The sequence below is a fragment of the Oncorhynchus kisutch genome, linkage group LG6 (assembly GCF_002021735.2).
Source record: "Oncorhynchus kisutch isolate 150728-3 linkage group LG6, Okis_V2, whole genome shotgun sequence".
Classification (NCBI taxonomy): Eukaryota; Metazoa; Chordata; class Actinopteri; order Salmoniformes; family Salmonidae; genus Oncorhynchus; species Oncorhynchus kisutch.
In genome coordinates this window covers 2,119,058-2,407,415 of record NC_034179.2, presented here as the reverse complement: position 1 = coordinate 2,407,415, position 288,358 = coordinate 2,119,058, and the positions used below count along the sequence as shown (strand labels likewise).

Sequence of the window (288,358 nt, the reverse complement as noted above, 5' to 3'; positions counted from 1 at the left end):
ACCACCTTCTCACCCCTTCACCACCCTTCTCAAACCCTTCTCAACCCCCTCACCACCCTTCTCAAACCCTCACCACCCTTCTCAACCCCTCACAACCCTTCTCAACCCTTCTCAACCCTTCTCAACCCCTCACCACCTTCCTCAACCCTCATCACTCTTCTCAACCCCTCAACACCCTTCTCAACCCCTCAACACCCTTCTCACCCCTCACCACCCTTCTCAACCCTTCACAACACTCACCACCCTCTCAAACCCTTCTCAACCCCTCACACCTTCTCAACCCTCAACACCCTTCTCAACCCCTCACCACCTTCTCAACCCCTCACCACCCTTCTCATCCCCTCACCACCCTTCTCAACCCTGTCACCACCCTTCTCAACCCTTCTCAACCCCTCACCACCCTTCTCAAACCCTCACCACCCTTCTCAACCACTCACCACCCTTCTCAACCCTTCTCACCCCTCACCACCCTTCTCAACCCCTCACCACACTTCTCAACCCCTCACCACCCTTCTCAACCCCTCACCACCCTTCTCAACCCTTCCCAACCCCTCACCACCCTTCTCAACCCCTCAACACCCTTCTCAACACCCTCAACACTCTTCTCAAACCCTCAACACCCTTCTCAACCCCTCAACACCCTTCTCAACACCTCACCACCCTTCTCAACCCTTCTCAACCCTTCACCACCCTTCTCAACCCTTCCCAACCCCTCACCACCCTTTCAACCCTGCACCACCCTTCTCAACCCCTCACCACCCTTCTCAACCCCTCACCACCCTTCTCAACCCCTCACCACACTTCTCAACCCCTCACCACCCTTCTCAACCCCTCACCACCCTTCTCAACCCTTCACAACCCTTCACCACACTTCTCAACCCTTCTCAACCCCTCACCACCCTTCTCAACCCCTCAACACCCTTCTCAACCCCTCACCACCCTTCTCAACCCCTCACCACCCTTCTCAACCCCTCAAAACCCTTCTCAACCCCTCACCACCCTTCTCCACCCTTCTCAACCCTTCACCACCCTTCTCAACCCTTCTCAACCCTTCTCAAACCCCTCACCACCCTTCTCAACCCTCCACCACCCTTCTCAACGCCTCAACACTCTTCTCAACCCCTCAACACCCTTCTCAACCCCTCACCACCCTTCTCAACCCTTCACAACCCTTCACCACACTTCTCAACCCTTCTCAACCCCTCACCACCCTTCTCAACCCCTCACCACCCTTCTCAACCCCTCACCACCCTTCTCAACCCCTCACCACCCTTCTCAAACCCTTCTCAACCCCTCACCACCCTTCTCAACCCTCACCACCCTTCTCAACCCCTCACCACCCTCTCAACCCTCACCACCCTTCTCAACCCCTCACCACCCTTCTCAACCCCTCACCACCCTTCTCAACCCCTCACCACCCTTCTCAACCCCTCAACACCCTTCTCAACCCCTCACCACCCTTCTCAACCCTCACCACCCCTGCACCACCCTTCTCAACCCTTCTCAACCCCTCACCACCCTTCTCAACCCTCACCACCCTTCTCAACCCCTCACCACACTTCTCAACCCCTCACCACCCTTCTCAATCCCCTCACCACCCTTCTCAACCCTTCCCAACCCCTCACCACCCTTCTCAACCCCTCAACACCCTTCTCAACCCCTCAACACTCTTCTCAAACCCTCAACACCCTTCTCAACCCCTCAACACCCTTCTCAACCCCTCACCACCCTTCTCAACCCTTCACAACCACTCACCACCCTTCTCAACCCTTCTCAACCCCTCACCACCCTTCTCAACACCTCAACACCCTTCTCAACCCCTCACCACCCTTCTCAACCCCTCACCACCCTTCTCATCCCCTCACCACCCTTCTCAACCCTTCACCACCCTTCTCAACCCTTCTCAACCCCTCACCACCCTTCTCAAACCCTCACCACCCTTCTCAACCCCTCACCACCCTTCTCAACCTTTCTCAACCCCTCACCACCCTTCTCAACCCCTCACCACACTTCTCAACCCCTCACCACCCCTTCTCAACCCCTCACCACCCTTCTCAACCCTTCCCAACCCCCTCACCACCCTTCTCAACCCCTCAACACCCTTCTCAACACCCTCAACACTCTTCTCAAACCCTCAACACCCTTCTCAACCCCTCAACACCCTTCTCAACACCTCACCACCCTTCTCAACCCTTCTCAACCCTTCACCACCCTTCTCAACCCTTCCCAACCCCTCACCACCCTTTCAACCCTGCACCACCCTTCTCAACCCCTCACCACCCTTCTCAACCCCTCACCACCCTTCTCAACCCCTCACCACACTTCTCAACCCCTCACCACCCTTCTCAACCCCTCACCAGCCTTCTCAACCCTTCCCAACCCCTCACCACCCTTCTCAACCCCTCAACACCCTTCTCAACCCCTCAACACTCTTCTCAACCCCTCAACACCCTTCTCAACCCTTCACCACCCTTCTCAACCCTTCACAACCCTTCACCACACTTCTCAACCCTTCTCAACCCCTCACCACCCTTCTCAACCCCTCAACACCCTTCTCAACCCCTCACCACTCTTCTCAACCCCTCACCACCCTTCTCCAACCCCTCAAAGCCCTTCTCAACACCCTTCTCAACCCCTCACCACCCTTCTCCACCCTTCTCAACCCTTCACCACCCTTCTCAACCCTTCTCAACCCCTCACCACCCTTCTCAACCCTTCACCACCCTTCTCAAACCCCTCAACACTCTTCTCAACCCCTCAACACCCTTCTCAACCCCTCACCACCCTTCTCAACCTTCACAACCCTTCACCACACTTCTCAACCCTTCTCAACCCCTCACCACCCTTCTCAACCCCTCACCACCCTTCTCAACCCTTCTCAACCCCTCACCACCCTTCTCAACCCCTCACCACCCTTCTCAACCCCTCACCACCCCTTCTCAACCCCTCACACCCTTCTCACATCCCCCCTCACCACCCTTCTCAACCCCTCACCACCCTTCTCAACACCTCAACACCCTTCTCAACCCCTCACCACCCTTCTCAACCCCTCACCACCCTTCACCACCCTTCTCAACCTCTTCTCAACCCCACACCACCCTTCTCAACCCTGCACCCCCCTTCTCAACCCTTCTCAACCCCTCACCACCCTTCTCAACCCCTCACCACCCTTCTCAACCCCTCTCACCACACTTCTCAACCCTCACCACCCTTCTCAACCCCTCACCACCCTTCTCAACCCTTCCAACCCCTCACCACCCTTCTCAACCCCTCAACACCCTTCTCAAACCCCTCAACACTCTTCTCAAACCCTCAACACCCTTCTCAACCCCTCAACCCCCTTCTCAACCCCTCACCACCCTTCTCAACCCTTCACAACCACTCACCACCCTTCTCAACCCTTCTCAACCCCTCACCACCCTTCTCAAACACCTCAACACCCTTCTCACCTTCTCAACCCTCACACCCTTCTCATCCCTTCACCACCCCTTCTCAACCCTTCACCACCCTTCTCAACCCTTCTCAACCCCTCACCACCCTTCTCAAACCCTCACCACCCCTTCTCAACCCCTCACCACCCTTCTCAACCTTTCTCAACCCCTCACCACCCTTCTCAACCCCTCACCACACTTCTCAACCCCTCACCACCCTTCTCAACCCCTCACCACCCTTCTCAACCCTTCCCAACCCCTCACCACCCTTCTCAAACCCCTCAACACCCTTCTCAACACCCTCAACACTCTTCTCAAACCCTCAACACCCTTCTCAACCCTCAACACCCTTCTCAACACCTCACCACCCTTCTCAACCCTTCTCAACCCTTCACCACCCTTCTCAACCCTTCCCAACCCCTCACCACCCTTTCAACCCTGCACCACCCTTCTCAACCCCTCACCACCCTTCTCAACCCCTCACCACCCTTCTCAACCCCTCACCACACTTCTCAACCCCTCACCACCCTTCTCAACCCCTCACCAGCCTTCTCAACCCTTCCCAACCCCTCACCACCCTTCTCAACCCCTCAACACCCTTCTCAACCCCTCAACACTCTTCTCAACCCCTCAACACCCTTCTCAACCCTTCACCACCCTTCTCAACCCTTCACAACCCTTCACCACCCTTCTCAACCCTTCTCAACCCCTCACCACCCTTCTCAACCCCTCAACACCCTTCTCAACCCCTCACCACCCTTCTCAACCCCTCACCACCCTTCTCAACCCCTCAAAGCCCTTCTCAACACCCTTCTCAACCCCTCACCACCCTTCTCCACCCTTCTCAACCATTCACCACCCTTCTCAACCCTTCTCAACCCCTCACCACCCTTCTCAACCCTTCACCACCCTTCTCAACCCCTCAACACTCTTCTCAACCCCTCAACACCCTTCTCAACCCCTCACCACCCTTCTCAACCCTTCACAACCCTTCACCACACTTCTCAACCCTTCTCAACCCCTCACCACCCTTCTCAACCCCTCACCACCCTTCTCAACCCCTCACCACCCTTCTCAACCCCTCACCACCCTTCTCAACCCCTCACCACCCTTCTCAACCCTTCTCAACCCCTCACCACCCTTCTCAACCCCTCACCACCCTTCTCAACCCTCACCACCCTTCTCAACCCCTCACCACCCTTCTCAACCCCTCACCACCCTTCTCAACCCCTCAACACCCTTCTCAACCCCTCACCACCCTTCTCAACCCCTCACCACCCTTCACCACCCTTCTCAACCCTTCTCAACCCCACACCACCCTTCTCAACCCTGCACCACCCTTCTCAACCCTTCTCAACCCCTCACCACCCTTCTCAACCCCTCACCACCCTTCTCAACCCCTCACCACACTTCTCAACCCCTCACCACCCTTCTCAACCCCTCACCACCCTTCTCAACCCTTCCCAACCCCTCACCACCCTTCTCAACCCCTCAACACCCTTCTCAACCCTCAACACTCTTCTCAAACCCTCAACACCCTTCTCAACCCCTCAACACCCTTCTCAACCCCTCACCACCCTTCTCAACCCTTCACAACCACTCACCACCCTTCTCAACCCTTCTCAACCCCTCACCACCCTTCTCAACACCTCAACACCCTTCTCAACCCCTCACCACCCTTCTCAACCCCTCACCACCCTTCTCATCCCCTCACCACCCTTCTCAACCCTTCACCACCCTTCTCAACCCTTCTCAACCCCTCACCACCCTTCTCAAACCCTCACCACCCTTCTCAACCCCTCACCACCCTTCTCAACCCTTCTCAACCCCTCACCACCCTTCTCAACCCCTCACCACACTTCTCAACCCCTCACCACCCTTCTCAACCCCTCACCACCCTTCTCAACCCTTCCCAACCCCTCACCACCCTTCTCAACCCCTCAACACCCTTCTCAACACCCTCAACACTCTTCTCAAACCTTCAACACCCTTCTCAACCCCTCAACACCCTTCTCAACACCTCACCACCCTTCTCAACCCCTCACCACCCTTCCCAACCCCTCACCACCCTTCTCAACCCCTCACCACCCTTCTCAACCCCTCACCACCCTTCTCAACCCCTCACCACCCTTCTCAACCCCTCAACACCCTTCTCAACCCCTCACCACCCTTCACCACCCTTCTCAACCCCTCACCACCCTTCTCAACCCTGCACCACCCTTCTCAACCCCTCACCACCCTTCTCAACCCCTCACCACACTTCTCAACCCCTCACCACCCTTCTCAACCCCTCACCACCCTTCTCAACCCCTCACCACCCTTCTCAACCCCTCAACACCCTTCTCAACCCCTCAACACTCTTCTCAAACCCTCAACACCCTTCTCAACCCCGCAACACCCTTCTCAACCCCTCACCACCCTTCTCAACCCTTCACAACCACTCACCACCCTTCTCAACCCTTCTCAACCCCTCACCACCCTTCTCAACACCTCAACACCCTTCTCAACCCCTCACCACCCTTCTCAACCCCTCACCACCCTTCTCATCCCCTCACCACCCTTCTCAACCCTTCACCACCCTTCTCAACCCTTCTCAACCCCTCACCACCCTTCTCAAACCCTCACCACCCTTCTCAACCCCTCACCACCCTTCTCAACCCTTCTCAACCCTTCTCAACCCCTCACCACCCTTCTCAAACCCTCATCACTCTTCTCAACCCCTCAACACCCTTCTCAACCCCTCACCACCCTTCTCAACCCCTCACCACCCTTCTCAACCCCTCAACACCCTTCTGCCCAATCCCTCCTTTCTCATGTTTTTCTCACAGCACTGAAGGGAATTTATAGCCAGACACAGGTGCAATAATGATATATATATATATATATATATATATAATTCTTTAGAAGGAGCAGTGAGATTCTATTTCACAATAATTCATTTCCTGAAAGCTATTGTTTGCTTCAGCTACTGTTACGAATGGTGTGTATATTTCTGAGAAAGCGCGGCGGGTGGATTTAAGGCTCTATTTCTCTAGCTGAAGTGAGTTTAGTTTAATAGTTGGAGGGAAACTAAATGTCTTTCCAAGTACCACATCTGGACAGCAGATGAGGATGACAGATTCCAGCTTTCGGAATGCTGTAAAATAATTTATTCTTGATTTCTCCTGGGAAACTTGTATCAGAGAAAAGAGCAGGATCCCTTGCTATCTCATCTGACCATCTGTGTCCTAAATGACACCCTATCCCATTTATACCCATAGTTTTCTAGTTAAAAGTAGTGCACTACAAAGGAAGTAGGATGCCATTTGAGGTGAACACATAATACCTAGGCTCATCCACATTCACATGTCACTTCTCATTGACTAAGGAAGGCCAGTGTTCCTGTGATGAAGACCCATCATGGGAAATAATCATGTCTATTAGTATTGTGTGTGTGTGTGTGTGTGTGTGTGTGTGTGTGTGTGTGTGTGTGTGTGTGTGTGTGTGTGTGTGTGTGTGTGTGTGTGTGTGTGTGGTGTGTGTGTGTGTGTGTGTGTGTGTGTGTGTGTGTGTGTGTGTGTGTGTGTGTGTGTGTGCGTGCGCGTGTGTACTGTAATGTGAATCTGACATATCTCTGTAATTATATTATGATATGGCATGATGTATTGCTCTGTGAACAGCATGTCTAACAAGTGTGAATCAGACCAAATGGAATGTCTCGTGACAGTTTCAGACTACTAAATAACCCTGTCTAATTTACCATTACCGGATTCTGACACAATCCTGTCTAGTTCACCATACCACAGTCTGTCTGACACAATCCTGTCTAATTCACCATTACCACAGTCTGTCTGACACAGTCCTGTCTAATTCACCATTACCTCACTCTGTCACAATCCTGTCTAGTTCACCACTACCGCACTCTGTCGCAATCCTGTCTAATTCAACATTACCTCACTCTGTCACAATCCTGTCCAATTCACAATTACCACACTCTGTCACAATCCTGTCTAATTCACCATTACCACAGTCTGTCTGACACAATCCTGTCTAATTCACCACTACCGCACTCTGTCACAATCCTGTCTAATTCAACATTACCTCACTCTGTCACAACCCTGTCTAATTCAACATTACCTCACTCTGTCACAATCCTGTCCAATTCACAATTACCACACTTTGTCACAATCCTGTCTAATTCACCATTACCACAGTCTGTCTGACACAATCCTGTCTAATCCACCATTACCGCACTCTGTCATAGTCCTGTCGAATTCACCGTTACCATATTCTGACAAAATCCTGTCTAATTCACCATTACCGTATTCTGTCACAATCCCATCTAGTTCACCATTACCTCACTCTGTCACAATCCTGTCCAATTCACCATTACCACAGTCTGTCTGACACAATCCTGTCTAAATCACCATTACCTCAATCTGACACAATAATGTCTAATTCACCATTACCGCACTCTGTCATAGTCCTGTCTAATTCACCATTACAACACTGTCACAATCCTGTCTAATTCCCCATTACCTCAGTCTGACACAATCATGTCTCATTCACCATTACCGCACTCTGTCATAGTCCTGTCTAATTCACCATTACAACACTGTCACAATCCTGTCTAATTCCCCATTACCTCAGTCTGACACAATCCTGTCTCATTCACCATTACCTCACTCTGTCACAATCCTGTCTAATTCACCATTACCTCACTCTGTCACAATCCTGTCTAGTTCTCCATTACCTCAGTGTGTCACAATCCTGTCTAATTCACCATTACCTCACTCTGTCACAATCCTGTCTAGTTCTCCATTACCTCAGTGTGTCACAATCCTGTCTAGTTCACCACTACCGCACTCTGTCGCAATCCTGTCTAATTCAACATTACCTCACTCTGTCACAATCCTGTCCAATTCACAATTACCACACTCTGTCACAATCCTGTCTAATTCACCATTACCACAGTCTGTCTGACACAATCCTGTCTAATTCACCATTACCTCAATCTGACACAATAATGTCTAAATCACCATTACCGCACTCTGTCATAGTCCTGTCTAATTCACCATTACAACACTGTCACAATCCTGTCTAATTCCCCATTACCTCAGTCTGACACAATCCTGTCTCATTCACCATTACCTCACTCTGTCACAATCCTGTCTAATTCACCATTACCTCACTCTGTCACAATCCTGTCTAGTTCTCCATTACCTCAGTGTGTCACAATCCTGTCTAATTCACCATTACCTCACTCTGTCACAATCCTGTCTAGTTCTCCATTACCTCAGTGTGTCACAATCATGTCTAATTCACCATTACCTCAGTGTGTCACAATCCTGTCTAATTCACCATTACCTCACTCTGTCACAATCCTGTCTAATTCACCATTACCGCACTCTGTCATAGTCCTGTCTAATTCACCATTACAACACTGTCACAATCCTGTCTAATTCCCCATTACCTCAGTCTGACACAATCCTGTCTCATTCACCATTACCTCACTCTGTCACAATCCTGTCTAATTCACCATTACCTCACTCTGTCACAATCCTGTCTAGTTCTCCATTACCTCAGTGTGTCACAATCCTGTCTAATTCACCATTACCTCACTCTGTCACAATCCTGTCTAGTTCTCCATTACCTCAGTGTGTCACAATCCTGTCTAGTTCACCACTACCGCACTCTGTCGCAATCCTGTCTAATTCAACATTACCTCACTCTGTCACAATCCTGTCCAATTCACAATTACCACACTCTGTCACAATCCTGTCTAATTCACCATTACCACAGTCTGTCTGACACAATCCTGTCTAATTCACCACTACCGCACTCTGTCACAATCCTGTCTAATTCAACATTACCTCACTCTGTCACAACCCTGTCTAATTCAACATTACCTCACTCTGTCACAATCCTGTCCAATTCACAATTACCACACTTTGTCACAATCCTGTCTAATTCACCATTACCACAGTCTGTCTGACACAATCCTGTCTAATCCACCATTACCGCACTCTGTCATAGTCCTGTCGAATTCACCGTTACCATATTCTGACAAAATCCTGTCTAATTCACCATTACCGTATTCTGTCACAATCCCATCTAGTTCACCATTACCTCACTCTGTCACAATCCTGTCCAATTCACCATTACCACAGTCTGTCTGACACAATCCTGTCTAAATCACCATTACCTCAATCTGACACAATAATGTCTAATTCACCATTACCGCACTCTGTCATAGTCCTGTCTAATTCACCATTACAACACTGTCACAATCCTGTCTAATTCCCCATTACCTCAGTCTGACACAATCATGTCTCATTCACCATTACCTCACGCTGTCACAATCCTGTCTAATTTACCATTACCTCAGTGTGTCACAATCCTGTCTAGTTCTCCATTACTCAGTGTGTCACAATCCTGTCTAATTCACCATTACCTCAGTGTGTCACAATCCTGTCTAATTCACCATTACCTCAGTGTGTCACAATCCTGTCTAATTCACCATTACCTCACTATGTCACAATCCTGTCTAATTCACCATTACCTCAGTGTGTCACAATCCTGTCTAATTCACCATTACCTCACTCTGTCACAATCCTGTCTAATTTACCATTACCTCACTCTGTCACAATCCTGTCTAGTTCTCCATTACCTCAGTGTGTCACAATCCTGTCTAGTTCACCATTACCACAGTCTGTCTGACACAATCCTGTCTAATCCACCATTACCGCACTCTGTCATAGTCCTGTCGAATTCACCGTTACCATATTCTGCCAAATTCTGTCTAATTCACCATTACCGTATTCTGTCACAATCCCATCTAGTACACCATTACCTCACTCTGTCACAATCCTGTCCAATTCACCATTACCCCTGTCTGTCTGACACAATCCTGTCTAATTCACCATTACCACAGTCTGTCTGACACAATCCTGTCTAATTCACCATTACCACAGTCTGTCTGACACAATCCTGTCTAATTCACCATTACCGCACTCTGTCATAGTCCTGTCTAATTCACCATTACAACACTGTCACAATCCTGTCTAATTCCCCATTACCCCAGTCTGACACAATCCTGTCTCATTCACCATTACCTCACTCTGTCACAATCCTGTCTAATTCACCATTACCTCACTCTGTCACAATCCTGTCTAGTTCTCCATTACCTCAGTGTGTCACAATCCTGTCTAATTCACCATTACCTCACTCTGTCACAATCCTGTCTAATTTACCATTACCTCACTCTGTCACAATCCTGTCTAATTCACCATTACCTCAGTGTGTCACAATCCTGTCTAGTTCACCATTACCTCAGTGTGTCACAATCCTGTCTAATTCACCATTACCTCAGTGTGTCACAATCCTGTCTAGTTCACCATTACCTCAGTGTGTCACAATCCTGTCTAATTCACCATTACCTCACTCTGTCACAATCCTGTCTAATTCACCATTTCCTCACTCTGTCACAATCCTGTCTAGTTCTCCATTACCTCAGTGTGTCACAATCCTGTCTAGTTCACCATTACCTCACTCTGTCACAATCCTGTCTAGTTCTCCATTACCTCAGTGTGTCACAATCCTGTCTAATTCACCATTACCTCACTCTGTCACAATCCTGTCTAATTTACCATTACCTCACTCTGTCACAATCCTGTCTAGTTCTCCATTACCTCAATGTGTCACAATCCTGTCTAGTTCACCATTACCACAGTCTGTCTGACACAATCCTGTCTAATCCACCATTACCGCACTCTGTCACAATCCTGGCGCTTTGGATTCAAACGATGTGTTGTATGTCTGAAACAATATAATCTAATATTTTTTATTTTTTATTTTTTTATTTAACCAGGTATTTTTATATATATATATATAACTCTAACCCTTTATTTAACCAGGTAGGCTAGTTGAGAACACCTTTATTTAACCAGGTAGGCTAGTTGAGAACACCTTTATTTAACCAGGTAGGCTAGTTGAGAACACCTTTATTTAACCAGGTAGGCTAGTTGAGAACACCTTTATTTAACCAGGTAGGCCAGTTGAGAACACCTTTATTTAACCAGGTAGGCTGGTTGAGAACACCTTTATTTAACCAGGTAGGCTAGTTGAGAACAGCTTTATTTAACCAGGTAGGCTAGTTGAGAACACCTTTATTTAACCAGGTAGGCTGGTTGAGAACACCTTTATTTAACCAGGTAGGCTGGTTGAGAACACCTTTATTTAACCAGGTAGGCTAGTTGAGAACACCTTTATTTAACCAGGTAGGCTGGTTGAGAACGCCTTTATTTAACCAGGTAGGCTAGTTGAGAACACCTTTATTTAACCAGGTAGGCTAGTTGAGAACACCTTTATTTAACCAGGTAGGCTAGTTGAGAACACCTTTATTTAACCAGGTAGGCTGGTTGAGAACACCTTTATTTAACCAGGTAGGCTGGTTGAGAACACCTTTATTTAACCAGGTAGGCTAGTTGAGAACACCTTTATTTAACCAGGTAGGCTAGTTGAGAACACCTTTATTTAACCAGGTAGGCTAGTTGAGAACACCTTTATTTAACCAGGTAGGCTAGTTGAGAACACCTTTATTTAACCCAGGTAGGCTAGTTGAGAACACCTTTATTTAACCAGGTAGGCTGGTTGAGAACACCTTTATTTAACCAGGTAGGCTGGTTGAGAACACCTTTATTTAACCAGGGTAGGCTAGTTGAGAACACCTTTATTTAACCAGGTAGGCTGGTTGAGAACACCTTTATTTAACCAGGTAGGCTAGTTGAGAACACCTTTATTTAACCAGGTAGGCTGGTTGAGAACACCTTTATTTAACCAGGTAGGCTAGTGAGAACACCTTTATTTAACCAGGGAGGCTAGTTGAGAACACCTTTATTTAACCAGGTAGGCTGTTGAGAACACCTTTATTTAACCAGGTAGGCTAGTTGAGAACACCTTTATTTAACCAGGTAGGCTAGTTGAGAACACCTTTATTTAACCAGGTAGGCTAGTTGAGAACACCTTTATTTAACCAGGTAGGCTAGTTGAGAACACCTTTATTTAACCAGGTAGGCTAGTTGAGAACACCTTTATTTAACCAGGTAGGCTAGTTGAGAACACCTTTATTTAACCAGGTAGGCTAGTTGAGAACACCTTATTTAACCAGGTAGGCTAGTTGAGAACACCTTTATTTAACCAGGTAGGCTAGTTGAGAACACCTTTATTTAACCAGGTAGGCTAGTTGAGAACACCTTTATTTAACCAGGTAGGCTGGTTGAGAACACCTTTATTTAACCAGGTAGGCTAGTTGAGAACACCTTTATTTAACCAGGTAGGCTAGGTTGAGAACACCTTTATTTAACCAGGGTAGGCTAGTTGAGAACACCTTTATTTAACCAGGTAGGCTAGTTGAGAACCACCTTATTTAACCAGGTAGGCTAGTTGAGGAACACCTTTAATTTAACAGGTAGGCTAGTTGAGAACACCCTTTATTTAACCAGGTAGGCTAGGTTGAGAACACCTTTATTTAACCAGGTAGGCTAGTTGAGAACACCTTTATTTAACCAGGTAGGCTAGTTGAGAACACCTTTATTTAACCAGGTAGGCTAGTTGAGAACACCTTTATTTAACCAGGTAGGCTAGTTGAGAACACCTTTATTTAACCAGGTAGGCTAGTTGAGAAACCTTTATTTAACCAGGTAGGCTAGTTGAGAAACACCTTTATTTAACCAGGTAGGCTAGTGAGAACACCTTTATTTAACCAGGTAGGCTAGTTGAGAACACCTTTATTTAACCAGGTAGGCTAGTTGAGAACACCTTTATTTAACCAGGTAGGCTAGTTGAGAACACCTTTATTTAACCAGGTAGGCTAGTTGAGAACACCTTTATTTAACCAGGTAGGCTAGTTGAGAACACCTTTATTTAACCAGGTAGGCTAGTTGAGAACACCTTTATTTAACCAGGTAGGCTAGTTGAGAACACCTTTATTTAACCAGGTAGGCTAGTTGAGAACACCTTTATTTAACCAGGTAGGCTAGTTGAGAACACCTTTATTTTAACCAGGTAGGCTAGTTGAGACACCTTTATTAACCAGGTAGGCTAGTTGAGAACACCTTTATTTAACCAGGTAGGCTAGTTGAGAACACCTTTATTTAACAGGTAGGCCTAGTTGAGAACACCTTATTTAACCAGGTAGGCTGGTTGAGAACACCTTTATTTAACCAGGTAGGCTAGTTGAGAACACCTTTATTTAACCAGGTAGGCTGGTTGAGAACACCTTTATTTAACCAGGTAGGCTAGTTGAGAACACCTTTATTTAACCAGGTAGGCTGGTTGAGAACACCTTTATTTAACCAGGTAGGCTAGTTGAGAACACCTTTATTTAACCAGGGAGGCTAGTTGAGAACACCTTTATTTAACCAGGTAGGCTGGTTGAGAAACACCCTTTATTTAACTCAGGTAGGCTAGTTGAGAACACCTTTATTAACCAGGTAGGCTAGTTGAGAACACCTTTATTTAACCAAGGTAGGCTAGTTGAGAACACCTTTATTTAACCAAGGTAGGCTAGTTGAGAACACCTTTATTTAACCAGGTAGGCTAGTTGAGAACACCTTTATTTAACCAGGTAGGCTGGTTGAGAACACCTTTATTTAACCAGGTAGGCTAGTTGAGAACACCTTTATTTAACCAGGTAGGCTAGTTGAGAACACCTTTATTTAACCAGGTAGGCTAGGTTGAGAACACCTTTATTTAACCAGGTAGGCAGTTGAGAACACCTTTATTTAACCAGGTAGGCTAGTTGAGAACACTTATTTAACCGTAGCTGGTTGAGAACAACTTTATTTAAACCAGGTAGGCTAGTTGAGAACACCTTTATTTAACCAGGTAGGCTAGTTGAGAACACCTTTATTTAACCAGGTAGGCTAGTTGAGAACACTTTATTTAACCAGGTAGGCTAGTTGAGAACACCTTTATTTAACCAGGTAGGCTGGTTGAGAACACCTTTATTTAACCAGGTTAGGCCAGTTGAGAAACACCTTTATTTAACCAGGTAGGCTAGTTGAGAACACCTTTATTTAACCCAGGTAGGCTAGTTGAGAACACCTTATTTAACCAGGTAGGCTAGTTGAGAAACACCTTTATTTAACCAGGTAGGCTAGTGAGAACACCTTTATTTAACCAGGTAGGCTAGTTGAGAACACCTTTATTTAACCCAGGTAGGCTAGTTGAGAACACCTTTATTTAACAGGTAGGCTAGTTGAGAACACCTTTATTTAACCAGGTAGGCTAGTTGAGACACCTTTATTTAACCAGGTAGGCTAGTTGAGACACTCTTTATTAACAGGTAGGGCTAGTTGAAACACCTTTTATTTAACCAGGGAGCTAGTTGAGAAACACCTATTCATTAACGCAGGTAGGCTAGTTGAGAACCACCTTTATTTAACGCAGGTAGGCTAGTTGAGAACACCTTTATTAACCAGGTAGGCTAGTTTGAGCCAACACCTTGTATTTAACCAGTAGGCTAGTTGAGAACACTTTATTTAACCAGGTAGGCAGTTAGCAAACACCTCTTAAATTTAAACCAGGTAGCCTAGTTGAGAACACCGTATTACCGCAGGTAGGCTAGTTGAGAACACCTTTATTTAACCAGGTAGGCTAGTTGAGAACACCTTTATTAACCAGGTAGGCTAGTTGAGAACACCTTTATTTAAACCACGGTAGGGCTAGTTGAGACACCTTTATTTTAACCAGGTGGCTAAGTTTGAGAACCCTTTATTTAACCAGGTGGCTAGTTGAGAACACCTTTATTTAACCCAGGTAGGCCTGGTTGAGAACACCTTTATTTAACCAGGTAGGCCTGGTTGAGACACCCTTTATTTAACCAGGTAGGCTGGTTGAGAACACTTTATTTAACCAGGAGGCTAGTTGGAGAACACCTTTATTTAACCAGTAGGCTAGTTGAGAACACCTTTATTTAACCAGGTAGGCTAGTTGAGAACACCTTTATTTAACCAGGTAGGCTAGTTGAGAACAACCTTTATTTAACCAGGTAGGCTAGTTGAGAACACCTTTATTTAACCAGGTAGGCTATTGAGAAACACCTTTATTTAACCAGGCTAGGCCATTGAGAACACCTTTATTTAACGCAGGTAGGCTGGTTGAGAAAACACCTTTATTTAACCAGGTAGGCTAGTTTGAGATACACCTTTATTTAACCCTGGTTGAGACACCTTATTCCAAGGTAGGTAGTTGAGAACACCTTATTTTAACCAGGTAGGCTGGTTGAGATATCTATCTCCCTATTTAACCAGGTTAGGCTAGTTGGAGAACACCTTTATTTAACCAGGTAGGCTAGTTGAGAACCACCTTTATTTAACAGGTAGGCTAGTTGAGAACACCTTTATTTAACCAGGTAGGCTAGTTGAGAACCCTTTATTTAACCAGGTAGGCTAGTTGAGAACACCTTTATTTACGCAGGTAGGCTAGTTGAGAAACACCTTTATTTAACCAGGTAGGCTAGTTGAGAACACATTTATTTAACCAGGTAGGCTAGTTGAGAACACCTTTATTTAACCAGGTAGGCTAGTTGAGAACACCTTTATTTAACCAGGTAGGCTAGTTGAGAACACCTTTATTTAACCAGGTAGGCTAGTTGAGAACACCTTTATTTAACCAGTAGGCTAGTTGAGAACACCTTTATTTAACCAGGTAGGCTAGTTGAGAACACCTTTATTTAACCAGGTAGGCTAGTTGAGAACACCTTTATTTAACCAGGTAGGCTAGTTGAGAACACCTTATTTAACCAGGTAGGCTGGTTGAGAACACCTTTATTTAACCAGGTAGGCTAAGTTGAGAACACCTTTATTTAACCAGGTAGGCTAGTTGAGAAACACCTTTATTTAAACCAGGTAGGCTAGTTGAGACACACCTTTATTTAACCAGGTAGGCTAGTTGAGAACACCTTTATTTAACCAGGTAGGCTGGTTGAGAACACCTTTATTTAACCAGGTAGGCTAGTTGAGAACACCTTTATTTAACCAGGTAGGCTGGTTTGAGAACACCTTTATTTAACCAGGTAGGCTAGTTGAGAACACCCTTTATTTAACCAGGAGGCTAGTTGAACCTTTTACAGGTGCTAGTTGAGAACACCTTATTTAACCAGGTAGCTAGTTGAGAACACCTTTATTTAACCAGGTAGGCTAGTTGAGAACACCTTTATTTAACCAGGTAGGCTAGTTGAGAACACCTTTATTTAACAGGTAGGCTAGTTGAGAACACCTTTATTTAACCAGGTAGGCTAGTTGAGAACACCTTTATTTAACCAGGTAGGCTAGTTGAGAACACCTTTATTTAACCAGGTAGGCTAGTTGAGAACACCTTTATTTAACCAGGTAGGCTAGTTGAGAACACCTTTATTTAACCAGGTAGGCCAGTTGAGAACACCTTTATTTAACCAGGTAAGGCTAGTTGAGAACACCTTTATTTAACCAGGTAGGCTAGTTGAGAACACCTTTATTTAACCAGGTAGGCTAGTTGAGAACACCTTTATTTAACCAGGTAGGCTAGTTGAGAACACCTTTATTTAACCAGGTAGGCTAGTTGAGAACACCTTTATTTAACCAGGTAGGCTAGTTGAGAACACCTTTATTTAACCAGGTAGGCTGGTTGAGGAACACCTTTATTTAACCAGGTAGGCTAGTTGAGAACACCTTTATTTAACCAGGTAGGCTAGTTGAGAACACCTTTATTTAACCAGGTAGGCTAGTTGAGAACACCTTTATTTAACCCGGTAGGCTAGTTGAGAACACCTTTATTTAACCAAGGTAGGCTAGTTGAGAACACCTTTATTTAACCAGGTAGGCTAGTTGAGAACACCTTTATTTAACCAGGTAGGCCTAGTTGAGAACACCTTTATTTAACCAGGTAGGCTAGTTGAGAACACCTTTATTTAACCAGGTAGGCTAGTTGAGAACACCTTTATTTAACCAGGTAGGCTAGTTGAGAACACCTTTATTTAACCAGGTAGGCTAGTTGAGAACACCTTTATTTAACCAGGTAGGCTAGTTGAGAAACACCTTTATTTAACCAGGTAGGCTAGTTGAGAACACCTTTATTTAACCAGGTAGGCTAGTTGAGAACACCTTTATTTAACCAGGTAGGCTAGTTGAGACACCTTTATTTAACCAGGTAGGCTAGTTGAGAACACTTTATTTAACCAGGTAGGCTAGTTGAGAACACCTTTATTTAACCAGGTAGGCTAGTTGAGAACACCTTTATTTAACAGGTAGGCTAGTTGAGAACACCTTTATTTAACCAGGTAGGCTAGTTGAGAACACCTTTATTTAACCAGGTAGGCTAGTTGAGAACACCTTTATTTAACCAGGTAGGCTAGTTGAGAACACCTTTATTTAACCAGGTAGGCTAGTTGAGAACACCTTTATTTAACCAGGTAGGCTAGTTGAGAACACCTTTATTTAACCAGGTAGGCTAGTTGAGAACACCTTTATTTAACCAGGTAGGCAGTAGAACACCCTTGTACTTAACAGGTAGGCTAGTTGAAGAACACCTTTATTTAACCAGGTAGGCTAGTTGAGAACACTTTATTTAACCAGGTAGGCTAGTTGAGAACACCTTATTTAACCAGGTAGGCTAGTTGAGAAACACCTTTATTTAACCAGGTAGGCTAGTTGAGAACACCTTATTTAACCAGGTAGGCTAGTTGAGAACACCTTTATTTAACCAGGGAGGCTAGTTGAGAACACTTTATTTAACCAGGTAGCTAGTTGAGAACACCTTTATTTAACCAGGTAGGCTAGTTGAGAAAACCTTTATTTAACCAGGTAGGCTGGTTGAGAACACCTTTATTTAACCAGGTAGGCTAGTTGAGAACACTTTATTAACCAGGTAGGCTAGTTGAGAACACCCTTTATTTAACCAGGTAGGCTAGTTGAGAACACCTTATTTTAACCAGGTAGGCTAGTTGAGAACACCTTTATTTAACCAGGTAGGCTAGTGAGAACACCTTTATTTAACCAGGTAGGCTAGTTGAGAACACCTTTATTTAACCAGGTAGGCCAGTTGAGAAACACCTTTATTTAACCAGGTAGGCTAGTTGAGAACACCTTTATTTAACCAGGTAGGCTAGTTGAGAACACCTTTATTTAACCAGGTAGGCTAGGTTGAGAACACCTTTATTTAAACCAGGTAGGCTAGTTGAGAACACCTTTATTTAACCAGGTAGGCCTGGTTGAGAACACCTTTATTAACCAGGTAGGCTAGTGAGAACACCTTTATTTAACCAGGTAGGCCAGTTCGAGAACACCTTATTAACCAGGTAGGCTAGTTGAGAACACCTTTATTTAACCAGGTAGGCCTAGTTGAGACACCCTTTATTTAACGAGGTAGGCTAGTTGAGAACACCGTTATTTAACCAGGTAGGCTAGTTGAGAACACCTTTATTTAACCAGGGAGGCTAGTTGAGAACACCTTTATTTAACCAGGTAGGCTAGTTGAGAACACCTTTTATTTAACCGGCTAGTTGAGAACACCTTTATTTTAACCAGGAGGCTAGTTGAGAACACCTTTATTTAACCAGGTAGGCTAGTTGAGAACACCTTTATTTAACCAGGTAGGCTAGTTGAGAACACCTTTATTTAACCAGGTAGGCTAGTTGAGAACACCCTTTATTAACCAGGGAGGCTAGTTGAGAACACCTTTATTAACCAGGTAGGCTAGTGAGAACACCTTTATTTAACCAGGTAGGCTAGTTGAGAACACCTTTATTTAACCAGGTAGGCTAGTTGAGAACACCTTATTTAAACCAGGTAGGCTAGTGAGAACACCTTTATTTAACCAGGTAGGCTAGTTGAGAAACACCTTTATTAACCAGGTAGGCTAGTTGAGAACACCTTTATTTAACCAGGTAGGCTAGTTGAGAAACACCTTTATTTAACCAGGTAGGCTAGTTGAGAACACTTTATTTAACCAGGTAGGCTAGTTGAGAAACAGCTTTATTTAACCAGGTAGGCTAGTTGAGAACACCTTTATTTTAACCAGGTAGGGCTAGTTGAGAACACCTTTATTTAACCAGGTAGGCTAGTTGAGAAACACCTTATTAACCAGGTAGGTAGTGAGAACACCTTTATTTAACAGGTAGGCTAGTTGAGAACACCTTATTTAACCAGGTAGGCTAGTTGAGAACACCTTTATTAACCAGGTAGGCTAGTGAGACACCTTTATTTAACCAGGTAGGCTTAGTTGAGAACACCTTATTTAACCAGGTAGGCTAGTTGAGAAACACCTTTATTAACCAGGTAGGGCTAGTTAGAACACCTTTATTTAACCAGGTAGGCTAGTTGAGAACACCTTTATTAACCAGGTAGGCTAGTTGAGAACACCTTTATTTAACCAGGGTAGGCTAGTTGAGAACACCTTTATTTAACCAGGTAGGCTAGTTGAGAACACCTTATTTAACCAGGTAGGCTAGTTGAGAACACCTTTATTTACCAGTAGGCTAGTGAGAACACCTTTATTTAACCAGGTAGGCTAGTGAGAACACTTTATTTAACCAGGTAGGGCTAGTTGAGAACACCTTATTTAACCAGGTAGGCTAGTTGAGAACACCTTTATTTAACCAGGTAGGCTAGTTGAGAACACTTTATTTAACCAGTAGGCTAGTTGAGAACAGCTTATTTAACCAGGTAGGCTAGTTGAGAAACACTTTATTTAACCAGGTAGGCTAGTTGAGAAACCTTTATTTAACCGGTAGGCTAGTTGAGAACACCTTTATTTAACCAGGTAGGCTAGTTGAGAACACCTTATTTAAACAGGTAGGCTAGTGAGAACACCCTTTATTAACCAGGTAGGCTAGTGAGAACACCTTTATTTAACCAGGTTAGGCTAGTTGAGAACACCTTATTTAACCAGGGGAGGCTAGTTGAGAACACCTTTATTTAACCAGGTGAGGCTAGTTGAGAACACCTTTATTAACCAGGTAGGCTAGTTGAGAACACCTTATTTAACCAGGGAGGCTAGTTGAGAACACCTTTATTTAACCAGGGCGGCTAGTGCTGAGAACACCTTTATTTAACAGGTTAGGCTAGTGAGAAACCCCTTTATTTAACCGGGTAGGCTAGTGAGAACACCTTACTTTAACCAGGGAGGCTAGTTGAGAACACCTTTATTTAACCAGGGAGGCTAGTTGAGAACACCTTTATTTAACCAGGGAGGCTAGTTGAGAACACCTTTATTTAACCAGGTAGGCTAGTTGAGAACACCTTTATTTAACCAGGTAGGCTAGTTGAGAACACCTTTATTTAACCAGGGAGGCTAGTTGAGAACACCTTTATTTAACCAGGTAGGCTAGTTGAGAACAGCTTTATTTAACCAGGTAGGCTAGTTGAGAACACCTTTATTTAACCAGGTAGGCTAGTTGAGAACACCTTTATTTAACCAGGTAGGCTAGTTGAGAACACCTTTATTTAACCAGGTAGGCTAGTTGAGAACAGCTTTATTTAACCAGGTAGGCTAGTTGAGAACACCTTTATTTAACCAGGTAGGCTAGTTGAGAACACCTTTATTTAACCAGGTAGGCTAGTTGAGAACACCTTTATTTAACCAGGTAGGCTAGTTGAGAACACCTTTATTTAACCAGGTAGGCTAGTTGAGAACACCTTTATTTAACCAGGTAGGCTAGTTGAGAACACCTTTATTTAACCAGGTAGGCTAGTTGAAAACAAGTTCTCATTTACAACTGCGACCTGGCCAAGATAAAGCATAGCAGTGTGAACAGACAACACAGAGTTACACATGGAGTAAACCATTAACAAGTCAATAACACAGTAGAAAAAAAGAGTCTATATACATTGTGTGCAAAAGGCATGAGGAGGTAGGCGAATAATTACAATTTAGCAGATTAACACTGGAGTGATAAATGATTAGATGGTCATGTGCAGGTAGAGATACTGGTGTGCAAAAGAGCAGAAAAGTAAATAAATAATAACAGTATGGGGATGAGGTAGGTAAATTGGGTGGGCTATTTACCAATGGACTATGTACAGCTGCAGCGATCGGTTAGCTGCTCATATAGCAGGTGTTTAAAGTTTGTGAGGTAGATAAAAGTCTCCAACTTCAGCGATTTTTGCAATTCGTTCTAGTCACAGGCAGCAGAGAACTGTAAGGAAAGGCGGCCAAATGAGGTGTTGGCTTTAGGGATGATCAGTGAGATACACCTGCTGGAGCGTCTGCTACGGGTGGGTGTTGCCATCGTGACCAGTGAACTGAGATAAGGCGAAGCTTTACCTAGCATGGGCTTGTAGATGACCTGGAGCCAGTGGGTCTGGTGACGAATATGTAGCGAGGACCAGCCGACTAGAGCATACAGGTCACAGTGGTGGGTGGTATAAGGTGCTTTAGTAACAAAACGGATGGCACTGTGATAAAATGCATCCAGTTTGCTGAGTAGGGTATTGGAAGCTATTTTGTAGATGACATCGCCGAAGTCGAGGATCGGTAGGATAGTCAGTCTTACTAGGGTAAGTTTGGCAGCGTGAGTGAAGGAGGCTTTGTTGCGGAATAGAAAGCCGACTCCAGATTTGATTTTAGATTGGAGATGTTTGATATGAGTCTGGAAGGAGAGTTTACAGTCTAGCCAGACACCTAGGTACTTATAGATGTCCACGTATTCTAGGTCGGAACCATCCAGGGTGGTGATGCTAGTCGGGCTTGCGGGTGCAGGCAGTGAACGGTTGAAAAGCATGCATGTGGTTTTACTAGCGTTTAAGAGCAGTTGGAGGCCACGGAAGGAGTGTTGTATGGCATTGAAGCTCGTTTGGAGGTTAAATAGCACAGTGTCCAAGGAAGGGCCAGAAGTATACAGAATGGTGTCATCTGCATAGATGTGGATCAGGGAATCGCCCGCAGCAAGAGCAACATCATTGATATATACAGAAAAGAGTCGGCCCGAGAATTGAACCCTGTGGCAACCCCATAGAGACTGCCAGAGGACCGGACAACATGCCCTCCGATTTGACACAGGCAGTCATTAGAAAAACTGAGGCTACTGAGTAGCTGAGGCTTCTGAGGCTACTGAATATGCTGATTGACAGAGTCGAAAGCCTTGGCCAGGTCGATGAAGAGGGCCGCACAGTACTGTCTTTTATCGATAGTGGTTATGATAACGTTTAGTACCTTGAGCGTGGCTGAGGTGCACCTGTGACCGGCTCGGAAACCAGATTGCACAGCGGAGAAGGTAAGGTGGGATTCGAGATGGTCAGTGATCTGTTTGTTGACTAGGCTTTCGAAGACCTTAGATAGGCAGGTTAGGATGGATTTAGGTCTGTAACAGTTTGGGTCCAGGGTGTCACCCCCTTTGAAGAGGGGGATGACTTGGGCAGCTTTCCAATCCTTGGGGATCTCAGACGATATGAAAGAGAGGTTGAACAGGCTGGTAATAGGGGTTGCGACAATGGCGGCGGATAGTTTCAGAAATAGAGGGTCCAGATTGTCAAGCCCAGCTGATTTGTACGGGTCCAGGTTTTGCAGCTCTTACAGAACATCTGCTATCTGGATTTGGGTAAAGGAGAAGCTGGGGAGGCTTGGGCGAGTAGCTGTGTGGGGGACGGAGCTGTTGGCCGAGGTTGTAGTAGCCAGGAGGAAGGCATGGCCAGCCGTTGAGAAATGCTTGTTGAAGTTATACAATGGCTTGCGAAAGTGTTTTCCCCACTTGGCATTTTTCCTATGTTGTTGCCTTACAACCTGGAAGTAAAATTGATTTTTGGGTGGGTTTGTATCATTTACACAACATGCCCACCACTTTGAAGATGGATTTTTTTTAAATTGTGAAACAAACAAGAAATAAGACAAAAAAAACTGAAAACTTGCATAACTATTCCCCCCAAAGTCAACACTTTGTAGAGCCACCTTTTGCAGCAGTCACAGCTGCAAGTCTCTTGGGGTATGTCTCTATAAGCTTGGCACATCTAGCCACTGGGATTTTTGCCCATTCTTCAAGGCAAAACTGCTCCAGCTCCTTCAAGTTGGAAGGGTTCTGTTGGTGTTCAGCAATCTTTAAGTCATAACCCAGATTCTCAATTTGATTGAGGTCTGGACTTTGACTAGGCCATTCCAATACATTTAAATGTTTCCCCTTAAACCACTCGAGTGTTGCTTTAACAGTATGCTTAGGGTCATTGTCCTGCTGGAAGGTGAACCAGTCTCAAATCTCCCAATCTCAAATCTCTCGAAGACTGAAACAGGTTTCCCTCAATAGTTTCCCTGTATTTAGTGCCCTCCATCCTTCCTTCAATTCTGACCAGTTTCCCAGTCCCTGTCATTGAAAAACATCCCCACAGCATGATGCTGCCAACACTATGCTTGGTACTCTCGGGGTGATGAGAGGTGTTTGCGCCAGACATAGCATTTTCCTTGATGGCCAAAAAGCTCTATTTTAGTCTCATCTGACCAGAGTACCTTCTTCCAATTGTTTGGAGAGCCTCCCACATGCCTTTTGGTGAACACCAAACGTTTATTTAAATGTATTCCTGAAGATATGTATTTTTTCTGGCCACTATTCCATAAAGCCCAGCTCTGTGGCATTTATGGCTTAAGTGGTCCTTGCATCACCGCAGATGCAAAAGTGTGACATAGATGAGGTGGATTGAAAAAAGTGAAATCTCTAGCTTAAATTGACCGATTTTTGGGGATAGTTTTATTATGCTAAATAGAGTTTAAGATGTGAGGGCTTGGCCCAGGGTTTAAGATTTGAGGGCTTGGTCCAGTGTTTAAGATGTGAGGGCTTGGCCCAGGGTTTAAGATTTGAGGGCTTGGTCCAGTGTTTAAGATGTGAGGGCTTGGCCCAGGGTTTAAGATGTGAGGGCTTGGGTTTGAGGCAAGCAGAGGATGGGAGGGCTTGGCCCAGGGTTTAAGATGTGAGGGCCTGGCCCAGGGTTTAAGATGGCTTATGATGTGAGGGCTTGGCCCAGGGTTTAAGATGGTTTATGATGTGAGGGATTGGCCCATGGTTTGAGGCAAGCAGAGGATGAGAGGGCTTGTTTGCATCTGAAATGAGACCCTATTTCCAAAATAGTGCACTATGGGCCCTGGATAACAGTGGTGGACTGTGTAGGTAATAGGGTGCCATTTGGGATGCAGAGGTCATTTGTTCTGCGTTCACAGAATAGACAAACAACATGATTTCAGATAAATGAGATTGTTTCAGATACAGTTGAAGTCGGAAGTTTACATACACTTATGTTGTTGTCATTAAAATTAGTTTTTCAACCACTCCACAAATTTCTTGATAACAAACTATGGTTTTGGCAAGTCAGTCAGGACATCTACTTTGTGCATGACACAAGTCATTTTTCCAACAATTGTTTACAAACAGATTATTTCACTTATAATTCAATGTATCACAATTCCAGTGGGTCAGAAGTGTACATACACTAAGTTGACTATGCCTTTAAACATCTATGAAAATTCCAGAAAATGATGTCATGGCTTTAGAAGATTCTGATAGGCTGACTGACATCATTTGAGTACATTGGAGATGTACCTGTTGATGTATTTCAAGACCTACCTTCAAACTCAGTGCCGCTTGACATCATGGGAAAATCATAAGAAATCAGCCAAGACCTCAGAAAACTTTTTTTAGACCTCCACAAGTCTGGTTCATCCTTGGGAGCAATTTCCAAACGCCTGAAGGTACCACGTTCATCTGTAAAAACAATGGGACCACACAGCCGTCATACCGCTCAGGAAGGAGTCTCCTAAAGATGAACGTACTTAGGTGCGAAAAGTGCAAATCAATACGAGAACAACAGCAAAGGACCTTGCTCGCACACGCTTTTTCAGCTCTGGACACAAATTTTCTATAGGGTTGAGGTCAGGGCTTTGTGATGGCCACTCCAATACCTTGACTTTGTTGTCTTTTAGCCATTTTGCCACAACTTTGAAAGTATGCTTGGGGTCATTGTAAATAGTCCAAATTGGTGAAGTGAGATGAAAAAAATAACTTAGCCGAAAAGTGGTGCAAGCATATATATTCACCCCTTTGCCCCTAGATCAATGTAGAAAATAGTCAATAAAGAAAACCCTTGAATGAGTAGGTTTTTCCAAACTTTTGACCAGTACTGTCCATTGTAATATTGTTGCATGGTGGTATTATACATGTTGTATTGTAGATATGTAGTGGTGTAGTATTGTTGCATGGTGGTATTATACATGTTGTATTGTAGATATGTAGTGGTGTAGTAATGTTGCATGGTGGTATTATACATGTTGTATTGTAGATATGTAGTGGTGTAATATTGTTGCATGGTGGTATTATACATGTTGTATTGTAGATATGTAGTGGTGTAGTAATGTTGCATGGTGGTATTATACATGTTGTATTGTAGATATGTAGTGGTGTAATGATGTTGCATGGTGGTATTATACATGTTGTATTGTAGATATGTAGTGGTGTAGTAATGTTGTATGATGGTATTATACATGTTGTACTGTAGATATGTAGTGGTGTAATATTGTTGCATGGTGGTATTATACATGTTGTATTGTAGATATGTAGTGGTGTAATGATGTTGCATGGTGGTATTATACATGTTGTATTGTAGATATGTAGTGGTGTAGTATTGTTGCATGGTGCACTAATGGGGTTCCATAATAAACCCCAGGAAGAGTAGCTCCGGCCTGGCAGGAACTAATGGGGATCCATAATAAACCCCAGGAAGAGTAGCTGCTGCCTGGCAGGAACTAATGGGGATCCATAATAAACCCCAGGAAGAGTAGCTGCTGCCTTGCAGGCACTAATGGGGTTCCATAATAAACCCCAGGAAGAGTAGCTGCTGCCTTGCAGGCACTAATGGGGTTCCATAATAAACCCCAGGAAGAGTAGCTCCGGCCTGGCAGGAACTAATGGGGATCCATAATAAACCCCAGGAAGAGTAGCTGCTGCCTGGCAGGAACTAATGAGGATCCATAATAAACCCCAGGAAGAGTAGCTGCTGCCTGGCAGGAACTAATGGGGTTCCATAATAAACCCCAGGAAGAGTAGCTCCGGCCTGGCAGGAACTAATGAGGATCCATAATAAACCCCAGGAAGAGTAGCTCCGGCCTGGCAGGAACTAATGGGGATCCATAATAAACCCCAGGAAGAGTAGCTCCGGCCTGGCAGGAACTAATGAGGATCCATAATAAACCCCAGGAAGAGTAGCTGCTGCCTGGCAGGAACTAATGGGGATCCATAATAAACCCCAGGAAGAGTAGCTCCGGCCTGGCAGGAACTAATGAGGATCCATAATAAACCCCAGGAAGAGTAGCTGCTGCCTGGCAGGAACTAATGGGGATCCATAATAAACCCCAGGAAGAGTAGCTGCTGCCTTGGCAGGAACTAATGGGGATCCATAATAAACCCCAGGAAGAGTAGCTCCGGCCTGGCAGGAACTAATGGGGTTCCATAATAAACCCCAGGAAGAGTAGCTCCGGCCTGGCAGGAACTAATGGGGTTCCATAATAAACCCCAGGAAGAGTAGCTGCTGCCTGGCAGGAACTAATGGGGTTCCATAATAAACCCCAGGAAGAGTAGCTCCGGCCTGGCAGGAACTAATGGGGTTCCATAATAAACCCCAGGAAGAGTAGCTCCGGCCTGGCAGGAACTAATGGGGTTCCATAATAAACCCCAGGAAGAGTAGCTGCTGCCTGGCAGGAACTAATGGGGTTCCATAATAAACCCCAGGAAGAGTAGCTCCGGCCGGGCAGGAACTAATGGGGATCCATAATAAACCCCAGGAAGAGTAGCTCCGGCCTGGCAGGAACTAATGGGGATCCATAATAAACCCCAGGAAGAGTAGCTCCGGCCTGGCAGGAACTAATGGGGTTCCATAAACCCCAGGAAGAGTAGCTGCTGCCTGGCAGGAACTAATGGGGATCCATAATAAACCCCAGGAAGAGTAGCTGTTGCCTTGACAGGAACTAATGGGGTTCCATAATAAACCCCAGGAAGAGTAGCTGCCTTGGCAGGAACTAATGGGGTTCCATAATAAACCCCAGGAAGAGTAGCTGCTGCCTTGGCAGGAACTAATGGGGATCCATAATAAACCCCAGGAAGAGTAGCTGCTGCCTTGACAGGAACTAATGGGGATCCATAATAAACCCCAGGAAGAGTAGCTCCGGCCTGGCAGAAACTAATGGGGATCCATAATAAACCCCAGGAAGAGTAGCTGCTGCCTTGGCAGGAACTAATGGGGATCCATAATAAACCCCAGGAAGAGTAGCTCCGGCCTGGCAGGCACTAATGGGGTTCCATAATAAACCCCAGGAAGAGTAGCTCCGGCCTGGCAGGCACTAATGGGGTTCCATAATAAACCCCAGGAAGAGTAGCTCCGGCCTGGCAGGAACTAATGGGGATCCATAATAAACCCCAGGAAGAGTAGCTCCGGCCTGGCAGGCACTAATGGGGATCCATAATAAACCCCAGGAAGAGTAGCTCCGGCCTGGCAGGCACTAATGGGGATCCATAATAAACCCCAGGAAGAGTAGCTCCGGCCTGGCAGGCACTAATGGGGATCCATAATAAACCCCAGGAAGAGTAGCTCCGGCCTGGCAGGAACTAATGGGGATCCATAATAAACCCCAGGAAGAGTAGCTGCTGCCTTGGCAGGAACTAATGGGGATCCATAATAAACCCCAGGAAGAGTAGCTCCGGCCTGGCAGGCACTAATGGGGATCCATAATAAACCCCAGGAAGAGTAGCTCCGGCCTGGCAGGCACTAATGGGGTTCCATAATAAACCCCAGGAAGAGTAGCTGCTGCCTGGCAGGCACTAATGGGGATCAATAATAAACCCCAGGAAGAGTAGCTCCGGCCTGGCAGGCACTAATGGGGATCCATAATAAACCCCAGGAAGAGTAGCTGCTGCCTTGGCAGGCACTAATGGGGTTCCATAATAAACCCCAGGAAGAGTAGCTCCGGCCTGGCAGGCACTAATGGGGTTCCATAATAAACCCCAGGAAGAGTAGCTCCGGCCTGGCAGGCACTAATGGGGTTCCATAATAAACCCCAGGAAGAGTAGCTGCTGCCTGGCAGGCACTAATGGGGATCCATAATAAACCCCAGGAAGAGTAGCTCCGGCCTGGCAGGCACTAATGGGGATCCATAATAAACCCCAGGAAGAGTAGCTCCGGCCTGGCAGGCACTAATGGGGATCCATAATAAACCCCAGGAAGAGTAGCTCCGGCCTGGCAGGCACTAATGGGGATCCATAATAAACCCCAGGAAGAGTAGCTCCGGCCTGGCAGGCACTAATGGGGTTCCATAATAAACCCCAGGAAGAGTAGCTCCGGCCTGGCAGGCACTAATGGGGTTCCATAATAAACCCCAGGAAGAGTAGCTCCGGCCTGGCAGGAACTAATGGGGATCCATAATAAACCCCAGGAAGAGTAGCTCCGGCCTGGCAGGCACTAATGGGGATCCATAATAAACCCCAGGAAGAGTAGCTCCGGCCTGGCAGGCACTAATGGGGATCCATAATAAACCCCAGGAAGAGTAGCTCCGGCCTGGCAGGCACTAATGGGGATCCATAATAAACCCCAGGAAGAGTAGCTCCGGCCTGGCAGGAACTAATGGGGATCCATAATAAACCCCAGGAAGAGTAGCTGCTGCCTTGGCAGGAACTAATGGGGATCCATAATAAACCCCAGGAAGAGTAGCTCCGGCCTGGCAGGCACTAATGGGGATCCATAATAAACCCCAGGAAGAGTAGCTCCGGCCTGGCAGGCACTAATGGGGTTCCATAATAAACCCCAGGAAGAGTAGCTGCTGCCTGGCAGGCACTAATGGAGATCAATAATAAACCCCAGGAAGAGTAGCTCCGGCCTGGCAGGCACTAATGGGGATCCATAATAAACCCCAGGAAGAGTAGCTGCTGCCTTGGCAGGCACTAATGGGGTTCCATAATAAACCCCAGGAAGAGTAGCTCCGGCCTGGCAGGCACTAATGGGGTTCCATAATAAACCCCAGGAAGAGTAGCTCCGGCCTGGCAGGCACTAATGGGGTTCCATAATAAACCCCAGGAAGAGTAGCTGCTGCCTGGCAGGCACTAATGGGGATCCATAATAAACCCCAGGAAGAGTAGCTGCTGCCTGGCAGGCACTAATGGGGATCCATAATAAACCCCAGGAAGAGTAGCTCCGGCCTGGCAGGCACTAATGGGGATACATAATAATCCCCAGGAAGAGTAGCTCCGGCCTGGCAGGCACTAATGGTGATCCATAATAAACCCCAGGAAGAGTAGCTCCGGCCTGGCAGGCACTAATGGGGTTCCATAATAAACCCCAGGAAGAGTAGCTCCGGCCTGGCAGGCACTAATGGGGTTCCATAATAAACCCCAGGAAGAGTAGCTGCTGCCTTGGCAGGAACTAATGGGGATCAATAATAAACCCCAGGAAGAGTAGCTGCTGCCTTGGCAGCAACTAATGGGGATCCATAATAAACCCCAGGAAGAGTAGCTCTGGCCTGGCAGGAACTAATGGGGATCCATAATAAACCCCAGGAAGAGTAGCTCCGGCCTGGCAGGAACTAATGGGGATCCATAATAAACCCCAGGAAGAGTAGATCCGGCCTGGCAGGAACTAATGGGGATCCATAATAAACCCCAGGAAGAGTAGCTGCTGCCTTGACAGGAACTAATGGGGATCCATAATAAACCCCAGGAAGAGTAGCTGCTGCCTTGGCAGGAACTAATGGGGATCCATAATAACCCCAGGAAGAGAAGCTGCTGCCTTGGCAGGAACTAATGAGTAGCTGCTGCCTTGGCAGGAACTAATGGGGTTCCATAATAAACCCCAGGAAGAGTAGCTGCTGCCTTGACAGGAACTAATGGGGATCCATAATTAACCCCATGAAGAGTAGCTGCTGCCTTGTCAAGAACTAATGGGGATCCACAATAAACCCCAGGAAGAGTAGCTGCTACCTTGGCAGGAACTAATGGGGATCCATAATAAACCCCAGGAAGATTAGCTGCTGCCTTGGCAGAAACTAATGGGGATCCATAATAAACCCCAGGAAGAGTAGCTGCTGCCTTGACAGGAACAAATTGGGAACAATAATAAACCCCAGGAAGAGTAACTGCTGCCTTGACAGGAACTAATGGGGATCCATAATAAACCCCAGGAAGAGTAGCTGCTGCCTTGGCAGGAACTAATGGGGATCCATTAATAAACCCCAGGAAGAGTAGCTGTTGCCTTGACAGGAACTAATGGGGATCCATAATAAACCCCAGGAAGAGTAGCTGTTGCCTTGACAGGAACTAATGGGGATCCATAATAAACCCCAGGAAGAGTAGCTGCTGCCTTGGCAGGAACTAATGGGTATCCATAATAAACCCCAGGAAGAGTAGCTGCTGCCTTGGCAGGAACTAATGGGGATCCATAATAAACCCTAGGAAGAGTAGCTCCGGCCTGGCAGGAACTAATGGGGATCCATAATAAACCCCAGGAAGATTAGCTGCTGCCTTAACAGGAACTAATTGGGAACCATAATAAACCCCAGGAAGAGTAGCTGCTGCCTTGACAGGAACTAATGGGGATCCATAATAAACCCCAGGAAGAGTAGCTGCTGCCTTGGCAGGAACTAATGGGGATCCATAATAAACCCCAGGAAGAGTAGCTGTTGCCTTGACAGGAACTAATGGGGATCCATAATAAACCCCAGGAAGAGTAGCTGCTGCCTTGGCAGGAACTAATGGGGATCCATAATAAACCCCAGGAAGAGCAGCTGCTGCCTTGACAGGCACTAATGGGGTTCCATAATAAACCCCAGGAAGAGTAGCTGCTGCCTGGCAGGCACTAATGGGGATCAATAATAAACCCCAGGAAGAGTAGCTCCGGCCTGGCAGGAACTAATGGGGATCAATAATAAACCCCAGGAAGAGTAGCTCCGGCCTGGCAGGCACTAATGGGGATCCATAATAAACCCCAGGAAGAGTAGCTGCTGCCTTGGCAGGCACTAATGGGGTTCCATAATAAACCCCAGGAAGAGTAGCTCCGGCCTGGCAGGCACTAATGGGGTTCCATAATAAACCCCAGGAAGAGTAGCTCCGGCCTGGCAGGCACTAATGGGGTTCCATAATAAACCCCAGGAAGAGTAGCTGCTGCCTGGCAGGCACTAATGGGGATCCATAATAAACCCCAGGAAGAGTAGCTGCTGCCTGGCAGGCACTAATGGGGATCCATAATAAACCCCAGGAAGAGTAGCTCCGGCCTGGCAGGCACTAATGGGGATACATAATAATCCCCAGGAAGAGTAGCTCCGGCCTGGCAGGCACTAATGGGGATCCATAATAAACCCCAGGAAGAGTAGCTCCGGCCTGGCAGGCACTAATGGGGTTCCATAATAAACCCCAGGAAGAGTAGCTCCGGCCTGGCAGGCACTAATGGGGTTCCATAATAAACCCCAGGAAGAGTAGCTGCTGCCTTGGCAGGAACTAATGGGGATCAATAATAAACCCCAGGAAGAGTAGCTGCTGCCTTGGCAGCAACTAATGGGGATCCATAATAAACCCCAGGAAGAGTAGCTCTGGCCTGGCAGGAACTAATGGGGATCCATAATAAACCCCAGGAAGAGTAGCTCCGGCCTGGCAGGAACTAATGGGGATCCATAATAAACCCCAGGAAGAGTAGCTGCTGCCTTGGCAGGAACTAATGGGGATCCATAATAACCCCAGGAAGAGAAGCTGCTGCCTTGGCAGGAACTAATGAGTAGCTGCTGCCTTGGCAGGAACTAATGGGGTTCCATAATAAACCCCAGGAAGAGTAGCTGCTGCCTTGACAGGAACTAATGGGGATCCATAATTAACCCCATGAAGAGTAGCTGCTGCCTTGTCAAGAACTAATGGGGATCCACAATAAACCCCAGGAAGAGTAGCTGCTACCTTGGCAGGAACTAATGGGGATCCATAATAAACCCCAGGAAGATTAGCTGCTGCCTTGGCAGAAACTAATGGGGATCCATAATAAACCCCAGGAAGAGTAGCTGCTGCCTTGACAGGAACAAATTGGGATCCATAATAAACCCCAGGAAGAGTAGCTGCTGCCTTGACAGGAACAAATTGGGAACAATAATAAACCCCAGGAAGAGTAACTGCTGCCTTGACAGGAACTAATGGGGATCCATAATAAACCCCAGGAAGAGTAGCTGCTGCCTTGGCAGGAACTAATGGGGATCCATTAATAAACCCCAGGAAGAGTAGCTGTTGCCTTGACAGGAACTAATGGGGATCCATAATAAACCCCAGGAAGAGTAGCTGTTGCCTTGACAGGAACTAATGGGGATCCATAATAAACCCCAGGAAGAGTAGCTGCTGCCTTGGCAGGAACTAATGGGTATCCATAATAAACCCCAGGAAGAGTAGCTGCTGCCTTGGCAGGAACTAATGGGGATCCATAATAAACCCTAGGAAGAGTAGCTCCGGCCTGGCAGGAACTAATGGGGATCCATAATAAACCCCAGGAAGATTAGCTGCTGCCTTAACAGGAACTAATTGGGAACCATAATAAACCCCAGGAAGAGTAGCTGCTGCCTTGACAGGAACTAATGGGGATCCATAATAAACCCCAGGAAGAGTAGCTGCTGCCTTGGCAGGAACTAATGGGGATCCATAATAAACCCCAGGAAGAGTAGCTGTTGCCTTGACAGGAACTAATGGGGATCCATAATAAACCCCAGGAAGAGTAGCTGCTGCCTTGGCAGGAACTAATGGGGATCCATAATAAACCCCAGGAAGAGCAGCTGCTGCCTTGACAGGCACTAATGGGGTTCCATAATAAACCCCAGGAAGAGTAGCTGCTGCCTGGCAGGCACTAATGGGGATCAATAATAAACCCCAGGAAGAGTAGCTCCGGCCTGGCAGGAACTAATGGGGATCAATAATAAACCCCAGGAAGAGTAGCTCCGGCCTGGCAGGAACTAATGGTGATCAATAATAAACACCAGGAAGAGTAGCTCCAGCCTGGCAGGAACTAATGGGGTTCCATAATAAACCCCAGGAAGAGTAGCTCCGGCCTGGCAGGAACTAATGGGGTTCCATAATAAACCCCAGGAAGAGTAGCTCTGGCCTGGCAGGAACTAATGGGGATCAATAATAAACCCCAGGAAGAGTAGCTCCAGCCTGGCAGGAACTAATGGGGATCCATAATAAACCCCAGGAAGAGTAGCTGCTGCCTTGGCAGGCACTAATGGGGTTCCATAATAAACCCCAGGAAGAGTAGCTCCGGCCTGGCAGGCACTAATGGGGTTCCATAATAAACCCCAGGAAGAGTAGCTCCGGCCTGGCAGGCACTAATGGGGTTCCATAATAAACCCCAGGAAGAGTAGCTGCTGCCTGGCAGGCACTAATGGGGATCCATAATAAACCCCAGGAAGAGTAGCTGCTGCCTGGCAGGCACTAATGGGGATCCATAATAAACCCCAGGAAGAGTAGCTCCGGCCTGGCAGGCACTAATGGGGATACATAATAATCCCCAGATAGAGTAGCTCCGGCCTGGCAGGCACTAATGGGGATCCATAATAAACCCCAGGAAGAGTAGGTCCGGCCTGGCAGGCACTAATGGGGTTCCATAATAAACCCCAGGAAGAGTAGCTCCGGCCTGGCAGGCACTATTGGGGTTCCATAATAAACCCCAGGAAGAGTAGCTGCTGCCTTGGCAGGAACTAATGGGGATCAATAATAAACCCCAGGAAGAGTAGCTGCTGCCTTGGCAGCAACTAATGGGGATCCATAATAAACCCCAGGAAGAGTAGCTCCGGCCTGGCAGCAACTAATGGGGATCCATAATAAACCCCAGGAAGAGTAGCTCCGGCCTGGCAGGCACTAATGGGGTTCCATAATAAACCCCAGGAAGAGTAGATCCGGCCTGGCAGGAACTAATGGGGATCCATAATAAACCCCAGGAAGAGTAGCTCCGGCCTGGCAGGAACTAATGGGGATCCATAATAAACCCCAGGAAGAGTAGCTGCTGCCTTGGCAGGAACTAATGGGGATCAATAATAAACCCCGGGAAGAGTAGCTGCTGCCTTGGCAGCAACTAATGGGGATCCATAATAAACCCCAGGAAGAGTAGCTCTGGCCTGGCAGGAACTAATGGGGATCCATAATAAACCCCAGGAAGAGTAGCTCCGGCCTGGCAGGAACTAATGGGGATCCATAATAAACCCCAGGAAGAGTAGAGCCGGCCTGGCAGGAACTAATGGGGATCCATAATAAACCCCAGGAAGAGTAGCTGCTGCCTTGACAGGAACTAATGGGGATCCATAATAAACCCCAGGAAGAGTAGCTGCTGCCTTGGCAGGAACTAATGGGGATACATAATAACCCCAGGAAGAGAAGCTGCTGCCTTGGCAGGAACTAATGAGTAGCTGCTGCCTTGGCAGGAACTAATGGGGTTCCATAATAAACCCCAGGAAGAGTAGCTGCTGCCTTGACAGGAACTAATGGGGATCCATAATTAACCCCATGAAGAGTAGCTGCTGCCTTGTCAAGAACTAATGGGGATCCACAATAAACCCCAGGAAGAGTAGCTGCTACCTTGGCAGGAACTAATGGGGATCCATAATAAACCCCAGGAAGATTAGCTGCTGCCTTGGCAGAAACTAATGGGGATCCATAATAAACCCCAGGAAGAGTAGCTGCTGCCTTGACAGGAACAAATTGGGAACAATAATAAACCCCAGGAAGAGTAACTGCTGCCTTGACAGGAACTAATGGGGATCCATAATAAACCCCAGGAAGAGTAGCTGCTGCCTTGGCAGGAACTAATGGGGATCCATTAATAAACCCCAGGAAGAGTAGCTGTTGCCTTGACAGGAACTAATGGGGATCCATAATAAACCCCAGGAAGAGTAGCTGTTGCCTTGACAGGAACTAATGGGGATCCATAATAAACCCCAGGAAGAGTAGCTGCTGCCTTGGCAGGAACTAATGGGTATCCATAATAAACCCCAGGAAGAGTAGCTGCTGCCTTGGCAGGAACTAATGGGGATCCATAATAAACCCTAGGAAGAGTAGCTCCGGCCTGGCAGGAACTAATGGGGATCCATAATAAACCCCAGGAAGATTAGCTGCTGCCTTTACAGGAACTAATTGGGAACCATAATAAACCCCAGGAAGAGTAGCTGCTGCCTTGACAGGAACTAATGGGGATCCATAATAAACCCCAGGAAGAGTAGCTGCTGCCTTGGCAGGAACTAATGGGGATCCATAATAAACCCCAGGAAGAGTAGCTGTTGCCTTGACAGGAACTAATGGGGATCCATAATAAACCCCAGGAAGAGTAGCTGCTGCCTTGGCAGGAACTAATGGGGATCCATAATAAACCCCAGGAAGAGTAGCTGCTGCCTTGACAGGAACTAATGGGGTTCCATAATAAACCACAGGAAGAGTAGCTGCTGCCTTGGCAGGAACTAATGGGGATCCATAATAAACCCCAGGAAGAGTAGCTGCTGCCTTGACAGGAACTAATGGGGATCCATAATAAACCCCAGGAAGAGTAGCTGCTGCCTTGACAGGAACTAATGGGGATCCATAATAAACCCCAGGAAGAGTAGCTGCTGCCTTGGCAGGAACTAATGAGGATCCATAATAAACCCCAGGAAGAGTAGCTGCTGCCTTGGCAGGAACTAATGGGGATCCATTATAAACCCAGGAAGAGTAGCTGCTGCCCTGGCAGGAACTAATGGGGAACCATAATAAACCCCAGGAAGAGTAGCTGCTGCCTTGGCAGGAACTAATGAGGATCCATAATAAACCCCAGGAAGAGTAGCTGCTGCCTTGGCAGGAACTAATGGGGATCCATAATAAACCCCAGGAAGAGTAGCTCCGGCCTGGCAGGAACTAATGGGGATCCATAATAAACCCCAGGAAGAGTAGCTGCTGCCTTGGCAGGAACAATATTCTAATAGAAGTTTAGAGCTTTGGTTTGTCTAACTGAAGAAGCCACAGGCTGGTTGATAAACATATACTTGGTCACAGTGGAGGCTTTTTCACTTGTCAAAGTGACTTGGTGGCTTTCACCACAAAGACAGCATACTGAACAAGCTCAGTGTGGTGTGGTGGTCAATTAGCTCAAGGGCAAAGACTCCATTACTGAAAGCTCACTGAGACAAGCATTCTTTCCAAATAGCATCTAATTCCTTATCTGTCCTGGTCAACAGTTACTACACTACCCTATGGGTCCTAGCTATGGGTTCTGGTCAACAGTAGTACACTACCCTATGTGCCCTGGTCAACAGTAGTACCCTACCCTATGGGTCCTGGTCAACAGTAGTGCATTACCCTATGGGTCCTGGTCAACAGTAGTACACTACCCTATTGGTCCTGGTCAACAGTAGTACACTACCCTATGGGTCCTGGTCAACCATAGTACACTACCCTGTGGGGCCTGGTCAACAGTAGCACACAACCCTATGGGTCCTGGTCAACAGTAGTACACTACCCTATGGGTCCTGGTCAACAGTAGTACACTACCCTATGGGTCCTGGTCAACAGTAGTACACTACCCTATGGGTCCTGGTCAACAGTAGTACACTACCCTATGTGTCCTGGTCAACAGTAGTACCCTACCCTATGGGCCCTGGTCAACAGTAGCACACTACCCGATGGGTCCTGGTCAACAGTAGTATACTACCCGATGGGGCCTGGTCAACAGTACTACACTACCCTAAGGGTCCTGGTCAACAGTACTACACTACCCTAAGGGTCCTGGTCAACAGTACTACACTACCCTATGGGTCCTAGCTATGGGTCCTGGTCAACAGTAGAACACTACCCTATGGGTCCTAGCTATGGGTCCTGGTCAACAGTAGAACACTACCCTATGGTTCCTGGTCAACAGTAGTACACTACCCTATGGGTCCTGGTCAACAGTAGTACACTACCCTATTGGTCCTGGTCAACAGTAGTACACTACCCTATGGGTCCTGGTCAACAGTAGTACACAACCCTATGGGCCCTGGTCAACAGTAGTACACTACCCTATGGGTCCTGGTCAACAGTAGTACACAACCCTATGGGCCCTGGTCAACAGTAGAACAATACCCTATGGGTCCTGGTCAACAGCAGTACACTACCCTATGGGTCCTAGCTATGGGTCCTAGCTATTGGTCCTGGTCAACAGTAGTACACAACCCTATGAGTCCTGGTCAACAGTATTACACTACCCTATGAGTCCTGGTCAACAGTAGTACACTACCCTATGGGTCCTGGTCAACAGTAGTACACTACCCTATGGGCCATGGTCAACAGTAGTACACTAACGTATGGGTCCAAGCTATGGGTCCTGGTAAACAGTAGTACACTAGCCTATGGGTCCTGGTCAACAGTAGTACACTACCTTAGGGCCCTGGTCAACAGTAGTACACTACCCTATGGGTCCTAGCTATGGGTCCTAGCTATGGGTCCTGGTCAACAGTAGCACACTACCCTATGGGCCCTGGTCAACAGTAGTACACTACCCTATGGGTCCTGGTCAACAGTAGTACACTACCCTATGCGGCCTGGTCAACAGTAGCACACTACCCTTTGGGTCCTGGTCAACAGTAGTACACTACCCTATGGGTCCTGGTCAACAGTAGCACACTACCCTATGGGTCCTGGTCAACAGTAGCACACTACCCTATGGGTCCTGGTCAACAGTAGTATACTACCCTATGGGTCCTGGTCAACAGTAGGACACTACCCTATGGGTCCTAGCTATGGGTCCTAGCTATGGGTCCTGGTCAACAGTAGCACACTACCCTATGGGTCCTGGTCAACAGTAGTACACTACCCTATGGGTCCTGGTGAACAGTAGTACACTACCCTATGGGTCCTGGTCAACAGTAGTACACTACACTATGGGTCCTAGCTATGGGTCCTGGTCAACAGTAGTACACTACACTATGGGTCCTAGCTATGGGTCCTGGTCAACAGTAGTACACTACCCTATGGGTCCTAGCTATGGGTCCTGGTCAACAGTAGTACACTACCCTATGGGTCCTAGCTATGGGTCCTGTTCAACAGTAGTACACTACCCTATCAAATCAAATCAAATCAAATCAAATGTATTTATATAGCCCTTCGTACATCAGCTGATATCTCAAAGTGCTGTACAGAAACCCAGCCTAAAACCCCAAACAGCAAGCAATGCAGGTGTAGAAGCACCTATGGGTCCTATGGGACCTATGGGTCCAACAGTAGTACACTACCCTATGGGTCCTGGTCAACCGTAGTACACTACCCTGTGGGGCCTGGTCAACAGTAGCACACTACCCTATGGGTCCTGGTCAACAGTAGTACACTACTCTATGGGTCCTAGCTATTGGTCCTGGTCAACAGTAGTACACTTCCCTATGGGGCCTGGTCAACAGTAGTACACTACCCTATGGGCCTGGTCAACAGTAGAACACTACCCTATGGGTCCTGGTCAACGGTAGTACCCTACCCTATGGGTCCTGGTCAACAGTAGAACACTACCCTATGGGTCCTGGTCAACAGTAGTACACTACCTTATGGGTCCTAGCTATTGGTCCTGGTCAACAGTAGTACACTACCCTATGGGCCTGGTCAACAGTAGAACACTACCCTATGGGTCCTGGTCAACGGTAGTACCCTACCCTATGGGTCCTGGTCAACAGTAGAACACTACCCTATGGGTCCTGGTCAACAGTAGTACACTACCTTATGGGTCCTAGCTATTGGTCCTTGTCAACAGTAGTACACTACCTTATGGGTCCTGGTCAACAGTAGTACACTACCCTATGGGTCCTGGTCAACAGTAGTACACTACCTTATGGGTCCTAGCTATTGCTCCTGGTCAACAGTAGTACACTACCCTATGGGCCCTGGTCAACAGTAGTACACTACACTATGGGTCCTGGTCAATAGTAGTACACTACCTTATGGGTCCTAGCTATGGGTCCTGGTCAACAGTAGTACACTACACTATGGGTCCTTGTCAACAGTAGTACACTACCTTATGGGTCCTAGCTATGTATCCTGGTCAACAGTAGTTCACTACCCTATGGGTCCTAGCTATGGGCCCTGGTCAACAGTAGAACACTACCCTTTGGGTTCTGGTCAACAGTAGTACCCTACCCTATGGGTCCTGGTCAACAGTAGAACACTACCCTATGGGTCCTGGTCAACAGTAGTACACTACCCTATGGGTCCTGGTCAACAGTAGTGCACTACCTTATGGGTCCTAGCTATGGGTCCTAGTCAACAGTAGTACACTACCCTATTAGTGCCGGTCAACAGTAGTACACTACCCTATGGGTCCTGGTTAACAGTAGTACATTACCCTATGGGTCCTGGTCAACAGTAGTACACTACCCTATTGGTCCTGGTCAACAGTAGTACACTACCCTATGGGTCCTGGTCAACCATAGTACACTACCCTGTGGGGCCTGGTCAACAGTAGCACACAACCCTATGGGTCCTGGTCAACAGTAGTACACTACCCTATGGGTCCTGGTCAACAGTAGTACACTACCCTATGGGTCCTGGTCAACAGTAGCACACTACCCTATGGGTCCTGGTCAACAGTAGTACACTACCCTATGGGTCCTGGTCAACAGTAGTACACTACCCTATGTGTCCTGGTCAACAGTAGTACACTACCCTATGGGCCCTGGTCAACAGTAGCACACTACCCGATGGGTCCTGGTCAACAGTAGTATACTACCCGATGGGGCCTGGTCAACAGTAGTACACTACCCTAAGGGTCCTGGTCAACAGTACTACACTACCCTAAGGGTCCTGGTCAACAGTACTACACTACCCTATGGGTCCTAGCTATGGGTCCTGGTCAACAGTAGAACACTACCCTATGGGTCCTAGCTATGGGTCCTGGTCAACAGTAGAACACTACCCTATGGTTCCTGGTCAACAGTAGTACACTACCCTATGGGTCCTGGTCAACAGTAGTACACTACCCTATTGGTCCTGGTCAACAGTAGTACACTACCCTATGGGTCCTGGTCAACAGTAGTACACAACCCTATGGGCCCTGGTCAACAGTAGTACACTACCCTATGGGTCCTGGTCAACAGTAGTACACAACCCTATGGGCCCTGGTCAACAGTAGAACAATACCCTATGGGTCCTGGTCAACAGCAGTACACTACCCTATGGGTCCTAGCTATGGGTCCTAGCTATTGGTCCTGGTCAACAGTAGTACACAACCCTATGAGTCCTGGTCAACAGTATTACACTACCCTATGAGTCCTGGTCAACAGTAGTACACTACCCTATGGGTCCTGGTCAACAGTAGTACACTACCCTATGGGCCATGGTCAACAGTAGTACACTAACGTATGGGTCCAAGCTATGGGTCCTGGTAAACAGTAGTACACTAGCCTATGGGTCCTGGTCAACAGTAGTACACTACCTTAGGGCCCTGGTCAACAGTAGTACACTACCCTATGGGTCCTAGCTATGGGTCCTAGCTATGGGTCCTGGTCAACAGTAGCACACTACCCTATGGGTCCTGGTCAACAGTAGTACACTACCCTATGGGTCCTGGTCAACAGTAGTACACTACCCTATGTGGCCTGGTCAACAGTAGCACACTACCCTTTGGGTCCTGGTCAACAGTAGTACACTACCCTATGGGTCCTGGTCAACAGTAGCACACTACCCTATGGGTCCTGGTCAACAGTAGCACACTACCCTATGGGTCCTGGTCAACAGTAGTATACTACCCTATGGTTCCTGGTCAACAGTAGGACACTACCCTATGGGTCCTAGCTATGGGTCCTAGCTATGGGTCCTGGTCAACAGTAGCACATTACCCTATGGGTCCTGGTCAACAGTAGTACACTACCCTATGGGTCCTGGTGAACAGTAGTACACTACCCTATGGGTCCTGGTCAACAGTAGTTCACTACCCTATGGGTCCTGGTCAACAGTAGCACACTACCCTATGGGTCCTGGTCAACAGTACTACACTACCCTATGGGTCCTAGCTATGGGTCCTGGTCAACAGTAGAACACTACCCTATGGGTCCTAGCTATGGGTCCTGGTCAACAGTAGAACACTACCCTATGGTTCCTGGTCAACAGTAGTACACTACCCTATGGGTCCTGGTCAACAGTAGTACACTACCCTATTGGTCCTGGTCAACAGTAGTACACTACCCTATGGGTCCTGGTCAACAGTAGTACACAACCCTATGGGCCCTGGTCAACAGTAGTACACTACCCTATGGGTCCTGGTCAACAGTAGTACACAACCCTATGGGCCCTGGTCAACAGTAGAACAATACCCTATGGGTCCTGGTCAACAGCAGTACACTACCCTATGGGTCCTAGCTATGGGTCCTAGCTATTGGTCCTGGTCAACAGTAGTACACAACCCTATGAGTCCTGGTCAACAGTATTACACTACCCTATGAGTCCTGGTCAACAGTAGTACACTACCCTATGGGTCCTGGTCAACAGTAGTACACTACCCTATGGGCCATGGTCAACAGTAGTACACTAACGTATGGGTCCAAGCTATGGGTCCTGGTAAACAGTAGTACACTAGCCTATGGGTCCTGGTCAACAGTAGTACACTACCTTAGGGCCCTGGTCAACAGTAGTACACTACCCTATGGGTCCTAGCTATGGGTCCTAGCTATGGGTCCTGGTCAACAGTAGCACACTACCCTATGGGTCCTGGTCAACAGTAGTACACTACCCTATGGGTCCTGGTCAACAGTAGTACACTACCCTATGTGGCCTGGTCAACAGTAGCACACTACCCTTTGGGTCCTGGTCAACAGTAGTACACTACCCTATGGGTCCTGGTCAACAGTAGCACACTACCCTATGGGTCCTGGTCAACAGTAGCACACTACCCTATGGGTCCTGGTCAACAGTAGTATACTACCCTATGGGTCCTGGTCAACAGTAGGACACTACCCTATGGGTCCTAGCTATGGGTCCTAGCTATGGGTCCTGGTCAACAGTAGCACATTACCCTATGGGTCCTGGTCAACAGTAGTACACTACCCTATGGGTCCTGGTGAACAGTAGTACACTACCCTATGGGTCCTGGTCAACAGTAGTTCACTACCCTATGGGTCCTGGTAAACAGTAGCACACTACCCTATGGGTCCTGGTCAACAGTAGTACACTACCCTATGGGTCCTGTTCAACAGTAGTACACTACCCTATGGGTCCTGGTCAACAGTAGTACACTACCATATGGGTCCTGGTCAACAGTAGCACACTACCCTATGGGTCCTGGTCAACAGTATCAAATCAAATCAAATGTTATTTGTCACATACACATGGTTAGCAGATGTTAATGCGAGTTTAGCGAAATGCTTGTGCTTCTAGTTCCGACAATGCTGTAATAACCAACAAGTAATCTAACTAACAATTCCAAAACTACTGTCTTATACACAGTGTAAGGGGATAAAGAATATGTACATAAGGATATATGAATGAGTGATGGTACAGAGCAGCATAGGCAAGATACAGTAGATGGTATCGAGTACAGTATATACATATGAGATGAGTATGTCAACAAAGTGGCATAGTTAAAGTGGCTAGTGATACATGTATTACATAAGGATGCAGTCGATGATATAGAGTACAGTATATACGTATGCATATGAGATGAATAATGTAAGGTAAGTAACATTATATAAGGTAGCATTGTTCAAAGTGGCTAGTGATATATTTACATCATTTCCCATCAATTCCCATTATTAAAGTGGCTGGAGTTGAGTCAGTGTCAGTGTCAGTGTGTTGGCAGCAGCCACTCAATGTTAGTGGTGGCTGTTTAACAGTCTGATGGCCTTGAGATAGAAGCTGTTTTTCAGTCTCTCGGTCCCAGCTTTGATGCACCTGTACTGACCTCGCCTTCTGGATGATAGCGGGGTGAACAGGCAGTGGCTCGGGTGGTTGATGTCCTTGATGATCTTTATGGCCTTCCTGTAACATCGGGTGGTGTAGGTGTCCTGGAGGGCAGGTAGTTTGCCCCCGGTGATGCGTTGTGCAGACCTCACTACCCTCTGGAGAGCCTTACGGTTGAGGGCGGAGCAGTTGCCGTACCAGGCGGTGATACATCCCGCCAGGATGCTCTCGATTGTGCATCTGTAGAAGTTTGTGAGTGCTTTTGGTGACAAGCCAAATTTCTTCAGCCTCCTGAGGTTGAAGAGGCGCTGCTGCGCCTTCTTCACGATGCTGTCTGTGTGAGTGGACCAATTCAGTTTGTCTGTGATGTGTATGCCGAGGAACTTAAAACTTGCTACCCTCTCCACTACTGTTCCATCGATGTGGATAGGAGGGGGTTCCCTCTGCTGTTTCCTGAAGTCCACAATCATCTCCTTAGTTTTGTTGACGTTGAGTGTGAGGTTATTTTGCTGACACCACACTCCGACCTGTAGGCCGTCTCGTCGTTGCTGGTAATCAAGCCTACCACTGTTGTGTCGTCCGCAAACTTGATGATTGAGTTGGAGGCGTGCGTGGCCACGCAGTCGTGGGTGAACAGGGAGTACAGGAGAGGGCTCAGAACGCACCCTTGTGGGGCCCCAGTGTCAACACTGGGGCCCCACAAGGGTGCGTTCTGAGCCCTCTCCTGTACTCCCTGATCAGCGGGGAGGAGATGTTGTTGCCTACCCTCACCACCTGGGGGCGGCCCGTCAGGAAGTCCAGTATCCAGTGTCCAGTACCCAGTTGCACAGGGCGGGGTTGAGACCCAGTACACTACCCTATGGGTCCTGGTCAACAGTAGTACACTACTGGTCAACAGTAGTACACTACCCTATGGGTCCTAGCTATGGGTCCTGGTCAACAGTAGTACACTACCCTATGGGTCCTGGTCAACAGTAGTACACTACCCTATGGCTCCTAGCTATGGGTTCCTGGTCAACAGTAGTACACTACCCTATGGGTCCTAGTCAACAGTAGTACACTACCCTATGGGTCCTGGTCAACAGTAGAAGCAACTGGTCCCCAGCTTTAGCATGGCCATTTAGCCAGGTAGCCTAGTGGTTAGAGCGTTGGACTAGTAACCAAAAGGTTGCACGGTCAAATCCCTGAGCTGACAAAGTAAAAACCTGTCGCTCTGCCCCTGAACAAGGCAGTTAATCCACTGTTCCTAGACCAGTTAATCCACTGTTCCTAGACCAGTTAACCCACTGTTCCTAGACCAGTTAACCCACTGTTCCTAGACCAGTTAACCCACTGTTCCTAGACCAGTTAACCCACTGTTCCTAGACCAGTTAACCCACTGTTCCTAGATCAGTTAACCCACTGTTCCTAGACCAGTTAACCCACTGTTCCTAGACCAGTTAACCCACTGTTCCTAGACCAGTTAACCCACTGTTCCTAGACCAGTTAACCCACTGTTCCTAGACCAGTTAACCCACTGTTCCTAGACCAGTTAACCCACTGTTCCTAGGCCAGTTAACCCACTGTTCCTAGACCAGTTAACCCACTGTTCCTAGGCCGTCATTGAAAATAAGATGTTCTTCTGAAACTGACTTACCTAGTTAGCCAGTGTCATATTCAACTGGGCCCCAGCTTTTACATGGCCATTTAGCCAGTGTCATTTCTAAACGAGAGCGATTAGGAAGTGATTGGTAGTGATGCTATTGATGATGATGACAGTGATATTGATGATGCTAATGATGTTTTAGCTGAATGTTATCTCAGCAGTGTTGCTGTTAGCGTGCCGGTTTCTAGGGGTTCTTTTCTCCGAGATGTTTTAGGTTTTAAACACTATCTTCCTCTAGGGTGTGTTAGGGTTGTGTTGTGTTTAAAATAGTCTCTGTTCATCCCTGTCGTCTGTTATAAATTAGCTCCCATCCTTTTCCCACGACATCCCCGGAACCAGTATTTTTGAAGGGAGAGGAGTTCTCCCTCTCTCTCTTTCTCTCTCCCTCTCTCTCTTTATGTCCATTTCTCTCTCTCCATTTACAACCCACAGCTCAGAGGCTGTCAAGAACATCAGCCTTTCTGCCCTTAAAGTCTATATTTATTTACAGGGCAGATAGAATCACCCCTGGGGGGGTTACAGCATTGAACACCAGCTTTCCAGGAGGAAATTAAACCCTTCTCTTCTATGGCACAGAGATGAAGTTCTGGTTCAAACACATTGCCTTTCTATTTCCCCGCTCTAAGTTGCTGTACTCCGTGGGGAACCCTTTGAAGAACCCTTTTGGGTTACGTATCAAAGGGACAACCCTATTTGGGTTCCGTGTAGAACCCTTTTCGGTTACGTATCAAAGGGACAACGCTATTTGGGTTCCGTGTAGAACCCTTTTGGGTTACGTATCAAAGGGACAACCCTATTTGGGTTCCGTGTAGAACCCTTTTGGGTTACGTATCAAAGGGACAACCCTATTTGGGTTCCGTGTAGAACCCTTCCCACAGATCCCGTTTGCAACGCGTCCATCCGTCCGTCCGTCTGTCTGTCCGTCTGCATAACTGAGGCATGAGATAGAGACAGGCCCGTTGAGCAGCTGCACACAGAATTGAAAACAGCAGAGAAAAGCTTCCACAACATATCTGCTCTTTTACAAAATCCATCTGGAGTCTGAATATTGTTTTTGTTTTTTTAACAGAGATTTTCAGCAGCAAAACATGGATAGTATAAATCATAGACTGTCTTTGTCTTGGTAATTATGGATATAATCAGAACATCATGTTGATCAAAGTACCACTCTGTGAAGCCCTGTGAAGGAAGGTCGGGGGCGTGTTGCTGTGTTTCACACTCTGGCACCCACTCTGTGAAGCCCTGTGAAGGAAGGTCGGGGGCGTGTTGTTGCTGTGTTTCACACTCTGGCACCCACTCTGTGAAGCCCTGGGTAGGAAGGTCGGGGACATGTTTTTGTATTCAGACAAAGATAAGAGGAAGATAATATTGAGTTAGAGACACCAAGGAGATGACTTAGCAGAAAGCTACTAACTATCTTTGAGTCTCCTGAATGGCACCCTATTCCCATTATAGTGCACTACTTTAGACAAGAGCCCTATGGGGAATGGCACCCTATTCCCATTATAGTGCACTACTTTAGACAAGGGCCCTATGGGGAATGGTACCCTATTCCCATTATAGTGCACTACTTTAGACAAGGGCCCTATGGGGAATGGTACCTTATTCCCATTATAGTGCACTACTTTTGACTAGAGCCCGATGAGTCTAGAGGGTGCCATTTGGGACGAATACTATGTTAGTGAAAACACAGACATGTAGATACACTGGCTCCTCATGACAAGTTCTGGGAGGTTGTTTATCAGGCCTGCCATTACTGCACTTGGAATACAAGGTTGTAAACTACAAGGTTTAGTCTGTGGATGAAGAGTGATCAGATAAAGTAGGGTTTTGTATGTTAGGTTAATTACATATCTTTACAGTAGTATAGACATACTGTATGTTTCCAGTTTCCAAAGAATAATTATGTCCCTTAGAGAGGAGATTTGAAACAGACACAGTATGTATTGTACTTACTGAGTCATTCATATAGTTGTATTGTACTTACTGAGTCATTCATATAGTTGTATTACACTTACTGAGTCATTCATATAGTTGTATTGTACTTACTGAGTCATTCATATAGTTGTATTGTACTTACTGAGTCATTCATATAGTTGTATTGTACTTACTGAGTCATTCATATAGTTGTATTGTACTTACTGAGTCATTCATATAGTTGTATTGTACTTACTGAGTCATTCATATAGTTGTATTACACTTACTGAGTCATTCATATAGTTGTATTACACTTACTGAGTCATTCATATAGTTGTATTGTACTTACTGAGTCATTCATATAGTTGTATTGTACTTACTGAGTCATTCATATAGTTGTATTACACTTACTGAGTCATTCACATAGTTGTATTACACTTACTGAGTCATTCAATTAATACTTGTTTTGAGGGTGAATCTGTCAGAGAGATTTCTGGCCTTAGTGAGCAGTCCCATTCTCTAACCAACCAATCCTCACTGAGCAGTCCCATTCTCTAACCAACCAATCCTAACTGAGCAGTCCCATTCTCTAACCAACCAATCCTAACTGAGCAGTCCCATTCTCTAACCAACCAATCCTAACTGAGCAGTCCCGTTCTCTGTCCAACCATTCCTCACTGAGCAGTCCCATTCTCTAACCAACCATTCCTCACTGAGCAGTCCCATTCTCTAACCAACCAATCCTCACTGAGCAGTCCCATTCTCTAACCAACCAATCCTCACTGAGCAGTCCCATTCTCTGACCAATCCTCAGTGAGCAGTCCTATTTTCTGACCAATCCTCACTGAGCAGTCCCGTTCTCTTACCAATCCTCAGTGAGCAGTCCCGTTCTCTGAGTCAGCGGTGCACAGGTGTGTCAGTGGTGCACAGGTGTGTCAGTGGTGCACAGGTGTGTCAGTGATGCACAGGTGTGTCAGTGGTGCACAAGTGTGTCAGTGGTGCACAGGTGTGTCAGTGGTGCACAGGTGTGTCAGTGGTGCACAGGTGTGTCAGTGGTGCACAGGTGTGTCAGTGGTGCACAGGTGTGTCAGTGGTGCACAGGTGTGTCAGTGGTGCACAGGTGTGTCAGTGGTGCACAGGTGTGTCAGTGGTGCACAGGTGTGTCAGTGATGCACAGGTGTGTCAGTGGTGCACAGGTGTGTCAGTGTTACACAAGTTGTCGACAAGTTGCTAACATGTTGATGTGTCTCTAAAATCAGTTATGATGCCCAGAACGGTTTTGCCCGTGACATATCCTGTTTCTATTGAATCCTTTCTCAATATATAGAAAATAACATTAAAACTCTACTACATATATTTATGTCCTTATTTGATCTTTCAGGCTTAAATTGAACCTTTTCTCTTCTGCTCCAGGTGCGTTCATCGTGTGCTGGACTCCAGGCCTCGTTCTCCTCCTCCTCGATGTGTTCTGTGCCAACTGTAACGTCCTGGACTTTGAGAAGTTCTTCCTGCTTCTGGCTGAGTTTAACTCTGCTATGAACCCCATCATCTACAGCTACCGGGACAAGGAGATGAGCGCCACCTTCAAGCAGATCCTGTGCTGTCAGCGCCAGGAGAACGTTAACGGGACGGCAGCCGAGGGCTCCGACCGCTCAGCCTCCTCTATCAATCACACCGTGCTGAGTGGAGGGAAACAAAACAATGATCACTCAGTGGTGTGAGAGGAGGAGAGGAGGACAGGAGAGGGACTGGGGCTGGAGACAGGAGGAGAGGGACTGGGGCTGGAGGTGGAGATAGGAGAGGGGCTGGAGGGAGAGGACAGGGGAGGAACTGTGACTGGAAACAGGAGAGGATAGGGATTGGGACTGGTGCTGGAGATGGAGAGAGGAGAGGGATTTGGGATGGAGCTGGAGAGGAGGGGGACTGGTGCTGGAGATGGAGAGGGGGAGAGGAGAGGGACTTGGGATGGAGCTGGAGAGGGGGAGAGGAGAGGGACTGGGGCTGGAGCTGAAGACAGGAGGAGAGGACAGGGATTGGGGCTGGAGCTGGAGACAGGAGGAGAGGAGAGGGACTGGGGCTGATCACAGGAGGTGAGGGACATGGGGCTGGAGCTGGAGCTGGAGACAGGAGGAGAGGGGCTGGAGTTACAGACAAGAGGAGAGGAGAGGGACTGGGGCTGATCACAGGAGGTGAGGGACTTGGGGCTGGAGCTGGAGACAGGAGGAGAGGAGAGGGACTGGGACTGGAGCTAAGTGGGGCTGCAGCCAGGAGAGGCTGCAGTGTAGAGCCCATCCCCGGGGTGGCCAGGAGATGGGTGGGAGAAGGAGGGCAGGCAGGGGCCAAGGAGGTGGGTGGGATATGGACTATAGGTCTAACATTACTATAAAGCCAGGTGATGGATTCTAGATCTAATGTTACTATAAAGACCAGGGTGATGGACTATAGGTCTAACATTACTATGAAGACCAGGGTGATGGACTATAGGTCTAACATTACTATGAAGACCAGGGTGATGGACTACAGGTCTGACATTACTATGAAGACCAGGGTGATGGACTATAGGTCTGACATTACTATGAAGACCAGGGTGATGGACTATAGGTCTAACATTACTATAAAGACCAGGGTGATGGACTATAGGTCTGACATTACTATGAAGACCAGGGTGATGGACTATAGGTCTAACATTACTATGAAGACCAGGGTGATGGACTATAGGTCTAACATTACTATGAAGACCAGGGTGATAGACTATAGGTCTAACATTACTATGAAGACCAGGGTGATGGACTATAGGTCTAACATTACTATGAAGACCAGGGTGATGGACTATAGGTCTAACATTACTATAAAGACCAGGGTGACAGAATGCAGAAAAAGAAGAAGCTAATGCCCTCTTGCTCTGAGGGTTGGAAACCGAGGGTAGAGGCATCGCAAGACTCTGATAGGCTGTTAGTTATTTGTTTTCTATTTTGTAAAAAATGGTTGTTGTTGTTGATACCACATGAACTATTTAAAGACTAATCTATGAATATGTAAAGAACTGGCTAATGTATAACCACTTCTCCAATATATAACCTGCTCTATATTTCCCTCTCTTTCTTACTGACCTTCTTGCCTTACTTTGGTTAGTCTCAAATGGCACCCTATTCCATACACAGTGCACTACTTTTTGACCAGTACCCAGGGCCACCTAGTCCACTATATAGGGAATAGGATGCCATTTGGGACGTATGCAAACAGAAGCTTGTAAACTTGAAAGATGAAGATTCTGTCCGGTCAATATTTCTGCTAATCTCATCCTCACAGTGCCACGGAAACAAACCGCCCTGATGTCTAACAGCTTACACTATAGTACTTATCGTTATAAACACATTACCCCATCATCATACGGTATGAAGATGTGTCTTTCTCAATGGCTGAATAGCTTTTTAGCCAAGTATTTTAGTCCTTAGTGTGATCACAACACTTAGATTCTTGTTAGTGTATTCTGTTGTTTGAGCCAGACCACAGTGGAGCACTCTTTCTTTCAAAGGTTTTAACATCACAAAGTAGGTTGTCTGATAAGATCTGGGTCTGTGTCCTAAATGGGCCCTGATCAAACTAGTGCCCTAAACAGGGAATAGGATTCCATTTTTGGGACGTAGCCCTGTTCATCATTTTAACTTTCTGTTCCAAAGTGTGTTGATCTATTGACAGAAAGCTTGGGACCTATTTTACCTAACTCAACCTAAAGCTTTGGCTGGATTCCACCCTTAGGATTACAGGCTAAAAGCCTATGAATATCAAACACTTAACACAACGGATGTCGTTCCTCAGGAGAACGTGTTATAATCATTTAAACTTTACGTTGGCTTTAAGCCAAGTATGAATTCCAAGTATGACAGACCGTTTGGGACCACTGATTTGATAGGTGGTAAACATGCGGTCTTCTGCAATAAAACTGTTTTTTTTTAATCAATTTACGTGTCAGCAGTCAAGTTAAGATATTGAACATTCAAGAAGTGTCTCCGGCCACATCATGATGATGTATTTTTCATCACATGAAGCTTATTACATCATCATCACGATGCGGATGATGACGCTTTTCTTCTTGAAAGTCCAATATCTTAACTTGACTGGTGACACGCAACACATTTTGAACCTGGAACTGTGGACTAATGAAAATAAATATGTACAAAAATATATATTTTTTTACAGAATTTTTCCTGCCTTTGTTCTGATAGCATGTTTTTGACCAAGCAGAAAGCATAAACATTCCAGACTTCAGGTACATACACTCTTGTCCTTGACGATGACCGAAGGAAATGCTTCTCAGTTTATCGACAGTTAAGGTATAGAGTGGCTATAGATGGCTTTATGTGCCTATAGGTTTATTTATGCTATTGATCTGAATGGGAAACTATAATTCAGCTAGATAGCAAACATCTAGTCAAGCAGCATGATGACCTAATAGTGTTACATCTAATGATGTAAGAAAATAGTTGATAATGTCACATCAAGGCTGTAATGTGTGTCTGTCCTATAAGCATCTGCAATATGGACACGTCCCTGTCTTCATAACCCATACCTTCATCCTGAGTGTGTACGAGACGGTCCCTGTCTTCATAACCCATACCTTCATCCTGAGTGTGTACGAGACGGTCCCTGTCTTCATAAACCATACCTTCATCCTGAGTGTGTACGAGACCATCCCTGTCTTCATAAACTATACCTTCATCCTGAGTGTGTACGAGACGGTCCCTGTCTTCATAACCCATACCTTCATCCTGAGTGTGTACGAGACGGTCCCTGTCTTCATAACCCATACCTTCATCCTGAGTGTGTACGAGACCATCCCTGTCTTCATAACCCATACCTTCATCCTGAGTATGTACGAGACGGTCCCTGTCTTCATAACCCATACCTTCATCCTGAGTGTGTACGAGACGGTCCCTGTCTTCATAACCCATACCTTCATCCTGAGTGTGTACGAGACGGTCCCTGTCTTCATAACCCATACCTTCATCCTGAGTGTGTACGAGACGGTCCGTGTCTTCATAAACCATACCTTCATCCTGAGTGTGTACGAGACGGTCCCTGTCTTCATCACCCATACCTTCATCCTGAGTGTGTACGAGACGGTCCGTGTCTTCATAAACCATACCTTCATCCTGAGTGTGTACGAGACATACACCATTGAAAAGTTTGGGGTCACTTAGAAATGTCCTTGTTTTTAAAAGGAAAGCACATTTTTTTGTCCATTAAAATAAGATCAAATTGATCAGAAATTCAGTGTAGACATTGTTAATGTTGTAAATGACTATTGAAGCTGGAAACGGCAGATTTGATTATGGAATATCTACATAGGAGTACAGAGGCCCATTATCAGCAACCATCACTCCTGTGTTCCAATGACACGTTGTGTTAGCTAATCCAAGTTTATCATTTTAAAAGGCTAATTGATCATTAGAAAACACTTTTGCAATTATGTTAGCACAGCTGACAACTGTTGTACTGATTAAAGAAGCTATAAAACTGGTGTTCTTACGCTAGTTGAGTACCTGAAGCATCAGCATTTGTGGGTTCGATTACAGGCTCAAAATGTCCAGAAACAAAGCACTTTCTTCTGAAACTCATCAGTCTATTCTTGTTCTGAGAAATGAAGGCTATTCCATGCGAGAAATTGCCAAGAAACTGAAGATCTAGTACAACGCCGTGTACTACTCCCTTCACAGAACAGCACAAACTGGCCCTAACCAGAATAGAAAGAGGAGTGGGAGGCCCCGGGAAACAACTGAGCAAGAGGACAAGTACATTAGAGTGTCTAGTTTGAGAAACATACTCCTCACAAGTCCTCAACTGGCAGCTTCGTTAAACAGTGCCCGCAAAACACCAGTCTCAATGTCAACAGTGAAGAGGCGACTCCGGGATGTTGACTTCTAAGCAAAGTGGCATTGGAACACAGGAGTGATGGTTGCTGATAATGGGCCTCTGTACTCCTATGTAGATATTCCATTATAAATCTGCCGTTTCCAGCTTCAATAGTCATTTACAACATTAACAATGTCTACACTGAATTTCTGATCAATTTGATCTTATTTTAATGGACAAAAAAATGTGCTTTCCTTTTAAAAACATGGACATTTCTAAGTGACCCCAAACTTCTGAACAGCAGTGTACATACCCCAGAACCACCATTGACTGTAGCCATTCTCAAAACAAGTGTTAGAAAATATGAAGAACCTTTGTATGTCTTTTCCTATATATATATACCATTGTACATACGTGTGTACGTATGAATGTTTGTATGTAAAATATATATTCAATGTTAATGAAGAAAGGGAATGTTTGTTGTTGGAAATTCTAACAGAACCATGTAATAACCAACACTGTTAAATCTGGATTGTCTTCTTTTTGCATTACGTTGATGACATTAAATTTGGGACCACAACAATTTTCTTCTATTTCTAAAAGCATTTTCAGAAACGTCTGGGAATCTGAAATCAAATGTCTATTCCATTACTACTAATCAACATGTATGGTTAAGATCAAATGTCTATTCCATTACTACTAATCATCATGTATGGTTAAGATCAAATGTCTATTCCATTACTACTAATCAACATGTATGGTTAAGATCAAATGTCTATTCCATTACTACTAATCAACATGTATGGTTAAGATCAAATGTCTATTCCATTACTACTAATCATCATGTATGGTTAAGATCAAATGTCTATTCCATTACTACTAATCAACATGTATGGTTAAGATCAAATGTCTATTCCATTACTACTAATCAACATGTATGGTTAAGATCAAATGTCTATTCCATTACTACTAATCAACAGGTATGGTTAAGATCAAATGTCTATTCCATTACTACTAATCAACATGTATGGTTAAGATCAAATGTCTATTCCATTACTACTAATCATCATGTATGGTTAAGATCAAATGTCTATTCCATTACTACTAATCAACATGTATGGTTAAGATCGTCAAATTAATGACAGTTGGCATGGGGTATGTACCAAATGGCACCATGTTCCCTGTATAGTGCACTACTTTTAAACAAGGCCCATAGAACTCTGCTCAAAAGTAGTGCACTATATAAGGAATAAGGTGTCAATTCAGACACATACTTAATCATTAGAAGTGGACTCATGCAGACAAGTGTTTCTATTCAGTCATACTATAACTATAGGAGATATATAGTAACTGTAGGAGTCATACAATCAATTCAGGAGTCACAGTATAACTGTAGGAGTCATACAATCACTTCAGGAGTCACAGTATAACTGTAGGAGTCATACTATAACTATAGGAGTCAGACTATAACTATAGGAGTCAGACTATAACTATAGGAGTCATACTATAACTGTAGGAGGCAGAATATAACTATATGAGTCAGACTATAACTGTAGGAGTCATACTACAAATATAGGAGATAGAGTATGTCTCCTATAGTTATAGTCTATCTCCTATATTTGTAGTATGACTCCTAAATCAAATCAAATCAAATGTATTTATATAGCCCTTCGTACATCAGCTGATATCTCAAAGTGCTGTACAGAAACCCAGCCTAAAACCCCAAACAGCAAGCAATGCAGGTGTAGAAGCACGGTGGCTAGGAAAAACTCCCTAGAAAGGCCAATACCTAGGAAGAAACCTAGAGAGGAACCAGGCTATGAGGGGTGGCCAGTCCTCTTCTGGCTGTGCCGGGTGGAGATTATAACAGAACATGGCCAAGATGTTCAATGTTCATAAATGACCAGCATGGTCGAATAATAATAAGGCAGAACAGTTGAAACTGGAGCAGCAGCACAGTCAGGTGGAAGTTGAAACTGGAGCAGCAGCATGGCCAGGTGGACTGGGGACAGCAAGGAGTCATCATGTCAGGTAGTCCTGGGGCATGGTCCTAGGGCTCAGGTCAGTTGAAACTGGAACAGCAGCATGGCCAGGTGGACTGGGGACAGCAAGGAGTCATCATGTCAGGTAGTCCTGGGGCATGGTCCTAGGGCTCAGGTCCTCCGAGAGAGAGAAAGAAAGAGAGAAGGAGAGAATTAGAGAACGCACACTTAGATTCACACAGGACACCGAATAGGACAGGAGAAGTACTCCAGATATAACAAACTGACCCCAGCCCCCCGACACATAAACTACTGCAGCATAAATACTGGAGGCTGAGACAGGAGGGGTCAGGAGACACAGTTATAGTCTGACTCATATAGTTATAGTCTAACTGTAGGAGTCATACAATCACTTCAGGAGTCACAGTATAACTGTAGGAGTCATACTATAACTATAGGAGTCAGACTATAACTGTAGGAGTCATACTATAACTATAGGAGTCATACTATAACTATAGGAGTCATACTATAACTATAGGAGTCAGACTATAACTATAGGAGTCAGACTATAACTATAGGAGTCATACTATAACTATAGGAGTCATACTATAACTATAGGAGTCATACTATAACTATAGGAGTCATACTATAACTATAGGAGTCATACTATAACTATAGGAGCCATACTATAACTATAGGAGTCATACTATAACTACTACTGTATAGGAGTCATACTATAAATGTTGGATTCTTAATATAAATGTAGGAGACATGATAAACCTCAGGGGTTATACTGTAACTGAATGAGTCATAATCCATTCAATCAACATAGCTGTATGAGTTAGTTATAATATAATATTTGAATTCAACCTATATCTGTAAGAGTCATACTATAAATGTAGGAGTCAAACTATAAATGTAAGAATCATCCTCCACTCAATCAACATAGAACAATGAGTTATAATATAGCTGTTGAATTCCACCTGTACCTGCAGGAGTCACACTATATCAGTAGGAGTCACACTATATCTGTAGGAGTCATACTTTAACTATAGGAGTCATACTACAACTATAGGAGACAGACTATAACTATAGGAGTAATACTATAACTATAAGAATCGGACTATAACTATAGGAGTCATACTACAACTATAGGAGTCATACTAACTATAGGAGACAGACTATAACTATAGGAGTCATACTATAACTATAAGAGACAGACTATAACTATAGGAGTCAGACTATAACTATGGGAGTCATACTATAACTATAGGAGTCATACTATAACTCTTAATATAAATGTAGGAGACATGATATAACTGCAGGAGTCATAATCCAATTCAATCAACATAGCTGTATGAGTTATAATATATCTGTTGAATTCAGACTATAACTATAGGAGTCATACTATATCTATAGGAGTCAGACTATAACTATAGGAGTCAGAATATAACTATAGGAGTCAGAATATAACTATAGGAGTCATACTATATCTATAGGAGTCAGACTATAACTATAGGAGTCAGAATATAACTATAGGAGCCATACTATAACTATAGGAGTCATACTATATCTATAGGAGTCAGACTATAACTATAGGAGTCAGGATATAACTATAGGAGTCATACTATAACTATAGGAGGCAGACTATATCTATAGGAGTCATACAGTAACTCTAAGAGACAGACTATATCTATAGGAGTCATACTATAACTCTAAGAGACAGACTATAACTATAGGAGTCATACTATAACTATAAGAGACAGACTATAACTATAGGAGTCAGACTATAACTATGGGAGTCATACTATAACTATAAGAGTCATACAGTAACTCTTAATATAAATGTAGGAGACATGATAACTGAAGGAGTCATACTGTAACTGTAGGAGTCATACTATAACTATAGGAGTCATACTATATCTATAGGAGTCATACTACAACTATAGGAGTCATACTATATCTATAGGAGCCATACTATAACTATAGGAGCCATACTATAACTATAGGAGCCATACTATAACTATAGGAGTCATACTATAACTATAGGAGTCAGACTATAACTATAGGAGTCATACTATAACTATAGGAGTCATACTATAACTAGAGAAGGCAGACTATACTATAGGAGTCATACTACAACTATAGGAGTCAGACTACAACTATAGGAGACAGACTATATCTATAGGTGTCAGACTATAACTATAGGAGTCAGACTATACTATAGGAGTCATACTACAACTATAGGTGTCAGACTATAACTATAGGAGTCAGACTATAACTATAGGTGTCATACTATAACTATAGGAGTCATACTATAACTATAGGAGTCATACAGTAACTCTTAATATAAATGTAGGAGACATGATAACTGAAGGAGTCATAATCCAATTCAATCAACATAGCTGTATGAGTTATAATATATCTGTTGAATTCAGCCTATATCTATAGGAGTCAAACTATAACTATAGGAGTCAAAGTACAGAATCCACAGAATCCCTTGTTGGATGCAGAATCTGGCAGAGAACTTTTCCGTGCAACAACGTCTCTGGAAAACTTCCACATTATTTCCACGTTTATCTGCTTCGATAACCAAGAAACCAGACCAGCTCGGCAGCAGAGAGACCAGCTAGCTGCAATCAGGTCAGTGCAGAGAGACAAGCTAGCTGCAATTAGGTCAGTGCAGAGAGACAAGCTAGCTGCAATCATGTCAGTGCAGAGAGACAAGCTAGCTGCAATCATGTCAGTGCAGAGAGACAAGCTAGCTGCAATCAGGTCAGTGCAGAGAGACAAGCTAGCTGCAATCAGGTCAGTGCAGAGAGACAAGCTAGCTGCAATCATGTCAGTGCAGAGACAAGCTAGCTGCAATCAGGTCAGTGCAGAGATACGAGCTAGCTGTAATCAGGTCAGTGCAGAGGGACCAGCTACCTGCAATCAGATCAGTGCAGAGAGACAGGCTAGCTGCTATTAGATCAGTGCAGAGAGACAAGGTAGCTGCTATCAGGTCAGTGCAGAGAGACAAGCTAGCTGCTATCAGGTCAGTGCAGAGAGACGAGCTAGCTGCTATCAGGTCAGTGCAGAGAGACAAGCTAGCTGTAATCAGATCAGTGCAGAGAGACGAGGTAGCTGCTATCAGGTCAGTGCAGAGAGACAAGATAGCTGCAGAGGCTAGCAGAGTAGAACACCTGTTTAGGAGAGGTGCTGGCTAGCAGAGTAGAACACCTGTTTAGGAGAGGTGCTGGCTAGCAGAGTAGAACACCTGTTTAGGAGAGGTGCTGGCTAGCAGAGTAGAACACCTGTTTAGGAGGGGTGCTGCCAGAGTAGAACACCTGTTTAGGAGAGGTGCTGGCTAGCAGAGTAGAACACCTGTTTAGGAGGGGTGCTGGCTAGCAGAGTAGAACACCTGTTTAGGAGAGGTGCTGGCAGAGTAGAACACCTGTTTAGGAGAGGTGCTGGCTAGCAGAGTAGAACACCTGTTTAGGAGAGGTGCTGGCTAGCAGAGTAGAACACCTGTTTAGGAGAGGTGCTGGCTAGCAGAGTAGAACACCTGTTTAGGAGAGGTGCTGGCTAGCAGAGTAGAACACCTGTTTAGGAGAGGTGCTGGCTAGCAGAGTAGAACACCTGTTTAGGAGGGGTGCTGGCAGAGTAGAACACCTGTTTAGGAGAGGTGCTGGCTAGCAGAGTAGAACACCTGTTTAGGAGGGGTGCTGGCTAGCAGAGTAGAACACCTGTTTAGGAGAGGTGCTGGCAGAGTAGAACACCTGTTTAGGAGAGGTGCTGGCTAGCAGAGTAGAACACCTGTTTAGGAGAGGTGCTGGCTAGCAGAGTAGAACACCTGTTTAGGAGAGGTGCTGGCTAGCAGAGTAGAACACCTGTTTAGGAGGTGTGCTGGCAGAGTAGAACACCTGTTTAGGAGAGGTGCTGGCTAGCAGAGTAGAACACCTGTTTAGGAGGGGTGCTGGCTAGCAGAGTAGAACACCTGTTTAGGAGAGGTGCTGGCAGAGTAGAACACCTGTTTAGGAGAGGTGCTGGCTAGCAGAGTAGAACACCTGTTTAGGAGAGGTGCTGGCTAGCAGAGTAGAACACCTGTTTAGGAGAGGTGCTGGCTAGCAGAGTAGAACACCTGTTTAGACCATACTGCTGGTGTCCTTTAGGAGGGGAGTTGTTCTGAGATCATACTGCTGGTGTCCTTTACAAAGGAGGGGAGCTGTTCTGAGACCATACTGCTGGTGTCCTTTACAAAGGAGGGGAGCTGTTCTGAGATCATACTGCTGGTGTCCTTTAGGAGGGGAGCTGTTCTGAGACCATACTGCTGGTGTCCTTTATAAAGGAGCGGAGCTGTTCTGAGATCATACTGCTGGTGTCCTTTAGGAGGGGAGTTGTTCTGAGATCATACTGCTGGTATCCTTTACAAAGGAGGGGAGCTATTCTGAGACCATACTGCTGGTGTCCTTTAGGAGGGGAGCTGTTCTGAGACCATACTGCTGGTGTCCTTTAGGAGGGGAGCTGTTCTGAGACCAGACTGCTGGTGTCCTTTACAAAGGAGGGGAGCTGTTCTGAGACCATACTGCTGGTGTCCTTTAGGAGGGGAGCCTTTCTGAGATCATACTGCTGGTGTCCTTTAAGAGGGGAGCTGTTCTGAGATCATACTGCTGGTGTCCTTTACAAAGGAGGGGAGCTGTTCTGAGATCATACTGCTGGTGTCCTTTACAAAGGAGGGGAGCTGTTCTGAGACCATACTGCTGGTGTCCTTTACAAAGGAGGGGAGCTGTTATGCAAGTGGTCAAACAAAACAGTAAACATAAGTAGATAGAGGGGCTGTTACTGCATCAATGCCCTCTACAATAGGATAGTATTCTGAGATTGGCCAGTGGGGTCACTTCTGAGATTCTAGTAAAAGGTGTTGTCAAGCAGTTGTCTATGACCCTCATTTACATTACTGTCCTATCCATGAGTACAACCGACCCACCCTTATCAGCAGGGGGGTAAGGACTGTCCTATCCATGAGTACAACCGACCCACCCTTATCAGCAGGGGGGTAAGGACTGTCCTATCCCTGAGTACAACCGACCCACTCTTATCAGCAGGGGGGTAAGGACTGTCCTATCCATGAGTTCAACCGACCCACCCTTATCAGCAGGGGGGTAAGGACTGTCCTATCCATGAGTACAACCGACCCACCCTTATCAGCAGGGGGGTAAGGACTGTCCTATCCATGAGTACAACCGACCCACCCTTATCAGCAGGGCTGGTAAGGACTGACGTATCAGATTGTACAACCGACCCACCCTTATCAGCAGGGCTGGTAAGGACTGACGTATCGGATTGTAAATCAAGCAAAGCTTGTTTTTCATCCTGAGGTAAATTATGTAAAGATTTGTTCTCCTGTTTGTTCTTAAGGAGATGAACAACATCTTTTTCAACCAGTCTGCAATATGTCTCAATAGACTGACTGCGGATTGGCTGGAGGTACAAAATAACTGCGGATTGGCTGGAGGTACAAAATAACTCTTGCTTCTAAAAGGAGTCGGAGTCTGTGCAGGTGAGCAGCCTACATGTTCAGTAGAAACATCACGATTAGGGGAGCTAAAGTATTCCCTTAAACAGATGTTTCTAAAAAAAGACATATCTACCTTAACATCGAAATCGTTGCACAAAAGATTACCCTTCACTATTAAGCAAGGAGACATGGGCAGGGCTCAGTATCTTGCTTAATAAATTCAAGACACTCGGTCCCGTGGGTTCTGGGACCGTGTGAACGGTCCCCTGCCTCTGGTAGTCGTTGATGAGCAGCTTCTGCCCCTTCAGGCAGTACTTACCGTCTAAACCCGAAAAATATGGAATCAAGATCTGGGCTGCCTGTGATGCTGCTTCATCATATGCGTGGAACCTGAGAAGAACCTATGTATGTGAGCTGTCCTGGATGTGACACAGGGACTCCTTGGCCACAACATCACATGCAATAACTGTTTTTACTTCGCACAAGCTGGGACAGGAGCTCCTCAAGAGGAAGCTGACGATGGCAGGAATAGTACGAAACAAGCCAGAGCTCCCACCTCAGCTGTTGAATACACAGAACAGGCCTATCAATTCCATTCAGTTTGTGTTCACGGCCGACACATCCCTAGTTTCTTACATGCCAAAGAAAGGCAAACATGTGGTACTCATGAGTACGCTGCATAGGGATGGGATAATCTGTAATCAGGAACATCAAAAACCAAAAATCATAATGGATTACAATGCCACAAAGGAGGGGTGGTCCAGTTACACAAGCTGGTGACCTGCTACAGCTGCAGAAGAACCCTACGCCACTTCACCATCCCGGACATCTCAGTGTACAAGGTTAGATGGCATAGCATACAGCAAGCAGCAGGTATTAGCAAAACATCCTTTTAGGCTTAACACAGAACGTAGTATGCACAGGGCAACTAGCTTTAGCAAGGCTAACAGTATTGGCTATTATAGCTAACGTAGCACACATTAAATATATATGTGTGTGTGTGTGTGTGTGTGTGTGTGTGTGTGTGTGTGTGTGTGTGTGTGTGTGTGTGTGTGTGTGTGTGTGTATATATATATATATATACACACACACACACACACACACACACACACACACACACACACACACACACACACACACAAGCAGATAGCATGGGTCATAACTTAGCATGCTAGGCTAGTAGGCCGAAGGCCATGGGCTAACATAGCAATACAGTAACCAACACCATTAGTGGTAGCGGATTAGCTTGCTGTCTGGCTAACAATGCTAATATTTAAACAGGAGCCATGTTAGATAAGGCTATGGGGGCCGTCATCTTAGGTTGCATAACAACAACAACACTCGCCGGCGGCCATCTTAAGGCCTATGACAGGAATCGCTTTCAGATAGTTAGATATAAGCTCACAGTACAACCAGACATAAAGTGCCCTATCCCACATCAAATCAAATCACATTCTATTGGACACATACACGTGTTCAGCAGATGTTACTGCAGGTGTAGCAAAAAATGATTGTGCTTCTAGTTCCGACGGTGCAGCAGTATCTAACAATTTCACAACAAATACCGAATACACACACAAATCAAAGTTAAGTAATGGAATTAATAAAATATAGATATATGGATGATTTCAAGTCTGTGTATGTAGGCAGCAGCCTCTCTGTGCTAGTGAGCACACTTTTGTAGATCAGTGACACACTGGCGTGTGATGGAAGAGTCCGGGGCTGTAGGAAAAATGGGTGGTGGCAGAGGTTTATGCTCTTCACTCTGCCACTGCTTGCTAAAGTCTGAGCCCAGACTGGGCTGGACTGTGCTTTTATACTTGTCCTGGTCCCACCTGCCTATTGGACAGATGCCCCGAGGAGATGCAGGTGGGCAGCGTCAAAGGTGGTGAAGGGCGGTCAAATAGCCCAATCAGAGGTCAATGGATGTGGAATGGAACTAGCCTGTAAACAATGGGGACTGCTCTGCAGGGTCAGGGAGTTAGGTAGGGTTGGAGGTAAGTAGGAACATAGTGTGAAGAGTTAGAGAGGGCTTTGAGTTTGTGTTCAGGAGAGGGACTGCTCTGCAGGGTCAGGGAGTTAGGTAGGGTTGGAGGTAAGTAGGAACATAGTTTGAAGAGTTAGAGAGGGCTGTGAGTTTGTGTTCAGGAGAGGCTTTCCACTCAATGTTGGAACATTGCTGTTATAACAGCCTCCACTCTTCTGGGAAGGCTTTCCACTAGATGTTGGAACATTGCTGTTATAACAGCCTCCACTCTTCTGGGAAGGCCTTCCACTAGGATGTTGGAACATTGCTGCTATAACAGCCTCCACTCTTCTGGGAAGGCCTTCCACTAGGATGTTGGAACATTGCTGCTATAACAGCCTCCACTCTTCTGGGAAGGCTTTCCATTAGATGTTGGAACATTGCTACTATAACAGCCCCCACTCTTCTGGGAAGGCTTTCCACAAGATGTTGTAACATTGCTGCTGGGACTTGCTTCCATTCAGCCACAAGAGTATTAGTGAGGTCGGGCACTGATGTTGGGCGATTGGGCCTGGCTTGCAGTCGCCGTTCTAATTCATCCCAAAGGTGTTCGATGGGGTTGAGGTCAGGGCTCTGGGCAGGCCAGTCAAGTGCTTCCACACCGATCTCAGAAAAAAAAACATTTCACTGGGGTTCCCAAGTGGCGCAGCGGAAAAGGTGTCAATACAGTTCCTGTTTGATACACAAGATGGCGCCGGAGAACAAGGTTGAAGTTGTACGTATTCCTAACCAATTGTGGTTTTTGTTTGTTTACTTACTTACTTTGCAAAAAATGTTGCTGCTACCATCTCTTAGACTGAAAATAACTTCTGGGCATCAGAACTTCGATTTCTCACCACGGACTGGCAAAATCCTTTTTTTCCTTTAATGAGTCCGATGTGAATGATATACTGCCTTCCAGGGAGAGGCCCAGATCTCCGTCATTTGCGTGAAGAGGAGGTGGAGAAAAAGGGGCCAAAAGGCTGCTAGCAAACGTGCAATCTTTGGAAAATAAAATGTATGACCTACGCAGAAGGTTAAACTACCAACGGGACATTCAAATCTGTAATATCTTATGCTTCAAGGAATAGTTGGCTGGTTACTGGTTGCTGTATCGGCGTCTGGTAAGACAGTGGGCGGCGGACCATGTATTTTTGTAAATAACAGCTGGTGCACGATATCTAAGAAACTCTCAAGGTTTTGCATGCCTGAGGTAGAGTATCTCATGATAAGCTGTAGACCACATTATCTACGTAGAGAGTTTTCATATGTATTTTTTTAGCTGTATACACCACAGACTGACGCACTAAGACCTCATGAGCTGTATTCCGCAAAAAGCAAACAGGAAAAATGCTTTAATGAAAGGAAACTTAAATCCGTCTATCAGCATGTTAAATGTGCAACTAGAGGCAAAAAAAACTCTGGACCACCTTTGCTCCACACTAAGAGATGCTCACAAAGCTCTCCCTCGCCCTCCAAATCTGACCATAATTATATCCTCCTGATTCCTGCTTACAAGCAAAAAATTAACCAGGAAGTACCAGTGCTAAGCCACAGGACTGTTTTGCTAGCACAGACTGGAATATGTTCCCGGGATTCCTCCTATGGCATTGAGGAGTACACCACATCTGTTATTGGCTTAATCAATAAGTGCATCGATGACGTCGTCCCCACAGTGACCGTACGTACATATCCCAACTAGAAGCCATGGATTACATGCAACATCCACACTGAGCTAAAGGCTAGAGCTGATGCTTTCAAGGAGCAGGACCCTAACCCGGAAGCTTATAAGAAATCCCGCTATGCCCTCCGACGAACCATCAAACAGGAAAAGCATCAATACAGGACTAGGATCCAATTGTACTACACTGGCTCGGACGCTCGTCGGATGTGGCAGGGCTAGCAAACCATTACGGACTACAAAGGGAAGCACAGCCGAGAGCTGCCCAGTGACACGAGCCTACCAGACAAGCTAAATAAATTATATGCTGGCTTCAAGTCAAGTAACACTGAAACATGAATGAGAGCATCAGCTGTTCTGGATGACTGTGGGATCACACTTTCCACATGAGATGAGAGAAAGACCTTTAAACAGGTCAACATTCACAAGGCCAGACAGAATACCAGGACGTGTACTGTGAGCATGCTCTGACCAACTGTCCTGTGTTTTCACTGACATTTTCAACCTCTCTCTGTCCATGTCTGTAATACCAACATCTTTTAAGCAGACCACCATAGTCCTTGTGCCAAAGAACACTAAGGTAACCTGCCTAAATGACTACCGACCCATAGCACTCACGTCTGTAGCCATGACGTGCTTTGAAAGGCTGGTCATGGCTCACATCAACTCCGTTATCCCAGAAACCCTAGACCCACTCCAAATTGCATACTGCCCCAACAGACCTATAGATGATGCAATCTCTATTGAACTCTACACTGCCCTTTCCCACCTGGAGAAAAGGAACACCTACAGTATATCACAAAAGTGAGTACACCCCTCACATTTTAAATATTTGAGTATATCCTTTCATGTGACAACACTGAAGAAATGACACTTTGCTACAATGTAAAGTAGTGAGAGTATGTAAATTAGAGTGTAAATGTAAATGTAAAGTAGTGAGTTTTATATATATATTAAAATATATATAACATATATGTTTTTTTAATGTACGTGAAATGTATGTTTAAAAAAATATATATATAAATATATAAACATACATTTCACATTTACATAAGTATGCAGACCCTTTACTCAGTACTTTGTTGAAGCACCTCTGGCAGCGATTACAGCCTTGAGTCTTCTTGGGTATGATCCTACAAGTTTGGGACACCTGTATTTGGGTAGTTTCTCCCATTCTTCTCTGCAGATCCTCTCCAGCTCTGTCAGGTTGGATGGGTAGCATCGCTGCACAGCTATTTTCTGGTCTCTCCAGAGATGTTGGATTGGGCTCAAGTCCAGGTTCTGGCTTAGCCACTCAAGGACATTCGGAATCCACTCCTGCGTTATCTTGGCTGTGTGCATAGGGTCGTTGTCCTGATGGAAGGTGAACCTTCACCTCAGTCTGAGCTCTTGAGTGATCTGGAGCAGGTTTTCATCAAGGATCTCTCTATACTTTGCTCCATTAATCTTTCCCTCGATCCTGACTAGTCTCCCAGTCCCTGCCACTGAAAAACATCCCCACAGCATGATGCTGCCACCATCATGCTTCACCGTAGGGATGGTGCCAGGTTTCCTCCAGATATTATGTTTTGTATTCAGGCCAAAGAGTTCAATCTTGGTTTCATCAGACCAGAGAATCTTGTTTCTCATGTTCTAACAGTCCTTTAGGTCCCTTTTGGCAAACTCCAAGCGAGCTGTCATGTGCCTTTTACTGCGGAGTGGCTTCCGTCTGGCCGCTCTACCAGAAAGGTCTGATTGGTGGTGTGATGCAGAGATGGTTGTCCTTCTGGAAGGTTCCCCCATCACTTTCCGAACTAACTGTATATTTATACTCCGGACTCCGACATTGCTTGTCCTAATATTTATATATTTCTAGATTTGTGTGGATTGTTGTGAATTGTTAGATATTACTGCACTGTTGGAGCCAGGAACACGAGCATCTCTCTCTCTCTCTCTCTGACACTGCGGATGGTGGGAGTGCGTTTGACTGGGTCTGACCTGACCAAGGCCAAACTCTGCAGGCTCCACTGTAAACAGACTCAGCTCTAAAGGGAACCAAATGTCTGCTGTCACTGTTTCACAAGCCTCTTTAATACAGTGCTCTAACATGTCCTTTGTCCTGATCTTGTCCGCATTCTGATTGTGCCCATATTTTCTAAAATATGTCTTCACATGTTATTACATTTTAACTAGGCAAGTCAGTTAAGAACAAATTCTTATTTACAATTACGGCCTACCCTGACCAAACCCTAACCCGAACGACGCTGGGCCAATACACCGGTCTAAAATGGTGGACAAGAACAGGATATGGAAATAATCAGGACAAAGACCTCATGTTAGAACCAGGTATAAACGGGCTACTGTTTTAGCCCCTTTCTCAGTCCCAGCTCCCAGTCGTAATGATGATGTCTGAAATCCCTGGGTGACTGGGATTCAGGAGGAGTCAGGAAGGCTTAACCAGGAGGAAGGAGGAGGACTGTCTATGTGGACCTATCTGGAACGTGTTGCAGGGACCCTGGGTGACTGGGATTCAGGAGGAGTCAGGAGGAAGGAGGAGGACTGTCTATGTGGACCTATCTGGAACGTGTTGCAGGGACCCTGGGTGTGCGTCCCAAATATCACCCAATTCCTTCTATAGTGCAGTGTGGCCCAGAGAGCAAAAGTACTGCAATATGAGAGGAATAGAGTGCCGATTGGGACGAACAGCCCGAGTCTTTAATGCACAAACCAGCAGGATGTTATCCAGGTCAGGAAGAATTGAGGGTTTGCCTGCCTGCCTGCTTGCCTGGTGGGTCTCTGTCTTCTGTAGTGAGTTGGCTAGAAGCTGGGGGGGGAGAGAGGGAGGAGGAGGATCTGGAAGCTCGAGGAGGAGAGAGGGAGGAGGAGGATCTGGAAGCTCGAGGAGGAGAGAGGGAGGAGGAGGAAGGCGAGGAGAGGAGTGGGAGAGTCTTGGTTTGTTTTCTCAGGCCGGTAGCAGCCTTAAAGGTTCTCCCTTTATTTTAAATGTTATATTTTTCTTTCTCTTTCTTTCTCTCTCCCCATTTTGGAGTGATTCCTTATGGCTGAGTATGTTGCCTTTTTTCTACTTTATGAAGCCACAAATTGCAAACTGACAAAAAGATAACAGAAATGTAGATGTGTTTGCTTACTCAAATGTTTCATTGTGTCGACATTGAAGTTAAACTCTGGAGAAACTCGAGGAGAGAGCACATGCTAGAACAGTTGTGCCCAAGCTTTTCTATATGGAAAGAAATCTTTATTGAACCGGGGGTGATTGTGGTGAAACAGTGCCATCTATCTTACATGGGGAAGCAGCGTAGCCTAGTGGTTAGAGCGTTGGACTAGTAACCGGAATGTTGCAAGTTCAAACCCCTGAGCTGACAAGGTGTTGTTCTGAACAGGCAGTTATCCCAATGTTCCTAGGCCGTCATTGAAATTAAGAATTTGTTCTTAACTGACTTGCCTAGTTAAATAAAGACTATACAGCTGTGTACAATAATTATGATTTACTAGCTACAGTCTCGGCCTAAATGATTCCGTATTTACTTTTTGACCAGGGCCTAAAAACAAACATTGCTGATGCAAAGGGACATCTATTATTATAGAAAGGTAATAGATGGAATAGAAGGTCCTATTATTATAGCTCTGCTCCCACATGTGATGTGGCATTTAGTGTTGTCCGGCATCACCTGTTCCAGCTTAAATATGTCTTAAATGCTGTCAAAACTAAACTAATGGCATTCTCAAGATCAAGAAAGCTAGTCTAACTCAGATGGTCTTAGCAAAAGAAGCCTATCAAGGTTCAGTCATCATAAAATTATTTTGACCTTGAAGCTGTATTTTAAGACCCAAATTCAACACCTCACAAAAAAGCTTAAGTTGGGCTTTTACTTTAGGAACAAGTCATTTCAGTATATAAAAGACCTTGTTGGAGCCACCTTTCTGCTTTTGTTGAATATGAGGATATTCTGTACATGAATGCCCCAGGGTGAGCTAGTAATAGTCAGGCTACTAGGTGAGTTAGTTTGATCACCCTGACATAGTCAGGATACTAGGTGAGCTAGTTTGATCACCCCAACATAGGATGCTAGGTGAGTTAAACAGACATTGAATATCCCTTTGAACATGGTGAAGTTATTAATTACACTTCGGAGGGTGAATCAGTACACCCAGTCTCTAAAAAGATACAGGTGTCCTTCCTAACTCAGTTGCCGGAAAATAAGGAAACCACTCAGGGATTTCAACAGAAGGCCAATGTTGACATTAAAACGGTTACAGAGTGTAATGGCTGTGATAGGAAAAAACTGAGGATGGATCAACAACATTGTAGTTCCTCCACAATTATCATGACACAAGGCGAGACCCAGATGCAAACATAGGAGGCAGATGGTTGGAGTCTTACAATGTTTATTAATCCAAAAGGAGTAGGCAAGAGAATGGTCGTGGACAGGCAAAAGGTCAAAACCAGATCAGAGTCCAGGAGGTACAGAGTGGCAGACAGGCTCGTGCTGAAGGAAGGCAGAATGGTCAGGCAGGTGAGTACAGAGTCCAGAACAGGCAAGGGTCAACCTGCAAGGGTCAACCTGCAAGGGTCAGCCTGGAGGACTAGAAAAAGGAGATTAGCAGAAAGTGTCCAGTGATTGGGTCTCAATGTAGGCAGCATCCTTTCTGAGTTAGTGGTGGCTGTTTAGCAGTCTGATGGCCTTGAGATAGAAGCTGTTAGCGGGGTGAACAGGCAGTGGCTCGGGTAGTTGTTGTCCTTGATGACCTTTATGGCCTTTCTGTGACATCGGGTGGTGTAGGTGTCCTGGAGGGCAGGTAGTTTGCCCCAGGTGATGCGTTGTGCAGACCTCACTACCCTCTGGAGAGACTTACGGTTGTGGGCGGAGCAGTTGCCGTACCAGGCGGTGATACAGCCCGACAGGATGCGAAAACCCCGACAGGTTTGTCAGGGTTTTCGGTGACAAGCCCCAAAACATTTTTCAGACTCGTGAGGTTGAAGAGGTGCTGTTGCGCCTTCTTCACCACACTGTCTGTGTGGGTGGACCATTTCAGTTTGTCTATGATGTGGACGTCCAGGAACTTAAAACGTTCCACCTTCTCCACTGCTGTCCCTTCGATGTGGATAAGGGGGTAATCCCTCTGCTGTTTCCTGAAGTCCACGATCATCTCCTTTGATTGAGGATCAGTGGAGATGTTGTTTCCTACCTTCTCCACCTGAGGTTGGCCCGTCATAAAGTCTAGGACCCAGTTGCACAGGGAGGGGCTAAGACCCAGGGCCTCCAGCTTGATGATGAACTTGGAGGATACTATGGTGTTGAAAGCTGAGCTGTAGTCAATGAACAGCATTCTCACATAGGTATTCCTTTTGTCCAGATGGGATAGGGCAGTGTGCAGTGCATTTGCGATTGTGTCATCTGTGGACCTATTGGGGCAGTATACAAACTGAAGTGGGTCTAGGGTGGCCGGTAAGGTGGAGGTGATATGATCCTTGACTAGCCTCTCAAAGTACTTCATGATGACAGAAGTGAGTGCTATGGGGCAGTAGTCATTTAGTTCAGCCATTTTTGCCTTCTGGGTAAAGGAACAATGGTAGCCATCTTGAAGCATATGCGGACAACAGACTGGGATAGGGAGCGATGAAATATGTCTGGTCTGCGCATGCTCTGAGGACGCGGCTGGGGATGCCGTCTAGGCCAGCAGCCTTGCGAGGGTTAACACGTTTAAATGTTTTACTCACGTCAGCCACGGAGAAGGAGAGGGGGGGCTGCAGTCTTTGTTAGCGAGCCACGATGGTGGCACTGTATTATCCTCAACGCGGGAAAATAATGTTTTTAGTTTGTCTGGAAGTATTGCGCAAATGCCGCCATCCATCCAGGTTTCTGTTTAGGGTAGATCTTAATAGTCACAGTGGGTACGACATCGCCAATGCACTTATTTATAAATGCACTCCCCGAGTCAGCGTATAGATCAATGTTGTTCTCAGAGGCTGACCGGAACTTATTCCAGTCCACGTGATCAAATCAATCTTGGAGCATGGTTTCCAATTGGTCAGACCAGCGTTGAATGGTTTTCGTCACTGGTAGATCCTGTTTTAGTTTCTGCCTATAAGCCGGGACGAGCAAGATGGCGTCATGGTTAGATTTGCCGAAGGGAGGGCGGGGAAGGGCTTTGTATAAATCGCAGAAGTTAGAGTAGCAGTGGTCGATAGTATTAGTCCTACGTGTCGTGCAATCAAATAATAAACATTGATCTCAAATGTGTTTTTTGTTCAAATCCCCAGCTGCAATAAATGCAGCCTCCGAGTATATAGTTTTCAGTTTACAGTCCATTGAAGTTCCTTTAGGGTCTTGGTGTTCACTTGGGGGGGGGGGGACGATGTACACAGTTGTGATTATAACTGATGAGAATTCTCTTGGTGAGTAGAATGGCTTGCATTTGATTGTAAGGAATTCTAGGTCGGGTAAGCAGAAGGACTTTAGTTCCTGTGTGTTGTTATGATCACACCATGACTTGTTAATCATAAAGCCTACACCTTCACCCTTCCTCTTCCCCGAGAGGTGGTTATCTCTGTCGGCTCGATGCATGGTTAGAAGCCAGGTGGCTGGACTGATTCCGATAAAATATACCAAGAGAGCCATGTTTCCGTGAAACAGAGAATGTTACAATCTCTGGAAGGCAACCCTTGCTCGAATTTCGTCTACCTTGTTGTCAAGAGACTGGACCTTGGCTCCGTCTGCCCCTTCTGTGCCGCCGTTGTTTTGGGTCAGCTGCTGGGATTAGATCCATTGTCCTGGATGGAGGATCTCCTTCGGGAAAGTCATATTCCTGGTCGAAATGTTGGTTAGTTGATGTTGCTCTTATATCCAATAGTTCTTCCCGGCTGTATGTAATAAGAAAATATATATATATTGCATAGTTTCCTAAGAAAGTGAAGCGAGGCGACCATCTCTGTTGGCACCATTAACCCTACCAAGTTTATGCTACAGTCCAGTACATTACGCTACAGTACAGTCCAGTACATTATGGTACAGTACAGTACATTATTGTACAGTACAGTCCAGTACATTATGGTACAGTACAGCCCAGTACATTACGCTACAGTACAGTACAGTCCAGTACATTACGCTATAGTACAGTCCAGTACGCTACAGTATAGTACAGTCCAGTACATTATGCTACAGTACAGTACAGTACATGATGGTACAGTACAGTAGAGTACAATATGGTACAATACAGTAGAGTACATTATGGTACAGAACAGTCCAGTACATTATGGTACAGTACAGTAGAGTACATTATGGTACAGTACATTACATTATGGCACAGTACAGTAGAGTACAGTATGGTAAAGTACAGTACAATATGGTACAGTACAGTACAGTACAATATGGTACAGTACATTATGGTAAACTACATTACATTATGGTACAGTGCATTATATTATGTTACAGTACAGCCCAGTACAGTAGAGTACATTATGGTACAGTACAGTACAGTACAGTCCAGTACATTATGGTACAGTCGTGTACATTACATTATGGTACAGTACAGCCCAGTACATTATGGTACTGTACAGTACATTATGGTACAGTTCAGTCCAGTACATTATGGTACAGTACAGTGCATTACATTATGGTACAGTACAGTACAATATGGTACAGTACAGTACAATATGGTACAGTACATTATGGTAAACTACATTACATTATGGTACAGTCCAGTACATTATGGTACAGTACATAACATTATGGTACAGTACAGTCCAGTACATTATGGTACAGTACAGTCCAGTACATTATGGTACAGTACAGTGCATTACATTATGGTACAGTACAGTAGAGTACATTATGGTACAGTACAGTACAATATGGTACAGTACAGTGCAGTACATTATGGTACACTACATTACATTATGGTACAGTCCAGTACATTATGGTACAGTACATAACATTATGGTACAGTACAGTCCAGTACATTATGGTACTGTACAGTACATTATGGTACAGTACAGTACATTACATTATGGTACAGTACAGTAGAGTACATTATGGTACAGTACAGTACATTATGGTACAGTACAGTACAGTACATTATGGTATATTACATTATGGTACAGTACAGTACATTACATTATGGTGCAGTACAGTACATTATGGTACAGTACAGTAGAGTACATTATGGTACAGTACAGTACACTATGGTACAGTACAGTACATTATGGTATATTAAATTATGGTACAGTACAGTACATTACATTATGGTACAGTACAGTACATTATGGTACAGTACAGTACATTATGGTATAATTCATTATGGTGCAGTACAGTACATTACATCATGGTACAGTACAGTACATTATCGTACAGCACATTAAATTATGGTACAGTACAGTACATTATGGTACAGCACATTACAGTACATAATGGTACAGTACAGTACATTATGGTACAGTAGAGAACATTATGGTACAGTACAGTAGAGTACATTATGGTACAGTACAGTATGGTACAGTACAGTACCGTACATTACATTATGGTACAGTACATTACATTATGGTACAGTACATTACATTATGGTACAGTACATTATGGTACAGTACATTATGGTACAGTACAGTACATTATGGCACAGTACAGTACATTATGGTACAGTACAGTAGAGTACATCATGGTACAGTACAGTACAGAGTACATTATGGTACAGTGCAGTACATTATGGTACAGTACAGTACATTACGGTACAGTACATTATGGTACAGTACAGTATGGTACATTAGTACATTATGGTATATTACAATGCAGTATGGTACAGTACATTATGGTGCAGTACAGCCCAGTACATTATGGTACAATACAGAACATTATGGTACAGTACATTATGGTATAGTACAGTGCATTATGGTACAGTACAGAACATTATGGTACAGTACAGTACATTATGATACAGTACAGTATGGTACAGTACAGAACATTATGTTACAGTACATTATGGTGCAGTACATTATGGCACAGTACATTATGGTACGGCACAGCCAAGTACATTATGGTACAGTACAGAACATTATGGTACAGTACATTATGGTGCAGTACATTATGGTACAGTACATTATGGTACAGTACAGACCAGTACATTATGGTACAGTACATTATGGTATAGTACAGTACATTATGGTACAGTACATTATGGTACAGTACAGTACATTACATTATTGTACAGTATGGTACCGTACATTATGGTACAGTACATTATGGTACAGTACAGTACATTATGGTACAGTACAGAACATTATGGTACAGTACAGTACATTATGGTACAGTACAGTACATTATGGTACAGTACATTATGGTACAGTACAGAACATTATGGTACAGTACATTATGGTATAGTACATTATGGTACAGTACATTATGGTACAGTACATTATGGTATAGTGCATTATGTTACAGTACATTATGGTACAGTACAGAACATTATGGTACAGTACAGTAGAGTCCATTATGGTACAGTACAGTACATTATGGTACAGTACAGTACGGTACAGTACAGTACATTATGGTACAGTACAGTATGGTACAGTACAGCCCAGTACATTATGGTACTGTACAGTGCATTACATTATGGTACAGTACAGTAGAGTACATTATGGTACAGTACAGTACAATATGGTACAGTACAGTGCAGTACATTATGGTACACTACATTACATTATGGTACAGTCCAGTACATTATGGTACAGTACATAACATTATGGTACAGTACAGTCCAGTACATTATGGTACTGTACAGTACATTATGGTACAGTACAGTACATAACATTATGGTACAGTACAGTCCAGTACATTATGGTACAGTACAGTCCAGTACATTATGGTACAGTACAGTGCATTACATTATGGTACAGTACAGTAGAGTACATTATGGTACAGTACAGTACAATATGGTACAGTACAGTGCAGTACATTATGGTACACTACATTACATTATGGTACAGTCCAGTACATTATGGTACAGTACATAACATTATGGTACAGTACAGTCCAGTACATTATGGTACTGTACAGTACATTATGGTACAGTACAGTACATTACATTATGGTACAGTACAGTAGAGTACATTATGGTACAGTACAGTACATTATGGTACAGTACAGTACAGTACATTATGGTATATTACATTATGGTACAGTACAGTACATTACATTATGGTGCAGTACAGTACATTATGGTACAGTACAGTAGAGTACATTATGGTACAGTACAGTACACTATGGTACAGTACAGTACATTATGGTATATTAAATTATGGTACAGTACAGTACATTACATTATGGTACAGTACAGTACATTATGGTACAGTACAGTACATTATGGTATAATTCATTATGGTACAGTACAGTACATTACATCATGGTACAGTACAGTACATTATCGTACAGCACATTAAATTATGGTACAGTACAGTACATTATGGTACAGCACATTACAGTACATAATGGTACAGTACAGTACATTATGGTACAGTAGAGAACATTATGGTACAGTACAGTAGAGTACATTATGGTACAGTACAGTATGGTACAGTACAGTACCGTACATTACATTATGGTACAGTACATTACATTATGGTACAGTACATTACATTATGGTACAGTACATTATGGTACAGTACATTATGGTACAGTACAGTACATTATGGCACAGTACAGTACATTATGGTACAGTACAGTAGAGTACATCATGGTACAGTACAGTACAGAGTACATTATGGTACAGTGCAGTACATTATGGTACAGTACAGTACATTACGGTACAGTACATTATGGTACAGTACAGTATGGTACATTAGTACATTATGGTATATTACAATGCAGTATGGTACAGTACAGTAGAGTACATTATGGTACAGTACATTATGGTGCAGTACAGCCCAGTACATTATGGTACAATACAGAACATTATGGTACAGTACATTATGGTATAGTACAGTGCATTATGGTACAGTACAGAACATTATGGTACAGTACAGTACATTATGATACAGTACAGTATGGTACAGTACAGAACATTATGTTACAGTACATTATGGTGCAGTACATTATGGTACAGTACATTATGGTACGGCACAGCCAAGTACATTATGGTACAGTACAGAACATTATGGTACAGTACATTATGGTGCAGTACATTATGGTACAGTACATTATGGTACAGTACAGACCAGTACATTATGGTACAGTACATTATGGTATAGTACAGTACATTATGGTACAGTACATTATGGTACAGTACAGTACATTACATTATTGTACAGTATGGTACCGTACATTATGGTACAGTACATTATGGTACAGTACAGTACATTATGGTACAGTACAGAACATTATGGTACAGTACAGTACATTATGGTACAGTACATTATGGTACAGTACAGAACATTATGGTACAGTACATTATGGTATAGTACATTATGGTACAGTACATTATGGTACAGTACATTATGGTATAGTGCATTATGTTACAGTACATTATGGTACAGTACAGAACATTATGGTACAGTACAGTAGAGTCCATTATGGTACAGTACAGTACATTATGGTACAGTACAGTACGGTACAGTACAGTACATTATGGTACAGTACAGTATGGTACAGTACAGCCCAGTACATTATGGTACTGTACAGTGCATTACATTATGGTACAGTACAGTAGAGTACATTATGGTACAGTACAGTACAATATGGTACAGTACAGTGCAGTACATTATGGTACACTACATTACATTATGGTACAGTCCAGTACATTATGGTACAGTACATAACATTATGGTACAGTACAGTCCAGTACATTATGGTACTGTACAGTACATTATGGTACAGTACAGTACATAGCATTATGGTACAGTACAGTCCAGTACATTATGGTACAGTACAGTCCAGTACATTATGGTACAGTACAGTGCATTACATTATGGTACAGTACAGTAGAGTACATTATGGTACAGTACAGTACAATATGGTACAGTACAGTGCAGTACATTATGGTACACTACATTACATTATGGTACAGTCCAGTACATTATGGTACAGTACATAACATTATGGTACAGTACAGTCCAGTACATTATGGTACTGTACAGTACATTATGGTACAGTACAGTACATTACATTATGGTACAGTACAGTAGAGTACATTATGGTACAGTACAGTACATTATGGTACAGTACAGTACAGTACATTATGGTATATTACATTATGGTACAGTACAGTACATTACATTATGGTGCAGTACAGTACATTATGGTACAGTACAGTAGAGTACATTATGGTACAGTACAGTACACTATGGTACAGTACAGTACATTATGGTATATTAAATTATGGTACAGTACAGTACATTACATTATGGTACAGTACAGTACATTATGGTACAGTACAGTACATTATGGTATAATTCATTATGGTACAGTACAGTACATTACATCATGGTACAGTACAGTACATTATCGTACAGCACATTAAATTATGGTACAGTACAGTACATTATGGTACAGCACATTACAGTACATAATGGTACAGTACAGTACATTATGGTACAGTAGAGAACATTATGGTACAGTACAGTAGAGTACATTATGGTACAGTACAGTATGGTACAGTACAGTACCGTACATTACATTATGGTACAGTACATTACATTATGGTACAGTACATTACATTATGGTACAGTACATTATGGTACAGTACATTATGGTACAGTACAGTACATTATGGCACAGTACAGTACATTATGGTACAGTACAGTAGAGTACATCATGGTACAGTACAGTACAGAGTACATTATGGTACAGTGCAGTACATTATGGTACAGTACAGTACATTACGGTACAGTACATTATGGTACAGTACAGTATGGTACATTAGTACATTATGGTATATTACAATGCAGTATGGTACAGTACAGTAGAGTACATTATGGTACAGTACATTATGGTGCAGTACAGCCCAGTACATTATGGTACAATACAGAACATTATGGTACAGTACATTATGGTATAGTACAGTGCATTATGGTACAGTACAGAACATTATGGTACAGTACAGTACATTATGATACAGTACAGTATGGTACAGTACAGAACATTATGTTACAGTACATTATGGTGCAGTACATTATGGTATAGTACATTATGGTACGGCACAGCCAAGTACATTATGGTACAGTACAGAACATTATGGTACAGTACATTATGGTGCAGTACATTATGGTACAGTACATTATGGTACAGTACAGACCAGTACATTATGGTACAGTACATTATGGTATAGTACAGTACATTATGGTACAGTACATTATGGTACAGTACAGTACATTACATTATTGTACAGTATGGTACCGTACATTATGGTACAGTACATTATGGTACAGTACAGTACATTATGGTACAGTACAGAACATTATGGTACAGTACAGTACATTATGGTACAGTACAGTACATTATGGTACAGTACATTATGGTACAGTACAGAACATTATGGTACAGTACATTATGGTATAGTACATTATGGTACAGTACATTATGGTACAGTACATTATGGTATAGTGCATTATGTTACAGTACATTATGGTACAGTACAGAACATTATGGTACAGTACAGTAGAGTCCATTATGGTACAGTACAGTACATTATGGTACAGTACAGTACGGTACAGTACAGTACATTATGGTACAGTACAGTATGGTACAGTACAGCCCAGTACATTATGGTACTGTACAGAACATTACATTATGGTACAGTTCAGTCCAGTACATTATGGTACAGTACAGTACATTATGGTACAATACAGAACATTATGGTACAGTACAATATGGTACAGTACAGTACATTATGGTAAACTACATTACATTATGGTACAGTACAGTGCATTACATTATGGTTATGGTACAGTACAGTATGGTACAGTATGGTACAGTACAGTACAGTACATTATGGTACAGTACAGTACATTATGGTACAGTACAGAACATTATGGCACAGTACAGAACATTATGGTACAGTACAGTAGAGTACATTATGGTACAGTACAGTACATTATGGTACAGTACATTATGGTACAGTACAGAACATTATGGTACAGTACATTATGGTACAGTACAGTACATTATGGTACAGTACAGTACAGTATGGTACAGTACAGTACATTATGGTACAGTACAGTATGGTACAGTACAGTATGGTATAGTACAGTACATTATGGTACAGTACAGAACATTATGGTACAGTACAGTAGAGTACATTATGGTACAGTACAGTACATTATGGTACAGTACAGTACGGTACAGTACAGTACTTATGGTACAGTACATTATGGTGCAGTTCAGTTCAGTACATTATGGTACAGTACAGTGCATTACATTATGGTACAGTACAGTACAATATGGTACAGTACAGTACAGTACATTATGGTAAACTACATTACATTATGGTACAGTACAGTGCATTACATTATGGTACAGTACAGTGCATGATGGTACAGTACAGTAGAGTACATTATGGTACAGTACAGTACATTATGGTACAGTACAGTAGAGTACAGCACATTACATTATGGTACAGTACAGAACATTATGGTACAGTACAGTACATTATGGTACAGTACAGTAAATTATGGTACAGTACATTATGGTACAGTACAGAACATTATGGTACAGTACATTATGGTATAGTACATTATGGTACAGTACATTATGGTACAGTACATTATGATATAGTGCATTATGTTACAGTACATTATGGTACAGTACAGAACATTATGGTACAGTACAGTAGAGTCCATTATGGTACAGTACAGTACATTATGGTACAGTACAGTACGGTACAGTACAGTACATTATGGTACAGTACAGTATGGTACAGTACAGCCCAGTACATTATGGTACTGTACAGAACATTACATTATGGTACAGTTCAGTCCAGTACATTATGGTACAGTACAGTACATTATGGTACAGTACAGAACATTATGGTACAGTACAGAACATTATGGTACAATACAGAACATTATGGTACAGTACAATATGGTACAGTACAGTACATTATGGTAAACTACATTACATTATGGTACAGTACAGTGCATTACATTATGGTTATGGTACAGTACAGTATGGTATGGTACAGTATGGTACAGTACAGTACAGTACATTATGGTACAGTACAGTACATTATGGTACAGTACAGAACATTATGGCACAGTACAGAACATTATGGTACAGTACAGTAGAGTACATTATGGTACAGTACAGTACATTATGGTACAGTACATTATGGTACAGTACAGTACATTATGGTACAGTACAGAACATTATGGTACAGTACATTATGGTACAGTACAGAACATTATGGTACAGTACATTATGGTACAGTACATTATGGTACAGTACAGTACATTATGGTACAGTACAGTACAGTATGGTACAGTACAGTACAGTACATTATGGTACAGTACAGAACATTATGGTACAGTACAGTAGAGTACATTATGGTACAGTACAGTACATTATGGTACCGTACATTATGGTACAGTACAGTACATTATGGTACAGTACATTATGGTACAGTTCAGTCCAGTACATTATGGTACAGTACAGTACATTATGGTACAGTACATTATGGTACAGTTCAGTCCAGTACATTATGGTACAGTACAGTGCATTACATTATGGTACAGTACAGTACAATATGGTACAGTACAGTACATTATGGTAAACTACATTACATTATGGTACAGTACAGTGCATTACATTATGGTACAGTACAGTGCATGATGGTACAGTACAGTAGAGTACATTATGGTACAGTACAGTACATTATGGTACAGTACAGTAGAGTACAGCACATTACATTATGGTACAGAACATTATGGTACAGTACAGTAGAGTACATTATGGTACAGAACATTATGGTACAGTACAGTAGAGTACATTATGGTACAGAACATTATGGTACAGTACATTATGGTACAGTACAGTACATTATGGTACAGTACAGAACATTATGGTACAGTACAGTAGAGTACATTATGGTATAGTACAGTACAGTACATTATGGTACAGTACAGTATGGTACAGTACAGTACATTATGGTACCGTACATTACATTATGGTACAGTACATTATGGTACAGTACAGTACATTATGGTACAGTACAGTACATTATGGTACAGTACAGTAGAGTACATTATGGTACAGTACAGTAGAGTACATTATGGTACAGTACATTATGGTACAGTACAGTACATAATGATACAGTACAGTAGAGTACATTATGGTACCGTACATTACAGAGTACATTGTGGCACAGTGCAGTACATTATGGTACAGTACATTACGGTACAGTACAGTACATTACGGTACAGTGCAGTACATCATGGTACAGTACAGTATGGTACATTAGTACATTATGGTGCATTACAATACAGTATGGTACAGTACAGTAGAGTACATTATGGTACAGTACATCCCAGTACATTATGGTACAATACAGAACATTATGGTACAGTACATTATGGTACAGTACAGAACATTATGGTACAGTACAGTAGAGTACATTATGGTACAGTACAGTACATTATGGTACAGTACAGTACATTATGGTACAGTACAGTATGGTACAGTACATTACAGTACATTATGGAACAGTACAGTACATTATGGTACAGTACAGTATGGTACAATACAGTACATCATGGTACAGTACAGAACATTATGGTACAGTACATTACGGTACAGCCCAGTACATTATGGTACAGTACAGAACATTATGGTACAGTACATTATGGTGCAGTACATTATGGTACAGTACATTATGGTGCAGTACATTATGGTACATTATGGTACAGTACAGCCCAGTACATTATGGTACAGTACAGAACATTATGGTACAGTACATTATGGTATAGTACAGTACATTATGGTACAGTACATTATGGTTCAGTACAGTACATTATTGTACAGTAAGGTACAGTACAGAACATTATGGTACAGTACAGAACATTATCGTACAGTACATTATGGTACAGTACATTATAGTACAGTACATCATGGTACAGTACATTATGGTACAGTACAGAACATTATGGTACAGTACAGAACATTATGGTACAGTACAGTAGAGTACATTATGGTACAGTACAGTATGGTACAGTACAGTACGGTACAGTACAGTACATTATGGTACAGTACAGTATGGTACATTACAGTCCAGTACATTATGGTACAGTACAGTACAATATGGTACAGTACAGTACAATATGGTACAGTACAGTACAATATGGTACAGTACAGTACAGTACATTATGGTAAACTACATTACATTATGGTACAGTACAGTGCATTACATTATGGTACAGTACATTACATTATGGTACAGTACATTACATTATTGCACAGTACAGTACATTAAATTATGGTACAGTACAGTAGAGTACATGATGGTACAGTACAGTACATTATGGTACAGTACATTATGGTACAGTACAGTACATTATGGTACAGTACAGTACAGCACATTATGGTACAGCACATTATGGTACAGTACAGTACATTATGGTACAGTACAGTACATTATGGTACAGTACATTACATTATGGTACAGTACAGTATGGTACATTATGGTATAATACATTATGGTACAGTACAGTACATTACATTATGGTACATTACATTACATTATCGTACAGCACATTACATTATGGTGCAGTACAGTACATTATGGTACAGAACATTTTGGTACCGTACATTATGGTACAGCACATTACAGTACATTATGGTACAGTACAGTATGGTACAGTACAGTACATTATGGTACCGTACATTACATTATGGTACAGTACATTACATTATGGTACAGTACATTATGGTACAGTACATTATGGTACAGTACAGTACAGTATGGTACAGTACAGTAGAGTACATTATGGTACAGTACAGTACAGTACATTATGGTACAGTACATTAAGGTACAGTACAGTACAATATGGTACAGTACAGTACAGTACATTATGGTAAACTACATTACATTATGGTACAGTACAGTGCATTACATTATGGTTATGGTACAGTACAGTATGGTACAGTATGGTACAGTACAGTACAGTACATTATGGTACAGTACAGTACATTATGGTACAGTACAGTATGGTACAGTACAGTACATTATGGTACAGTACAGAACATTATGGTACAGTACATTATGGTGCCGTACATTATGGTACAGTACATTATGGTGCCGTACATTATGGTACGGTACAGCCCAGTACATTATGGTACAGTACATTATGGTATAGTACATTATGGTACAGCACATTATGGTACAGTACAGCCCAGTACATTATGGTACAGTACAGAACATTATGGTACAGTACATTATGGTATAGTACAGTACATTATGGTACAGTACAGTACATTATGGTACAGTACATTATGGTACAGTACAGTACAGTATGGTACAGTACAGTACATTATGGTACAGTACAGGACATTATGGTACAGTACATTATGGTACGGTGCCACCCAGTACATTATGGTACAGTACAGAACATTATGGTACAGTACATTACGGTACAGTACATTATGGTACAGTACATTATGGTACAGTACAGAACATTATGGTACAGTACAGAACATTATGGTACAGTACAGTAGAGTACATTATGGTACAGTACAGTACATTATGGTACAGTACAGTACAGTACAGTACATTATGGTACAGTACAGTATGGTACAGTACATTACATTATGGTACAGTACATATGGTACAGTACAGTACAGTATGGTACAGTACAGTATGGTACAGTACAGTACATTATGGTACAGTACAGGACATTATGGTACAGTACATTATGGTACGGTACAGCCCAGTACATTATGGTACAGTACAGAACATTATGGTACAGTACAGTAAGGTACATTATGGTACAGTACAGTACATTATGATACAGTACAGTACGGTACAGTACAGTACATTATGGTACCGTACATTACATTCTGGTACAGTACAGTACGGTACAGTAGAGTACATTATGGTACAGTACAGTACAGTACATTATGGTACAGTACATTATGGTACAGTACAGTACATTATGGTACAGTACATTATGGTACTGTACAGTAGATTATGGTACAGTACAGAACAGTATGGTACAGTACAGTAGAGTACATTATGGTACAGTACAGTACATTATGGTACCGTACATTACATTCTGGTACAGTACAGTACGGTACAGTAGAGTACATTATGGTACAGTACAGTACAGTACATTATGGTACAGTACATTATGGTACAGTACAGTACATTATGGTACAGTACATTATGGTACAGTGCAGTACAGTATGGTGCAGTACATTATGGTACAGTACAGCCCAGTACATTATGGTACAGTACATTATGGTACAGTACATAATGGTACAGTACATTATGGTATAGTACAGTACATTATGGTACAGTGCATTATGGTACAGTACAGTACGGTACAGTACGGTACAGTACAGTACAGTACATTATGGTACAGTACATTATGGTACAGAACAGAACATTATGGTACAGTACATTATGGTATAGTACATTATGGTACAGTACATTATGGTTCAGTACATTATGGTACAGTACAGAACATTATGGTACAGTACAGAACATTATGGTACAGTACAGTACAGAACATTATGGTACAGTACAGTACATTACGGTACAGTACAGTACGGTACGGTACGGTACAGTACATTATGGCACAGTACAGTATGGTACAGTACAGTAGAGTACATTATGGTACAGTACATTATGGTACAGTACAGTACATTATGGTACAGTACAGTACATTATGGTACAGTACAGAACAGTATGGTACAGTAGAGTACATTATGGTACAGTGCAGTACATTATGGTACAGTACAGTACAGTACATTATGGTACAGTACAGTACAGTACAGTACATTATGGTACAGTACAGTACATTATGGTACAGTACAGTACATTATGGTACAGTACAGTATGGTACATTAGTACATCATGGTACATTACAGTACAGTACGGTACATTATTGTGCAGTACATTATGGTGCAGTACACCCCAGTACATTATGGTACAGTACATTATGGTATAGTACAGTACATTATGGTACAGAACATTATGGTACAGTACAGTACATGATGGTACAGTACAGTATGGTACAGTACAGTACATTATGGTACAGTACAGTGTGGTACAGTACAGTACATTATGGTACAGTATAGTACAGTACATTATGGTACAGTACAGTACATTATGGTACAGTACAGTATGGTACAGTACAGCCCAGTACATTATGGTACAGTACAGTACATTGTGGTACAGTACATTATGGTACCGTACATTATGGTACAGTACATTATGGTACAGTACAGTACATTATGGTACAGTACAGAACATTATGGTACAGTACATTATGGTACCGTACATTATGGTACAGTACAGCCCAGTACATTATGGTACAGTACAGTACATTATGGTACAGTACAGTATGGTACAGTACAGCCCAGTACATTATGGTACAGTACAGTACATTGTGGTACAGTACAGTATGGTACCGTACATTATGGTACAGTACATTATGGTACAGTACAGTACATTATGGTACAGTACAGAACATTATGGTACAGTACATTATGGTACCGTACATTATGGTACAGTACAGCCCAGTACATTATGGTACAGTACAGTACATTATGGTACAGTACATTATGGTACCGTACATTATGGTACAGTACATTATGGTACAGTACATTATGGTACAGTACAGCCCAGTACATTATGGTACAGTACAGTACATTATGGTACAGTACATTATGGTACCGTACATTATGGTACAGTACAGCCCAGTACATTATGGTACAGTACAGTACATTATGGTACAGTACATTATGGTACCGTACATTATGGTACAGTACATTATGGTACCGTACATTATGGTACAGTACAGCCCAGTACATTATGGTACAGTACAGAACATTATGGTACAGTACAGTAGAGTACATTATGTTACAGTACAGTACATTGTGGTACAGTACAGTACGGTACAGTACAGTACATTATGGTACCGTACATTACATTCTGGTACAGTACAGTACGGTACAGTAGAGTACATTATGGTACAGTACAGTACAGTACATTATGGTACAGTACATTATGGTACAGTACAGTACATTATGGTACAGTACATTATGGTACTGTACAGTAGATTATGGTACAGTACAGAACAGTATGGTACAGTACAGTAGAGTACATTATGGTACAGTACAGTACATTATGGTACCGTACATTACATTCTGGTACAGTACAGTACGGTACAGTAGAGTACATTATGGTACAGTACAGTACAGTACATTATGGTACAGTACATTATGGTACAGTACAGTACATTATGGTACAGTACATTATGGTACAGTGCAGTACAGTATGGTGCAGTACATTATGGTACAGTACAGCCCAGTACATTATGGTACAGTACATTATGGTACAGTACATTATGGTACAGTACATTATGGTATAGTACAGTACATTATGGTACAGTGCATTATGGTACAGTACAGTACGGTACAGTACGGTACAGTACAGTACAGTACATTATGGTACAGTACATTATGGTACAGAACAGAACATTATGGTACAGTACATTATGGTATAGTACATTATGGTACAGTACATGGTACAGTACAGTATGGTACAGTACAGTACATTATGGTACAGTACAGTATGGTACAGTACAGTACATTATGGTACAGTATAGTACAGTACATTATGGTACAGTACAGTACATTATGGTACAGTACAGTATGGTACAGTACAGCCCAGTACATTATGGTACAGTACAGTACATTGTGGTACAGTACATTATGGTACCGTACATTATGGTACAGTACATTATGGTACAGTACAGTACATTATGGTACAGTACAGAACATTATGGTACAGTACATTATGGTACCGTACATTATGGTACAGTACAGCCCAGTACATTATGGTACAGTACAGTACATTATTGTACAGTACATTATGGTACCGTACATTATGGTACAGTACATTATGGTACAGTACATTATGGTACAGTACAGCCCAGTACATTATGGTACAGTACAGTACATTATGGTACAGTACATTATGGTACCGTACATTATGGTACAGTACAGCCCAGTACATTATGGTACAGTACAGTACATTATGGTACAGTACATTATGGTACCGTACATTATGGTACAGTACATTATGGTACCGTACAGTAGATTATGGTACAGTACAGAACAGTATGGTACAGTACAGTAGAGTACATTATGGTACAGTACAGTACATTATGGTACCGTACATTACATTCTGGTACAGTACAGTACGGTACAGTAGAGTACATTATGGTACAGTACATTACAGTACATTATGGTACAGTACATTATGGTACAGTACAGTACATTATGGTACAGTACATTATGGTACAGTGCAGTACAGTATGGTGCAGTACATTATGGTACAGTACAGCCCAGTACATTATGGTATAGTGCATTATGTTACAGTACATTATGGTACAGTACAGAACATTATGGTACAGTACAGAACATTATGGTACAGTACAGTAGAGTACATTATGGTACAGTACAGTACATTACGGTACAGTACAGTACGGTACGGTACGGTACAGTACATTATGGCACAGTACAGTATGGTACAGTACAGTAGAGTACATTATGGTACAGTACATTATGGTACAGTACAGTACATTATGGTACAGTACAGTACATTATGGTACAGTACAGAACAGTATGGTACAGTAGAGTACATTATGGTACAGTGCAGTACATTATGGTACAGTACAGTACAGTACATTATGGTACAGTACAGTACATTATGGTACAGTACAGTACATTATGGTACAGTACAGTATGGTACATTAGTACATTATGGTACATTACAGTACAGTACGGTACATTATTGTGCAGTACATTATGGTGCAGTACACCCCAGTACATTATGGTACAGTACATTATGGTATAGTACAGTACATTATGGTACAGAACATTATGGTACAGTACAGTACATGATGGTACAGTACAGTATGGTACAGTACAGTACATTATGGTACAGTACAGTATGGTACAGTACAGTACATTATGGTACAGTATAGTACAGTACATTATGGTACAGTACAGTACATTATGGTACAGTACAGTATGGTACAGTACAGCCCAGTACATTATGGTACAGTACAGTACATTGTGGTACAGTACATTATGGTACCGTACATTATGGTACAGTACATTATGGTACAGTACATTATGGTACAGTACAGCCCAGTACATTATGGTACAGTACAGTACATTATGGTACCGTACATTATGGTACAGTACATTATGGTACCGTACATTATGGTACAGTACAGCCCAGTACATTATGGTACAGTACAGTACATTATGGTACAGTACATTATGGTACCGTACATTATGGTACAGTACATTATGGTACAGTACATTATGGTACAGTACAGTACATTATGGTACAGTACATTATGGTACAGTACATTATGGTATAGTACATCTACTTTGTAATGTATGATGGTTTATTTGGGATGGGAATAATAATAATAATAATAATAATAATAATAATAATAATAATAATAATACTGTAGCAAATACAATATTATTCAAACGGTCAATATCAAACTCCAATTGGAACAGATCATTAGCTTAAATAATTTCATGAGATCAAATCAATGATCACTAACCACATTATGGTACAGTACAGTAGAGTACATTATGGTACAGTACAGAACATTATGGTACAGTACAGAACATTATGGTACAGTACAGAACATTATGGTACAGTACAGTATGGTACAGTACAGTACGGTACAGTACAGTACATTATGGTACAGTACATTATGGTACAGTACAGAACATTATGGTACAGTACAGTATGGTACAGTACAGTATGGTACAGTACAGTACATGATGGTACAGTACAGTATGGTACAGTACAGTATGGTACAGTACATTACATTATGGTACCGTACATTACATTATGGTACAGTGCATATGGTACAGTACAGAACATTATGGTACAGTACAGAACATTATGGTACAGTACAGTAGAGTACATTATGGTACAGTACAGTACATGATGGTACAGTACAGTATGGTACAGTACAGTACATTATGGTACAGTACAGTACAGTACATTATGGTACCGTGTCTGGGTTGGCGCCCCCCCTTGGGTTGTGCCATGGCGGAGATCTTTGTGGGCTATACTCGGCCCTGTCTCAGGATGGTAAGTTGGTGGTTGAAGATATCCCTCTAGTGGTGTGGGGGCTGTGCTTTGGCAAAGTGGGTGGGGTTATATCCTTCCTGTTTGGCTCTGTCCGGGGATGTCCTCGGATGGGTCCACAGTGTCTGACCCCTCTTGTCTCAGCCTCCAGTATTTATGCTGCAGTAGTTTATGTGTCGGGGGGCTAGGGTCAGTTTGTTATATCTGGAGTACTTCTCCTGCCCTATTCGGTGTCCTGTGTGAATCTAAGTGTGCGTTCTCTAATTCTCTCCTTCTCTCTTTCTTTCTCTCTCTCGGAGGACCTGAGCCCTAGGACCATGCCCCAGGATTACCTGACAGGATGACTCCTTGCAGTCCCCAGTCCATCTGACCGTGCTGCTGCTCCAGTTTCAACTGTTCTGCCTTCTTATTATTCGAACATGCTGGACCTGAGCCCTAGGACCATGCCCCAGGACTACCTGACATGATGACTCCTTGCTGTCCCTAGTCCATCTGACCGTGCTGCTGCTCCAGTTTCAACTGTTCTGCCTTATTATTATACGACCATGCTGGTCATTTATGAACATCTTGGCCATGTTCTGTTATAATCTCCACCTGGGACAGCCAGAAGAGGACTGGCCACCCCACATAGCCTGGTTCCTCTCTAGGTTTCTTCCTAGGTTTTGGCCTTTCTAGGGAGTTTTTCCTAGCCACCGTGCGTCTACACCTGCATTGCTTGCTGTTTGGGGTTTTAGGCTGGTTTTCTGTACAGCACTTTGAGATATCAGCTGATGTACGAAGGGCTATATAAATAAATTTGATTTGATTTGATTTGATTTTAGTGTTGTCTGGCACCAACTACGTTCAGGAGTAGTGTTGTCTGGCACCACCTAGGTTCAGGAGTAGTGTTGTCTGGCACCACCTAGGTTCAGGAGTAGTGTTGTCTGGCACCACCTAGGTTCAGGAGTAGTGTTGTCTGGCACCACCGAGGTTCAGGAGTAGTGTTGTCTGGCACCAACTAGGTTCAGGAGTGGTGTAGTTGTCTGCACCACCTAATGGTCCATCATGCAGACTTTGTAAACTAGGCTGTATTAAGGCCATTTTATTGTATGACAATTGTTTTAAAGTCCTCTGTTTTGGGTCCACCAGCCTTCCTAGTTCTAGGACTTACCCTGTACTTCAATGGAGACTGGTTTGGAGAAGGCCATCCCGAAGCTGCTTTTGGCCACACAGCGGTATTGTCCCACGTCTTCCTTGTTGATGTTATGTATTTTCAGAGCCCCATAGTCCAGGATGGTGATCCGATCACTCACCTGTTCAGAGTTTTTACTTGAAATGCTTTATTATAATTGGGTTTTATAACATAAAATCCGCCCACAGTGAAGCCAATCAACTATCCAAACCACCATCCCATCCATGCCCAACCCAACAAAACTACTACAAACCTGATGTGCCAACTACCAATAAAGAGAAGAAAAAAAATAGATCAGGACAAAGAGACCCGAACAAAGGAAAACAACAAAATAACAATGTAAACCATCAATGACAATACAATTAAGTTTTCAGACCCTTTACTCAGTACTTTGTTGAAACACCTCTGGCAAGGTTACAGCCTTGAGTCTTCTTGGGTATGATGTTACAAACTTGGCACACCAGTATTTGGTGAGTTTTTCCAATTCTTCTCTGCAGCTCCTCTCAAGCTTTGTCAGGTTGGATGGGGAGTGTCACTGCAAAGCGATTTTCAGGTTTCTCCAGAGATGTTCAATCAGGTTCAAGTCCTGATCGAACATGGGCCACTCAGGGACATTCAAAGACTTTTCCCGAAACCACTCCTGCATTGTCTTGACTGTGTGCTTAGGGACGTTGTCCTGTGGAAGGTGAACCTTCGCCCCAGTCTGAGGTCCTGAATGCTCTGGAGCAGGTTTTCATCAAGGATCTCTCTGTACTTTGCTCCATTTATCTTTCCCTTGATCCTGACTATGTCATTTACAAAATAGCCTCCAACACTGTACTCAACAAATTGGATGCAGTCTATCACAGTGCAATCCGTTTTATCACCAAAGCCCCATATACTACCCACCACTGCGACCTGTACGCTCTCGTTGGCTGGCCCTCGCTTCATACTAGTTGCCAAACCCACTGGCTCCAGGTCATCTACAAGTCTCTGCTAGGTAAAGCCCAGTCTTATCTTAGCTCACTGGTCACCATAGCAACACCCACTCGTAGCACGCGCTCCAGCAGGTATATCTCTCTAGTCACCCCGAAAGCCAATTCCTCCTTTGGCCGCCTCTCCTTACAGTTCCCTGCTGCCAGTTACTGGAAGGAACTGCAAACATCTCTGAAGCTGGAGACTCATATCTCCCTCACTAACTTTAAGCACCAGCTGTCAGAGCAGCTCACAGATCTCTGCACCTGTACATAGTCCATCTGTAAACAGCCCATCTACCTACCTACTTACCTCATCCCCATACTGTATTTATTTATTTATCTTCTCATTTGCACACCAGTATCTCTACTTGCACGTTCATCTTCTGCACATCTATCACCCCAGTGTTTAATTTGCCATACTGCAATAATTTCGCAACAATGACCTATTTATTGACACACCCCCGTATCCTACTTCATTTGCACACACTGTATATAGACTTTCTCTATTGTATTATTGACTGTATGTTTTGTTTATTCCATGTGATACTCTGTGTTGTTGTCTGTGTCACACTGCTATGTTGTATCTTGGCCAGGTCGCAGTTGGAAATGAGAACTTGTTCTCAACTAACCTACCTGTTTAAATAAAAGGTGAAATATTTTTTTTAAATCAAATAAAATTCTTCATTAAATTGAAGGCTTGTGTTTCATAGTTACCCTTGGCAGTTGTCAGTTCAAGGGGTGGTGTAGTCTGGCACCAACTAGTGGTTTGTCAAAATTGTCATTATTTCATTTCATTATAGTATTCTCCATGATAACTTCTTAGTACTTTGGTAGTGTTTTATGCTTTCCTCACTACGAAATATATAAATTAAACAGAGACGATTAAAAATAAAGAAGTACCTGTATAAAAGCATCATCTTTGATCCAGGAGATCATCTGGTTTGGGGGTTTCCTAGCGTCACACAGGGCAACACGGCCTTGGACTCAATCAGTAGCGACATGTTTTTATCTGAGGCTCTGGAAGTAGAACATAGTTGCTGATGATAGTGCCAGTGGTATCATTGCAGAGTATTCTTCTCCCTGATTCTATCGGATGAATCTGTACCACTGGAGGCAGCTCAATTCATTGGCATAACATCAAGCCAAGTGTTCAAACCAGCGTGATTGACAAGGACAATCAACATTGAGCAAGAAGCTGCTAAACATACTTCAAACTCTTGACTCTATTCTCAGCTAGGAAAGTGATCGTTGAAGTATCTGAGACTGATTTGGAGGTAGTTGTACACTATTGGCCACGTAGAGCAACTAGAACAGGGTGTGGAACAGAGTAACACAGGCCGTGTCCCAGATGGTATCCTACTCCCTATGGCCCTGGTTAATAGTAGTGCACTAAGTAGGGGATAGAGTGCCATTTGGGACACAGCCCAGAACACTATGTGGATCTCTTGGAACACGTGGAACAACCCCACATACTTATTTTAAGCTGCAGGGCTCTACAGCTCTACAGCTCTTGGCTCTCCGATGCCGTTGTTAGCAAAACAGCAGTACTCCCCTTTATCAGACTCTCTGACGTTGGGGGATCAGCTACATCTGGCCATTCTCCCTGATGGTGTAGTGGGAGTCATGGTAACTGTAGAACACAGGAACTTGGTGCCACCTTCATTGAGGAGGACATGATCGTGGTAATGGCTGGAGCGGAATTGGTGGAATGGTGTCAAATACATGGTTTCCAGGTGTTTGATTCGATTCGCTCCGTTCCAGCTGTTATTATGAGCCGTCCTCCCCTCAGCAGCCTCCTCTGCTGTAGAATACATGAATCATAGTTATCACAGTAGACTGATATGATGTGTTTAGATGAGGAAACAGAGACAGAGAGCTGTGAACTCCTGGTGAAATATTTGGCACATCACCCCTCCACTGATTGGATGCATCCCAAACAGCAATTATCATATTTTGATGGCATGCAGCATACAGCAGCTAGGGCTTGTTGTGATGCAAGCTGATAGGTCAAGATAGGGGGTGGGCGGGTTCTCACAGGATGGGGTGGTTGTTCCATGTCCACGTGATGTCAGCTGGCGGTCGGGACTTCACAGATGAATGTGATCCAACAGGATGTCCACTGTCTCCAACAGAGTGCTGATGTGAGCAGCATATAGGGAGACATGACTTCACATCCTACATATAAATATGCTACAGTACTTAATATAGAATACTGTAGTGTACTGTAGAATACTATAATGCAGAATATTATACTACATGTAGTGTCCCCGGGGTGTTGGAAGTCATAATGTGAGTAACCTAATGTATGCCTCTTTAAGTCCTCTGAATGTCGACCAACAAAGCCATTGTCTGCAGTAATCATGTGCCTATGAACCAGAGTTATACTGTTAGCACTGAGACGGTGTACCCTAGTAGGAAGTCCACTGTCAGCTCTAACATAAATAACATGAGCGTATATATTTCTGATATATTTCCATTATTGTGGGAAGCTGCTATAGACCACCAAGTGCTAACAGTCAGTATCTGGATAATATGTGTGAAATGCTTGATAATGTTTGTGATATCAACAGAGAAGTATATTTCCTGGGTGATTTAAATATTGACTGGCTCTCATCAAACTGCCCACTCAGGAAAAAGCTTCAAACTGTAACCAGTGCCTGCAACCTGGTTCAGGTTATCAGTCAACCTACCAGGGTAGTTACAAACAGCACAGGAATTAAATCATCAACATGTACTAATCATATCTTTACTAATGCTGCAGAATTATGCTATAAAGCAGTAATCAAGTCCATATGATTTAGTGATCACAATATAGTAGCCATTTCTAGGAAAACCAAAGATCCAAAGGCAGGGCCTGATATAGTGTTTTAGAGGACATACGATACCTTTTGTATTCATATGTTGTTGATGTAAAGAATATTTGCTGTCTGTGCTGCACTTGTCACATTGTTTATTCCAGTTACTAATAAGCATGCACCCATTAAGAAAATGACTGTAAAAATTGTTAAATGTCTGTGGATTGATGAAGAATTGAAAAATGTTATGCACCCAGAAAATTACTGTAAAAATTGATAAATCATGTGACTAAACAGAACAAGATGAAACGATATTATGGAACAAAGTAACATTATTAGAAGAATAATAGTAAAACGCTGAGAGGTTGAGAGGGATGAAGCAAAATCATGGCAAATAAGTCTGGCTGCATAACCAATTGGCAAACCTAATGCAAGTTGAGAAATCATGTGACTAAACAGAACAAGAACAAGATGAAACTATATTATGAAACAAAATTAAATTATTTAAAGAATGCTAGTAAAAAGCTTTGGAGCACGTTAAATGACATTTTGGGAAAAAATGCAAACTCAGCTCCAACATTCATTGAATCAGGCTCATTCATTACAAAAACCACTGATATTGCCAACTACTTCAGTGACTTTTTTTAGTTGGCAGGATTAGCTAATTTAGGCATGACATGTCAGCAACAAACAGCCAACCAAACTTTTTGGGAAAAAAATGGTGTTTTACGATAAATTCAACATAAAGAAGGGCATTCAACATGCACGGCACTTACACAAATGACGGATGATTGGCTGAGAGAAATTGATGATAAAAAGATTTGTTTGATTTCAATGCATTTCTTTTGCATTATAAATCATAGCCTGCAACGTATACTACTGTTCAAAAGTTTGGTGTCACTTTTAAAATGTCCTTGTTTTTGAAAGGAAAGCACATTTTTTGTCCATTAAAATAACTTCAAATTGATCAGAAATACAGTGTAGACATTGTTAATGTTGTAGCTGGAAACGACTGATTTTTAATGGAATATCTACATAGGCTTACAGAGGTCCATTATCAGCAACCATCACTCCTGCTTTCCAATGGCACGTTGTGTTAGCTAATCCAAGTTCATCATTTTAAAAGGCTAATAGATCATTAGAAAACCCTTTTGCAATTATGTTAGCACAGCTGAAAACTGATGTGCTTATTTAAAGAAGCAATTAAACTGGCGTTCTTTAGACTAGTTGAGTGTCTGGAGCATCAACATTTGTGGGTTCGATTACAGGCTCAAAATGGCCAGAAACAAAGACTTTCTTCTGAAACTCGTCAGTCTATTCTTGTTCAGAGAAATTAAGGCTACTCCATGTGTGAAATTGCCAAGAAACTGAAGATCTCATACAACGCTGTGTAATACTCCCTTCACAGAACAGCACAAACTGGCTCTAACCAGAAGAGAAAGAGGAGTGGGAGGCCCCGGTGCACAACTGAGCAAGAGGACAAGTACATTAGAGTGTCTAGTCTGAGAAACATACGCCTCACAAGTCCTCAACTGGCAGCTTCATTGAATAGTTCCCTCAAAACACCAGTCTCAACGTCAACAGTGAAGAGGTGATTCCGGGATGCTGGCCTTCTAGGCAGAGTTGCAAAGAAAAAGCCATATCTCGGACTGGCCAATAAAAAGAAAATATTAAGATTGGCAAAAGAACACAGACACAGGACAGATGAACTCTATTCACAGCAGGACAGAGAGATATTTTTCACAGCAGGTCAGGACAGAGACATATTATTCACAGCAGGACAGGACAGAGACATATTATTCACAGCAGGTCAGGACAGAGACATATTATTCACAGCAGGACAGGACAGAGACATATTATTCACAGCAGGACAGGACAGAGAGATATTATTCACAGCAGGTCAGGACAGAGACATATTATTCACAGCAGGACAGGACAGAGACATATTATTCACAGCAGGACAGAGACATATTATTCACAGCAGGACAGAGACATATTATTCACAGCAGGTCAGGACAGAGACATATTATTCACAGCAGATCAGAGACATATTATTCACAGCAGATCAGAGACATATTATTCACAGTAGGTCAGGACAGAGACATATTATTCACAGCAGGACAGGACAGAGACATTATTCACAGCAGGACAGAGACATATTATTCACAGCAGGACAGAGACATGTTATTCACAGCAGGACAGAGACATGTTATTCACAGCAGGTCAGGACAGAGACATATTATTCACAGCAGGTCAGGACAGAGACATATTATTCACAGCAGGACAGAGACATTATTCACAGCAGGACAGGACAGAGACATATTATTCACAGCAGGACAGGACAGAGACATATTATTCACAGCAGGACAGAGACATATTATTCACAGCAGGTCAGGACAGAGACATATTATTCACAGCAGGACAGGACAGAGACATATTATTCACAGCAGGACAGAGACATGTTATTCACAGCAGGACAGAGACATATTATTCACAGCAGGTCAGGACAGAGACATATTATTCACAGCAGGACAGAGACATATTATTCACAGCAGGACAGGACAGAGACATATTATTCACAGCAGGACAGGACAGAGACATATTATTCACAGCAGGTCAGGACAGAGACATATTATTCACAGCAGGACAGGACAGAGACATATTATTCACAGCAGGACAGGACAGAGAGATATTATTCACAGCAGGTCAGGACAGAGACATATTATTCACAGCAGGACAGGACAGAGACATATTATTCACAGCAGGACAGAGACATATTATTCACAGCAGGACAGAGACATATTATTCACAGCAGGTCAGGACAGAGACATATTATTCACAGCAGATCAGAGACATATTATTCACAGTAGGTCAGGACAGAGACATATTATTCACAGCAGGACAGGACAGAGACATTATTCACAGCAGGACAGAGACATATTATTCACAGCAGGACAGAGACATGTTATTCACAGCAGGTCAGGACAGAGACATATTATTCACAGCAGGTCAGGACAGAGACATATTATTCACAGCAGGACAGAGACATTATTCACAGCAGGACAGGACAGAGACATATTATTCACAGCAGGACAGGACAGAGACATATTATTCACAGCAGGACAGAGACATATTATTCACAGCAGGTCAGGACAGAGACATATTATTCACAGCAGGACAGGACAGAGACATATTATTCACAGCAGGACAGAGACATGTTATTCACAGCAGGACAGAGACATATTATTCACAGCAGGTCAGGACAGAGACATATTATTCACAGCAGGACAGAGACATATTATTCACAGCAGGACAGGACAGAGACATATTATTCACAGCAGGACAGGACAGAGACATATTATTCACAGCAGGACAGAGACATATTATTCACAGCAGGACAGAGACATATTATTCACAGCAGGTCAGGACAGAGACATATTATTCACAGCAGGACAGGACAGAGACATATTATTCACAGCAGGACAGAGACATGTTATTCACAGCAGGACAGAGACATGTTATTCACAGCAGGTCAGGACAGAGACATATTATTCACAGCAGGACAGAGACATATTATTCACAGCAGGTCAGGACAGAGACATATTATTCACAGCAGGACAGGACAGAGACATATTATTCACAGCAGGAGAGAGACATATTATTCACAGCAGGTCAGGACAGAGACATATTATTCACAGCAGGACAGGACAGAGACATATTATTCACAGCAGGACAGAGACATGTTATTCACAGCAGGACAGAGACATATTATTCACAGCAGGACAGAGACATATTATTCACAGCAGGACAGGACAGAGACATGTTATTCACAGCAGGTCAGAGACAGAGACATATTATTCACAGCAGGACAGAGACATATATTTTAGTGTGGAATCCATGTATCATAATGCAGAAACCTCAATGTCCAGACTCTCTAAATATGTCTCAAGGCCTCTATGGATTCAGCAGTCAGAAGTACAGAGAAGCTTCCCTCTAACCTGGGTAATATATTCATGTTTACATGACTTCTCATGTTAAAGTATCATCTTCATCACTTTAGACACGTTTATTCATAGTTACACTCTCTGATAATGATGTAGTATCAGCCTGTAGAGTGTAATAATTGATATTTTGTGTGTACACAGTTATAACATTGCACCTCCTACACAGTCATAACATTAAGTGTCCTTGGCTGTTGTAACATCTCCTACATTCAGATACTTGTAGGCTGCTGTTACCATAAACACAAGGTAGCTACAATAAGGTAGCCACGGTAGCCAAGTTAAGGTAGCCAGGATAAGGTAGCCAAGATAAGTTAACTGGTTGTCTTTAGCTTTAGCTGCAACAATTCAAACACTTCCTGTAGTTGTTGATCAGTCTCTCACGTCGCTGTGGAGGAATTTACTGTAGCTGCAACGAGTCCAACCAAAATCAAATCAAATCAAATTTATTTATATAGCCCTTCGTACATCAGCTGATATCTCAAAGTGCTGTACAGAAACCCAGCCTAAAACCCCAAACAGCAAGCAATGCAGGTGTAGAAGCACGGTGGCTAGGAAAAACTCCCTAGAAAGGCCAATACCTAGGAAGAAACCTAGAGAGGAACCAGGCTATGTGGGGTGGCCAGTCCTCTTCTGGCTGTGCCGGGTGGAGATTATAACAGAACATGGCCAAGATGTTCAAATGTTCATAAATGACCAGCATGGTCGAATAATAATAAGGCAGAACAGTTGAAACTGGAGCAGCAGCACAGTCAGGTGGAAGTTGAAACTGGAGCAGCAGCATGGCCAGGTGGACTGGGGACAGCAAGGAGTCATCATGTCAGGTAGTCCTGGGGCATGGTCCTAGGGCTCAGGTCCTCCGAGAGAGAGAAAGAAAGAGAGAAGGAGAGAATTAGAGAACGCACACTTAGATTCACACAGGACACCGAATAGGACAGGAGAAGTACTCCAGATATAACAAACTGACCCCAGCCCCCCGACACATAAACTACTGCAGCATAAATACTGGAGGCTGAGCCACAACCAACCACTTCCTGTAGTTATTGATCAGTCTCTCACGCAGCTGTGGAGGAATTTACTTTAGCTGCAACGACTCCAACCAACCACTTCCTGTAGTTGTTGACCAACCAAACACTTCCTGTAGTTGTTGATCAGTCTCTCACGTCGCTGTGGAGGAATTTACTGTAGCTACAATGACTCCTACCAAACACTTCCTGTAGTTGTTGATCAGTCTCTCACGTCGCTGTGGAGGAATTTACTGTAGCTACAATGACTCCTACCAAACACTTCCTGTAGTTATTGATCAGTCTCTCACGTCGCTGTGGAGGAATTTACTGTAGCTGCAACGACTCCAACCAAACACTTCCTGTAGTTATTGATCAGTCTCTCATGTCGCTGTGGAGGAATTTACTTTAGCTGCAACGACTCCAACCAACCACTTCCTGTAGTTGTTGACCAACCAAACACTTCCTGTAGTTATTGATCAGTCTCTCATGTCGCTGTGGAGGAATTTACTTTAGCTGCAACGACTCCAACCAACCACTTCCTGTAGTTATTGATCAGTCTCTCACGCAGCTGTGGAGGAATTTACTGTAGCTGCAACGACTCCAACCAACCACTTCCTGTAGTTGTTGACCATCCAAACACTTCCTGTAGTTGTTGATCAGTCTCTCACGTCGCTGTGGAGGAATCTACTGTAGTTGCAACGACTCCAACCAACCACTTCCTGTAGTTGTTGATCAGTCTCTCACGTCGCTGTGGAGGAATCTACTGTAGTTGCAACGACTCCAACCAAACACTTCCTGTAGTTGTTGATCAGTCTCTCACGTCGCTGTGGAGGAATTTTGTCCCACTCTTCCATCCAGAACTGCTTTAACTCAGAGACATTTTGGGGTTTTCAAGCATGAACTGCTCGTTTTAATTCCTGCCACAAGTCTACAAGTGTAAAAAAGCAGGTTCCCTTTAATCTAATACATCAGGTTGAAGATCTAATAACATTCTGTATGAAAACAATATGTTAAAATATAGAAAATGAGGAAAGTGGATGGCTGGGGACGGCACTGTATATGTACACTTTATAAACAACAAAACACGATGAGCTCTTTCCATGACAGACTGACCAAGTGAATCCAGGTGAAAGCTACTGTAGGGGTCCCGAAGACCCTCCCCATTGTTGATTAAGGAGACTTTAAGATGGATATGTTATGCTGCGGGCCTTATAATACTGATACTGTTGCTATGTGTCTAAAAACCTCTGCCACCATACGTTGCACAAGCATCTATATTAGTATTTGTGGTTAGGCCCTGGCTGTTGTGAGGGTGTGCCTGCAGGTTGGGTCTGAGTCAGACTGAAACTAGATAAAGAGAAGTAACCACATCTTGTGTGACAGTAGACAATTACAATACATTTCAGAGAAGCTACTGTACTAGGTTTCTTTATAAGGTAACCTCAGCTTATTGATACACACATACATTGACGTAGGGGATCAATACCACCAGTGATCACCTGTATAAAAGCAGCAGGCCCTTACTTACTCTGAAACATGCTGTGTTTTCCTTGTCAACTTCTGTCTGCAATTATTTAATGCAAAGGTTTGATTGATTTACATAAAGATCATATTGTCTGACTACTGATTTCACCAATAAGTCAAATATTGACAAGGGACAAGGAACCCCGACACCTTCTGTTATCAGTGTAAATGAAGTGGAAGGAGGATTTTTAACGCTGTGTACATAAACACATCAACTTTGATTTTACAGGTATAATGAGACAGTTTTCCATGGCAGGCCGGGTTATGGGGACCAACCTCTCTGCAGTCCAGTGCCCCGATCAGCACCAGGAACAGGGTCGGTAGCAGTGGAATGCGTTCGATCAGCTTCATTCTGATTCCGAGCTGATTCGTCCGGACCAAGTATTCACTGTCCCATGTTATCGGCTGGTTGGTGTGTGTCTGTTGTTCAGGCTGCGGTTTCTTTCCTGTCTGGTGTTAGCAGGCTGTAATAGGGCCTGTGTGTAGCTGGTGTAGAAAAGTCAAAAACGCAGGACAGCAGATATGAGTAAATAACGTAATTTACACAATAAATCGAGCCCACAATAACGGACCGTATTACAAACAAACATTCGCTCAAACAAACAAACATGGGGGAACAGAGGGTTAAACAATGAACAAGTAATTGGGGATATGAAACCAGGTGTGTAAGACAAGGACAAAACAAATGGAAAATGAAAAGTGGATCGGCGATGGCTAGAAGGCCGGTGACGTCGACCGCCGAACGCCACCCGAACAAGGAGAGGGACCAAGTCGTGACACAGGCCTGGTCTCTATCGCTGCCATGCTAGCTGACACACACACACACACACACACACACACACAGTCACATGAACACACACACACACTCAGGCACATGAACACAGTCACATGAACACACACACACACACACACACACACACTCAGGCACATGAACACACACACACTCAGGCAGATGAACACACACACACACACTCAGGCACATGAACACACACACACACACACACTCAGGCACATGAACACACACACACACACTCAGGCACATGAACACACACACACACACACTCAGGCACATGAACACACACACACACACACACACTCAGGCACATGAACACACACACACACACACACACTCAGGCACATGAACACACACACACACACACTCAGGCACATGAACACACACACACTCAGGCACATGAACACACACACACTCAGGCACATGAACACACACACACACACTCAGGCACATGAACACACACACACTCAGGCACATGAACACACACACACTCAGGCACATGAACACACACACACTCAGGCACATGAACACACACACACTCAGGCACATGAACACACACACACTCAGGCACATGAACACACACACACTCAGGCACATGAACACACACACACACTCAGGCACATGAACACACACACACACACACTCAGGCACATGAACACACACACACACACACACACACACAGGCACATGAACACACACACACTCAGGCACATGAACACACACACACACACACACACACTCAGGCACATGAACACACACACACACACAGGCACATGAACACACACACACACACACACTCAGGCACATGAACACACACTCAGGCACATGAACACACACACACACACACACACACACTCAGGCACATGAACACACACACACACACTCAGGCACATGAACACACACACACACACAGGCACATGAACACACACAGAGTATAATATCTAATAATAGGATTATTATTGCCGACAGATTAGGTGAACTCTTTCTCGCAGTACAGTAGGGAGCTGTCTATATTCCTTCATCCATTAACAGGCTGAAACAACATGCCAGTCTGGCAATAGTTAAACCCTCCCCACAACCGAGACACTTCCTGTGTGTGTTGACTGAGGCATGCACTCACTTTAACATGTCAACATCACTGTACTGCCCTTGTGTGGCTGATTAGAGATCTACACACTGCACTGAGAATAGATTTACAAGCTCTTCATTAGTTTTACTGGAGACTTGCATTAGAACACCTCAGCACCCTCTTCAGACCGACTAGAAAGAACAATACACAGCCCTATTAACCTTTCACTGCCCTCTAGTGTTACAGAAGGTAACTAGATCCTGCACTGCCCTCTAGTGTTAGAGAAGGTAACTACACCCTGCACTGCCCTCTAGTGTTACAGAAGGTAACTACACCCTGCACTGCCCTCTAGTGTTACAGAAGGTAACTACACCCTGCACTGCCCTCCAGTGTTACAGAAGGTAACTACACCCTGCACTGCCCTCTAGTGTTACAGAAGGTAACTACACCCTGCACTGCCCTCCAGTGTTACAGAAGGTAACTAGATCCTGCACTGCCCTCTAGTGTTACAGAAGGTAACTACACCCTGCACTGCCCTCTAGTGTTACAGAAGGTAACTACACCCTGCACTGCCCGCTAGTGTTACAGAAGGTAACTACACCCTGCACTGCCCGCTAGTGTTACAGAAGGTAACTACACCCTGCACTGCCCTCTATTACGCCCCATTCCCACCTCTCAGCCCTCAGCCCCAGCTAACTCCATTCCCACCTCTCAGCCCTCAGCCCCAGCTAACTCCATTCCCACCTCTCAGCCCTCAGCCCCAGCTAACTCCATTCCCACCTCTCAGCCCTCAGCCCCAGCTAACTCCATTCCCACCTCTCAGCCCTCAGCCCCAGCTAACTCCATTCCCACCTCTCAGCCCCAGCTAACTCCATTCCCACCTCTCAGCCCTCAGCCCCAGCTAACTCCATTCCCACCTCTCAGCCCTCAGCCCCAGCTAACTCCATTTCCACCCCTCAGCCCCAACTAACTCCATTACCACCTCCAGCCCTCAGCCCCAGCCCAAGCCCCAGCTAATTCCAGCCATCCCCAGCTAACTCCAGCCATCCCCAGCCAACTCCATCCACAGCTATCCCAGCCCCAGCTAACTCCATTCCCACCTCCAGCCCTCAGCCCTCAGCCCCAGCTAACTCCATTCCCACCTCCAGCCCTCACCCCCAGCTAACTCCATTCCCACCTCTCAGCCCACAGCCCCAGCTAACTCCATTCCCACCTCTCAGCCCTCAGCCCCAGCTAACTCCATTCCCACCTCTCAGCCCTCAACCCCAGCTAACTCCATTCCCACCTCTCACCCCTCAGCCCTCAGCCCCAGCTAACTCCTTTTCCACCCCTCTGCCCCAGCTAACTCCATTTCCACCCCCCCAGCTAACTCCATTCCCACCTCCAGCCCTAAGCCCCAGCCCAAGCCCCAGCTAACTCCAGCCATCCCCAGCCAGCCCCAGTCAACTCCATCCACAGCTATCCCAGCCAAAGCCAACTCCCAACCATCCCCAGCTCAAGTCTTCCCCAGCACAAGCCACCCACAGCAAACCCCCAGCTATCCCCAGAACCAGCCAACTCAAGCCCCAGCCAAATCCAGCCAACCCCAGCCTCAGCCAACCCCAGCCGTCCACATCCCTCCCAGACCCCAGCCATGCCCAGCAAACTCCAGCCCCAGCCATTCCCAGCCATCCCCAGCCAGCACTAGCCAGCCTTAGCCAGCCCCATCCCCAGCCATCCCCCAGCCAACTCCATTCCCACCCGCAGTTATCCAAGCCCCAGCCAATCCCAGCCAACTCCAGCGCGTCATCCACAGCCATACAATCCCCAGCCATCCCAAGACCAAGCCATCTCCAGCCATCCATCCCCAGCCATACCTAAGCCCAAGGAAACTCCAGCCCCAACCATCCCCAGCCCCCCAATTCCATCCCCAGCTAACTCCAACCATCCACAACCATTCCCAGCCACCCACCCACCGCCAGCCCCAGCCCACTCCAGCCATCCATCCATCCTCAGCCATACCCCAGCCCCCCTACTCCATCCCCAGCCAACTCCAGCCATCCACAACCATCCCCAGCCACCCCCAGCAAACACCATCCAAAGCCCACCCCAGCCATTCCCCAGCCTTCCTCAGCCCCAGCCTTCCTCAGCCCCAGCCATCCCCAGACCAAGCCAGCCCCCACCATCTATCCACAGCCCCAGACATCTCCAGCCAACCCAAGGCGGCAGTGTAGCCTAGTGGTTAGAGCATTGGACTAGTAACCGAAAGGTTGCAAGTTCAAAGGTACAAAATCTGTCGTTCTGCCCTTGAACAGGCAGTTAACCCACTGTTCCTAGGCCGTCATTGAAAATAAGAATTTGTTCTTAACTGACTTGCCTAGTAAAATAAAAAGGTAAAAAAATATATTTAAAAAATCCACAGCCATCTTCCAGCCACAGCCACCCCAAGCCAACTCCAGCCCCAGCCATTCACATCCCAATCCCCAGCCAACTCCAGCCATTGCCAGCCCAGCCAACTCCAGCCATCCCCACCATCCATACCCAAGCCCCAGGAAACTCCAGCCCCAGCACCCCCAACTCCATCCCCAGCCAACTCCAGCCATCCACAACCACCCCCAGCGAACGACATCCCAAGCCATCCACAGCCCAATCCATCCATTCCCCAGCCATGATTCCCCAGCCAGCCCCTGCCATCTATCCACAGTCCCAGCCATACCCAGCCATCCCTTGCCTCAGACATCCCCAGCCAACTCCAGTCATCCACAGCCATCGTCCAGCCAACCCAAGCCAACTCCAGCCCCAGCCATCCACATCCCCAGCCAACTCCAGCCATCCCCAGCAAACTCCAGCCATCCATCCCCAACAATTCCCCTACATCCCCAGCCACCCCAAGCCAACTCCAGACCCAGCCATCGACATCCCGAGCCAACTCCAGCCACAGCCACCCCAAGCCAACTCCCGCCCAAGCCATCCACATCCCTAGTCCGAGCCATCCCAGCCATCCACCAGCTATCCCCTTCCCCAGCCAACTCCAGCCATCCCTCCCCAGCAATCCCCAGCCAACTCCAGCCCCTCCAACTCCAGCCATCCCCAGACCAAGCAAGCCCCCACCATTTATCCACAGCCCCAGCCATACCCAGCCATCCCCTGCCCCAGACATCCCCAGCCAACTCCAGTCATCCACAGCCATCGTCCAGCCAACCCAAGCCAACTCCAGCCCCAGCCATCCACATCCCCAGCCAACTCCAGCCATCCCCAGCCATCCATCCCCAACAATTCCCCTACATCCCCAGCCACCCCAAGCCAACTCCAGCCCCAGCCATCGACATCCCGAGCCAACTCCAGCCAAAGGCACCCCAAGCCAACTCCCGCCCAAGCCATCCACATCCCCAGTCCGAGACATCCCAAGCCATCCCCCAGCTATCCCCTTCCCCAGCCAACTCCAGCCATCCCTCCCCAGCAATCCCCAGCCAACTCCAGCCATCCCCTCCAACTCCAGCCATCCCCAGACAAAGCAAGCCCCCACCATTTATCCACAGCCCCAGCCATACCCAGACCATCCCCTGCCCCAGACATCCCCAGCCAACTCCAGCATTTCCAGCCTGGCCAACTCCAGCCATCCTCCAGCCATCCATCCCCAGCCATACCCAAGCCACAGGAAACTCCAGCCCCAGCCAACTCCAACCATCCACAACCATTCCCAGCCATCCCCAGCCATCCCCAGCTCTATCCCCAGCCATCCACAACCATCCCCAGCCAACTCCAGCCCCAGCCATCCCCCAGCCAACTCTAGCCATCCACAGCCTACCCCAGCCAACCCCATCAAGACTCAGCCATACCCCAGACCAAGCCAGCTCCAGTCATCTATCCACAGCCCGAGCCATCCCCAGCCAATCCCCAGCCAACTACAACCAGCCCCAGCCACCTCCAGCAAACGCCATCCCGAGCCATCCACAGCCCACCCCAGCCATCCACAGCCAGCCACAGCCAACCAAAGCCAACTCCAGCCCCAGCCATCCATATACCCATTCCCAGCCATCCCCTTCCCCAGCCAACTCTAGCCCCAGCCACCTCCCAGCCAACTCTGGCCAGCTCCAGCCTACCCTAGCCAGCCCCAGCCTACCCCAGCCATCCCCATCAAGACCCAGCCATCCCCAGACCAAGCCAGCCCCCCAACTCCATCCCCAGCCAACTCCAGTCATCTACAACCAGCCCCAGCCACCTCCAGCAAACACCATCCCGAGCCATCCACAGCCCACCCTACGCCAACCATTCCCCAGCCCCAGCCATCCCCCAGCCAACTCTAGCCATCTCCAGCCCCAGCTTACCCCAGCCACCCCCATCAAGACCCAGCCATCCCCAGAACAAGCCAGCCCCAGCCAATTCCAGCCCCCCCAACTCCATCCCCAGCCAACTCCAGACATCTACAACCAGCCCCAGCCACCTCCAGCAAACGCCATCCCGAGCCATCCACAGCCCCAGCCATTCCCCAGCCATGATTCCCCAGCCATCCCCAGACCAAGTCAGCCCCCGTCATCTATCCACAGCCTCAGCCATACCCAGCCATCCCCTGCCCCAGACATCCCCAGCCATCCCAGCCATCTTCCAGCCACAGCCATCCCCAGCCACCCCAAGCCAACTCCAGCCATCCACATCCCCAGCCAATTCCAGCCATCCACATCCCCAGCCAACTCCAGGCATCCCAAGCCAACTTCAGCCCCAACCATCCACATCCCTAGTCCGAGCCAACTCCAGCCCCGGCCATCCACAGCCATCCACATCCACAGTCCCAGCCATCCCCATCACCATCCCCAGCCATCCATCCTCCAGCCATACCCAGCCAACTCCAGCCCCAGCCATCCACAGCCATCTACCAGCCCCAGCCATCCACAGCCCCAGCCATTTCCAGCCATCCCAGCCATCCCCAACCAAAGGCAGCCCCTGCCATCCCCCCATACTCTGTGGGTTATCAGCCCCTTCTCTTCCCTGAGCAAGAGGTCAACATACCCTCGGCCCAGATGTCCATCGGCGTACCTTGAAGAGAGCCCGGGTCTGCTCTTCTCAAGACCACCTCGAGGCATCGTCGACAAGCGGACCACCACTTGACCCTGGCTCCCCGCTATCATATCAGGCAGAGTATGGCTGTCTACGCAGGACCTGCCCCTCCAGGTGGAGTCTCGGTAACTTTCCCCCCCCATTTTATTAGTCCATTCTGCATCTCTAACACCCACCCGCGCTCTAGCAGGTACCTCTCACTGGTCATCAAAGCCAACTCCTCCTTTGGCCGCCTTTCCTTTCAGTTCTCTGCTGCCAATGACTGGAACGAATTGCAAAAATTGTTGAAGTTCGAGACTCATATATTTCTCACTAACTTTAAGCATCATCTATCTGAGCAGCTCACAGATCACTGCAACTGTACTGTACATAGCCCATCTGTAAATAGCTCATCCCCAAATTGTTTTTATTTACTTTCTGCACACCAGTTTTTCTTCTTGCACGTCATCATCTCCACATCTATCACTCCAGTGTTCATTTGCTAAATTGTAATTATTTCGCCACTATTGGCCTATTTATTGCCATACATCTTACTCCATTTGCACACACTGTATATAGACTTTTCTGTTGTGTTATTGACTGTACGTTTGTTTATGTGTAACTATGTGTTGTTTGTGTTGCACTGCTTTGCTTTATCTTGGCCAGGTCACAGTTGTAAATGAGAACTTGTTCTCTACTGGCCTACCTGGTTAAATAAAGGTGTTTTTTTATTTTTAAAAGTAAATAAAAAAGTGGAGGAGAGATTGACTTCATCACTCATTGTTTTTTATGAGAGGTATTGACATGTTGAATGCACCGAGGTGTCTGTTTGATCTACTGGCACACAGCTCGGACACACATGCATACTCCACAAAACATGCCTTCCGGTTACTGGCCCATTGTTCCAACCACCACGCTACCTGCCACCCTGATGCATCTACTAGAGATTGAGACCAGGCATTACCTAGGGCCCTGTCTTTTGGTCCAGAAATGGAGGCGCTGTGCTTTTACCCGTATTATCCTGCTAGTGTCACTGCACATATAGAATCCTAGGTTCTGGAACTGACACAAGCGATCTCCAATCAATCAATATAACTGGTTGTGTGTGTGTTTGGCAGAGGGTATTGCCCGAGTCAGGGGAAAGTGTAGCTCTGTGAATTTCTTGCACAGAAACTATTATTTGTCAGAGAATACTATTTGTAGATCAGTGATTCTACACCTCACTTTGCTCAAGCTGATCCTCACCAATGGACTTGGATGTTATAGCAAAAATGAGTCAATTAGGGGCAGTTAAAGGGGAGGGTCAATGGGTCAATTAGGGGCAGTTAAAGGGGAGGGTCAATGGGTCAATTAGGGGCAGTTAAAGGGGGGGGGGTCAATTAGGGGCAGTTAAAGGGGGGGGGTCAATTAGGGGCAGTTAGTTTGTCTTGCAAAGGAGAGCTAGGTGCAGAAGTTGATCTGATATATTAACAGAAGAGTTAACTATTACTAACGGGCAGATAACTATTCAACGGTGTCAGAAAGTACACCACAGACCAGACAGTGAACTGGAAATGTGTGTATACGTTGAATTGGTCATATAACCTCATATTACAACCTGGATCAGTTTATTTCAATCAACTAGCTCATCAACATAGCAAGGCAACAAGTTTCCCGTTACCTTCTTTCACTGACCTGGCATCATCAAATAATGTTATGCAGAACTGGGTCAATACAGGCACCACACAAATAACCTGGTCCAATACAGGCACCACGCAAATAACCTGGTCCAATACTGGCACCACGCAAATAACCTGGTCCAATACTGGCACCACGCAAATAACCTGGTCCAATACAGGCACCATTTAAATACCCTGGTCCAATACAGGCACCGCACAAATAACCTGGTCCAATACAGGCACCGCACAAATACCCTGGTCCAATACAGGCACCGCGCAAATAACCTGGTCCAATACAGGCACCGCGAAAATAACCTGGTCCAATACAGGCACCGTGCAAATAACCTGGTCCAATACAGGCACCGCGCTAATAACCTGATCCAATACAGGCACCGCGCAAATAACCTGGTCCAATACAGGCACCATTTAAATAACCTGGGTCAATACAGGCACCATTTAAATAACCTGGTCCAATACAGGCACCATTTAAATAACCTGGTCCAATACAGGCACCATTTAAATAACCTGGGCCAATACAGGCACCATTTAAATAACCTGGTCCAATACAGGCACCATTTAAATAACCTGGTCCAATACAGGCACCATTTAAATAACCTGGTCCAATACAGGCACCATTTAAATAACCTGGGCCAATACAGGCACCACGCAAAGAAATATGGGCTGAAAGATATTTTTAACCACCAGGCAGTGTAGGCTTCATGTTGTGGGACTTTGCCTGAGAGATACTGAAGACAAAATTAATGGAATAATTTTTTTCATTAATTTATTTTCAGCTATTTAGTAATGGACATGACAACATGGTTCTCAGAGACAATGCCTGTGAACAACATGGCAACATGGTTGTGAATTTATTTTGGACTAAATGGATAATTACTTGATGATTTTGTTTAAATGCCCTGACGAGGACATATCACAGTAAATGCTGTACGGTCAATGCAGCCGTTGGATTGACCATGCAACGCCTTTAAGAAAAGTATGAGTTCTCTGTGGATATTTGTTTTTATTAGTCATTTTCCAGCTTCACACAACCACTCATATTGTTCCCTGTTTGAAGTTGATAAGAGAGCAGCTTCACTCCTGAGTCTCCTGGAGCTCAACATGTTGAATGGAAATCAAATCAATAAAAATCGTTCTGATCATTTAAGTCTGATCTTTTATCATCAACATTCTAAATGCAGTCAGTGAGTTAGAACCATTCTGTCACGCCCTGACCAGAGAGAGTCTTTATTCTCTCATGTTGGTTAGGTCGGGTGTGACTAGGGTGGGTCATCTAGGTGAATAATGGTTTACGTCCTGTCTTTCTCCACAGCTTAGCTCTGACCCATCACTAAGTCCTGTCTTTCTCCACAGCTTAGCTCTGACCCATCACTAAGTCCTGTCTTTCTCCACAGCTTAGCTCTGACCCGTCACTAAGTCCTGTCTTTCTCCACAGCTCTGACCCATCACTCCCCACAGCTTAGCTCTGACCCATCACTCCCTACAGCTTGGCTCTGACCCATCACTCCCTACAGCTTAGCTCTGACCCATCACTAAGTCCTGTCTTTCTCCACAGCTTAGCTCTGACCCATCACTCCCCACAGCTTAGCTCTGACCCATCACTAAGTCCTGTCTTTCTCCACAGCTTAGCTCTGACCCGTCACTAAGTCCTGTCTTTCTCCACAGCTTAGCTCTGACCCATCACTCCCCACAGCTTAGCTCTGACCCATCACTCCCCACAGCTTAGCTCTGACCCATCACTCCCTACAGCTTAGCTCTGACCCATCACTCCCTACAGCTTAGCTCTGACCCATCACTAAGTCCTGTCTTTCCCCACAGCTTAGCTCTGACCAGTCACTAAGTACTGGCTTTCCCCACAGCTTAGCTCTGACCCATCACTCCCCACAGCTTAGCTCTGACCCATCACTCCCCACAGCTTAGCTCTGACCAGTCACTAAGTACTGGCTTTCCCCACAGCTTAGCTCTGACCCATCACTCCCCACAGCTTAGCTCTGACCCATCACTCCCCACAGCTTAGCTCTGACCCATCACTCCCCACAGCTTAGCTCTGACCCTTCACTCCCCACAGCTTAGCTCTGACCCATCACTCCCCACAGCTTAGCTCTGACCCATCACTCTCCACAGCTTAGCTCTGACCCATCACTAAGTCCTGTCTTTCTCCACAGCTTAACTCTGACCCATCACTCCCCACAGCTTAGCTCTGACCCGTCACTAAGTCCTGTCTTTCTCCACAGCTTAGATCTGACCCGTCACAAAGTCCTGTCTTTCTCCACAGCTTAGCTCTGACCCATCACTCACCACAGCTCAGCTCTGACCCATCACTCCCCACAGCTTAGCTCTGACACATCACTCTCCACAGCTTAGCTCTGACCCATCACTCACCACAGCTTAGCTCTGACCCATCACTCCCCACAGCTTAGCTCTGACACATCACTCTCCACAGCTTAGCTCTGACCCATCACTAAGTCCTGTCTTTCTCCACAGCTTAGCTCTGACCCATCACTCCCCACAGCTTAGTTCTGACCCATCACTCCCCACAGCTTAGCTCTGACCCATCACTCCCCACAGCTTAGCTCTGACCCATCACTCCCCACAGCTTAGCTCTGACCCATCACTCTCCACAGCTTAGCTCTGACCTGTCACTAAGTCCTGTCTTTCTCCACAGCTTAGCTCTGACCCATCACTCCCTACAGCTTAGCTCTGACCCATCACTCCCCACAGCTTAGCTCTGACCCATCACTCCCCACAGCTTAGCTCTGACCCATCACTCCCCACAGCTTAGCTCTGACCCATCACTCCCCACAGCTTAGCTCTGACCCATCACTAAGTCCTGTCTTTCTCCACAGCTTAGCTCTGACCCATCACTCCCCACAGCTTAGCTCTGACCCATCACTAAGTCCTGTCTTTCTCCACAGCTTAGCTCTGACCCATCACTCCCCACAGCTTAGCTCTGACCCATCACTAAGTCCTGTCTTTCTCCACAGCTTAGCTCTGACCCGTCACTAAGTCCTGTCTTTCCCCACAGCTTAGCTCTGACCCGTCACTAAGTCATGTCTTTCTCCACAGCTTAGCTCTGACCCGTCACTAAGTACTGGCTTTCCCCACAGCTTAGCTCTGACCCATCACTCCCCACAGCTTAGCTCTGACCCATCACTCCCCACAGCTTAGCTCTGACCCATCACTCCCCACAGCTTAGCTCTGACCCATCACTCCCCACAGCTTAGCTCTGACCCATCACTCCCCACAGCTTAGCTCTGACCCATCACTCCCCACAGCTTAGCTCTGACCCATCACTCTCCACAGCTTAGCTCTGACCCGTCACAAAGTCCTGTCTTTCTCCACAGCTTAGCTCTGACCCATCACTCACCACAGCTTAGCTCTGACCCATCACTCCCTACAGCTTAGCTCTGACCCATCACTCCCCACAGCTTAGCTCTGACCCATCACTAAGTCCTGTCTTTCTCCACAGCTTAGCTCTGACCCGTCACTAAGTCCTGTCTTTCCCCACAGCTTAGCTCTGACCCGTCACTAAGTCATGTCTTTCTCCACAGCTTAGCTCTGACCCGTCACTAAGTACTGGCTTTCCCCACAGCTTAGCTCTGACCCATCACTCCCCACAGCTTAGCTCTGACCCATCACTCCCCACAGCTTAGCTCTGACCCATCACTCCCCACAGCTTAGCTCTGACCCATCACTCCCCACAGCTTAGCTCTGACCCATCACTCCCCACAGCTTAGCTCTGACCCATCACTCCCCACAGCTTAGCTCTGACCCATCACTCTCCACAGCTTAGCTCTGACCCGTCACAAAGTCCTGTCTTTCTCCACAGCTTAGCTCTGACCCATCACTCACCACAGCTTAGCTCTGACCCATCACTCCCTACAGCTTAGCTCTGACCCATCACTCCCCACAGCTTAGCTCTGACCCATCACTCCCCACAGCTTAGCTCTGACCCATCACTCCCCACAGCTTAGCTCTGACCCATCACTCCCCACAGCTTAGCTCTGACCCATCACTAAGTCCTGTCTTTCTCCACAGCTTAGCTCTGACCCATCACTCCCCACAGCTTAGCTCTGACCCATCACTCCCTACAGCTTAGCTCTGACCCATCACTCCCTACAGCTTAGCTCTGACCCATCACTCCCTACAGCTTAGCTCTGACCCATCACTAAGTCCTGTCTTTCTCCACAGCTTAGCTCTGACCCATCACTCCCCACAGCTTAGCTCTGACCCATCACTCCCCACAGCTTAGCTCTGACCCATCACTCCCCACAGCTTAGCTCTGACCCATCACTCCCCACAGCTTAGCTCTGACCCATCACTCCCCACAGCTTAGCTCTGACCCATCACTAAGTCCTGTCTTTCTCCACAGCTTAGCTCTGACCCATCACTCCCCACAGCTTAGCTCTGACCCATCACTCCCTACAGCTTAGCTCTGACCCATCACTCCCTACAGCTTAGCTCTGACCCATCACTCCCTACAGCTTAGCTCTGACCCATCACTCCCCACAGCTTAGCTCTGACCCATCACTCCCCACAGCTTAGCTCTGACCCATCACTCCCCACAGCTTAGCTCTGACCCATCACTCTCCACAGCTTAGCTCTGACCCGTCACAAAGTCCTGTCTTTCTCCACAGCTTAGCTCTGACCCATCACTCACCACAGCTTAGCTCTGACCCATCACTCCCTACAGCTTAGCTCTGACCCATCACTCCCCACAGCTTAGCTCTGACCCATCACTAAGTCCTGTCTTTCTCCACAGCTTAGCTCTGACCCGTCACTAAGTCCTGTCTTTCCCCACAGCTTAGCTCTGACCCGTCACTAAGTCATGTCTTTCTCCACAGCTTAGCTCTGACCCGTCACTAAGTACTGGCTTTCCCCACAGCTTAGCTCTGACCCATCACTCCCCACAGCTTAGCTCTGACCCATCACTCCCCACAGCTTAGCTCTGACCCATCACTCCCCACAGCTTAGCTCTGACCCATCACTCCCCACAGCTTAGCTCTGACCCATCACTCCCCACAGCTTAGCTCTGACCCATCACTCCCCACAGCTTAGCTCTGACCCATCACTCTCCACAGCTTAGCTCTGACCCGTCACAAAGTCCTGTCTTTCTCCACAGCTTAGCTCTGACCCATCACTCACCACAGCTTAGCTCTGACCCATCACTCCCTACAGCTTAGCTCTGACCCATCACTCCCCACAGCTTAGCTCTGACCCATCACTCCCCACAGCTTAGCTCTGACCCATCACTCCCCACAGCTTAGCTCTGACCCATCACTCCCCACAGCTTAGCTCTGACCCATCACTAAGTCCTGTCTTTCTCCACAGCTTAGCTCTGACCCATCACTCCCCACAGCTTAGCTCTGACCCATCACTCCCTACAGCTTAGCTCTGACCCATCACTCCCTACAGCTTAGCTCTGACCCATCACTCCCTACAGCTTAGCTCTGACCCATCACTAAGTCCTGTCTTTCTCCACAGCTTAGCTCTGACCCATCACTCCCCACAGCTTAGCTCTGACCCATCACTCCCCACAGCTTAGCTCTGACCCATCACTCCCCACAGCTTAGCTCTGACCCATCACTCCCCACAGCTTAGCTCTGACCCATCACTCCCCACAGCTTAGCTCTGACCCATCACTAAGTCCTGTCTTTCTCCACAGCTTAGCTCTGACCCATCACTCCCCACAGCTTAGCTCTGACCCATCACTCCCTACAGCTTAGCTCTGACCCATCACTCCCTACAGCTTAGCTCTGACCCATCACTCCCTACAGCTTAGCTCTGACCCATCACTAAGTCCTGTCTTTCTCCACAGCTTAGCTCTGACCCATCACTCCCCACAGCTTAGCTCTGACCCATCACAGCTTAGCTCTGACACATCACTCTCCACAGCTTAGCTCTGACCCGTCACTAAGTCATGTCTTTCTCCACAGCTTAGCTCTGACCCGTCACTAAGTACTGGCTTTCCCCACAGCTTAGCTCTGACCCATCACTCCCCACAGCTTAGCTCTGACCCATCACTCCCCACAGCTTAGCTCTGACACATCACTCTCCACAGCTTAGCTCTGACCCATCACTCCCCACAGCTTAGCTCTGACACATCACTCTCCACAGCTTAGCTCTGACCCATCACTAAGTCCTGTCTTTCTCCACAGCTTAGCTCTGACCCGTCACAAAGTCCTGTCTTTCTCCACAGCTTAGCTCTGACCCATCACTCCCCACAGCTTAGTTCTGACCCATCACTCCCCACAGCTTAGCTCTGACCCATCACTCCCCACAGCTTAGCTCTGACCCATCACTCCCCACAGCTTAGCTCTGACCCATCACTCTCCACAGCTTAGCTCTGACCCGTCACTAAGTCCTGTCTTTCTCCACAGCTTAGCTCTGACCCATCACTCCCTACAGTTTAGCTCTGACCCATCACTCCCCACAGCTTAGCTCTGACCCATCACTCTCCACAGCTTAGCTCTGACCCGTCACTAAGTCCTGTCTTTCTCCACAGCTTAGCTCTGACCCATCACTCCCCACAGCTTAGCTCTGACCCATCACTCCCCACAGCTTAGCTCTGACCCATCACTCCCCACAGCTTAGCTCTGACCCATCACTCCCCACAGCTTAGCTCTGACCCATCACTAAGTCCTGTCTTTCTCCACAGCTTAGCTCTGACCCATCACTCCCTACAGCTTAGCTCTGACCCATCACTCCCCACAGCTTAGCTCTGACCCATCACTAAGTCCTGTCTTTTAATTTGAACTGTTTATCCTTACTCTTTCATCCTTTTTTTGAAAGGCACTTTAAATCTGTTTTTATTATAATTATGTAAATGAGTTATTCAAATAAATTTCATCTACAATGTAAAACCTCCCATCTCCTTATACCATCCCTTCATCTATCAAATAAGCCTTCAAATCTGCACAATGTAAAACATAATTGAACTAATTGTTATCTTCTTCATTCAGACATTAATAAATATATTTTACATAGTATTAATATTGTCAGTAGTTAAGGGATAGTTGTGATTGTGAGGAGTCCACTTGCTTGTAGTTTAGATCCTGGCATTCAGCAGTATAGTTTTCAAATTCAAAGTTTGCGTCTCTACCTTAAGTTTATTCATTTCTGTTTCTAATTTAGTTTTTCTAGGAGCAGCACTTATTTTTTCAGCATTAAGACCTCCTTGGTGGTAACCTTGCATTTCTCCTGAAAGTGAAGACAATTGCAACAAATTGCAGTTAAGTTAGACATATAGGGTCTCCTAAGGGACTTGATGTCCTAGTTTGTTCTCCGTATTCTCTCTGATACGAGTGGCATTTCACTCCTCAATCACCTGACTTACATTACTAACATATGACAGCTGACAAAGTGTACGGCATGCGTCTGCAAGTTGTGTTTGAAGAGGTCTCTGTGTCCTCAGTGACATATGCTATTCGTTCCATATGTAATACATGAGCTAAACAATCTTGTCTTTGCCTACCATATTATTTCCCCCCAGGGCTCCGGTCCAACTTCCAGGAAGTGTTCCAGGCTTAGGTTTTTTCCATTCATGTTTTAAGGATGGACGTTAGCACATATAGCTCATTAGCAAGTAGGGCACACCGATTGGTGTCACCTCATTAGTCAGTAGGTGTTACACCTGTGCTGGTTGCCACCTCGTTAGTGGGAAGGTGGTTCACCTGTGCTGCTATTTAAGAGTGGGGGGCCCAGTGCTTTAGTTGATTTCCCTGATTTTGTTTTTGCTCCATTTTTTATTTTAATTTATTTTATTTTTGCTTTCTGTCTTTAAGTTTTGTGGGGGGGGGGGTTCTTTCGTGTTCTTGGTCAATTTAGTGGGCGGCACTCATGGTGCGTGTCTTTCAGGTCCCAGTTGTTGTTGCTAGTCAACTTTCAGTGGACACCTCCATGAATGTCTTTCAGATCCTTAAACCTGTTTTGGTTGTTGGTCAGGGATTCTTTGTTAGTTACCGCCTTCTGTTTGAGTGACATCTTGCTGGGGATAAATAAAATGGGTGCTCGTCCAGGATACTGTTAACCCCATGAGTATGGAAGTCTCAAGTCACCTATTCAGAAGGTCTGAAGGTCATCAGCTAGAAAGATGTGATGGCATCAAGTAATTGTCTCTGGCCCCCTCCCAGTTAGGGGGAGTGATGAGCTCTACAGCAGTCTCACAACTCAATCGCTGGTTGAAAACTGTTTTCTGCCCCTCCCAAAAGAGAGAATTTGTAGATAATTGACCCTCTTTCTGGGACTCGCCCACAAACAGGACAAAGCCTGACCTGCTGAGGAGTGACGGACTCCATCCTGGCTGGAGGGGTGCTCTCATCTTATCTACCAACATAGACAGGGCTCTAACTCCTCTAGCTCCACAATGAAATAGGGTTCAGTCCAGGCAGCAGGCTGTTAGCCAGCATAGTGTATTCTGCCACTAGCACAGTCAGTGTAGTCAGCTCAGCTATCCCCATTGAGACCGTGTCTGTGCCTCGACCTAGGTTGGGCAAAACTAAACATGGCGGTGCTCGCCTTAGCAATCTCACTAGGATAAAGACCTCCTCCATTCCTGTCATTGAAAGAGATCATGATACCTCACATCTCAAAATAGAGCTACTTAATGTTAGATCCCTTACTTCAAAGGCAATTATAGTCAATTAACTAATCACTGATCATAATCTTGATGTGATTGACCTGACTGAAACATGGCTTAAGCCTGATGAATTTACTGTGTTAAATGAGGCCTCACCTCTTGGCTACACTAGTGACCATATCCCCCGTGCATCCCGCAAAGGCGGAGGTGTTGCTAACATTTACGATAGCAAATTTCAATTGACGAAAATGACGTTTTCGTCTTTTGAGCTACTAGTCATGAAATCTATGCAGCCTACTCAATCACTTTTTATAGCTACTGTTTACAGGCCTCCTGGGCCATATACAGCGTTCCTCATTGAGTTCCCTGAATTCCTATCGGACCTTGTAGTCATAGCAGATAATATTCTAATCTTTGTTGACTTTAATATTCACATGGAAAAGTCCACAGACCCACTCCAAAAGGCTTTCGGAGCCATCATCGCCTCAGTGGGTTTTGTCTCTGGACCTACTCACTGTCACAGTCATACTCTGGACCTAGTTTTGTCCCATGGAATAAATGTTGTGGATCTTGATGTTTTTCCTCATAATCCTGGACTATCGGACCACCATTTTATTACGTTTGCAATTGCAACAAATAATCTGCTCAGACCCCAACCAAGGAACATCAAAAGTCGAACTATAAATTCACAGACATCACAAAGATTCCTTGATGTCCTTCCAGACTCCCTCTGTCTACCCAAGGACGTCAGAGGACAAAAATCAGTTAACCAACTAACTGAGGAACTCAATTTAACCTTACGCAATACCCTATATGCAGTTGCACCCCTAAAAACTACAAACATTTCTCATAAAAAACTAGCTCCCTGGTACACAGAAAATACCAGAGCTCTGAAGCAAGCTTCCAGAAAATTGGAACGGAAATGGCGTCACACCAAACTGGAAGTCCTCCGACTAGCTTGGAAAGACAGTACCGTGCAGTATCGAAGAGCCCTTACTGCTGCTCCACCAAACTGGAAGTCCTCCGTCTAGCTTGGAAAGACAGTACCGTGCAGTATCAAAGAGCCCACACCAAACTGGAAGTCCTCCGACTAGCTTGGAAAGACAGTACCGTGCAGTATCGAAGAGCCCTTACTGCTGCTCCACCAAACTGGAAGTCCTCCGTCTAGCTTGGAAAGACAGTACCGTGCAGTATCAAAGAGCCCTCACTGCTGCTCGATCATCCTATTTTTCCAACTTAATTGAGGAAAATAAGAACAATCCGAAATTCCTTTTTGATACTGTCTGCAAAGCTAACTAAAAAGCAGCATTCCCCAAGAGAGGATGACTTTCACTTCAGCAGTAATAAATTCATGAACTTCTTTGAGGAAAAGATCATGATTATTAGAAAGCAAATGACGGACTCCTCTTTAAATCTGCATATTCCTTCAAAGCTCAGTTGTCCTGATTCTGCACAACACTCAACAGGTGACAACAGTGAGAGACGTATTACTGGAGAGATTCATTTTTAAAATTAGAAGCTTGAACCAGTTTAGGTCACCTAACACAACGAACTCTGAAAATAGATGGGGGAAATCAATTCACATATGGTGTCCAGGGCACAGCTGGGAGCTGTGTTTCTTTTTTTGGGGGGGGGGGGGGGGGGGGTCTATAACAGGCGACAACAGTGAGAGACGTATTACTGGAGAGATTCATTTTTTAAATTAAAAGCTTGAACTGTTTGGGCATAGACCTGGAAAGTTAGACAAAACTTTGCAGGCTATCTCTGCAGTAGATTGCAACTCCTCTCCATTTGGCAGTTCTATCTTGACAGAAAATATCAGAGTTAGGGATGGAAATGTCAGGGATTTTGGTGGTTTTCCTAAACCAGGATTCAGACACGGCTAAGACATCAGGGTTGGCAGAGTGTGCTAAAGCAGTGAGTAAAACAAACTTAAAGAGGAGGCTTCTGAAGTTAACATGCATGAAACCAAGGCTTTTACAGTTACAGAAGTTCCCAAATGAGAGTGCCTGGGGACACGCAGGGCCTGGGATAACCTCCACATCATCCGAGGAACAGAGGAGGAGTAGGATGAGGGGACGGCTAAAGGCTAACAGAACTGGTCGTCTACTGTGTTGGGGACAGAGAATAAAAGGAGCAGATTTCTGTGAAGTGGCAGGATAGATGTATTGTTTAGTGTTGCGTTGTGTAGTGGCTGCTGGTATGCATCCCACTTGTTTGTTTTTTACATGCTAATATCGCCACTGGCGTTAACAGGAAGCCAGTGTAGAGAGGCTAACACTGGAGGAATAATATGATCACATCTTTTGATTCCAGTCAAGATTCTAGCAGGCGTTTTTTAGCACTAACTGAAGTTTATTTAGTGCTTTATCCAGTTGCCTCGAAAGTAGAGCTTTGCAGTAGTCTAATAGGCACAGATGAGCTTTTCTGCATCGTTTTTGAAGAAAAAGTTTCAGATTTTTACAATGTTATGGAGAAGGAAAAATTAAACATGGGACCAGCATTTTACATTTTGCATTTATATTTTTGTTCCGTGTATATATAATCCGGACTCTTACACTGCTCGTTCTAATCTTTATATATTTCTTAATTCCATTATTTTACTTTTTAGATTTTTGTGTATTGTTCTGTATTGTTAGATATTACTGCACTGTTGGAGCTAGGAACACAAGCATTTTGCCACACCCGCAAATATGTGTATTTGACCAATACATTTAGATTTCATTTGATTAGAAATGTTATTTTAAGAATATGTTTACAGTGTGCCAAACAAAGGATAAACTAATTATTATGGTTGGACCAATCTCATCCATGATTGGACATTCATTCTTCCGCAATAAATTACTGACAGCTCTTTCCACCAATTATGTCTTCTAAGGGAAGCGGAACTGGAGAGTGTTTTTTCTCTTTACAATACACAGACAGACACAAACAGACCAAAGACGGTACTGTATGAAGATAGGCTGAAACTGCTTCTTCAATAGAAATCCCCGATCACGTGTCATGGCGACGTTCGCTCGCTAAACTCCCGGGTAGAAATACGTCATCGGGTCTTATCGTGCAGAACTGCGCATGTGCAGTCCTTCAAAAATAAACGTCAGTCCCTAGATATAAAGTTACTTTTGACATAAATGTAAACATAATATTTTGTCACCTTCACGACGTTCGGGGTAATAACATGTTCAACTACGTCATACATGAACTCGAATCCAGATTGTGTTTTTAGATTTCGAGAAAATTAACAACTACGGAAGAAGTTTTAAATTCTCTCATTGACTTCTGAAACCCCAAACGCCGACCTGGTCCGTTTGATCTGTTTCTCAGTCGTACCCGGAAGTCCCATATGCTGCGCCTCTGGGTTAAGGCGGTAGAAACTGTGCGGACAGACCGTCGCTAGCTTACAGTTGATAAACGAATTTAGCTACAATGGGGTAAGTGACAAAGTATTGTTATCGTTTTGATCAACGTAATTATTTCATTTGAATAACTTTGGCCTTATCACATTTGCTAAATCTTGGTACTCAAACACCTGTCTGTAGTCTATAAGGTTTCGCAGATAGGTGCGGGATTCCTTAGCTAGCTGTTATTAGCTAGCATTACATAGCTAATAAATGACCTAGCTAGCTAAATAAATCTACTTTTGTATTTCAAGATGATTCAATCTAAAAAATGTGTTTTGTTTTTCACGTGATGTTGCACAGTCTAAACTGATCCAATAGTTAGTTTGTTATCCAGCTGGTTAACGTCGTGATATTAACTTTTTGATATTTTTTTTTAACACAATGAATTATTTTTACCTAACGTAGTTATTCCTTATTCACAAATCAATCAATCAAATGTGTCTATAAAGCCATTTTTATATCAGCCGATGTTACGTGCTGTACAGAAACCCAGCCTAAAACAGCAAGCAATGCAGATGTCTTAGTCCCCAGTCTTCTGCCCATCTAAACAGACAAGCAACTATTTTCACGGATGGTTCGCTAGCTTTAACCAGATGCATGAGTTGAATTCTGCCTATGCTTGCATTTTGTACATCAAACAGATGTGTTCACTACAAAACATCACAAAAGCAAGAAGAAATTCCCACCGGCAGTTATCTGTATTCTTCCATCAAACATCTTGTTACACAAGGAGACAAATAAGGAGTTACTTTCCCTGGGAACTCGCTCATCATTCAGGCCTGTCTGCATCTCTGTGGAAAGATCAAGCCTTCTATTGATGTCAGTTACTTTCCCTGGGAACTCGCTCATCATTCAGGCCTGTCTGCATCTCTGTGGAAAGATCAAGCCTTCTATTGATGTCAGTGACTTTCCCTGGGAACTCGCTCATCATTCAGGCCTGTCTGCATCTCTGTGGAAAGATCAAGCCTTCTATTGATGTCAGTGACTTTCCCTGGGAACTCGCTCATCATTCAGGCCTGTCTGCATCTCTGTGGAAAGATCAAGCCTTCTATTGATGTCAGTGACTTTCCCTGGGAACTCGCTCATCATTCAGGCCTGTCTGCATCTCTGTGGAAAGATCAAGCCTTTTATTGATGTCAGTGGCTTTTCTTTTGGATGTACAATGGTGGATGAATTGAAGAAATGACATGCACATTGTATAACCTATTCTAGTATATAGTCAGGCTAATTCAGGGTCATATTCACAAGGCACCAAATGTAAGAAGACTGAAACAGAGGGACTGAACTTGTCCAAAAATAAATGTAAATGTACGTTTTTTTTTTCTTCTGTTTCTAAACGTTTTGCTACGGTGTGCACTGATGAATTGAACCCAGGTTACTGTGAGCCTGGCCTGACCTACATATATCCTCAGTTCCAGAAGGATAGACATTTATTTAGAGATCATGATTCACAGTGACTTCTTAAAGGAGCAGTTATCAAAAGGAGAGAGAGAGAGTAAAAACACCACGTGACTTTATGCTAAAGTCTAGATCAGTGTAGGTTCGATTCTAGCTCTGGTCCAGGACAATTACTAGCAGGTTTCTGATGTTGAGCCTTCTTCAAGGCACAGCATCAGCTAGCGTCACATAAACACCCTGGACCACAGCTAGTTCCATCATGCCTTATCAATGATGTTACCCTGGACTAGAGCTAGTTCCATCATGCCTTATCAATGATGTTACCTTGGACTAGAGCTAGTTCCATCATGCCTTATCAATGATGTTACCCTGGACTAGAGCTAGTTCCATCATGCCTTATCAATGATGTTACCCTGGACTAGAGCTAGTTCCATCATGCCTTATCAATGATGTTACCCTGGACTAGAGCTAGTTCCATCATGCCTTATCAATGATGTTACCCTGGACTAGAGCTAGTTCCATCATGCCTTATCAATGATGTTACCCTGGACTAGAGCTAGTTCCATCATGCCTTATCAATGATGTTACCCTGGACTAGAGCTAGTTCCATCATGTGTAATTTATGTTTACAGTATACTGTCTTCTAGTTTGCCATCTAGGTGTTGCTGACCTCCTATGGAAGTGGACCTCCTCCCTCCAGAAGCGCCATGCGAGGGTATCACTCCAAGCTGGACTCATCCTCTTCTGCTGGGGGTACGGGTGGCTCCATGCCCCTGAGCCTGGCCGTGGAGACGGAGAAAGCCCAGGCATTGCTCCAGACCTTCTCCTCTGCCTCCCTACTGGCCAGCACTGCGCTGGGGGCCTTCTGTGTGCTAGCTGACCACGTCATGCAGCTGACCCTACTCCAACAGCACCTGTGGCTGCGGGCAGTGCTGGACAACACCGTCCATTGTCTGATAGGCCTCTGGTCCTGGGCTATCGTCATTGGCCTCAAGAAGAAGAGTGACTTCTATGAAGTTATCTTAGCAGGGATACTGGCCTCTGTTATAGACCTGGATCACTTCTATATGGCTGGCTCTCTGTCGCTCAAAGTAAGAAAGATTTCTCCCTTTGGTTTTCAGTGTCAGTTATAGATTAGTGTGCTACATTTTCACAGACAAAAGATTAGGACTAATAAACTCAAGATCTCCATTGGAACAACCTTAGTTTAGTACTAGGCCTAATCTGTGTCTGGGAATCTGGCCCACAGTGTTCATGAAGGAATGTAGAATAGAAACATAAACAATAACCTATGTTTTCTGCCTGTTTCCTCCAGGCAGCCACCAGCCTGCCCCACCGCCCCCCCCTCCACTGCTCCTCTCTAATCCCAGTCCTCTGCTTCTCTCTGAGGCTGGTGCTGTGGCTGGGCAGGCTAAAGGACTCGTGGTGCTCTCTACCCTGGCTGCTGTTTATCTCCCTGGCCTCACACCACATCCGAGACGGGGTCCGCCATGGCCTGTGGGTGTGTCCGTTCGGCAACACGGCCCCCATCTCATATTGGCTGTATGTGAGCATCACAGCCACCCTGCCACACCTGTGCTCTGTGCTCATGTACCTGACAGGAACTCGAGACGTGATCTCCACCAAGCACGGCATCGCCATTGACATCTGATGGAAGGAAGGGCCAACACTACGCCTCCCTAATAGCACTCTATTCCCTATATAGTGCACTACTATTGGCCAGAACCCTATTCCCTATATAGTGCACTACTATTGACCAGAACCCTATTCCCTATATAGTGCACTACTATTGGCCAGAACCCTATTCCATATGTAGTGCACTACTATTGACTAGAACCCTATTCCCTATATAGTGCACTACTATTGGCCAGAACCCTATTCCATATGTAGTGCACTACTATTGACCAGAACCCTATTCCCTATATAGTGCACTACTACAGACCAGAGCCCTATTCCCCATATAGTGAATAGGGCTCTGGTCAATAGTAGTGCACTATATAGGGAATAGGGTTCTATAGGGATCTGGTCTAAAGTAGTGCACTATATAGGGAATAGGGCTCTGGTCTAAAGTAGTGCACTATATAGGGAATAGGGTTCTAGTCTAAAGTAGTGCACTATATAGGGAATAGGGCTCTGGTCTAAAGTAGTGCACTATATAGGGAATAGGGTTCTATAGGGATCTGGTCTAAAGTAGTGCACTATATAGGGAATAGGGCTCTGGTCTAAAGTAGTGCACTATATAGGGAATAGGGTTCTAGTCTAAAGTAGTGTACTATGAAGGGAATAAGGTGCCATCTGGTACACCGGTAAACCCCACAATGCCTCAGCCTCACTCGTCTATTTTCTTCACCCCATGGGAGTGATCACGTCTTCTTCCTCCACCACCCCCCCACTAAACTGCCCCCTCCCTCCCTCCTCTAGTCCGTCACTCTCAGGCTGGGAGGCTGTGTCCTGTGTGACTGTCAGTGCAGTAGTGTGTGGAAGTGCTTGATGTCGAGCTGTGAGGTATCTTATAGCCTTGTAATTACCAGACTGATTACTGCTGTGCTGTCAGTGCAGCTAAGCAGAATGTAGGGAGGAGTCGGATGGTTGTACGAGGGTATTTTACTGACGGGGTCAAAGGGAAAGGCGACATTCTAATTCTCTACTCTTCTCCTGAAGTGTCCACTTGGATGGAATGGAAGGTCCTAGGGAGCAGAGCAGTACATTATGAAGCTGAAGGTCCTAGGGAACAGAGCAGTACATTATGAAGCTGAAGGTCCTAGGGAACAGAGCAGTACATTATGAAGCTGAAGGTCCTAGGGAACAGAGCAGTACATTATGAAGCTGAAGGTCCTAGGGAACAGAGCAGTACATTATGAAGCTGAAGGTCCTAGGGAACCGAGCAGTACATTATGAAGCTGAAGGTCCTAGGGAACAGAGCAGTACATTATGAAGCTGAAGGTCCTAGGGAACCGAGCAGTACATTATGAAGCTGAAGGTCCTAGGGAACCGAGCAGTACATTATGAAGCTGAAGGTCCTAGGGAACCGAGCAGTACATTATGAAGCTGAAGGTCCTAGGGAACAGAGCAGTACATTATGAAGCTGAAGGTCCTAGGGAACAGAGCAGTACATTATGAAGCTGAAGGTCCTAGGGAACAGAGCAGTACAATAAGAAGCTGAAGGTCCTAGGGAACAGAGCAGTACAATAAGAAGCTGAAGGTCCTAGGGAACAGAGCAGTACATTATGAAGCTGAAGGTCCTAGGGAACAGAGCAGTACATTATGAAGCTGAAGGTCCTAGGGAACAGAGCAGTACATTTCTAAGTGTTTGTTATTGGTGGAGCCTCCAGTTGCTGCCTGATGTTAAGTGATGATGTAGTACTCATTAGGTGATGGCATGTTTTAACATGAGTTTTTATCTATATAATCGAGAGAAGATGACATTTGGAGAGACGCTGTTTAAACATTCCTTTAATATGTTCCTACTTTGTGATCATAATATTTGAGTTGTATTAGTCGGTGTTCTGATGAGGGTGAACAGCTGTGGGTATATTCACTAGGTACTGAACGGAGTAAGACAGGTTTAAAACAGGCCCGGGATTTAACCTGAACTTGTTTAAAAATAAACACTTGTTTTTTTTTTTGTTGCTAAACTTGTTGCTTTGCAAAATATTTCGCTAAATTGTGCACTATGAATATACTGTGGCTGTGTGCTGCAGTTTGACCACCTGGCCTGCAGAGGGCATCAATGAGTCAACTTATTATACACTCTTATGTTTAACCATATGTCATGTCCATTATCATTATGCATCAAGATAATCATTGCTGCGGTCTTTATTCACAGTGTACTGAATGAAATATGTTTCATAATTCACATGCATTTGATTTGTTTGAATATTATATCTTGAATTAGAATTTTAAATGTTAAGTACACTACACTGACCAAAAGCATGTGGACACCTGCTCGTCCAACGTCTCCTTCCAAAATCATGGGCATTAATATGGAGTTGGTCCCCTCTTCGCTGCTATAGCAGCCTCTTCTGGGAAGGCCTTCCACTAGATGTTGGAACATTGCTGTGGGGACTTGCTTCCATTCAGCCACAAGAGTATTAGTGAGGTTGGGCACTGATGTTGGGTGATTAGGCCTGGCTCGGAGTCGGCGTTCCAATTAATCTGAAAGGTGTTTGATGGGGTTGAGGTCAGGGTTCTATGCAGGCCAGTCAAGTTCTTCCTCACCACTCTGGACAAATCATTTCTGTATGAACTTCTCTTTGTGCACGGGGGGGCATTGTCAAGCTGGAACAGGAAATGGTCTTCCCCAAACCCTTGAAGCTTCAGACAAACAGTTCTTAACATGACGTTGCTTCCAGAGGCAGTTTGGAACTCTGTAGTGGGTGTTGCAACCGAGGACAGACGATGCTTCAGCACTCGGCGATCCCGTTCTGTGAGCTTGTGTGGCCTACCACTTCACAGCTGAGCCGTTGTTGCTCCTAGACGTGTCCGCTTCACAATACAGCACTTCCAGTCACCCGGGGCAGCTCTAGCAGGGCAGAAATTTGACGAACTGACTTGTTGGAAAGGTGGCATCCTATGACTGCTCTACTGGCAGTGTTTGTCTATGGAGATTGCATGGCTGTGTGCTCAATTATTAATTATTTTAATACAGTTCTGAACGGGTGTGGCTGATGTAGCCAAATCCACTAATTTAAAGGGGTGTCCACATACTTTTGTGTATATATATAGTGTATATCTTATTTTGATATTGGTACCTTGTGTTGTAAAGACTGGATGGATTCAAAGTTGTTCTTTTTCCAAAATAAATCTGTGCCCTGGACCACTCGGTATGCTAAGTAATGTGTCCGTGTGGACTTTGAAGCGGTTTATGGGTGTGAGTGGGTGTTGCTCGAGATACACTGGAATAATACATGTTGGTAGGAATCAGTCTGCCGCTCGGAGCAAGGCCTCGGAGGAGCTTCCAGGATACAACAGGAGTCTGCCTCCTCATAACAACATGCCCAATCAGTTATCATTACAACAGAACATGACCAATCAATATGAATGCATCTGATTATTATTATTATATTTTCATCAGAAAAGGCAGGAAGTCTGTCTACCAGTGACAGAATGTTGATTTAAAAGTTGAATAGGTATTTTTACAAATAGACGTTTTGAACCTTTACATTGTACCTGTTCCTGTGTGTCAGTCTGTCTCTTCTGAGATGGAGAGAGGACACTGTCCTTCCTGGTAGTAACAGAACCCGATTACTACCACTGACACAAACAGATTCTTCTGAGATGGAGAGAGGACACTGTTCTTCCTGGTAGTAGTAGTAACAGAACCCGATTACTACCACTGACACAAACAGATTCTTCTGAGATGGAGAGAGGACACTGTTCTTCCTGGTAGTAGTAGTAACAGAACCCGATTACTACCACTGACACAAACAGATTCTTCTGAGATGGCTCTCCATTGACCAGGGTTGAGTAGTAACAGAACCCGATTACTACCACTGACACAAACAGATTCTTCTGAGATGGCCTCTATTTAACTGCAGTCACTGACCCTCCTTAAGGCTAAGTGCCCTGCTTACAGGAAACAGGAAATGCTGCCCCGGTCGGACAGGAAGGTGATTCTATGCTTGCAACTTTTTGGGGAAGGCCCTTTCCTGTTTCAGCATGTTAATGCCACTGTGCACAAAACGAGATCCATACAGAAATGGTTTGTCGAGATTTGTGTGGAAGAACTTGACTGACCTGCACATAGCCCTGACCTCAACCCCATCGAACACCTTTGGGATAAATTGGAACGCCGACTGTGAGCCATAACCCTCTTATCCCTGACAGTCCCATAACCCTCTTCTCCCTGACAGTCCCATAACCCTCCTCTCCCTGACAGTCACATAACCCTCCTCTCCCTGACAGTCACATAACCCTCCTCTCCCTAACAAAGTCCCATAACACTTCCCTCTATGCGAGGTTGTTCCACTCTGCCTCTGGCTGTCTTGGCACCAGTCCCTGTCCTGGACAGAGGACACTGTCCTTCCTGTCTGACCGGGGCAGCATTTCCTGTTTCCTGTAAGCAGGGCACTTAGCCTTAAGGAGGGTCAGTGACTGTAGTTAAATAGAGAAGGCCATCTCAGAAGAATCTGTTTGTGTCAGTGGTAGTAATCGGGTTCTGTTACTACTACTACCAGGAAGGACAGTGTCCTCTCTCCATCTCAGAAGAATCTGTTTGTGTCAGTGGTAGTAATCGGGTTCTGTTACTACTACTACCAGGAAGGACAGTGTCCTCTCTCCATCTCAGAAGAATCTGTTTGTGTCAGTGGTAGTAATCGGGTTCTGTTACTACTACTACCAGGAAGGACAGTGTCCTCTCTCCATCTCAGAAGAATCTGTTTGTGTCAGTGGTAGTAATCGGGTTCTGTTACTACTACTACCAGGAAGGACAGTGTCCTCTCTCCATCTCAGAAGAATCTGTTTGTGTCAGTGGTAGTAATCGGGTTCTGTTACTACCAGGAAGGACAGTGTCCTCTCTCCATCTCAGAAGAGACAGACTGACACACAGGAACAGGTACAACGTAAAGGTTCAAAACGTCTATTTGTAAAAATACCTATTCAACTTTTAAATCAACATTCTGTCACTGGTAGACAGACTTCCTGCCTTTTCTGATGAAAATATAATAATCAGATGCATTCATATTGATTGGTCATGTTCTGTCAGGGAGAGGAGGGTTATGGGACTGTCAGGGAGAGGAGGGTTATGGGACTGTTAGGGAGAGGATGGTTATGGGACTGTTAGGGAGAGGATGGTTATGGGACTGTCAGGGAGAGGAGGGTTATGGGACTGTCAGGGAGAGGAGGGTTATGGGACTGTCAGGGAGAGGAGGGTTATGGTACTCTGTTAGGGAGAGGAGGGTTATGGGACTGTCAGGGAGAGGAGGGTTATGGGACTCTGTTAGAGAGAGGAGGGTTATGGGACTCTGTTAGGGAGAGGAGGGTTATGGGACTGTCAGGGAGAGGATGGTTATGGGACTGTCAGGGAGAGGAGGGTTATGGGACTGTCAGGGAGAGGATGGTTATGGGACTGTTAGGGAGAGGATGGTTATGGGACTCTGTTAGGGAGAGGAGGGTTATGGGACTGTCAGGGAGAGGAGGGTTATGGGACTGTTAGGGAGAGGAGGGTTATGGGACTGTCAGGGAGAGGAGGGTTATGGGACTCTGTTAGGGAGAGGAGGGTTATGGGACTCTGTCAGGGAGAGGAGGGTTATGGGACTGTCAGGGAGAGGAGGGTTATGGGACTGTCAGGGAGAGGAGGGTTATGGGACTCTGTTAGGGAGAGGAGGGTTATGGGACTCTGTTAGGGAGAGGAGGGTTATGGGACTCTGTTAGGGAGAGGAGGGTTATGGGACTCTGTTAGGGAGAGGAGGGTTATGGGACTCTGTTAGGGAGAGGAGGGTTATGGGACTCTGTTAGGGAGAGGAGGGTTATGGGACTGTCAGGGAGAGGAGGGTTATGGGATTGTCAGGAAGAGGAGGGTTATGGGACTCTGTTAGGGAGAGGAGGGTTATGGGACTCTGTTAGGGAGAGGAGGGTTATGGGACTGTCAGGGAGAGGAGGGTTATGGGACTGTCAGGGAGAAGAGGGTTATGGGACTGTTAGGGAGAGGAGGGTTATGGGACTGTCAGGGAGAGGAGGGTTATGGGACTGTCAGGGAGAGGAGGGTTATGGGACTGTTAGGGAGAGGAGGGTTATGGGACTGTTAGGGAGAGGAGGGTTATGGGACTGAGAAGGAGAGGATGGTTATGGGACTGTCAGGGAGAGGAGGGTTATGGGACTGTCAGGGAGAGGAGGGTTATGGGACTGTTAGGGAGAGGAGGGTTATGGGACTCTGTTAGGGAGAGGAGGGTTATGGGACTGTCAGGGAGAGGAGGGTTATGGGACTGTCAGGGAGAGGAGGGTTATGGGACTGTCAGGGAGAGGAGGGTTATGGGACTCTTAGGGAGAGGAGGGTTATGGGACTCTGTCAGGGAGAGGAGGGTTATGGGACTGTCAGGGAGAGGAGGGTTATGGGACTGTCAGGGAGAGGAGGGTTATGGGACTGTCAGGGAGAGGAGGGTTATGGGACTGTCAGGGAGAGGAGGGTTATGGGACTGTTAGGGAGAGGAGGGTTATGGGACTCTGTTAGGGAGAGGAGGGTTATGGGACTGTCAGGGAGAGGAGGGTTATGGGACTCTGTTAGGGAGAGGAGGGTTATGGGACTTTGACAGGACAGTCTGTTTCAGGGGCCAAGTGGAATAACCCCAAAACAGCTCTGTTGAGGAGAGTAGGGTCGTCTTATTATGGGGTTTTACTAAAATAACATAATTAATTTGTCTCAACGACAACACATTGTACCCTTTTGAAGTAACAACATCCTGGGTTGAGACTTGTCCTTTAGGGGATCAGGAGGGTTGGGTAAGGCTGACCACAGGATGGAAGGACCACTTAGAGCAATATAAACAAGTCTATTGTTCAAATCTATACCAAATATGATTAATTGATGATATCTATGGTAATGTGGTTATAAATGGGGGCATAAGCAGGAAATCAAGGACTCTTCCATCCAGGGTTTCTGGAAAACCTGGGAAGTTTGGGAAAGTTCCCATAATTGTCCAACCCTCTAATAGTAATCTATAGAATAGTAAAGAGCAAGCATGTGATAAAATAATAATCTTTATTTCACAGAAGTACGAACGTATAAAGTAAGACAAAGAGCTTATATTGTCGTTCACCAAAGCAGAGATACACTACATCTATAATGGACGTGTTAATATCTATAGCTCTGGTCCAGGGCGACTTTGAGAACATTACCAAACCACAACCTGGACCAGAGCTATCTTTCTCTATATAAAACCAACAGCGCTAGCCCCTCCCTCCCACGCTGCCCAGCTGTGCTTGACATGGACTGAAATAGGTGCCGATATATATTCAGGTGCAGGAGCTTCACAATACATTTAAGCTAATATTCGATAAGAGGGACATTTGAGGTGCTGGTACTCAGCTCCAGTGAGCTCCTGCCCAAGTCAGGCACGGCTGGTCAGCCAACAGAGCTCCTGCCCAAGTCAGGCACGGCTGGTCAGCCAACAGAGCTCCTGCCCAAGTCAGGCACGGCTGGTCAGCCAACAGAGCTCCTGCCCAAGTCAGGCACGGCTGGTCAGCCAACAGAGCTCCTGCCCAAGTCAGGCACGGCTGGTCAGCCAACAGAGCTCCTGCCCAAGTCAGGCACGGCTGGTCAGCCAACAGAGCTCCTGCCCAAGTCAGGCACAGCTGGTCAGCCAACAGTTATGCACATCAAGAAATAAAGAAAATATGATACACTGATAAATTGTCAACAGAAAAGATACAGACATACATATAGAGCCTGGTCCAAGACATATACACTACCGGTCAAAAGTTTTAGAGCACCTACTCATTCAAGGGTTTTTCTTTTCATTTTACAATGTTTTTACTATCTTCTACATTGTAGAATAATAGTGAAGACATCAAAACTGAAATACCACTCCAATGAACTTATCCTCTGCAGCAGAGGTAACTCTGGGTCTTCCTTTCATGTGGAGGTCCTCATGAGAGCCAGTTTCATCATGGCGCTTGATGGTTTATGCGACTGCACTTGAAGAAACTTTCAAAGTTCTTGAAATGTTTCGTATTGACTGACTTTCATGTTTTAAAATAATGATGGACTGGCATTTCTCTTATTTGAGCTGTTCTTGCCATAATATGGACTTGGTCTTTTACCAAATAGGGCTATCTTCTGTATACCACCCATACCTTGTCACAACACAACTGATTGGCTCAAACGCATTAAGAAGGAAAGAAATTCCACAAATTAACTTTTAACAGGGCACGCCTGTTAATTGAAATGCATTCCAGGTGACTACCTCATGAAGCTGGTTGAGAGAATGCTAAGAGTGTGCAAAACTGTCATCAAGGCGAAGGGTGGCTACTTTGAAGAATCTCAAATATATTTTCATTTGTTTAACACTTTTCGTTACTACATGATTCCATGTGTGTTATTTCATAGTTTTGACGCCTTCACTATTATTCTACAATGTAGAAAATAGTCAAAATAAAGAAAAACCCTTGAATGAGTAGATGTGTCCAAACGTTTGACTGGTACTTTATGTACATTTTTATTTTATACATTTTAGAATAAGGGTGTAACGTAACAACATTTGGAAATAGTCGAGGGGTCTGAATATTTTCCGAAGGCACTGTATTTAGCCTGTTCCCAGATCTGTGCTTTTGCCAACTCCAATGTCATTTTCAAGCTTAAAGGCAATTCCATAAGAAGTTGTCAAGAGCCTGGCACACAGGCCAGGGTATCTCAAGAGCCTGGCACACAGGCCAGGGTATCTCAAGAGCCTGGCACACAGGCCAGGGTATCTCAAGAGCCTGGCACACAGGCCAGGGTATCTCAAGAGCCTGGCACACAGGCCAGGGTATCTCAAGAGCCTGGCACACAGGCCAAGGTATCTCAAGAGCCTGGCACACAGGCCAAGGTATCTCAAGAGCCTGGCACACAGGCCAGGGTATCTCAAGAGCCTGGCACACAGGCCAGGGTATCTCAAGAGCCTGGCACACAGGCCAGGGTATATCAAGAGCCTTGCACACAGGCCAAGGTATCTCAAGAGCCTGGCACATAGGCCACGTTATCTCAAGAGCCTGGCACACAGGCCAGGGTATCTCAAGAGCCTGGCACACAGGCCAGGGTATCTCAAGAGCCTGGCACACAGGCCAGGGTATCTCAAGAGCCTGGCACACAGGCCAGGGTATCTCAAGAGCCTGGCACACAGGCCAGGGTATCTCAAGAGCCTGGCACACAGGCCAGGGTATCTCAAGAGCCTGGCACACAGGCCAGGGTATCTCAAGAGCCTGGCACACAGGCCAAGGTATCTCAAGAGCCTGGCACACAGGCCAGGGTATCTCAAGAGCCTGGCACACAGGCCAGGGTATCTCAAGAGCCTGGCACACAGGCCAGGGTATATCAAGAGCCTGGCACACAGGCCAGGGTATCTCAAGAGCCATACCAGGGTATGTATATTATTATATTGACCTGACATGGAGTTTGGTGGAACATTGATACTAGAAAGACAATAGAACGATGCAGAATTCAATTGCATTTTCTTTACCATTCAATTCTTACTTTGTAATTCTGTGTTGTTGGTTAAGGGCTCGTCAGTAAGCATTTCACAGTAAAGTCTACATCTGTTCTATATGGCACATGTGACAAATACAATTTGATTTGATACCATTTTTCACAATTATATCCCATTTTCCCAATAAATGGTTTGTCTTTACCAATAATAAAAGGGCCTCAAATAAACAAGCATGTTGTGTTGTGACAGTGTCCTGTGATAGGTCCTATCCTATAGTCCTATTCTCACGAGTAAGACAAGTGCTATTCCATATAACCCAGTGCTTGACATGGATTGAAGTAGGTGTCGGTACTCATGTTGGTTTCCTGCTTATATTTAGCTGCAGGAGCTCCACAATACTTTTGAGATAATATAGGAACAAGCAGTACTCAAGCAGTTGAACATTTAAGGTGCCTGTACTTGGCTCCTGTGAGGTCCTGCCCAAGTCCTGCATGTACCCTAGAGCAAGGGGAGGGGGGGCAAAGTATGGCCCGCGAGCAGTTCAAGAGACATCATTTTTATTGATTTTTTTACCCCTTTTTTCTCCCCAATTTCGTGATATCTGAATTGGTAGTAACAGTCTTGTCCCATCGCTGCAACTCCCCTAAGGACTCGGGAGAGGTGAAGGTCGAAACACGACCCTGCCAAGCAGCACTGTCTCTTGACACAATGCCTGCTGCTTTAATGTGTTGGAGGAAACACCTTGCGACCGTGTCAGCGTGCATGCGCCTGGTCTGCCACAGGAGGCACTAGAGCGATGGGACAAGGAAATCTTGGCCTGCCAAACCCTCTCCTAACCCGAACAACAATGGGCCAATTATGTGCCGCCTCATGGGTCTTTTAGTCACGGCCAGCTATGACACAGCCTGGGATCGAACCCGGGTCTGTAATGACACTTCTAGCTCTGCGATGCAGTAGCTTAGACCACTGCGCCACACGGGAGGCCTCTGCCAATTGATTATAACAAACAATTAGTCCCACAAAAAATGCATCCCTCCGTTAAATTTCAAAATCCCGATGTCGCCCTCGGGCCAAAACTGAAAATCAAGGCTAAGGTCTACTTCCTTTTTGAGATGAGGCAGAGATGATACCACAGCTCCAGAAGAATCTGTCAGCCTGTTTCTGGTAAGACGTTAAGAGCATTGTGATGAAACAGACTTGAAGCTTCTCTACAAACAAACAATCGACTTCTTACCTTAATAGATAATGACATTATCCAACCAGACTGAATACCACCCCACCACAAGACCATGTGAACAACACCAGTAGACCACCCCACCACAGGACCATGTGAACAACACCAGTAGACCACCCCACCACAGGACCATGTGAACAACACCAGTAGACTGCTCCACCACAGGACCATGTGAACAACACCAGTAGACTACCCCACCACAGGACCATGTGAACAACACCAGTAGACTACCCCACCACAGGACCATGTGAACAACACCAGTAGACTACCCCACCACAGGACCATGTGAACAACACCAGTAGACTACCCCACCACAGGACCATGTGAACAACACCAGTAGACTACCCCACCACAGGACCATGTGAACAACACCAGTAGACTACCCCACCACAGGACCATGTGAACAACACCAGTAGACTACCCCACCACAGGACCATGTGAACAACACCAGTAGACTACCCCACCACAGGACCATGTGAACAACACCAGTAGACTACCCCACCACAGGACCATGTGAACAACACCAGTAGACTACCCCACCACAGGACCATGTGAACAACACCAGTAGACTACCCCACCACCCACCACAGGACCATGTGAACAACACCAGTAGACTACCCCACCACCCACCACAGGACCATGTGGACAACACCAGTAGACCACCCCACCACAGGACCATGTGAACAACACCAGTAGACTACCCCACATCACAACAACCCTAACCATCACAACAACCCTAACCATCACAACAACCCTAACTCTCTTCAACCTGGTCCCTACAGTACTGTCAGGTAAAAACACCATTGTCAGCCATGTGTCTGACCATCACATCTCACTGTGTGACGGTCAGAGAGAGAGAACATTTCATCAGACAGCCACGCAGAGAGATGTGATCCATATTGCTCTGGTGGAGGAGACAACATGGCCGTCGTCACTGTCTATTGAATGTCTTTCCTGAGCATCTCTGGTTAAAATGACATCTCAGGTGACTGTCAGACAAATCAGAGTGTCTCAATGCTACTATAGTCTGATGGGATATCTTGTGTATAACTTGTACTGACTCTACTTGAATGGTGACAGCCGTAGGATTCAGTATGTTATGGGAACTGAAGGGTGACAGCTGTAGGATTCAGTATGTTATGGGAACTGAAGTGTGACAGCTGTAGGATTCAGTATGTTATGGAAACTGAAGTGTGACAGCTGTAGGATTCAGTATGTTATGGGAACGGAAGGGTGACAGCTGTAGGATTCAGTATGTTATGGGAACTGAAGGGTGACAGCTGTAGGATTCAGTATGTTATGGAAACTGAAGTGTGACAGCTGTAGGATTCAGTATGTTATGGGAACGGAAGGGTGACAGCTGTAGGATTCAGTATGTTATGGGAACTGAAGGGTGACAGCTGTAGGATTCAGTATGTTATGGAAACTGAATGGTGACAGCTGTAGGATTCAGTATGTTATGGGAACTGAATGGTGACAGCTGTAGGATTCAGTTTGTTATGGGAACTGAATGGTGACAGCTGTAGGATTCAGTATGTTTTGGAAACGGTAGATGACCTCTAAAGGACATCTAGGGGGTGACTCATGACTCATGTAAAAGTTGCCATTTTCTATATGCATAGCAAGGCTTTGGCACAGATAACACAATGTATTGTTCGAGGTAGGGCAAACATTATCCATCACAAACACATCTTTAAGTCTGAAGTTCAATTCGCCTGGATTTGAAATATTGCTATTAAATCAGGGTTTGAATTTTAAAAATCATACATTGCTTCTGTTCACTTTGATTATCAATGAGACAATCACTTTCCGTCGATCATTATCACAGAAAACAGAAAACTAAATATGATGAATTACTATGAATCATGAAAACAACATGATCGTGTTTCCCACACGGCACCCTAATCTCTATTAGAGTACACTACTGTTGACCAGAGCTGCATGGGCCTGGTCAACACTAGAGCACTACGGGAACAGGGTGCCATTTGGGACGATATACAGACTGGGAAATATGTACATACTGTATTTGAGCTTCATATCATTGACTGGGGAATGGTGCATAGATAACAGTTTAGCTAAAGATCTCAACAACAAAAAAATACATAATATATAGGAACTATTTCATTCTGTTGGTTAATATAATATAGAATACAACATACACCAAGCTTCAATAGGATCCATGCATAGGTAATAGCTTGAGAGAACATTACAGTTGTGAAATCATCTCAGAAAGGAAGTTTGAGCAAAGGCACGTTGTGTTTCCCATGACTACACAGCGATGTAAAGAACCAACAAATAACATCACTGTCATTTAGAGCAGAATAACACTGTGTGATGTTGGGAAATGGGAGGGACGAGAACTGATGTCATGCTGGTTGTATCTGAAGTGTTTAAATCCCTCTCATAATGGGTGACGATGAGAGGGTCACCATATTATTAGTCTGTCTTGGCCATGGGGGGAGGGTCATGAAACTGTAAAGGTTGTCAGGACTGTGACTCTGTAGACGTCTTGGCCATGGGGGGGGGTCATGGGGACTCTGTAGATGTCTTGGCCATGGGGGGGGGGGGGGTCATGAAACTGTAAAGGTTGTCATGGCTGGGACTCTGTAGATGTCTTGGCCATGGGGGGGGGGGGGGGTCATGTAACTGTAAAGGTTGTCAGGGCTGGGACTCTGTGGATGTCTTGGCCATGGGGGGGGGGGGGTCATGGGGACTCTGTAGATGTCTTGGCCATGGGGGGGGGGTCATGTAACTGTAAAGGTTGTCAGGGCTGGGACTCTGTAGATGTCTTGGCCATGGGGGGGTCATGTGACTGTAAAGGTCATCAGGGCTGGGACTCTGTAGATGTCAATCCTCTACACCTCCAGACCATGGGAGAAAGCCACACAGATGGGTGGTGGTAGTCTGGTCTAGTCTAGTCTAGTCTGGTGGAGTCTAGTCTACTCTAGTCTGGTGGAGTCTAGTCTACTCTAGTCTGGTGGAGTCTAGTCTACTCTAGTCTGGTGGAGTCTAGTCTACTCTAGTCTGGTGGGGTCTAGTCTACTCTAGTCTGGTAGAGTCTAGTCTACTCTAGTCTGGTGGAGTCTAGTCTAGTCTGGTGGAGTCTAGTCTACTCTAGTCTGGTGGAGTCTAGTCTACTCTAGTCTGGTGGAGTCTAGTCTACTCTAGTCTGGTGGAGTCTAGTCTACTCTAGTCTGGTGGAGTCTAGTCTACTCTAGTCTGGTAGAGTCTAGTCTACTCTAGTCTGGTGGAGTCTAGTCTAGTCTGGTGGAGTCTAGTCTACTCTAGTCTGGTGGAGTCTAGTCTACTCTAGTCTGGTGGAGTCTAGTCTACTCTAGTCTGGTGGAGTCTAGTCTACTCTAGTCTGGTGGAGTCTAGTCTACTCTAGTCTGGTGGAGTCTAGTCTACTCTAGTCTGGTGGAGTCTAGTCTAGTCTGGTGGAGTCTAGTCTAGTCTGGTGGAGTCTAGTCTGGTGGAGTCTAGTCTGGTGGAGTCTAATCTACTCTAGTCTGGTGGAGTCTAGTCTAGTCTACTCTAGTCTGGTGGAGTCTAGTCTGGTGGAGTCTAGTCTACTCTAGTCTGGTGGAGTCTAGTCTACTCTAGTCTGGTGGTCTAGTCTAGTCTGGCGGAGTCTAGTCTGGTGGAGTCTAGTCTGGTGGAGTCTAGTCTCGTCTACTCTAGTCTGGTGGAGTCTAGTCTACTCTAGTCTGGTGGAGTCTAGTCTACTCTAGTCTGGTGGAGTCTAGTCTGGTGGAGTCTAATCTAGTCTACTCTAGTCTGGTGGAGTCTAATCTACTCTAGTCTGGTGGAGTCTAGTCTACTCTAGTCTGGTGGAGTCTAATCTAGTCTACTCTAGTCTGGTGGAGTTTACTCTAGTCTACTCTAGTCTGGTGGAGTTTACTCTAGTCTGGTGGAGTCTAGTCTGGTGGAGTCTAGTCTACTCTAGTCTGGTGGAGTCTAGTCTACTCTAGTCTGGTGGAGTCTAGTCTGGTCTAGTCTGATGGAGTCTAGTCTACTCTAGTCTGGTGGTCTAGTCTAGTCTGGCGGAGTCTAGTCTGGTGGAGTCTAGTCTGGTGGAGTCTAGTCTCGTCTACTCTAGTCTGGTGGAGTCTAGTCTACTCTAGTCTGGTGGAGTCTAATCTAGTCTACTCTAGTCTGGTGGAGTTTACTCTAGTCTACTCTAGTCTGGTGGAGTTTACTCTAGTCTGGTGGAGTCTAGGCTGGTGGAGTCTAGTCTACTCTAGTCTGGTGGAGTCTAGTCTACTCTAGTCTGGTGGAGTCTAGTCTGGTGGAGTCTAGTCTAATCTAGTCTGGTGGTCTAGTCTAGTCTGGCGGAGTCTAGTCTGGTGGAGTCTAGTCTCGTCTAGTCTGGTGGAGTATAGTCTACTCTAGTCTGGTGGAGTCTAGTCTACTCTAGTCTGGTGGAGTCTAGTCTAGTCTGGTGGAGTCTAGTCTAGTCTAGTCTGGTGGAGTCTAGTCTAGTCTGGTGGAGTCTAGTCTGGTGGACTCTAGTCTACTCTAGTCTGGTGGAGTCTAGTCTAGTCTGGTGGAGTCTAGTCTACTCTAGTCTGGTGGAGTCTAGTCTACTCTAGTCTGGTGGAGTCTAGTCTGGTAGAGTCTAGTCTGGTGGAGTCTAGTCTAGTCTACTCTAGTCTGGTGGAGTCTAGTCTAGTCTGGTGGAGTCTAGTCTAGTCTGGTGGAGTCTAGTCTGGTGGAGTCTAGTCTGGTGGAGTCTAGTCTAGTCTAGTCTGGTGGAGTCTAGTCTAGTCTGGTGGCGTCTAGTCTAGTCTGGTGGAGTCTAGTCTAGTCTAGTCTGGTCTAGTCTAGTCTGGTGGAGTCTGGTCTAGTCTAGTCTAGTCTGGTCTAGTCTAGTCTGGTCTGGTCTAGTCTAGTCTAGTCTGGTGGAGTCTAGTCTAGTCTGGTGGAGTCTGTAAGTAACCACATTGTGGGCTTGTTACAATACGTAAATCATGACAGATTTGACAAAAATCTATTTTGTTAGATCAGATTGTTGAATGTGTTCCAGTCTGGTCAATAAAACATCTGTGTTCCATTGACTCATTTAACGCAACTATGCAGATATACAGGAAGTTATGACGTCATCCAGACACTGCTAGTGATTGGCCAGCATGGATATGGCCGAACTCTGTTCCCTCCTTTTCATCCAATGACCAATAGCAGCAGCCTTGTTTGCAGTCCGTTCCTTCTCCTCTGAATTGCAGTCTCTATTCTGCAGAATGCCAATCTATCTATACCCTCTTCATAAACAGTCTAAAACAGTTTATAATGCCAATCGGTCTATAAAATAATGCCCTGTGATGCTTCTTACAGTTGAAATGAATGAAGGACCATGAGGTCATCAGGTACACAGAAAGGAAAACTATGTGAAAGGTAGAGACCAGAACCTATACCTTATTCGGTCAGTGAAGTTCAGGGGAGGAGGACAGGTATGTTGTTAGTTGGTGCTCCATACTGTACAGTACGTAGTGTTGAGCCTCATAGCCAATCAGATGATGTTAAACTCCAGTGGGAGGAGTCAGTCATTGGTTTCAACATGTCTGTTCGTTGGCAGGCAGCGATCAGGCACGGCACACGTCCCAGATGGCTTGCGGGTAGCATGGTGGATTGTGGGTCGTGTTGTGTGGATGCTGCACCCATCTGTTGGGGGTGTGGCCTGGTGGAGACAAGGGGCCCTATAAGGGCTGAGAGGAGGGGCCAACCTAGGCTGAGAAGAGGAGGGAGGAGGTTAGATAGGAGGAGAGAAGGGGGAAGGAAGCGGACAGAGACAGACCCTGCATAATGACAGAGCTGGCTGATGGATATAGAGAAGGAAGACAGACAGACGGACGGACGGACGGACAGACAGACAGACAAACAATACGAGCCTACAATACGAGGCTACAATACAAGGCTACAATACGAGGCTACAATACGAGGCCACAAAAGCCATCTTCACACCAACTCGTAGAGATCACAGATGGGTTCAGTAGTACTGTGGGTGGATGAGAGTTGGGGTTAGTCAAATCACATCTTGTCACATGCTTGGTAAACAACAGGTATAGACTAACAGTGAAATGTTTACTTAAGGTCCCTTCCCAACAACACAGAGAGAAATAAAATAGAGAAATAATAGAAACGTTACAAAAGTAATAATAAATACCCAATGAGTAACAAAAAGGGAAGAGGAACTAACTATAATATATGTCTCTCTGTCTGTCTGTCTTCTCTATATTCATCACCCGGCCTCTGTCATTATGCAGGGCCTGTCTGTCAGAGAAAGGCATTATTACATGTGATTTATGTGTTGTTCCTCTCTTCCCTTCTCTCTCCTCTCTTCCCTTCTCTCTCCTCCTCTTCCCTTCTCTCTCCTCCTCTTCCCTTCTCTCTCCTCCTCTTCCCTTCTCTCTCCTCCTCTTCCCTTCTCTCTCCTCCTCTTCCCTTCTCTCTCCTCCTCTTCCCTTCTCTCTCGTCTACTTCCCTTCTCTCTCCTCCTCTTCCCTTCTCTCTCCTCCACTTCCCTTCTCTCTACTCCTCTTCCCTTCTCTCTCCTCGATGTGCAGGGGTACGAGGTAATTGAGGTATTGATAGTGCAGGTAGTTATTTGGTTCAGGTTCCTGTTGGTTCCAGACTTGGTGCATCGGTAGTGCTTTCTGTGCTGTAGCAGAGAGAATCGTTTAAGATTTAGGGGGCTGGAGTCTTTGATAACTTTTAGTGCCTTCCTCTGACACCGCCTGTTACAGAGAACCTGGATGGCAGGGAACTCAGCCCCAGTGATGTAGCCAGTCAAGATGCTCTCAATGGTGCAGCAGTATAACTTTTTGAGGATCTGAGGGCCCACGCCAAATTTTTTCAGGCTCCTGAGGAGGAAGAGGTGTTGTTGTGACCTCTTCATGACTGTGTTGGTGTGTGTGAACCGTGATAGATCCTTTTTGATGTGGACTTGAAGCTCTCAACTCCACTACAGCCCCGTCCTTTGTCTTGCTGACACTGCCAGGTGTCTGACCTCCTCCCTATAGGCTCATTGTCATCTGTGCTCAGGCCTACAACCGCCGCGTGATCAGGCCTACAACCGCCGCGTGATCAGGCCTACAACCGCCACGTGGTCAGACCTACAACCGGCGCGTCGTCAGCAAACTTAATGATGGTGTTGGAGTCGGTGTGCGGCCACACAGTTGTGGATGTACAGGGAGTTTGGAGGGGACTAAACACGCACCCCTGAAGGACCCCCGTGTTGAAAGTCAGTGTGGCAGATGCGTTGTTACCTACCCTTACCACCTAGGGGCGGCCCATCAGGAAGTCCAGGATCCTGTTGCAGAGGGAGGTGTTTAGTCCCAGGGTCCTTAGCTTAGTGATGAGCTTTACTATGGTGTTGAATGCTGAGCTATAATAAATGAATAGCATTCTCATGTAGGTGTTTCTTTTGTCCAGGTGGGAAAGGGCAGTGTGGAGTGCAATAAAGATTGTCATCTGTGGATCTGTTGGGGCGGTATGGAAATTGGTGTGGGTCTAGTGTGTTTGGGATGATGGTGTTGATGTGAGCCATTACCAGCCTTTCAAAGCACTTCATGGCTACAGACGTGAGTGCATTTAGGCAGGTTAAATTGGTGTTCTTGGGCACAGGAACTATGGTGGTCTGCTTGAAACATGTTGGTATTACAGACTGGATCAGTGAGAGGTTGAAAATGTCAGTGAAGACACCTGCCAGTTGATCAGCACATGCCCGGAGCAACCGTCCTGGTAATCCATCTGGCCCTGCGGTCTTGGGAATGTTGACCTGTTTAAAGGTCTTTCTCATGTCGGCTACGGAGACCGTGATCACACAGTCGTCTGGAACAGCTGTTGCTCTCATGCATGGTTCAATGTTCCTTGCCTTGAAGCAAGCATAGAAGGCATTTAGCTCTTCTGGTAGGCTCACATCACTGGGCAGCTCGTGGCTGGGTTTCCCTTTGTAGTCTGTAATAGTTTTCAAGCCCTGCTACATCTGACGAGCGTCAGAGCTGATGTAGTAGGATACAATCTTAGTCCTGTATTGATGCTTTGCCTGTTTGGTGGTTTGTCGGAGGGCATAGCATTATTTATTATAAGTGTCCGGATTAGTGTAACAGCTCCTTGAAAGCGGCCTTTAGCTCAGTGAGGATGTTGCCTGTAATCCATGGCTTCTGGTTGGGATATGTACGTACAGTCACTGTGGGGACGACGTCATTAATGCACATATACTCCTCAATGCCATCAGATGAATCCCGTATTCCTGTCTGTTGTAGCGAAACAGTCCTGTAGCTTAGCATCTGTTTCATTGGACCGCTTCGTATTGAACACGTCACTGGTACTTCCTGTTTGAGTTTTTACTTGTTAGCGGGAATCAGGAGGATGGAGTTATGGTCAGATTTGCCAAATGGAGGGCGAGGGAGAGCATTGTACGTGTCTCTGTGTGTGGACTACAGGTGATCTAGTGGTATGGCTTGATTCAACCATATTACATGGTAAATGTGCAATGGTTGGTTGAAATTGCGAGCACTCTTTTTAGAGGTTAGATAAGGATGATAGGTTAGAGTTCAGTTATAAGGGTTAGAGGTCAGTGTTAAGGGTTAGAGTTTAGAGGTCAGTGATAAGGGTTAGAGTTTAGAGGTCAGTGATAAGGGTTAGAGGTTAGAGGTCAAGGCTTGCTCACTTTAGATTGGCATGGACTTCATCTTCACCATTGAGGTTAGTTCCTGTTTTGTCACATTGTCCCGCCTCCGTTGCCTCACCCTATATTGAAAACAAAATTCATATTCGATTCATATTTACATGTGAATAAATGTTTAAATTCACTTGCTATAGAAACTGTGTATTACAGTGTGTGTGATTTAGACTAGGATAACAGGTATAAGGATCTTATTATATGAGATAGAGGACACCAGGACCAGATAAATGGTATATTATCTCACCACATGAGGACCGATAGAGAGGACACCAGGGCCAGGATGATACCAGCGAACAGGGCCAGTAGAATCAGCAGACTGCCACCATCATCCTCTGAGCCTAGAGTAGACAGAAGAGAGAAAACAGTTCTAGAATACATTCTGTTCTCCTATCCACTGGATCAGACCACACAGCGTACAATGCTCTGTGTTTTGGATTTGTTTTTCATCATTATTATTATTTTCTAAAGCACATTTCGGTGTGAAGCTTTACAAATGAAATGTATTTTCATTACAAATGAAATGTATTTTCATTACAAATGATTACTAGAACAGTTAAAGAAGAGTTAGATCTGTGGTTGAAGAGTTAGATCTGTGGTTGAAGAGTTAGATCTGTGGTTGAAGAGTTAGATCTGTGGTTGAAGAGTTAGATCTGTGGTTGAAGAGTTAGATCTGTGGTTGAAGAGTTAGATCTGTGGTTGAAGAGTTAGATCTGTGGTTGAAGAGTTAGATCTGTGGTTGAAGAGTTAGATCTGTGGTTGAAAAATGATGACTGATGTACAGTACCAGACAAAGGTTTTGGACACACCTACTCATTCAAACGTTTTGGAAAAGAATTCCAGGTGAAGCTAGTTGAGAGGATGCTAAGAGTGTGCAAAGCTGTCATCAAGGCAAAGGGTGACTACTTTGAAGAATCTCCAATTTAAAATATATTTTGATTTTTTAAAACCTTTTTTGGTTACTACATGATTCCATGTGTTATTTCATAGTTTTGATGTCTTCACTATTATTCTACAGTGTAGAAAATAGTACAAATAAAGAAAAAGAGAGACTGATGTATAGAGAGAGACTGATGTATAGAGAGACTGATGTATAGAGAGAGACTGATGTATATAGAGACTAATGTATATAGAGAGACTGATGTATATAGAGAGACTGATGTATATAGAGAGACTGATGTATAGAGAGAGACTGATGTATATAGAGACTAATGTATATAGAGAGACTGATGTATATAGAGAGACTGATGTATATAGAGAGACTGATGTATATAGAGAGACTGATGTATATAGAGAGACTGATGTATAGAGAGAGACTGATGTATATAGAGAGACTGATGTATAGAGAGAGACTGATGTATATAGAGACTAATGTATATAGAGAGACTGATGTATATAGAGAGACTGATGTATATAGAGAGACTGATGTATATAGAGAGACTGATGTATATAGAGAGACTGATGTATAAAGAGAGACTGATGTATATAGAGAGACTGATGTATATAGAGACTAATGTATATAGAGAGACTGATGTATATAGAGAGACTGATGTATATAGAGAGACTGATGTATATAGAGACCGGTGTATAGAGAGAGACTGATGTATAGAGAGAGACTGGTGTATAGAGAGAGACTGATGTATAGAGAGACTGGTGTATAGAGAGACTGATGTATAGAGAGAGACTGATGTATATAGAGACTAATGTATATAGAGAGACTGATGTATAGAGAGAGACTGATGTATAGAGAGACTGGTGTATAGAGAGACTGATGTATAGAGAGAGACTGATGTATATAGAGACTAATGTATATAGAGAGACTGATGTATAGAGACACTGATGTATATAGAGAGACTGGTGTATATAGAGACTGGTGTATAGAGAGAGACTGATGTATAGAGAGAGACTGGTGTATAGAGAGAGACTGATGTATAGAGAGAGACTGGTGTATAGAGAGAGACTGATGTACAGAGAGAGACTGATATATAGAGAGACTGGTGTATAGAGAGACTGATGTATAGAGAGACTGATGTATATAGAGACTGGTGTATATAGAGACTGGTGTATAGGTAGAGACTGATGTATATAGAGACTGGTGTATATAGAGAGTGGTGTATAGGTAGAGACTGATGTATATAGACTTATGTATATAGAGAGACTGGTGTATATACAGAGACTGGTGTATAGAGAGATTGATGTATATAGAGAGACTGATGTATAGAGAGAGACTGATGTATATAGAGACTAATGTATATAGAGAGACTGATGTATATAGAGAGACTGATGTATAGAGAGACTGATGTATATAGAGAGACAGGTGTATATATAGAGAGACTGATGTATATATAGAGACTGGTGTATAGAGAGACTGATGTATAGAGAGACTGATGTATATAGAGAGACTGATGTATAGAGAGACTAATGTATATAGAGAGACTGATGTATATAGAGAGACTGATGTATATAGAGAGACTGGTGTATATAGAGAGACTGATGTATATATAGAGACTGGTGTATAGAGAGACTGATGTATATAGAGAGTCTGATGTATATAGAGAGTCTGATGTATAGAGAGACTAATGTATATAGAGAGACTGATGTATATAGAGAGACTGATGTAAATATAGAGACTGCTGTATAGAGAGACTGATGTATAGAGACACTGATGTATATAGAGAGACTGGTGTATAGAGAGACTGATGTATAGAGATAGAGTAATGTATATAGAGAGACTGATGTATATATAGAGACTGGTGTATATAGAGACTGATGTATACAGAGAGACTGATGTATATATAGAGACTGATGTATATATAGAGACTGGTGTATATATAGAGACTGGTGTATATAGAGGAACGGGTGTATAGAGAGAGACTGATGTATACAGAGAGACTGGTGTATAGAGAGACTGATGTATATAGAGACTGATGTATATAGAGACTGATGTATATAGAGACTGATGTATAGAAAGACTGATGTATATAGAGAGACTGAAGTATATATAGACTGATGTATAGAAAGACAGATGTATATAGAGAGACTGAAGTATATATTGACTGGTGTATAGAGAGACTGATGTATAGAGATACTGATGTATAGAGAGACTGAAGTCTATATAGACTGGTGTATAGAGAGACTGATGGATATAGAGAGACTAGTGTATATAGAAAGACTGAAGTATATATATACTGGTGTATATATAGACTGATGTATAGAGATACTGATGTATATAGAGAGACTGATGTATAGAGAGAGACTGATGTATATAGAGACTGATGTATATAGAGAGAATGATGTATATAGAGAGACTGATGTATAGAGAGACTGATGTATATAGAGAGACTGATGTATAGAGAGAGACTGATGTATATAGAGACTGGTGTATAGAGAGAGACTGATGTATATAGAGACTGGTGTATATAGAGAAACTGATGTATATAGAGAGACTGATGTATAGAGAGACTGGTGTATATAGAGACTGGTGTATAGGTAGATACTGATGTATATAGAGACTGATGTATATAGAGACTGGTGTATATAGAGACTGGTGTATAGGTAGAGACTGATCTATATAGACTTATGTATATAGAGAGACTGATGTATATAGAGAGACTGATGTATAGAGAGAGACTGATGTATATAGAGACTAATGTATAGAGAGACTGATGTATATAGAGAGACTGATGTATAGAGCGACTGATGTATATAGAGAGACTGATGTATATAGAGACCGGTGTATATAGAGAGACTGATGTATAGAGAGAGACTGGTGTATAGAGAGAGACTGATGTATAGAGAGACTGGTGTATAGAGAGACTGATGTATAGAGAGAGACTGATGTATATAGAGACTAATGTATATAGAGAGACTGATGTATAGAGAGAGACTGATGTATAGCGAGACTGGTGTATAAAGAGACTGATGTATAGAGAGAGACTGATGTATATAGAGACTAATGTATATAGAGAGACTGATGTATATAGAGAGACTGATGTATAGAGACACTGATGTATATAGAGAGACTGGTGTATAGAGAGAGACTGATGTATATAGAGACTGGTGTATAGAGAGAGACTGATGTATATAGAGACTGGTGTATAGAGAGAAACTGATGTATATAGAGACTAATGTATATAGAGAGACTGATGTATATAGAGAGACTGGGGTATAGAGAGACTGATGTATATAGAGAGACTGGTTTTAGAGAGAGACTGATGTATATAGAGACTGGTGTATAGAGAGAGACTGATGTATAGAGAGAGACTGGTGTATAGAGAGAGACTGATGTATAGAGAGAGACTGGTGTATAGAGAGACTGATGTATATAGAGACTGATGTATAGAGAGAGACTGGTGTATATAGAGAGACTGATGTACAGAGAGAGACTGATATATAGAGAGACTGATGTATATAGAGACTGATGTATATAGATAGACTAATGTATATAGAGAGACTGGTGTATATAGAGACTGATGTATATAGAGAGACTGGTGTATATATTTGTTTGGCCCTGTCCGGGGGTGTCCTCGGATGGGGCCACAGTGTCTCCTGACCCCTCCTGTCTCAGCCTCCAGTATTTATGCTGCAGTAGTTTATGTGTCGGGGGGCTAGGGTCAGTTTGTTATATCTGGAGTACTTCTCCTGTCCTATTCGGTGTCCTGTGTGAATCTAAGTGTGCGTTCTCTAATTCTCTCCTTCTCTCTTTCTTTCTCTCTCTCGGAGGACCTGAGCCCTAGGACCATGCCCCAGGACTACCTGACATGATGACTCCTTGCTGTCCCCAGTCCACCTGGCCATGCTGCTGTTCCAGTTTCAACTGACCTGAGCCCTAGGACCATGCCCCAGGACTACCTGACATGATGACTCCTTGCTGTCCCCAGTCCACCTGGCCATGCTGCTGCTCCAGTTTCAACTTCCACCTGACTGTGCTGCTGCTCCAGTTTCAACTGTTCTGCCTTATTATTATTCGACCATGCTGGTCATTTATGAACATTTGAACATCTTGGCCATGTTCTGTTATAATCTCCACCCGGCACAGCCAGAAGAGGACTGGCCACCCCACATAGCCTGGTTCCTCTCTAGGTTTCTTCCTAGGTATTGGCCTTTCTAGGGAGTTTTTCCTAGCCACCGTGCTTCTACACCTGCATTGCTTGCTGTTTGGGGTTTTAGGCTGGGTTTCTGTACAGCACTTTGAGATATCAGCTGATGTACGAAGGGCTATATAAATACATGTGATTTGATTTGATTTTTAAATATAAAGACTGGTGCATATAGAGAGACTGATGTATACAGAGAGACTGATGTATAGAGAGAGACTAATGTATATAGAGAGACTGATGCATATAGAGAGACTGATGTATATAGAGAGACTGATGTATATAGAGAGACTGGTGTATAGAGAGACTGGTGTATAGAGAGACTGATGTATATAGAGACTGAAGTATATATAGAAACTGAAGTATATATAGACTGATGTATAGAGAGAGACTGGGGTATAGAGAGAGACTGGTGTATAGAGAGAGACTGGTGTATAGAGAGAGACTGGTGTATAGAGAGAGACTGGTGTATAGAGAGAGACTGATGTATAGAGAGAGACTGGTGTATAGAGAGAGACTGGTGTATAGAGAGAGACTGGTGTATAGAGAGAGACTGGTGTATAGAGAGAGACTGATGTATAGAGAGACTGATGTATATAGAGAGACTGATGTATAGAGAGAGAGGCTGGAGTACTGTATGTGTATCCTGTTAACTAGATGAGTTGAAGTTTTAACTTCCCTCTGGAGGGAAACACAGGTAATGCCAGTCAAATAGAGCGTTCACACAAACATGAATGTTACTGAGAGAGCTACACACATCAGACACCCATATGTGGACTGTGGAAGTTGAACCTTTTATTTTCATAGTTGAGTTTTGTTCTGTACAATGTTTTGTGTGATGAAATAAAATAAAACAACTGTGTTTCCACAAGATGGAGGACATCTGGCAACAGCAGATAAAAAAACATCTGGCAGGACAGCAGAGATCTGATACTAAATATTTAATCAAAGCCCTTTCTCTCTCTCCTTTGCTCTCTCTCTCTCAATCTCTCTCTCTCCCCCTCCCTCCCTCTCTTTTCTCTCTCCCTCCCTCTCTTTTCCCTCCCTCCCTCTCTTTTCTCTCTCCCTCCCTCCCTCCCTCCCTCTCTCCCTCCCTCTCTTTTCTCTCTCCCTCCCTCTCTTTTCTCTCTCCCTCCCTCCCTCTCTCCCTCTCTCTCTCCCTCCCTCCCTACTCAGCACTCTCTGCCATTGAAAACAGAAAGAGAATCCAGCAGGTAGAAAGAGGAGCAACGACGTACATCAAGACCAGGGTGTGTCCTGTCCAGGGGGTGTCCTGTCCAGGGGGTGTCCTGTACATCACGCTGCTCTGGTTCAGACTAGGCTAACTGACTAGTGGCTGTCCAGGGGGTGTCCTGTACATCACGCTGCTCTGGTTCAGACCAGGCTAACTGACTAGTGTCCTGTCCAGGGGGTGTACTGTACATCACGCTGCTCTGGCTCAGACTAGGCTAACTGACTAGTGTCCTGTCCAGGGGGTGTCCTGTACATCAAGCAGCCCTGGCTCAGACAAGACAACAGGAGATAGACTAGTGTTCTGCTACAGAAACAGGAGATAGACTCCTGTTCTATGTGACGTTCTGGCTCAGACAAGTCTTACTGCTACAGAAACATGAGATAGACTCCTGCTATATGTGACGTTCTGGCTCAGACAAGTCTTACTGCTACAGAAACAGGAGATAGACTCCTGCTCTATGTGACGTTCTGGCTCAGACAAGTCTTACTGCTACAGAAACATGAGATAGACTCCTGCTCTATGTGACGTTCTGGCTCAGACAAGTCTTACTGCTACAGAAACAGGAGAGAGACTCCTGCTCTAATTGACGTTCTGGCTCAGCCAAGTCTTACTGCTACAGAAACAGGAGAGAGACTCCTGCTCTAATTGACGTTCTGGCTCAGACAAGACAACAGGAGATAGACTAGTGTCCTGCTACAGAAACATGAGAGAGACTCCTGCTCTATGTGACGTTCTGGCTCAGACAAGGCATACTTACTCTCTGACTTGGTGTTGGCTGTAGAGGCGTCTGCGTCCGTGTCGTTGTAGTCGACAGGGAATGTTTCTTCAGTAGGCTTGGCAGTACTACCTGTAGGACAAAGACTAGACCTGTTAACAACACCTCAGACCAAGTAACTGTAGTGAGAAAGTAGAGTCTATTCAACCGCTGTGCTGGGTTTAATAAAGGTCCAGTTGTAGACAATGTCTAAAGTAAAGGAAATCACCATGCAGCCAAGCAAACCAACACTGGTTCTGTGATAGTTCCCAGAACATCCGTTAGGTTGAGGCAAATGTTCTCATAACACAAAAAACTGATGATACAATGTTTATATAAAATATTCACCTAATGTTGCAAGAATGTTCTCAGAACACATTTAGTCTGTTCTTATAAGGTTCTCAGAACACATTTAGTCTGTTCTTATAGGGTTCTCAGAACACATTTAGTCTGTTCTTATAGGGTTCTCAGAACACATTTAGTCTGTTCTTATAAGGTTCTCAGAACACATTTAGTCTGTTCTTATAAGGTTCTCAGAACACATTTAGTCTGTTCTTTAAAGGTTCTCAGAATGTTTCATTACGTTGTGTTTACAGTTTGTAGGGAACATTGTGGGGACATCAGAGAAGATAAACTGTCCAGTTGTGTGGATGATTATACAATCTTTATTTTAGGGTGCAACAAACATTCACCTGATGTTACAAGAACGTTCCCAGAACACATGTTTTACGTTCTTTAGATATTCCTAAAATATTTATTGGCAGCTTCATTAAATAGTACCCGCAAAACATTGGTCTCAACGTCACCAGTGAAGAGGTGACTCCGGGATGCTGGCCTTCTAGGCAGAGTTGCAAAGAAAAAGCCATATCTCATACTGGCCAATAAAAAAGTTGGGCAAAAGAACACAGACAAATTTCTGCCTAGAAAGCCAGCTTCCCAGAGTCGCCATTTCACTGTTGAGACTGGTGTTTTGTGGGTACTATTTAATGAAGCTGCCAGTTGAGGACTTGTGAGGCGTCTGTTTCTCAAACTAGACACTCTAATGTACTTGTCCTCTTGCCTAGGCAGTTTGAGCAGTTCTGTGAAGGTAGTACACAACATTGTACGAGATCTTCAGTTTCTTGGCAATTTCTCGCATGGAATAGCCTTCATTTCTCAGAACAAGAATAGACTGACGAGTTTCAGGAGAAATGTATTTATTTCTGGCCATTTTGAGCCTGTAATCGAACCCACAAATGCTGATGCTCCAGATACTCAACTAGTCTAAAGGCCAGTTTTATTGCTTCTTTATTCAGTGCAACAGTTTTCAGCTGTGCTAACATACAATGGGGAGAACAAGTATTTGATAACCTGCACAATCAGCAGTGTTTCCTACTTACAAAGCATGTGTTTTAAGTATTTGATACATCAGAAAAGCAGAACTTAATATTTGGTACAGAAACCTTTGTTTGCAATTACAGAGATCATACTTTTCCTGTAGTTCTTGACCAGGTTTGCACACACTGCAGCAGGGATTTTGGCCCACTCCTCCATACAGACCTTCTCCAGATCCTTCAGGTTTCGGGGCTGTCGACGGGCAATACAGACTTTCAGCTCCCTCCAAAGATTTTCTATTGGGTTCAGGTCTGGAGACTGGCTAGGCCACTCCAGGACCTTGAGATGCTTCTTACGGATCCACTCCTTAGTTGCCCTGGCTGTCTGTTTCGGGTCGTTGTCATGCTGGAAGACCCAGCCATGACCCATCTTCAATGCTCTTACTGAGGGAAGGAGGTTGTTGGCCAAGATCTCGCGATACATGGCCCCATCCATCCTCCCCTCAATACGGTGCAGTCGTCCTGTCCCCTTTACAGAAAAGCATCCCCAAAGAATGATATTTCCACCTCCATGCTTCACGGTTGGGATGGTGTTCTTGGGGTTGTACTCATCCTTCTTCTTCTTCCAAACACGTGAGTGGAGTTTAGACCAAAAAGCTCTATTTTTGTCTCATCAGACCACATGACCTTCTCCCATTCCTCCTCTGGATCCTCCAGATGGTCATTGGCAAACTTCAGACGGGCCTGGACATGCGCTGGCTTGAGCAGGGGGACCTTGCGTGCGCTGCAGGATTTCAATCCATGACGACGTAGTGTGTTACTAATGGTTTTCTTTGAGACTGTGGTCCCAGCTCTCTTCAGGTCATTGACCATGTCCTGCCGTGTAGTTCTGGGCTGATACCTCACCTTCCTCATGATCATTGATGCCCCACGAGGTGAGATCTTGCATAGAGCCCCAGACCGAGGGTGATTGACCGTCATCTTGAACTTATTCCATTTTCTAATAATTGCGCCAACAGTTGTTGCCTTCTCACCAAGCTGCTTGCCTATTGTCCTGTAGCCCATCCCAGCCTTGTGCAGGTCAACAATTGTATCCCTGATGTCCTTACACAGCCCTCTGGTCTTGGCCATTGTGGAGAGGTTGGAGTCTGTTTGATTGAGTGTGTGAACAGGTGTATTTTATACAGGTAACGTGTTCAAACAGGTGCAGTTAATACAGGTAATGAGTGGAGAACAGGAGGGCTGTGAGAGCCTGAATTCTTACTGGTTGGTAGGTGATCAAATACTAATGTCATGCAATAAAATGCAAATTAATTACTTAAAAATCATACAATGTGATTTTCTGGATTTTTGTTTTAGATTCTGTCTCTCACAGTTGAAGTGTACCTATGATAAAAATTACAGACCTCTACATGCTTTGTAAGTAGGAAAACCTGCAAAATCGAGAGTGTATCAAATACTTGTCTCCCCACTGTACATATTTAATGGAATAGTCTTCATTTTTCAGAACAAGAATAGACTGACAAGTTTCAGAAGAAAGTACTTTCTTTCTGTCCATTTTGAGCCTGTAATTGAAGCCTCAAATGCTGATGCTCCAGATACTCAACTAGTCTAAAGAAGTTGTATTGCTTCTTTAATGAGAACAACAGTTTTCAGCTGTGCTATCATAATTGCAAAAGGGTTTTCTAATGATTAATTATCCTTTTAAAATGATAAACTTGGATTAGCTAACACCACGTGCCATTGGAACACAGGAGTGATGGTTGCTGATAATGGACCTCTGTACTCCTATGTAGATATTCCATAATAAAATCTGCCGTTTCCAGCTACAATAGTCATTTACAACATTAACAATGTCTACACTGTATTTCTGATCAATTTGATGTTATTTTAATGGACAAAAACAAGGACATGTCTAACTGACTCCAAACTTTTGAATGGTAGTGTATCTGTGAGTTGTATTGAGTTCAGAGAGGCCTCACATATCTGCGAGTTGCGATTTACAGATACAGTGGGGCAAAAAAGTATTTAGTCAGCCACCAATTGTGCAAGTTCTCCCACTTAAAAAGATGAGAGAGGCCTGTAATTTTCATCATAGGTACACTTCAACTATGACAGACAAAATGAGAAAATAAAATCCAGAAAATCACATATTGTAGGATATTTAATGAATTTATTAGCAAATTATGTTGGAAAATAAGTATTTGGTCACCTACAAACAGGCAAGATTACCAACTACTCTTCCTGGGGTCATGAAACATGACATAAGACATGACATAAGAACATTATTAGTCCAGGACTGAAATACATTTAAAATGTCACACAGTCTACGTATCAGTGTCATGTCCACAATGATGAAGCAGCAGACCAAGCAATGTTGAGAGGAGGACACTATACCTTCATTCATTAACAGGTAATAAGGAGATGGAATCTATTACTTGTCATTGGTGATATTTCCATGTTGGGATAGTTGTTCACTTAATGGTTATCACTAGTTCCTCTACAATGTAAACAAACATCTGGTGCTTGGTGGAATGTCAAGTGATGCAGCAGACAGCTGCCTTTGGATTGGGACACAGCCAAAGTCATCTGGATAGCCCTCCCTGGCAAGGGGGGAGTCACTGGGCAGCAGTACGCAATGTACCCTGGACTGGACAGGCAGAAAAATAGGAAAAAAAATTGTCACATTTCAAATGTCTCCAGGTATGAATATCACAAAAAAATATGATCACTAACTAGGTTTCCATCCAATTGGTGACAGATTTTCATGTGAATATTAAAGAATGTGCATAAAGAATATATGACTTGTTGCAGATACAAATCAGCGGCAACTACATGTACTTTTAAGCTGAAACCCTAGACTCACTCCAATTCACATTCCACCCAAACAGATCCACAGATTACGCAATCTCAATCACACTTTCCCACCTGGACAAAAGGAACACCTTTGTGAGAATGCTGTTCATTGACTACAGCTCAGACTTCAACACCATAGTGACCTCAAAGCTCATTGCTAAGATAAGGACCTCTCTCTGCAACTGGATCCTGGGCTTCCTGACGGGCCGCCCCCAGGTGGTAAGGGTAGGGAACAACACATCTGCCACGCTGATCCTCAACACGGGGCTCCCCAGGGGTGCGTGCTCAGTCCCCTCCTGTACTCCCTGTTCACCCACAACTGCATGGCCAGGCACAACTCCAACACCATCATTAAGTTTGCTGACAACACAACGGTGGTAGGCCTGATCACCGGTGATGATGAGTTAGCATATAGGGAGGAGGTCAGAGACCTGGCCAGGTGGTGCCAGGACAACACTCCTCCATGGCCTGCGTACACACACATGTGTGGGATGCTCTGGATTGACGTGTATGACAGCATGTTCCAGTTCCCACCAATATCCAGCAACTTCGCACAGCCATTGAAGAGGAGTGGGACGACATTCCACAGGCTACAATCAACAGCCTGTTAAACTCTACATGAAGGAGATGTGTCGTGTTGCATGAGGCAAATGGTGGTCACACCAGATCAAATCAAATTATTTGAAATAATATTTTTTTTTTGTATTCTAATGTTATGTAAGACCTTCATAAAGACAACTAATGATTTTTCTTCCGATATCATGAAATGATTTTATTAGACTGTTAGAATGTCATTGGCAGGAAGTGTACAAAATTGGCTTTAGGCCTACGTTTTTCACTAGGCCTTTGTAAAATTATACAAAACATATCCTTGAACATATCTAAACAAACAAACTATTGTAGTTATATTTTAAATTGATATATTTCCACTAAATATTCTTCATTTATGCACTATTTATCAAGCGTTGGAGATTATGTTTGCACACCTTGTGGGTTGATATGCATCTGATGCGTATACTAAAGGGGACACCCTGTAATGTTCTCAACGTTCTTTAACAGGCTGAAAGGCCAGGAGGTTCTAGTGTTAAACAACTTAGACCAGCTGTTCTGTCAACAATATTACAACATCAAAGGACTGTTTTGTGCACCCTGATACATGACAGCACAAACGGACAGTTGTACTGTTCTGGGAACCTATCTCTTGTCATATTCCCACGACGTTCCTACATCCGAAATACATGTTTTAGGAACTTTTAAAGAACATCACTGTCCTAAGAACATTCTTGTAACGTCATGTGAATGTTTTTTTCACCCTAAAATAAAGATTGTATAATCATCCACACAACTGGACAGTTTATCTTCTGTGATGTCCCCACAATGTTCCCTACAAACTGTAAACACAACGTAATGAAACATTCTGAGAACCTTTAAAGAACAGACTAAATGTGTTCTGAGAACCATATAAGAACAGACTAAATGTGTTCTGAGAGCCTTATAAGAACAGACTAAATGTGTTCTGAGAACCATATAAGAACAGACTAAATGTGTTCTGAGAGCCTTATAAGAACAGACTAAATGTGTTCTGAGAACCTTATAAGAACAGACTAAATGTGTTCTGAGAGCCTTATAAGAAGACTAAATGTGTTCTGAGAACCATATAAGAACAAACTACATGTGTTCTGAGAACCTTTAAAGAACAGACTACATGTGTTCTGAGAACCATTAAAGAACAGACTAAATGTGTTCTGAGAACCATATAAGAACAGACTACATGTGTTCTGAGAACCTTTAAAGAACAGACTAAATGTGTTCTGAGAACCTTATAAGAACAGACTAAATGTTTTCTGAGAACCATATAAGAACAGACTAAATGTGTTCTGAGAACCTTTAAAGAACAGACTAAATGTGTTCTGAGAGCCTTATAAGAACAGACTAAATGTTTTCTGGGAACGTTCTTGCAACATTAGGTGAATGTTTTATATAAACATTGTATCATCTTCAGCACGACTGGACAGTTTTTATGTTATAAGAACATTTTCTGCAACCTAACGAATGTTCTGGGAACTATCATAGAAACATTTTAGGTTTGCTGGGAACATTTTGGTGAAAACATTCCAAGGATATTTGATTTAAAACATGAATAAAAACATATATATATATGTGATCAAAAACATTATTTGAATGTTTTTTGGGATGTTATCATTCTACTGTTAGATAAAACCCAAACTAGCGCTGAATGGAAATCTTAGCTAATGTTCTGGGAATGTTCCAGGTTTGCTGGGTCCTGGTCAAAGTAGTGCACTATATAGGGAATAGGGTTCTGGTCTAAAGTAGTGCACCATAGGGTTCTGGTCTAAAGTAGTGTACTATATAGGGAATTGGGTTCTGGTCTAAAGTAGTGCACCATATAGGGAATCGGGTTCCATAGGGTTCTGGTCTAAAGTAGTGTACTATATAGGGAATTGGGTTCTGGTCTAAAGTAGTGCACCATATAGGGAATCGGGTTCCATAGGGTTCTGGTCTAAAGTAGTGTACTATATAGGGAATAGGGTTCTGGTCTAAAGTAGTGCACCATATAGGGAATAGGGTTCCATAGTACTCTGGTCTAAAGTTGTGCACTATATAGGGAATAGGGTTCTATAGGGCTCTGGTCTAAAGTATTTTACTATATAGGGAATCGGGTTCTATAGGGTTCTGGTCTAAAGTAATGTACTATATAGGGAATAGGGTTCTATAGGGCTCTGGTCTAAAGTAGTGCACTATATAGGGAATAGGGTTCCATAGGGCTCTGGTCTAAAGTAGTGTACAATATAGGGAATAGGGTTCCATAGGGCTCTGGTCTAAAGTAGTGTACTATATAGGGAATAGGGCTCTGGTCTAAAGTAGTGCACTATATAGGGAATAGGGTTCCATAGGGCTCTGGTCTAAAGTAGTGTACAATATAGGGAATAGGGTTCCATAGGGCTCTGGTCTAAAGTAGTGCACTATATAGGGAATAGGGTTCCATAGGGCTCTGGTCTAAAGTAGTGTACAATATAGGGAATAGGGTTCCATAGGGCTCTGGTCTAAAGTAGTGCACTATATAGGGAATCGGGTTCTATAGGGCTCTGGTCTAAAGTAGTGCACTATATAGGGAATAGGGTTCCATTTGGGACACAAGGGTATTCTCACCAATCCATGGACAAGCCTGCAGTAGGGGGCTCCAGTCACTCCACTGGCTGTCTGGGTTGATGTCGTCCTGGGCTCTCACCTGCAGCTGGTGGGCGTGGCCTGCTAGGGCATCAGTTATCAACAGGGGGCTGGACTTAGACTCCACCTGGAGGGGGAAGAGAATGAGTGGAGAGAGCAGAGAGGGAAAGAGATATAGGGGAGGGGGTGAGAGAGATATAGGGGGAGGGGGTGAGATAGAGATGTAGGGGGAGGGGGTGAGATAGAGATATAGGGGGAGGAGGTGAGAGAGATACAGGGTGAGGGTGTGAGATATAGATATAAGGGGAGGGATAGGGAGAAAGAGGGGAGAGAGAGATAGAGGGAGGGGGTGAGATAGAGATATAGGGGGAAGGGAGAGATAGAGATATAGGGGAAGGGGTGAGATAGAGATATAGGGGGAGGAGGTGAGAGAGATACAGGGTGAGGGTGTGAGATATAGATATAAGGGGAGGGATAGGGAGAAAGAGGGGAGAGAGAGAGATAGAGGGAGGGGGTGAGATAGAGATATAGGGGGAAGGGTGAGATAGAGATATAGGGGGAGGGGTGAGATCGAGATATAGGGGGAGGGGTGAGATAGAGATATAGGGGAGGGGGAGAGAGCGATAGAGATGGAGGGGGTGAGAGAGATATATAGGGGGAGGGGGTGAGATCGAGATATAGGGGGAGGGGGTGAGATAGAGATTTAGGGGAGGGGTGAGATAGAGAAATAAGGGGAGGGGTGAGATAGAGAAATAAGGGGAGGGGTGAGATAGATATATAGGGGGAGGGGAGAGAGAGATAGAGGGAGGGGTGAGATAGAGATATAGGGGAGGGGTGAGATAGATATATAGGGGGAGGGGAGAGAGAGAGAGATAGAGGGAGGGGTGAGATAGAGATATAGGGGAGGGGTGAGATAGAGATATAGGGGAGTGGGTGAGATCGAGATATAGGGGGAGGGGTGAGATCGAGATTTAGGGGGAGGGGTGAGATCGAGATTTAGGGGGAGGGGTGAGATAGAGATATAAGGGGAGGGATAGGGAGAAAGAGGGGTGAGATAGAGATATAGGGGAGGGGTGAGATAGAGATATAGGGGGAGGGGTGAGATAGAGATATAGGGGAGGGGGAGAGATAGAGATATATGGGGAGGAGGTGAGATAGAGATACAAGGGGAGGGGGTGAGATAGAGATATATGGGGAGGGAGTGAGATAGAGATATATGGGGAGGGGGTGAGATAGAGATATATGGGGAGGGGTGAGATAGAGATATAGGGGGAGGGGGGTGAGATAGAGATATATGGGGAGGGGGTGAGATAGAGATATATGGGGAGGGGGTGAGATAGAGATATATGGGGAGGGGGTGAGATAGAGATATATGGGGAGGGGGTGAGATAGATATATAGGGGGAGGGGTGAGATAGAGATATATGGGGAGGGGGTGAGATAGATATATAGGGGGAGGGGGTGAGATAGAGATATAGGGGGAGGGGGTGAGATAGAGATATATTGGGACGGGGTGAGATCGAGATATATTGGGACGGGGTGAGATCGAGATATAGGGGGAGGGGTGAGATAGAGAAATAAGGGGAGGGGTGAGATAGATATATAGGGGGAGGGGAGAGAGAGAGAGATAGAGGGAGGGGTGAGATAGAGATATAGGGGAGGGGTGAGATAGAGATATAGGGGAGAATTGAGAGAGATATAGGGGCGTGGGTGAGATAGAGATATAGGGGGAGGGGGTGAGATAGATATATAGAGGGAGGGGTGAGATAGAGATATATTGGGACGGGGTGAGATCGAGATATAGGGGGAGGGGTGAGATCGAGATTTAGGGGGAGGGGTGAGATCGAGATTTAGGGGGAGGGGTGAGATAGAGATATAGGGGAGGGGGAGAGAGCGATAGAGATGGAGGGGGTGAGAGAGATATATAGGGGGAGGGGGTGAGATAGAGATATAGGGGGAGGGGGTGAGATAGAGATATAGGGGACGGGGTGAGATCGAGATATAGGGGGAGGGGTGAGATAGATATATAGAGGGAGGGGTGAGATAGAGATATATTGGGACGGGGTGAGATCGAGATATAGGGGGAGGGGGTGAGATAGAGATATATGGGGAGGGGGTGAGATAGAGATATATGGGGAGGGGGTGAGATAGAGATATATGGGGAGGGGGTGAGATAGATATATAGGGGGAGGGGTGAGATAGAGATATATGGGGAGGGGGTGAGATAGATATATAGGGGGAGGGGTGAGATTGAGATATAGGGGGAGGGGGTGAGATAGAGATATTGGTACGGGGTGAGATTGAGATATAGGGGGAGGGGTGAGATTGAGATATAAGGGAGGGGTGAGATAGAGATATAAGGGGAGGGATAGGGAGAAAGAGGGGTGAGATAGAGATATAGGGGAGGGGTGAGAGAGATATAGGGGAGTGGGTGAGATAGAGATATAGGGGGAGGGGGTGAGATAGATATATAGGGGGAGGGGGAGAGAGAGAGATAGAGGGAGGGGTGAGATAGAGATATATTGGGACGGGGTGAGATCGAGATATAGGGGGAGGGGTGAGATCGAGATTTAGGGGAGGAGTGAGATAGAGATAAAGGGGAGGGATAGGGAGAAAGAGGGGTGAGATAGAGATATAGGGGAGTGGGTGAGATAGAGATATAGGGGAGTGGGTGAGATAGAGATATAGGGGGAGGGGTGAGATAGAGATATAGGGGGAGGGGTGAGATAGAGATATAGGGGAGTGGGTGAGATAGAGATATAGGGGAGTGGGTGAGATAGAGATATAGGGGGAGGGGTGAGATAGAGATATAGGGGGAGGGGTGAGATAGAGATATAGGGGGAGGGGTGAGATAGAGATATAGGGGGAGGGGGTGAGATAGAGATATAGGGGGAGGGGTGAGATAGAGATATAGGGGGAGGGGTGAGATAGAGATATAGGGGGAGGGGTGAGATAGAGATATAGGGGGAGGGGTGAGATAGAGATATAGGGGAGGGGTGTGATAGAGATATAGGGGGAGGGGTGAGATAGAGATATAGGGGGAGGGGTGAGATAGAGATATAGGGGGAGGGGTGAGATAGAGATATAGGGGAGGGGGAGAGATAGAGATATAGGGGAGGGGAGAGAGAGATATAAGGGAGGGGGAGAGAGAGATATAAGGGGAGGGGGTGAGAGAGATATAGGGGGAGGGGGTGAGATAGGGATATAGGGGGAGGGGTGAGAGAGATATAGGGGGAGGGGTAGAGATAGAGATATAGGGGGAGGGGTGAGAGAGATATATTGGGACGGGGTGAGATCGAGATATAGGGGGAGGGGTGAGATTGAGATATAAGGGAGGGGTGAGATTGAGATATAAGGGGAGGGATAGGGAGAAAGAGGGGTGAGATAGAGATATAGGGGAGGGGGGGAGATATAGGGGGAGGGGGTGAGATAGAGATATAGGGGGAGGGGGTGAGATAGAGATATAGGGGGAGGGGAGAGATAGAGATATAGGGGGAGGGGAGAGATAGAGATATAGAGGGAGGGGGTGAGATAGAGATATAGGGGGAGGGGTGAGAGAGATATAGGGGGAGGGGAGAGATAGAGATATAGGGGGAGGGGAGAGATAGAGATATAGGGGGAGGGGTGAGATAGAGATATAGGGGGAGGGGTGAGATAGAGGTAGGGGGAGGGGAGAGATAGAGATATAGGGGGAGGGGAGAGATAGAGATATAGGGGGAGGGGTGAGATAGAGATATAGGGGGAGGGGTGAGATAGAGATATAGGGGGAGGGGTGAGATAGAGATATAGGGGGAGGGGTGAGATAGAGGTAGGGGGAGGGGAGAGATAGAGGTAGGGGGAGGGGGAGAGATAGAGATATAGGGGGAGGGGAGAGATAGAGATATAGAGGGAGGGGTGAGATAGAGATATAGGGGGAGGGGGTGAGATAGAGATATAGGGGGAGGGGGTGAGATAGAGATATAGGGGGAGGGGTGAGATAGAGATATAGGGGGAGGGGGAGGTAGAGATATAGGGGGAGAGAAATATGTTTTTATTTCACCTATATTTAACCAGGTAGGCTAGTTGAGAACAAGTTCTCATTTACAACTGCGCCCTGGCCAAGATAAAGCAAAGCAGTTCGACACATACAACAACACAGAGTTACACATGGAGTAAACAAACATAGTCAATCATTCAGTAGAACAAAAGAAAACAAAAAGTCTATATACAGTGTGTGCAAATGAGGTAGGATAAGAGAGGTAAGGCAATCAATAGGCCATGGTGGTGATGTAATTACAATATAGCATTTAAACACTGGAATGGTAGATGTGCAGAAGATGAATGTGCAAGTAGAGATACTGGGGTGCAAATGAGCAATGGGCTGTGTAGATGGGCTGTGTACAGGTGCAGTGATCTGTGAGCTGCTCTGACAGCTGGTGCTTAAAGTTAGTGAGGGAGATATGAGTCTCCAGCTTCAGAGATTTTTGCAGTTCGTTCCAGTCATTGGCAGCAGAGAACTGGAAGGAGAGGCGGCCAAAGGAGGAATTGGCTTTGGGGGTGACTAGAGAGATATACCTGCTGGAGCGCGTGCTACGGGTGGGTGTTGCTAGGGTGACAAGTGAGCTGAGATAAGGCGGTGCTTTACCTAGCAGAGACTTGTAGATGACCTGGAGCCAGTGGGTTTGGCGACGAATATGAAGCGAGGGCCAGCCAACGAGAGCGTACAGGTCGCAGTGGTGGGTAGTATATGGGGCTTTGGTGATAAACGGATGGCACTGTGATAGACTACATCCAATTTGTTGAGTAGTGTGCTGGAGGCAATTTTATAGATGACATCACCGAAGTCGAGGATCGGTAGGAAAGTCAGTTTTACGAGGGTATGTTTGGCAGCATGAGTGAAGGAGGCTTTGTTGCGAAGTAGGAAGCCGATTCTAGATTTAATTTTGGATAGGAGATGTTTAATATGAGTCTGGGAGGAGAGTTTACAGTCTTGCCAGACACCTAGGTATTGGTAGTTGTCCACATATTCTAAGTCAGAACCTTCCAGAGTAGTGATGCTAGACGGGCGGGTGGGTGCGGGGCAGCGATCGGTTGAAGAGCATGCATTTAGTTTTACTTGCATTTAAGAGCAGTTGGAGGCCACGGAAGGAGAGTTGTATGGCATTGAAGCTCGTCTGGAGGTTAGTTAACACAGTGTACAAAGAAGGGCCAGAGTATACAGAATGGTATCGTCTGCGTAGAGGTGGATCAGAGACTCACCAGATAGGGGGAGGGGGGAGATAGAGATGTAGGGGGAGGGAGAGCGAGGGGAGAGATTGAGAGACAGTGTGATGACGAGAGGAACTAACGTTAGACCAGATGCTGGATCCTACAGGACGGTAGCGGAGCTGGAAGCGGAGGGGGAAGGGCACAGCGTCGTGGAGCCAGGAGGCAGGGTTCGTCCAGTACACCTGGAGCCTCATGGGATATCCTACCATCCCCACTGCTGTTACTGCCTCTGGGGGGTCTGGCTGTACTGTAGACACAGAGAGAGATGGGGGTGGGGGGGGTGAGGAACCATGCAACCAACACTGGTACACACAGAGAAGCACGCACACACTGGTACACACACTAGTACACACACTGATACACACACTGATACACACACTGGTGCACACACTCATACACACACTGATACACACACTGATGCACACACTGGTGCACACACTGGTGCACACACTGGTGCACACACTGGTGCACACACTGATACACACACTGATGCACACACTGATGCACACACTGATGCACACACTGATGCACACACTGGTGCACACACTGGTGCACACACTGGCACACACACTGGCACACACACTGGTGCACACACTGGCACACACACTGGTGCACATACTGGTGCACACACTGATGCACACACTGATACACACATTGGCACACACACACTGGCACACACACACTGGCACACACACACTAATACACATACACACTGATACACACTGATACATACACTGATAGACACACACAAGCTGGTACACACACACTGATACACACACTGGTACACACACTGATACACACACACACACTGGCACGCACACCCCGATACACACACACAAGCTGGTACACACACACTGATACACACACACACACCCTGGTACACACACTGATGCACACACACACACACACACTGATACACACACACTGACACACACTGGCACACACACACACTGGCACACACACACTGACACACACACACACTGGCACACACACATATTTTACACACACAGAGAGAGACAGTAGTTAGGAATCAACACTGTGAACATTGACATGGTGACGGTTCAGAAAACATGTTAGTATATTGACACATTTTGTGTTTTGCTAAGGAGCAGAATCAGAACAGCAGACAGTGAGACAGACAGGTACAGACAGACATACGGGTACAGACAGACAGGTACAGACAGACAGACGGGTACAGACAGACAGACGGGTACAGACAGACAGACGGGTACATACAGACAGACGGGTACATACAGACAGACACAGACAGCCGGGTACAGGCAGACAGACAGGTACAGCCAGACGGGTACAGGCGGACAGACAGACATGTACAGGCAGACAGACAGGTACAGCCAGATGGGTACAGGCAGACAGACAGGTACAGACAGACGGGTACAGGCAGACAGACAGGTACAGACAGACAGACAGGTACCGGCAGACAGACAGACAGGTACAGGCAGACAGACAGGTACAGACAGACGGGTACAGGCAGACAGACAGGTACAGACAGACAGACAGGTACCGGCAGACATACATATAGGTACAGACACACAGACGGGTACAGGCGGACAGGTACAGACCGACAGATAGGTACAGGCAGACAGACAGACAGGTACAGGCAGACAGACAGGTACAGACAGACGGGTACAGGCAGACAGACAGGTACAGACAGACAGACAGACAGGGTACCGGCAGACATACATATAGGTACAGACAAACAGACGGGTACAGGCGGACAGGTACAGACAGACAGGTACAGGCAGACAGACAGGTACAGACAGACAGACAGGTACAGACAGACAGACGGGTACAGACAGACAGGTACAGACAGACAGACAGGTACGGGCAGACAGACAGGTACAGGCAGACAGACAGGTACAGGCAGACAGACATGTACAGGCAGACAGACAGGTACAGGCAGACAGACATACAGGTACAGGCAGACAGACGGGTACAGGCGGACAGGTACAGACAGACAGACAGGTACAGGCAGACAGATGGGTACAGACAGACAGGTACAGACAAGTAAAGATATGGGTACAGACAGGTAAAGAGATGGGTACAGACAAGTAAAAACAGACAGGTACAGAAAGACAGGTACAGTCAGGTAAAGACAGACAGGTAAAGACAGACAGGTACAGACAAGAAAAGACAGACAGGTAAAGACAGACAGGTACAGACAAGAAAAGACAGACAGGTACAGACAGGTCAAGACAGACAGGTAAAGACAGACGGCTACAGAAGGGTAAAGACAAACATGTACAAATAAGTTAAGACAGACCAGTACAGACAGACAGGTACAGACAGACAGAGAGGTACAGACAGGTACAGATAGACAGACAGGTACAGGCAGACAGAGAGGTACAGACAGACCGACAGGTACAGACAGACAGGTACAGACAGACAGAGAGGTACAGACAGGTACAGACAGACAGACATGTAAAGACAGACATGTACAGGCAAGACATGTAAAGACAGACAGGTACAGACAGGTAAAGACAGACATGTAGACAGACACACAGACAGGTAAAGTCAGACAGGTACAGACAGACATACACATACAGTTACAGACAGACAGGTAAAGGCAGACAGGTACAGACAGACAGGTAAAGACAGACATACACATACAGACAGGTACAGACAAGACAGGTACAGACAGACAGGTAAAGGCAGACAGGTACAGACAGACAGGTAAAGACAGACATACACATACAGACAGGTACAGACAAGACAGGTACAGACAGACAGGTAAAGGCAGACAGGTACAGACAGGAAAAGACAGGCAGGTAAAGACAGACCGGTACAGACAGGCACAGGCAGACAGGTACAGACAGGTACAGACAGACGGGTACAGACAGGCACAGGCAGACAGGTAAAGACATGCAGGTACAGACAGGAAAAGACAGGCAGGAAAAGACAGGCAGGTAAAGACAGGCAGGTACAGACAGGAAAAGACATGCGGGTAAAGACAGACAGGTACAGACAGGCACAGGCAGACAGGTACAGACAGGTACAGACAGACGGGTACAGACAGGCACAGGCAGGCAGGTAAAGACATGCAGGTACAGACAGGAAAAGACAGGCAGGTAAAGACAGGTACATACAGACAGGTACAGACAGGTAAAGACACAGGTAAAGACAGGCAGGTAAAGACAGGCAGGTACAGACAGGTAAAGACAGGCAGGTACAGACAGATACAGCCAGACAGGTAAAGACAGACAGGTAAAGACAGGTACAGACAGACAGGTACATACAGACAGGTACAGACAGGCACAGACAGGTAAAGACAGACAGGTAAAGACAGGCAGGTACAGACAGACAGGTAAAGATAGACAGGTAAAGACAGACAGGTAAAGACAGGTACAGACAGACAGGTACATACAGACAGGTACAGACAGGCAGGTACAGACAGGTAAAGACAGGCAGGTACAGACAGGTAAAGACAGGCAGGTACAGACAGGTACAGCAGACAGGTAAAGACAGACAGGTACAGACAGACAGGTAAAGACAGACAGGTACAGACAGGTACAGACAGACAGGTACAGACAGGTACAGACAGGCAGGTATAGACAGGTACAGACAGACAAACAGTGTCCAGATGAGGCAGTGACCTACAGAGCTCATGGAACTTGACCATCAGGATGGTGGTCTGTGACCCCAGAGGGTTGGTCTCTGTGATGTTGATGTTATGGTAGTGTTGCCACATGGTAGGGTCTGTGATGGTGCACTGCTTCTGGGGAGGGGACGACACCACACACATCCTCACCTGGCTCTTATTACCCCTGGAGGGGGGAGAGAGGAGAGATTATTCACTATCAACAACATGATATCTGTGTACCTACAGCGCCATGCTGGTAGGAGAGGAGAGGACGGGTGGCTCACCTGTAAGAGGTGTGGTACTGGGCAGGCAGGAGGGTCTTCACAGACTCCACCCATGAACACAATACCAGGCTGTGATTCGACACACGACAGGAAACATTGAGCAGCCCGGGGGGATCTGAGGAAGAAGAGAGGAGAAATGATGATCACATGATCAACAACACAATATATACAAGCTTTATCTCAGTGTGTGAGGGACTGCAGCTCTCCCCGGGTATCCTTTCTAAGGAATGATTAAGATTTAGGTCACAGCCTCAGTCTATGAAGGGAGGAGAAGGGAGACTTACGCCCCAGCCTCAGTCTGGTTGTCCTGATGAGTCGTCCCCGGTCGTCATGGCAGCTGTAGTTTCCTTCGGCAGTGCGGTCAGCCTGCAGGAGGACCAGCTGACCATCTGATGTCACTCGGTGCTGCCATGGTAACATGGAACTCCTGTTCAGACGCCACTTCACTGATGTCCTGTGGAGACATTATGACGTCTGTGGACATGTATGTAGATGGAAATGGCTTGTATTGAGGCCTAGCCCTGGTTCCCACAGATAGCGATAGCCCTGGTTCCCACGGATAGCGATAGCCCTGGTTCCCACAGATAGCGATAGCCCTGGTTCCCACAGATAGCGATAGCCCTGGTTCCCACAGATAGCGATAGCCCTGGTTCCCACAGATAGCGATAGCCCTGGTTCCCACAGATAGCGATAGCCCTGGTTCCCACAGATAGCGATAGCCCTGGTTCCCACAGATAGCGATAGCCCTGGTTCCCACAGATTGCGATAGCCCTGGTTCCCACAGATTGCGATAGCCCTGGTTCCCACAGATTGCGATAGCCCTGGTTCCCACAGATAGCGATAGCCCTGGTTCCCACAGATAACGATAGCCCTGGTTCCCACAGATAACGATAGCCCTGGTTCCCCACAGATAGCGATAGCCCTGGTTCCCACAGATAGCGATAGCCCTGGTTCCCACCGATAGCGATAGCCCTGGTTCCCACCGATAGCGATAGCTCTGGTTCCCACAGATAGCGATAGCCCTGGTCCCCACAGATAGCAATAGCCCTGGTTCCCACCGATAGCGATAGCCCTGGTTCCCACCGATAGCGATAGCCCTGGTTCCCACCGATAGCGATAGCCCTGGTTCCCACCGATAGCGATAGCCCTGGTTCCCACCGATAGCGATAGCCCTGGTTCCCACCGATAGCGATAGCCCTGGTTCCCACCGATAGAGATAGCCCTGGTTCCCACTGATAGCGATAGCCCTGGTTCCCACAGATAGCGATAGCCCTGGTTCCCACAGAAAGCGATAGCCCTGGTTCCCACAGATAGCGATAGCCCTGGTTCCCACCGATAGCGATAGCCCTGGTTCCCACGGACAGAGATAGCCCTGGTTCCCACGGATAGCCTCTGTGATGTAGGATGTTAAATCTGAAATCACTTGAACCTGGGATGTCCCTCCTACCATTTCATTGGCTCTTCCAACTGTCCATCAACTCCTGGCTGAACCCTACACCACAGCCACTGACAAAGAACATGTCTGCAATCTTTACATCGTGGTGCAGCAGGAGAGAATGGCTTCATCACTATAGCACATTCAGAGGTTGCATTTATAGCCATTTAACAAAAATCACTTTCTGTTTGTCATAGATGGACAAGATTAATATGAGATGAAAGGCGAGGTTCTAACGAGTTCAGGAAGTCAAGCTAGAAGTCACATGGGGGCAGATGTTTTGATCAAGAGAACTTTAGAAAATATACACATTTACTCCAACACTAAACCCACAATTATGTGTTTTACAGTAATAAGGAATGTGAAATCTTAGCGTTAGGGGTTTTATAATTTGATTATACTATACTTAAAAAGTGTCTAAGTCATTTCAAGCCTTATTCATACAGTTTTGTTGAATAGGAAATAAGTCAAATAAAATAGTTCATTTTTTGTATCATATACTGCGTGCTGGATCTTGTGTCCTCAGAAGGGACTACACCTCAGGAGGGCCTACACCTCAGGAGGGACTACACCTCAGGAGGGACTACACCTCAGGAGGGACTACACCTCAGGAGGGACTACACCTCAGGAGGGACTACACCTCAGGAGGGACTACACCCCAGGAGGGACTACACCTCAGGAGGGACTACACCTCAGGAGGGACTACACCTCAAGAGGGACTACACCTCAAGAGGGACTACACCTCAGAAGGGACTCAAATGATAGCGTGACCTCCAGGAGAAAGGACAATATGACCCCCCAGAGACAGTTATGCACAGGGAACAAACCCATCCTAGACCCCCCCCCCCCCCCCCCCCCAGAGCCTGTCATAGTGAAACATACCTGTCTAGTGCTGCTCCACACACCAGCGTGACGTTGGACCCCAGCCTCCCATACTGAACATCTGAAACTAGACGTTAGAACTGTTAGATCTCTGTGTCTAAACAATTCTACAATCATTAGTCTTGTACATATTTAGAACCGACAGTCCTCAGCATTGTATATCTCTATGACCTAAAAGTGGGTCATCTCTACACACAGCTTTCTGTTGTGTCTGCTGTTACATAGCAGCCATATATAAACACTTACAGTCCCCCCCATAAGTCTTCGGCACAGTCAGGATTTGTAAACTACTGTTTGCAGCCGTATAGGTGCCTTCAGACAGTATTCATTCTGTTGTACAGCCTCGATTCAAAATGCACTACATCCTTATTGTTTCTCACCCAGCTATACTCACTACCCCATAATGACAAAGTGCACTACATCCTTATTGTTTCTCACCCAGCTATACTCACTACCCCATAATGACAAAGTGCACTACATCCTTATTGTTTCTCACCCAGCTATACTCACTACCCCATAATGACAAAGTGCACTACATCCTTATTGTTTCTCACCCAGCTATACTCACTACCCCATAATGACAAAGTGCACTACATCCTTATTGTTTCTCACCCAGCTATACTCACTACCCCATAATGACAAAGTGCACTACATCCTTATTGTTTCTCACCCAGCTATACTCACTACCCCATAATGACAAAGTGCACTACATCCTTATTGTTTCTCACCCAGCTATACTCACTACCCCATAATGACAAAGTGCACTACATCCTTATTGTTTCTCACCCAGCTATACTCACTACCCCATAATGACAAAGTGCACTACATCCTTATTGTTTCTCACCCAGCTATACTCACTACCCCATAATGACAAAGTGCACTACATCCTTATTGTTTCTCACCCAGCTATACTCACTACCCCATAATGACAAAGTGCACTACATCCTTATTGTTTCTCACCCAGCTATACTCACTACCCCATAATGACAAAGTGCACTACATCCTTATTGTTTCTCACCCAGCTATACTCACTACCCCATAATGACAAAATGCACTACATCCTTATTGTTTCTCACCCAGCTATACTCACTACCCCATAATGACAAAGTGCACTACATCCTTATTGTTTCTCACCCAGCTATACTCACTACCCCATAATGACAAAGTGCACTACATCCTTATTGTTTCTCACCCAGCTATACTCACTACCCCATAATGACAAAGTGCACTACATCCTTATTGTTTCTCACCCAGCTATACTCACTACCCCATAATGACAAAGTGCACTACATCCTTATTGTTTCTCACCCAGCTATACTCACTACCCCATAATGACAAAGTGCACTACATCCTTATTGTTTCTCACCCAGCTATACTCACTACCCCATAATGACAAAGTGCACTACATCCTTATTGTTTCTCACCCAGCTATACTCACTACCCCATAATGACAAAGTGCACTACATCCTTATTGTTTCTCACCCAGCTATACTCACTACCCCATAATGACAAAGTGCACTACATCCTTATTGTTTCTCACCCAGCTATACTCACTACCCCATAATGACAAAGTGCACTACATCCTTATTGTTTCTCACCCAGCTATACTCACTACCCCATAATGACAAAGTGCACTACATCCTTATTGTTTCTCACCCAGCTATACTCACTACCCCATAATGACAAAGTGCACTACATCCTTATTGTTTCTCACCCAGCTATACTCACTACCCCATAATGACAAAGTGCACTACATCCTTATTGTTTCTCACCCAGCTATACTCACTACCCCATAATGACAAAGTGCACTACATCCTTATTGTTTCTCACCCAGCTATACTCACTACCCCATAATGACAAAGTGCACTACATCCTTATTGTTTCTCACCCAGCTATACTCACTACCCCATAATGACAAAGTGCACTACATCCTTATTGTTTCTCACCCAGCTATACTCACTACCCCATAATGACAAAGTGCACTACATCCTTATTGTTTCTCACCCAGCTATACTCACTACCCCATAATGACAAAATGCACTACATCCTTATTGTTTCTCACCCAGCTATACTCACTACCCCATAATGACAAAGTGCACTACATCCTTATTGTTTCTCACCCAGCTATACTCACTACCCCATAATGACAAAGTGCACTACATCCTTATTGTTTCTCACCCAGCTATACTCACTACCCCATAATGACAAAGTGCACTACATCCTTATTGTTTCTCACCCAGCTATACTCACTACCCCATAATGACAAAGTGCACTACATCCTTATTGTTTCTCACCCAGCTATACTCACTACCCCATAATGACAAAGTGCACTACATCCTTATTGTTTCTCACCCAGCTATACTCACTACCCCATAATGACAAAGTGCACTACATCCTTATTGTTTCTCACCCAGCTATACTCACTACCCCATAATGACAAAGTGCACTACATCCTTATTGTTTCTCACCCAGCTATACTCACTACCCCATAATGACAAAGTGCACTACATCCTTATTGTTTCTCACCCAGCTATACTCACTACCCCATAATGACAAAGTGCACTACATCCTTATTGTTTCTCACCCAGCTATACTCAATACCCCATAATGACAAAGTGCACTACATCCTTATTGCTTCTCACCCAGCTATACTCACTACCCCATAATGACAAAGTGCACTACATCCTTATTGTTTCTCACCCAGCTATACTCACTACCCCATAATGACAAAGTGCACTACATCCTTATTGTTTCTCACCCAGCTATACTCACTACCCCATAATGACAAAGTGCACTACATCCTTATTGTTTCTCACCCAGCTATACTCACTACCCCATAATGACAAAGTGCACTACATCCTTATTGTTTCTCACCCAGCTATACTCACTACCCCATAATGACAAAGTGCACTACATCCTTATTGTTTCTCACCCAGCTATACTCAATACCCCATAATGACAAAGTGAAAACATGTTTTCAGAAATGTTTGCAAATGTATTTAAAATTAAATACTTAAATATCTCATTTACATAAGAATTCACACCCGTAAGTCAATACATATTAGAATCACATTTGGCAGCGATTACAGCTGTGAGTCTTTCTGGGTACGTCTCTAAGAGCTTTTCACATCTGGGTTGCACAATATTTACACATTATTCTTATTAAAATGATTCAAGCTCTGTCAAGTTGGTTGTACCATTTCTAGAGAAACATTTTCAAATCTTACCATAGATTCTGAAACTGATTTAAGTCAAAACTGTAACTAGGCCACTCTGGAAAATTCAATGTCAATTTGTCTCCCAGTATCTGTTGGAAAGCAGACTGAATCAGGTTTTCCTCGAGGATTTTGCCAGTGCTTGAACATGAATACGTGTTTGTTGTGTTGGATTTGCCCCAAACATAACACTTTGTATTCAGGACATAAAGGTTCTTTAGCAGTTTTACTTTAGTGCCTTCTTTCGAACAGGAGGGAGGTATTGGATACTTTTTGTCCTGTACAGGCATCCTTATTTTGACTCATTTAGGTTAGTATTGTGGAGTAACTAACATGTTGTTGATCCATCCTCAGTGTTCAATCACAGCCATTAAACTCTGTAACTGTTTTAAAGTCCCCATTGGCCTCATGGTGAAATCCCTGAGCGGTTTCCTTCCTACTGAGTAGTGACTGGGTGTATTGACACATTTCCTCATGCTAAAAGGGATTAAACCAGTTGAACTCTGAATGGTTGTTTTGGGCCCTAAATAGGGACTAGTGAGTTTGGGGGGGGGGGGGGGTATAGAAAGTGACATATAATTTGAAAGCTACAGGCCTTGTATTTTTGGAAATCGAATTCCACTTGCTGCTGGCAAAGTCACGATAATAAATGTACGTTTCTTTATATATTTCTGCTTAATTGAACTTTTACTCCACTACTTTCCTAAAGAAAATAATGTACTTTTTACTCCATACATTTTGAATTGTTAACAGAACAGCAAATGGTTGAATTCATACACCCACCCAACATAACACGCTGTCAGCCTTACTGCCTCTGATCTGGCGGACTCACTAAACACACGTGTTGGAGCCCCTGGCTGTCCTGTTACGTTCCCACTAGACAAACTCAAAAGGTCGCTCACAACAAAGGGAATTAACAAAGACAATCATTTACAACCAAACACAACAGAAAGGGCTTCTGAAAGGCAGCCATGTGGCCCACTTAAAGTTGTCAAAGCCACTAGTAAGTGGTTCTAACAGACATCCACCATGGATAACCCACTAGGTTTGCCTCCCAAAAAGACAAACTAAAAATAAAAGCCCACAACAACATAGATAGAGAGTAAAAATAATATGGAGCAAAAACAAAACAGGGGAAACAATCAGGCATCTTTCAAACTGAAAAGGTTGAGCTGATGTGAAGTGTAGCTCTCCCCAAAATCTCCCTTATCTGGAGCATTGGGCCAGCCACTCCTAAATATCACCTGGGCCAGCCACTCTTAAATATCACCTGGGCCAGCCACTCCTAAATATCACCTGGGCCAGCCACTCCTAAATATCACCTGGGCCAGCCACTCTTAAATATCACCTGGGCCAGCCACTCCTAAATATCACCTGGGCCAGCCACTCTTAAATATCACCTGGGCCAGCCACTCTTAAATATTACCTGAGCCAGCCACTCTTAAATATTACCTGAGCCAGCCACTCCTAAATATCACCTGGGCCAGCCACTCTTAAATATCACCTGGGCCAGCCACTCTTAAATATCACCTGGGCCAGCCACTCTTAAATATCACCTGGGCCAGCCACTCCTAAATATCACCTGGGCCAGCCACTCCTAAATATCACCTGGGCCAGCCACTCCTAAATATCACCTGGGCCAGCCACTCTTAAATATCACCTGGGCCAGCCACTCTTGAATATTACCTGAGCCAGCCACTCCTAAATATCACCTGGGCCAGCCACTCCTAAATATCACCTGGGCCAGCCACTCCTAAATATCACCTGGGCCAGCCACTCCTAAATATCACCTGGGCCAGCCACTCCTAAATATCACCTGGGCCAGCCACTCCTAAATATCGCCTGGGCCAGCCACTCTTAAATATCGCCTGGGCCAGCCACTCCTAAATATCACCTGGGCCAGCCACTCCTAAATATCACCTGGGCCAGCCACTCTTAAATATCACCTGGGCCAGCCACTCCTAAATATCACCTGGGCCAGCCACTCTTAAATATCACCTGGGCCAGCCACTCTTAAATATTACCTGAGCCAGCCACTCTTAAATATTACCTGAGCCAGCCACTCCTAAATATCACCTGGGCCAGCCACTCTTAAATATCACCTGGGCCAGCCACTCTTAAATATCACCTGGGCCAGCCACTCTTAAATATCACCTGGGCCAGCCACTCTTAAATATCACCTGGGCCAGCCACTCCTAAATATCACCTGGGCCAGCCACTCCTAAATATCACCTGGGCCAGCCACTCCTAAATATCACCTGGGCCAGCCACTCCTAAATATCACCTGGGCCAGCCACTCTTAAATATCACCTGGGCCAGCCACTCCTAAATATCACCTGGGCCAGCCACTCCTAAATATCACCTGGGCCAGCCACTCTTAAATATCACCTGGGCCAGCCACTCCTAAATATCACCTGGGCCAGCCACTCTTAAATATCACCTGGGCCAGCCACTCTTAAATATTACCTGAGCCAGCCACTCTTAAATATTACCTGAGCCAGCCACTCCTAAATATCACCTGGGCCAGCCACTCTTAAATATCACCTGGGCCAGCCACTCTTAAATATCACCTGGGCCAGCCACTCTTAAATATCACCTGGGCCAGCCACTCTTAAATATCACCTGGGCCAGCCACTCCTAAATATCACCTGGGCCAGCCACTCCTAAATATCACCTGGGCCAGCCACTCTTAAATATCACCTGGGCCAGCCACTCTTGAATATTACCTGAGCCAGCCACTCCTAAATATCACCTGGGCCAGCCACTCCTAAATATCACCTGGGCCAGCCACTCCTAAATATCACCTGGGCCAGCCACTCCTAAATATCACCTGGGCCAGCCACTCCTAAATATCACCTGGGCCAGCCACTCCTAAATATCGCCTGGGCCAGCCACTCTTAAATATCGCCTGGGCCAGCCACTCTTAAATATCGCCTGGGCAAGCCACTCTTAAATATCACCTGGGCCAGCCACTCCTAAATATCACCTGGGCCAGCCACTCCTAAATATCACCTGGGCCAGCCACTCCTAAATATCACCTGGGCCAGCCACTCCTAAATATCACCTGGGCCAGCCACTCTTAAATATCACCTGGGCCAGCCACTCCTAAATATCACCTGGGCCAGCCACTCCTAAATATCACCTGGGCCAGCCACTCCTAAATATCACCTGGGCCAGCCACTCTTGAATATTACCTGAGCCAGCCACTCCTAAATATCACCTGGGCCAGCCACTCCTAAATATCACCTGGGCCAGCCACTCCTAAATATCACCTGGGCCAGCCACTCCTAAATATCACCTGGGCCAGCCACTCCTAAATATCACATGGGCCAGCCACTCTTAAATATCGCCTGGGCCAGCCACTCTTAAATATCGCCTGGGCCAGCCACTCTTAAATATCGCCTGGGCAAGCCACTCTTAAATATCACCTGGGCCAGCCACTCCTAAATATCACCTGGGCCAGCCACTCCTAAATATCACCTGGGCCAGCCACTCCTAAATATCACCTGGGCCAGCCACTCCTAAATATCACCTGGGCCAGCCACTCCTAAATATCACCTGGGCCAGCCACTCCTAAATATCACCTGGGCCAGCCACTCCTAAATATCACCTGGGCCAGCCACTCCTAAATATCACCTGGGCCAGCCACTCTTAAATATCACCTGGGCCAGCCACTCTTAAATATTACCTGGGCCAGCCACTCCTAAATATCACCTGGGCCAGCCACTCCTAAATATCACCTGGGCCAGCCACTCCTAAATATCACCTGGGCCAGCCACTCTTAAATATCACCTGGGCCAGCCACTCTTAAATATCACCTGGGCCAGCCACTCTTAAATATCACCTGGGCCAGCCACTCTTAAATATCACCTGGGCCAGCCACTCTTGAATATTACCTGAGCCAGCCACTCTTGAATATTACCTGGGCCAGCCACTCTTAAATATCACCTGGGCCAGCCACTCTTAAATATCACCTGGGCCAGCCACTCTTAAATATCACCTGGGCCAGCCACTCTTAAATATCACCTGGGCCAGCCACTCCTAAATATCACCTGGGCCAGCCACTCCTAAATATCACCTGGGCCAGCCACTCCTAAATATCACCTGGGCCAGCCACTCCTAAATATCACCTGGGCCAGCCACTCCTAAATATCACCTGGGCCAGCCACTCTTAAATATCACCTGGGCCAGCCACTCTTGAATATTACCTGAGCCAGCCACTCTTAAATATTACCTGAGCCAGCCACTCTTAAATATCACCTGGGCAAGCCACTCCTAAATATCACCTGGGCCAGCCACTCCTAAATATCACCTGGGCAAGCCACTCCTAAATATCACCTGGGCCAGCCACTCCTAAATATCACCTGGGCCAGCCACTCTTAAATATCACCTGGGCCAGCCACTCTTAAATATCACCTGGGCCAGCCACTCTTAAACATCACCTGGGCCAGCCACTCTTAAATATCACCTGGGCCAGCCACTCTTAAATATCACCTGGGCCAGCCACTCTTAAATATCACCTGGGCCAGCCACTCCTAAATATCACCTGGGCCAGCCACTCCTAAATATCACCTGGGCCAGCCACTCCTAAATATCACCTGGGCCAGCCACTCCTAAATATCACATGGGCCAGCCACTCCTAAATATCACCTGGGCCAGCCACTCCTAAATATCACCTGGGCCAGCCACTCCTAAATATCACCTGGGCCAGCCACTCCTAAATATCACCTGGGCCAGCCACTCCTAAATATCACCTGGGCCAGCCACTCCTAAATATCACCTGGGCCAGCCACTCCTAAATATCACATGGGCCAGCCACTCCTAAATATCACATGGGCCAGCCACTCCACTCCTAAATATCGCCTGGGCCAGCCACTCTTAAATATCGCCTGGGCCAGCCACTCTTAAATATCACCTGGGCCAGCCACTCCTAAATATCACCTGGGCCAGCCACTCCTAAATATCACCTGGGCCAGCCACTCCTAAATATCACCTGGGCCAGCCACTCCTAAATATCACCTGGGCCAGCCACTCCTAAATATCACCTGGGCCAGCCACTCCTAAATATCACCTGGGCCAGCCACTCCTAAATATCACCTGGGCCAGCCACTCTTAAATATCACCTGGGCCAGCCACTCTTAAATATTACCTGGGCCAGCCACTCCTAAATATCACCTGGGCCAGCCACTCCTAAATATCACCTGGGCCAGCCACTCTTAAATATCACCTGGGCCAGCCACTCTTAAATATTACCTGAGCCAGCCACTCTTAAATATCACCTGGGCAAGCCACTCCTAAATATCACCTGGGCCAGCCACTCCTAAATATCACCTGGGCCAGCCACTCTTAAATATCACCTGGGCCAGCCACTCTTAAATATCACCTGGGCCAGCCACTCTTAAATATCACCTGGGCCAGCCACTCTTAAATATCACCTGGGCCAGCCACTCTTAAATATCACCTGGGCCAGCCACTCTTGAATATTACCTGAGCCAGCCACTCTTAAATATTACCTGGGCCAGCCACTCTTAAATATCACCTGGGCCAGCCACTCTTAAATATCACCTGAGCCAGCCACTCTTAAATATCACCTGAGCAAGCCACTCTTAAATATCACCTGGGCCAGCCACTCTTAAATATCACCTGGGCCAGCCACTCTTAAATATCACCTGGGCCAGCCACTCTTAAATATCACCTGAGCAAGCCACTCCTAAATATCACCTGGGCCAGCCACTCCTAAATATCACCTGGGCCAGCCACTCTTAAATATCACCTGGGCCAGCCACTCTTGAATATTACCTGAGCCAGCCACTCCTAAATATCGCCTGGGCCAGCCACTCTTAAATATCGCCTGGGCAAGCCACTCTTAAATATCACCTGGGCCAGCCACTCCTAAATATCACCTGGGCCAGCCACTCCTAAATATCACCTGGGCCAGCCACTCCTAAATATCACCTGGGCCAGCCACTCCTAAATATCACCTGGGCCAGCCACTCCTAAATATCACCTGGGCCAGCCACTCCTAAATATCACCTGGGCCAGCCACTCCTAAATATCACCTGGGCCAGCCACTCTTAAATATCACCTGGGCCAGCCACTCTTAAATATTACCTGGGCCAGCCACTCCTAAATATCACCTGGGCCAGCCACTCCTAAATATCACCTGGGCCAGCCACTCCTAAATATCACCTGGGCCAGCCACTCTTAAATATCACCTGGGCCAGCCACTCTTAAATATCACCTGGGCCAGCCACTCTTAAATATCACCTGGGCCAGCCACTCTTAAATATCACTTGGGCCAGCCACTCTTAAATATCACATGGGCCAGCCACTCTTAAATATCACCTGGGCCAGCCACTCTTAAATATCACCTGGGCCAGCCACTCTTGAATATCACCTGAGCCAGCCACTCTTGAATATTACCTGGGCCAACCACTCTTAAATATCACCTGGGCCAGCCACTCTTAAATATCACCTGAGCAAGCCACTCCTAAATATCACCTGGGCCAGCCACTCCTAAATATCACCTGGGCCAGCCACTCTTAAATATCACCTGGGCCAGCCACTCTTAAATATCACCTGGGCCAGCCACTCTTAAATATCACCTGGGCCAGCCACTCTTAAATATCACCTGGGCCAGCCACTCTTAAATATCACCTGGGCCAGCCACTCTTAAATATCACCTGGGCCAGCCACTCTTAAATATCACCTGGGCCAGCCACTCCTAAATATCACCTGAGCCAGCCACTCTTAAATATTACCTGAGCCAGCCACTCTTAAATATTACCTGAGCCAGCCACTCTTAAATATTACCTGGGCCAGCCACTCCTAAATATTACCTGAGCCAGCCACTCTTAAATATTACCTGGGCCAGCCACTCCTAAATATTACCTGAGCCAGCCACTCCTAAATATCACTTGAGCCAGCCGCTCTTAAATATTACCTGGGCCAGCCACTCTTAAATATTACCTGAGCCAGCCACTCCTAAATATCACTTGAGCCAGCCACTCCTAAATATCACTTGAGCAAGCACAGGTGAAACCCCTTCCGACTAACAAGATGGACATGCCAGCACAGGTGTAAAACATTAGTAATGAGGTGATGCCAATCTGTGCGCACAACGGTCAACGTGCAATCTCTGAATATAAATGGAGAAAGCAAAACCTGTAACAGGCTGTAAATCTGCTAAAGAAACGGAATGGTGTCGTCTGGTTTGTTTGGTAAGGAATGATATTGACTACTTTTTCCACCACTGCATTTAGGACAGTTGAAGCCAGATATATTTAGACTTTTACTCAAAATCTCCATTTTAATCCCAATCTTTAACACAACAATTTGTATTAAAAAAAAAAACGTCACAGGGTGTGAATACTTCCTGAAGGCACTATAAACATGATTAAAAAGTGACCAATGACTATGGGCAGCAGTCTCTAAGGTGCAGGGTAGAGCACCGGGTGGTAGCCGGTAGTAACAGTCTCTAAGGTGCAGGGTAGAGTACCGGGTGGTAGCCGGTAGTAACAGTCTCTAAGGTGCAGGGTAGAGTACCGAGTGGTAGCCGGTAGGAACAGTCTCTAAGGTGCAGGGTAGAGTACCGGGTGGTAGCCGGAAGTAACAGTCTCTAAGGTGCAGGGTAGAGTACCGGGTGGTAGCCGGTAGTAACAGTCTCTAAGGTGCAGGGTAGAGTACCGGGTGGTAGCCGGTAGTAACAGTCTCTAAGGTGCAGGGTAGAGTACCGGGTGGTAGCCGGTAGTAACAGTCTCTAAGGTGCAGGGTAGAGTACCGGGGGGTAGCCGGTAGTAACAGGGACTACAGCTCTGTTACACAGTATGGCTGATTCAGGGATGAGTCTGTCTTTACATCATTGGTCCATATCTTACAGGGGAGCTGTAAGGGGTTAGGTTAGTGTCTCTTACCTTCATTGGTCCATATCTCTGACTGGGTGTTGACGGAGGATAGTGCGAGGAGGTGGCCAATGACTAGCAGACCACTGGGACATGACACAAGACAGGTCATCTGGAGAAAGAGAGTGAGAGTTAAGGGGTCAGGACATCATCGTACAGCAGACAACACTGGGTCAGGGGTCAGGACATCATCGTACAGCAGACAACACTGGGTCAGGACATTATCCAGAAGTGAACACTACAGTCAGGAACATCATCCTATACCATACAACACAGAGGACAGAATTATTCTGGGGAAAGTATTACACTATTATTATCATGTTATTTCAACACTATTTTCTTATTTGACCTTTATTTAACTAGGCAAGTCACTTAAGAACAAATTCTTATTTTCAATGACGGCCTAGGAACAGTGCCTTGTTCAGGGGCAGAACGACAGATTTTTACCTTGTGAGATAGGGGATTCGATCTTGCAACCTTTCGGTTACTGGTCCAACGCTCTCACCACTAGGCTACCTACCGCCCCACGAAAGCTATCATTATGTTATTTCGACACCACATCACATCGCCTGAAGGTGTTCTGGAAAGCTCTACAGCAGTAGTCATGATGTGGGAATACCATCAGAATAACTAGAATACCATTTCAAATCTGCAGAGAACGGAATCACAGAATCCAGACAGTAGACATTCAAACCAAATTCAACAATATTTAAAAATGTAGCAGGAAATCAACTAAATTCATGGAACTTATTAGAAAATTGATTAATATGGCAAATATTTTCATATGACATTAACCAAATGCATCAGTGATTCGTAGGAGGTGTAGGGAGGAGGTGTACCACCCAGCTAACAGTCCAGCTATAGGGAGGAGGTGTACCACCCAGCTAACAGTCCAGCTATAGGGAGGAGGTGTACCACCCAGCTAACAGTCCAGCTATAGGGAGGAGGTGTACCACCCAGCTAACAGTCCAGCTATAGGGAGGAGGTATAGGGAGGAAGTGTAGGGAGGAGGTGTAGGGAGGAGGTGTACCACCCAGCTAACAGTCCAGCTATAGGGAGGAGGTGTACCACCCAGCTAACAGTCCAGCTATAGGGAGGAGGTGTACCACCCAGCTAACAGTCCAGCTATAGGGAGGAGGTATAGGGAGGAAGTGTAGGGAGGAGGTGTAGGGAGGAGGTGTACCACCCAGCTAACAGTCCAGCTATAGGGAGGAGGTGTACCACCCAGCTAACAGTCCAGCTATAGGGAGGAGGTGTACCACCCAGCTAACAGTCCAGCTTTAGGGAGGAGGTGTAGGGAGGAGGGGTACCACCCAGCTAACTGTCCAGCTATAGGAAGGAGGTGTAGGGAGGAGGTATGGGGAGGAGGTGTACCACCAGGCTAACAGTCCAGCTATAGGGAGGAGGCGTAGGGAGGAGGTGTACCACCCAGCTAACAGTCCAGCTATAGGGAGGAGGTGTAGGGAGGAGGTGTAGGGAGGAGGTGTAGGGAAGAGGTGTACCACCCAGCTAACAGTCCAGCTATAGGGAGGAGGTGTAGGGAGGAGGTGTACCACCCAGCTAACAGTCCAGCTGTAGGGAGGAGGTTGAGGTACACATCACAATAATCATCATCATAATCATCACTATCAGCATAATCATATTCACATCATAACCATCATTATCACAATCATCACCATAATCATCATCACATCATAATCATCACTATCTCCATAACCATCACCATAATCATCACTATCTCCATAATCATCACCATAATCATCACTATCTCCATAATCATCACTATCTCCATAACCATCACCATAATCATCACTATCTCCATAATCATCACTATCACCACCATCATCACCATAACCATCATTACATCATAATCAACACTATCACCATAATCATCACTATCACCATCATCATCATCACCATAATCATCATCACAATCACCATAATCATCACTATCATCACTATCACCATAATCATCACCATAATCATCATCACCACATCACAATCATCACTATCACCATAATCATCACTATCACCATAATCATCACTATCACCATAAGCATCACCATAATCATCACTATCTCCATAATCATCACCGTAATCATCACTATCACCATAATCATCACCATAATCATCACTATCTCCATAATCATCACCATAATCATCACTATCTCCATAATCATCACTATCTCCATAATCATCACCATAATCATCACATCATAATCATCACTATCACCATAATCATCACTATCACCATAATCATCATCACATGATAATCATCACATCATAATAATCATCACCATCTTTATCACCATCATCACTGACAGACCAAGCCTAGCGTAGCGACGGTTTGCTGGAAATGGATAGTCCCCATTGAGTTTTTTAGTCAAGACTTAATCTGTGTCCGGGAAACTGCCCCTAAACAATCAAAAGTTACTGACAAACGGTTCAGACCTATTCAGTCAACATCAAGCCATGGAAAACATGACAGATGGTTATTCAGAGGACTTGACAGAGAGCCAACAATGAGAATAAAACCCAGATGGTTGCTCCTCCCTCCCTGCCTGGGCAGAGCAGGTTTATGGGATGGTCTGGAGGAGAAAACACTGATAGAGAGACATAGGTCAGGGTTTATCTCAAGTAGTACCCTATTCCCTATATAGTGCACTACTTTAGATCAGAACCATATAGAACCCTATTCCCTATATAGTGCACTACTTTAGACCAGAACCATATAGAACCCTATTCCCTATATAGTGCACTACTTTTGACAAGATGTGTCTGTGCTCATTGTCCATCTATGTTTGGCATGACAATGATTGACAATGAGTTGGCATGATAGCTCAAACGGATTGGCACTCAGGCAAAAGAATGATCTGGTGTTGTCATCAGCCAATACCCATCAGTCTTCTTCAGACAGATGAACATACAGGATTTCTACTGGCTCATCACAATGTTCTAATCTCACAATCTGGTTATATCCCAGGTAGTGTACTGCAGCCTAGCTAGCTACCCTCTCAGACATGGGTAGTGTACTGCAGCCTAGCTAGCTACCCTCTCAGACATGGGTAGTGTCCTGCAGCCAGCTAGCTACCCTCTCAGACATGGGTAGTGTACTGCAGCCTAGCTAGCTACCCTCTCAGACATGGGTAGTGTACTGCAGCCTAGCTAGCTACCCTCTCAGACATGGGTAGTGTACTGCAGCCAGCTAGCTACCCTCTCAGACTCCTCTCTCTATTTCTCTGTCTGTCTGTGTCTCTCCCTCTATCTCTACCCTTTTCATATGACTTTGTAGCTCTTTCAGTGAGTGTACTCTAGTGTACTGTAGAGAAGTGTGCAGTAGAGTACTGTAGGGTACATTGACATGTTAGTCATTTAGCAGACTCTCTTATCCACAGCCACTTATAGTAGTGAGTCATTTAGCAGACTCACTTATCAAATCAAATCAACTTTTACTGGTCACATACACATGGTTAGCAGATGTTATTGCGAGTGTAGCGAAATGCTTATGCTTCTAGTACCGACAGTGCAGCAGTATCTAACAAATTCCACAACAAAACCTAATACACAAAATCTAGTAAAGGAATGGGATGAGAATATATAGATATAACATATATGGATGAGCAGAGATGGAGCAGCTGAGATGCAGTAGATGGTATAGAATACAGTATATACATATGAGATGAGCAGAGATGGAGCAGCTGAGATGCAATAGATGGTATAAAATACAGTATATACATATGAGATGAGCAGAGATGGAGCAGCTGAGATGCAGTAGATGGTATAGAATACAGTATATACATATGAGATGAGCAGAGATGGAGCAGCTGAGATGCAATAGATGGTATAGAATACAGTATATACAGAGATGGAGCAGCTGAGATGCAATAGATGGTATAGAATACAGTATATACATATGAGATGAGCAGAGATGGAGCAGCTGAGATGCAGTAGATGGTATAGAATACAGTATATACAGAGATGGAGCAGCTGAGATGCAATAGATGGTATAGAATACAGTATATACATATGAGATGAGCAGAGATGGAGCAGCTGAGATGCAATAGATGGTATAGAATACAGTATATACATATGAGATGAGCAGAGATGGAGCAGCTGAGATGCAATAGATAGTATAGAATACAGTATATACATATGAGATGAGCAGAGATGGAGCAGCTGAGATGCAATAGATAGTATAGAATACAGTATATACATATGAGATGAGCAGAGATGGAGCAGCTGAGATGCAATAGATAGTATAAAATACAGTATATACATATGAGATGAGCAGAGATGGAGCAGCTGAGATGCAATAGATAGTATAAAATACAGTATATACATATGAGATGAGCAGAGATGGAGCAGCTGAGATGCAATAGATGGTATAGAATACAGTATATACAGAGATGGAGCAGCTGAGATGCAATAGATGGTATAGAATACAGTATATACATATGAGATGAGCAGAGATGGAGCAGCTGAGATGCAATAGATGGTATAGAATACAGTATATACATATGAGATGAGCAGAGATGGAGCAGCTGAGATGCAATAGATAGTATAAAATACAGTATATACATATGAGATGAGCAGAGATGGAGCAGCTGAGATGCAATAGATGGTATAGAATACAGTATATACAGAGATGGAGCAGCTGAGATGCAATAGATGGTATAGAATACAGTATATACATATGAGATGAGCAGAGATGGAGCAGCTGAGATGCAATAGATAGTATAAAATACAGTATATACATATGAGATGAGCAGAGATGGAGCAGCTGAGATGCAATAGATGGTATAGAATACAGTATATACATATGAGATGAGTAATGTAAGATATGTAAACATCATTATTAAAGTGGCATTAATAAAGTGACTAGTGATCCATTCATTAAAGTGGCCAATGATTTCAAGTCTGTATGTAGGCAGCAGCCTCACTGTGTTAGTGATGGCTGTTTAACAGTCTGATGGCATTGAGATCAGTTTCTCGGTCTCAGCTTTGATGCACCTGTACTGACCTCGCCTTCTGGATGATAGCGGGGTGAACAGGCAGTGGCTCGGGTGGTTGTTGTCCTTGATGATCTTTATGGCCTTCCTGTGACATCGGGTGGTGTAGGTGTCATGGAGGGCAGGTAGTTTGCCCCCGGTGATGCGTTGTGCAGACCTCACTACCCTCTCGAGAGCCTTGCGGTTGTGGGCGGTGCAGTTGCCGTACCAGGCGGTGATACAGCCTGACAGGATGCTCTCGATTATGCATCTGTAGAAGTTTGTGAGGGTTTTTGGTGACAAGCCAAATTTCTTCCACCTCCTGAGGTTGAAGAGGCATTGTTGCACCTTCTTCACCACAGTCTGTATAGGTGGACCATTTCAGTTTGCCGGTGATATGTAAACCGAGGAACTTAAAACTTTCTACCTTCTCCACTGCTGTCCCGTCGATGTGGATAGGGGGGTGCTCCCTTTGCTGTTTCCTGAAGTCCACAATCATCTCTTTTGTTTTGCTGACATTGAGTAAGGGGTTTTTGTCCTGACACCACACTCTGAGAGCCCTCACCTCCTACCTGTAGGCTGTCTCGTCATTGTTGGTAATCAAGCCTACTACTGTTGTCGCCTGCAAACTTGATGATTGAGTTGGAGGCGTGCATGGCCACGCAGTGGTGGATGAACAGCGAGTACAGGAGGGGGCTGAGAACGCACCCTTGTGGGGCCCCAGTGTTGAGGATCAGCGAAGTTGATCCTCAACCTTTTGAGAGTGGCACGTCAGGAAGTCCAGGACCCAGTTGCACAGGGTGGGGTCAAGACCCAGGGACTCAAGCTTAATGATGAGTTTGGAGGGTATTATGGTGTTGAATGCTGAGCAGTAGTCAATGTAAGCAAATTGAAGTGGGTCTAGGGTGTCAGGTAAGGTGGAGGTGATATGGTCCTTGACTAGTCTCTCAAAGCATTTCATGATGACGGAAGTGAGTGCTACGGGGTGGTAGTCGTTTAGCTCTGTTATCTTTGCTTTCTTGGGAACAGGAACAATGATGGTCCTCTTGAAGCATGTGGGAACAGCAGACTGGGATAGGGATTGATTGAATATGTCCGTAAACAAACCAGCCAGCTGGTCTGCGAATGCCCTGAGGACGCGGCTAGGGATGCCATCTGGGCCGGCAGCCCTGCGAGGGTTAACATGTTTAAATGTCTTACTCACGTCGGCCACGGAGAAGGAGAGCACACAGGCTTTGGTAGCGGGCCTTGTCAGTGGCACTGTATTGTCCTCAAAGCTTGCGAAAAAGTTGTTACATTTGTCCGGAAGCAAGATGTCGATGTCCGCATCGGGCCTTTTCGTTTTCGTTTTGTAGACCCTGCCACATACCTCTTGTGTCTGAGCCGTTGAATCCACTTTGCCTCGATACTGACACTTAGCTTGTTTGATTGCCTTGTAGAGGGAATAACTATACTGTTTGTATTCGGCCACATTTCCAGTCGCCTTGCCATGATTAAATGCGGTGTTTTGCGCTTTCAGTTTTGCACGAATGCTTCCATCAATCCAATGTTTTTGGTTAAGGAAGGTTTTAATAGTCACAGTCGGTACAACATCTCCTATACACTTCCTTATAACCTCGCCGAGTCAGTATATATGTCAATGTTGTTATCTGAGGTTACCTGGAACATATCCCAGTCCACGTGATTGAAGCAATCTTGAAGCGTGGAATCTGATTGGTCAGACCAGCATTGGATACACCTAAGCACAGGTGCTTCCTGTTTTAGTTTCTGCCTATAGGAGGGGAGCAACAAGATGGAGTCATGGTCATATTTGCCAAAAGGGGAGCGGGGGAGGGCCTTGTATACATCGTGGAAGTTAGAGTAGCAGTGGTCGAGAAGTGTTACTCTCTCATGTACCGCAATCGATATGCTGCTAGAATTTAGGTAGCCTTGTTCTCAGATTATCTTTGTTAAAATCCCCAGCTACAATAAATGCAGCCTCAGGATATATGGTTTCCAGTTTACATAAAGTCCAGTGAAGTTCCTTGATGGCCGTCTTGGTATCCGCTTTCGGAGGAATATACACTGCTACTGGGCCAATGTTCTTAACCGCTAGGCTACCTGCCGTCCTAGTGTTCTGTAGAGTGGTGGACTGTAGTAGAGTGCAGAACACTTGAAAAAACACATGTTGCTTTTTATAAAGCTTCTTGGCACACTGATGCGTATACAGTATGAGTTGAACCCAACTGCATGCAGCCGCAGCGCAGGATACATGATGCAGATAAACAAGACTCTCCGAACACCACTCATATCTCTGGGCACATATTCACTAAGTGTTTCAGAGTAGGAGTTCTGATCTAGGATCAGTTTCATTAGATCATAATGAATAATGTGATATTTATAAAACCCTCTTAGGCCACTCTCTCCCCTATCTGAGAGATATGTACTGCAGCCTTCCACATACAACACCCGTTCTGCCAGTCACATTCTGTTAAAGGTCCCCAAAGCACACACATCCCTGGGTCGCTCGTTTTTTCAGTTCGCTGCAGCTAACGACTGGAACGAGCTGCAACAAACACTCAAACTGGACAGTTTTCCCTCCATCTTTTCATTCACAGTCTCAGTCATGGAAACTCTTACTGACAGTTGTGACTGCTTTGTGTGATGTATTGTTGTCTCTACCTTCTTGCCCTTTGTGCTGTTGTCTGTGCCCAATAATGTGTGCACCATGTTGTGTTGCTACCATGCAGTGTTGTCATGTGTTGTTACCATGATGTGTTGCTACCATGTTGTTGTCATGTTGTGTTTCTACCATGATGTGTTGCTACCATGCTGTGTTGTCATGTGCTGCTGCCTTGCTATGTTGTCAGCTAGGTCTCTCTTTATGTAGTGTTGTGGTGTCTCTCTTTATGTAGTGTTGTGGTGTCTCTCTTTATGTAGTGTTGTGTTGTCTCTCTTTATGTAGTGTTGTGGTGTCTCTCTTTATGTAGTGTCTCTCTCTTTATGTAGTGTTGTGGTGTCTCTCTTTATGTAGTGTTGTGTTGTCTCTCTTTATGTAGTGTTGTGGTGTCTCTCTTTATGTAGTGTTGTGGTGTCTCTCTTTATGTAGTGTCTCTCTCTTTATGTAGTGTTGTGGTGTCTATCTTTATGTAGTGTTGTGTTGTCTCTCTTTATGTAGTGTCTCTCTCTTTATGTAGTGTTGTGGTGTCTCTCTTTATGTAGTGATGTGGTGTCTCTCTTTATGTAGTGTTGTGGTATCTCTCTATGTAGTGTTGTGGTGTCTCTCTTTATGTAGTGTTGTGGTGTCTCTCTTTATGTAGTGTTGTGGTGTCTCTCTTTATGTAGTGTTGTGTTGTCTCTCTTTATGTAGTGTTGTGTTGTCTCTCTTTATGTAGTGTTGTGTTGTCTCTCTTTATGTAGTGTCTCTCTCTTTATGTAGTGTTGTGTTGTCTCTCTTTATGTAGTGTTGTGGTGTCTCTCTTTATGTAGTGATGTGGTGTCTCTCTTTATGTAGTGTTGTGGTATCTCTCTATGTAGTGTTGTGGTGTCTCTCTTTATGTAGTGTTGTGGTGTCTATCTTTATGTAGTGTTGTGTTGTCTCTCTTTATGTAGTGTTGTGGTGTCTCTCTTTATGTAGTGATGTGGTGTCTCTCTTTATGTAGTGTTGTGGTATCTCTCTATGTAGTGTTGTGGTGTCTCTCTTTATGTAGTGTTGTGGTGTCTCTCTTTATGTAGTGTTGTGGTGTCTCTCTTTATGTAGTGTTGTGTTGTCTCTCTTTATGTAGTGTCTCTCTCTTTATGTAGTGTTGTGTTGTCTCTCTTTATGTAGTGTTGTGGTGTCTCTCTTTATGTAGTGTTGTGTTGTCTCTCTTTATGTAGTGTTGTGGTGTCTCTCTTTATGTAGTGTTGTGGTGTCTCTCTTTATGTAGTGTTGTGGTGTCTCTCTTTATGTAGTGTTGTGGTGTCTCTCTTTATGTAGTGTTGTGGTGTCTCTCTTTATGTAGTGTTGTGGTGTCTCTCTTTATGTAGTGTTGTGGTGTCTCTCTTTATGTAGTGTTGTGGTGTCTCTCTTTATGTAGTGTAGTGTTGTCTCTCTTTATGTAGTGTCTCTCTCTTTATGTAGTGTTGTGGTGTCTCTCTTTATGTAGTGTCTCTCTCTTTATGTAGTGTTGTGGTGTCTCTCTTTATGTAGTGTTGTGGTGTCTCTCTTTATGTAGTGTTGTGGTGTCTCTCTTTATGTAGTGTTGTGGTGTCTCTCTTTATGTAGTGTTGTGGTGTCTCTCTTTATGTAGTGTAGTGTTGTCTCTCTTTATGTAGTGTCTCTCTCTTTATGTAGTGTTGTGGTGTCTCTCTTTATGTAGTGTCTCTCTCTTTATGTAGTGTTGTGGTGTCTCTCTATGTAGTGATGTGGTGTCTCTCTTTATGTAGTGTTGTGGTGTCTCTCTTTATGTAGTGTTGTGGTGTCTCTCTTTATGTAGTGTTGTGGTGTCTCTCTTTATGTAGTGTAGTGTTGTCTCTCTTTATGTAGTGTCTCTCTCTTTATGTAGTGTTGTGGTGTCTCTCTTTATGTAGTGTCTCTCTCTTTATGTAGTGTTGTGGTGTCTCTCTTTATGTAGTGTTGTGGTGTCTCTCTTTATGTAGTGTTGTGGTGTCTCTCTTTATGTAGTGTTGTGGTGTCTCTCTTTATGTAGTGTTGTGGTGTCTCTCTTTATGTAGTGTTGTGGTGTCTCTCTTTATGTAGTGTTGTGGTGTCTCTCTTTATGTAGTGTTGTGGTGTCTCTCTTTATGTAGTGTTGTGGTGTCTCTCTTTATGTAGTGTTGTGGTGTCTCTCTTGTCGTGATGTGTGTTTTGTCCTATATATATTTTGTATTTTTAAATCCTAGCCCCCGTCCCCGTAAGAGGCCTTTTGGTAGGCCGTCATTGTAAATAAGAATCTAGTTAAAAAAGGTTCAAATAAAATAATCTGTTAAAATATGTCTTTTGGATCATAATGATCCTAAATCAGCAGTCCTACTTTGAGACGCCTTATATATACACACCCTGGTCTCCACTCAGGGCTCTATTCAACCCGTATAGCAGAAGTTCAGAGTTACAGCGTGATTGAAATTTAAAGGTAATGTTAGCAGAGACTGCATTCACGGTAAACGCTACATATGTCAGCTCAATTGGAAATTACCTTTAAATGAATAACGGGCAATCTCTATCACTTCAGCCATTCAGATTGAATAGAGCCCTGAGTCTTAAAACAGGCTGGATAACTAGTACTCCATATAAAGATATACCTGAGGTATTGGCTATCTGCCATCAGGGAGAGGTAGCTATAAACATAGTGTTTCCAGAACCACCAGAATGAACTGTCAGGCTAAAGGACAGGAAGAGGAAGACTGACTTTCCATGTCTCTGTTTCCTGTAGTGTTGACACCATCCAGTACAGTAGTATAGTGTTGACACCACACAGTGTTGACACCACACAGTACAGTGTGTATAGTGGTTTTTTTGTACCTTTATTTAACCAGGCAAGTCAGTTAAGAACAAATTGTTATTTTCAATGATGGCCTAGGAACAGTGGGTTAACTGCCTGTTCAGGGGCAGAACGACAGATTTGTACCTTGTCAGCTCAGGGATTCGAACTTGCAACCTTTCGGTTACTAGTCCAATGCTCTAACCACTAGGCTACCCTGCCGCCCCAAGTGTTGACACCACACAGTACAGTAGTACAGTGTTGACACCACACAGTACAGTAGTATAGTGTTGACACCACACAGTACAGTGTTGACACCACCCAGTACAGTACAGTGTGTATAGTGTTGACACCACACAGTACAGTGTTGACACCACCCAGTACAGTACAGTGTGTATAGTGTTGACACCACACAGTACAGTGTTGACACCACCCAGTACAGTACAGTGTGTATAGTGTTGACACCACACAGTACAGTGTTGACACCACACAGTACAGTACAGTAGTATAGTGTTGACACCACCCAGTACAGTGTTGACACCACCCAGTACAGTAGTATAGTGTTGACACCACACAGTACAGTGTTGACACCACCCCGTACAGTACAGTAGTACAGTGTTGACACCACCCAGTACAGTACAGTAGTATAGTGTTGACACCACACAGTATATTGTTGACACCACCCAGTACAGTACAGTAGTATAGTGTTGACACCACCCAGTACAGTAGTACAGTGTTGACACCACCCAGTACAGTGTTGACACCACCCAGTACAGTAGTACAGTGTTGACAACACACAGTACAGTAGTATAGTGTTGACAACACACAGTACAGTACAGTAGTACAGTGTTGACACCACACAGTACAGTGTTGACACCACACAGTACAGTGTTGACACCACACAGTACAGTACAGTAGTACAGTGTTGACACCACACAGTACAGTGTGTATAGTGTTGACACCACACAGTACAGTGTTGATACCACCCAGTACAGTAGTATAGTGTTGACACCACCCAGTACAGTACAGTAGTATAGTGTTGACACCACCCAGTACAGTAGTATAGTGTTGACACCACACAGTATAGTGTTGACACCACCCAGTACAGTACAGTGTGTATAGTGTTGACACCACCCAGTACAGTAGTACAGTGTTGACACCACCCAGTACAGTGTTGACACCACCCAGTACAGTAGTACAGTGTTGACAACACACAGTACAGTAGTATAGTGTTGACAACACACAGTACAGTACAGTAGTACAGTGTTGACACCACACAGTACAGTGTTGACACCACACAGTACAGTGTTGACACCACACAGTACAGTGTTGACACCACCCAGTACAGTTGTATAGTGTTGACACCACCCAGTACAGTGTTGACACCACCCAGTACAGTGTAGACACCACACAGTACAGTAGTATAATGTTGACACCACCCAGTACAGTGTTGACACCACACAGTATAGTAGTATAGTGTTGAAACCACACAGTACAGCAGTATAGTGTTGACACCACCCAGTACAATGTTGACACCACCCAGTACAGTAGTATAGTGTTGACACCACCCAGTACAGTAGTATAGTGTTGACACAACCCACTACAGTGTTGACACCACCCAGTATAGTAGTATAGTGTTGACACCACCCACTACAGTGTTGACACCACCCACTACAGTGTTGACACCACCCACTACAGTGTTGACACCACCCACTACAGTGTTGACACCACCCAGTACAGTAGTATTCTGTTCTGTCTGCGGCTATGGAACACTGACCTGTTCACCGGACGTGCTACCTGTCCCAGACCTGCTGTTTTCAACTCTCTAGAGACAGCAGGAGCGGTAGAGATACTCTTAATGATCGGCTATGAAAAGCCAACTGACATTTGCTCCTGAGGTGCTGACCTGTTGCACCCTCGACATCCACTGTGATTATTATTATTTGACCCTGCTGGTCATCTATGAACATTTGAACATCTTGGCCATGTTCTGTTATAATCTCCACCCGGCACAGCCAGAAGAGGACTGGCCACCCCACATAGCCTGGTTCCTCTCTAGGTTTCTTCCTAGGTTTTGGCCTTTCTAGGGAGTTTTTCCTAGCCACCGTGCTTCTACACCTGCATTGTTTGCTGTTTGGGGTTTTAGGCTGGGTTTCTCTACAGCACTTTGTGACATCAGCTGATGTACGAAGGGCTATATAAATACATTTGATTGATTGACACCACACAATAAAGTCGTATAGTGTTAACTCCAACACACAGTACAGAGTATTACCAACTGGACACAAACATACTGCTAAAAATATTCTCTTATCACCACAGAGGGAGGAAACAGTAGCAGATGTGAGGGAGGGAGAGGGGGGGGGTGGCATAAGGGGAAGGTTGGGGGAGGTCAAAGCTACATGGGGGAGGTGGGGGGGGGTAGGCAACGACTTCAGGAAGGAATGTTGAAAAGCCTAACTCTCTTTTGTTCCCATGTATTTCTAAGTAACAGATCAGCTGCGTTAAAACACTAAGCAGCAATGTTACTGTGTTACTGCACGCTGAAAGGAGTTCTCTCTCAGGAGCGGAGAGCTCTGCCCACAAACTACAGCTCTGCTTGGATTTGCTTCAAAATCAGTCAACGTCTTTCCAATACCCTCTGGTGCCAAAAGCCCACATTCTCCTCCAAAAGTGACGACTGACTGACTCTCTCTCTCTCTCACTCTCTAGGAGAGACAGACACAAGCAATTCCACCCCCTCCACCCACCCACCCACACACACACACACACACACACAGAGAGAGAGACTGACTATCTCTCTCTCAGATTCCAACTGCTGATTCATGTTTGGAAGTACACTGTAAATCTACCAAAGAAAGGTCTGTTAATCACTTGAATATATGAAGTTTAAAGGAACATAATTCATGAAATATGCTGTCTAGTGCAGGGTTCAATCAGGACTCGCTCACTAGGAAAACTACAATACCAGAGGCTGGCCCTAAGGTAATCTACCACAGGTCCTATAGAGGGTTCAATCAGGACTCACTCACTAGGAACACTACAATACCAGAGGCCCTAAGGTAATCTACCACAGGTCCTATAGAGGGTTCAATCAGGACTCACTCACTAGGAACACTACAATACCAGAGGCCCTAAGGTAATCTACCACAGGTCCTATAGAGGGTTCAATCAGGACTCGCTCACTAGGAAAACTACAATACCAGAGGCTGGCCCTAAGGTAATCTACCACAGGTCCTATAGAGGGTTCAATCAGGACTCGCTCACTAGGAACACTACAATACCAAAGGCCCTAAGGTAATCTACCACAGGTCCTATAGAGGGTTCAATCAGGACTCACTCACTAGGAACACTACAATACCAAAGGCCCTAAGGTAATCTACCACAGGTCCTATAGAGGGTTCAGTCAGGACTCGCTCACTAGGAACACTACAATACCAGAGGCCCTAAGGTAATCTACCACAGGACTCACTCACTAGGAACACGACAATACCTGGCCCTAAGGTAATCTACCACAGGTCCTATAGAGGGTTCAATCAGGACTCACTCACTAGGAACACTACAATACCAGAGGCCCTAAGGTAATCTACCACAGGTCCTACAGAGGGTTCAATCAGGACTCACTCACTAGGAAAACTAAAATATCAGAGGCTGGCCCTAAGGTAATCTACCACAGGTCCTATAGAGGGTTCAATCAGGACTCACTCACTAGGAACACTACAATATCAGAGGCCCTAAGGTAATCTACCACAGGTCCTATAGAGGGTTCAATCAGGACTCGTTGTGGATGAGATTTAGAATGGGCCAATGGTTAGAAGTGTGTAGTGAGGATAATCCTGAAATGTCATTAAGTTTGTTTATGAAATGATTTATGAGTATAGCTGATAAGCACGCCCCTTTAAGAAATGATTTATGAGTATAGCTAATAAACACGCCCCTTTAAGAAATGATTTATGAGTATAGCTGATAAGCTATAAGCTTTAAGAAAATGCACGGTGAGGTTAAATGGTGCCCCCATGGATCGATGACGAGCTGAGAAATGTAAGGATTCAATGTCATGATGCCAAAAAAGTAGCAGATAAATCTGGCACTGTGTTTGATAAGAAAAGCTATTGTACCGGTGCACCAAGGTGGCATAGCAGTTCAGACGTCTTTTGTCCTCGTCTTGTCGTGTCCTGTATATATATATATATATTTACAACTTTTTTCACATACATTTTATTTTTATTTTCCATCAACTCATCTTCAAAACACTCTCCTGCAACCCGCCTCACCAATTTATATTTATAAAAAAGTATTATTTACCTCAAATCTGTAATCCTCCAAGAAGCTAGCCAGAAACTCCAAGAAGCTAGCCAGAAGCTAATCCAGAAGCTAATCAGAAGCTAGTTCAGAAGCCAGTTAGCTCCTTTACTGGCAAATCGTTAGTATTCAGCTAACCACGGTTTGTGGTCATCAGCTATCCTTTAGCTCGAAAATCTATCGCCAGTTCTGTACGGCGCAGCGCGGCTTGGAACGGAACATACCGGACCAATTTTTCTCTCCATGTCCCTGGATTTCGACTGCTCTCTGGACATTCATACCCGGATCTCACAGCTAGCTAGCTGCTATCCGTGTGACTATCGGCCTTCGTCGATTCCGGAGCAAACATCAATTATTTCGGAGCTAGCCAGCTCCGTCAATCACTCCTGAGTTCCATCAATCACTCCTGGGCTGCAGTCACCTATCCGGACCCGTTTTAGTGCCTACGCGGAGCCCCACCGGGCCTTCACAACTGGACTGCTGACGTTATCTACCCGAAGGAGATCTGGCTGGCTCCTCCGTCGCGACGTTACCTGAACGCCCATCTGCGGCCTGCTAAACGTTAGCTGTCTTACCGGCTGCTATCTGAATAGACAATTGGACAATTTATTTATTTTTATTATTATTATGTTTTCTTCTTGGGCCTCTATAACTATATCTATTGTTTTTATTTTTGTTGTTGTTGTGTGATTTGGATTAATCCCCTCTACCACACGGAACCCCACTAATCTACTGACGGAACGCAAGAGGTGGCTAACAACAGACCTCCATCCTATGCTAGCTTGCTACCGATGGCCTGGCTAGCTGTCTAAATCACCGTGACCCCCAACCAACCTCTCCACTCACTGGACCTTTTTGATCACTCGACTAAGCATGCCTCTCCTTAATGTCAATATGTCTTGTCCATTGCTGTTCTGGTTAGTGTTTATTGGCTTATTTCACTGTAGAGCCTCTAGTCCTGCTCACTATACCTTATCCAACCTATTAGTTCCACCACCCACACATGCAATGACATCTCCTGGTTTCAATGATGTTTCTAGAGACAATATCTCTCTCTTCATCACTCAATACCTAGGTTTACCTCCACCGTATTCACATCCTACCATACCTTTGTCTGTACATTATACCTTGATGCTATATTATCGCCCCCAGAAACCTCCTTTTAGTCTACGTTCCAGACGTTCTAGACGACCAATTCTCATAGCTTTTAGCCGTACCCTTATTCTACTCCTCCTATGTTCCTCTGGCGATGTAGAGGTGAATCCAGGCCCTGCAGTGCCTAGCTCCACTCCTATTCCCCAGGCGCTCTCTTTTGACGACTTCTGTAACCGTAATAGCCTTGGTTTCATGCATGTTAACATTAGAAGCCTCCTCCCTAAGTTTGTTCTATTCACTGCTTTAGCACACTCTGCCAACCCGGATGTTCTAGCTGTGTCTGAATCCTGGCTTAGGAAGACCACCAAAAATTCAGAAATTTTAATTCCAAACTACAACATTTTCAGACAAGATAGAACTGCCAAAGGGGGCGGTGTTGCAATCTACTGCAAAGATAGCCTGCAGAGTTCTGTCCTACTATCCAGGTCTGTACCCAAACAATTTGAACTTCTAATTTTAAAAATCCACCTCTCTAAAAACAAGTCTCTCACCGTTGCCGCCTGCTATAGACCACCCTCTGCCCCCAGCTGTGCTCTGGACACCATATGTGAACTGATTGCCCCCCATCTATCTTCAGAGTTCGTGCTGCTAGGCGACCTAAACTGGAACATGCTTAACACCCCAGCCATCCTACAATCTAAACTTGATGCCCTCAATCTCACACAAATTATCAATGCACCTACCAGGTAGGTGAAAGCCTTAAACACGGGCACCCTCATAGAAAGCCTTAAATACTAAATACACCTCTGCTGTCTTCAACCAAGATCTCAACGATCACTGCCTCATTGCCTGCATCCGTAATGGGTCAGCGGTCAAACGACCTCCACTATTCACTGTAAAACGCTCCCTGAAACACTTCTGCGAGCAGGCCTTTCTAATCGACCTGGCCGGGGTATCCTGGAAGGATATTGATCTCATCCCGTCAGTAGAGGATGCCTGGATATTTTTTTTAAATGCCTTCCTAACCATCTTAAATAAACATGCCCCATTCAAGAAATTTAGAACCAGGAACAGATATAGCCCTTGGTTCTCCCCAGACCTGACTGCCCTTAACCAACACAAAAACATCCTATGGCGTTCTGCATTAGCATCGAACAGCCCCCGTGATATGCAGCTGTTCAGGGAAGCTAGAAACCATTATACACAGGCAGTTAGAAAAGCCAAGGCTAGCTTTTTCAAGCAGAAATTTGCTTCCTGCAACACTAACTCAAAAAAGTTCTGGGACACTGTAAAGTCCATGGAGACTCCTCCCAGCTACCCACTGCACTGAAGATAGGAAACACTGTCACCACTGATAAATCCACCATAATTGAGAATTTCAATAAGCATTTTTCTACGGCTGGCCATGCTTTCCAACTGGCTACTCCTACCCCGGACAACAGCACTGCACCCCCAACAGCAACTCGCCCAAGCCTTCCCCATTTCTCCTTCTCCCAAATCCATTCAGCTGATGTTCTGAAAGAGCTGCAAAATCTGGACCCCTACAAATCAGCCGGGCTAGACAATCTGGACCCTTTCTTTCTAAAATTATCTGCCGAAATTGTTGCCACCCCTATTACTAGCCTGTTCAACCTCTCTTTCGTGTCGTCTGAGATTCCCAAAGATTGGAAAGCAGCTGCGGTCATCCCCCTCTTCAAAGGGGGGGACACTCTTGACCCAAACTGCTACAGACCTATATCTATCCTACCGTGTCTTTCTAAGGTCTTCGAAAGCCAAGTCAACAAACAGATTACCGACCATTTCGAATCTCACCATACCTTCTCTGCTATGCAATCTGGTTTCAGAGCTGGTCATGGGTGCACCTCAGCCACGCTCAAGGTCCTAAACGATATCTTAACTGCCATCGATAAGAAACATTACTGTGCAGCCGTATTCATTGATCTGGCCAAGGCTTTCGACTCTGTCAATCACCACATCCTCATCGGCAGACTCGACAGCCTTGGTTTCTCAAATGATTGCCTCGCCTGGTTCACCAACTACTTCTCTGATAGAGTTCAGTGTGTCAAATTGGGGGGGGTCTGCTGTCCGGACCTCTGGCAGTCTCTATGGGGGTGCCACAGGGTTAAATTCTTGGACCGACTCTCTTCTCTGTATACATCAATGAGGTCGCTCTTGCTGCTGGTGAGTCCCTGATTCACCTCTAAGCAGACGACACCATTCTGTATACTTCCGGCCCTTCTTTGGACACTGTGTTAACAACCCTCCAGGCAAGCTTCAATGCCATACAACTCTCCTTCCGTGGCCTCCAATTGCTCTTAAATACAAGTAAAACTAAATGCATGCTCTTCAACCGATCACTACCTGCACCTACCCGCCTGTCCAACATCACTACTCTGGATGGCTCTGACTTAGAATACGTGGACAACTACAAATACTTAGGTGTCTGGTTAGAGTGCAAACTCTCCTTCCAGACCCATATCAAACATCTCCAACCCAAAGTTAAATCTAGAATTGGCTTCCTATTTCGCAACAAAGCATCCTTCACTCATGCTGCCAAACATACCCTTGTAAAACTGACCATCCTACCAATCCTCGACTTTGGCGATGTCATTTACAAAATAGCCTCCAATACCCTACTCAACAAATTGGATGCAGTCTATCACTGTGCAATCCGTTTTGTCACCAAAGCCCCATATACTACCCACCATTGCGACCTGTCCGCTCTCGTTGGCTGGCCCTCGCTTCATACTCGTCGCCAAACCCACTGGCTCCATGTCATCTACAAGACCCTGCTAGGTAAAGTCCCCCCTTATCTCAGCTCGCTGGTCACCATAGCATCTCCCACCTGTAGCACACGCTCCAGCAGGTATATCTCTCTAGTCACCCCCAAAACCAATTCTTTCTTTGGCCGCCTCTCCTTCCAGTTCTCTGCTGCCAATGATTGGAACGAACTACAAAAATCTCTGAAACTGGAAACACTTATCTCCCTCACTTTCCCAACTGTATTTAATTTTTATTTATTTTGCTCCTTTGCACCCCATTATTTTTATTTCTACTTTGCACATTCTTCCATTGCAAAACTACCATTCCAGTGTTTTACTTGCTATATTGTATTTACTTTGCCACATGGCCTTTTTTTGCCTTTACCTCCCTTCTCACCTCATTTGCTCACATTGTATATAGACTTGTTTATACTGTATTATTGACTGTATGTTTGTTTTACAACGACACAGAGTTACACATGGAGTATCTGTCGAACTGCTTTGCTTTATCTTGGCCAGGTCGCAATTGTAAATGAGAACTTGTTCTCAACTTGCCTACCTGGTTAAATAAAGGTAAAATAAAAATAAATAAAATGAATTGTAAATGAAGAAATATTGTGACCAAACTAAAGAAAGAAGGAGGGATTCGATCAGCACAAAACTGATGGAAGTGAAGGATGATGGGAAAAAACTGGAGAACATTGAACACTATTATGGGTAGGAATTCAAACATGTCCACCTCTTTTGTTGAATCAGAGGGTATATTTATTACAAAACCACACGACATCGCAAACTACTTTAATTCATATTTTACAGGCAAAGTGGACAAGTTGAGGAATGATATGATTCCAACTGATGGCTCCATGAAATGTACCCTTATAAAAGATTGTATCATGGAGGAGAGGCAATGCAGGTTTGTTTTTCATCAAGTAGAAAGGGCAGAGGTAGAAAGGACGCTGTTGTCTCTTTCGGATGACAAGTCACCTGGTACAGATAATCTAGACACCAAATTGTTTAGAGTTACAGCTAATCAAATATCTACCCCAATCTCTCATATTTTTTATAAGTGCTTGATGGGGTGTGCCCAGAAGCCTGGAAAGAGTCAAAGGTTATTCCACTACCTAAGTGTAAAAAAAAATCTGCATTCACTGGTCAATAGCTATAAACGTGTTGCCTGTGTTAAGTAAATTATTGGAAACAATTGTATCTGTACAAATCTGTGTTACTGTGATGTCACACTGTGGTATGTCACCCAGTAGATATGGGAGTTTATCAAACTGGTTTTCTAATTATTTGTGTGTCTGTGTAATCTGAGGGAAATATGTGTCTCTAATATGGTCATACATTTGCCAGGAGGTTAGGAAGTGCAGCTCAGTGTCCACCTCATTTTGTGGGCAGTGTGCAACATAGCCTGTCTTCTCTTGAGAGCCAAGTCTTCCTACGGTGGCCTTTCTCAATAGCAGGACTATGCTCACTGAGTCTGTACATAATCACAGATTGTTTTTCATTTGGGGTCAGTGACAGTGGCCGCTGTGTACTCTCTGTGTAGAGCCAAGTAGCATTCTAGTTTGCTTGTTTTTCCTTTGTTAATTCTTTCCAATGTGTCAAGTAATTATCTTTTTGTTTTCTCATGATTTGGTTGGGTCTAAAGCTGTTGCTGTCCTGAGGCTCTGTGGGTTCTGTTTGTGTTTGTGAACAGAGCCCCAGGACCAGCCTGCCTCTGGGATCTTCTCCAGGTTCATCTCTCTGCAGGCGATGGATTTGTTATGGAAGGTTTGCGAATAGCTTCCTTTTAGGTGGTTGTAGAATTTAACGGCTCTTTCCTCGATTTTGATAGTTAGTGGGGATCGGCCTAATTCTGCTCTGCATGTATTAGTTGGTATGTCTAATTTTATGTTCCTTTTGATGGCGTAGAAGGCCCTTCTTGCCTTGTCTCTCAGATCGTTCGCAGCTTTGTGGAAGTTACCTGTGCCGCTGATGTTTAGGCTGAGGTATGTATAGTTTATTGTGTGCTCTAGAGCAGTGGTTCCCAAACTGTTTATAGTCCCGTTCCCCTTCAAACATTCAACCTCCAGCTGCGTACCCCCTCTAGCACCAGGGTCAGCGCACTCTCAAATGTTGTTTTTTGCCTTCATTGTAAGCCTGCCACACACACACACTATACAATACATTTATTAAACATAAGAATGAGTGTGAGTTTTTGTCACGGCCCGGCTCGTGGGAAGTGATAGAGCTCTTATAGGACCAGGGCACAAATAATCATATAATAATAATCAAGAATTTGGTTCTTTATTTAACCATCTTACATATAAAACCTTATTTGTTCATCAACAATTGTGAATAAGTGAATTAACACAGGTTAAGGGATTGCTTGAAAAGTCTGCAATGTTGGGTTGTATTGGAGAGACTCAGTTTTAAATCATTTTCCACACACCGTCTGTGCCTGTATTTAGTTTTCATGCTAGCGAGGGCCGAGAATCCATTCTCACATAGGTATGTGGTTGCAAAGGGCATCAGTGTTTTAACAGCGCGATTTTCCAAGGCAAGAAACTCTGAGCGCAGCCCTATCTAGAAATCTGGCAGTGGCTTCTGATTAAATACAATTTTCACAGAACTGCTTGTTGCAATTTCGATGAGGCTCTCTGGTCCAGATATCGGTAAGTGGACTGGAGACAGGGCATGAAAGGGATAACGAATCCAGTTGTTTGTGTTCTCTGTTTCGGGAAAGTACCTGCGTAATTACGCACTCAGCTCACTCAGGTGCTTCGGTATATCACACGGTATATATTGTGACTCAATTCAGGACTTCACAGCCTTTAGAACATATAGATTTTTATTTTCAAAATGCATTTTTTGGCAGAAATGCCTTCACGAACATGTCAAATTTCATGCGCCTTAATATCAAACTTGTATGTCATCTGTAAATACGAATAAAATAGTTGAATTACGAGCCTAGTTGGTTTAGCCACAGAAAAAGTGAGCAACATTCCCACTAACCATGATTGGCTGAGATAAAGAGTGCAGTCCACAATCATCTCCTTTGTCTTGATTACGTTGAGGGACAGGATGTTATTATGGCACCTTCCGGCCAGGTCTCTGACCTCCTCCCTATAGGCTGTCTCGTCATTCTCACATAGGTGTTCCTTTTGTCCAGGTGGGAAAGGGCAGTGTGGAGTAGAGATTGCATCATCTGTGGATCTGTTTGGAGCGGCATGCAAATTAGAGTGGGTCTAGGGTTTCTGGGATAATGGTGTTGATGTGAGACGTGTCCAGCCTTTCAAAGCACTTCGTGGCTACGGACGTGAAGGCAGGTTACCTTAGTGTTCTAGGGCACAGGGACTATGGTGGTCTGCTTGAAACATGTTGGTATTACAGACTCAATCAGGGACATATTAAAAATGTCAGTGAAGACACCATCCAGTTGGTCAGCACATGCCCGGAGCAACCGTCCTGGTAATCCGTCTGGCCCAGCGGCCTTGTGAATGCTGACCTGTTTAAAGGTCTTGTTCACATCGGCTACAGAGAGCGTGATCACACAGTCATCCAGAACAACTGATAGTCTCATGCATGCATCAGTATTGCTTGCCTCGAAGCGAGCAGAGAAGTGATTTAGCTCGTCTGGTAGGCTCACATCATTGGGCAGCTAGCGGCTGGGCCTCCCTTTGTAGTCTGTAATAGTTTGCAGGCCCTGCCACATCCAAAGAGTGTCAGAGCCATTGTAGTACGATTCAATCTTAGTCCTGTATTGGTGCTTTGCCTGTTTGATGGTTTGTCTGAGGACGTAGCAGGATTTCTTATAAGTCCCCTTCCTTGAAGGCGCCAGCTCTACCCTTTAGCTCAGTACGGATGTTGCCTGTTATCCATGGTTTCTGGTTGGGGTATGTACGTACAGTTACTGTGGGTATGACGTCAACGATGCTTTTATTGATGAAGCCAGTGACTGATGTCAGTAGCTCTTGTCAGTAGCTCTTGTCAGTAGCTCTTGTCAGCAACTCTTGTCAGCAACTCTTGTCAATAACAGTAAGTCTTGTCAGTAACTCTTGTCAGTAACTCTTGTCAGTAAATGTCAGAACCCTTTCCGTGAAGTCTCAGCTAACCCCGAGTGGCCTGACAAGCTGCTACATACATACAGGTTTACGAGGGAATAGAAAGACAGAGTCTAATGATGGCTTTAAAAAATAAATACTGGGCAGAGATTACATCAGTGGATGTCCTGAAGATAAATGAACAAATATCAGCTGGACAAAGAAATGGTGGACTGTAAACAAGTGACTAATAATCAATGCAATGGTGGACTGTAAACAAGTGACTAATAATCAATGCAATGCTATTGCTAGTGTTTACTGAATAACAACAGACACTAATGGCCGTGGTGTTTACAGAATAACAACAGACACTAATGGACTTGGTGTTTATGGAATAACAACAGACACTAATGATCGTGGTGTTTACTGAATAACAACAGACACGAATGGACTTGGTGTTTATGGAATAACAACATACACTAATGGACTTGGTGTTTATGGAATAACAACAGACACTAATGGACTTGGTGTTTACTGAATAACAACAGACACTAATGGACTTGGTGTTTATGGAATAACAACAGACACGAATGGACTTGGTGTTTATGGAATAACAACATACACTAATGGACTTGGTGTTTACTGAATAACAACAGACACTAATGTACTTGGTGTTTACTGAATAACAACAGACACTAATGTACTTGGTGTTTACTGAATAACAACAGACACTAATGGACTTGGTGTTTATGGAATAACAACAGACACTAATGGACTTGGTGTTTATGGAATAACAACAGACACTAATGGACTTGGTGTTTATGGAATAACAACAGACACTAATGGACTTGGTGTTTACTGAATAACAACATACACTAATGGACTTGGTGTTTATGGAATAACAACAGACACGAATGGACTTGGTGTTTATGGAATAACAACATACACTAATGGACTTGGTGTTTACTGAATAACAACAGACACTAATGGACTTGGTGTTTACTGAATAACAACAGACACTAATGGACTTGGTGTTTACTGAATAACAACAGACACCAATGGACTTGGTGTTTATGGAATAACAGACACTAATGGACTTGGTGTTTATGGAATAACAACAGACACGAATGGACTTGGTGTTTATGGAATAACAACAGACACTAATGTACACTGTGTTTACTGAATAACAACAGACACTAATGGACTCGGAGGTTCTAAAGTGAAAGTTACTGATAAAACAGATACTATTACCATCAAGGACAAAGCAGCACAAATCAATGCAATCAATTCCATCTAAAAAAGTAAAATCAACTCCAGCTCTAGTTTGTTATTATATAACACCCATTTTTGGACTTGGGACATTCAAGACAAAGAAAGTGGCAGATTTCATCGCCTTGCAATCACTCGCCTGCACCTGCAGTTAAAAACTCCCAATCTGGTGTTTACAGCCCCAGAGCACACAGAACACATGAAGGTCATATGATGTGTTAAACCAACACTGAGGGGAACTAAGATGGCTGCCGGCCATGTAACTGGGAACAAAGAGCTTATTCACCCAGGCAGCATGTCTTCTCCAGAGCAGGAACACTAGGTCACAGCTGACCTTTACTGCAGATAACAATATATTGGACGAGACACAAATTGCACTCTATTCCCTATATAGTGCACTACTTTAGACCAGAGCCCTATAGAACCCTATTCCCTATATAGTGCACTACTTTAGACCAGAGCCCTATAGAACCCTATTCCATATATAGTGCACTACTTTAGACCAGAGCCCTATAGAACCCTATTCCCTATATAGTGCACTACTTTAGACCAGAGCCCTATAGAACCCTATTCCCTATATAGTGCACTACTTTAGACCAGAGCCCTATGGAACCCTATTCTCTATATAGTGCACTACTTTAGACCAGAGCCCTATAGAACCCTATTCCCTATATAGTGCACTACTTTAGACCAGAGCCCTATAGAACCCTATTCCCTATATAGTGCACTACTTTCGACCAGAGAAGTAGTGACCTGGGCCCATTGGTTGATGGTATTCACATTGTTTCTGCAGTAGCCTCCCTCCCATTGGCCACACACTGGTTGAATCAACATTGTTTCTGCAGTAGCCTCCCTCCCATTGGCCACAAACTGGTTGAATCAACATTGTTTCTGCAGTAGCCTCCCTCCCATTGGCCACAAACTGGTTGAATCAACATTGTTTCTGCAGTAGCCTCCCTCCCATTGGCCACACACTGGTTGAATCAACATTGTTTCTGCAGTAGCCTCCCTCCCATTGGCCACAAACTGGTTGAATCAACATTGTTTCTGCAGTAGCCTCCCTCCCATTGGCCACACACTGGTTGAATCAACATTGTTTCTGCAGTAGCCTCCCTCCCATTGGCCACACACTGGTTGAATCAACATTGTTTCTGCAGTAGCCTCCCTCCCATTGGCCACAAACTGGTTGAATCAACATTGTTTCTGCAGTAGCCTCCCTCCCATTGGCCACACACTGGTTGAATCAACATTGTTTCTGCAGTAGCCTCCCTCCCATTGGCCACACACTGGTTGAATCAGCGTTGGTTTTGAAAATACATTGGATTTGAAAAAGTTATCACATTTTATTTTTTAGGGTTGTGGCCGTGTACTCACTCTACAGCCTAAAATACCTGTCTGCCCTGCCCTGCCTCAGACCAGACCTGGCTAGCTTAACACACCTGTCTGCCCTGCCTCAGACCAGACCTGGCAAGCCTAACACACCTGTCTGCCCTGCCTCAGACCAGACCTGGCTAGGTTAACACAACTGTCTGCCCTGCCTCAGACCAGACCTGGCTAGCCTAATACACCTGTCTGCCCTGCCTCAGACCAGACCTGGCTAGGTTAACACAACTGTCTGCCCTGCCTCAGACCAGACCTGGCTAGCCTAATACACCTGTCTGCCCTGCCTCAGACCAGACCTGGCTAGCTTAACACACCTGTCTGCCCTGCCTCAGACCAGACCTGGCTAGCCTAATACACCTGTCTGCCCTGCCTCAGACCAGACCTGGCTAGCCTAACACACCTGGTCCAAAACCCTAGCTGCCTCAGTCAGAAGGACACAAGCTGTTCACAGACAGGAGTGAAGCCGTCTCACCAGAAAAAAAACAGAGTAAGTGGTTCAGAATTCACACCTGTATGAGCAAGGTTAGGAGGTTCCATAAATGGTGTGGCGTTAAGGACAGACTAGACCAGTCTGCCAATAAAATAAATAGTAGCGGCCGTTGTGGTGTTTTAGAGGGACAGTGATATAAGGAGTTGTACCACTCTGTCAGCACACATTAAGTTGCCTGCCTGCCTGCCTCTCCCTCGCTCCCTCCCTCTCTCTCCCTATCTCTCTCTGGCCCTGAAAGAACTTCATTGGACTCTATGCAAACTGGAAACCACATATCCTGAGGCCGCAATTCATTGTAGCTGGAGATTTTAACAAGGCTAATTTGAAAACAAGACTCCTTAAATTGTATCAGCATATCGATTGCGCAACCAGAGCTGATAAAACCCTGGATCATTGTTATTCAAACTTCCGTGAAGCATATAAGGCCCTCCCCCGCCCTCCTTTCGGAAAAGCTGACCACGACTCCATTTTGTTGCTCCCAGCCTACAGACAGAAACTAAAACAAGAAGCTCCCACGCTCAGGTCTGTTCAATGCTGGTCCGACCAATCTGATTCCATGCTTCAAGACTGCATTGATCGCGTGGATTGGGATATGTTCCGCATTGCATGAGACAACAACATTGACGAAAAAGCTGATTCGGTGAGCGAGTTAATTAGAAAGTGCATTGACGATGTCATACCCATAGCAACGATTAAAACATTCCCAAACCAGAAACAGTGGATTGATAGCAGCATTCGCGTGAAACTGAAAGCACGAACCACTGCTTTTAACCAGGGCAAGGTGACCGGAAACATGACCGAATACAAACAGTTTAGCTATTCCCTCAGTAAGGCAATCAAACAAGCAAAGTAGAGTCGCAACTCAACGGCTCAGACACAAGAGGTATGTGGCAGGGTCTACAGTCAATCACGGATTACAAAAAGAAAACCAGCCCCGTCGCGGACCAGGATGTCTTGCTCCCAGACAGACTAAGTAACTTTTTCGCCCGCTTTGAGGACAATACAGTGCCACTGACACAGCCCGCTACAAAAACCTGCAGACTCTCCTTCACTGCAGCCGACGTGAGTAAAACATTTAAACGTGTTAACCCTCGCAAGGCTGCAGGCCCAGACGGCATCCCCAGCCGCGTCCTCAGAGCATGCGCAGACCAGCTGGCTGGTGTGTTTACGGACGTTTTCAATCAATCCTTATCCCAGTCTGCTGTTCCCACATGCTTCAAGAGGGCCACCATTGTTCCTGTTCCCAAGAAAGCTAAGGTAACTGAGCTAAACGACTACCGCCCCGTAGCACTCACTTCCGTCATAATGAAGTGCTTTGAGAGACTAGTCAAGGACCATATCACCTCCACCCTACCTGACACCCTAGACCCACTCCAATTTGCTTACCGCCCAAATAGGTCCACAGACGACGCAATCGCAACCACACTGCACACTGCCCTAACCCATCTGGACAAGAGGAATACCTACGTGAGAATGCTGTTCATCGACTACAGCTCAGCATTTAACACCATAGTACCCTCCAAAATCGTCACCAAGCTTGATACCCTGGGTCTCGACCCCGCCCTGTGCAACTGGGTACTGGACTTCCTGACGGGCCGCCCCCAGGTAGTAGGCTTGATTACCAACAATGACGAGACGGCCTACAGGGAGGAGGTGAGGGCCCTCGGAGTGTGGTGTCAGGAAAATAACCTCACACTCAACGTCAACAAAACAAAGGAGATGATTCAGGAAACAGCAGAGGGAACACCCCCCTATCCACATCGATGGGACAGTAGAGGAGAGGGTAGTAAGTTAAGTTCCTCGGCGTATACATCACGGACAAACTGAATTGGTCCACCCACAAGGACAGCGTGGTGAAGAAGGTGCATCAGCGCCTCTTCAACCTCAAGAGGCTGAAGAAATTTGGCTTGTCACCAAAAGCACTCACAAACTTCTACAGATGCACAATCGAGAGCATCCTGTCGGGCTGTATCACCGCCTGGTACGGCAACTGCTCCGCCCACAACCGTAAGGCTCTCCAGAGGGTAGTGAGGTCTGCACAACGCATCACCGGGGGAAAACTACCTGCCCTTCAGGATACCTACAGCACCCGATGTCACAGGAAGGCCAAAAAGATCATCAAGGACAACAACCACCCGAGCCACTGCCTGTTTACCCCGCTATCATCCAGAAGGCGAGGTCAGTACAGGTGCATCAAAGCAGGGACCGAGAGACTGAAAAACAGCTTCTATCTCAAGGCCATCAGACTGTTAAACAGCCACCACTAACGTTGAGTGGCTGCTGCCAACACACTGCCTCAACTCCAGCCACTTTAATAATGGAAATTGATGTCAAAATATATCACTAGCCACTTTAAACAATGCTACTTAATATAATGTTTACATACCCTACATTACTCATCTCATATGTATATACTGTACTCGATACTGCATCTTGCCATCTTTATGTAATACATGTATCACTAGCCACTTTAAACTGTGCCACTTTGTTTACATACCCTACATTACTCATCTCATATGTATATACTGTACTCGATACTGCATCTTGCCATCTTTATGTAATACATGTATCACTAGCTACTTTAAACAATGCCACTTTTATATGCATCTTGCCTATGCCGTTCTGTACCATCACTCATTCATATCTCTATGTACATATTCTTTTTCCCTACACTTGTGTGTATAAGGTAGTAGTTTTTGGAATTGTTAGGTTAGATTACTCGTTGGTTATTACTGCATTGTCGGAACTAGAAGCACAAGCATTTCGCTACACTCGCATTAACATCTGCTAACCATGTGTATGTGAAAAATAACATTTGATTTGATTTGATTATAGAGAGGCTACAACTATTAAACTAAACAGAGTCAAAGCCAGGACGGGGAGAGGGAGGGGAGGAGGAGGGAGGAGGAGAGGGGAGGAGGGAGAAGGAGAGGGGAGGAGGGAGAGGAAGGGGAGGAGGAGGGAGGAGGAGAGGGGGGGAGGAGGGAGGAGGAGAGGGGAGGAGAAGTTCTGGGAGGAGGGAGAAGGAGAGGGGTCTCATAGACTAGGGCAGGGATCCAAGCAAACACAGGAATGTCGTTGCCACGGGAACAAGGTCTACTCTGAAATTATCCAGTGCTCTTTACTACCATCCCCGGGAGCGAAGAGTTTCTCTCTCTCTCGCACTGACACGCTCTCTCTATTTCTCTATCACTATCTCACTAAATTCAATTCAGATGGCTTTATTGGCAAACTTTTGTTTACATTGCCAAAGCAAACAAAAAAAAACCATTATTGAACTTATAAAGGCTTTAAAACGATAAAGACTTTTAAAATGCTCAGTTATTATCAGTTATGCAGAGTTTTCACTATTTGAATATAGTGGAGCAGGTTGACAGCTTCAAGTTCCTTGGTGTCCACATCACCAACAAACTAACATGGTCCAAACACACCAAGACAGTTGTGAAGAGGGCACGACAAAACCTATTCCCCCTCAGGAGACTGAAAAGATTTGGCATGGGTCCTCAGATCCTCAAAAGGTTCTACAGCTGCACCATCGAGAGAATCCTGACTGGTTGCATCACTGCCTGGTATGGCAACTGCTCGGCCTCCGACCGCAAGGCACTTCAGAGGGTAGTGCGTAGGGCCCAGTACATCACTGGGGCTAAGCTGCCTGCCATCCAGGACCTCTATACCAGGCTGTGTCAGAGGAAGGCACAACAAATTGTCAAAGACTCCAGCCACCCCAGTCATAGACTGTTCTCTCTGCTACCGCACGGCAAGCGGTTCCGGAGCGCCATGTCTAGGACAAAAATCATTCTCAACGGTATCTACCCCCAAGGCATAAGACTCCTGAACATCTAATCAAATGGCTGCCCTCCCCCTTCTACGCTGCTGCTACTCTCTGTTATTATCTATGCACAGTTACTTTAATAACTCTACCTACATGTACATATTACCTCAATTACCTCGACACCGGTGCCCCCGCACATTGACTCTGTACCGGTACACCCTGTATATAGCCTCCACATTGACTCTGTACCAGTACCCCCTGCATATAGCCTCCACATTGACTCTGTACCGGTACCCCCTGTATATAGCCTCCACATTGACTCTGTACCGGTACCCCCTGTATATAGCCTCCACATTGACTCTGTACCGGTACCCCCTGCATTTAGCCTCCACATTGACTCTGTACCGGTACCACCTGTATATAGCCTCCACATTGACTGTACCAGTACCCCCTGTATATAGCCTTCACATTGACTCTGTACCAGTACCCCCTGTATATAGCCTCCACATTGACTCTTTACCGGTACCTCCTGTATATAGCCTCTACATTGAATCTGTACCGTAACACCCTGTATATAGCCTCCACATTGACTCTGTACCGTAACACCCTGTATATAGCCTCCACATTGACTCTGTACCGGTACCCCCTGTATATAGCCTCCACATTGACTCTGTACCGTAATACCCTGTATATAGCCTCCACATTGACTCTGTACCGTAATACCCTGTATATAGCCTCCACATTGACTCTGTACCGTAACACCCTGTATATAGCCTCCACATTGACTCTGTACCGTAACACCCTGTATAAAGCCTCCACATTGACTCTGTACCATAATACCCTGTATATAGCCTCCACATTGACTCTGTACCGTAATACCCTGTATATAGCCTCCACATTGACTCTGTACCGTAACACCCTGTATAAAGCCTCCACATTGACTCTGTACCGGTACCCCCTGTATATAGCCTCCACATTGACTCTGTACCGGTACCCCCTGCATTTAGCCTCCACATTGACTCTGTACCGGTACCACCTGTATATAGCCTCCACTTTGACTGTACCAGTACCCCCTGTATATAGCCTTCACATTGACTCTGTACCAGTACCCCCTGTATATAGCCTCCACATTGACTCTTTACCGGTACCTCCTGTATATAGCCTCCACACTGACTCTGTACCGTAACACCCTGTATATAACCTCCACATTGACTCTGTACCGGTACCTCCTGTACATAGCCTCCACATTGACTCTGTACCGTAACACCCTGTATATAGCCTCCACATTGACTCTGTACCGTAACACCCTGTATTAAGCCTCCACATTGACTCTGTACCATAATACCCTGTATATAGCCTCCACAATGACTCTGTACCATAACACCCTGTATATAGCCTCCACATTGACTCTGTACCATAACACCCTGTATATAGCTTCCACATTGACTCTGTACCGGTAGCCCCTGTATATAGCCTCCACATTGACTCTGTACCATAACACCCTGTATATAGCCTCCACATTGACTCTGTACCGTAACACCCTGTATATAGCCTCCACATTGACTCTGTACCGTAACACCCTGTATATAGCCTCCACATTGACTCTGTACCGTAACACCCTGTATATAGCCTCCACATTGACTCTGTACCGTAACACCCTGTATATAGCCTCCACATTGACTCTGTACCGGTACACCCAGTATATAGCCTCCACATTGACTCTGTACCGTAATACCCTGTATATAGCCTCCACATTGACTCTTTACCGGTACCTCCTGTATATAGCCTCCACACTGACTCTGTACCGTAACACCCTGTATATAACCTCCACATTGACTCTGTACCGGTACCTCCTGTACATAGCCTCCACATTGACTCTGTACCGTAACACCCTGTATATAGCCTCCACATTGACTCTGTACCGTAACACCCTGTATTAAGCCTCCACATTGACTCTGTACCATAATACCCTGTATATAGCCTCCACAATGACTCTGTACCATAACACCCTGTATATAGCCTCCACATTGACTCTGTACCATAACACCCTGTATATAGCTTCCACATTGACTCTGTACCGGTAGCCCCTGTATATAGCCTCCACATTGACTCTGTACCATAACACCCTGTATATAGCCTCCACATTGACTCTGTACCGTAACACCCTGTATATAGCCTCCACATTGACTCTGTACCGTAACACCCTGTATATAGCCTCCACATTGACTCTGTACCGTAACACCCTGTATATAGCCTCCACATTGACTCTGTACCGTAACACCCTGTATATAGCCTCCACATTGACTCTGTACCGGTACACCCAGTATATAGCCTCCACATTGACTCTGTACCGTAATACCCTGTATATAGCCTCCACATTGACTCTGTACCGTAATACCCTATATATAGCCTCCACATTGACTCTGTACCGGTACCACCTGTATATAGCCTCCACATTGACTCTGTACCGTAATACCCTGTATATAGCCTCCACATTGACTCTGTACCGTAACACCCTGTATATAGCCTCCACATTGACTCTGTACCGTAACACCCTGTATATAGCCTCCACATTGACTCTGTACCGTAACAAGCTGTATATAGCCTCCACATGGACTCTGTACCGTAATACCCTGTATATAACCTCCACATTGACTCTGTACCGTAACACCCTGTATATAGTCTCCACATTGACTCTGTACCGTAACACCCTGTATATAGCCTCCACATTGACTCTGTACCGTAACACCCTGTATATAGCCTCCACATTGACTCTGTACCATAACACCCTGTATATAGCCTCCACATTGACTCTGTACCGTAATACCCTGTATATAGCCTCCACATTGACTCTGTACCATAATACCCTGTATATAGCCTCCACATTGACTCTGTACCGTAATACCCTGTATATAGCCTCCACATTGACTCTGTACCGTAACACCCTGTATATAGCCTCCACATTGACTCTGTACCGTAACACCCTGTATATAGCCTCCACATTGACTCTGTACCATAACACCCTGTATATAGCCTCCACATTGACTCTGTACCGTAACACCCTGTATATAGCCTCCACATTGACTCTGTACCGTAACACCCTGTATATAACCTCCACATTGACTCTGTACCGTAACACCCTGTATATAGCCTCCACATTGACTCTGTACCGTAACACCCTGTATATAGCCTCCACATTGACTCTGTACCGTAACACCCTGTATAAAGCCTCCACATTGACTCTGTACCGTAATACCCTGTATATAGCCTCCACATTGACTCTGTACCGTAATACCCTGTATATAGCCTCCACATTGACTCTGTACCGTAATACCCTGTATATAGCCTCCACATTGACTCTGTACCGTAACACCCTGTATATAGCCTCCACATTGACTCTGTACCGTAATACCCTGTATATAGCCTCCACATTGACTCTGTACCGTAATACCCTATATATAGCCTTCACATTGACTCTGTACCGTAATACCCTGTATATAGCCTCCACATTGACTCTGTACCGTAATACCCTGTATATAGCCTCCACATTGACTCTGTACCATAACACCCTGTATATAGCCTCCACATTGACTCTGTACCGTAATACCCTGTATATAGCCTCCACATTGACTCTGTACCATAATACCCTGTATATAGCCTCCACATTGACTCTGTACCGTAATACCCTGTATATAGCCTCCACATTGACTCTGTACCGTAACACCCTGTATATAGCCTCCACATTGACTCTGTACCGTAACACCCTGTATATAGCCTCCACATTGACTCTGTACCGTAACACCCTGTATATAGCCTCCACATTGACTCTGTACCATAATACCCTGTATATAGCCTCCACATTGACTCTGTACCGTAATACCCTGTATATAGCCTCCACATTGACTCTGTACCGTAACACCCTGTATATAGCCTCCACATTGACTCTGTACCGTAACACCCTGTATATAGCCTCCACATTGACTCTGTACCGTAACACCCTGTATATAGCCTCCACATTGACTCTGTACCGTAACACCCTGTATATAGCCTCCACATTGACTCTGTACCGTAACACCCTGTATATAACCTCCACATTGACTCTGTACCGTAACACCCTGTATATAGCCTCCACATTGACTCTGTACCGTAACACCCTGTATATAGCCTCCACATTGACTCTGTACCGTAACACCCTGTATAAAGCCTCCACATTGACTCTGTACCGTAATACCCTGTATATAGCCTCCACATTGACTCTGTACCGTAATACCCTGTATATAGCCTCCACATTGACTCTGTACCGTAATACCCTGTATATAGCCTCCACATTGACTCTGTACCGTAACACCCTGTATATAGCCTCCACATTGACTCTGTACCGTAATACCCTGTATATAGCCTCCACATTGACTCTGTACCGTAACACCCTGTATATAGCCTCCACATTGACTCTGTACCGTAACACCCTGTATATAGCCTCCACATTGACTCTGTACCGTAATACCCTGTATATAGCCTCCACATTGACTCTGTACCGTAACACCCTGTATATAGCCTCCACATTGACTCTGTACCGTAATACCCTGTATATAGCCTCCACATTGACTCTGTACCGTAATACCCTGTATATAGCCTCCACATTGACTCTGTACCGTAATACCCTGTATATAGCCTCCACATTGACTCTGTACCGTAACACCCTGTATATAGCCTCCACATTGACTCTGTACCGTAACACCCTGTATATAGCCTCCACATTGACTCTGTACCGTAATACCCTGTATATAGCCTCCACATTGACTCTGTACCGTAACACCCTGTATATAGCCTCCACATTGACTCTGTACCGTAACACCCAGTATATAGCCTCCACATTGACTCTGTACCGTAATACCCTGTATATAGCCTCCACATTGACTCTGTACCGTAATACCCTATATATAGCCTCCACATTGACTCTGTACCGGTACCACCTGTATATAGCCTCCACATTGACTCTGTACCGTAATACCCTGTATATAGCCTCCACATTGACTCTGTACCGTAACACCCTGTATATAGCCTCCACATTGACTCTGTACCGTAACACCCTGTATATAGCCTCCACATTGACTCTGTACCGTAACACCCTGTATATAGCCTCCACATGGACTCTGTACCGTAATACCCTGTATATAACCTCCACATTGACTCTGTACCGTAACACCCTGTATATAGTCTCCACATTGACTCTGTACCGTAACACCCTGTATATAGCCTCCACATTGACTCTGTACCGTAACACCCTGTATATAGCCTCCACATTGACTCTGTACCATAACACCCTGTATATAGCCTCCACATTGACTCTGTACCGTAATACCCTGTATATAGCCTCCACATTGACTCTGTACCATAATACCCTGTATATAGCCTCCACATTGACTCTGTACCGTAATACCCTGTATATAGCCTCCACATTGACTCTGTACCGTAACACCCTGTATATAGCCTCCACATTGACTCTGTACCGTAACACCCTGTATATAGCCTCCACATTGACTCTGTACCATAACACCCTGTATATAGCCTCCACATTGACTCTGTACCGTAACACCCTGTATATAGCCTCCACATTGACTCTGTACCGTAACACCCTGTATATAGCCTCCACATTGACTCTGTACCGTAACACCCTGTATAAAGCCTCCACATTGACTCTGTACCGTAATACCCTGTATATAGCCTCCACATTGACTCTGTACCGTAATACCCTGTATATAGCCTCCACATTGACTCTGTACCGTAATACCCTGTATATAGCCTCCACATTGACTCTGTACCGTAACACCCTGTATATAGCCTCCACATTGACTCTGTACCGTAACACCCTGTATATAACCTCCACATTGACTCTGTACCGTAACACCCTGTATATAGCCTCCACATTGACTCTGTACCGTAACACCCTGTATATAGCCTCCACATTGACTCTGTACCGTAACACCCTGTATAAAGCCTCCACATTGACTCTGTACCGTAATACCCTGTATATAGCCTCCACATTGACTCTGTACCGTAATACCCTGTATATAGCCTCCACATTGACTCTGTACCGTAATACCCTGTATATAGCCTCCACATTGACTCTGTACCGTAACACCCTGTATATAGCCTCCACATTGACTCTGTACCGTAATACCCTGTATATAGCCTCCACATTGACTCTGTACCGTAATACCCTATATATAGCCTTCACATTGACTCTGTACCGTAATACCCTGTATATAGCCTCCACATTGACTCTGTACCGTAATACCCTGTATATAGCCTCCACATTGACTCTGTACCGTAACACCCTGTATATAGCCTCCACATTGACTCTGTACCGTAACACCCTGTATATAGCCTCCACATTGACTCTGTACCGTAACACCCTGTATATAGCCTCCACATTGACTCTGTACCGTAACACCCTGTATATAGCCTCCACATTGACTCTGTACCGTAACACCCTGTATATAGCCTCCACATTGACTCTGTACCGTAACACCCTGTATATAGCCTCCACATTGACTCTGTACCGTAACACCCTGTATAAAGCCTCCACATTGACTCTGTACCGTAATACCCTGTATATAGCCTCCACATTGACTCTGTACCGTAATACCCTGTATATAGCCTCCACATTGACTCTGTACCGTAATACCCTGTATATAGCCTCCACATTGACTCTGTACCGTAACACCCTGTATATAGCCTCCACATTGACTCTGTACCGTAATACCCTGTATATAGCCTCCACATTGACTCTGTACCGTAATACCCTATATATAGCCTTCACATTGACTCTGTACCGTAATACCCTGTATATAGCCTCCACATTGACTCTGTACCGTAATACCCTGTATATAGCCTCCACATTGACTCTGTACCGTAACACCCTGTATATAGCCTCCACATTGACTCTGTACCGTAACACCCTGTATATAGCCTCCACATTGACTCTGTACCGTAACACCCTGTATATAGCCTCCACATTGACTCTGTACCGTAACACCCTGTATATAGCCTCCACATTGACTCTGTACCGTAATACCCTGTATATAGCCTCCACATTGACTCTGTACCGTAACACCCTGTATATAGCCTCCACATTGACTCTGTACCGTAACACCCTGTATATAGCCTCCACATTGACTCTGTACCATAACACCCTGTATATAGCCTCCACATTGACTCTGTACCGTAACACCCTGTATATAGCCTCCACATTGACTCTGTACCGTAACACCCTGTATATAACCTCCACATTGACTCTGTACCGTAACACCCTGTATATAGCCTCCACATTGACTCTGTACCGTAACACCCTGTATATAGCCTCCACATTGACTCTGTACCGTAACACCCTGTATAAAGCCTCCACATTGACTCTGTACCGTAATACCCTGTATATAGCCTCCACATTGACTCTGTACCGTAATACCCTGTATATAGCCTCCACATTGACTCTGTACCGTAATACCCTGTATATAGCCTCCACATTGACTCTGTACCGTAACACCCTGTATATAGCCTCCACATTGACTCTGTACCGTAATACCCTGTATATAGCCTCCACATTGACTCTGTACCGTAATACCCTATATATAGCCTTCACATTGACTCTGTACCGTAATACCCTGTATATAGCCTCCACATTGACTCTGTACCGTAATACCCTGTATATAGCCTCCACATTGACTCTGTACCGTAACACCCTGTATATAGCACCGCTATTGTTATTTTACTGCTGCTTTTTAATTATTTGGTTAAGGGCTTGTAAGTGAGCATTTCAATATAAGGTCCACACTTGTTCTATTCGGCGCATGTGACAAATATAATTTTATTTGATTGGTTGTTTTTACAATGTTCTCTCTCCCCATTTCTCCCCGTCTCTCACTCTCTCACACTACCTCTCTCTCTCTCTCTCTATCGCTCTCACTCCCTCTCACTCCCTCTCACTCCCTCTCTCTCTCACTCCCTCCCTCGCTCTTATGAACAGTCCTCCCTTCAGCAGCCTCCTCTGCTCAGTCCCTCATCCACAGAGCTGGATTTTCCTCCAGGCTTCAGGGAGAAGGAGAAGAAAAGGGGAGGAGGGTGAAAGATAGGGAAAGGGGAGGAGGGAGAAGGAGAGGGGGAGGGAGAAGGAGAGGGCAGAGGGATAAGGAGAGGGGGGTAGGGAGAAGGAGAGGGGGGTAGGGAGGAGAGGGGGGTAGGGAGGAGAGGGGAGGAGGGAAAAGGAGAGGGGAGGAGGAGAGGAGGGAGAAGGAGAGGGAAAGGGGAGGAGGGTGAAAGAGAGGGAAAGGGGAGGAGGAAGGAGGAAAGGGGAGGAGGGAGAAAGAGAGGAGTAAAGAAGCAGAAGAAAATGGGAGGAGGGAGAAGGACAGGGGAGGAGGGAGAAAGAGAGGAGTGAGAAGCAGAAGAAAATGGGAGGAGGTAGAAGGAGAGGGGAGGAGGGAGAAGGAGAGGGGAGGTGAAGTTCTGGGTCTCATAGGCTAGGGCAGGGATCCAAGCAAACACAGGAATGTCGTTGCCACGGGAACAAGGTCTACTCCGAAATTATCCAGTGCTCTTTACTACCATCCCCTGGAGCGAAGAGTTTCTCTCTCTCTCGCTCTGACACGCTCTCTCTATTTCTCTCTCATTACATTTCTCTCTATTGCTCTCTCTCTCTCAATTCAATTCAAAGGGGCTTTATTGGCATGGAAAACGTTTACATTTCCAAAGAAAATGGACAAAAAAATAAATAAAATGGGATTATTCAAGTTGTAGTACGAATAGTAGGGGAATATATTCTCTCTCTCTCTCTCTCTCTCTCTCTCTCTCTCTCTCTCTCTCTCTCTCTCTCTCTCTCTCTCTCTCTCTCTCTCTCTCTCTCTCTCTCTCTCTCTCTCTCTCTCTCTCTCTCTCTCTCTCTCTCTCTATATAGAACTACAGTATAGCAGACTGTATCATCTAATATAGAACTACAGTATAGCAGACTGTATCATCTAATATAGAACTACAGTATAGCAGACTGTATCATCTAATATAGAACTACAGTATAGCAGACTGTATCATCTATTATAGAACTACTCGAATATAGAACTACAGTATAGCAGACTGTATAATATATTACAGAACTACAGTATAGCAGACTGTATCATCTAATATAGAACTACAGTATAGCAGACTGTATCATCTAATATAGAACTACAGTATAGCAGACTGTATCATCTAATATAGAACTACAGTATAGCAGACTGTATCATCTAATATAGAACTACAGCATAGCAGACTGTATCATCTAATATAGAACTACAGTATAGCAGACTGTATCATCTAATATAGAACTACAGTATAGCAGACTGTATCATCTATTATAGAACTACTCGAATATAGAACTACAGTATAGCAGACTGTATAATATATTACAGAACTACAGTATAGCAGACTGTATCATCTAATATAGAACTACAGTATAGCAGACTGTATCATCTAATATAGAACTACAGTATAGCAGACTGTATCATCTAATATAGAACTACAGTTTAGCAGACTGTATCATCTAATATAGAACTACAGTATAGCAGACTGTATCATCTAATATAGAACTACAGTATAGCAGACTGTATCATCTAATATAGAACTACAGTATAGCAGACTGTATCATCTAATATAGAACTACAGTTTAGCAGACTGTATCATCTAATATAGAACTACAGTATAGCAGACTGTATCATCTAATATAGAACTACAGTATAGCAGACTGTATCATCTATTATAGAACTACAGTATAGCAGACTGTATCATCTAATATAGTACTACAGTATAGCAGACTGTATCATCTAATATAGAACTGCAGTATAGCAGACTGTATAATCTAATATAGAACTACAGTATAGCAGACTGTATCATCTAATATAGAACTACAGTATAGCAGACTGTATCATCTAATATAGAACTACAGTATAGCAGACTGTATCATCTATTATATAACTCATCTATTATAGAACTACAGTATAGCAGACTGTATCATCTATTATATAACTCATCTATTATAGAACTACAGTATAGCAGACTGTATCATCTATTATATAACTCATCTATTATAGAACTACAGTATAGCAGACTGTATCATCTATTATATAACTCATCTATTATAGAACTACAGTATAGCAGACTGTATCATCTATTATATAACTCATCTATTATAGAACTACAGTATAGCAGACTGTATCATCTATTATATAACTCATCTATTATAGAACTACAGTATAGCAGACTGTATCATCTATTATATAACTCATCTAATATGGAACTACAGTATAGCAGACTGTACCCTCTATTACATAACTAATCTAATATAGAACTACAGTATAGCAGACTGTATCATCTATTATATAACTACAGTATAGCAGACTGTATCATCTATTATAGAACTACAGTATAGCAGACTGTATCATCTAATATAGAACTACAGTATAGCAGACTGTATCATCTATTATAGAACTACAGTATAGCAGACTGTATCATCTATTATAGAACTACAGTATAGCAGACTGTATCATTGAATATAGAACTACAGTATAGCAGACTGTATAATCTATTATAAAACTACAGTATAGCAGACTGTATCATCTAACATAGAACTACAATATAGCAGACTGTATCATCTATTATAGAACTACAGTATAGCAGACTATCATCTATTATAGAACTACAGTATAGCAGACTGTAACATTGAATATAGAACTACAGTATAGCAGACTGTATAATATATTATAGAACTACAGTATAGCAGACTGTATCATCTAATATAGAACTACAGTATAGCAGACTGTATAATATATTATAGAGCTACAGTACAGCAGACTTTATGCTACAAGTCAGGTCAGGTCAGTGGTAGTTCCGTAGGCTACGGGCCAGGTCAGTGGTAGTTCAGTAGGCTACAGGCCAGGCCAGGTCAGTGGTAGTTTAGTAGGCTACAGGCCAGGCCAGGTCAGTGGTAGTTCAGTAGGCTTCAGGCCAGGTCAGTGGTAGTTATGCAGGCTAAACGCCAGGTCAGTGGTAAATCTGTAGGATACAGGCCAGGTCAGTGGTAGTTATGCAGGCTAAAGGCCAGGTCGGTGGTAGTTCTGTAGAATACAGGCCAGGTCAGTGGTAGTTCTGTAGGCTACAAGCCAGGTCAGTGGTAGTTATGTAGGCTTCAGGCCAGGTCAGTGGTAGTTCTGTAGACTACAGGCCAGGTCAGTGGTAGTTCTGTAGACTACAGGCCAGGTCAGTGGTAGTTCTGTAGGATACAGGCCAGGTCAGTGGTAGTTCTGTAGGCTACAGGCCACGTCAGTGGTAGTTCAGTAGGCTACAGGCCAGGTCAGTGGTAGTTATGTAGGCTACAGGCCACGTCAGTGGTAGTTCAGTAGGCTACAGGCAAGGTCAGGCCAGGTCAGTGGTAGACCTGTAGGAAACAGGCCAGGTCAGGTCAGTGGTAGTTCTGTAGGAAACAGGCCATGTCAGTGGTAGTTCTGTAGGATACAGGCCAGGCCAGTGGTAGTTCTGTAGGAAACAGGCCAGGTCAGTAGTAGTTCTGTAGGCTACAGGCCAGGTCAGCCCAGTTGTAGTTCTGTAGGATACAGGCCAGGTCAGTGGTAGTTCTGTAGGATACAGGTCAGGTTAGTGGTAGTTCTGTAGACTACAGGCCAGGTCAGTGGTAGTTCTGTAGACTACAGGCCAGGCCAGTGGTAGTTCAGTAGGCTACAGGCAAGGTCAGTGGTAGTTCTGTAGACTACAGGCCAGGCCAGTGGTAGTTCTGTAGGCTACAGGCCAGGTCAGTGGTAGTTCTGTAGACTACAGGCCAGGTCAGTGGTAGTTCAGTAGGCTACAGGCAAGGTCAGTGGTAGTTCTGTAGACTACAGGCCAGTTCAGTGTAAGTTCTGTAGGCTACAGGCCAGTTCAGTGTAAGTTCTGTAGGCTACAGGCCAGGTCAGTGGTAGTTCAGTAGGCTACAGACCAGACCAGGTCAGTGGTAGTTCAGTAGGCTACAGGCCAGGTCAGGTCAGTGGTAGTTCAGTAGGCTACAGGCAAGGTCAGGTCTGGTCAGGGGTAGTTCTGTAGGATACGGGCCAGGCCAGGTCAGTGGTAGTTCTGTAGGAAACAGGCCAGGCCAGGTCAGTGGTTGACCTGTAGACTACAGGCCAGTTCAGTGTAAGTTCTGTAGGCTACAGACCAGGTCAGTGGTAGTTCTGTAGACTACAGGCCAGGTCAGTGGTAGTTCTGTAGGATACAGGCCAGGTCAGGTCAGTGGTAGTTCTGTAGGATACAGGCCAGGTCAGTGGTAGTTCTGTAGGAAACAGGCCAGGCCAGGTCAGTGGTAGTTCTGTAGGATACAGGACAGGTCAGTGGTAGTTATGTAGGAAACAGGCCAGGCCAGGTCAGTGGTAGTTCTGTCGGATACAGGCCATGCCAGGTCAGTGGTAGTTCTGTCGGATACATGCCAGGTCAGTGGTAGTTCTGAAGGCTACAGGCCAGGTCACTGGTAGTTCTGCAGGCTACAGGCCAGGTCAGTGGTAGTTCTGTAGGATACAGGCCAGGTCAGTGTTAGTTATGTTGGCTACAGGCCAGGTCAGTGGTAGTTCTGTAGACTACAGGCCAGGTCAGTGGTAGTTCTGTAGTCAGTCGTATTGCAGAGAGAGCCTCAAACCCTCTGTTGACCGAACACACATCTGTTCCCTGTGATCCAATGCATCGCCATGCAATGCCTCGCCATGCACAGCAACTAATCATGAAACACACAGGGTACTGGCAGTTGAGTTAGGACCATTGGAATCCAGGATGGAGAGAGCAGCTCTAACATCTCTAGTTGTGTCCCAAATGGCTCCCTATTCCCTGTATACAGTAGTGAACTACTTTGGACCAGGACTGGCTCCCTATTCCCTGTATACAGTAGTGAACTACTTTGGACCAGGACTGGCTCCCTATTCCCTGTATACAGTAGTGAACTACTTTGGACCAGGACTGGCTCCCTATTCCCTGTATACAGTAGTGACCTACTTTGGACAAAGCTGGCACCCTATTATCTACGTCTCTGGTATAAAGTTGTGGATTTTTAGGTAATAGGATACCTTTGAGACTCAGAACACCTCCTTTCTTCTCAACCCTGGAACAACACTTATCTCCACTGGGCAGCCTGGAGCCATGTTACTCTCCACTGGACAGCCTGGAGCCATGTTACTCTCCACTGGACAGCCTGGAACAACACTTATCTCCACTGGGCAGCCTGGAGCCATGTTACTCTCCACTGGACAGCCTGGAGCCATGTTACTCTCCACTGGACAGCCTGGAGCCATGTTACTCTCCACTGGACAGCCTGGAACAACACTTATCTCCACTGGGCAGCCTGGAGCCATGTTACTCTCCACTGGACAGCCTGGAGCTATGTTACTCTCCACTGGACAGCCTGGAGCCATGTTACTCTCCACTGGGCAGCCTGCTGTCCTAGCATGTAGCAGTCATAGACCTAACAGAGGACTGTCTAGACTCCATTACTGCTGTCCTAGCATGTAGCAGTCATAGACCTAACAGAGGACTGTCTAGACTCCATTACTGCTGTCCTAGCATGTAGCAGTCATAGACCTACCAGAGGACTGTCTAGACTACATTACTGCTGTCCTAGCATGTAGCAGTCATAGACCTACCAGAGGACAGTCTAGACTACATTACTGCTGTCCTAGCATGTAGCAGTCATAGACCTACCAGAGGACTGTCTAGACTCCATTACTGCTGTCCTAGCATGTAGCAGTCATAGACCTAACAGAGGACTGTCTAGACTCCATTACTGCTGTCCTAGCATGTAGCAGTCATAGACCTACCAGAGGACAGTCTAGACTACATTACTGCTGTCCTAGCATGTAGCAGTCATAGACCTACCAGAGGACAGTCTAGACTACATTACTGCTGTCCTAGCATGTAGCAGTCATAGACCTACCAGAGGACTGTCTAGACTACATTACTGCTGTCCTAGCATGTAGCAGTCATAGACCTAACAGAGGACTGTCTAGACTACATTACTGCTGTCCTAGCATGTAGCAGTCATAGACCTACCAGAGGACTATCTAGACTACATTACTGCTGTCCTAACATGTAGCAGTCATAGACCTAACAGAGGACTGTCTAGACTCCATTACTGCTGTCCTAGCATGTATCAGTCATAGACCTACCAGAGGACTGTCTAGACTCCATTACTGCTGTCCTAGCATGTAGCAGTCATATACCTACCAGAGGACTGTCTAGACTCCATTACTGCTGTCCTAGCATGTAGCAGTCATAGACCTACCAGAGGACTGTCTAGACTCCATTACCGCTGTCCTAGCATGTAGCAGTCATAGACCTACCAGAGGACTGTCTAGACTACATTACTGTTGTTCTAACATGTAGCAGTCATAGACCTACCAGAGGACTGTCTAGACTCCATTACTGCTGTCCTAGCATGTAGCATTCATAGACCTACCAGAGGACTGTCTAGACTCCATTACTGCTGTCCTAGCATGTAGCAGTCATAGACCTACCAGAGGACTGTCTAGACTACATTACTGCTGTCCTAGCATGTAGCAGTCATAGACCTACTGCCTAAACACTTTAACAGCAGGCAGGCAGACTGACACAGCATGTCCCCCAAACATAACAGAAGAGGTCTCTCTCTCTCTCTCTCTGAGGATTACAGTATAATGTGAGTTCTTGTCTCTTCTACAGAGGATAGTGAATATGGCCCAGTACATCACTGGGACCTCTATAACAGGTGGTGTCAGACTCCAGCCACCTAAGCCATAGACAGTTATTTTTGCTACCGCACAGGCTCCTGAACAGCTTCTACCACCAAGCCATTGACTACTGAACAGTTCATCTGGATACCAGACTATTTACACTGACCACTTTATTAGTTCAGATTTTATTTTTCTGCACTGACTCTACGCACACACTCACACACAATCACACACAGACACACACACACATAGGCTAGGCTACCCTACCCCACTAGGCTACCCTGCCGTCCCAGGTTTAGATCACCCACACACAAGATACCGATAGTTTTACTGTGTCGTTGTTCATACAATCATTAAATATTATAGTACAAAATATGTGATACATGTTTCATTATGCTACTACACGTAAATACATCACTGTAAAATGACTAGTAGAGAGAATACTACAGACACAGTGGAATCATTGAACACAATATGACATTTATTGATGAAATACAATAAAATCACAACGTAGGTTTCTTTGAAGCAAAGGAAAAATAATTAGCTACAATAAAGAAGAAAAAAAACTACCGTAAAACATCAACTCCAGTGTTCCTCTCCTGGCTTACTGTAAAACATCACTGCAGTGTTCCTCTCCTGGCTTACTGTAACACATCACTGCAGTGTTCCTCTCCTGGCTTACTGTAACACATCACTGCAGTGTTCCTCTCCTGGCTTACTGTAACACATCACTGCAGTGTTCCTCTCCTGGCTTACTGTAAAACATCACTCCAGTGTTCCTCTCCTGGCTTACTGTAAAACATCACTCCAGTGTTCCTCTCCTGGCTTACTGTAACACATCACTGCAGTGTTCCTCTCCTGGCTTACTGTAACACATCACTCCAGTGTTCCTCTCCTGGCTTACTGTAACACATCACTGCAGTGTTCCTCTCCTGGCTTACTGTAACACATCACTCCAGTGTTCCTCTCCTGGCTCCTGGCTTACTGTAACACATCACTGCAGTGTTCCTCTCCTGGCTTACTGTAACACATCACTGCAGTGTTCCTCTCCTGGCTTACTGTAACACATCACTGCAGTGTTCCTCTCCTGGCTTACTGTAACACATCACTGCAGTGTTCCTCTCCTGGCTTACTGTAACACATCACTGCAGTGTTCCTCTCCTGGCTTACTGTAACACATCACTGCAGTGTTCCTCTCCTGGCTTACTGTAACACATCACTGCAGTGTTCCTCTCCTGGCTTACTGTAACACATCACTGCAGTGTTCCTCTCCTGGCTTACTGTAACACATCACTGCAGTGTTCCTCTCCTGGCTTACTGTAAAACATCACTGCAGTGTTCCTCTCCTGGCTTACTGTAAAACATCACTCCAGTGTTCCTCTCCTGGCTTACTGTAACACATCACTGCAGTGTTCCTCTCCTGGCTTACTGTAACACATCACTGCAGTGTTCCTCTCCTGGCTTACTGTAACACATCACTCCAGTGTTCCTCTCCTGGCTTACTGTAACACATCACTGCAGTGTTCCTCTCCTGGCTTACTGTAACACATCACTGCAGTGTTCCTCTCCTGGCTTACTGTAACACATCACTGCAGTGTTCCTCTCCTGGCTTACTGTAACACATCACTGCAGTGTTCCTCTCCTGGCTTACTGTAACACATCACTGCAGTGTTCCTCTCCTGGCTTACTGTAAAACATCACTGCAGTGTTCCTCTCCTGGCTTACTGTAAAACAGCAACTGCAGTGTTCCTCTCCTGGCTTACTGTAAAACATCACTGCAGTGTTCCTCTCCTGGCTTACTGTAACACATCACTGCAGTGTTCCTCTCCTGGCTTACTGTAAAACATCACTGCAGTGTTCCTCTCCTGGCTTACTGTAAAACAGCAACTGCAGTGTTCCTCTCCTGGCTTACTGTAAAACATCACTGCAGTGTTCCTCTCCTGGCTTACTGTAAAACATCACTGCAGTGTTCCCCCTCTTGGCTTACTGTAAAACATCACTGCAGTGTTCCTCTCCTGGTTTACTGTAAAACAGCAACTGCAGTGTTCCTCTCCTGGCTTACTGTAAAACAGCAACTGCAGTCTTCCTCTCCTGGCTTACTGTAAAACAGCAACTGCAGTATTCCTCTCCTGGCTTACTGTAAAACATCAACTGCAGTATTCCTCTCCTGGCTTACTGTAAAACATCAACTGCAGTCTTCCTCACCTGGCTTACTGTAAAACATCAGCTGCAGTGTTCCTCTCCTGGCTTACTGTAAAACATCACTGCAGTGTTCCTCTCCTGGCTTACTGTAACACAGCAACTGCAGTATTCCTCTCCTGGCTTACTGTAAAACATCAGCTGCAGTGTTCCTCACCTGGCTTACAGTAAAACATCACTGCAGTGTTCCTCACCTGGCTTACTGTAAAACATCAGCTGCAGTATTCCTCACCTGGCTTACTGTAAAACATCAGCTGCAGTGTTCCTCTCCTGGCTTACTGTAAAATATCAGCTGCAGTGTTCCTCACCTGGCTTACTGTAAAAAGCCAAACAAAAGATGGATTACTGTACTTCTATATGTACTTCTATATTTCCATCAACCCTGTCTTGTGGATTTGGCCACAGGTTCTCATCCACATCACAATGGATGTTTTCATTGGCCAAACATCTTGGGAAGAATCTTCGGTCGAATCCAGGCCTGACACTGGTCTGCCGTGATGTCATTGCATGCGTCATCCATGGCCTCGAGTGTGTGCCCCCCAACCCCTCTTTTACGCTGCTGCTACTCTCTGTTTATCTTATATGCAGTCACTTTAACTACACATTCATGTACATACTACCTCAATTGGCCCAACCAACCAGTGCTCCCACACATTGGCTAACCGGGCTATCTGCATCGTGTCCCACCACCCACCAACCCCTCTTTTACGTTACTGCTACTCTCTGTTCATCATATACGCATAGTCACTTTAACCCAATCTACATGTACATACTACCTCAATCAGCCTGACTAACCGGTGTCTGTATGTAGCCTCTCTACTGTATATAGCCTCTCTACTGTATTTAGCCTTGCTACTGTATATAGCCTCTCTACTGTATATAGCCTCTCTACTGTATATAGCCTCTCTACTGTATATAGCCTGTCTTTTTACTGTTGTTTTATTTCTTTACTTACCTATTGTTCACCTAATACATTTTTTGCACTATTGGTTAGAGCCTGTAACGATACCTACCTGTACATACTACCTCAATAAGCCTGACTAACAGGTGTCTGTATAGAGCCTTGCTACTAACAGGTGTCTGTATAGAGCCTTGCTACTAACAGGTGTCTGTATAGAGCCTTGCTACTCTTTTTTCAAATGTCTTTCTACTGTTGTTTTATTTCTTTAGACAGACAGACAGACAGACAGACAGACAGACAGACAGACCTTTTTTCCGCACCATTGGTTAGAGCCTGTAAGTAAGCATTTCACTGTGAGGTCTACACCACCTGTTGTATTTGGCGCACGTGACAAATAAACTTTGATTTGATTTGAGAAGGGTGGCTTGTTCGTGAGGGCGCCTATTATATACCTTCCACCTCCATGTGGAGAAAAATTCCTCAATCGGGTTAAGGAAAGGAGAGCATGGGGGTAAGCAAAGGGTGGTAAATTGTGGATGGGCCTGAAACCATGCTTGCACCATTTGAGCATGGTGGAACCTGACATTATCCCACACAATGACATAGGTCATACCTTCAGCTCTACAGACCTGATTTAGCCCATCAAGGAAGGTTATATTGGAACAGCGAATCATGTGGCTGCCTGCAACTCAATATATAGAGTATATAGAGTAGAGAGCTTTAGTTGTTATTCGACCAAACATTAGAACAGGCAAGATACGTAATCTAAGCAACTTTGACCATGGTATGATTGTTGATGCCACACATGGTGATTCCAGCATCTCAGAAACAGCTGCCTTCCTGTGATTTTTACTCACTACAGTCTCTAGAGTTTACAGAGAATGGTGCGATAAACAAAACACATTCAGTGAGCGGCAGTTCTGTGGGAAAAAACACCTTGTTAATGAGAGAGGTCAGAGGAGAATGTCCAGACTCATTCAAGCTAACAGAAAGGCCACAAATGCTCAAATAACAGATGTTTAAAACAGTGGTGTGCAGAAGGGCTTCTCTTAATGTACAACACCATGAATAATTCAGGCTGTTGTGGAGGCAAAAGGGGGTCCTACCCAGTACTAGATAGGTGTACCTAATAAAGTGGCCAGTGAGTGTACAGTAATGTCAAATCTGAAAACATGGTCTGGAAAAGTGGTACATGGGACCATAGAAACAGTCTTTGTATGCCATTTTAATATTTGATAATTAACCAATGATATCAGGCCACTCTTGGCCATGATTACAGACACCTGTGTCTTTCGACACTACATAAACGAGTCATCCCGCAGTGTTTGTGATTATACCCTGATGAAGACAGCTTGGCTGTCGAAACGTTGGTAATTACATTTTTGCATCTGAGCTCCTAGTGTGTGGCTCTCTTTTATTTTCAAACCATAGAAACAGTGTCTGATGAAGAATGATGATGAAACATTACATCCATAGATAATGTCGTCCAATTGGTTCATGTTCCACGGTAACTGATGTCAATGGATCTCGTTATCCTGAAACTTTCATGATCTAAACATGGAATATTGTTTGTCAGTTTCCATAAAACTATGCATTAAGAGTAATGCAACAGTTACTAATCATTTTGAGCAGTTGTATCAATTGATAGTTAGATCATTGTAATGAAATTAATAGTCTTCTCAGATGTAATGTGTGAATTGCATTTTGAAATGGTAATACTTTGATGTTATGTTGTGTCATTTTGAACAGGTGATTTTTAAACTGTAAGTAAGGCCATTCTACTGCCAATGATTGTCTATGGAGATTGCATGGCGGTGTGCTCGACTTTATACACCTGTCAGCAATGGGTGTGGCTGAAATAGTCAAATCCACTCATTTGGCCATGTAGTGTGAACAAATGATCTTAGTTTATGTGTATTGTATCCAAACAATTGGAAAAAGTTTGTCTAGAGTGTCTAGAGTTTTTAAAAATTACATCAAGGTTCCAAAATTAGTTCCAAAGTGATTGTAAAAAACTTAGAGTTCAGCACCGTCCTAGGATGCCACCTTGCCAACAAGTCAGTTCATCAAATGTGTCCTGCTAGAGCTGCCCCGGTCAACTGTAAGGGGTGTTATTGTGAAGTGGAAACGTCTAGAAGCAACAATGGCTCAGCCGCAAAGTGGTAGGCCAAACCAGCTCACAGAACGGAACCACAGAGTGCTTTCTAGGGAGTTTTTCCTAGCCACCGTGCTTCTACACCTGCATTGCTTGGTATTTGAGGTTTTAGGCTGGGTTTCTGTACAGCACTTTGGATATCAGCTGGCTTTATAAATACATTTGATTGATTGCTAAAGTGGTAGGTCACACCAGCTCACAGAATGGGCCCACAGAGTACTGAAGTGGTAGGTCACACCAGCTCACAGAACGGAACCACAGAGTACTGAAGTGGTAGGTCACACCAGCTCACAGAATGGGCCCACAGAGTACTGAAGTGGTAGGTCACACCAGCTCACAGAATGGGCCCACAGAGTACTGAAGTGGTAGGTCACACCAGCTCACAGAATGGAACCACAGAGTACTGAAGCGTGTAGCCTCTGGAAGCAACGTAAGCACAAAAACTGTTCGTCAAGAGCTTCATGAAACAGATTTTCCATGGCGAGAAGCTGCACACAAGCCAAAGATCACCATGCGTAATGCCAAGCGTCGGCTGGAGTGGTACAGAAGCCAAAGATCACCATGCGTAATGCCAAGCGTCGGCTGGAGTGGTACAGAAGCCAAAGATCACCATGCGTAATGCCAAGCGTCGGCTGGAGTGGTACAGAAGCCAAAGATCACCATGCGTAATGCCAAGCGTCGGCTGGAGTGGTACAGAAGCCAAAGATCACCATGCGTAATGCCAAGCGTCGGCTGGAGTGGTACAGAAGCCAAAGATCACCATGCGTAATGCCAAGCGTCGGCTGAAGTGGTACAGAAGCCAAAGATCACCATGCGTAATGCCAAGCGTCGGCTGGAGTGGTACAGAAGCCAAAGATCACCATGCGTAATGCCAAGCGTCGGCTGAAGTGGTACAGAAGCCAAAGATCACCATGCGTAATGCCAAGCGTCGGCTGGAGTGGTACAGAAGCCAAAGATCACCATGCGTAATGCCAAGCGTCGGCTGAAGTGGTACAGAAGCCAAAGATCACCATGCGTAATGCCAAGCGTCGGCTGGAGTGGTACAGAAGCCAAAGATCACCATGCGTAATGCCAAGCGTCGGCTGAAGTGGTACAGAAGCCAAAGATCACCATGCGTAATGCCAAGCGTCGGCTGAAGTGGTACGGAGGCCAAAGATCACCATGCGTAATGCCAAGCGTCGGCTGAAGTGGTGTAAAGGTCTCCTCCATTGAACCATGTTTTTCATGGTTCAGGCCTCTTAGTTCCAGTGAAGGGAAATCTTAACGCTACAGCATAACAATGACATTCTAGATGATTCTGTGCTTCCAACTTTGTGGCAACAGTTTGGGGAATACCCTTTCCCACTTTACCATGTCCTGTTCCAGCATGACAATGCCTCCCCGTGCACAAAGCGAGGTCCAATCAGAAATGGTTTGTTGATATCAGTGTGGAGGAACTTGACTGGCCTGCACAGAGCCCTGACCTCAACCCCATCGAACAACTTTGGGATGAATTGGAATGCTGACCTGGAATGCTGGCTGTTATAGCAGCAAAGGGGGGGGACCAACTCCATATTAATGCCCATGATTTTGGAATAAGACGTTTGATGAGAAGGTGTCCACATACTTTTGGCCATGAAATGTATATATAGACTAGTCACTTTTACTCATACAATCATGTACATACTGTATTACCTCAACTATCTCAACTACCTGGTACCTCTGCACATTGACTCAGTACTCCCTGTATATAGCCATGCTACTACCTGGCACATTGACTCCCTGTCCTCTGGCAGTCTCTATGGGGGTGCCACAGTGTTCAATCCTCGGGCCGACTCTTTTCTCTGTATATATCAATGATGTTGCTCTTGCTGCGGGCGATTCCCTGATCCACCTCTACGCAGACGACACCATTCTATATACTTCCGGCCCGTCCTTGGACACTGTGCTATCTAACCTCCAAACGAGTTTCAATGCCATACAACACTCCTTCCGTGGCTTCCAACTGCTCTTAAACGCTAGTAAAACCAAATGCATGCTTTTCAACCGTTCGCTGCCTGCACCCGCACGCCTGACCAGCATCACCACCCTGGATGGTTCCGACCTTGAATATGTGGACATCTATAAGTACCTATGTGTCTGGCTAGACTGTAAACTCTCCTTCCAGACTCATATCAAACATCTCCATTTCATTTTTTTTTTCATTTCACCTTTATTTAACCAGGTAGGCTAGTTGAGAAAAAGTTCTCATTTGCAACTGCGACCTGGCCAAGATAAAGCATAGCAGTGTGAGCATACAACAAAGAGTTACACATGGAGTAAACAATTAACAAGTCAATAACACAGTAGAAAACAAAGGGGGGGTCTATATACAATGTGTGCAAAAGGCATGAGGAGGTAGGCAAATAATTACAATTTTGCAGATTAACACTGGAGTGATAAATGATCAGATGGTCATGTACAGGTAGAGATATTGGTGTGCAGAAGAGCAGAAAAGTAAATAAATAAAAACAGTGTGGGGATGAGGTAGGTGAAAAGGGTGGGCTATTTACCAATAGACTATGTACAGCTGCAGCGATCGGTTAGCTGCTCAGATAGCTGATGTTTGAAGTTGGTGAGGGAGATAAAAGTCTCCAACTTCAGCGATTTTTGCAATTCGTTCCAGTCACAGGCAGCAGAGTACTGGAACGAAAGGCGGCCAAATGAGGTGTTGGCTTTAGGGATGATCAGTGAGATACACCTGCTGGAGCGCGTGCTACGGATGGGTGTTGCCATCGTGACCAGTGAGCTGAGATAAGGCGGAGCTTTACCTAGCATAGACTTGTAGATGACCTGGAGCCAGTGGGTCTGGCGACGAATATGTAGCGAGGGCCAGCCGACTAGAGCATACAAGTCGCAGTGGTGGGTGGTATAAGGTGCTTTAGTGACAAAACGGATGGCACTGTGATAGACTGCATCCAGTTTGCTGAGTAGAGTGTTGGAAGCCATTTTGTAGATGACATCGCCGAAGTCGAGGATCGGTAGGATAGTCAGTTTTACTAGGGTAAGCTTGTCGGCTTGAGTGAAGGAGGCTATGTTGCGGAATAGAAAGCCGACTCTTGATTTGATTTTCGATTGGAGATGTTTGATATGAGTCTGGAAGGAGAGTTTGCAGTCTAGCCAGACACCTAGGTACTTATAGACGTCCACATATTCTAGGTCGGAACCATCCAGGGTGGTGATGCTAGTCGGGCATGCAGGTGCAGGCAGCGACCGGTTGAAAAGCATGCATTTGGTTTTACTAGCGTTTAAGAGCAGTTGGAGGCCACGGAAGGAGTGTTGTATGGCATTGAAGCTTGTTTGGAGGTTAGATAGCACAGTGTCCAAAGACGGGCCGAAAGTATATAGAATGGTGTCGTCTGCGTAGAGGTGGATCAGGGAATCGCCCGCAGCAAGAGCAACATCATTGATATACACAGAGAAAAGAGTCGGCCCGAGAATTGAACCCTGTGGCACCCCCATAGAGACTGCCAGAGGACCGGACAGCATGCCCTCCGATTTGACACACTGAACTCTGTCTGCAAAGTAATTGGTGAACCAGGCAAGGCAGTCATCCGAAAAACCGAGGCTACTGAGTCTGCCGATAAGAATATGGTGATTGACAGAGTCGAAAGCCTTGGCAAGGTCGATGAAGACGGCTGCACAGTACTGTCTTTTATCGATGGCGGTTATGATATCGTTTAGTACCTTGAGTGTGGCTGAGGTGCACCCGTGACCGGCTCGGAAACCAGATTGCACAGCGGAGAAGGTACGGTGGGATTCGAGATGGTCAGTGACCTGTTTGTTGACTTGGCTTTCGAAGACCTTAGATAGGCAGGGCAGGATGGATATAGGTCTGTAACAGTTTGGGTCCAGGGTGTCTCCCCCTTTGAAGAGGGGGATGACTGCGGCAGCTTTCCAATCCTTGGGGATCTCAGACGAGATGAAAGAGAGGTTGAACAGGCTGGTAATAGGGGTTGCGACAATGGTGGCAGATAGTTTCAGAAATAGAGGGTCCAGATTGTCAAGCCCAGCTGATTTGTACGGGTCCAGGTTTTGCAGCTCTTTCAGAACATCTGCTATCTGGATTTGGGTAAAGGAGAACCTGGAGAGGCTTGGGCGAGGAGCTGTTGGCCGAGGTTGAAGTAGCCAGGCGGAAGGCATGGCCAGCCGTTGAGAAATGCTTATTGAAGTTTTCGATAATCATGGATTTATCAGTGGTGACCGTGTTACCTAGCCTCAGTGCAGTGGGCAGCTGGGAGGAGGTGCTCTTGTTCTCCATGGACTTAACAGTGTCCCAGAACTTTTTGGAGTTGGAGCTACAGGATGCAAACTTCTGCCTGAAGAAGCTGGCCTTAGCTTTCCTGACTGACTGCGTGTATTGGTTCCGGACTTCCCTGAACAGTTGCATATCACGGGGACTATTCGATGCTATTGCAGTCCGCCACAGGATGTTTTTGTGCTGGTCGAGGGCAGTCAGGTCTGGGGTGAACCAAGGGCTGTATCTGTTCTTAGTTCTGCATTTTTTGAACGGAGCATGCTTATCTAAAACGGTGAGGAAGTTACTTTTAAAGAATGACTAGGCATCCTCAACTGACGGGATGAGGTCAATGTCCTTACAGGATACCCGGGCCAGGTCGATTAGAAAGGCCTGCTCACAGAAGTGTTTTAGGGAGCGTTTGACAGTGATGAGGGGTGGTCGTTTGACTGCGGCTCTGTAGCGGATACAGGCAATGAGGCAGTGATCGCTGAGATCCTGGTTGAAGACAGCGGAGGTGTATTTGGAGGGCCAGTTGGTCAGGATGACGTCTATGAGGGTGCCCTTGTTTACAGAGTTAGGGTTGTACCTGGTGGGTTCCTTCGAAAATCAAATCAAGAATCAGCTTTCTATTCCGCAACAAAGCCTCCTTCACTCACGCCGCCAAACTTACCCTAGTAAAACTGACTATCCTACCGATCCTCGACTTCGGCGATGTCATCTACAAAATTGCTTCCAACACTCTACTCAGCAAACTGGATGCAGTCTATCACAGTGCCATCCGTTTTGTCACTAAAGCACCTTATACCACCCACCACTGCGACTTGTATGCTCTAGTCGGCTGGCCCTCGCTACATATTCGTCGCCAGACCCACTGGCTCCAGGTCATCAACAAGTCCATGCTAGGTAAAGCTCCGCCTTATCTCAGTTCACTGGTCACGATGGCAACACCCATCCATAGCACGCGCTCCAGCAGGTGTATCTCACTGATCAAGCCAACACCTCATTTGGTCGCCTTTCATTCCAGTTCTCTGCTGCCTGTGACTGGAACGAATTGCAAAAATCGCTGAAGTTGGAGACTTTTATCTCCCTCACCAACTTCAAAGATCTGCTGTCTGAGCAGTTAACCGATCGCTGCAGCTGTACATAGTCTATTTGTAAATAGCCCACCCATTTTTACCTACCTCATCCCCATACTGTTTTTATTTATTTACTTTTCTGCTCTTTTGCACACCAATATAGGTTTGTAAGTAAGCATTTCACTGAAAAGTCTACACCTGTTGTATTCGGTGCTTGTGACAAATACAATTTGATTTGATCTTACTAGTCCTCATTACCAGCGTTCTCCCCAGACTCTCCCTGCTCCCAAAGGGCCTGCTTGTTGCATTGCAGACACCTGCGTCTGTGATCTAGGAGGAATTCAGCTGTCTGGAACTCCCAGAGCGTTCTCTTTGATCCAATCAAGGCTTTTTTATCTCTGTGTTGGATAAGACTCAAACACACAGGGAGAGAGAGAGAACAACACAAGTTTTCCCCCCCATGTGCTCTCCTCAGGAAAAACAAGTAACGTAATATGTATTTCAGACAGATTAGCTCTATCCAGAGAAGCATGGTATGTCAGAGCTGAGGGTAGCTGGCTAGTGTTAATCTAGTGAAGCATGGTATGTCAGAGCTGAGGGTAGCTGGCTAGTGTTAATCTAGTGAAGCATGGTATGTCAGAGCTGAGGGTAGCTGGCTAGTGTTAATCTAGTGAAGCATGGTATGTCAGAGCTGAGGCTGGCTGGCTAGTGTTAATCTAGTGAAGCATGGTATGTCAGAGCTGAGGGTAGCTGGCTAGTGTTAATCTAGTGAAGCATGGTATGTCAGAGCTGAGGGTAGCTGGCTAGTGTTAATCTAGTGAAGCATGGTATGTCAGAGCTGAGGGTAGCTGGCTAGTGTTAATCTAGTGAAGCATGGTATGTCAGAGCTGAGGGTAGCTGGCTAGTGTTAATCTAGTGAAGCATGGTGTGTCAGAGCTGAGGGTAGCTGGCTAGTGTTAATCTAGTGAAGCATGGTGTGTCAGAGCTGAGGGTAGCTGGCTAGTGTTAATCTAGTGAAGCATGGTATGTCAGAGCTGAGGGTAGCTGGCTAGTGTTAATCTAGTGAAGCATGGTATGTCAGAGCTGAGGGTAGCTGGCTAGTGTTAATCTAGTGAAGCATGGTATGTCAGAGCTGAGGGTAGCTGGCTAGTGTTAATCTAGTGAAGCATGGTATGTCAGAGCTGAGGGTAGCTGGCTAGTGTTAATCTAGTGAAGCATGGTATGTCAGAGCTGAGGGTAGCTGGCTAGTGTTAATCTAGTGAAGCATGGTGTGTCAGAGCTGAGGGTAGCTGGCTAGTGTTACTATGTGGAGTACAGCAGGTTTCTAGCAGGTAGTCAGTTATTGGGTCATAATATTAAGTACATAGACCAACACTGCCCTGGGTCATAGTATTGAGTATTAACCTCCTTGGATCCTAAACCTTTGTCAGCTTTACAAGACCTGGCCGCTCACCTTCATTCAAATGAATTACAACTTTAATTAGGAGGAATCCATGCACAGACTTAGTGTTAAAGAGATGTTCTGGGCCGTGAAAACAACTTTATTAAAGAGATGTTCTGGGCCGTGAAAACAACTTTATTAATGAGATGTTCTGGGCCGTGAAAACAACTTTATTAAAGAGATGTTCTGGGCCGTGAAAACAACTTTATTAATGAGATGTTCTGGGCCGTGAAAACAACTGGCAGACTTTTAAAGGCACAGCACCTTGGGGTGGAACTGAGTGAGCTGAAGGGTGTTTGAGTGATTATTAGACATCAATTATGGTCAGTTACTGTACAGTCTTATTTAACATCGACTGGTCATATTTTATAATGAGCTGATATGGAGAACATGACAGCAGAAGAGTCCAGTTTGCTCCCCTCACTGCAAGGCAGGAACACTGGTTCTGTACCGTGTTAATCCAACACCTGTACGCCAACACACAGCAGTGTTCTATATATTGGACCGTTGCTTTCATACTTTTCCCATTCTTAACGGAGCTCAAGCAATTTCTCCAACTGTCTTGTCAACACAGTCAAATGAATAGAGAACAGAGTTGGGAATTGTGGGGAGGGGCACGTTCAGGCTGAGCATCGCCCCGTTGATGGTGGTCTCAGAACAACGTAGCAATGGGACGCTGAACTATCGCGTCCTAGCGTCTGTGGATTATGATTTACGCTCCAACAAATAGGATGTGATTCAGCTGCTTGTGTTTTCTAGGAAGTGACAAGAGCTGCTTGTGTTCTCTAGGAAGTCACACAGCCAAAGGAGGAGAGGTCAAGAGGAAAGGAATTCACAGCAATAACAGCCTGGACTGTCAAACGGACAGATTCACTTGAAGACATGGGTAAATAACTAAACACATTATTAAGATACAATGCATGTTGAAACTGGAGATGGGAAGGATAGAGGAGAGCCAAACCAGAGACTGGACAGAGGAGAGCCAAACCAGAGACTGGACAGAGGAGAGCCAAACCAGAGACTGGACAGAGGAGAGCCAAACCAGAGACTGGACAGAGGAGAGCCAAACCAGAGACTGGACAGAGGAGAGCCAAACCAGAGACTGGACAGAGGAGAGCCAAACCAGAGACTGGATAGAGGAGAGCCAAACCAGAGACTGGATAGAGGAGAGCCAAACCAGAGACTGGACAGAGGAGAGCCAAACCAGAGACTGGACAGAGGAGAGCCAAACCAGAGACTGGACAGAGGAGAGCCAAACCAGAGACTGGACAGAGGAGAGCCAAACCAGAGACTGGACAGAGGAGAGCCAAACCAGAGACTGGATAGAGGAGAGCCAAACCAGAGACTGGACAGAGGAGAGCCAAACCAGAGACTGGACAGAGGAGAGCCAAACCAGAGACTGGACAGAGGAGAGCCAAACCAGAGACTGGACAGAGGAGAGCCAAACCAGAGACTGGACAGAGGAGAGCCAAACCAGAGACTGGACAGAGGAGAGCCAAACCAGAGACTGGACAGAGGAGAGCCAAACCAGAGACTGGATAGAGGAGAGCCAAACCAGAGACTGGACAGAGGAGAGCCAAACCAGAGACTGGACAGAGGAGAGCCAAAAACAGAGACTGGACAGAGGAGGGCCAAACCAGAGACTGGACAGAGGAGAGCCAAACCAGAGACTGGACAGAGGAGAGCCAAACCAGAGACTGGACAGAGGAGAGCCAAACCAGAGACTGGACAGAGGAGAGCCAAACCAGAGACTGGATAGAGGAGAGCCAAACCAGAGACTGGATAGAGGAGAGCCAAACCAGAGACTGGACAGAGGAGAGCCAAACCAGAGACTGGACAGAGGAGAGCCAAACCAGAGACTGGACAGAGGAGGGCCAAACCAGAGACTGGACAGAGGAGAGCCAAACCAGAGACTGGACAGAGGAGAGCCAAACCAGAGACTGGACAGAGGAGAGCCAAACCAGAGACTGGACAGAGGAGAGCCAAACCAGAGACTGGACAGAGGAGAGCCAAACCAGAGACTGGATAGAGGAGAGCCAAACCAGAGACTGGATAGATGAGAGCCAAACCAGAGACTGGACAGAGGAGAGCCAAACCAGAGACTGGACAGAGGAGAGCCAAACCAGAGACTGGACAGAGGAGAGCCAAACCAGAGACTGGACAGAGGAGGGCCAAACCAGAGACTGGACAGAGGAGAGCCAAACCAGAGACTGGACAGAGGAGAGCCAAACCTGAGACTGGATAGATGAGAGCCAAACCAGAGACTGGACAGAGGAGAGCCAAACCAGAGACTGGACGTCTTATCAGATGAAAGCGTGGGTGACACACATGCGCATGCATGCGCGAGCACACACACACACACACACACACACACACACACACACACACACACAATGCACACCAGCTTCTCCTTAAGCAAACATCCACGGTACAGGGTCCAACTACCTGCCCATCACCACGGTACAGGGTACTGTCCAACTACCTGCCCATCACCACAGTACAGGGTACTGTCTAACTACCTGCCCATCACCACAGTACAGGGCGTAACTACCTGCCCATCACCACAGTACAGGGCGTAACTACCTGCCCATCACCACAGTACAGGGCGTAACTACCTGCCCATCACCACAGTACAGGGCGTAACTACCTGCCCATCACCACGGTACAGGGCGTAACTACCTGCCCATCACCACAGTACAGGGCGTAACTACCTGCCCATCACCACAGTACAGGGCGTAACTACCTGCCCATCACCACAGTACAGGGCGTAACTACCTGCCCATCACCACAGTACAGGGCGTAACTACCTGCCCATCACCACAGTACAGGGCGTAACTACCTGCCCATCACCACAGTACAGGGCGTAACTACCTGCCCATCACCACAGTACAGGGCGTAACTACCTGCCCATCACCACAGTACAGGGCGTAACTACCTGCCCATCACCACAGTACAGGGCGTAACTACCTGCCCATCACCACAGTACAGGGCGTAACTACCTGCCCATCACCACAGTACAGGGCGTAACTACCTGCCCATCACCACGGTACAGGGCGTAACTACCTGCCCATCACCACGGTACAGGGCGTAACTACCTGCCCATCACCACGGTACAGGGCGTAACTACCTGCCCATCACCACAGTACAGGGCGTAACTACCTGCCCATCACCACAGTACAGGGCGTAACTACCTGCCCATCACCACGGTACAGGGCGTAACTACCTGCCCATCACCACGGTACAGGGCGTAACTACCTGCCCATCACCACGGTACAGGGCGTAACTACCTGCCCATCACCACAGTACAGGGCGTAACTACCTGCCCATCACCACGGTACAGGGCGTAACTACCTGCCCATCACCACAGTACAGGGCGTAACTACCTGCCCATCACCACGGTACAGGGCGTAACTACCTGCCCATCACCACGGTACAGGGCGTAACTACCTGCCCATCACCACAGTACAGGGCGTAACTACCTGACCATCACCACAGTACAGGGTACTGTCTAACTACCTGCCCATCACCACAGTACAGGGCGTAACTACCTGCCCATCACCACAGTACAGGGCGTAACTACCTGCCCATCACCACGGTACAGGGCGTAACTACCTGCCCATCACCACAGTACAGGGCGTAACTACCTGCCCATCACCACGGTACAGGGCGTAACTACCTGCCCATCACCACGGTACAGGGCGTAACTACCTGCCCATCACCACAGTACAGGGCGTAACTACCTGCCCATCACCACAGTACAGGGTACTGTCTAACTACCTGCCAATCACCACAGTACAGGGCGTAACTACCTGCCCATCACCACGGTACAGGGCGTAACTACCTGCCCATCACCACAGTACAGGGCGTAACTACCTGCCCATCACCACAGTACAGGGCGTAACTACCTGCCCATCACCACAGTACAGGGCGTAACTACCTGCCCATCACCACAGTACAGGGCGTAACTACCTGCCCATCACCACAGTACAGGGCGTAACTACCTGCCCATCACCACGGTACAGGGCGTATGATGCATGTCTAACTACCTGCCCATCACCACAGTACAGGGCGTAACTACCTGCCCATCACCACGGTACAGGGCGTAACTACCTGCCCATCACCACGGTACAGGGTACTGTCTAACTACCTGCCCATCACCACAGTACAGGGCGTAACTACCTGCCCATCACCACAGTACAGGGCGTAACTACCTGCCCATCACCACAGTACAGGGCGTAACTACCTGCCCATCACCACAGTACAGGGCGTAACTACCTGCCCATCACCACAGTACAGGGCGTAACTACCTGCCCATCACCACGGTACAGGGCGTATGATGCATGTCTAACTACCTGCCCATCACCACAGTACAGGGCGTAACTACCTGCCCATCACCACGGTACAGGGCGTAACTACCTGCCCATCACCACGGTACAGGGCGTAACTACCTGCCCATCACCACGGTACAGGGTACAGGGCGTATGATGCATGTCCAACTACCTGCCCATCACCACGGTACAGGGCGTATGATGCATGTCTAACTACCTGCCCATCACCACAGTACAGGGCGTAACTACCTGCCCATCACCACGGTACAGGGCGTAACTACCTGCCCATCACCACGGTACAGGGCGTAACTACCTGCCCATCACCACGGTACAGGGCGTAACTACCTGCCCATCACCACGGTACAGGGCGTAACTACCTGCCCATCACCACGGTACAGGGTACAGGGCGTATGATGCATGTCCAACTACCTGCCCATCACCACGGTACAGGGCGTATGATGCATGTCTAACTACCTGCCCATCACCACAGTACAGGGCGTAACTACCTGCCCATCACCACGGTACAGGGCGTAACTACCTGCCCATCACCACGGTACAGGGCGTAACTACCTGCCCATCACCACGGTACAGGGCGTAACTACCTGCCCATCACCACGGTACAGGGTACAGGGCGTATGATGCATGTCCAACTACCTGCCCATCACCACGGTACAGGGCGTATGATGCATGTCTAACTACCTGCCCATCACCACAGTACAGGGCGTAACTACCTGCCCATCACCACGGTACAGGGCGTAACTACCTGCCCATCACCACGGTACAGGGCGTAACTACCTGCCCATCACCACGGTACAGGGTACAGGGCGTATGATGCATGTCCAACTACCTGCCCATCACCACGGTACAGGGCGTATGATGCATGTCTAACTACCTGCCCATCACCACAGTACAGGGCGTAACTACCTACCCATCACCACGGTACAGGGCGTAACTACCTGCCCATCACCACGGTACAGGGCGTAACTACCTGCCCATCACCACGGTACAGGGTACAGGGCGTATGATGCATGTCCAACTACCTGCCCATCACCACGGTACAGGGCGTATGATGCATGTCTAACTACCTGCCCATCACCACAGTACAGGGCGTAACTACCTGCCCATCACCACGGTACAGGGCGTAACTACCTGCCCATCACCACGGTACAGGGCGTAACTACCTGCCCATCACCACGGTACAGGGCGTAACTACCTGCCCATCACCACGGTACAGGGTACAGGGCGTATGATGCATGTCCAACTACCTGCCCATCACCACGGTACAGGGCGTATGATGCATGTCTAACTACCTGCCCATCACCACAGTACAGGGAGTAACTACCTGCCCATCACCACGGTACAGGGCGTAACTACCTGCCCATCACCACGGTACAGGGCGTAACTACCTGCCCATCACCACGGTACAGGGTACAGGGCGTATGATGCATGTCCAACTACCTGCCCATCACCACGGTACAGGGCGTATGATGCATGTCTAACTACCTGCCCATCACCACAGTACAGGGCGTAACTACCTGCCCATCACCACGGTACAGGGCGTAACTACCTGCCCATCACCACGGTACAGGGCGTAACTACCTGCCCATCACCACGGTACAGGGCGTAACTACCTGCCCATCACCACGGTACAGGGCGTAACTACCTGCCCATCACCACGGTACAGGGTACAGGGCGTATGATGCATGTCCAACTACCTGCCCATCACCACGGTACAGGGCGTATGATGCATGTCCAACTACCTGCCCATCACCACGGTACAGGGCGTATGATGCATGTCTAACTACCTGCCCATCACCACGGTACAGGGCGTAACTACCTGCCCATCACCACGGTACAGGGCGTAACTACCTGCCCATCACCACGGTACAGGGCGTAACTACCTGCCCATCACCACGGTACAGGGCGTAACTACCTGCCCATCACCACGGTACAGGGTACAGGGCGTATGATGCATGTCCAACTACCTGCCCATCACCACGGTACAGGGCGTAACTACCTGCCCATCACCACGGTACAGGGCGTAACTACCTGCCCATCACCACGGTACAGGGCGTAACTACCTGCCCATCACCACGGTACAGGGCGTAACTACCTGCCCATCACCACGGTACAGGGTACAGGGCGTATGATGCTTTGTTGCGGTACCCTGTACCGCAACAAAGCCTCCTTCACTCAAGCCGCCAAGCTTACCCTAGTAAAACTGACTATCCTACCGATCCTCGACTTCGGCGATGTCATCTACAAAATGGCTTCCAACACTCTACTCAGCAAACTGGATGCAGTCTATCACAGTGCCATCCGTTTTGTCACTAAAGCACCTTATACTACCCACCACTGCGACTTGTATGCTCTAGTCGGCTGGCCCTCGCTACATATTCGTCGCCAGACCCACTGGCTCCAGGTCATCTACAAGTCTATGCTAGGTAAAGCTCCGCCTTATCTCAGCTCACTGGTCACGATGGCAACACCCATCCGTAGCACGCGCTCCAGCAGGTGTATCTCACTGATCATCCCTAAAGCCAACACCTCATTTGGCCGCCTTTCGTTCCAGTACTCTGCTGCCTGTGACTGGAACGAATTGCAAAAATCGCTGAAGTTGGAGACTTTTATCTCCCTCACCAACTTCAAACATCAGCTATCTGAGCAGCTAACCGATCGCTGCAGCTGTACATAGTCTATTGGTAAATAGCCCACCCTTTTCACCTACCTCATCCCCATACTGTTTTTATTTATTTACTTTTCTGCTCTTTTGCACACCAATATCTCTACCTGTACATGACCATCTGATCTTTTATCACTCCAGTGTTAATCTGCAAAATTGTAATTATTTGCCTACCTCCTCATGCCTTTTGCACACATTGTATATAGACCCCCCCTTCGTTTTCTACTGTGTTATTGACTTGTTAATTGTTTACTCCATGTGTAACTCTTTGTTGTATGCTCACACTGCTATGCTTTATCTTGGCCAGGTCGCAGTTGCAAATGAGAACTTGTTCTCAACTAGCCTACCTGGTTAAATAAAGGTGAAATAAAAAAAATAAAAAATAAAAAATGCATGTCCAACTACCTGCCCATCACCACGGTACAGGGTACAGGGCGTATGATGCATGTCCAACTACCTGCCCATCACCACGGTACAGGGCGTAACTACCTGCCCATCACCACGGTACAGGGCGTAACTACCTGCCCATCACCACGGTACAGGGCGTAACTACCTGCCCATCACCACGGTACAGGGTACAGGGCGTATGATGCATGTCCAACTACCTGCCCATCACCACGGTACAGGGCGTATGATGCATGTCCAACTACCTGCCCATCACCACGGTACAGGGCGTATGATGCATGTCTAACTACCTGCCCATCACCACGGTACAGGGCGTAACTACCTGCCCATCACCACGGTACAGGGCGTAACTACCTGCCCATCACCACGGTACAGGGCGTAACTACCTGCCCATCACCACGGTACAGGGCGTAACTACCTGCGCATCACCACGGTACAGGGTACAGGGCGTATGATGCATGTCCAACTACCTGCCCATCACCACGGTACAGGGCGTATGATGCATGTCCAACTACCTGCCCATCACCACGGTACAGGGCGTATGATGCATGTCTAACTACCTGCCCATCACCACGGTACAGGGCGTAACTACCTGCCCATCACCACGGTACAGGGCGTAACTACCTGCCCATCACCACGGTACAGGGCGTAACTACCTGCCCATCACCACGGTACAGGGCGTAACTACCTGCCCATCACCACGGTACAGGGTACAGGGCGTATGATGCATGTCCAACTACCTGCCCATCACCACGGTACAGGGCGTAACTACCTGCCCATCACCACGGTACAGGGCGTAACTACCTGCCCATCACCACGGTACAGGGCGTAACTACCTGCCCATCACCACGGTACAGGGCGTAACTACCTGCCCATCACCACGGTACAGGGTACAGGGCGTATGATGCATGTCCAACTACCTGCCCATCACCACGGTACAGGGTACAGGGCGTATGATGCATGTCCAACTACCTGCCCATCACCACGGTACAGGGCGTAACTACCTGCCCATCACCACGGTACAGGGCGTAACTACCTGCCCATCACCACGGTACAGGGCGTAACTACCTGCCCATCACCACGGTACAGGGCGTAACTACCTGCCCATCACCACGGTACAGGGTACAGGGCGTATGATGCATGTCCAACTACCTGCCCATCACCACGGTACAGGGCGTATGATGCATGTCCAACTACCTGCCCATCACCACGGTACAGGGCGTATGATGCATGTCTAACTACCTGCCCATCACCACGGTACAGGGCGTAACTACCTGCCCATCACCACGGTACAGGGCGTAACTACCTGCCCATCACCACGGTACAGGGCGTAACTACCTGCCCATCACCACGGTACAGGGCATAACTACCTGCCCATCACCACGGTACAGGGTACAGGGCGTATGATGCATGTCCAACTACCTGCCCATCACCACGGTACAGGGCGTATGATGCATGTCCAACTACCTGCCCATCACCACGGTACAGGGCGTATGATGCATGTCTAACTACCTGCCCATCACCACGGTACAGGGCGTAACTACCTGCCCATCACCACGGTACAGGGCGTAACTACCTGCCCATCACCACGGTACAGGGCGTAACTACCTGCCCATCACCACGGTACAGGGCGTAACTACCTGCCCATCACCACGGTACAGGGCGTAACTACCTGCCCATCACCACGGTACAGGGCGTAACTACCTGCCCATCACCACGGTACAGGGCGTATGATGCATGTCCAACTACCTGCCCATCACCACGGTACAGGGCGTATGATGCATGTCCAACTACCTGCCCATCACCACGGTACAGGGCGTATGATGCATGTCTAACTACCTGCCCATCACCACGGTACAGGGCGTATGATGCATGTCCAACTACCTGCCCATCACCACGGTACAGGGCGTATGATGCATGTCCAACTACCTGCCCATCACCACGGTACAGGGCGTAACTACCTGCCCATCACCACGGTACAGGGCATAACTACCTGCCCATCACCACGGTACAGGGCGTAACTACCTGCCCATCACCACGGTACAGGGCGTAACTACCTGCCCATCACCACGGTACAGGGCGTAACTACCTGCCCATCACCACGGTACAGGGCGTAACTACCTGCCCATCACCACGGTACAGGGCGTATGATGCATGTCCAACTACCTGCCCATCACCACGGTACAGGGCGTATGATGCATGTCCAACTACCTGCCCATCACCACGGTACAGGGCGTATGATGCATGTCTAACTACCTGCCCATCACCACGGTACAGGGCGTATGATGCATGTCCAACTACCTGCCCATCACCACGGTACAGGGCGTAACTACCTGCCCATCACCACGGTACAGGGCGTAACTACCTGCCCATCTCCACGGTACAGGGCGTATGATGCATGTCTAACTACCTGCCCATCACCACGGTACAGGGCGTATGATGCATGTCTAACTACCTGCCCATCACCACGGTACAGGGCGTATGATGCATGTCTAACTACCTGCCCATCACCACGGTACAGGGCGTATGATGCATGTCCAACTACCTGCCCATCACCACGGTACAGGGCGTATGATGCATGTCCAACTACCTGCCCATCACCACAGTACAGGGCGTAACTACCTGCCCATCACCACAGTACAGGGCGTAACTACCTGCCCATCACCACAGTACAGGGCGTAACTACCTGCCCATCACCACAGTACAGGGCGTAACTACCTGCCCATCACCACAGTACAGGGCGTAACTACCTGCCCATCACCACGGTACAGGGCGTATGATGCATGTCCAACTACCTGCCCATCACCACAGTACAGGGCGTAACTACCTGCCCATCACCACGGTACAGGGCGTATGATGCATGTCCAACTACCTGCCCATCACCACAGTACAGGGCGTAACTACCTGCCCATCACCACAGTACAGGGCGTAACTACCTGCCCATCACCACAGTACAGGGCGTAACTACCTGCCCATCACCACGGTACAGGGCGTATGATGCATGTCCAACTACCTGCCCATCACCACGGTACAGGGCGTATGATGCATGTCCAACTACCTGCCCATCACCACGGTACAGGGCGTAACTACCTGCCCATCACCACAGTACAGGGCGTAACTACCTGCCCATCACCACAGTACAGGGCGTAACTACCTGCCCATCACCACAGTACAGGGCGTAACTACCTGCCCATCACCACAGTACAGGGCGTAACTACCTGCCCATCACCACAGTACAGGGCGTAACTACCTGCCCATCACCACAGTACAGGGCGTAACTACCTGCCATCACCACAGTACAGGGCGTAACTACCTGCCCATCACCACAGTACAGGGCGTAACTACCTGCCCATCACCACAGTACAGGGCGTAACTACCTGCCCATCACCACAGTACAGGGCGTAACTACCTGCCCATCACCACAGTACAGGGCGTAACTACCTGCCCATCACCACAGTACAGGGCGTAACTACCTGCCCATCACCACAGTACAGGGCGTAACTACCTGCCCATCACCACAGTACAGGGCGTAACTACCTGCCCATCACCACAGTACAGGGCGTAACTACCTGCCCATCACCACAGTACAGGGCGTAACTACCTGCCCATCACCACAGTACAGGGCGTAACTACCTGCCCATCACCACAGTACAGGGCGTAACTACCTGCCCATCACCACAGTACAGGGCGTAACTACCTGCCCATCACCACAGTACAGGGCGTAACTACCTGCCCATCACCACAGTACAGGGCGTAACTACCTGCCCATCACCACAGTACAGGGCGTAACTACCTGCCCATCACCACAGTACAGGGCGTAACTACCTGCCCATCACCACAGTACAGGGCGTATGATGCATGTCCAACTACCTGCCCATCACCACGGTACAGGGCGTATGATGCATGTCTAACTACCTGCCCATCTCCACGGTACAGGGCAGATGATGCATGTCTAACTACCTGCCCATCACCACGTTACAGGGCAGATGATGCATGTCTAACTACCTGCCCATCACCACGTTACAGGGCAGATGATGCATGTCTAACTACCTGCCCATCATCACGGTACAGGGCCCCATGAGCTCAGAGCTCAAACGACCTTCTAAAGAATAATCTTGGTCACTTTTCCAAGCATTTATATCAGCTACTTACAGTGCCAAATCAGACATGAGCTACAGCTATGATAAATGATACAAGCCATTTCTCTTTCAGAGAGATACAACCTGCAGTTCATTTTCCATGAAGACAACAAACAAAGTTTTGCAGACAGACGAAATGAGGTTGAGGTTGATACGTATCTGTTCATGCTTGGTTATGTCCCAAATGGAACACTTTGCCATATATAGTGCACTACATTTGACCAAGGGCAGTGCACTAAATAGGAAATAGGGGGCCATTTGGAATGCACACCTCTTTTCATTCTGATATTCCAGACTTGTACCATAGTGATGTCATCCTGAACCATGTTGGTTATAGCAGCAGTAACACAGAACCTTCACTTCCACACCACAGTCATCTGGACTATACAACACTACAAATGAAAAGCTACCTGTTCAGCGTGATAGAAACATGATAGAAACATGATAGAAACATGATAGAAACATGATAGAAACATGAAGATTGTTATCATTACATTAGTGATCAAGTCAATATCTAAATCACTTGTTTGGATCTAATTGTATTTAACCTTTATTTATCCATGAAGTCCTGTTGGTTAAAGACCTCTTTACAAGGGAGATCTTGTTTACCAGCCACTGTTCAGTGGTACCAATGTCCATTAATAATCACCCCACCAAGACCACCAGGGTGACGTAGTGTGTAGTAGTGTATAGTAGTATATAGTAGTGTGTAGTAGTATATAGTCGTGTGTAGCAGTGTGAATCAGTGTGTAGTAGTATCAAATCAAATTGTATTTGTCACATACACATGGTTAGCAGATGTTAATGCGAGTGTAGCGAAATGCTTGTGCTTCTAGTTCCGACAATGCAGTAATAACGAACAAGTAATCTAACTAACAATTCCAAAAAACTACTGTCTTATACACAGTGTAAGGGCATAAAGAATATGTACATAAGGATATATGAATGAGTGATGGTACAGACGAGCATAGGCAAGATACAGTAGATGGTATCGAGTACAGTATATACATATGAGATGAGTATGTAAACAAAGTGGCATAGTTAAAGTGGCTAGTGATACATGTATTACATAAGGATGCAGGCGATGATATAGAGTAGTATATAGTAGTATATAGTAGTGTGTAGTAGTGTATTGTAGTATATAGTAGTATATAGTAGTATATAGTAGTGTGTAGTAGTATATAGTAGTGTGTAGTAGTATATAGCAGTGTGTAGTAGTATATAGTAGTGTGTAGTAGTATATAGCAGTGTGTAGTAGTATATAGTAGTATATCGTAGTATATAGTAGTGTGTAGTAGTATATAGTAGTGTGTAGTAGTATATAGTAGTGTATAGTAGTGTGTAGTAGTGTATAGTAGTGTGTAGTAGTATATAGTAGTATATCGTAGTATATAGTAGTGTGTAGTAGTATATAGTAGCGTGTAGTAGTATATAGTAGTGTATAGTAGTGTGTAGTAGTGTATAGTAGTATATAGTAGTGTGTAGCAGTGTGTAGCAGTGTGAATCAGTGTGTAGTAGTGTATTGTAGTATATAGTAGTATATCGTAGTGTGTAGTAGTGTGTAGCAATGTGTAGTAGCATATAGCAGTGTGTAGTAGTATACACTAGTGTGTTGTAGTATATAGTAGTATATAGTAGTGTGTTGTAGGCAATAGTAGTATATAGTAGTGTGTAGTAGTATATAGTAGTGTGTAGTAGTATATAGTAGTGTGTAGTAGTATATAGTAGTGTGTAGTAGTATATAGCAGTGTGTAGTAGTATATAGTAGTATATCGTAGTATATAGTAGTGTATAGTAGTATATAGTAGTGTGTAGTAGTATATAGTAGTGTATAGTAGTGTGTAGTAGTGTATAGTAGTGTATAGTAGTGTGTAGCAGTGTGTAGCAGTGTGAATCAGTGTGTAGTAGTGTATTGTAGTATATCGTAGTGTGTAGTAGTGTGTAGCAATGTGTAGTAGCATATAGCAGTGTGTAGTAGTATACACTAGTGTGTTGTAGTATATAGTAGTATATAGTAGTGTGTTGTAGGCAATAGTAGTATATAGTAGTGTGTAGTAGTATATAGTAGTGTGTAGTAGTATATAGTAGTGTGTTGTAGTATATAGTAGTGTGTTGTAGTATATAGTAGTGTGTAGTAGTATATAGTAGTGTATTGTAGTATATAGTAGTGTGTTGTAGTATATAGCAGTGTTTGTAGTGGTATATAGTAGTGTATTGTAGTAGTATATAGTATTGTATTGTTGTATATGGTAGTGTATTGTAGTATATAGTAGTGTGTAGTAGTATATAGTAGTGTGTAGTAGTGTGTAGTAGTATATAGTAGTGTGTAGTAGTATATAGTAGTGTATTGTAGTATATAGTAGTGTGTAGTAGTATATATTAGTGTGTTGTAGGCCATAGTAGTGTGTAGTGGTATATAGTAGTGTATTGTAGTATATAGTAGTGTACTGTCGTATATAGTAGTGTGTTGTAGTATATATTAGTGTGTAGTAGTATATAGTAGTGTGTAGTAGTGTGTAGTAGTATATAGTAGTGTGTAGTAGTATATAGTAGTGTATTGTAGTATATAGTAGTGTGTAGTAGTATATATTAGTGTGTTGTAGGCCATAGTAGTGTGTAGTGGTATATAGTAGTGTATTGTAGTATATAGTAGTGTGTAGTAGTATATAGTAGTGTGTAGTAGTAAATAGTTGTGTATTGTAGTATATAGTAGTGAGTAGTAGTATATAGCAGTGTGTAGTAGTATACACTAGTGTGTTGTAGTATATAGTAGTATATAGTAGTGTGTTGTAGGCAATAGTAGTAAATAGTAGTGTGTAGCAGCGTGTAGTAGTGTGTAGTAGTATATAGTAGTGTATTGTAGTATACAGTAGTGTGTAGTAGTATATAGTAGTGTATTGTAGTATATAGTAGTGTATTGTAGTATATAGCAGTGTTTGTAGTAGTATATAGTAGTGTATTGCAGTAGTATATAGTAGTGTATTGTTGTATATGGTAGTGTATTGTAGTATATAGTAGTGTGTAGTAGTATATATTAGTGTGTTGTAGGCCATAGTAGTGTGTAGTGGTATATAGTAGTGTATTGTAGTATGTAGTAGTATATAGTAGTGTGTAGTAGTATATAGTAGTGTGTAGTAATATATAGTAGTGTGTTGTAATATATAGTAGTGTGTAGTAGTAAATAGTTGTGTATTGTAGTATATAGTAGTGAGTAGTAGTATATAGCAGTGTGTAGTAGTATATAGTTGTGTGTAGCAGTGTGTAGTAGTATATAGTAGTGTGTAGTAGTATATAGTAGTGTATTGTAGTATATAGTAGTGTGTAGTAGTATATAGTAGTGTATAGTAGTGTGTAGCAGTATATAGTAGTGTGTAGTAGTGTGTAGCAGTGTGTTGTAGTGTGTAGCAGTGTGTAGTAGTATATAGTAGTATATAGTAGTGTGTAGTAGTATATAGTCGTGTGGAGCAGTGTGAATCAGTGTGTAGTAGTATATAGTAGTGTGTAGTAGTGTATTGTAGTATATAGGAGTATATAGTAGCATATAGTAGTGTGTAGTAGTGTATTGTAGTATATAGGAGTATATAGTAGCATATAGTAGTGTGTAGCAGTGTGAATCAGTGTGTAGTAGTATATAGTGGCTAGTGATACATGTATTACATAAGGATGCAGGCGATGATATAGAGTAGTATATAGTAGTATATAGTAGTGTGTAGTAGTGTATTGTAGTATATAGTAGTATATAGTAGTATATAGTAGTGTGTAGTAGTATATAGTAGTGTGTAGTAGTATATAGCAGTGTGTAGTAGTATATAGTAGTGTGTAGTAGTATATAGCAGTGTGTAGTAGTATATAGTAGTATATCGTAGTATATAGTAGTGTGTAGTAGTATATAGTAGTGTGTAGTAGTATATAGTAGTGTATAGTAGTGTGTAGTAGTGTATAGTAGTGTGTAGTAGTATATAGTAGTATATCGTAGTATATAGTAGTGTGTAGTAGTATATAGTAGCGTGTAGTAGTATATAGTAGTGTATAGTAGTGTGTAGTAGTGTATAGTAGTATATAGTAGTGTGTAGCAGTGTGTAGCAGTGTGAATCAGTGTGTAGTAGTGTATTGTAGTATATAGTAGTATATCGTAGTGTGTAGTAGTGTGTAGCAATGTGTAGTAGCATATAGCAGTGTGTAGTAGTATACACTAGTGTGTTGTAGTATATAGTAGTATATAGTAGTGTGTTGTAGGCAATAGTAGTATATAGTAGTGTGTAGTAGTATATAGTAGTGTGTAGTAGTATATAGTAGTGTGTAGTAGTATATAGTAGTGTGTAGTAGTATATAGCAGTGTGTAGTAGTATATAGTAGTATATCGTAGTATATAGTAGTGTATAGTAGTATATAGTAGTGTGTAGTAGTATATAGTAGTGTATAGTAGTGTGTAGTAGTGTATAGTAGTGTATAGTAGTGTGTAGCAGTGTGTAGCAGTGTGAATCAGTGTGTAGTAGTGTATTGTAGTATATCGTAGTGTGTAGTAGTGTGTAGCAATGTGTAGTAGCATATAGCAGTGTGTAGTAGTATACACTAGTGTGTTGTAGTATATAGTAGTATATAGTAGTGTGTTGTAGGCAATAGTAGTATATAGTAGTGTGTAGTAGTATATAGTAGTGTGTAGTAGTATATAGTAGTGTGTTGTAGTATATAGTAGTGTGTTGTAGTATATAGTAGTGTGTAGTAGTATATAGTAGTGTATTGTAGTATATAGTAGTGTGTTGTAGTATATAGCAGTGTTTGTAGTGGTATATAGTAGTGTATTGTAGTAGTATATAGTATTGTATTGTTGTATATGGTAGTGTATTGTAGTATATAGTAGTGTGTAGTAGTGTGTAGTAGTATATAGTAGTGTGTAGTAGTATATAGTAGTGTATTGTAGTATATAGTAGTGTGTAGTAGTATATATTAGTGTGTTGTAGGCCATAGTAGTGTGTAGTGGTATATAGTAGTGTATTGTAGTATATAGTAGTGTACTGTCGTATATAGTAGTGTGTTGTAGTATATATTAGTGTGTAGTAGTATATAGTAGTGTGTAGTAGTGTGTAGTAGTATATAGTAGTGTGTAGTAGTATATAGTAGTGTATTGTAGTATATAGTAGTGTGTAGTAGTATATATTAGTGTGTTGTAGGCCATAGTAGTGTGTAGTGGTATATAGTAGTGTATTGTAGTATATAGTAGTGTGTAGTAGTATATAGTAGTGTGTAGTAGTAAATAGTTGTGTATTGTAGTATATAGTAGTGAGTAGTAGTATATAGCAGTGTGTAGTAGTATACACTAGTGTGTTGTAGTATATAGTAGTATATAGTAGTGTGTTGTAGGCAATAGTAGTAAATAGTAGTGTGTAGCAGCGTGTAGTAGTGTGTAGTAGTATATAGTAGTGTATTGTAGTATACAGTAGTGTGTAGTAGTATATAGTAGTGTATTGTAGTATATAGTAGTGTATTGTAGTATATAGCAGTGTTTGTAGTAGTATATAGTAGTGTATTGCAGTAGTATATAGTAGTGTATTGTTGTATATGGTAGTGTATTGTAGTATATAGTAGTGTGTAGTAGTATATATTAGTGTGTTGTAGGCCATAGTAGTGTGTAGTGGTATATAGTAGTGTATTGTAGTATGTAGTAGTATATAGTAGTGTGTAGTAGTATATAGTAGTGTGTAGTAATATATAGTAGTGTGTTGTAATATATAGTAGTGTGTAGTAGTAAATAGTTGTGTATTGTAGTATATAGTAGTGAGTAGTAGTATATAGCAGTGTGTAGTAGTATATAGTTGTGTGTAGCAGTGTGTAGTAGTATATAGTAGTGTGTAGTAGTATATAGTAGTGTATTGTAGTATATAGTAGTGTGTAGTAGTATATAGTAGTATATAGTAGTGTGTAGCAGTATATAGTAGTGTGTAGTAGTGTGTAGCAGTGTGTTGTAGTGTGTAGCAGTGTGTAGTAGTATATAGTAGTATATAGTAGTGTGTAGTAGTATATAGTCGTGTGGAGCAGTGTGAATCAGTGTGTAGTAGTATATAGTAGTGTGTAGTAGTGTATTGTAGTATATAGGAGTATATAGTAGCATATAGTAGTGTGTAGTAGTGTATTGTAGTATATAGGAGTATATAGTAGCATATAGTAGTGTGTAGCAGTGTGAATCAGTGTGTAGTAGTATATAGTAGTATTTCGTAGTGTGTAGCAGTGTGTAGCAGTGTGTAGCAATGTGTAGTAGTATATAGCAGTGTGTAGTAGTATACAGTAGTGTGTGGTAGTATATAGTAGTGTGTAGTAATATATAGTAGTGTGTTGTAATATATAGTAGTGTGTAGTAGGATATAGTAGTATATAGTAGTGTGTAGTAGTATATAGTAGTGTGTAGTAGTATATAGTAGTGTGTAGTAGTGTGTAGTAGTATATATTAGTATATAGTAATGTGTAGTAGTGTGTAGTAGTATATAGTAGTGTGTAGTAGTGTGTAGTAGTGTGTAGTAGTATATAGTAGTATGTAGTAGTGTGTAGTAGTATATAGTAGTGTGTAGTAGTATATAGTAGTATATATTAGTATATAGTAATGTGTAGTAGTGTGTAGTAGTATATAGTAGTGTGTAGTAGTGTGTAGTAGTATATAGTAGTATATAGTAGTGTGTAGTAGTGTGTAGTAGTGTGTAGTAGTATATAGTAGTGTGTAGTAGTGTGTAGTAGTATATAGTAGTGTGTAGTAGTGTGTAGAAGTATATAGTAGTATATAGTAGTGTGTTGTAGTGTGTAGTAGTGTGTAGTAGTATATAGTAGTGTGTAGTAGTGTGTAGTAGTATATAGTAGTATATATGAGTATATAGTAATGTGTAGTAGTGTGTAGTAGTATATAGTAGTGTGTAGTAGTGTGTAGTAGTGTGTAGTAGTATATAGTAGTATATATTAGTATATAGTAGTGTGTAGTAGTGTGTAGTAGTATATAGTAGTATATATTAGTATATAGTAGTGTGTAGTAGTGTGTAGTAGTATATAGTAGTATGTAGTAGTGTGTAGTAGTATATAGTAGTGTGTAGTAGTATATAGTAGTATATATTAGTATATAGTAATGTGTAGTAGTGTGTAGTAGTATATAGTAGTGTGTAGTAGTGTGTAGTAGTATATAGTAGTATATATTAGTATATAGTAGTGTGTAGTAGTGTGTAGTAGTATATAGTAGTGTGTAGTAGTGTGTAGTAGTATATAGTAGTGTGTAGTAGTGTGTAGAAGTATATAGTAGTATATAGTAGTGTGTTGTAGGCCATAGTAATGTGGCTGTATAGAGACATGCATTTGATCCTTGACCCAGGCCTGTCTCCTCTAACTGTGACTCACACAGAGAAGCAGTGAACTTGCTGCTAGACTCGTCCAGTCATTTCCTATTTAAAAGTGATATTGGCTTCCAGGGCATTAGTAGTATATAGTAGTGTATTGTAGTAGTATATGGTAGTGTATTGTAGTAGTATATAGTAGTGCATTGTAGTATATAGTAGTGTATTGTAGTAGTATATAGTAGTATATGGTAGTATATAGTAGTGTATTGTAGTATATAGTAGTGTATTGTAGTAGTATATAGTAGTGTATTGTAGTAGTATATAGTAGTGTATGGTAGTATATGGTAGTGTATTGGCTTCCAGGGTATACAGCTAACAACACAGCCAACAACACAGCTAACACTACAGCTAACACTACAGCTAACACTACAGCTAACAACACAGCCAACACTACAGCTAACACTACAGCTAACACTACAGCTAACACAGCCAACAACACAGCTAACACTACAGCTAACACTACAGCTAACACTACAGCTAACACTACAGCTAACACAGCCAACAACACAGCCAACAACACAGCCAAAACATTCACTTCACACGGGAGCTGAAAGACTGTAAACTAGCTGCACTTGGTTTGCTTTGACCTGGTTTCTATTGACATTTATTTGTATATAGATCCATAAAAATGATACAGATTCATGATTTCAACTGGTTGAGAAAAGCTGCCTGTATGTCTCGTCCCGACTCCCGACACATTCATTACTCTTTATTCTTCTGAAATGTAACCTTTATTTAACTAGGCAAGTCAGTTAAGAACAAATTCTTATTTACAAATGGGACAGTTGGAGATCGAATTTCAATATGGACTTAAAACAATGTTGGAAATGTCAGAGGGACAGACAGCAAGGTTTATACAAATGTCCACTGTTGAAAACCAAATGCTAGTTTAAAAGAAAGGGGAGATAATGTCAAAAAGCTTTTTACAGTTTTACAAGTTTATAAATTGTCTGGCTGGGCTGATGAGACAGTGGATGCGCAGTGAGATGGAACAGTTTTACAAGTTTATAAATTGTCTGGCTGGGCTGATGAGACAGTGGATGCGCAGTGAGATGGAACAGTTTTACAAGTTCATAAATTGTCTGGCTGGGCTGATGAGACAGTGGATGCGCAGTGAGATGGAACAGTTTTACAAGTTTATAAATTGTCTGGCTGGGCTGATGAGACAGTGGATGCGCAGTGAGATGGAACAAGCATTTAAACCTCATAGCTTTAGCCGGTGGTAACTTTTGGAACAGACAGACACTGGCTGGAAAGCGGTTTTATCCAATCAGCATCCAGGATTATTTTATTTTATTTAACCTTTATTTACTAGGCATTATACCCACTCGTATAAAATGCTAATATTTACTCTCTCATTACCCTTGGTTCTGTGTATATCAACCAGAGGTTACATAGTGTACTACTGTTGACCAGAGCCTATAAGGAATAGGGTACCATTTGCGACACAGTCTGTGAGTCAACAGTCATTAAACCTTTCAGACTCTGGTCCACTTACCCTCCTATCTCAGCACTGATGTTGGAAATGAGTCAGTCGGAATCTCTCTCTCTGCATCTCCCTCGACAGTACTGACTAGGGTCTGGTTAAAATTATGGACTCTTTTGGCACAGAAGAACACCTTCCCTGCCTACGTCACAACTCTATACGCTTGAATAAAATACTAAATAGTAGCTAGCAAGATGGAGATCAGAGGTTATTTTTAATGAGTGCATTTCACAAGTGGCTAGTTTGCAACAACTATCGTTACTGAAACCACTGCAAAGGTTTTGCCTTCAAAACTTGGTTTTGAATGGTGACGTTCCGACATGTCCGCCTCGTGATGTGTTGGGAGAATTGTCTGTCTGAGGAGGACCCACCCCGGAATAGTGAAGTAGAAAGTGATGCAGTTCCTCTGTGCCAAAAGAGTCCTTTATTGAAACCAGACCCCAGTCTCTGTCTCTCTGAGCATGGGCAGGCCTCACTTACCCCCCCTCTCTCTGCCTCTCTCTCTGCCTCTCTCGCTCTCCCTTTGCCCCTCTCTCTCTCCCTTTGCCCCTCTCTCTCTCTCTGCCTCTCTCCCATTGCCTCTCTCTCTCTGCCTCTTCCCCTTTGCCTCTCTCTCTCTCTCTCTGAGCTTCAAAGAACACATAAATTAGTGTGTACAGATCATGTGGAGTTAAGATTTGGCAGGAGATGAGACTCAACTATAAAGATAGAAAGTAGGGAGAGGTGAGGAGAGGAGAGGAGAGGTGAGGAGAGGAGAGGAGAGGAGAGGAGAGGAGAGGAGAGGAGAGGAGAGGAGAGGAGAGGAGAGGAGAGGAGAGGAGAGGAGAGGAGAGGAGAGGAGAGGAGAGGAGAGGAGAGGAGAGGAGAGGAGAGGAGAGGAGAGGAAAAGACAGGAGAGGAGAGGAGAGGATAGGAAAAGAGAGGAGAGTAGAAGAAGGGAGAGGAGAGTAGAAGAAGGGAGAGGAGAGGAGAGTAGAAGAAGGGAGAGGAGAGGAGAGTAGAAGAAGGGAGAGGAGAGGAGAGTAGAAGAAGGGAGAGGAGAGGAGAGTAGAAGAAGGGAGAGGAGAGGAGAGTAGAAGAAGGGAGAGGAGAGTAGAAGAAGGGAGAGGAAGAGGCGAGAGCAGTATGGAAACAAAGCCATGGACTCCAACAATGCTAACCACCAGTTAGTTATAACTCCAGCCTGCCATTTCATGTCCAGTTCAGATACGATTCAAAGTCTCCATCTAGCTTCCTCACTTTCATGTTGGAACTGTGTTTCTCAGATAACTATGTTCTGAGTGTTTCCAGTCCTGTGTTAGTGTTCTGAAGGCCACTGGTTCCATGTCAGCATTCTGAATTCAAATGGTTGTGATGGAGAATGTACAGTGGAGCTTATTACCATGTTCAGTCCCAAATGGCACCCTATCCCCTGTATAGTGCACTACTTGTTACAATGGGCCATTTGGCACTATAGCGAATAGGGTGCCATTTGGGATGCAAACGTGTTAGTGTCAGCATTCCATTCAAACTCCTTTATTTAGAGTGAGGCCTCCTTTTCTGCAGACTGGAGTAATGACCGAGCCATCCTTCTCTTCAGCAGACTGGAGGAATGACCGAGCCATCCTTCTCTTCAGCAGACTGGAGGAATGACCGAGCCATCCTTCTCTTCAGCAGACTGGAGGAATGACCGAGCCATCCTCCTCTTCTGCAGACTGGAGGAATGACCGAGCCATCCTCCTCTTCTGTAGACTGGAGGAATGACCGAGCCATCCTCCTCTTCTGTAGACTGGAGATATGACCGAGCCATCCTCCTCTTCAGCAGACTGGAGGAATGACCGAGCCATCCTCCTCTTCTGCAGACTGGAGGAATGACCGAGCCATCCTCCTCTTCTGCAGACTGGAGATATGACCGAGCCATCCTCCTCTTCTGCAGACTGGAGATATGACCGAGCCATCCTCCTCTTCTGCAGACTGGAGGAATGACCGAGCCATCCTCCTCTTCTGCAGACTGGAGATATGACCGAGCCATCCTCCTCTTCTGCAGACTGGAGGAATGACCGAGCCATCCTCCTCTTTACAGTATATAATTTTGTTTTCTATTTTACTCACAGAGGGTTCAAACACTATATACATTTTTTCCACAGTGATATTAGACTTCATACCAGCTAGTGTATTTTGACAGCATCTACAATTACGATCCACACAGCGAAGGTATGCATAGTAACACTCACCACACATGTTTCTATACTTTTTCTACTTAGTAGCTTAGCAAACAAGAACCAAATACCTACAGTCGGCCTACAGCATGTTCTATGCTGGCTACTAATATAGGAAGACGATCCAAATCTCAGCTATTTCAAATAGACAGACAAACACAATCTAAGCATATTTGATATACGGTTGATTTGATGTTGACTTTTGGTCTAGTTTTTCTGAATGCCTGTATAGAGACCAGGCAATAACGCAACTCTATCATGGCACAACTCTATCATGACAGAACTCCAACGTAATACAACTCTATCATGACACAACTCTATCATGGCACAACTCTATCATGGCACAACTCTATCATGACACAACTCTATCATGACACAACTCTATCATGACACAACTCTATCATGACAGAACTCTATCATGACAGAACTCCAACGTAATACAACTCTATCATGACACAAATCCAACATGACACAACTCCAACATGACACAACTCCAACATGATACCCAGGATGGGGGTACAACGGTACAATCCCAAGTAGGACCGCGAAGGTTACGCACACAGGCACTGAGGTTGTCTCTTCCCCTTTCTGTGTGTGTGTGTGTTTGTTGTGTATCAACATGATATCAAGAGACAACGTTTGGATGAAGTTATGACTGAACAAAGGAAATGAAAAAGACTGAAGAACCATGGACAGAAACACCCAGCTCAGAGACACACAGCTCAGAGACACCCAGCTCAGAGACACAGCTCAGAGACACACAGCTCAGAGACACCCAGCTCAGAGACACCCAGCTCAGAGACACCCAGCTCAGAGACACCCAGCTCAGAGACACCCAGCTCAGAGACACCCAGCTCAGAGACACCCAGCTCAGAGACACCCAGCTCAAGAGACACACAGCTCAAGAGACACACAGCTCAGAGACACACAGCTCAAGAGACACACAGCTCAGAGACGCCCTGCTCAGAGACACCCTGTTCAGAGACACACAGCTCAGAGACACACAGCTCAGAGACACCCAGCTCAGAGACACCCAGCTCAGACACACAGCTCAGAGACACCCAGCTCAGACACACAGCTCAGAGACACACAGCTCAGAGACACACAGCTCAGAGACACCCAGCTCAGAGACACACAGCTCAGAGACACACAGCTCAGAGAGACACAGCTCAGAGAGACACAGCTCAGAGACACACAGCTCAGAGACACACAGCTCAGAGACACACAGCTCAGAGACACACAGCTCAGAGATACACAGCTCAGAGAGACACAGCTCAGAGACACACAGCTCAGAGACACACAGCTCAGAGACACACAGCTCAGAGACACACAGCTCAGAGACACAGCTCAGAGACACACAGCTCAGAGACACATGACTCAGACAACACTCTAACCATTAGGCTACCTGCTGGTTACTGGCCCAACACTCTAACCATTAGGCTACCTGCTGGTTACTGGCCCAACACTCTAACCATTAGGCTACCTGCTGGTTACTGGCCCAACACTCTAACCATTAGGCTACCTGCTGGTTACTGGCCCAACACTCTAACCATTAGGCTACCTGCTGGTTACTGGCCCAACACTAACCATTAGGCTACCTGCTGGTTACTGGCCCAACACTCTAACCATTAGGCTACCTGCCACTAATCCAAGTTTATAACTTTAAAAGGCTAATTGATCATTAGAAAACCCTTTTACAATTATGTTAGCACAGCTGAAAACTGTTGTTCTGATTAAAGAAGCAATAAAACTGGCCTTCTTTAGACTAGTTGAGTATCTGCAGCATCAGCATTTGTTGGTTCAATTACAGGCTCAAAATGGACAAAAACAAATAACTTTCTTCTGAAACTCTTCAGTCTATTCTTGTTCTGAGAAATGAAGGCTATTCCACGCAATACATTTCCAAGAAACTGAAGATCTCGTACAACGATGTGTACTACTCCCTTCACGGAACAGCACAAACTGCCTCCTACAACAGGACAATGACCCAAAGCACAGGTCCAAACTATGCAAGAACTATTTAAGGAAGAAGCAGTCAGCTGGTATTCTGTCTATAATGGAGTGGCCAACACAGTCACCGGATCTCAACCCTATTGAGCTGTTGTGGGAGCAGCTTGACAGTATGGTAAGTAAGAAGTGCCCATCAATCCAATCCAATTTGTGGGAGGTGCTTCAGGAAGCATGGGGTGAAATCTCTTCAGATGACCTCAACAAATTAACAACTAGAATGTCAAAGGTCTGAAAGGCTGTAATTGCTGCAAATGGACGATTCCTTTGATGAAAGCAAAGTTTGAAGGCCACAATTATTATTTCAATTAAAAATCATTATTTATAACCTTATCAATGTCTTGACTATATTTCCTATTCATTTTGCAACTCATGTCATGTATGTGTTCATGACCCCAAGCCTTTGCACGGTAATGTAGCTCAGAGAACCATGGTCAGCATTCGGACTACAGATCGACAGACTAAATACTGATCTATTCTCAAGTGTAAAACGTTGCACCACTTCTTTGGATGAAGCACATTTTTTTAAAACAGGCAACTTTTTTCAACATTTTATAAATACTTATAAGAATACATAGGCATTTCTTTATAGTATTGGTTAGTGTAAAATGTGTATCTAACATATACATTTTTAAATCGTTTAAATTGAATCTATAAACACTTTGGCCTTTGATGAAAGTTATTATAATGTTTTTAAATTATGATAAACAACAACAATGTATTTGGAATCTCTTTCTTTTTTTCTTTTTTGGTTTCAATCTTTCTTTGTAACTTTAGTTGAGTTTAAACGGATCAATACTAGCTGTTAGCTGTTTATTGGAGCCATTTGAACATTACTGAAACATCAATAATAGTGGATCGGCTGGAGTTTGAAACATGAGTTATTCTCGCAATCAATCAAATTAAATCTACAGACATATCTAACCATTTAACATAAGACATCTCCTGCAGTAGTTGTAATATAAAATACTGAAACTAGTATTGAGTCCTAGATAGGCTACAGAACGAAACCTTTTCCATGGTTACACTCAACGGAGTCATACCAATTCCTATTCTGTGTCTAAATTTATAACTTTCGCGAACATAGTTTTAAAAGTGAAAACAACTTACCTTCAATATCTTCAAAAGTTAAAAAGGCATTTTCGGGTGTTCGCGGTCCATGACTTCGACTATGTCGAGTTTTACTTTCCGAACTGCAGATAGTCGACTCCGGGACAAATTGAGCTGTGAAACGGTGCCAGCGGTGTTCCAGACAGGATCCCATTGGAGGAGCGGGGCGTCAGTAAGAAGGAGGCCGACACGGTGTTTCCTGCAGGGGGGTTTAGGGGGGCAGGTCCCGGTGCTGTGTCCGTGTGTAGGCATTGGAGGAGCGGAGCAGTCAGTAAGGAGGAGGCCGACACCGTGTTTCCTGCAGGGGGGATTACGGGGGCAGGTCACGGTGCTGTGTCCGTATGTGGGAATTGGAGGAGCGGGGCAGTCAACATTGGTTAGATGTTTTATAAATCCTTTGTCAACGATAGGTAGATCCTACAGTAAACGTGCTGTAAATATATAGGCCTAATAACAGTACATTATCGAACAGAATCGAATCGAAAAATGTTTTAACATAGTACTAATGCACACATTCTGGACCCATAGTGCCTTCAGAAAGTATTCAGACCCATTGATTTTTCCCCACATTTTGTTAGTTTACAACCTTCTTCTAAAATGGATGAAATCGTTTTTCCCCCCTCATCAATCTACACACAATACCCTATAATGACGAAGCAAAAACATATATATATTTTTTAATATTTGCTAATTTATAAAAAATACGAAACTGAAATATCACATAAGTATTCAGACCCTTTAATCAGGACTTTGTTGAAGCACCTTTGGCAGCGATTACAGCCTCAAGTCTTCTTGGGTATGATGCTACAAGCTTGGCACACCTGTATTTGGGGAGTTTCTCCCATTCTTCTCTGCAGATCCTCTCAAGCTCTGTCAGGTTGGATGGGGAGCGTCGCTGCACAGCTGTTTTCAGGTTTCTCCAGAGATGTTCGATTGGGTTCAAGTCCTGGCTCTGGCTAGACCACTCAAAGACATTCAGAGACTTGTCCCGAAGCCACTCCTGCATTGTCTTGACTGTGTGGTTAGGGTTGTTGTCTGTCACGCCCTGATCTGTTTCACCTGTCTTTGTGATTGTTTCCACCCACCTCCAGGTGTCACCTGCTTTCCCCAGTAGTCCCTGGGTATTTATTCCTGTGTTCCCTGTTTGTCTGTGGCCAGTTGGTCTTGTTTTGTCAAGTCAACCAGCGTGTTATTCCATGCGCCTGCTTTTTCCTTTTCTCTGTTTTTGCTAGTCCTCCCGGTTTTGACCCCTGCCTGCCTTGTCTCTGAACCCGCCTGCCTGACCATACTGCCTGCCCTGACCTCGAGCCTGCCTGCCACTCTGTACCTCCTGGACTCTGATCTTGTTATGATCTTTTGCCTGTCCATGACGATTCTCTTGCCTACCCCTTGGATTACAATAAATATCAGAGACTTGAACCATCGGCATCCAGTGTCTGCATCTGGGTCTCGCCCTGTGCCCTTATAGTTGTCCTGTTGGAAGGTGAACCTTCGCCCCAGTCTGAGGTCCTGAGTGCTCTGGAGCATGTTTACATCAAGGATCTCTCTGTACTTTGCTCCGTTCATCTTTGCCTCGATCCTGACTAGTCTCCCAGTCCCTGCCACTGAAAAATTCCCTCAGCATGATCCACCACCATGCTTCACCGTAGGGATGGTGCTACGTTTCCTCCAGATGTGAAGTTCAATCTTGTTTTCATCAGACCAGAGAATCTAGTCTCTCATGGTCTGAGAGTCCTTAGGTGCCTTTTGGCAAACTCCAAGCGGGCTGTCATGTGCCTTTTACTGAGGAGTGGCTTCCGTCTAGCCACTGTACCATAAAGGCCTGATTGGTGGAATGATGCAGAGATGGTTGTCCTTCTGGAAGTTTCTCCCATCTCCACAGAAGAACTCTAGAACTCTGTCAGATATGACCATCAAGTTCTTGGTCACCTCCCTGACCAAGGCCCTTCTCCCCCGATTGCTCAGCTTGGCCGGGCGGTCAGCTCTAGGAAGAGTCTTGATGGTTCCAATCATCTTCCAATTAAGAATATTGGAGGCCACTGTGTTCTTGAGGACCTTCAATGCTGCAGAAATGTCTTTGTACCCTTCCGCCAGATCTGTGCCTCGACACAATCCTGTCTCGGAGCTCTTCGGACAATTCCTTCTACCAGACCTTCTTTGCACTTATATGCAACTGGAAAGGCAGGTGTGTGCCTTTTCAAATCATGTCCAATCAATTGAATTTAACACCGATGGACTCCAATCAAGTTGTAGAAACATCTCAAAGATGATCATTGGAAACAGGATGCACCTGAGCTAAATTTCGAGTCTCATAGCAAAGTGTCTGAATACTTATGTAAATAAGGTGTTTCTGTCATTATGGGGTATTGCACAAAACATAAAAAAATATATGAATTTTAGAATAAGGCTGTAATGTAACAAACTACTGAAAAAGTCAAGGGGTCTGAATACATTCCGAAGGCACTGTATACCTCAGAAAAACAGACCACATACTGTAAAACTAGTAGGATTATAGATTCAGTAGAACAGACCACATACTGTAAAACCAGTAGGATTATAGATTCAGTAGAACAGACCACATACTGTAAAACTAGTAGGATTATAGATTCAGTAGAACAGACCACATACTGTAAAACTAGTAGGATTATAGATTCAGTAGAACAGACCACATATTGTAAAACCAGTAGGATTATAGATTGAGTAGAACAGACCACATACTGTAAAACTAGTAGGATTATAGATTCAGTAGAACAGACCACATACTGTAAAACAAGTAGGATTATAGATTCAGTAGAACAGACCACATACTGTAAAACTAGTAGGATTATAGATTCAGTAGAACAGACCACATACTGTAAAACTAGTAGGATTATAGATTCAGTAGAACAGACCACATACTGTAAAACTAGTAGGATTATAGATACCGATACAGTAGAACAGACCACATACTGTAAAGCCAGTAGGATTATAGATACAGTAGAACAGACCACATACTGTAAAACTAGTAGGATTATAGATTCAGTAGAACAGACCACATACTGTAAAACTATTAGGATTATTGATACCGATACATTAGAACAGACCACATACTGTAAAGCCAGTAGGATTATAGATACAGTAGAACAGACCACATACTGTAAAACCAGCAGGATTATAGATACAGTAGAACAGACCACATACTGTAAAACCAGTAGGATTATAGATACAGTAGAACAACCTTGGTTCTCTAAGGAACTAGCAGAAGTAATTCTGATGAGAAACCACACCTGGGCCAAAACGTAGAAAAACTGACTCTAATAATGTTTGGCAATTTTTCAGACATCTGAGAAACCAATGTACTATCTCAATTAAAGCATATCAAGGTAGTTTTATATCTGACTCTGCAGGTGATTCATCTCAATTTGGAAAACAGTCAATTGAACTGAGGTAATTCCTCTCCTTCCCAGCCTTAGCAAGTTCTGTAAGATGTTGGTATCATTTCTGAGAAAAAAGTGTCAGGACCCGGTTACGAACTCGGGTCTCCAGTGTGAGAAACAGTCACTTAGCAAACTGAGCCACTAATAGTCGGCAGAACACAGAAGATGAGGCAGACACAGCAGTACTTGAGATTGTGTTTTAATAAAGTAAAAAGGAAAGATATTCAGGCACATATATAAATCCACAACATCAAAAGTAATTCCAAGAGAAAAAGGTAATCCTCCAAGTCAAAAGGTAAAGCCTCAAGGTGGTGGTACAGCAGGGATAAAGCCTCAAGGTGGTAGGTACAGCAGGGATAAAGCCTCAAGGTGGTGGTACAGCAGGGAAAAGCCTCAAGGTGGTAGGTACAGCAGGGATAAAGCCTCAAGGTGGTAGGTACAGCAGGGATAAAGCCTCAAGGTGGTAGGTACAGCAGGGAAGAAGCCTCAAGGTGGTAGGTACAGCAGGGAAGAAGCCTCAAGGTGGTAGGTACAGCAGGGATAAAGCCTCAAGGTGGTAGGTACAGCAGGGATAAAGCCTCAAGGTGGTAGGTACAGCAGGGATAAAGTCTCAAGGTGGTAGGCACAGCAGGGATAAAGCCTCAAGGTGGTAGGTACAGCAGGGATAAAGCCTCAAGGTGGTTGGTACAGCAGGGATAAAGCCTCAAGGTGGTAGGTACAGCAGGGATAAAGCCTCAAGGTGGTTGGTACAGCAGGGATAAAGCCTCAAGGTGGTAGGTACAGCGGGATAAAGCCTCAAGGTGGTGGTACAGCAGGGATAAAGCCTCAAGGTGGTAGGTACAGCAGGGATAAAGCCTCAAGGTGGTAGGTACAGCAGGGATAAAGCCTCAATTTATTTATTATTTATTTACCTTTATTTAACCAGGTAGGCAAGTTGAGAACAAGTTCTCATTTACAATTGCGACCTGGCCAAGATAAAGCAAAGCAGTTCGACAGATAAAACGACACAGAGTTACACATGAAGTAAAAACAAACATACAGTCAATAATGCAGTATAAACAAGTCTATATACCATGTGAGCAAATGAGGTGAGAAGGGAGGTAAAGGCAAAAAAGGCCATGATGGCAAAGTAAATACAATATAGCAAGTAAAATACTGGAATGGTAGTTTTGCAATGGAAGAATGTGCAAAGTAGAAATAAAAATAATGGGGTGCAAAGGAGCAAAATAAATAAATAAATAAAAATTAAATACAGTTGGGAAAGAGGTAGTTGTTTGGGCTAAATTATAGGTGGGCTATGTACAGGTGCAGTAATCTGTGAGCTGCTCTGACAGTTGGTGCTTAAAGCTAGTGAGGGAGATAAGTGTTTCCAGTTTCAGAGATTTTTGTAGTTCGTTCCAGTCATTGGCAGCAGAGAACTGGAAGGAGAGGCGGCCAAAGAAAGAATTGGTTTTGGGGGTGACTAGAGAGATATACCTGCTGGAGCGTGTGCTACAGGTGGGAGATGCTATGGTGACCAGCGAGCTGAGATAAGGGGGGACTTTACCTAGCAGGGTCTTGTAGATGACATGGAGCCAGTGGGTTTGGCGACGAGTATGAAGCGAGGGCCAGCCAACAAGAGCGTACAGGTCGCAATGGTGGGTAGTATATGGGGCTTTGGTGATAAAACGGATTGCACTGTGATAGACTGCATCCAATTTGTTGAGTAGGGTATTGGAGGCTATTTTGTAAATGACATCGCCAAAGTCGAGGATTGGTAGGATGGTCAGTTTTACAAGGGTATGTTTGGCAGCATGAGTGAAGGATGCCTTGTTGCGAAATAGGAAGCCAATTCTAGATTTAACTTTGGATTGGAGATGTTTGATATGGGTCTGGAAGGAGAGTTTACAGTCTAACCAGACACCTAAGTATTTGTAGTTGTCCACGTATTCTAAGTCAGAGCCGTCCAGAGTAGTGATGTTGGACAGGCGGGTAGGTGCAGGTAGCGATCGGTTGAAGAGCATGCATTTAGTTTTACTTGTATTTAAGAGCAATTGGAGGCCACGGAAGGAGAGTTGTATGGCATTGAAGCTTGCCTGGAGGGTTGTTAACACAGTGTCCAAAGAAGGGCCGGAAGTATACAGAATGGTGTCGTCTGCGTAGAGGTGGATCAGGGACTCACCAGCAGCAAGAGCGACCTCATTGATGTATACAGAGAAGAGAGTCGGTCCAAGAATTGAACCCTGTGGCACCCCCATAGAGACTGCCAGAGGTCCGGACAGCAGACCCTCCGATTTGACACACTGAACTCTATCAGAGAAGTAGTTGGTGAACCAGGCGAGGCAATCATTTGAGAAACCAAGGCTGTCGAGTCTGCCGATGAGGATATGGTGATTGACAGAGTCGAAAGCCTTGGCCAGATCAATGAATACGGCTGCACAGTAATGTTTCTTATCGATGGCGGTTAAGATATCGTTTAGGACCTTGAGCGTGGCTGAGGTGCACCCATGACCAGCTCTGAAACCGGATTGCATAGCAGAGAAGGTATGGTGAGATTCGAAATGGTCGGTAATCTGTTTGTTGACTTGGCTTTCGAAGACCTTAGAAAGGCACGGTAGGATAGATATAGGTCTGTAGCAGTTTGGGTCAAGAGTGTCCCCCCCTTTGAAGAGGGGGATGACCGCAGCTGCTTTCCAATCTTTGGGAATCTCAGACGACACGAAAGAGAGGTTGAACAGGCTAGTAATAGGGGTGGCAACAATTTCGGCAGATAATTTTAGAAAGAAAGGGTCCAGATTGTCTAGCCCGGCTGATTTGTAGGGGTCCAGATTTTGCAGCTCTTTCAGAACATCAGCTGAATGGATTTGGGAGAAGGAGAAATGGGGAAGGCTTGGGCGAGTTGCTGTTGGGGGTGCAGTGCTGTTGTCCGGGGTAGGAGTAGCCAGGTGGAAAGCATGGCCAGCCGTAGAAAAATGCTTATTGAAATTCTCAATTATGGTGGATTTATCAGTGGTGACAGTGTTTCCTATCTTCAGTGCAGTGGGCAGCTGGGAGGAGGTGTTCTTATTCTCCATGGACTTTACAGTGTCCCAGAACTTTTTTGAGTTAGTGTTGCAGGAAGCAAATTTCTGCTTGAAAAAGCTAGCCTTGGCTTTTCTAACTGCCTGTGTATAATGATTTCTAGCTTCCCTGAACAGCTGCATATCACGGGGGCTGTTCGATGCTAATGCAGAACGCCATAGGATGTTTTTGTGTTGGTTAAGGGCAGTCAGGTCTGGGGAGAACCAAGGGCTATATCTGTTCCTGGTTCTAAATTTCTTAAATGGGGCATGTTTATTTAAGATGGTTAGGAAGGCATTTTTAAAAAAATATCCAGGCATCAAGGTGGTAGGTACAGCAGGGATAAAGCCTCAAGGTGGTAGGTACAGCAGGGATAAAGCCTCAAGGTGGTAGGTACAGCAGGGATAAAGCCTCAAGGTGGTAGGTACAGCAGGGATAAAGCCTCAAGGTGGTGGTACAGCAGGGAAATGCCTCAAGGTGGTAGGTACAGCAGGGATAAAGCCTCAAGGTGGTAGGTACAGCAGGGATAAAGCCTCAAGGTGGTAGGTACAGCAGGGATAAAGCCTCAAGGTGGTAGGTACAGCAGGGAAGAAGCCTCAAGGTGGTAGGTACAGCAGGGAAGAAGCCTCAAGGTGGTAGGTACAGCAGGGATAAAGCCTCAAGGTGGTTGGTACAGCAGGGAAAAAGCCTCAAGGTGGTGGTACAGCAGGGATAAAGCCTCAAGGTGGTAGGTACAGCAGGGATAAAGCCTCAAGGTGGTGGTACAGCAGGGAAAAGCCTCAAGGTGGTAGGTACAGCAGGGATAAAGCCTCAAGGTGGTAGGTACAGCAGGGATAAAGCCTCAAGGTGGTAGGTACAGCAGGGATAAAGCCTCAAGGTGGTAGGTACAGCAGGGAAGAAGCCTCAAGGTGGTAGGTACAGCAGGGATAAAGCCTCAAGGTGGTAGGTACAGCAGGGAAGAAGCCTCAAGGTGGTAGGTACAGCAGGGATAAAGCCTCAAGGTGGTTGGTACAGCAGGGAAAAAGCCTCAATGTGGTGGTACAGCAGGGATAAAGCCTCAAGGTGGTAGTTACAGCAGGGATAAAGCCTCAAGGTGGTAGGTACAGCAGGGATAAAGCCTCAAGGTGGTTGGTACAGCAGGGAAAAAGCCTCAAGGTGGTAGTTACAGCAGGGATAAAGCCTCAAGGTGGTAGGTACAGCAGGGATAAAGCCTCAAGGTGGTTGGTACAGCAGGGATAAAGCCTCAAGGTGGTAGGTACAGCAGGGATAAAGCCTCAAGGTGGTAGGTACAGCAGGGAAAAAGCCTCAAAAGATAATCAAAAATAAATAAACAAGAACAAACACAGAGTTCCACAAGAGATTCCAACTGGAGTAACAAATGTTCACAGCATCGCTGGGGCTGGGTGCTAACATTCAAACACAGAGAAAAGAACTGGGGACCTCTATGCTGAGGATTGGGATAGGGACCTCTATGGGATGGGGACCTCTATGGGATGGGGACCTCTATGGGATGGGGACCTCTATGGGATGGGGACCTCTATGCTGAGGATTGGGATAGGGACCTCTATGGGATGGGGACCTCTATGGGATGGGGACCTCTATGCTGAGGATTGGGATAGGGACCTCTATGGGATGGGGACCTCTATGCTGAGGATTGGGATAGGGACCTCTATGGGATGGGGACCTCTATGCTGAGGATTGGGATAGGGACCTCTATGGGATGGGGACCTCTATGCTGAGGATTGGGATAGGGACCTCTATGGGATGGGGACCTCTATGCTGAGGATTGGGATAGGGACCTCTATGGGATGGGGACCTCTATGCTGAGGATTGGGATAGGGACCTCTATGGGATGGGGACCTCTATGCTGAGGATTGGGATAGGGACCTCTATGGGATGGGGACCTCTATGCTGAGGATTGGGATAGGGACCTCTATGGGATGGGGACCTCTATGGGATGGGGACCTCTATGGGATGGGGACCTCTATGGGATGGGGACCTCTATGGGATGGGGACCTCTATGCTGAGGATTGGGATAGGGACCTCTATGGGATGGGGACCTCTATGCTGAGGATTGGGATAGGGACCTCTATGGGATGGGGACCTCTATGCTGAGGATTGGGATAGGGACCTCTATGGGATGGGGACCTCTATGCTGAGGATTGGGATAGGGACCTCTATGGGATGGGGACCTCTATGCTGAGGATTGGGATAGGGACCTCTATGGGATGGGGACCTCTATGCTGAGGATTGGGATAGGGACCTCTATGGGATGGGGACCTCTATGGGATGGGGACCTCTATGCTGAGGATTGGGATGGGACCTCTATGCTGAGGGATGGGACCTCTATGCTGAGGATTGGGATAGGGACCTCTATGCTGAGGGATGGGACCTCTATGCTGAGGATTGGGATAGGGACCTCTATGCTGAGCGATGGGACCTCTATGCTGAGGGATGGGACCTCTATGCTGAGGATTGGGATAGGGACCTCTATGCTGAGGGATGGGATAGGGACCTCTATGCTGAGGATTGGGATAGGGACCTCTATGCTGAGCGATGGGACCTCTATGCTGAGGACTGAGATTGGAGCTCTATGTTGAGGATTGGGATAGGGACCTCTATGCTGAGCGATGGGACCTCTATGCTGAGGACTGGGATGGGAGCTCTATGTTGAGGATTGGGATAGGGACCTCTATGCTGAGCGATGGGACCTCTATGCTGAGGACTGGGATGGGAGCTCTATGTTGAGGATTGGGGTTGTTTCTCTGGAGTTGGTTTGTTTTTTGTATTTGTATTATGTTGTGGTGTAGATGAAGGATTTCCTTGTAAAAGACAATGGGACTCTGCTAAGATAAAAGTTATAATATGTTGTTGTAGGAGGCCCAGTTGAGTCCAGGGTTTCAGCAACGGAGTCCCAAATGGTACCCTATGCCCTATATAGATGCCCACGGGGCTCTAGTCAAAAGTTGTGCACTATTGCGGGAAAAGGGTATACGCTATAATTTGGGACCCAGTCAACATTGTTTGTAACTCCTGAGATCTGCTGCTGAGGGGTTAAAAAGCTTTCCTGTACTGTGCTGAGTTGGCTGTATCACTCAGAGATGACGTAAGGTTTCTCCTGGAACAGAAGGTGTTCAAACAACGTGTGTATTTACCTTTTGAACAAAAGCAGTGAGAAGAGACAGCCTCCTGCCAGTCAGTCTACTGGGAGAAGAGACTGTCTCCTGCCAGTCAGTCTACCATTCAGTCTTCTGTGAGTAGAGACTGTCTCCTGCCAGTCAGTCTACCATTCAGTCTACTGTGAGAAGAGACTGTCTCCTGCCAGTCAGTCTACACTGGGAGAAGAGACTGTCTCCTGCCAGTCAGTCTACCATTCAGTCTTCTATGAGTAGAGACTGTCTCCTACCAGTCAGTCTACCATTCAGTCTACTGTGAGTAGAGACCGTCTCCTGCCAGTCAGTCTACCATTCAGTCTACTGTGAGTAGAGACCGTCTCCTGCCAATCAGTCTACTGTGAGAAGAGACTGTCTCCTGCCAGTCAGTCTACCATTCAGTCTACTGTGAGTAGAGACTGTCTCCTGCCAGTCAGTCTACTGTGAGAAGAGATGTCTCCTGCCAGTCAGTCTACCATTCAGTCTACTGTGAGTAGAGACTGTCTCCTACCAGTCAGTCTACTGTGAGAAGAGACTGTCTCCTGCCAGTCAGTCTACTGTGAGTAGAGACTGTCTCCTGCCAGTCAGTCTACTGTGAGTAGAGACTGTCTCCTGCCAGTCAGTCTACTGGGAGAAGAGATTGTCTTCTGCCTGTCATTCTACTGCGAGAAGAGACTGTCCCCTGTCAGTCAGTCTACGATTCAGTCTACTGTGAGTAGAGACTGTCTCCTGCCAGTCAGTATACTGTGAGAAGAGACTGTCTCCTGCCAGTCAGTCTACCATTCAGTCTACTGTGAGTAGAGACTGTCTCCTGCCAGTCAGTCTACCAGTCAGTCTACTGTGAGAAGAGACTGCCTTCCGACAGTATCTGTTCAAAGTTTACTAAGGGTTGGTAACAGGCTGATTGGTTGGCTATTTGAGCCAGTAAATGGGGCTTTACTATTCTTGGGTAGAGGAATGACTCTAGCTTCCCTCCAGGCCTGAGGGCACACACTCTCTAGTAGGTTTAAATAGAAGATGTGGCAATATAATCCACTATTATCCTCAGTAATTTTCCATCTAGATTCTATATTGTCAGACCCCGGTGTTTTGTAATTGTTGATAGACATCAATCACAACTATGTACAGCTGCAGCGATCGGTTAGCTGCTCAGATAGCAGATGTTTAAAGTTGGTGAGGGAGATAAAAGTCTCCAACTTCAACGATTTTTGCAATTCGTTCCAGTCACAGGCAGCAGAGAACTGGAAGGAAAGGTGGCCAAATGAGGTGTTGGCTTTAGGGATGATCAGTGAGATACACCTGCTGGAGCGTGTGCTACGTGTGGGTGTTGCCATCGTGACCAGTGAACTGAGATAAGGCGGAGCTTTACCTAGCATGGACTTGTAGATGACCTGGAGCCAGTGGGTCTGGCGACGAATATGTAGCGAGGGCCAGCTGACTAGAACATACAGGTCACAGTGGTGGGTGGTATAAGGTGCTTTAGTAACAAAGCGGATGGCACTGTGATAAACTGCATCCAGTTTGCTGAGTAGAGTATTGGAAGCCATTTTGTAGATGACATCGCCGAAGTTGAGGATCGGTAGGATAGTCAGTTTTACTAGGGTAAGTTTGGCGGTGTGAGTGAAGGAGTCTTTGTTGCGAAATAGAAAGCCGATTCTAGATTTGATTTTGGATTGGAGATGTTTGATATGAGTCTGGAAGGAGAGTTTATAGTCTAGCCAGACACCTAGGTACTTATAGATGTCCACATATTCTAGGTCAGAACCATCCAGGGTGGTGATGCTAGTCGGGCATGCGGGTGCAGGCAGCAAACGGTTGAAAAGCATGCATTTGGTTTTACTAGCGTTTAAGAGTAGTTTGAGGCCACAGAAGGAGTGTTGTATGGCATTGAAGCTCGTTTGGAGGTTAGATAGCACAGTGTCCAAGGAAGGGCCAGAAGAATACAGAATGGTGTCGTCTGCGTAGAGGTGGATCAGGGAATCGCCTGCAGCAAGAGCAACATCATTGATATATACAGAGAAAAGAGTCGGCCCGAGAATTGAATCCTGTGGCACCCCCATAGAGAATGCCAGAGGACGGGACAACATGCCCTCCGATTTGACACACTGAACTCTGTCTGCAAAGTAGTTGGAGAACCAGGCGAGGCAGTCATTAGAAAAACCGAGGCTACTGAGTCTGCCGATAAGAATATGGTGATTGACAGAGTCGAAAGCCTTGGCCAGCTCGATGAAGACGGCTGCACAGTACTGTCTTTTATCGATGGCGGTTATGATATCATTTAGTACCTTTAGCGTGGCCATCTGATTCAATGAATGAAGGAGCCAAGTTTGCTTTTTCACCAAAACTTGATTTAATTAATCTAAAGCTTTTTACTCTCATTCTTCATATCAATTATTTTTGTTTCATAGTTTCTTTGTCTTTTTATTCTTACGTTTGCCAATCGTTTGCGCAGCCAGACTTATACCTTTTGCATCATCCCTCTCAACCATATATTTTTTCAATTACTCATCAATCCAAGAGGATTTAATAGTTTTTACAGTCATTTTCTTATGGGTGCGTGTTTATTAGTAACTGGAATAAGTAGTTTCATAAATGTGTCAAGTGCAGCACAGACCAGCAAATATTCTTTACTTCAACAACATAGGAATCACTACAAAACTTCCAGTATGACCTCTTATACACTATATTAGGCCCAACCTTTGGAACTGTGGTTTTCCTAGATATGGCTCCTATATTGTGATCAGTACATCTGATGGATCTGGTTACTGCTTTCAAGCACATTTCTTTCAGCATTAGTAAAGATGTGATCAATACATGTTGATGATTTCATTCCTGTGCTGATTGTAACTACCCTGGTAGGTTGACTGATAACCTGAACCAGGTTGTGTCATGTTCTGACCTTAGTTCGTTTGTTGTGTCTTTGTTTTAGTATGGTCAGGGCGTGAGTTGGGTGGGTTGTCTATGATTTGCTATTTCTATGTTTGGCCTGGTGTGGTTCTCAATCAGAGGCAGCTGTCTATCGTTGTCCCTGATTGAGAAACATATTTAGGTAGCCGGTTTTCTATTGTGTTTCGTGGGTGATTGTTTTCTGTTATGTGTCTGCACAAGCCAGAACTTTTTTCGGTCGTTTCTATTTGTTATTTTTGTTATTTCCGTGTTCATTTGAATAAATATGGACACATACCATGATGCACCTTGGTCCTCCTCTTCTCCTTCAAATGATGACCGTTACAGAATCACCCAACACCAAAGGACCAAGCAGCGTGGTAACGGGCAGCAGCTGCAGCGATCTCAGGACTCCTGGACATAGGAGGAGATCCTGGACGGCAAAGGACCCTGTGCACAGGCTGGGGAATATCGCCACCCCAAGGCAGAGGTGGAGGCAGTGAAAGCTGAGAGGCGGCGGTATGAGGAGGCAGCAAGGAAGCGTGGCTGGAAGCCGAGAGGCAGCCCCAAAAATGTATTGGGGGAGGCATACGGGGAGTGTGGCGAAGTCAAGTAGGAGACCTGCGCCAATTCCCCGTGCTTACCGCGGAGAGAGAGGGACCGGGCAGGCACCGTGTTATGCCATGAGGCGCACAATGTCCCCGGTGCGCAGGCATAGCCCGGTGCGGTACATAGCAGTGCCTCGTATCGGCCGGGCTAAGTTGGGAATCGAGCCAGGTGCCATGAAGCTGGCTTAGCGCATCTGGTCTCCAGTGTGTCTCCTCGGGCCGGGGTACATGGCACCAGCCCTACGCATGGTGTCCCCGGTTCGCCAGCACAGCCCAGTGTGGGCTATTCCACCTCGCCGCACTGGCCTGGCTACGGGGAGCATTCAGCCAGGTAGGGTTGGGCAGGCTCTGTGCTCGAGACCTCCAGTGCGCCTTCACGGTCCGGTCTATCCTGTGCCACCTCCCTCCGGTGGCAGCCCCCCGCACCAGGCTGTCTCTCCGTCTCCTCCCTACAGGTGCTCCCGCCTGTCCAGCGCTGCCAGAGCCTTCATCCTGCCCAGTGCTGCCAGAGACTCCCGTCTGTCCTGAGCTGCCAGAGTCTCCCGTCTGTCCTGAGCTGCCAGAGCCGCCCGTCTGTCCGGAGCCGCCAGAGTCGCCCGTCTGTCCGGAGCCTCCAGAGTCGGCCGTCTGTCCGGAGCCGCCAGAGTCGCCCGTCTGTCCGGAGCCGCCAGAGTCGCCGTCTGTCCGGAGCCGCCAGAGTCGCCCGTCTGTCCGGAGCCGGCAGAGTCGCCCGTCTGTCCGGAGCCTCCAGAGTCGCCCGTCTGTCCGGAGCCGCCAGAGTCGCCCGTCTGTCCGGAGCCGCCAGAGTCGCCGTCTGTCCGGAGCCGCCAGAGTCGCCCGTCTGTCCGGAGCCGGCAGAGTCGCCCGTCTGTCCGGAGCCGCCAGAGCCGCCCGTCAGTCAGGAGCCGCCAGAGCCGCCCGTCAGTCAGGAGCCGCCAGAGCCGCTCGTCAGCCAGGAGCCGCCAGAGCCGTCCGTCAGCCAGGAGCCGCCAGAGTTGCCCACCTGTCTGGTGCTGCCGGAATCTCCCGTTCGTCCGGTGCTGCCGGAATCTCCCGTGGCTTGGGTCCCCAGTCCGAGGTCGGCGGCGAGAGTCGCCGCTCTTAAGAGGCCACGGAGACGGTTAAAGAGGCGGAGAAAGACTATGGTGGAGTGGGGTCCACATCCCGCGCCAGAGCCGCCACCATGGACAGACACCCACCCAGTCCCTCCCCTATAGGTTCAGGTTTTGCGGCCGGAGTCCGCACCTTCGGGGGGGGTACTGTCACGTTCTGACCTTAGTTCTTTTGTTATGTCTTTGTTTTAGTATGGTCAGGGCGTGAGTTGGGTGGGTTGTCTATGTTAGTTTTTCTATGATTTGCTATTTCTATGTTTGGCCTGGTATGGTTCTCAATCAGAGGCAGCTGTCTATCGTTGTCCCTGATTGAGAACCATATTTAGGTAGCAGTTTTTCATTGTGTTTCGTGGGTGATTGTTTTCTGTTATGTGTCTGCACCAGCCAGAACTGTTTTCGGTTGTTTCTCTTTGGTATTTTGTTATTTCCGTGTTCATTTAATAAATATGGACACATACCACGCTGCACCTTGGTCCTCTCTTTCTCCTTCATACGACGACCATTACAGGTTGCAGGCACTGGTTATAGTTTGAAGCTTTTTCTTGAGTGGGCAGCTTGATGAAAGCCAGTCAATATTTAAATCACCCAGAACATATATTTCTCTATTGATATCACATACATTGTCAAGCATTTCACACATGTTATCCAGATACTAACAGTTAGCACTTGGTGGTCTATAGCAGCTAACCTGTAGCCATATTTCTTCAAAAGAATTTAACATGAGATTGTCTCTAAGCTTTACAGGAATGTGGTTCAGAATATAGACTGTAACAACGCCCCCGTTGGCATTTCTGTCTTTTTGGCAGATGTCATAACCATGTATTGCTACCACTGTATCATCAAAGGTATTATCTAAGTTAGTTTCAGAAATAGTCAGAATATGAATGTCATCTGTTACTAGCAAGTTATTGACTTCATGTACCTTGTTTCTCAGGCTACATATGTTAATATGGGCTATTTCTAGCACTTTTCTGGGATGCTTGATTGTTTTTAATGCTTTACTGGGAAGCTTAGCAGAGGTAGACATGCTCAGGTTATTTGATTTGTTTTTAATGATTTACTGTGAAGCTTAGCAGAGGTAGACATGCTCAGGTTATTTGATTTGTTTTTAATGATTTACTGTGAAGCTTAGCAGAGGTAGACATGCTCAGGTTATTTGATTTGTTTTTAATGCTTTAATGGGAGACTTTAATGTATTAAAAATCACAACATTTAGGCCAACGTTTGTACCACAACTAAAGTTAAATAAATAACTCTAAATTAAGCATATAGGAGTACCCGTTTCTTTGTTAAATGCTCAACACAGAATAGCAGAATACAGACACCTCACAAGTCCTTAATTAACTGGCAGCTTCATTAAATAGTACCCACAAAACACCAGTCTCAATGTCAACAGTGAAGAGATGACTCCAGGATAATGGCTGATTAAGTTTGAATAACAGACTGGAAGCTTCAAAAGGAGGGTGTCATTGTTCTGCACGAAATGGGCTTCACAGGCAAGGATATTGCTGCCAGTAAGATTGCACCTAAATCAACTATTTATCGGATCATTAAGTACCTAAATTGTGTTGAAGAAGGCTTCAGGGCGCCCAAGAACATCCAGCAAGTGCCACGACCGTCTCCTAAAGTTGATTCAGCTGCGGGATCAGGGCACCACCAGCACGGAGCTTGCTCAGGAATGGCAGCAGGCAGGTGTGAGTGCATCTGCATGCACAGTTGAGGAGAATACTTTTGGAGGATGTCCTGGTGTCAAGCAGGGCAGCAAAGAAGCCACTTCTCTCCAGGAAAAACATCAGGGACAGACTGATATTCTGCAAAAGGTACAGGGATTGGACTGCTGAGGACCTGGGTAAAGTCCTTTTCTCTGATGAATCACCTTTCCGATTGTTTGGGGCATCTTGAAAAAAAGATGGTCCCGAGAAGACAAGGTGAGCGCTACCATCAGTCCTGTGTCATGCCAACAGTAAAGCATCCTGAGACCATTCATGTGTGGGGTTGCTTCTCAGCCAAGGGAGTGGGCCCACTCACAATTTTGCCAAAGAACACAGCCATGAATAAAGAATGGTACCAACACATCCTCCGAGAGCAACTTCTCCCAACCATCCAGGAACAGTTTGGTGATGAACAGTGCATTTTCCATTATGATGGAGTGCCTTGCCATAAGGCAAAAGTGATGTGTCATTCTCAAAACTTTTGGCCACTACTGTACAATATCCCATAATGACAAAGCAAAAACAGGTTTTTATACATTATTATACATATACATCATCCCTGAGATGCTTCTACAACTTGACTGGAGTCCACCTGTTTTAAATGAAATTGATTGGACGTGATTGGGAAAGGCTGTCTGTTCACTGAACGTGCTACCTTGTCTAGGACCTGCTGTTTTGGACTCAATCTCTCCCGCACCTGCTGTCTCTAACTCTGAATGATTGGCTATGAAAAGCCAACTGACATTAACTCCTGAAGTGCTGACCTGTTGCACCCTCTACAACCACTGTGATTATTATTATCTGACCCTGCAGGTCATCTATGAACCTTTGAACATAATGGCCGTGTTCTGTTATAATCTTCACCTGGCACAGCCAGGGGAGGACTGGCCACCCCTCAGAGCCTGGTTCCTCTCTAGGTTTCTTGCTAGGTTCTGGCCTTTCTAGGGAGTTTTTCCTAGCCCCCGTGCTTCTACATCTGCATTGCTTGCTGTTTGGGGTTTTATGCTGCGTTTATGTACAGCACTTTGTGACATCGGCTGTTGTAAAAAGGGCTTTATAAATACATTTGATTGATTGAAGCCATGAGGTCAAAGGAATTGTCCGAAGAGCTCAAAGAAAGGATTGTGTCGAGGCACAGATCCGGGGAAGGACACCAAAAAAGGTCTGCAGCATTGAAGGTCCACAAGAACACAGTGCCCTCCATAATTCTTAAATTGAAGAAGTTTGGAACCACCAAGACTCTTCTTAGAGCTGGCCGCCCGGCCAAACTGAGCAATCAGGGGAGAAGGGCCTTGGTCAGGGAGGTGACAAAGAACCCAATGGTCACTCTGATAGAGCTCCATGGTAGAGTGCCCAGATGGAAGCCACTCCTCAGTAAAAAGCACATGACAGCGTGGTTGGAGTTTGCCAAAAGGCACCTAATGGACTCTCAGACCATGAGAAACAAGATTCTCTGATCTGATGAAATCAAGATTGAACTCTTTAGCCTGAATGCCAAGCTTCACGTCTGGGGGAAACCTGACACCATCCCTAGAGTGAAGCATTGTGGTGGCAGCATCATGCTGTGGGGATGTTTTTCAGCTTCAGAGACTGGGAGACTAGTCGGGATCAAGGGAAAGATGAACAGAGCAGAGTAAAAAGAGATGATGAAAACCTGCTCCAAAACGCTCAACACCATAGACTGGGGCAAAGGTTCACCTTCCAACAGGACAATAACCCTAAGCATACAGCCAGGACAATACAGGAGTGGCTTCGGGACAAGTCTCTGAATGTCCTTGAGTGGCCCAACCGGAGCTTGGACTTGACCCCGATCTAATATCTCTGGAGAGACCTGAAAATAGCTGTGCAGCAACGCTTCCCATCCAACCTGACAGAGCTTGAGAGGATCTGCAGAGAAGAATGCAGAGAAACTCCCCAAATACAGTTGTGCCAAGTTTGTAGCGTCATACCCAAGAAGGGGCTGAAATTACTGCCAAAGGTGTTTCTACAACGTACTGAGTAAAGTGTCTGAAAAGTTATGAAAATGTGATATTTCAGTTTCATTTATTTAATACATTTGCAAACGTTTCTAAAAGGGGAATTATGTTAAAATTGAGGGGAAAATGAATATTACACATGTTATAATAAGGCTGTAATGTTACAAAATGTGGAAAAAGTCAAGGGGTTTGAATACTTTCCGAATGCCCTGTTTATACATGATGTAATCAACCCCTATAGGATAGAGAGTGGCTTGTGAAAGCATTCACCCCCTTGGCATTTTTCCCATTTTGTTGCCTTACAACCTGGAATTCATAAGAAAACATGCATAACTATTCACCCCCCAAAGTCAATGCTTTGTAGAGACAAATTCTGCAGCAATTCCAGCTGCAAGTCTCTTGGGGTATGTCTCTATAAGCTTGGCACATCTAGCCACTGGGATTTTTGCCCATTCTTCAAGATAAAACGTCTCCAGCTCCTTCAAGTTGGATGGGTTCCACTGGTGTACAGCAGTCTTTAAGTCATAACCCAGGTTCTCATTTGGATTGAGGCCTGGATGGATCTGTACTTCTCCAAAACTTTGTCCGTGACCTGTTTGGAGAACTCCTTGGTCTTCATGGAGCCGCTTGCTTGGTGGTGCCCCTTGCTTAGTGGTGTTGCAGACTCTGGGGCCGTTCAGAACAGGTGTATATATGCTGAGATCATGTGACAGATAATGTGACACTTAGATTGCACACAGGTGGACTTTATTTAACTAATTGTGTGTCTTCTGAAGGTAATTGGTTGCACCAGACCTTATTTAGGCGCTTCATAGCAAAGGGGGTGAAGACATATACACGCACAACTTTTCCGTTTAATTATATCTTTTTTTAACATGTTATTATTTTCCCTTACATGAAATCCAAATAACAATCCATTTAAATTAGAGGTTGTAAAGCAACAAAATATGAAAAACACCAAGAGGGATGAATACTTTAGCAAGGCACTGTAAGTAATCCCTGTATGACAACTAGCTCGTTCTCTCTTCATTGAAAGTAGTGACATTAGAATCCAAGAAGGCAGGCTATAAGATATCAACACATCTCCTTACAGTACGTCCTATGGATGCATAAAACCTATCGGAGTGTGGAATCACTAATTCAGCTGCCAAAGACACCCCTATTGCCCAACTGTCTTAGTTCTGTTGGAAACTGCTGTCGTCATCATTATCATCATGCACATCTCTTGACTTATGTCCTCTTTATCACCAGCATCATCACCACCACCATCACCACCACCAAAACCACCACCATCACCACCATCATAACATCATCACCACTATTATCATCATCATAATCACCACCATCACCACCACCACCACCACCACCACCCTCATCACCATCACCACCACCACCACCAGCACCACCATCATCACCACCACCACCACCACCACCACCACCACCACCATAACCACCACCATTACCACCACCACCACCACCACAACCACCATCATCACCACCACCATCATCATCATCACCACCACCACCACCACCATCATCATCATCACCACCACCACCACCACCACCACCACCAACACCACCACCCTCATCACCATCACCACCACCCCCCCTCCACCATCACCACCACCACCACCACCATCACCACCATCCCCCTCCACCATCACCATCATCATCATATTCATCACCACCACCATCACCTTCATCACCATAACCACCACCATCACCACCACCACCACTACCAGCACCACCATCATCACCACCACCACCATCACCACCATCCCCCTCCACCACCACCACCATCATCTTCATCACCATAACCACCACCATCACCACCACCACCACCATCATCTTCATCACCATAACCACCACCATCACCACCACCACCACTACCAGCACCACCATCATCACCACCACCACCATCACCACCATCCCCCTCCACCACCACCACCATCATCTTCATCACCATAACCACCACCACCATCATCATCATCACCACCATCACCACCACCACCACCACCACCATTGTCATCACCACCACCACCACCATCACCACCACCACCATCACCACCACCAGCATCACCATCACCCCCCCCTCCACCATCACCACACCATCACCACCATCCCCCTCCACCATCACCATCATCATATTCATCACCACCACCATCACCTTCATCACCATAACCACCACCATCACCACCACCACCACCATCATCACCACCACCACCATCACCACCATCCCCCTCCACCACCACCACCATCATCTTCATCACCATAACCACCACCACCATCATAATCATCACCACCACCACCATCACCACCACCACCACCACCACCACCACCCTCATCACCATCACCCCCCCTCCACCATCAAACATCACCCCCCCCTCCACCATCACCATCACCACCACCAACACCACCACCATCACCACCATCACCCTCCACCATCACCATCATTATCATATTCATCACCACCACCATCACCTTCATCACCATAACCACCACCATCACCACCACCACCACCACCAGCACCACCATCATCACCACCACCACCATCACCATCACCACCACCACCACCACCACCACCCTCATCACCATCACCACCATCATAACATCATCACCACTATTATCATCATCATAATCACCACCATCACCACCACCACCACCACCCTCATCACCATCACCACCACCCCCCCCTCCACCATCACCACCACCACCACCACTACCATCACCACCATCCCCCTCCACCATCACCACCATCATCATCATATTCATCACCACCACCACCACCAGCACCACCATCATCACCACCACCACCACCACCACCACCATAACCACCACCATTACCACCACCACCACCACCACAACCACCATCATCACCACCACCATCATCATCATCACCACCACCACCACCACCATCATCATCATCACCACCACCACCACCACCACCACCACCACCACCACCATCACCACCAACACCACCACCCTCATCAACCATCACCACCACCCCCCCGCCACCATCACCACCACCACCACCACCACCACCATCACCCAACCATCCCCCCTCCACCATCACCATCATCATCATATTCATCACCACCCACCATCACCTTCATCACCATAACCACCACCATCACCCACCACCACCACTACCAGCACCACCATCATCACCACCACCACCATCACCACCATCCCCCTCCACCACCACCACCATCATCTTCATCACCATAACCACCACCATCACCACCACCACCACTACCAGCACCACCATCATCACCACCACCACCATCACCACCATCCCCCTCCACCACCACCACCATCATCTTCATCACCATAACCACCAACCACCATCATCATCATCACCAACCATCACCACCACCATCACCACCACCACCACCACCACAACCACCATCATCATCATCAACACCACCACCACCACCACCACCACCATCATCATCATCACCACCACCACCACCACCACCACCATCACCACCAACACCACCACCCTCATCACCATCACCACCACCCCCCCTCCACCATCACCACCACCACCACCACCACACACCACCATCACCACCATCCCCCTCCACCAGCACCATCATCATCATCATATTCATCACCACCACCATCACCTTCATCACACATAACCACCACCATCACCACCACCACCACTACCAGCACCACCATCATCAACCACACCACCACCATCACCACCATCCCCCTCCACCCACCACCACCATCATCCTTCATCACCATAACCAACCCCATCACCACCACCACCACTAACCAGCACCACCAGCCATCACCACCACCACCATCACCACCATCCCCCTCCACCACCACCACCAGCCATCTTCATCACCATAAACCACCACCACCATCATCATCATCACCACCATCACCACCACCACCACCACCACCATCGTCATCACCATCACCACCACCACCCCCCCTCCACCATCACACCACCACCACCACCACCACCACACCACCATCACCACCATCCCCCTCCACCATCACCATCATCATCATCATATTCATCACCACCACCATCACCTTCATCACCATAACCACCACCATCACCACCACCACCACTACCAGCACCACCATCATCACCACCACCACCATCACCACCATCCCCTTCCACCACCACCACCATCATCATCATCACCACCACCACCACCACCACCACCACCATCACCACCAACACCACCACCCTCATCACCATCACCACCACCACCCCCCCATCCACCATCACCACCACCACCACCACCACCACCACCACCATCACCACCAGCCCCCTCCACCATCACCATCATCATCATCATATTCATCACCACCACCATCACCTTCATCACCATAACCACCACCATCACCACCACCACCACTACCAGCACCACCATCATCACCACCACCACCACATCACCACCATCCCCCTCCAACCACCACCACCATCATCTTCATACACCATAACCAACCCCATCACCACCACCACCACTACCAGTACCACCATCATCACCACCACCACCACCATCACCACCATCCCCCTCCACCACCACCACCACCATCTTCATCACCATAACCACCACCACCATCATCATCATCACCACCATCACCACCACCACCACCACCACCATCGTCATCACCACCACCACCCACCACCACCATCACCACCACCACCATCACCACCACCACCATCACCACCACCACCACCACCATCACCACCACCACCACCACCCTCATCACCATCAACCATCACCACCCCCCCTCCACCATCACCACTACCATCACCACCATCCCCCTCCACCATCACCATCAATCAAATTCATCACCACCACCATCACCTTCATCACCCATAACCACCACCATCACCACCACCACCACCATCATCACCACCACCACCATCAACCACCATCCCCCTCCACCACCACCACCATCATCTTCATCACCATAACCACCACCACCATCATAATCATCACCACCACCACCATCACCACCACCATCACCACCACCACCACCACCACCCTCATCACCATTACCCCCCCCCTCCACCATCACCACCACCAACACCACCACCATCACCACCATCACCCTCCACCATCACCATCATTATCATATTCATCACCACCACCATCACCTTCATCACCATAACCACCACCATCACCACCACCACCACCACCAGCACCACCATCATCACCACCACCACCATCACCACCACCACCCTCATCACCATCACCACCCCCCCCCCCTCCACCATCACCACCACCACCACCACCACCACCATCACCACCATCCCGCTCCACCATCACCATCATCATCATCATATTCATCACCACCACCATCACCTTCATCACCATAACCACCACCATCACCACCACTACCAGCACCACCATCATCACCACCACCACCACCATCACCACCATCCCCCTCCACCACCATCACCATCATCATCATCATATTCATCACCACCACCATCACCTTCATCACCATAACCACCACCATCACCACCACCACCACTACCAGCACCACCATCATCACCACCACCACCATCACCACCATCCCCCTCCACCACCACCACCATCATCTTCATCACCATAACCACCACCATCAGCACCACCACCACTACCAGCACCACCATCATCACCACCACCACCATCACCACCATCCCCCTCCACCACCACCACCACCATCATCTTCATCACCATAACCACCACCACCATCATCATCATCATCACCACCATCACCACCACCACCACCACCACCATCGTCATCACCACAACACACCATCACCACCACCACCATCACCACCACCACCACCACCACCACCACCACCACCATCACCACCACCACCACCACCCTCATCACCATCACCATCACCTCCCCTCCACCATCACCACCACCACCACCACCACCACCACCATCACCACCATCCCCCTCCACCATCACCACCACCACCACCACTACCATCACCACCATCCCCTCCACCATCACCACCATCATCATCATATTCATCACCACCACCACCACCAGCACCACCATCATCACCACCACCACCACCACCACCACCACCACCATAACCACCACCATCACCACCACCACCACCACCACAACCACCATCATCATCATCAACACCACCACCACCACCACCACCACCACCACCATCATCATCATCACCACCACCACCACCACCACCACCACCACCATCACCACCAACACCACCACCCTCATCAACCATCACCACCCCCCCCCCTCCACCATCACCACCACCACCACCACCACCACCACCACCACCACCACCATCACCACCATCCATCCCCCTCCACCATCACCATCATCATCATCATATTCATCACCACCACCATCACCTTCATCACCATAACCACCACCATCACCACCACCACCACTACCAGCACCACCATCATCACCACCACCACCATCACCACCATCCCCCTCCACCACCACCACCATCATCTTCATCACCATAACCAACCCCATCACCACCACCACCACTACCAGCACCACCATCATCACCACCACCACCATCACCACCATCCCCCTCCACCACCACCACCACCATCTTCATCACCATAACCACCACCACCATCATCATCATCACCACCATCACCACCACCACCACCACCACCATCGTCATCACCACCACCACCACCACCACCATCACCACCACCACCATCACCACCACCACCATCACCACCACCACCACCACCATCACCACCACCACCACCACCACCACCACCACCCTCATCACCATCACCATCACCCCCCCTCCACCATCACCACTACCATCACCACCATCCCCCTCCACCATCACCATCATCAAATTCATCACCACCACCATCACCTTCATCACCATAACCACCACCATCACCACCACCACCACCATCATCACCACCACCACCATCACCACCATCCCCCTCCACCACCACCACCACCACCATCATAATCATCACCACCACCACCACCACCACCACCACCATCATCATCACCATCACCACCACCACCACCATCACCACCATCCCCCTCCACCACCACCACCACCACCATCATCATCATCATCACCACCATCACCACCACCATCACCACCATCATCAAATCAAATCAAATTTATTTATATAGCCCTTCGTACATCAGCTGATATCTCAAAGTGCTGTACAGAAACCCAGCCTAAAACCCCAAACAGCAAGCAATGCAGGTGTAGAAGCACGGTGGCTAGGAAAAACTCCCTAGAAAGGCCAATACCTAGGAAGAAACCTAGAGAGGAACCAGGCTATGTGGGGTGGCCAGTCCTCTTCTGGCTGTGCCGGGTGGAGATTATAACATAACATGGCCAAGATGTTCAAATGTTCATAAATGACCAGCATGGTCAAATAATAATAAGGCAGAACAGTTGAAACTGGAGCAGCAGCACAGTCAGGTGGAAGTTGAAACTGGAGCAGCAGCATGGCCAGGTGGACTGGGGACAGCAAGGAGTCATCATGTCAGGTAGTCCTGGGGCATGGTCCTAGGGCTCAGGTCCTCCGAGAGAGAGAAAGAAAGAGAGAAAGGAGAGAATTAGAGAACGCACACTTAGATTCACACAGGACACCGAATAGGACAGGAGAAGTACTCCAGATATAACAAACTGACCCCAGCCCCCCGACACATAAACTACTGCAGCATAAATACTGGAGGCTGAGACAGGAGGGGTCAGGAGACACTGTGGCCCCATCCGAGGACACCCCCGGACAGGGCCAAACAGGAAGGATATAACCCCACCCCACTTTGCCAAAGCACAGCCCCCACACCATCATCATCACCATCACCACCACCACCACCATCACCACCATCCCCCTCCACCACCACCACCATCATCATCACCATAATCACCACCATCCCCCTCCACCACCACCACCATCATCATCATCACCACCACCACCACCACCACCACCATCATCATCATCATCATCATCACCACCACCACCACCATCACCACCACCACCACCACCACCATCCCCCTCCACCACCACCACCATCATCATCATCACCACCACCACCATCATCATCATCACCACCACCACCATCACCACCATCCCCCTCCACCACCACCACTATCATCACCACCACCACCACCACCACCACCACCACCACCACCACCACCATCGTCACCACCACCACCACCACCACCACCACCACCATCGTCACCACCACAACCACCACCACCACCACCACCACCACCACCACCACCACCATCACCATCATCACCACCACCATCACCACCACCACCACCATCACCACAACCACCACCACCACCCCCCTCACCATCACCACCACCACCACCCTCATCACCATCACCACCCCCCCCCCCCCCACTCCACCACCACCATCACCACCACCACCACCACCACCAACCACCACCACCACCACCGTCATCACCACCACCACCACCACCACCACCATCACCACCACCACCACCACCACCATCACCACCATCCCCCTCCACCGTCACCATCATCATCATCATATTCATCACCACCACCATCACCTTCATCACCATAACCACCACCATCACCCACCACCACTATCAGCACCACCATCATCACCACCACCACCACCATCACCACCACCACCACCACCACCACCACCATCATAATCATCACCACCACCACCACCACCACCACCACCACCATCACCATCACCACCAACCCACCACTCCATCCTCATCCACAACCACCACCATCATCTTCAACATAATCACCACCATCCCCCTCCACCACCACCACCATCATCATCATCACCACCACCACCATCATC

General features: G+C 45.4%; 3 protein-coding genes across 5 annotated transcripts in view; 2 read left to right on the top strand and 1 right to left on the bottom strand.

Moving 5' to 3' along the window:
- lpar1 (lysophosphatidic acid receptor 1) overlaps window positions 1-51,037 on the top strand; it is a 107,346-nt gene extending 56,309 nt beyond the window's left edge. Inside the window, exons 3-4 of one of the 2 annotated variants that reach the window (XR_004210163.1) lie at window positions 48,266-49,570; window positions 49,688-51,037. Coding sequence is in view for 1 of the 2 variants with exons in the window: in XM_031826004.1 (XP_031681864.1) it covers window positions 48,266-48,573 (308 nt within the window). In the remaining variant the exon portion in view is untranslated. Of the gene's footprint in view, window positions 1-48,265 lie in introns of both variants that reach the window. The other variant, XM_031826004.1, reaches the window with a different exon arrangement.
- Window positions 51,038-120,054: 69,017 nt separating this feature from the next.
- Window positions 120,055-126,394, top strand: tmem267 (transmembrane protein 267). The gene is made up of 3 exons (XM_020474942.2): window positions 120,055-120,205; window positions 122,221-122,664; window positions 122,889-126,394. Exons 2-3 carry the CDS (start codon window positions 122,281-122,283, stop codon window positions 123,222-123,224), a joined length of 720 nt encoding a protein of 239 aa, XP_020330531.1. The 5' UTR covers window positions 120,055-120,205; window positions 122,221-122,280; the 3' UTR covers window positions 123,225-126,394.
- Window positions 126,395-138,773: 12,379 nt separating this feature from the next.
- il11ra (interleukin 11 receptor subunit alpha) lies at window positions 138,774-261,788 on the bottom strand. Of its 2 annotated transcripts, XM_031826001.1 has the most exons (12): window positions 261,653-261,788; window positions 179,620-179,719; window positions 168,492-168,558; window positions 166,459-166,628; window positions 166,175-166,289; window positions 165,908-166,074; window positions 162,373-162,539; window positions 157,029-157,173; window positions 149,692-149,781; window positions 142,852-142,945; window positions 142,593-142,672; window positions 138,774-139,649 (listed from the first exon to the last, which is right to left on the bottom strand). In XM_031826001.1, exons 2-11 carry the CDS (start codon window positions 179,717-179,719, stop codon window positions 142,594-142,596), a joined length of 1,194 nt encoding a protein of 397 aa, XP_031681861.1. In that variant the 5' UTR covers window positions 261,653-261,788; the 3' UTR covers window positions 138,774-139,649; window position 142,593. The 2 variants fall into 2 exon arrangements, with proteins under 2 accessions (XP_031681861.1, XP_031681863.1); XM_031826003.1 differs by lacking the exons at window positions 138,774-139,649; window positions 142,593-142,672; window positions 142,852-142,945; window positions 149,692-149,781 and adding an exon at window positions 153,159-153,651.
- Between the last annotated feature and the right edge of the window lie 26,570 nt (window positions 261,789-288,358).

What these genes read in the sequence shown, in the direction of transcription:
- tmem267 (XM_020474942.2), top strand. Translation starts at nt 122,281, where the DNA reads ATGCGAGGGTATCACTCCAAGCTGGACTCATCCTCTTCTGCTGGGGGT. An exon ending in CTGGCTCTCTGTCGCTCAAA is followed by an intron (nt 122,665 to 122,888) that starts GTAAGAAAGATT and finishes TGTTTCCTCCAG; the next exon opens with GCAGCCACCAGCCTGCCCCA.
- il11ra (XM_031826001.1), bottom strand. Translation starts at nt 179,719, where the DNA reads ATGACCTGTCTTGTGTCATGTCCCAGTGGTCTGCTAGTCATTGGCCAC. An exon ending in GCAGGCTTGTCCATGGATTG is followed by an intron (nt 149,782 to 157,028) that starts GTGAGAATACCC and finishes TTTGTCCTACAG; the next exon opens with GTAGTACTGCCAAGCCTACT. An exon ending in AGCCAACACCAAGTCAGAGA is followed by an intron (nt 142,946 to 149,691) that starts GTAAGTATGCCT and finishes TGTCTACTCTAG; the next exon opens with GCTCAGAGGATGATGGTGGC.